The following is a 214548-nucleotide window of genomic DNA, read 5'->3' as shown; positions in this document are numbered from 1 at the left end:
ATTCAGGATATGATTTCTTTGCCCCAGCCTATTCATTTAGTGGTGGCAGAAGTAAAAAAACTCAAACTTGAAAAAATTTAATGAAAATTAAATCAAGATTAATTCAGGCTAAAGTCTGAAATTAAGGTTAGGGTTAGTGGGTTGGGCTTGGAGTTGGGGCTCGCTAATTCAGGATATGATTTCTTTGCCCCAGCCTATTCATTTAGTGGTGGCAGAAGTAAAAAAAATCACACTTGAAAAAATTAAATGAAAATTAAATCAAGATTAATTCAGGCTAAAGTCTGAAATTAGGGTTAGGGTTAGTGGGTTGGGCTTGGAGTTGGGGCTCGCTAATTCAGGATATGATTTCTTTGCCCCAGCCTATTCATTTAGTGGTGGCAGAAGTAAAAAAAATCACACTTGAAAAAATTTAATGAAAATTAAATCAAGATTAATTCAGGCTAAAGTCTGAAATTAGGGTTAGGGTTAGTGGGTTGGGCTTGGAGTTGGGGCTCGCTAATTCAGGATATGATTTCTTTGTCCCAGTCTATTCATTTAGTGGTGGCAGAAGTAAAAAAAAATGTTTGCTTATATCTCACATGGACAGCAAGGTTCTGTGATATAGACACGGACGGCGAGGTTCCGTGATATGGACACTGAAGGCGAGGTTCCGTGATATGGACACGGACGGCGAGGTTCCGTGATATGGACATGGACGGCGAGGTTCCGTGATATAGACATGGACGGTGAGGTTCCGGTTCCGTGACATAGACACGGACTGCAGTTTGATCGCGTTTTACAGCTCGGTAGGTTAGCCCGAACTCAATTCTGTGAAATAAACACAGATTAGCCGATCCTGTCATATGAACAAGGATCTTGGACATCCTCCTCCAACATAACAACCGTTGCTAGGTTTCCCCAGAGAATGCCCAATTGAAATAGAATAGCCTACTTGTATTAATCTTTCATCTTAATACTGATTAAGTTGTGACATTACTAATAGACTGCAGATTTTTTAATATAATTGTTCTGGGCCATCCTCAACCTCAGAAGCTTCAAATAACTTCTAGAACAATCCAAACAAGTGTGTGCAACTTTCTATGTTGAGCTTTTCTTTTGTTATAATGGTTTGCAGTGTTTTTTTTGTTTTTTTTAATAATAAAATGTGTAAAAATTCAAGGTGCGTTTTTATTTATTTTTAATTTTTTGGCCTAAAATCCCCTATTATAGTGTATATAAGTATTTATTGAGTGATACACACAGTTAGCTGATGTTGTGCTCATTCTGGGGATGTGTATAACTTGATGATACTCTAAAAAATGACAATTTTATAGGGCAATACACAAAAGTATGACAAGACGGAAAGTTCTCTATGTGGGTCTCAGAGTTAAATACATTGTTATCACTGACATTTCCGTGGAACACACACGGATTTCATACCAATGCAAGTTGCAGACACTCATATCCGGTAGCCCACCCCATTTCGCTCAACGGACGATCTTATGACATTGGGAAACACTCTTTTGACACATTCAGTGTTGTTGTTGTTGTTATTGTTTTTTTTTCTACATCATATCTGTGTAATTTAGCCTGGTGTTGCATTTCATTGCATGTATGACTATGTAGTAGCCTATGTACGCATTGCATTTAAAAACATCACTTCCTATAATGCCTTGCTAGCTGAAATGGATGAGAACAATATAGATGTACAGTATATGGCTACAAATACCCTAATTCCTTCACTCAGAGATTTATGCTGATTATTTTAATTTAAAACAAATAAAAAAATACTAAGATTGTACTTTTTCATTGCCATTGATATTTTTTTTAAGTTTAAGTTTGTGCGTCACTCATGCGACGATCCCAGAAACCATTGCCTGGCGCGATACAAAATTCAAAGGTCATATATCTGAAAAATAAGCCTTGTGGCACATGAGGGACATCCATCTGAATGTTTCAGAGTTGGTTGCCTGTGAGACCAGGTTGTTAGAACACGCCAGTCTTTGACCCGAGTCTCTACGACTTACAGTTCCGGAGATACGTGTATAATAACTAGAGATCATCTTGCGACAAGATCACACCAGCTGCGATGCAAAATCAAGCCAGGTGTGTGAAGTTATGGGGGAGCACACCCTATGGCCACAGACATACAAACACACACAGACTCACAAGGCGAAAACAATACAGCTACACCGCACCGCTGCTGGTAATAAACTGACACAATTCTTTAGCTTTTTAATGAGGCACCGCCGTTAAGACCTCCTGAGCACACACACACACACACACACACACACACACACACACACACACACACACACACACACACACACACACACACTGCCACAAAACTCTCATTTAACAGTGTGCTTTCTCATCATTTGGAGCTGTGCCCTTTCAATGCACAGCCTAGAATGGACAAACCTCGGGCCTTTTATATCCTCCATTAGTTGCATATATGGATATAAATTAGCAGTATCACTGTGAACACTGCAGCATTCAGCCAAAGGCTGACTAATACTTTGCAATCGTCCATAAAGCTTATATTCCACCATGATCTAGCACTATACCACACAGGTGTCACACATAAAATGAGCTTCATAGGTAGTTGGACAGAGTGATTGTGCAAAACTCATACAGACTCTGCTCCATGCTGCTTTCTATAGATGTGAAGCAGCACAGCTGCTGTTAGTTTGATATCCAGGCTGTTTGCTTTAATGAATATGTTCTCCCACATGAAATGAGCAGTTGGAAACATTCTGAAACATTTTGTCAATTTAATAGTGCCAGTGCTGTAAAAGCTTTGCAGATTATCATGATAAAATTGTATTATAGAAAAGAAAATAAGGATGATAAGCCTATTTTCAGATGCATATTTGTCAACCGCAACAAATGAAAATAGATGTATAGTATATCAACAAAATATCATACATACATACATATGTAATTTAAAAAGAATTGACATGACATAAAGAACAAAGACATCTCTTTTAAATAGAGTTTTAGTTCTATTGTGTTGTGGAAAAATGAATCTGCCCAATAAAGATCAACAACCAGGATCTGCTTGCTCTCCGAGGTTTATTCCACTAAGTATTCTAATCTGCAGAGAAGGTTCACCCCTGCCTTCTGATACAAAGGATCAGACTCAGCAGGAACGACCCTGAGTCCAACAACAGTCTCCCTTTTAAGGAGGAGGAACCAAAGGACGGATCATGTCCTATCTTACAAAGACAAGATGTACAGGCAAGGTCAAGATTTACAGAACACAGGCGTCATAGTCCTGAAATTATCTTATGTCAATGTGGCACTCATGTTCATATCATCTACAAACAGACATTCATTTTCGTCATAGCATAACAGTCAGATGAGGAGATGCGGATGGCGTCAGCCTGACAAATATTCTGATTATAAAGTACAAACATCCAAAATTCCACAATTCCACATTCTACAATTGTTATTTGGGGGTTGAAACAAATTCTTCCTACTGGAGAGTTAAACAATCACCACAGACCAGATGGAAATGAACCTCGTAACTCTTTCTACTGAACATCAAAGCATCATGCTATGTCAACTGTAGCATGAAGTATCTGCCTTCATGATGGATGGATGGGTGGATGGATGGATGGATGGATGGATGGATGGATGGATGGGTGGATGGATGGGTGGATGGATGGAAGGAAGGGTGGGTGGATGGATGGATGGGTGGATGGGTGGATGGGTGGATGGATGGGTGGATGGATGGATGGATGGGTGGATGGATGGAAGGAAGGGTGGGTGGATGGATGGATGGGTGGATGGGTGGATGGATGGGTGGATGGATGGATGGATGGATGGGTGGATGGATGGATGGACGGATGGATGGATGGAAGGAAGGGTGGGTGGATGGATGGATGGATGGATGGATGGATGGATGGATGGATGGATGGATGGGTGGATGGATGGATGGACGGATGGATGGATGGAAGGAAGGGTGGGTGGATGGATGGATGGATGGATGGATGGATGGATGGATGGATGGATGGATGGATGGATGGATGGACGGACGGCATCTCGACAACACCCCTGCCTGCAGGTGCTTAACCTCTGAACTACTGGATTCCTGGATTTGATTTGATTTTGTTTTCACAGTTTCAGGGTCTCTGTTCACTGCACGTCCCCCTGACATGGGGGGCCTGAGCCTGTAACATGTCTTGACTGGAGGTCACCCGCTTCATCACCTTTAGTCTTTGGCTTGAACTTGGTGTGACTTAAATAAAAACAAGTCAAAGAGGTGTTGTTTGAAGAACTCAATGTGTTCGTGGCCCTCATGCAGGGAAAATTCCTTCAAAGTAAAACTTGTAGACATCAAAGCTTACTTTCCACAAATACTCTCTGATGGCATCTTACAGCACAGCATACCTGCCATTGTGTGTGTGTGTGTGTGTGTGTGTGTGTGTGTGTGTGTGTGTGTGTGTGTGAGTATGTGTGTGTGTGGTTTTGGTCAGCACAATTACAAATCATCAAAGGCTTCTAACATCTCCGCTGTCATCCCGGGTCGATCCCTCCAAAGTAAATCGTCCTGCAGAGTAAACGGAGATCTTGCTGCACAGGATATTGCCGAGGAGGGATGAAGAGGGAAATGAAGATGAGTTATGGGACCTGTGTGGAGGGCAGGTGCTATAATGGAGGAAAGTGATTAAGGGAGAGATTGGGATTGATGGAGGGATGGAGCGAAATGGCTCCGACTGAAGTTCTGAAAAGGAAGGCAACGGGAGATGTGGGCAAGTGAATCCACATCATAAAGAAGAGGAAGGTATTTGCATATGGAGCGGCTGATACCTTCGAGACAGCTGCAGCTCTCACTGCTGGCAGAGTGACAGCACTGGGCAGGTGTGAAGCTCGGCACATTCAGAAAGTGACACTTAACGAGAGTTGTGTGTGTGTGTGTGTGTGTGTGTGTGTGTGTGTCCGTGTGTGTGAGGAGGGGGCACCATTCATCTTAAACAGCCCTTTGTGCAGCGGCCTTCAAAAATAGAGACTGTAACAGTTCCCTCTCTTCACAGCAGCACATCTGCCTGCATCCTGCTTTAAGATTGCTGTTCTATAAATTTATCGTCTTTCTCTCCCAAATTGAAGTGTATCAAAATCATCTAACTCAACATGCTTATCTTATAATTTTGTGGCTTGACCATGAGGTTGGCTATTCTTCATTTTGAATCGGTCTCGCACTAACAAACCTAAATGGATGCATTAATCTTATTCCTCACAAATCAGCACAATTACGAGGACTATATTTCGTCATCTTCCTCCGATTTAGTGAAACATTCTTTTATCCTGTTCTTAAGTCTGGCACTTTTTTTGCATGGCGGTCAAATTTTCCTTCTCAGAAAATCACTTTGTAACTCGACAAATTTGAGGTCATTGATTATATTATATTTAAATGCTCCAAAATCACATGTTGTTTCCTTCTGTGAAAAGAATATGAAATACTGCCTTAGAAACTTTGCTCTGTTCACGGAGAAACGTATTGACAGATCCAATATTTATCACAGAAAGAAGAATAACCTAGAGCAAGAAAAGAAAAATAAGTTCTGAAAGATTGTGTTTGGAGAAAGTCTAACCTCTAGCTGTGAGGCTTTTGGATTCCTCAGCGATGATTTTGAAGTATGCAATTGTTGCAGTTCTGAACAGATTTTTACTTCTAAAAATGATGCACTTTTTGGGAGTAATATGGTTATGGGATATTATTGCATTTTACACTGAAACTCCAACAGTGACCTACAATATTAGGTTTACACTGTATATTAATGTGAAAGCAATGTATTCTGGGAGTCAATTTACTGCAATAGTGCTTTCCAATTACTTTACATTATGATTACAATAATAACAGTAGAAATACTATGCATTTTAAAGTAGTAGCCAGTAAAAAAATAAATACTACAGAACATTACAGTATGCTATGATTACAGTGTGTTGCTGTATTATTTTGATACATATGTTATACAATTAAACAGTAAAACGTTTTACAACATTTAATGTGTGATTGGCCATGAAGCATCATGTTGACAGAGTTGAATATAAGTTTATAGGGTTTGGGGTGGACTAGGTTGCTACGTTGCTACCTCTCCCCCCGTCCCGATCTTCTTCTGCACCATCGAATGAAACCAGAACACTACAAAAGAAAAAAAAAAAAAACGTTCAGCTACTTTGGAAAAGTTGGAACATCGTTTTCCTCAGAGAATGCAAACACTTGGCTACAAAATCCGCGTGGGAATATTTCTGTCTGGTCGTCCCATTTACAAAACCGCTCTGGTAGATTGAGAGGTAATTGCGTTTTTCACTGATTCCTCACATTTCAGGAGAATCACACCTCGGCTGTAAAAGTGCAACCCTCTTCAGGCTGCAGTTACTCATGACAGGTGGGCTGATTGCAGTTGCTTTCTTCGGTCTAACATGACGTCCTATTGCCATTACTTAATTCCCCCCCCTCAGTCATCATCTTCTGGCTCACTGAACACTCTCCTTCCCGTCTATCTGGCTCTTTTCCACCTTCTCTCCGTCTCTCTCTTTAATGCTCTCATATCCGACTTTATGTGCTCCGTCTTTCCTTACATTTATGCATATTCTTCAGTCTCCTGATGCTGCTTGAGCAGAAATGATGGAGGTCGTATGGTCGCGGTTTAATGGGTTTTCACCCGACCATCGCCAGATCATAGCCATATCCCGGACCAACACCCTAAATCTGACCACAAGTACCGAAGACCCTATTATGCTCAAGTGTTTCAGTTTTAGGGATTTAAACTGTGCATTTAAATCTGTAAGAAAAGAAGTAAAACTTAAAGAAATGGTAGTCGTTATAGCACTATATAATTCTGTGGCTTACATTTCGCTCCATATTGGACATGGGATTGGTTTGAGTAGAAAATTATGTATGAGAAATGTCTTTCAAGTTCACATATCAGACTTTTTTTCCTCTTTCACATGGACTTAAATGTCACGTATCACAGGTTTTCCTCATTCTTTTCAATATATTTTTCCTGCATTACTCCGACCTGATTTACTGGGACTAATATTCAAGTTTTTTCATCATGCAAATCACAGGTAGAGCTGCATATGGAGGAGAGTTACAGCCTTGCAGTCGATTAATACGGGAAAATAGAGCTCAACCAGTGGAAAGACAAAATGAACGGCATCATAACACCATCACCACAGATAGGGGAGCTACACACAGCTTGAATTATTCTTGTCAGTGGGAATTCATAAACATGCATTTGCCTGTTGCTTGCTCGTGTTTTTGGGAACGTGTCTGTCTGCGTATGTAACAAATTCAGACGCTTCCGAAGCAGCAGTATTTACAGCGCCTCATCGGTACTTATCTCTCGGTAAGTTAAGAGGCTTCCGGAAGGAAAACGATGATTAAAAACAAAGCGAAACATAGAATCAGGCTTATACAGATGTTTTGGCAACTATTTATTCAATAATTTTTCATTTCATACACGACAATGAACCTCTAAATTAAATAGAATAAATCCCACAGACAATGGGAGAAAAACACCTCCATTATGTTGCTATATATTGAACCTTTTTTTGCCAGAAAATGAATTAACGTGTCTAGGGCATTAATTCTGATCTTCACTGTGGATGTTTTGTATTTTCTGTGATAATGCATTCTAACTCCTTTCTTAGATACATAAAGATGTTTGTTGTCACAGAAAAAAGCATTATGAAAGAGGACAAAAGCATTGAACTGCTTACATACCATAAGGTAAAATAAGGTAACATTGTGTACAAACACAATCTATCATTCTTCAAACGTGTGATTATTTGCAGCATATTTATAAGTGAGTCAGCGGTCGTATCAAAAGACTTGTGTCTTAAGTCTAGAAGCCCAAAAGACAGCAAGATGGGAGAATTACTGAAGAATCACTGAATAACTTTATTAACATTGTGATAATCTTAAACTCAACAAATACATGGTGTCAGCATTCAGAGACTAGCAGAGTGAGAAGTGCTCACAAGTCCCCATTTTTAAGACAGAAAACGAAAACACAAAATATATATCTAAATGAAATATATTCCTGAGATGCAAAAGAAAAGAAAGAGATATTACAAAAAGGAGGGAAAACAAACAAACAAAAAAAAAAACATATCTACTTGCGATTGTGTCATTTGTTGTCATCTTTGTGACAATATGGAGATTGGCGCTGATTGATTCTACTGTCAATATTGCAGAGGAACAAAGACGTACAGCAAATGAAGGGGAGGAGAGACAGAGCCCTGTCACGCTATCATCGCTGCTGTGGAGACAAAACCATTAAACCCCCCAAAAAAAGCATTTTAGAGAGATTATGACTCAAAGTGACATTACTTTCATATCCATCCCTCTTTTTAAACAAGGGTTTTTTGTTGGTCATTTCAGTTAATAAGGGCCTCTAATTTTCTTGAAACTGGGGGAAAATTGAAAACCCAATTTGGGGCGAAATTTGCAGGCATGTGCACCGACTGACTGCAATATTTTGTGACCAGAGGCGATCTCCCGGGGCAGTGCAGCGTGGTGAAAGGTCTGTAGCAGGATGAATACGTAGTGCAGTATCAGCAGGTGGAGTTTGGACAAGCTTTAATGATCACCAATTACACCAACTCATCTCAGCCCCCGTTAAATGCCAGGCAGGAGGGAGGCAGCTCCCCACATATAAAAATCCTCACCCAAGGATGCTCTCATGTCCCTTCTTCAAAGTTGAACTTAAATGTCAGGACACGTAAACCTTGTGATATGTTGTTATGTTATATAACATAATGATATGAGTGCACAACGTTGACAGTAACTTGTACAGTGAAATGTGTTTCTATTATTACTGCCTGTTTTTTTTAATTTTTTTGTAGAGGTCTGTCAACATGAAAACCGCCACACAAGATTGGGTGTCATTTCTTGCCAAAATCTCAAAATCTCAGCTGCACCAGTCCCAACTCCAGTGAAAAATGGCACCACGGCTACGTTAGCGATATTACTGTCTCGGCACCAGGATGAAATTAGAGGCCCACGATGCAGCGGATATTAACCAGAGTGATATATGTTGAAAAGCAAGGAGGCAACAAGTTTAAAGCTTAGTTTCAACTGACAACATAAAAAGAAATCAGACGTAACAGTTAGGCACTATGACAGTTAATTCAATCATAGCAAAATAGTACATGATGTGCCAGGCTGTTTGAAAAACAAATCAAGAAAAGGATTCAGGTTTGGTCTAACTATCGTAAAAAAAAAAGAAAGAAAAAAAGAAGCCATTTTCAACAAAATAGCCCCTTAAGTGCCATGTCAAAACAAATATTTACATGTGGTTTTCAGAATAAACAAAACAAAAAAAAACACACATTTCAATACTTACTAAGAAATATTCATCAAATTAGTCAGAGTGCATAATTCAGTAAATGACACCTGTTTGATTTCTAAATACCAACTCGTTGCCCCAGACCTGATTATTTATGAGTGTTCATTTAATGTATAACGATCTTATAACAACTTCTGAATCAACAAATCGGTGCCACCGCCCTCTCATTTCAAAGCTGGACACACAGGCATAAAGCAACGGAATCATTTGATTGACACCATCACTGATTGAAGACACAACGAAAATAACTAGATAGAAAAGTAGAAAAGAAAAAAGAAAAGAAGACATCACTGTGATAAATGCATGTATACCCATCTGTAATACAGAAGGTTTCTAAAGACCAGGGCCAGGCTGGAACCCTTTAGTCGAGAACGTGGTGAGGCTGAAGTCAATCCTGTCGTGGTATATTGATTGAAGTGCACTAAAATTATAAAATATATTAACTGTGGCAAAGCTTTTGCATTTTTAAAACAAATTACAACGTGTTTTAAAATGTAATACGCAACCTAAATTCTCCATCAGCGGTGACGGGTTTAATGATTCCCAACTCCAGCAGCGCTCGACTTCTAACACACAGAAAGACCTTACTTGCTGACCGTATTTGCATAATGTTGTAAATTGGCCACCGTATTGGAGACAGCTGGGCCCCACTATTTTATTGCCCTTGGTAATAATTTGCTCCCTCTTAACAGATTAGTGCCTTTCCTTTAAGTCTTTAGTTCCAGAAGCCACAGTATGCATGGCTCGTTCACAGGCCAGTAAATCAGCCAAATTCCTGCAAACTGATGAAAGACAAATGGCAGGGGGGATATGAAAAAACAGATGTTGTTTACAAGGTTAAATTTCATTTCTTCGTCTGTGTGACACTTTCATTACCTGCAATTTGAAGGTAATGTTTCCTCGAACGCATTTCAATTCCAATTTAGTGAAGACAGTTACACATTTTCCTCTCCTTTCCGTTCAGCTTTGTAATTTTTTTCTTTCTTTTCGTTAATCACATTTATAACAATCCTTCCGATCTGTAGCACCCAAGAGCCCGCCACAAACGCAGACTGCCGCCGCTCTCCGAAATTAAATTACAAACGCACTTTCATCTTGGTGCTCTCTTAAATAACTTCATATCAAATAAATCAAAAAATATGAACCAAACAAAAACATGCCAATGTGTATTACCAAAGTTTAGTTTTCACACATTATGTACACGACCAATGTTTTTTTATGTGCCAAAACAAAAACAAAGCATTTGTTTAAAAAGTTTTCCAATAAGGACTATGCAATGAAAAAAGTAGTCAAATAGATAATGTGGCTAATATACAAATTTGAAGGAATCCAGAATTTAACAGCAATTTTCACAATCAATCACATTTTTAGCAGACACAATACACAGCAGGGAGCTAAGAACAATTTAAACCAAAAGTATTAAAAACTTTTTTTTAATAAAAAAATGTTTTAGCTTACATTTTCAAAAAAGATGTACTGTATTTACCCCCCATAGAATTGAATCAAAGACAGCCACGTCATCTTTCCACCACCTATTTGAATAAAGAAACATTTCCAAGGCGATCCAGTTATTGGCAAAGGAACACAGTTACTCATTCAGACAGTGTTGTGCTTCTCTATTTGTCTTCAGTTTTTTTGGAAAGGAGGCCCCTGCAGATCTATGACCAAGCACTCGCACACTATTTATTTTCTATTTTTCTTTTTTTTTTCTCTCTTTTTTGCTTGAAGACCCCATGAAATGGAAATTAAAGTTCAGTTCATGGAGAGCGACCGACAAAATGGAAATAACAAGCGGTAGTTATGCAGTTTGAGGGACTTGATGTGTTTGTGATGAATAAAGTTGAACCAAATTGTTAGAAACTTGTTAAGAGAAATTTGGAGGTGGAAGTTTAGTCAAATTGAATTCATGACTATTTTTTTTATTTTTTTGTAGTAACAGTACGACTGAATGTTTATCTGTGAACCAGGAAATGAACAGAAGTGTGTATACGTACCACTGTGGAAAAGCTGCCTGGACCTCAAGCTTACAAGAGGCGACTATCGTCAGATAATGAAAATTACATCACTGAAAAACCGAGGAAAATATATTTAACAGTAAAATTTCATATTCATACTGTCACGGTGTACTTAGTTTATTAACTCCTAATGACACATTTTACATTTCACAGGGTCCTTAAGCTTTAAAAATAGTTCAATGTGACATAAACATAAAGGAAAATCATATTCAAAGCGAGAAGCTGAACTGATTAATACAATTTATACAGCGTTTAGAGAGAGAGAGAGAGAGGAGATTGATTCTTTCTGTACACCTTTAACCCATTATGTGAATCACAAAACTACTGTAAGCTGTCAAGAGGACACTGAAGGTGTTGGTGTTTTCGCTAAACTGCAGCCTAGACAGTGCAGGAATATACAGACAAAAGTACATAGGGACAGCAGATGTAGCAAATGTGTTTTTTTTCCTTTTTACACTTGATTGAGTTTATTTGATGGAACGCTTCATCTAGCATCTGTGTGTATTATCTGCTCTAAACAATACCACACTACCCCCTTTTATTACCCCTAACCCTAATAATGAAAACCATTTTATACACTCATCTGACAAACCTTGCTACAGTGTTACACAAAACCTTCTTCTTATCTTACAAGGGTCAACTGTTTAATTACAAGTCTGTTTGGAGGGGACGGGGGTTGGGGGGAGGGGGGGTGGTGGATCTAAAAGTACCGTATTCAGTGTGATAGACATGTATAAGGCGTAAACAGCAAAGATCTTCATCAAAATAATAATAAAAAAGAAAGTCACAATGCGTAATCAAAAGCTGTAAGCTAAGCAATGAAATGACGGTCCAGTCGAACCCATCAAACACAAAGCATTTACATCGCTACTGACAGACGATACATGAAGGCATTGACAGAAGTTCAATGGCGTCTGTATTTTTAGGCACCGTGTTGATGTGATATATGATATGGCGTCTGTGAACGTGTGTGTGTATGTGTGTGTGTGTGTGTGTTAACGGACGGGATATAGTGTGTGTTCATGGGCGCTGCTTTTTACGGGGGGGAAACGGAGAAAGAAGACGAAGAAACGCTCATGTAAGAAGCAGTCGTGGTGGATGTACAGACTTTCCAGGCATTCACGTCAAAGATGAGGACAAAGATGAGGAAAAAAAAAAGGAAACAAGTTCGGCAGCGACGGCGAGCTGCCTGTGAAAACCAGCGGCCGAAGAAAGAAAGATATGTAAAAGATAGACAAAAGGCAATAACAGGGAAAACACTTGTGGAACTTCTCTGTCTGTGGACTGATTGCGGGTTCCTTGTTGACACGGCGGGGGAGGGGGGCAGTGGTTGGAGGCGGAGCAGAAAAAGGGGGGAGGGGCCAGATAAAGAGAGAGAGAGAGAGAGAGAGAGAGAAAGAGATACAGAGAAAGGGGAAGGAGAGAGCTCCCTCTGCAGTCTAAATGAAGTACTCTTTCTTTTCTTCTGCGTGTGCGTGGTTGCCCTCGGCGTTGATGATAGCTGTGTCGGCGTCGGGTGCGTCGTCCGCCCCTTTGGCCTCGTTTGTCAAGTACGTTCCTGAGGAAAACCAAAAACAAACCTGCATCAAGAAAAACAAATATAGGGAGCAGCCCCGCATGTTGTTGACCGCCTCGGGCGGAAAAACACATCTGAAGACAACATCAGTAATGCTACATAATTCATAAGCATAACGATAAGAGGCTACCATAGTACAGGATATGCAAATACAGCAGAGTGTGTAAAAAAACATTGCATCAACAAACAACTTCATTGTTAACGTCCAAATAATGTGATGCAGAAGTCAATTTGGTAGCTTCAGTGTTGGAAACTGATCAACAATGGGGTTTTTCTCTCTTTAGCAGTAATACGTGTATAACTCCGGCATGACATACATATTTTTTATTAATTATCACTCTGAGAACAAGGTGCCATTTTTGACACAAAATGTGGCAACTCCCCAACATCGCATTTATTTTTGAATATTAATATCATGACATTTCGGGGAATAGAATAAATAATAACTTAATGAGTGCTGTGTTTACACTGCCAAAGGAACATCAGTGCTGTATGTTTGCAGGACTTACGGCTTGACTTTGGAATTTTTCAACCCTAATGGGCACAACGATTTTCTGAAACTGGTCCAGTATCGAGGCAGAATTATGAAACGGGCAGCCAACAAACAAGCTGCAGGGCGATCATGCAGCGTCTGTTTTAGGACAAGTGCTTTTCTTTCCACTGACGGACTGCTATTACTTAAGAAAAGGACCCTACAGAGAAATAAAACAACTTTCTTTACCTTTAGCTTGATCCAGTCTGTCTGTTATTGTGTTCAACTACCGCTCAAGAAAAATTCTCATCGTGAAATCTGAATATCGGGCAGCGAAGAGATCGCAATCTTCAGGGTTGGGGCACCCACGGGATCAGCACCAGCCTCCGGAGCTTCACGGCCTTGCAGCAGCTGGTTCACCCACATCTGCCTGTTTCCCACCTCTCTCCTCCAATTTCTATGTATGTATTTATTAGACACTCGCTTTAATAAATACCAGGCGACCAGTGAATTCAAGACGCTGTCAAAAGTCGTCTAAATATTCAGCCATAACAGTGAAATTCTGTTAGATAACACCGAGCTACACTTTCTGTACTCCACGAAGACAAACTCTGCCCTGCCGGCGCTCGTGTTTCCCTCGTGAAATTTCACAATGAGACTTTCTATGTCGGACAAATAGAATAATGACTTCTGTGGGCGTAAATGACGATGCCGGCTCGCAGCCAGAGAACAATACTGGACCAATTTCAGAAATAGTTGTTTCTATTAGTTAGTTAGACAAAAACACGAGAAAAATACAGTTGAAAAATACCGTAGTCGCCCTTTAAGCCTTCAGTCACTGCAGGAATGTAGCACACTTGTATCTTGGGAATAGGGGAGGGACTCTGATATATAATAGGACAAGCATGCTCCACTAGCTGCACGAGCCTTGAGAGACCCAGGTCTGGTCCACCATGGTATTACCTTTATGCCTGGCCAGGTATCTTCCCAGAACAATGATTAAACACAAGGTGACAAAGACCACTACGGCCACCACTCCTCCGATCAAGGCATGGTCAGTGCCATGCTGCCCCAGAGCGTTGGGATCTGAGGAGAGACGGACAGAGAAACAAAGAGAGCAGATGAAGGCGACGCTTGGCGAGGTGAGGGAGTCGGGGCAGAGGCAACAGACGAGACGATACAAAACGGAGCGAGGAAGAAAAAGATTATTTCCACCTCGTTCTTGCTCTAATGAGCTGCTGTCATCCCTCTCTCCTTTCACATCATGCAGTCAGAGCAGAGCTGCCTAGCTCTCTGAGAATAATAAAATGGAGAGAGAGAGAGACAGGAAGAGAGACGGACACCACAATGACACAGAGAGCGGCTACAGGCAGACACACATTTGCCCTGAAAACTGGAGGAAAAAGAGAATGAAAGAGGGGGGAAAAAAAAGGATGTGAATAATTCAGGATCACCCCCACGGAGCCGCAGGAGTCCCCGACATGCAAAACCAGGGCGGCGGTAGAAGAGTAGTACACAGTAAATAAATCATCACACAGAAAATAAAAGGGAAAGATCAATCTTTTTCTGTGTCTTGGCAAGAAAGTATTGTTGTTAGGAAAATGAATTGGGTGTTAGAGAGTCGCTGCAGGTCCCTAGCTGTTGGAAAAACGGCGGAGTCGTGAACGGGTGAAGATGAGCCTGTTCACGCCATGCAAAAACAATCAAAGTTCTCCTTTGATTTAGAAATGTCTTTCATTCACCTCACTTCCTTTTTTTCTCCCACAAAGTCTAGCTTGCAGGTTATTTAAGTTAAGAGTGCGTACCGACAGTGTCCACTGTAGACAAATGGAGGGGAAAAAACAGTGACAGCGGTGGGGGAGATGGGTAATGGAATCGTCTGTATTATTCATATCGGTCCATGACACCTGAGAAATTAACACTCATCTCATTATCCTCCTCCGAGTGCTAGGACATGCCATATACCACCCTGTCACTCTGTGCTTGTGTGTGTGTGTGTGTGTGTGTTAGCTGGAATATGAGCAGGCTAAGCATCGATACGAGGTTAGACATACAGCGCACGTTGTATATCGACACCGTTTCTCTTCAGTATTCTCCCTCTTCTTTCCCGTGTCCGCCCATGTGGCCAAATTGAACAGCTGGCTCGCTCTCGCTCCATAACTCTCCATGGTCTGAGTGACCAGGCCGTCGCGCTCCGCTGCCTCCCGGTCGGACGGGCGCACGCTGGTGGCGACGCGCGCGCTCAGACACACGGAGGCGTGCGGCGAGGTTTCACTGTGCTGCAGCTCTGCTTGGCCGGTGGAGCGGAGAGTGGAGGAATGTTCCCCCGGCTCGGCCCAGCAGGGCGAGGACTCGGCCGTTTAGTTACACACATGGTTGTGTCTCTTCACCTCTATCTGTCAGGACAATGAGGGATTTTTTTTTTAAACCATCACACACACCGACTGTTCTACTTCTGCGCTTCATGACGGACAAGCCATGAAAGTCGTATGTCTGCCTATGGAGTTCTACGCGGTGTGGCCACGCGATATGATGTCGCGTCCAAGAGGTCGGGCTGGAAGTCAAAGCCCTCGACGCTTCCAGAACACGTTGTCATGTTAAAGTTATACTCGACCCAAAATCTATCTTCTCAGGAGGATTGAAAGGTTGCTTTGAAAAGACAGCAGCTTCCCCTGAAGTCAGCTTGGACTGAAGCACTACTGAATCATGCATAGCACTAAAGCTCTGCCAGAAGTACATTTTCTGTAATGCTACAGCTGTGGTTTCAGAAGTTTCTATGGTGCTTTCATGCGTTGTGATGCCACAGAAGTTGTATTTTGTAGAGAGAGAGGGCAGTATAAAGTGTGAAAAATTGCCTCGAGTGATGTCACTCGAGTCAGCGTCAGTGGGGGCCGAAAACTTCAAGATTGCAAATGAAAAAAAAAAAAAAAATGTGGGGGAGTTTAAAAGAAATGAGCTTACTCGACCTCTAAACTGTAGCTCGCTGTTAGCAACAAAGCCAACATCGATTTGGACCTTGGTTTGTGGGTATCTTTTGTTTTTTAACAAAAAGAGATGAATGTTAAATAAAATTATTAAAAATGATGGTAGCGTACCATCACGGAGGCTCATCAACACTGTCATAGGGGAGCAATTCAAAATCGATTAGGACATCTTTCAAGCTGACTCGGGGTGAGTACTTATTATAGAAGGTTAGACTTCCAGAACAGAAGCCAACTTATAACGTGTAAATACTTTTAATACCAGTGCTGTGGTTCATCTAAAGTGATGTTATGTATTCTGTTGTAGTCCACTGCCACTCATGGAAGGAGAAAAATACAGTGAGGCCGTACCAAAGGAAATGAAAAAGTTGATGCATGGGAAAAAGCAGACATTTCAATTGGAGCAATACGGGCAAGGGAAGAAGACAAGGAGGAGAGGGATCTAGAGGGGAGGGTTATACATTTTTATGGGTCCAGAACACATTATCTTTTAATAAGGGCACATACATTCTTCTCCGTGCGATTTAATATGGGAGCGTGGAAGAGCAAACGCCTCTTTTAATATTTATAACACTCTCCTTGTCACCTGGCTTTGCGAGTTGGGGCTTGTTTAATAAATGAAGGGGGTTCATGGCTTCTGTGAGCCACTGCTTGGCCAGACTAAACCAGAAGTGTTGGTGTTAAACTGCCCCACTAGCTTCTCATCTGATCTGTTCCACTGATGGGGGTTACTGAAAGAGGATATGTGACCGTGATACTGTGTGGGGTTTTCAAGAGGATGTGTGAAGGTTGGAAATGGAAACGTGGGGTTATGTTATCTGGTCAAATTAAATTACATTAATCATATTATGACTTTTCTGAAAAGGATGTCAAACACAGCAAAATAAAAGTATTAGTATGTTTTAGGGAATGGCTGACTGTTCTGAAATGTGGCAACTTGACAAGTGTTAGAACCTAGATTGGTTCCAAAAAGGTGGTACAAGGATTGCGAAATGATGTGCGAAGGAATATTATCGTTCAAGTGAAAGCTCAAATATTCCATCAATGACTCTGCTGGAGAGAAATGATGAGTTGACAAGAAGAACCTGCCGACAGCCTTCTTCAATCAGGTCATAATCGGGCTGCACTGTTTCAGTCCTGGGGGTTTTGGTTGAGGCTGATACAGTAGAGTATTGATGCAGTGTCACAGGGATCCTCCTTTTACGTCTAAGGCAACATCAGGCTAGATGGAAGTTGCTTTCCTAACTTAACAAACTAAATTTAACAAAAATACATAGATATTACAGTGTCTCTCAGGCACCGTTGCCTGCACTGCCTTTCATCTAAAGCCCTTTAAATGAACAATCTCAACTGATCAGATGCAGCGTCCTTGAATCATATCCGCAACTCAAATTGCCTTCTTATACTGTAGCTTAACATACATCCCCCCCATCCCCTTTGGTATTGAGTTGGTCATTATTAGTATTATTTCTTGTACCCCACAGGCATCTTTTTTCTTCTTCATTTGGATTACACTTTTTTCCTTCCATCTTTGTAAAGCAATGGTTTCAGTTGCTCAGATCAATAAAGCAGCAGCTACCTTAAGCATGGGCTTATAGAGCTGCAGTGTCCTTGTGTTTGTGGTGAGGGGCAGGGAATCTTTGAGTGTGTGTGTGTGTGTGTGTGTGTGTGTGTGTTAAAGAGAGTACATTTTCTTTTAGTTCTTTTGCACTTAAAATTACATTTCATTATTGAGATAATTGGCTTCATGCAGCAACATTCTCCTAAATTTCTCTCATATTTTGTCTTATTTCTTTTAAGAGAAAATACAAGGGAAGTCAACTCCACATCCGCTCATTCCCACATCTACTGAGGCATGTGGTGTGTTCATTATTAGCATAATAATAATATTATAATAAAAGGTAACGCATATAATGACAGGTGTCGTACCATGGACAAATACTAGAATTGGAGTTAAATACATTTTAATCCAGAGCATCAGTACTGACAGGAAAATAGGAAAATAAAAATAACTGTCGTATGCAAGCCAGTTAGAAGTTGAACGCAATTAAAATGGTATCAAGCAAAGGTTTTGTAGTCTTTATTGGGTCCAATGGACCAATAGTATTTCTTTAGCCCTTAGGTCCACTTTGGACAAACAACATGTTTTTGAAAAGAAATCTTTCTGGGAAATCTCTTTCCCAGAAAAGAACACAAATTATAGGGAATTTGTTCTTCTAGATACAGTCTGATAACCAGACATGAACTGTGATCAAAAAGGCCCAACAAATAAATAAAGCCACGATGCCTCACCTTGAATGGCCTGACACCGCACATTACATCATTAGCTATGAGACATTAAGAGAAACGTATTACTCTGCATCAATTCTGCCGTAGTGATGGGAAGTTGAAGGTGGAGAAAAAAAGAAAGAAATGCCTGCAAACAGAGAGAAAGTAAAAGAGAGAAAAGTGGTGAAAAGTGCCTGCAGACTTCACTTGTTCGATGAGTCAATTATGCCCAACTTTTTGGCTGAGGCTGGAAATTCACCAATCTGCATCTAATGCTGGCTCTACTGCCAAGATGAAAGAGTCCCTGGAGGCTGTAGCGAAGGGCTGAAAGACACATGTGCATACACTTTTCAATGCATGCAGCCATGCATGAGAGAGAGACGTAGAGAGACAAAAAGGAGACCTTACCGACTTATATTACAGCGTGTGTGTGTGTGTGTGTGTGAGTGTGTGTATTCTGCACATTATTGCTTGCTGGGTCAGAGTGGATTAATTAGATTCTGAAAACAAATTACTTCTGCTAATCATTCAATAAAGCCCACACATGGACCAGGACACTGAATATTCAACAACCTCCTCTCTTCTCGAAATGAAAAGAAATTGTGGTCAGCAGGGTAACAGCATGAAGTTATAAGCAAAGCAAGATAATTAATCATACAAATTCATTAAGTTGAACACGAGAATCGATCTATAAAAGCAACTCCGTGTTCAGCAGAACCCACAACCAAAAAAACCCACACAAGCAGTGAAATAGGATAAAGGAAAAGGCCGACACTAATGTTGCACCTGTTGCAACGTAATCTTGAGTATATCGCTGCTGCGTTTCAGATATACGTAAACAGCATTATGTTGCTGGTTGCTTTGGGGAGAATTGCATTGCGTTAGCCAACAGCATTAGCAGCACTAGCCCACACAGACATGAGTGATCTCGGAGGAAGCAAGTTGCCGCCACAAGCCCAACGATCCCCCCCGAGGGAGGCGAGCAGAGAATTATGAATAAAAGACCAAACAAAGCTTCATGTCAACACATGAAAATAAGACGACCTCGCCTGTGTGTGTGCATGTATGTGTGTGCATGTGAGTGCCTCTTGAAGATTACTGAATGTTTCCCCTGCCATTGAGATTTAATGAATAGAAGGGCTATTACAAGTAATTCATAACACTAGCCCCAGGATCTAATGATTGCTATTTTTTTTCGTTCTACACTTTGTTCCAAATTGTTGCTATAATTCTTCCCCAAAGCGAGTTAATGTGACAGGCCATCAATAATAATTGCCCGGCAATAAGTGGAAAGACCTTTGCATTATGTTTTAATTTCTCCTGTGCTCCTCAGCTTTATGGTGGAAAGGGTGGAGAGTGGAAGAGGAAATGGAACTGTTCGATATTTAACCATTTCATCCCCCCGGGGATGCTGCAACCAGAAAACTAGCCTTTCTGGTTTAAACACATCAACGAACCAGCTGCCCCGGACACCACCCCTGTAGAATATATGTATTTTGCTCGTCATATGGCTTAACCTGTTCTCCCCTTTTGAAACAAGATCAATAGCAATGGAATAAAGCAGTTAGAAATCCCTCCAAGCAATGAAAACCGTCCCTTCCCTAATTTAATTTTCACAAAAGGTTTGTCCTTGGTCTAAAGCAGCTTGAATAGGTGAATGTGGGGTGAAATACATTGCCTGTGAAGTGGAACTGCCCTTTTTAATACTACAAAAAGGGCTACCACAATAGTCACTGAAATGAAATACAGTCTTCCTAAATTTGAAAAGTATATTATTGAATGAATGCTTTTTTTTACCCTTTAAAAATGTGAAGGATGTGCCGTTTGGTAAAGGTAGATGTCAAAATGAATAGCTAATATTTAATATTTCGTACTTCTACTTGTACGATATTACCTTTCTCGTGTACTTGGCTTGTGTTTTTGAAGCCTCTTCTGTCAAAAAATAACAAATAATGAGCTGAACAAATGCAAACTTTTATGCCAACCTCCTCAAATTCAACGGGCTGCTTATTTTCAGTGTTGATTCTTAAAAACATCAACGTCCCCCTTTAGCTCATTTAGACACCACCTCTGACTGATGGATATACAACAACAACACATGACAAAGGATGTGTGTTACACCGCCACGACATATCTCAAAATATCTTCAGAGGTCATACAAAAAAATGATTTTGCATGTGGTTGTTCATGGTAGAAGGACGTCATCAGCTGATGTCATGTTGCCTAAAACAGGCAGCTAATGTAAGATTAGTGGGTCGATATTTGAGTGGTCCGACCGCAGATCAGCTGGCTCGAGCCTCAGGAGGCCGAACAGGATACGTGTGGTTCTGTTTTAATGTGTTACTATTCATATGCAGCGTTTGGCTCAACGCACTCTTGAAAAGGGAGAAATCTGACTTCTGAAACCTGACCAATCCCTCGCTCCCGCCCTCTTCCCCTCCCCCTAGTGTGCAGCCAGCGCTATTAACTTCAAGAGTAGAAAAATCCCTTCTATCTATCTTCACAGTACCAAAGATAAAAATCTTTGATGGTTATGGATTGCCATGGTAACCTCCAATGTTCCCTGCCGACAGTTAAAGCAGCTAGCCCTCTGGTATCAATTTAAGGCAATTTAAGAATATATTCCACATTATGGTACACACTTTGATTAAGGGGCTCAAGGTTGTAGGTGGACATCCTTCCTTCTCTCCTCTGTTCCTCTCAAGGAACAACTAATGGACCAAAGAAAAGAGAACTTTTACTCTGCGAGGAAGTGAATGGGTATTATTTTAGTTTCCCAGTCCTCTCCGCAGGAAGAGACACTAGGCATGAATAATTGCTGTTTTCTCTGCAGTGGGCCATTTTTCTGCAGCGGTATCCGGATACACGGGGCTGTGGCCGGCCACACGAATACTCATTATGAGATGTGAATAGTAAATATTTGAAACACCAAAGAAACCCTTGTGCTTGGTTCTACCTTCAGAAGGTCAAAGCTAATTTGCACGCCATGAAAAAGCATTTGGCAAATTTTAGAGAACTCAGTGGTGGTGGGGGGGAGAGGCGGCGTGTGTGTGTGTGTGTGCGTTCGTGAAAGAGGGGGTCTGATGACATTGCATAGACCTCTGATACTTAGCGAAAGAGTTATTATAGCCATTAAGGCTGGCTGGGCCACGGAATCACTGTGTGTGTGTTGAGCATACCTGCCAGCACTTCATTAATAATGTGAATCACAGACTGCAGTTATGCATCAGCCCTGGCATTATACAATACCGGATGAAAAACAAGAGGAATCTCTTATGTACCTTTACACTGGCTTCACCCCAAAGGTCGACCACAGTTAGTTTTAAAGGCATGGGTGACTGTCAAATTTGCATTTACCATTAGAGCAGTCTACACTATGAAATATTTATTAGCTAATATTCCTGCAAGGACGAAAAATGCTCTCGTTGGGGCATTATTGTGTCGGCCACTAATACTTGGCGTCACAAAGTCAGCAAAAGTTGAGTAAGCTATTACTGGAAATGAACATCACATTTCATAGCTCACACAACATATTTTTGTAAACGCAAACTAAACAACTCAACGCAATACTGCTGACTATGAAACAGATCTGAAGTATTTAGGTTGAAAAGCTAAAAGATCAAATAGTTCAAATGGCATCTAAGAGGCCAAAATGGTAATAAGCATATGCTTAATTAGTGTAACGATTAAGAGGGGGTCCTTGGAAAATTTTCTCTTAAGGGGTCCCTGACCCCAGAAGGTATGAGAACCCACCTCTGAATTAATTATTCCACTAAAACCAATTATTTCTACATTGACACGCGGTATTAGACCATCTAAAACTGCCAATATCAATGGCTGACATAGTAACAGGGATTTTCTTAAGGGCTCACACTACAAAAGGATTATTATGCACCCAAAGCAAAACTCATCAATTAAATGTTACAGATATTCTAACTTTCCAGTTTATTTTTAGCGGATTTGATGGGTGGTCATCCATTCAAAGAAAACCAATAAATTGTACACCAGTCCCTCCTGTGACAAAATGTATTTGTATATTTATTTTTCTTAACCAGCTTTCTTGCTGAACGAAGCCTCAGCTGGTGATCCTGTGCTGTTTGTGGTGCTGATGAAGAGCCAAGAGAGGAAGGAGGCAAGTTTAGGGGAAGACAGCAGAACACAGAAAGGTGCACCTGAAAGAGCTCATCAGATATATGATATGCTAATAATGTGACTACAGGCTGCAGCGCTGAACCTACACATGCGTATCTCAAGAAGACAACTTTATTAAAAAGACAAAACGTCACGGGGCTGGTACAGCTTCACAGTTGTTTGCTTTCATCCAGAGCCTGTGAAAAGACCTGGTAATAAATCAAGTAGACACATGAAAGCAGATAGTGTAGTATCCTGTGACTAGGGACACAGAGAAGGAGTCTGATATTTAGATTCCCTGAAGATACACTAAGAGGCTGAGCTTTTCTTGTGTCTCTGTGCTACACAAACAGACATCAGAGAAGAATAGAGACACGCTGATGAGGAATATCCAACAACATGTGGATGCCTGTTATCTAAAAGGGTCTTCACAGAGATGTGAGGGGAGAAGAGAAGAAGCAAGTGAGAGCGGAAAGGGAAACAAACGCTTTGATAGAAAGCAAAGCGGCGGAGGAAAAAAGGTAGAGCGAGGAGTCGAGGCGGCTGAAGGACTTTAAAGATGGTAATTTAGAGGAAGTAGCGGCGATAAGAGGAACGCATCCTGAGTGAATGTGACTGTGAAGCACCGTGATGTTGAGAGGGAGTGAGAAAGGCGGCGGCAAGGTAAACTCGGTTACATCTGTGGAAAACGGACACAGAAAATGCACATGAATGACGCCGCTTGAGAGAAGTGGAGGGGAAATGATGAGAATTTAGGACAAAGGAGATCTTCGGTTAATATTATTCAATGAGAATTTTGTTTGCTTATATTTTAAGGGAGGAAAAAATAAGTTTGAAACCGTGATTAAGATGATATATGAGTGAGCAGGCTCCTTTGCATACAGCCTATCACAGCACAATAGTTTTTAAATTGAAACGTCACTCAAGAATTTTGATTGACATATCGCTCTACTGTTGGAGACACGGCGCTGTGTCAGCGTTATTGTTGTTGTGTTGCAGTGGGCAACAAGACAGAATCACTAGACGAACTCGAAATTCACAAAAAACTATTTTAACTCGGTTCTTAGTTGGTTGTACAGACGTTTGAGTGATCCACTTGAGGGCTTTTGGGGGGGTGAAAGTAATCATTTCCTTTACAGCTGCTGAGAAAACTAGTCAGACAAAGAGAATCTAACTCTGCTGACTTTGAATTATGAAGGTTAATCTTAAAATAAATTATGTTAAATCACATAATCCTTACATTCACCATGAATAAATGTTTGGATTACACAGATACCCTTTGGAGGAATAGATTAATAGTCTAGAGCAAGTATATTTTCCCAGAGGTTTGTGATATCCACTCCATCTGTTCATTTGCGATGCAAAAACATCCTTTTCTCAGCCAGGGTCTCCAGCTCCTTCTGAAGGCTCTCAAAGCCCTGCTGGGATGTGTAATCCCCCCCCAGTATCTTCTTATTCTGCCCCTGGGCCTCCTCACTTGGTCGTACCAGAGAGCCTCCATAGAGAGGCTTCTAGTAGGCAGCATGGTCAGATGCCCGGACCAGCTGTCTCTTTTAAATGCAGAGCCGGTTCAGTCGGAGACAGAACACCTCCAGTGGGAGGTATGTCCATCGGATTGTTGAATGAACTCATCCGACTCCTTTTAAAGCAAACTTAAACTCTGCAAAGGGGAATCGTGTCAGTCATTTGCTAACTTAAATCTAGTCATTTTGAAGGATGGTTGGGACATGGACCGACCAGGAAATCACAAAAATACAACAGAATGACGTCATCGGCATTAAGAGAAGCTACTTTGGCTGGATTGCTCAACAATATCCCCAGGCACTTCTATTCATGTCGTACCACCCTAAACTACACCAAGGGAGACATGATCATAAGATGTTTTGAAGGCCACAGCCCTCCATACATGGAGTTCTCGCACGTGTAAAGAGCTGGTTCAGTGGTCAACAACCACAAAGACATTGCTCCTCCTGAAGCTGACTTCCATTCCTGATTTTAAACTAGAATTACATCCATGTCCGTCCAAAATGTCATCACTTCATCATGTTATCATTTTAGATAATTGTGTGAAATTGTCACAATTAGCACATGGATTCCTGAGTAAAGGTCAAATCAAGTTTTTGTTGAGGTCACAGTGACCTTGACCTCCAAAATCTAATTTGACAATAACTGTATTGGATTAAAATATAAGACTCCACCCTTAAATACACCCACATGTTATAATTAAAGAACAAGTAATACGTAATTATGATGAAATTTCTATCTCTTTGACAAAGAGATAGTCTAACAAAACCACTGCATTTGACCACTAAAATCGAAGATATTCTGTGATCCTGATATTAAAATGAACGGATAGATGAGACCTTGACTTTTGACCTCGAAAATCTAATCCTTTCATCCTTGAGTTCAGGTGTTCCGGACGGACTGAAGAGACAAGTCAACAAAAACCACAAAACAATATTCAGAAATGTTACCACCTTGGGGTAAATTTCCTCAATCTGGCAATTTATGACTCCAGGGCGTTTTGACCACCTCAGTGACCTACACCACAAGGACGGACGAGGCTCCTCACTCTTTCAACTCTACTGTGTTGGCAGCATTCTCAAGTTTCTCAAATTATTCCTTTTATCACCCAGGTCATCAGTATTTCTCCCCCGTTGAGAACATTTTTTTCCAGAGACCACCAGCAGGTTCTTGGGCTGCTGCCATGACAGGCACCGGTGACCTTCTGGATGCAACTTGGAGCAGTCGTTTACACAATGGGCCACTCAATACCACCTCCTCCCCCAACCTTTCCCAAGATGCAACAAAGATTCCTCCAGAGGTAAACTGTATGTCACCAGGTTCCCTATTCGACAATACCGTCAGAGAAAACTGACATTTAAGCAGCTAGTCGTTGTAGCACAGAGTCAACAACACATCCACCTGATTGGCAACACACCAGACCGACACCACCTAACCTTTTGGGCCCATATTGTGAGGTTTCTGAGCCAAGAAATATTTTGTTGACAGATGTCCCAGACTTGGTGAGGTATTAACTCCGTATGAGGATTTTGGTGTCAGAAAAAAATGCTTTAGTGCGGAGAGATGATTTAATTTATACTGCACACTCTTCAGAAATAGATTATCTAATGAAACCAACAAGCAGTAATATGCCCATGTTGTGGCTGTTATCTCTTTGGAAAAAGAGCTTTTCAAGTCAGAATTCTCAGAGCTTGAACGCAGCATTAGGAGTCATGATGAGACATCTCCAGAGGCTAGACATTTTCAGTAGGACATGACATTTGCTTCTTTGAGGTTTCAGGGGACAGGAGTACTGTAGTCTTTGAAATGCCATGGGGATAGATTAGGATGGGGTATTTGAACATAAACTCTTCTTGAATACAATGACCTGGAGTGTCTTAGAGACTTTCAAATTCTGAATGTCCTCAATGTCAAAACATAAAACAGGTAGATTTCAAAACAGATACAGTTTCTGTTGACGGTCCTAAAAGAGTGAGTTAAAAAGAAAAAAAGGTTAGGAAGCAAGTTTATCATCAGATGATTTCCAGGTCTCGGTGTCCTGACGCTTGAGGCAGCGAAACGGCTGAGAGATAAGTAATAGGACAGAAGAATGAAAGTAAGAGGGAAGTGGGACGACAGAGTAGCATGCTGAGGGGGCTGTGGAGATGCGTGGGGTGGTACTGTACCTCTGTTGCCAGTGACTGTGGGGTCTGAGGCTTGGGAGCCTAATAGAGCGGTAGGATCTGGAGGGATGGGATGTAGGGGGGGAGTGGTGGATGGAGGCTGGGTTGTGGGGAAGTCTGGTGGAGGGGATACACAAACACGTACACACAAAAACAATACGACAACAACAATAAAAAAAATGAATTCACATAGGGGCAGATACAAGAACAAACATAAAAAGGGCAAAATTCCAAAAAAATTCAAAGCATGAACGATAAAGCACATTTTACATTGCAATGATGACACCGTTGATGCAAAGTGATGCACTACTAAATTTCTCAACCTATATGACTGACTTTTAATGAAACTCATGTAAATATAGCTGAATGTTTCATGTGCACATCTGTGTTATACCTGTTTAGCTGCATAGAGCATCAAGGAAAAGATTAGTATGTTTTGGCTATTTTCAGACTTTTTCTGCATGGGTGGGAGTAGTATGTATATCTTGGGAAAAGTGCAACATCTAAACAACATTAAGTCCAAGTCCAAGAGGACATATGTGCCAAATTTCGAAGAAATGCGTTCCTAAGATACCATGAGATTGATGGACATGACGTCAGAATGATCTTGACCGGTGACCATCAAATTCTAATCAGTTCATCCTTGAATTCAGGTTGAGGTTAATGCTAAATTTGAAGAAATGTCCTCATGGAAGTCCCGAGATATGAAGTTTGGAATGACTGGTTGGACGGACAACCTGAAAACATCATGTCTTCGGCCACAGCTGTCACCGCAGCCGAGGCATTAAAAGACTGATGCAATATGCAATAATATTGTAATGGGAGAAACATTTCTCAATTTCACATTAGGTAGAGAACCAGATCCCTATATTTTCATCATCATTATGATTTAATACGCTCCGTCTTGGAATGTGAGGGTCATTTCTGCAGCAACAGGATGGGATTAACCTTGAAAGCTAATGTTGGCTGATGTCTTTGAGGCTGGACACTGGGAACCTCTCACCACCAAATGAAGAAAGTCATTTCACGAATGAATCGCTGCCAATTATACCAGGTTTGCAATTATGGTTTCGGCAGACGGTGGCCACGCCGTCATCCCCACGCTCTCGCGGTTCATTTTTTTTTGGCTTGGTAACAGCGCTTCGTCCGAGGCAGCGTTTCTCCCGGTCACATGTTAAAGCAACAGGAAAAATGGGACGGACACATTGTGTGACAAAGTTAATGAGGTTACACTACCACCTTGGCTTTTATGTTTGTGTCACTCGGCTTTTATGGTTAGCTCGAGGCTATTAATTGGCTGTGGTACTTTTCTCAGGGCCGGCTGTCCTGCATGTCTCCGTGACATTTCAGCCCCAGCGTGAATCACTAAGCAGCTAAGTGCACGTCTTCGGCAAAAAGGGTCGAGGGGAAAACGTCTCCCCGGCGGAGGGGAACCATTAAAAAGGTATTTTCAAAGAATTATGGCAGCAATTGTGAAAGGCTAAAAGGTGCGCTAATCACTAATGAAGGATAGGAACAGACTGGGTGCCATTCCAAAAGAACGGGTCATAAATAGGCCTCTTTCACCCTCTCACAACCCATTGCCTTTTTTTTTGCAGCAATAGAATTTGTCCGTTTAATAACATCAATGTCATTAAGTGCGTCGGTTGTTCTGGTTGTTCCATTCAGCTGGAATTTAAAGGAATTGTTAGGTTGACTCAGACACCATGGCATGTGAACAGAAATATGGAAAATACAACTTTTACAGTTAAAGCAAATAAAGGGCTCTGATATAGTTTGATTGGACAAGTATTAAAATACAATATTAAAAGAGACAATAATGTTATTTTTGTTTTGCCTTGGCAATATGCTGCTATATACCGTGTCGTCTTTTCATCTTTTCTTTGCCATCTTATCTACATGTGACCTTGTCTTATACTTATCTTGGTAATATAATTGGAAACGTTGTTATTGCTACATTAGTGGGGGCTTCACGCAGTATACACAAAGATTTAATCAAATGTATATCTCAACATTTGTTTTGTCACAGTAGCTTCTGTGTAGGATGAGTATAAAATTAAAATAAATATAGCGAGACGACAGCATTATTATTAGAAGTCAAGTTTGAGTTGTATAACATTTCGATTTTGCCTTGTACTTACCTTGATTTTATCAACCTTAACTTCACTCAGCAGACATACCGAAGCAAACATTTCTTGTTGGAGAAATAATTAACCTACATGTGTTATTTGTGTTTTTTCTATGGCCTGCAGGGGGCGACTCCTCAAGTTACAAATCAAGTCAGATTGCATGGAAGTCTATGAGAATTTCATCCTAATTCTCACTTGATTAATAACCTCATCTTCCCAATACGTTAATTGTCTTTCAACACTTCTTTAATACAGCAGGATGTTGGAACTGGAGGACAGAACGGTTGGGAAGATGGGGGCAGAAAGGTCCGTTCTGCAGAGAGATTTGGAGGTAAATAAATATTTCTCGCCTGGTATCGTGTCGTTCTGATTGGCCAGAAAAACACATTTCACACTGCAGGATAAATGTAGTTCACAGAAGCGAGTGCCAATTTGCCTCTGATCGGGGGCTTTTGTCTGCAGTCTCCAAAAACTGTCGGCAAGTGGATAATCAGGGCTAAAATCCTGAATATTAAATTTGGCATTTGTTTCATCCTTCATCTGCTCTGTTTATTACTGTACATCCAACAAGGACAGCCATAGAAATCAAAGCAGAGCTATCGGCTATGGTTCATTCTCTCATGGTCATCAGAAGAGATCTGTTTTTAAATAAGAAGGAAAATGCCCCCCTAGGAGCACGTAATGGTAATAATGTAATATTTTATTGATCAACTTAGGGAAATTCGTTCGTGCCTCCAGTTGTATGGTCTCTCTAGCCAAAAAACTACCAGCCTTTTTGTCCCTCATCAAACACGACCAAAGTTCCCAAAAACAGAGAGGCGTCCGCTCATTTTTTAAGCATTATTCCTTAATGCCAACAGAAAAACGGCCGTGGAGAAACGGAAGCGAAGACGAGCTATCTGTTTTCTCTCACGCCGAGTCTCTTTATCCCCCACCTCCTCTGGCGTTACTAGGAATTACTTATCCTTCCTGGTGATATTCCTGACAACGCAGCACTAAATTGTGCCTCCCTCAGACATTTCCCTTTTGGTGTGTATATATGTGTGTGTGTGTGTGTGGAGGATCTGGGACGCAGGTTTATTTAAGGAAAGGCGTTGGTGGCATTTGTGTCACCTTAGGCCCTTATTTTCCCTGTGAGCGATGGCACCACTAATCACTCTTAGCACTGATGCAGTATGCAGATCAGGATGTATTATAATCCTGCTTTTTTGCAGCGGAGTTTGTTGCTTGTGCCTGTGAGCTTCATACGTTCCCCTGTTTATATGTAGCATCACTGGAGTCCCAGGCATCCTGTTGCAGCTCCTTTCTCCTCATCTCTAACTTGCATCAAATGAGTGACTGGTGAAGATTACGTGGACGTGATCACACAAAACACAATGACTCACACATCAGCCTTTCAGCCTTGAACTCACCATAGACGTAGAGTACATATTCAGCGCTGCTGGTCCCTAGGTGGTTGCCGGCTTCGCAGCGGTAGGTGCCATTGTCTGTCTTGTTGAGTGAAGTAAAGGTGAGCTCCCTCCCCTCTACAATCATCCTGTCCAGGTCAGGAAGTTCGCCCCCGTCCTTTGTCCACATCACAGGATCTGGCCTGGCAGGTTAGAGGATGTGAGAGAGACACAAGGCGGGTTTCATGTTCCTGTCTGAAGCATTGTATAAAAGGCCGACACAAACCAACACTGAATATGAGCGACTTACGATGGGTTTCCCTTGGACACACACTCCAGCTTCAAGTACTGGCCCTCCTGGGGAACTGCAAGGGAGTGGATGATCTGCACACGAGGAGCATCTAGGACAGACAGGCTCAAATCAAATGGTGAAAAGTAGGATCTAATTATAATAATCTCGAGTTCTCTGAATATACGTAACCTAGGAGAGCTTCTGATAAAATATAACATGAACATTTATGTCATTATAAGAACGTGAGTCATACCCGATACCTGGCTTTTTTCATGGTTGATAAATGACATTTTATTTGCCAGCCAACAGGATCCCGGTAAAAGGAAGTTATGTCCTGTCACCATGTAATTTTCTATTCCGCTCCTTTAAGCCTCGGTTATGCTTCCACGTAGTGATCACGCAATGGCCACGCAGTTGCTTGGACGCAGTCGTGAGACCGTGATGGTTCTGCGTTGTTCTGCATTACGTGTCGAAATGCAATTCAATGCAGCACCGGTAGAGGGCGCTATGGTTTTTGTAAAGACTGACCGACCGACCAAGACTCTTGTGACGTTTATCGTCGTTAGCCTCGTTATAGCCTATTTGTTTACCTTCCAGCTTTAAACATCCACAATTTTTCAGAACTTGGTGTTTTATTTCTTTGTGCAAAAGCGACAATAAAACAAGGTGCAAACAATAAAAGTAGCCTATTAAAAGTTTAAATGGCGGTGTTTATGAGTGGAAACCGGAAAAGCGGAAAAGCTGCATCCAATGGATGTAGTTAGTGGACCAATCACAGCCAATGCCGCTGCGTTGGTGTTGCATCGCCTCGACGCACGTCTAGGATTTTTGGGAGGTGCATGTCAGGCCCTTGCGGTGGACGTAAGGGGGGTCCGCAAGGACGTAAGGGGTCCGTAAGCCCCCTTGCGTTGTGTCAACGGGGAAGCATAACTTGGGGTATACACTCCATGTGTGTGTCTTGAGTATGTGCATGCGTTGTACACTCACAGTGGACCTCCAGTACTTCAGTGGCTTGCTGCGGTGTCTGTGTGAGCGCCACGTGGTCCACTTTGCAGGTGTAGGCCACTCCGTCATCGTTTCTGTCCACTTGCAGCTGCAGAGAGCTCCGCACTGTAAACGTCTTCCCGCTCGCATTCACCTCTTTGGCACCTGTGGAGAAATGTGCTCACTGTCACAGATGCGACGCATTTATCTGGCAAGGAGGGAGGGGCCAGACATCGACCACAACCAATCTGAACAGGGGTCTTCTCTCCATATAGACGCACAATCACACAATGCAAAAAGCACCTAAATGGAAATTTCACAGTATTTTAATACCAACATTTTCATCAGTTCTATAAATTATTATCTTGTAAGAGTTCTGCACCTGAAAGGCTTTACACACAAAAAAAAAGAAATGATAAAACGACACATCTCTCTGGATGATATCTCCACCACGATATCCGATTCTCAAGTCTAACAAAACCCGCCTGCCCCTCTTCAAGGTCAAGACTGTTTGACTGGAATGTATATATTTACACCACATTCCCTTTTTTAAACACCTCTGGCCTCAACTGCCATTTCTTCCTGTGACTTTCTGGGCTTCACTGCTCCCACACAATTTCTACATCTCACAGAACACTTTCACTTTCCTTTCGCTCCAGTCAACCTGAACACTGTTTCCAGCCCGGATGGGACACAAAAAAACAAAACATTATCGGGGCCAATCAGATGTTTGGCAATAATCTCAATCAGCCTTGTTGCAAAGAATCATTACACATAGGCATTTCCGTCTGTACCACTTGCTTTCGGAGCTATCAACACCTGCCTTGTAACACCAACCAAACATCCGATCCACCTCTCTGTGCCCATCAACACCCCGATCGTTGCCAAGCACTGAGAGAACTTCTCCAACCCAGCTTCCTCAAATTATCCACACCATATCCTGAAATCTGGCTCGCTCCTTGAGCACATGATTCCACTTATTGCTTCATTTGCCATCACCAATGATAGGGATCTCAGATAAGCCAAAAGTGCTTGATTAAAGTTTCACATCCAGCCCACATGACACCAATCTTTGACCGCCACATTAGTGTCCTTTTAATCTTATTGGCTTGTAATAAACCATGATCCATCCCTGAAAGCAGCGATGGCCAGTAGGTAGAGAGACCCTTTAAACGAGGTCACAGAGTTCAGACTTCCACGCCCTCCACCTGCATCAAACTGTCCTTTAGCTCAACGCCGCACAGTCCAGAAGAACAGCGTTCTAACGCCATGCAGAATAGACTGACATTCTCTCTGCATGCCTAAGAACACCTCATTAATGCGTGCTGTTTAACACATCTCTAGGTGTTAATGAAAGAATAACCCTCTGGATTAGGGAAACGTCAATGTCCGAGAGTGATCCCGCACAAATTACATATAAATATTTTAAGGACGGCGGGTGCGTTTAGGTACCAGACGACATTCCATGGTGCCAATTTCTTTTTTTTTGACGGAGCCTCAGCCCACGCCTATGACACGAATGTTCTCCTAAATTCTGTTAGTATGCGTGATGTAACACAAGTGGCCGTCCTCCTCCAGACTGCACACTCGAGCCAACATTCACAACTCACAACTGCTAGAATATGCTGGTACTTATCTTAAAAGTCTTACATGGATCCACCTCCAAGCAGGTATTTTTAAACCCATTCTTCTCCTCACATCTGTTCAACGGGTCTTTTGGGGGCGGCTGGTCTGCTCGCATCATGACAGCAGCCAGTATTTTTAAATCATGTCAAGGCTTTTCATCCACACTCCTACAAGATGTTTTTTTCTTTTCTTCCTAAGTACAACAAATACTGTAATACTGTATCCAGCTGTCCAGGCTTATCTCTGCATTCAGGTGTTGTGAAACCATGTCCCTTTTTCTTTTCTCATCATAGCAAATTCAAAAAGCGTATGTGCAGCCTCTCTCTCTCTCTCTCCCCCTCTCTCATGGTAGCCGCCTTTGTTTGTATCTCCTAAGGAGACTGTTTACGCTCCGCATCCTTCCCTCCTCTGCGTTCATCTTCTCCACTTTCTAAGCATTCCACCTCGATGTCTCCTGTCCCTCTACATACTGCCAATCAACTATTCCCGCTCAGTCACTCCCCTCCAACCGAGGCGATGAGCCCGCCTTCCCCAAAAGATAAATGACTGACAGGTCTGCAGCGTTAGCAGCATCCACCCAGACAAATAGAGAAAGGGAGGGGAGGGTTTCTTCACAAAGAACAAATAGAAGGAGACAAGAGAGAGCACGAAAGAGTAGCGGTCTGGAGAGATGGGACATGCTTTAGCAGTTGCAAACACTCACCTAGTGTTTCTATTAGTTATTCCACGTCCTCATAGGTTCTCCCTGCCTCTTTGTCTCTCTATCAGTTCATCTCGTCGTGTCTCCAGAAGGTTCCTCCTACAGATATGCTGTTTTCAAAGTTAACGTATCCTTCTTTACGGCTGTTTCCTCTATTCTCCTGTTAATATATTATTATTATGTTATTGTATAGGTTTGTATAGCGCTTTATGAGTAGTTTGTGGTTCAATTACACATGGACGTCACTGAAAAAATATAATCACTCAATTTCAATTTTTAAGAAAATATGTATTTATTTCGCAGCTGTTTCCAATCACATATTTTTGTCTTGGCAGCAGTTTGAAAAGCACATAATAACTTGCAGTGTGTTTTTTTTTTTTTTTAAAGTATGTCAATTAAAAATACTTGGTCTGAATAAACTCAACGAATCAGCCTAAATTGTGCAGTTGGATTGTGCTCATATGTTATGCCTTAAGTACTTCAATCAATGGGATTGACACTCATCAGTGCCCCTGAAGCAACTCACCATAATGTTCCCACAAGATCATCCTGAAAGTTAGTTCATATTTCTAAGACAGAAGAAGCTCCGCTCTGAAAAAAAGTAATACCGCTTTTCGTGTCAAGACCCATTTAGAGTCTAACGGACTGGACGGCATCTTTGTGATTCACGATAAGAGGACTACAAAAACACGCTCGCAAGTTCATTAATATCATTATTCGGTCCGAAGTCTTCTTCCACATTGAGAACATAATGACAGTTGTCTAACAGTAATACCCCGTTGTTAAACTGTCAATCTGCATGCACTCATTGCTTGTGTGAGTGTATGTCTATGCATGTGTGTGTGTGTGTGTGGCTTAGAGATGGTACTATATAATTGGTCTATAAATATCTTAGCACATTTTAAGTGCAGCTGAAAGGAGCAGCTGACATCGAGCTGCTACAGCTCAGCGTTGTCAATCAAAAAAGTCATCTGGCCGCTCTAATCTGTTAAAAAAAAATATATTTTTGATGGAGAGAGTTGTTGGAAATATTCAAAAATGCTGGAAAATGGAACGTGTTCTTTCAACTTTGCAGCCCGTCTATGTAATTTCGAACGTATCCCAACAACAGTTTCATGTAATATTTATATGTCATGTATGTATTCAACATCTGCAGGATATAGGCCACATCACTGTGTAGCGCATTCATACGTATATAATGACTTTTGATTAGAGTTTCTACAGAAGAGAGAAACCCCAGCTTGAATTCTCTTTATATTGCCTTTTTAACAGGGCAAGCAAATTAAAAATAATACATCTTCTTTAAGCTCTTGAGCATCATGAATAAACATACATTAAGTTAATCATTAAATACACAGCCCATGTGTATTATCTAACACTGCCCTTTTACATCATGCTGTTATTACATCCCTTGGCTTTCAGCTCTCTTACACTTTGAGACAATCTAAATTACTTGTGGTCTCTCTCACCATGTGCAATTTGAAGTGGCTATATATTTTTTAAATGCACACCATCCTATCACGTTCACCTGTAGCAGTATTTGGCTGTGAGGCGAGTGCCGCTCCGCATCGTTGCCGTGGGCCAAGACGAAGCCTCGGAGGATTAGAAATGGAAATGACAAGCGTAGAAAAGTGTGAGAATCTGACCCTCTTTACGCCGTTTTCCCGGGGGAGAGAGGGAACACCCGAGTGATAAAGATGGTGGGGCACACGAGAGACACTGAAGGCGGCTGCTTTGGTGATGGAAGAATCAACAACAACAGCAACAGAGCTGACTAATCCTGGCAGCGGGGGTCCAGGACGCTGACTCAACACACCCTGAAGTGAATCCCATCTCAGATTTAAAACAATTTGCCTGCAAAATCGCATGCGGGTGATGTAATTAAGAAATTAGAAATTAGAAAATAATATGTTCCCAGATAACTAGCTAGTCTGCAAGAAGCCTCAGAGACTTGCCTCCAAACGCCTGAAGCAAGTCCACTTGCCTACTATAAAGCTTTCAAAGATTACCATGACCTTTGCCTGTCAGATGAGCTGCAATAGGTTCAACTTTAAAACAAGTGCACTAATACACGGCAGGCTGCAGCTCCAGTGAGGCGCGGCGATGAGATCCACCTTCTTCTCACATCCTCCGGCTACCGTGCAGCGTTCAGGGAGCCGGGCCCGTTGGCCGAGACTTCTTACCAGCTCGACCCTGCCCTTAACTGAAGGGTGACTCTTACAGGGGAGTACCGTGGGGTTTCTATCAGTGCCTGGCAGACCCGTCATCATGTCCTTTCTGACATGAAACCCCCTGAGCAGTCACAGCTAAGAAACGTCTACTGCAGATTCGAGAACAGGTTTTCAATGGCTCTGAAGGAGAGAGGTCTGTAGGTGTTTGTGCTTCGGCCTTTCAAACTCTCTCCTGTTACCACAGTGCTCATATATAAATACGGAGGCATATTTCATCAAGGTGATGCAAGTTTAAAGAAAGAAATTGAGTAGAGATGTTGCATGAGATATTCATGTTCACTGCTCATTAGTTTTCTGCTCTTCACTCAACCCATCTCGTGGTTAAAGATTTCAAAAGCATTTATTTAAAGAGATGTAAAACAACATAAAACCACTTCATCTGCACCCAGCGCCTCGATGTTAATTTATATAGCATTCTAACGCATTTCAACAGAGCACATTTCGGGCACTTACATGGCGGTGTTCAAGCACTGCATATATGCATGTATACAGGATGTAGAGGGTGAAGATTTTTTTTTTGTGTGTGTGACTTCTTCCGAGACATCTTTTATTCATGCCACGGTGACTTGCAGGAGCCATCTTGAAATTACATCTTTAATGGTCATTGATCCACAGCACCCCAGGGAGCCGGGTAGCATAAATGTAGTCCAAACACAGACTTTTTAAGTAGCACGCAACGTTGACCAAGCCCGAGTGAAAATGTAGTTTTCCTTTAACTGGAAAACGACTTTAAATACCTGAACTTAATTCATATTTTAGTGTTCACAGTGTCACATCAACCTAACTTGGTCTTGGTTGGGATAAGCTCCAGGAGCTATCGCCTGTTCACTCTTCCCAGAGCAAACCTTAGAATAATGATGGCCACCTTCTTCTGATCTCACAGTCGTCAAGGACAGTTCCTCATAAATGAAGAAATAGCCAGCACTATTTTAAAAAAAGGCTGTTCAGTCGCTGTTCAACTCTTCGGTGCAGGCGGACAAAAGTTGGCAGGAAACGGCTTAAAATAGTGCAACTTGTGTCTGCGGCAATAGTTCCCTGTCCTTGACGAACAAGTTTGACAACAGAATAGGAAATGTGACCGCGAGTGAACTTAAATCAAAATCTTTGTGTGTTTTTTTTTCTCTCTCCCTCCTTAAGCCCCGTTGGAATAGTGTTATCGCGTAACATGATGAAGCAATAACCTCTACAGTTTAGGTCAGGGAGTACGATATTACTAGTCCGATAGCGAACATCCCCACCCTTATCTGAAATAAATATTCATTTCATCTCCTCCTCGCTCGGTCTCCACACAGCTCCCTCTGGTTCAGTGGTGTGTAAACAAGTGCTACATGTGGTGATATTGGCAGAGGTCTCTCTGGGTTCGGGTGTGTAACTGAGATAGAAATATATCATTACTGGGTGGGGACTGAGGGGATCTGAGGGACAAAGTGACTGAGAAATAAGAATATTGGATTCTGCCCCACACACACACACACACACACACACACACACACACACACACAGTCTTGTGTCCTTACATGCATGCTGTCTGCTCCATCTGTCTGTTTTGCTCTCACACACACATATACACACACACACACTTAGCATAGGGTGTCCGTTAACTGCATGCGAATGGGTGATGGACTGCTCCAGTGGCTTTGCCGGTAATATAATCTTCTCTATTCCCCCAGATCCCACACCAATATGTCACAATTGTCATTTATTCCCAGCATGGTCGCCCACAATCAGATGGCTTTTTCACATTGAACACACCCTGATCCTGTCAGGATGATACACTTCAAGTGCACTCGCACACACACACCTACACGTCCATACATCGTGTGTCAACCTGCATCGCTTTTTGTCTTCTTTTTTTTCATGTTTATTTATATTGGCGGTTTTCAATGTGGAAAAACATAAAAAAGGTCAAACTATTGGAGAGTGTCTCCCAAGCAAACTCTCTATTAGTGAGATATATAACAAGTTACACTGACTGGATTATAATTCACACCTTCTTATCAATACAAGAAGCAGCAGAAATGCACCGATGGTGTGACAAAGAAGTCAAATGTGTATCAATCATAATCTGGAGAACTGAACTGATAACGTCCTGAATAGGTTCGTCGAATGCCTCACTCTGAGCGACGTGCTGCTAATTAAAACCAGACACCTACTCAACAGGAAAGACGGGGCGTTAATCAGGGGACGAATGTGTGTTTCTCCAACAACGTCTACGATGTTATGAAAATGATCACGGTGACAAGGTTTGATTGGAGGCGATCATTTGTGTTTTCACTCTTGTCAAGCTTCATCGCGTGTGTGATTAACGCAGCTTTTTTTTTTTTTCTTTGTTTAATAGTGCAGCCAACGATCTGAAGAAAGTCTGAATAAATGTGACGAGACAAATACAATATCATCTCACAACTACAGTTAATGAAATGGAAAGATTCCACGAAATCTGTTTAAAAGGGTGTGCAGAAGCAGCATTGATTTGGGGCATATCTGCCTGCTTATCTGGACCCTGGGAAACCTTAATGCAAGATAGCAATCTGAGCTGTCTGGGCTTAAGCCGGGCTAGAAAGGGTGTAATGGCAGACACCGAGCTGTTCTGTGAATTCAGTGAGGGACGAAACGTCACTGATCGAAATTCTCCACGAGTCCAATAGCAGATCTGACTAGAATCTTAAAATCTGACGGTTGTTTAACGTCTCGAGGTTCTGCTTTCTGTTTTGGGACATCAACATTTGTTTTATGAAAAGAAAACAATGACTACATAAGGCTGAGTTTCTTTAATGATATATTCAAAAACCGCCTCATATATTATTCGTTTTTAACCGTATTATAAGGAATATGCAGAAGAGAATACGAGAGAAAACCTCGACCCATTATTCCTGTCCTTTCTGGACACAACTACAACCTTGTCACAGTGAATAACACACTGATATAACATTGCAGGAGAACCCAAATTAAAGGGAACAGCGTGCCAAGTTGAGGGGAGAATTATAGCGTCTGACCTTAATGAGAAGGCGTATCCCCCTGAGACTACCTTCACTTCAAACCACCAAGGATATCCCTGAATACCTGTTAACTTTCTGTGGTAAATTAAAAGAACATTATGTCCTGGCTACGTTTTCCATTTGCCTTACGGGAGCTCCTCTCTCTGTAGTGGGCCACTGGGAGAAGCAATAATCACCCGTAGAGACACAATAAGCCTGTGAGGAAAAAATACTCACTCAGCTAATTAGTGAATATTCCTCTTCTATAAGCTTCATGTTCCTCAAAGGGGCAACAAGAGGAAATATAAAGTGGAGTGAACTACGATAATACATCACCAAAACATGGCGACAGTTTGATAAAAAAGGAGGAACTACTTTTTCTCAGTATTTAAGATACATACAAGTGTTTCCTAATAAGGAATATTGTACTGTAAGTTAAATGTGAGGTTTCTTCGGTGTCAATGAGCATCAGGAGCATGCTCATTCTTTGCTTAGATCTTTAAAATATTGTTTAAGAACAAGAACAGCAATAAATGTGCGCCAGATAGAACAGACCAAGTCGATGTTCAAAGTATTAATATGCATAAGTTAATTAGAAACATTATGCATGCTTTGGCAAAAAAAAAAGAAGATGTTTATGGTTTATTAATCCTTTGTATAAGCAATGAAATTAACTCTTGAATCTCTGTGTTTTGCATCCTTAATGCAATTTTACTTTAAATATCTCTGGAGCCGCTTATTATTCTGTTGACGGCGTCGTTTCAAACCTGCGTTGTTTTTGGCAGCTCTAATAGGAAACGTAAACCTGTAAATCTCAATCCCACCTCTTTGTTTACACTCGCAGTCATATGAATTAGAAGAGGCTGATTTGCATTTTGTTATCTACCTTTAATCTACTTCTAATCTACAGCATAAAGACCTTTGTATAACAGGTCCTGAACCGTGCTGATGATCTGTGACAGTCCGTCCCGCTGGGTTCTGCATTTCATTTGATACAGAGCCACATCTCTTCCTCAACAACCTCATCTCATCATTCTTTTTTCCCTCATTCTCTCTCTCTCTCTCTCTCTCTCTCTTCCCCTCTCTATGTCTCTCTCTCTCTCTCTCTCTCTCTCCTGTTCAAACAATTACAAAGTGTATGGTTCACCAAGTAGAACCGAGCCGGGGCTGGGTGGAAATGAGGTGTGTAGTCCAGTCAGTGTGATTTAGAACAGGCCTCTGATAACAAGGGAGGTTAATGTATCGGTCTCAGGCCAGAGGACACACGCTGAATCTGCTCTATTAGAAACAACTTGTTCGGAACAAAAATACACTGCTGAGATCCGCTGCAGCAGCTTCATGGTGCCGTTTTTTTTATGGAAAAAGTCTTGCAGCAAAACTCTAAAAGACAAATTCATACTTTCTGGCACATTTGTTTTCCGTTTATTACAAAGCTTGGTCTGAGCCTCGCTGAGGTGCGAGGATCGATATTTTTTAGTGTCTGACAAGACAGTGGAGATTGTTGGACCTAATTATAATTTAACCTAAAGGGAAACTATAGCTTTGTATTGGAAATATCAGCAAATCCATCAATAGTTGTCGCCATAGCAACATCGCTAATAGCACAGAGTGATTGACTTTCTTTATTGTATGTAAATACGTAGTGCAATTAATGATTTTGTTCTTAAAAACGTTTGAAATAGCAAAAAGGTGAAGCTCTTGACATCATTACACACACTGTGTTTGTGTACCGGCAGCGATGCGGTCGTACATGCAGATGAACGTACCTTTGACCTCCTTTTCATTCCTGAACCAGCGCAGGTCGGCGGCGGGCTTGCTGCCCTGAGTCATGCAGGTCAGAGTGATGTGGTCTCCCTCCAGGGCGGGCTTCGTCAGGCCATCGATCTCCGGCTTCTCTGGCACACCTGAAGGATGCAACGGGAAACCACAGCGATGGAACCAATTCTCGCACAGCAGTATGTCATTACGGAACAATAATATTGTTATGCCTTATTGGAAATTCTCCTCCAGCTTGTGCTCCTGCGGGGCGGTTTAGTGAGCAGACTACAGAGCGGCTTCGCTGAGCGGTGTCCTGCATGAGAACACATCAGGGAGGGTTCTTGCTGACACAGCGGCGGATGGTCTATCTAATCACTGAAGCGCCCTCGCCTTTAAGGGTCGGTTCTCCCAAATTACAAAGTAACATATTTTCTAACATGCCTCTAGGGGCATCTAGCAGCCAGAACAAGGAGACTTTCTTTCCCCCAACGTTCAGGTGTTATGGTAATAAAGTGGTTATGTTTAAGCCAGGTATTAGGCCCGGTTCACACTGCCGGGGAAAGGGCCTCGTGCTCCCGGCCTGACTGTCAACGTGTGTGGACTATCCTCAGTGTGTCAGGGGTCTGTGGCAACTTGAATCACGGACCCTGCCTTGTTTACCATGCTTTGTGGGTGTGATTTTTTTCATATACAAAAAAATACAAGAGCATAAAACTCTCCATAGATCTCGATTGATACATAGGGGTTTTGTTTGAGATGCTCACAGATTTGAAGATTTAGATCTCACTGCTGTTTTTCTTTACTATAGAAACAGCACGACAACGGAAAACTAAAAATATCCCAGCTCAATAGACCAAGGTGCAAATTGAAAAATATGTTTTTTTTTGTATGTGTGTGTGTAAGTAAGCAAAAGGCTCGTGGTCACAGAGGAGACCACGAGGTTGTACAGAAAATGTTAATTACTGGCCTTTCCCATAATGAGTGTTTTAAGTGTGTGTGGAGTCTGCCCTTCTAATGTCAATGAGCAATAAGTCTGCCTCAGGCTGGAAGTCTGAAAGGTCTGTCAGTCAATGCCATTGACTCTGACCTTGTCTGTCTCATCAGCCTCTGTCAGGTTTATTACCAGACTCCTATTGTCTGTACACACCATCCTTCTGAACAAACAGGCCACATCCACAGTCCCAACAATGGCTGCCGCTTGGTAGATACACTACGTCTGCGTACGTGTTCCTACGCCCATTTGTGGTTTCAAACGTGTGAAGTGCCTCCACATCTAACTAAGCACTGTGTTATGTGTGCATGTTAATGAGTAAGTGTGGCTTAACTCAGAAAAGCGTTTGATGGTTTTTTCCCCTCCAAGACTTGAATGAGACCAGATCAAATACAATGTTCGTCTTATGCAGTCACGTTCCCCTTGGGTGGCTAGAGGCGGCTAATCCTGCCCTCCGTCTGTGTGTGTGTGTGTGTGTGTGTGTGTGAGCGTTGAGGACGTGTGCGTTCTATGTGAGTCATGTATTTTTATGTGCTGTGGTGTATTCGTGTGTGTGTGCATGAGTGAAAGAGAAGTGGTCATGTGGTGAAAACTTCCTGTTCACTGAGCATTCCTGTGGTCGAATTTGATCACATTGCTTTATGCTAATCTACACATTTTTATAAAGCATGTATGCACAATGTTTATTCATTATAATTGAATAAGTCATGGAGCCAAGCTATTGACATGGCTCTTGGGATGGCAATGTCAGTCTGTCCACATCGGTCCAGGTTAAATATATATTGGATGGACTGCCATGCAATTGTGTACAGACATTGAGCACCAGTGGATGTTTCACACGTTCATGTGGCTCTCAGAATAAAATGTAATAACTTTGGGGACCTCTGAACCTTTACATCTTTCCCCATCATCAGATCAAAATTATAATTTGTCCGGTAGATTGGTATCATGACCAAATACCGGAAATACTAACGACATTTCTCACGTGTACTTTGTGCTTAGTTTGATTTACAAATGCTAGAATGCTAAACTAAAATGCTAAAGTCCAAATATACCTGCTAAACTTCCCCTCTGTTAGCGTAGTGATTGTGTTCAAATGTACACGTCGGCTGGTTTCTAGCCATGTCAAGAAATGTGTGAGAATCGAAGGATCACGTATCACACAAAAATCCATCTTGTCAGGCTTCAAGTGATGCGTTTGTGTCCAGTAAGCTGGTGGACGGCTTATATCAGAGCTGGAGGGGATTTCTTCATTCAAAGAAGAGCAAAGAACATTACTGAAGGCTTTTCTCAAAGGGGAGAAGGTGTTTTTAGCTCTGCTCCCGAATCGCTTCATGAAGAGTTTAATTGACAGATGGTTTATCCAATCAGCTACAAGTATTTTTTTGGTTGTGTGTGTGTGTGTGTGTGGGTCATGAGCCCACTTCAATGTTTTCAATCACAGCACTCACTGTCCTGAAACGGAGGCAGATAAACCAGGCCATTCCCAGGACATTTTGTATGTTTATTAAATTGCCCTACTGTTTTCACTGCTTGCACCATTAACTATTGTGCAGTATTGCAAAATAATTTTCTCCATATCCTTATTGACAGTAGCCTTTAATGTCTCTAATTCTCTGAATGCCAGTTAACACGGAGAGCCAGCTAATGGTCCTGAAGTGCACTAGGACATCTATTAACATTAGCGAAAACTAATTGGCAAGATAATAAGCCCGGTGGCAGGAAATGAGACAATGTTGTTGTGGGGTGATGATCACAACACAAACATTACTAGAGGGCCCCGACAGAACGTTTTCATTTCTCTCCAGATGCTGCCATAATCAACAGGCTATTTGTAACCACGGGCAATTTGTTCATCTTTGTTTGTCTTCGAGAAAAACACAAAAACAAACAAACAAAACAAAAAAAAACTGAACAAGAAGCCCTCAAAGCTTAACCTAAACCGAGGTTGCACATGTAATAATAATAAATGAATTGCATAAATGTTTAAAGTGTTGTATTGTTAAAAAAAAAAAAAAAACACACACACACACACACACACACACACACACACACACACACACACACACACACACACACACACACACACACACACACACACACACACACACACACACACACACGTAATGTAAAGGATTTTTCTATTAAATGAACAAAGACTGTCCACCTAAACTACAGCTATCGTAGTACTACTATACATTTTTGGACCCATCTTATGTTTGGTAAATGTCTTAAACTCATACACTAAAAAGGACAACAGACATTTTAACCCGTCATGGCAGGTAAAGCCCAGGTGAAACATGGACGAAGGCTCAGTAAGCCAACATGCACAATACCACAAACGTTAACGTCATCGACCATAATGCAATGCAGACACAGGAAATCGATCACCTTTCTCATCGCTCGTTTCTTCCACAGCTGAAAGTAACATCTTCTGTTCAAAGTTATTCTGGGAACCAGGGAAGGGAATGTGTGTGCACCGACAAACTCCGTTATCCCAGGCTGCTCTCCCCGGCTGTAACCGTTAACAAGCCTTTAAGCAGGAATCAAACCACCCTAGGTCTTAAAGAGGTACTTACCTAGAACAGTAAGGTAGGCTTTGGCTGTTCTCACAGGCATGGTGAAGAGAGAACAGGTGTACATGCCTTCGTCCGTCAGCGTGACATCACTGATGCTGATGGTCAACTCTGACCACGATGCATGCACCAGCTCGATCCTGTTGTCCCTTAAAGCTGGAAAAAAGAGGCAGACAGAGACAGGGAGTTAGTGAACAGGACGAAATAGAAACGTTACACACACAGTTAAATAGACGGAGATATCGAGAGACAGAGGAGGCACTTTGAGAGACATTAACGAATGCAGGAAACTGCAAAATGGAAAAGAGGGATCAGTGTAATGTGATTATTTTTCTGTCCCTCTTTTGTATGAAGCTTAACAATTAAGATTCAGATTTTGGCATACTATACAATTTTGCCAACTCACTTTGAAATGCTAAAATGGTGGTATTGTATAATTACTGAATTTATTGCCAGAATTCCAAAATGTTTAAAGCTCATTTCCATTGTTCATTTCTACATTGATATATTAAAAACAAATTGGTGTTGTGTAAGTAAAAGTATGTATGAACAGATTGAAATGCACAAACAATCAAAAATCGCATCGCCTCGAAACTGAATTTAAAATCTGAGAATCTGTGCACATCAGCACTCGTCTACGATGAACCATTCTCATACAGTCTCCTCTGCTTGCAGATATTTTACTTATATGAAAATGTAATCTTCCAAAAGACATAACGGGAATGGAAATCAATACTGCAATAACAGGCTGAGAAAAAGGCGTAATGAGAATTTGCCAAGATGTGAGAGTTAGAATGGATTTTGTTGAAATTGGATGGGTTCTTGAAACATACTCGTGGTCTTCAAAGTGGACTTTCGACTCCATATCTGTGACACAGTGGGAGCGATATTTGAGAACTAGGTAACACCTCGAACACGACGTGATTCGTGGCCAGAGGATACCCCACAAAAAACATTTCTTCATTGTGTTTCCGTGGCAATGGCTGCTCAGGAGCTTCATGCAAGTTCAACACCTTTCTTCAAACCTTGATTACTATGAGCAGCTCTCCATCAAAGTGACTCGGAGAACAGTGTGTGTGTGTGTGTGTGTGTGTGTGTTTCAGACTGAAAGATTATTGATGATTATTTGAGGACATTTGTTTATATCTTCTTTCATGTGACGCCACATGAAAGAATATTGTTATTTCATAATCATATCAAAAGTGAAACAGCCTCATTTTGTAATCTCTCTACAAAGATTTGAGGAGTAAAGGCCATTAGACAGTCTGTTTGTAGAGTACTTTAAAAACCTGCTGGCTGAACGGTGAGAAACGCTACAAGAGCTTTTTAAAGCTTTAAACCTGCATTTCAAAAAGTCCTTTCCAGAGATTCTTTCCCAAACCCTTCCTATAACCCACACAAGACAACCTTTTTTTCTCAAACAATGCAAACCTTAGTTTATATTCTTTATCAAAAATTTGAAAAATAATTTAAAAAATAAATATTTATATACACTGTTGCCCATGAATTTGGAATATTTTGTTTTCAGACACAATCCTCTGTTTATTCATATTTAAATGCATCAGTAATCACTTTTGACCAGGTTCAATAATTACATTATGTGTCACAATTAACCAGGTGATTGAATTCATGCATAAGATTTCTTTGGCACTATAAAAGACAAGACATTTGCAAATTATTCCAACTTTATGTAACTTTATAGATATTAAAAGTAAATTAAAGCTATGGTCTTCATTCTGAAAATCAGTTGAGCCTCTGAGACAGACCCCCCAACAAAACCCTTGGATTGGATAAAGGATTCGAGCCAATGGGAGCCTTCCGAAGTAATGGCTCCCATTGGTCAATTTCTATGCAGGAGACCATAGCATTTAACTCTGAAAAGAGCTCCACAGTAACTGTAAATCCATCGCTTTGCCCCGACTTGGAGTCCTACATCTGATTGATTGAATCAATGGCGACTGCAACAGTACAACTGTTTCTCCCCACTTACGGCTGTAATTTGTCAGTCTCTGGTAAAACGCCTGTAGCCCTCGATGTGACTGTAAAGGAGGTGTTTGGCACGTAAGCTGCATTCCTTTTCCACGGCATCTGTGCCTGCAATTGCCGCGACGATCCACAAACCTGACAAATGTGGAGAAATGTCAGCGAGCACACTATCTCATGTCATTTGCTCCGCCGAGGGATGGATAGCCCCGCCGCTTCCACGCTAAACACCTACAGTAAACGGCAGTAGAGTTGTAATCAGTTTGGCTAAACGACAGCTGCTCTCTCTCTCTCTCGTTTATTATTGCATTTGTTCTGTCCCTCTGCCGTTCCCCTCGCAACGCCGGTTATCTCTGCAGGCCGTGTACCGAGCCTGAGCAGGCGCGACGCGTTGATATGAGCACATGACATATCTTTGGGCTCAGCGGCGGTGACAGTCCATTCCTGTTTCTACGCGTGTCGGTGTGTACGAGTGCACGTCGCCGTCAAATGCAAGACCACCGAATGAGATAGAGTTTAACGCACCGTCAGCTCGGTTAATGGTGAGACCCGTCCAGAGGAGATGGGTCTCTGTATGCATGCACGCAAATACACACAAGAATGAACTAAGACGCAGAATAGATAATTCGCAGTGTTCTAGATGGAGAATAGATTCTCTTTGCTATTTCTGTCTGTCAGTCGCTCTCCCTCCTCCTCCTCCCCCCTTCGCAGACCTCATTCTGTCGACACAGGCAGCTCCACTAACCTGTGAATGTGTACACGTTAAACAATGCTTCTTTTCAACTGTTGTCTTATTTGCTTTGGGCAAGGAGGTGTGAGCAGGCAAATGTCAGAGAAAAACATTTACTGTTGCTGGCTGTCGGGATGCAGCTTTCTCCCTTCTCTCTCTGCAACAGTGTGAGACTAACTTGAGTGGATAGAGACTTCTTGGTCTTACGACGACATTGCATCTGCATTTTCGAATGAGAGGGCCTCACTGAAATGTACGACGGAGTATTAGGGCCAGACTAAGAGAAAAAATATATATATATTTTTTAAATTACGAGAATAAAGTCATAATATTAGGTCTACGAGAATAAAGTCGTAACATTACGAGAAAAAAGTCATAATATTACGAGATAAAGTCATAATATTAGGTCTACGAGAATAAAGTCGTAACATTACGAGAAAAAAGTCATAATATTACGAGATAAAGTCATAATATTACGAGAATAAAGTCATAATATTAGGTCTACGAGAATAAAGTTGTAACATTACGGGAAAAAAAGTCATAATATTACAAGAAAAAAGTCATAATATTACAAGAAAAAAGTCATAATATTAGGTCTACGAGAATAAAGTTGTAACATTACGAGAATAAAAGTCATGATATTATGAGAATAAAGTCGTAATATTACGAGAAAAAAGTCATAGAAATCGTCGTAGAAATGTGAAGTAAGTTGATTGAATAAATAATAATATCAAAACTTTCTGTCAATCTGCACGGATAATAAAATAGGATTCACGGTTTCCCATTCCGATCATTCAGATTAGAGTCTGGATTTAGTAATCCAATCACGTTTTAAGTATCGTTTCTGCATATTTTTGTATTCTCCAGTAGTTAGAGGCAGAGATTGGGATAGTTTAGATGCCAGAAAGCAGGATCATACTGATCCCCCTGGAAGGGTGGATTTAAAAAAAACAAAAAAAAAAACATGAAAGGTGTTGTATATAACCGTGAAATTGTGATATAACTGGTAAGGATGCTGTAATACAGTCAAAATACAAAAAATATTTTGTTTATCTAATCAAATGAACAAAACCTGTATAACAAATGATTTTGTGATAGACCGTAGAGCTGATACTAGACCACACACACACACACACACACACACACACACACACACACACACACACACACACACACACACACACACACACACACACACACACACACACACACGTAATGTAAAGGATTTTTCTATTAAATGAACAAAGACTCTTTCCCCTCTTTACCAGTGATGTAACCTCCCGTTTCTCCTTCTAGGCCAGTGAAAGGTTGGACACCGGAGAGAGTATAGGAGAGGAATCCTTTGCCATTTGTCTGTGAAGCTGCTGCAGCTGCCTGACAGCCATTAGAGGCGATTACAGCCCTGAATGTGTGAATGTGCAACAAATGGTGATACATTTGAGTCACAAAAATAACTACTTACTGAATATATGACTGTATGTTTTGCTCATTTAGCCTTAATCTGCATCTCAGTGCACACGACAAGAGACACAGAAAGCAACGTTTGATTTGTTTCTGCAACAAATGGTCAATACACATCCATCTATTTTGCTGCAGATGTGCACAGAGCTAACAGTTAAGGCGAGAGAGAGAGAGGGAGTTGTGTCTCATACATTCGATTTCCTCAATCCCAGCAAAACTAACAGCGAGTACCAGCCAACACAGATGCAGTTAGATATTCAAAAACCCAGCGGCGTGAGAAATATTGCTCATTTTATTATGAAGGCTGATGACTGTTGGCTCAGAGGCCGTTCTGAGGTTTCCCTGAATGTAGCCATGACCGAGCAGATAACGGCGTCAACACCAGAGTGGCAAGGCTCTCCGTTTCTAAAGAGTATCATTCAGAAAGGGACAGAACAGAGAGGGGATAAGTCAGCTTAAAAAAAAAAAAAAAAAAACTCAGGATGAGAAGAAAGGTAACATCTTTGAAAAGGAGAAGTGAGACAGAGAGAGGCTGCACACAGAGAAGGTCAAAGAGGTGGTGTTTCTTTTAAATTAAAAGTGACATTTTTATTCTGAGGGAAGGTATTAAGTCAGCCAGTAAAAAAAAGCTATATTGAAAATATGATGGTTCATTCACCATTAATGAGTTACAGGTTAATAATAAAAAAAAAGAAAGAAAAATTGTGTATGGAAATTTCCACGCATTCTGGCTCCCTTGATGAAATGCTATTTTTAGTTTTCCAAATTTACACAAGAAACTGTTACGTAACTTGTAGCTATTTGACGGTCCATGAATAGGGAGTTGGTCTTTTGGTTGAATGCTGTGAATTTTCATTTTGATCACTATTAATTCGTATTATAATCACTATTATGGTGCAAGATGGCACAATGCACCCTAACTGTTCAATAAATTAACCTTTACACCACTTGATTTGTGAATCCCACAACAAATTAAAGACCAAGGGGAACCAAACTACAGGTGTGAGAAACGACTTTGGAGCCCCCAAAAAAGATTTTCTTCCAGCTCAACATGGGGAAACCTCGGCTTGTTATCACACGGAACAGCTGACGTTTTTTGTGACTCATCGCTCTGTTGCCAGAGCCTCAATAAATTGCAACACCTCGCGGTGTGGCTGCATGTAATATGATGTGCTTTGTAAGCATGCAGCACACAAATTGGCTGCATATCTAGCACTTTTTCACAGCTCCACACTTTCACATCATTAAAATCAGCAGGTGAGTAAACATAGCGTGTGTGTGTGTGTGTGTGTGTGTGAATGGCAGATAATTACATTTGTACATTAAGGATGCGTTTATTGTCTGGGCATGCAGAGTGAATGCATAAGTTACGACTCGGTCATGACTCACTCACCTTCAGCCGATCATGTTTGCACATTCCCCTTCATCCCTTTATTTCCCTTCTCCTCTTCGGCTGCCCTTTCATCTCCCAGTTTCTCCAATGGCATCCCCCCCTCCCCCTCCTCCCCCCTCTCCCAGTCCATCCGGGGACAGTATGTATTAGTGTAGCACCTTGGCATGTGTTCGCCCATTCATGTGACACACTTTTATAATGAGAAAAGTGCAAATTTCGGAAACACATTCAGCTGGCTGTGTCTCGATGTGACTGTTCTCTTTTCCCTGTCAACAGCCCATCTGCAGGCTTGAGCTGCGTGTGTGTGTGTGTGTGAGATAGAGAGAGAGAGAGAGAGAGAGAGAGAATGCAATGTTTATTGAACAGCTTAATGTATATTCTGTACCCCCCCCCCCCACACACACACACACACACACACTGGCTTCTTAAAATGCAAAGTGTGCCATACTCCATATAGTAATTGGCTTGTGGAGACGTGGAAATTCCTGTGACAGATATGATTTTCTTTTCATCAGTTTTTCTACCTGCCACAAGTTCAGTGGGACACCTCCACCAACCCCACTTCATTAAGCCCCGGTGTGAAGTGGGTCAGCGAGGAGACAGCTCTTGCCTGTAAACCCCATGTGTTTCGTAGAGGTATACCCCCCCCCCCCCCCAAACCCCCCCTCGAGCGAAGAACAAATACTTTGGTCTATAAAGAGGTTCACATTTTTCTAGAATACCCACTACAGCTATCCTTCAAAAAATACTTTGAAAAGCATTTCAAAGAAAACGGACCGTGTATGTAGAGCCACATTTTCATTTTAATAGCATCGAAAAAAAAGAGAGAAAAAAATTAAACTCCATTATAAAATACGGTTTCTTTTCCCACAACTTTCTCCTGGAGGAGAGAGCAAGAATAAGCCTGCCACTAAGTGTGAGCTAATTATTCCCATTTGCCTCCGGTATTTCTCTCTACACCTCGCAGATGATGAGTGGCTCTACTAATAAAGGCAGTGATAACCGGATCCGTCGCTTCACTTCTCGCTCCAACCTGCTTTACAGCGCTACAGCAGAGGAAACAAAGCTGACATTTATGTGACACCAGTTTCTCTGATCCGCAGGCGACACACAGTCAACGACAACTATACAGATCTTTGCTTTTAATCATCATACCCGTCTGCACCCTCTAAATACGATGCGGATTTTGGTAGCGTTTTTCTGTTTTTTGTAATCGAAAGCTGAATGCCATACTCAAACAAAGACGTATGCAAAGAGAGGTGTAAAGAAAGAAGATGCAGAATGCTCAAGGTCAAAGAAAACTTTGCCTGTGTCTTTCGAAGGTGATAACTGCGTCTGGAAGCTCTCATAAAATGCCTCCTTAATTCCTCCCCTTTATCCCACCAAGGCCTATATTCCGTCTCCTTTTCCCTCCTTTTCTTCCTCTCATGTTTTATGGTGCTTGTCTTGGGGAGAGGGGACTTGTTAGGGATCTTTGGAGATTTACAGTCAAGTTTTTTTCCTATCAGAGAGAACACCATATCAATCTTCAGGCCGGTATGAAAGGATGTTTCATAGAGGCACTCTTCCAGGAAATAAGGGGGGGAAAAAGGCGGCTGTCTCAAAAGTTTAACTTTCCTGCTAAGATTAAGTTTTGAGAGAAAGTCCTGCTATCTGTTTAATAAAAAGTCTGTTGGGCATTTCTTATTTTGCTAAATTGCTCAGGCACAGATATGCTGAATGCATCAAAGCTTTCATGGGTGCAAACTGGGGAAGGTGGGATTCTTGACATTTCACACGCACACACATGCACACACATGCACATACACACACAAACACGAGCTCACACAACCACGAACAGCCGGCAAATTGATTCTGACTTGAATATTTGACTCCTCCTCAGGGAGCAAATGGCTTCATATTTAGCTGTTCGGGGGCCTGAAAACGAGCAGTTGGCCAGTAACTGTTCACCCAGAACATCAATCTTAATGTTTAAATAGATCCAATCAATCTGCAGATGACACTGTGGGTACACCAGGCAACATATTATACATCCTAAAGCTGCAGATATTGTACTGTACTAATATGCTGATACATATGTGTGATGTCATTGTGTCCTTTTCGTGGTCAGTTTGTCTTTTCCACAAAACAGCATGAGCCAGGACCAATCTAATTCAAGACCAGAAACAGCCTTTTAAATTATTTTAAAAAATCAGTTCAAAATTGCTGATGCAATCAAAATGCAATCAAACCAAAATTAAACTTGCGACTAATTGTCCTTTGACATCCTTCCTCCAGAGATACATACCTTATCTTTTATTTCCATTTCTGCCTGAACGTGTGTTTTGCTGCAATTACCACATTTTGCACAAAGCTATAATGCATTCAGATCTGTGTGATGTAAAGGCAAACAATTTATGAAGCTTTGAAGGACGGTAAAAACTGCGATCCTGCCAGACTCCGGGAGGAAGGGGGAGGGATAATTAAAGGGGATCAAGAGAGAACTGTAGGTGGAAAATGAAAATAATGATGTGAGTGTTGGAAAAAGAAATGGGATTGAAAAAGTTAGCAAATTACAGTAACTGTGTTGAATAAATGATTTTCAATGTCATACCTCCGCCAGTCCTCACACATGATGAGACCACGAAATAGGCCTAGAAAGTAATTACACATTGGTTCCTTCTCGTACGGGAATAACCAATACATTGTAATTATGCCTCATTGCAAAATTTCTCATTCCAGGAAATAAAGCTATTATCAGTTCTTGAATTACTGTGAAACCAAAAGAGCAATTTGTAAAGAGATATTAGCCTCTTTTGAATCTTATAAAAGAGAGAATCCCCATCGCCCAGTGCTCATCTCTCTCTTTCTGTCGAGGCTTAAGTCCCTCAGTGGTAAGTGATAGAAAGGACAAAAATGGGTACTTTCGGGACAATGGCTTATTTGAAATTCAAACAACTCGTCACAGCCATCGGAGCACCTTTGAGAGGACGTGAGACAAGGAGTCTCTTTCATCCGACTAAACGTCTTGGAGGTGAGCCTCGGCCTCCACTCGGTGCCACCACTCACAGGACTGCACTGGAGTCAGTTGCTGCATTTGTCTTTGAAAAAAAAAAAAAGTATGCTAATGCTCCGTCGCTGACTTTAAAAGAGGACGTGACACCGTGCCACCCTTTGAGATGCAACACATGCACATGCAGCGATATGTGCAGAGAGAACAATCTGTTGAATATGACGACAAACATTCGCTGATTTTATTGGCCGGTTGCCCCGTATACACACGTCTTATATGAATCTATTCTGCATGAAAATGTATGTTTTTTAAAATCATTTTTCCGGTAGGCTGCAATGAATAAGTCACATGAATGTATTATTTTCCACTAGGATTTCAGCACTGGCTTCGTTTTTGTAACAAAAAAAGTAAAACGTTTTAATTTGAATCACTTGAATTTGTGTTTACAAATGCCGAGTCAACCAGTAACCCTAAAGAAGGTAGATGTTGAGCCATATAGAAAACATTTTGTATAAAGAACTAACACACACATATAGTTGAGCTTGTATTTTTGAGCTGAGTGTGTGCTTGCCCTAATCTCCATCGTCTTCTTTTCCCCAACAAGGCAGGAGGGACAATTAATGGGAAACCTACTGTGCTCAAAGGCGTTTGCAGCCGAGACATCTTTCCTTTCTCACACTGCCACTTTGGAAACGCTCACCATCTCAGTGCTTCCATCAGCATGTGCATCTGAATTTGCCACGTTCAGCAAGACAACTCCCAGAGCACACACACGCACACACACACACACACACACACACACACACACACACACACACACACACACACACACACACACACACACACACACACACACATTCTAAACAGCAATGCAATTCTGGGGCCTCAGTAGTATCCCTTTGCTTTTCTGATAATAACGGAGTCCTTGGCTGCTTTTTCATTTCCAATCTCAGAGCTCTGCACTGGAAATGCCATGAAATAGACCCCCAAGACCGATCCCTGGTGTGATATGGAATAACCTGCAGAGAACATCAACTGTTGTATTTGATGTTCAATGCAGTTTTTTTTTTACCGCTGCGATTTCCGGTAAGTGAAACCGAACGGAATGAAAATTGAAGTGCTTTGCATGCATTCGCTCACCGCAAAAAATACCTACAAACACACACGCAAACAAACACACACCTGCACGAATACAGCGTGTGTGTGTGAACGCGCAGAAATGCACGGCAGCCCATTGGGCCGACGGATAATGGAAGACGACTGTGTAAATCCCACATGTGCTTAATCCAGACACTTACAAGAGAGTGTGATTCATACTCTATTACACTTGACTAATACAGCTGAGAGACGCACGGGGCACAATCATTTCAGCTGGCAGGAACCAAGAAAATAACACCCATGAATCCTCTTTATGGGGACGTCACTGAAGGCGGTGTGAAAGGTCAGGAATAAAGCCTTTGTACTTATTAGCCATTAAAACAGAGAAGGCTTTGTGCCACACCCACAATCTGCGCGCATGCATTTGTCAGAGTGTGTGTGTGTAACGCCGGGTCTGTGAGCGCGTGCTAAAGATAACGGGGGTTTGCATCCATTTATTGGAAGGAATGCCTCTGCAGCACCGCGCGGGTCTCTGGTATATAAAGTGTTTATTATACGGAGCTCTTCTGCAGATCACATTATTCGCAGTCCATTTTCTCTCAAGAAGTGAGGTTGATGAGGCTTGTAAAGATAACACTTTCTTCAGTTTATGTAATATACTTTATACTAAGACAATATTTAGGTCATGGTCATTTTAACTTAATCTGCGTTGCGTTGTTAAATGTTGGAAAACGGCTCTAGAGTCGCACGTTTGAACTTTTCGTTTGAGTAAACACATTTTCACAAGTGAGGCTCGTTACAATTACGTATTTTCAAGTGCAGTCAGCGTCAGGTCTAGGTCCACTTTTGTGGCCATTCTATTCAAATCTAACCTTCAGTGTTTATAGGTGAGTGCTGCAAATATTCCACTGCAATTATGCTGAAAACATTTGTGTGTTTCATATTATGTCGTCTTCATTCTGCTCTAGCCCATCGCAGAACCTTGGAAAACTAAGCCTGAAAATAGCGGATCGGGTCAAATGCAGGTTTGTATCCATTGCCAATCATTGTTGTGCTCCAAAACGGGAAAACATGTATGCTCTAATTACACACAAGACCGTAATGCTGTACCATCTGGGGCTCAGGTGATTTGGTTTGTTCGTTTAGCTGAAATTTAAAATCATACTGCACTGTGTGTGCTTGAGGCGGTGCGAGGGCTCCGGGGTTAGAGTGAAAGGCATTTGCACAGCAGGGTCAACATGAGTGTGTGGGCTGTTTCTGAGGGTCTTACTTGATTTAAACAACAATATGAAACTACTTTCTTTTTTTAAATTCAGATTCCAACCATTGTTCATCCATGTTCCAACTATTAAATATGTACAATACCCTACACCTATGATGTTGAAGTAAAATATACTGCAAACAAACAAACAAGCAGTAACACAGTCCCCAAGTAGTTTATGGCAGACTCACCACTAGTATCTTGTTCTTGGCAAAATAAGTCAGAAAGAGAGGTAGCCATATTTGTTCTCCTTAACAGAGGGGTGTGTGTAACGATGGAATAAGTGTAAATACTAACAGCCACATATAAACCACCCCAAGAGGAAAGGTGTGCATCTTTTTCTGTGTACTGTGAATGCAAAACAGCACCAAAAGGCAAAAAAAAAACACAGACACACAAATAGCGGGACAGATGCTATGACAAAACAAAAAACAACAGCTTATTCCAGGTTGCTCACCAGCCTATACAAATTACAGTTTTGTGTGTTTTGTGCATTTTCTCAAAACCCCCGCAAACACCGAAAGCTATACACAGGGAATGATCTGTAAGACTGCACCTGTCGTGCAGCAGCTGCTGTCTGTCAAAATCCCAAACTCACCTTTCTTGTCCCCAAAGAAGAGGGTCTGCTGTGCTGGGTTTGACCACTGGAGGGAGGTGTTGTCATTATACTCCACACGGCATGTCATGTTCGCGGTCCCGCCCTCCGTCACCGTCATATTCTGAACCAGAGGGTACTGACCGCTGATGCCTGTAACACAACGCACAAGAGAAGCAGGTAAGAGGAGATGCGAGCGCTTCAGGAGGGAGAGAACGAAAGAAAACTGCGGTAGATGGAGTGAAACAGATGGTACCGTTTTGATTGCTTGATTTGAAAGGTTGCTTTGTTCGTCTTAATCTCAAATTGGTCATATACAATTAAAACTTATGAACGTAGAAAGTAATGTGATTTGAATCACGTTTCTTCATAAAAATGAGCATTAAATAAAGAAAACGCTTTTCCGTCACTGGAAGAGCAAATCAACTCCTCACACTACGGGACAAACGTCTTTGAAAAACGCTTCACAGCCTAATTAAAAAAGCAAACGTGCATCCAGGATGGCCAGTCACTACTGTGTGCTAAATTGGACTGTGACGTAGAACACAAAGGGGGCATTTAGCCTGCAGTAACAAACCCAAAACCTCGGCTGCACAGGGAAGACCAATTAAAAGACATTCCCAGTGGACTGTGTGTGTGCGTAGATGCTGGTGTGTGTGTGTGTGTGTGTGTGTGTGTTTAATGCCTGCATCCAATAATAGCAGCAGAAAGATAAACAGCGTTAAATATAATTGTGTGTGACCTCTCTGTCCAGCTAGTTTTCAGCACCATGGACAGGTCCCTTTTGCAATTGGTTTGTCAATAGCTGCCTGCCAGTTTTCAGAACTCTGGACAGCTCACTGCCGTGTGTGTGTGTGTGTGTGTGCATAAGCTTCATAGTGTGTATGTGTGTGCTGGAGGGGAGTTTTAAGCAAGTAAATAATAATAACCATAAATCTATCCCTGTCCCTATCCCCAGAGGACAGGGTTTAAAGACTGTGTGACTAAAGGCTTAGGTAAGAAAGATTATTCATCCCCAGCTAACTCTCCCATCTAAAACCATCACAGCCCCCCAGGAAAGGATCATGAAGCTGCAAAAAGAAAGAAAGAAAGAAAAAACATATCTCAAGAAATAAGAAATATTTAGAATTGTGGAGTTTTTTTGCTACCTTTCCATTCAAATGCTTTTAATGTATCAGCTATTCGTTTTATTCTCATTAAGGAGAGAATTTAGTTTCCCTTACTTTGGCCAATGACTGCACAGGTAAGATAAACAAATCCCCAAATAGGATGCGGGGTTTAGCAGGTGAGGTGAACCCCATCACTGGCGGACCCGTGGTGAAGGATGTGTTGAGAGGAGAGTGTGTGAGGTGAAGGAGGGGAGGAGAGGTAGAGGGAGGTAAGTCAAGGAGCACGGGTCATTTCCAGTGTTGATTAAGGCCTCCCGAGGTTAATCATGCGTATGAGAGATAGAGAGGGAAGAGCAGAGAACGGGGGGGAATGGATCTGAGCTATGGGAGGCTAGGAATATGTTTTATTCATGAAAGTTTTGCATGAGGCATGATCTGCCAATGATTTAAGTTCTCCTGCGCCTGCCCTCTCCCTCTTTATTACTTCCTCTCTTTAAATCACTTACTTTTTTTCTCATTATTCTCACTCACGCAGTTGGGCGACACGCAGCCCAACGTGATACATTTCATTTCTTTTGTACTGGCCACAAAGGAGCGTTAATGGTTAACTGCCACGCCGAATGACGGCAACGGTGACTTTTGTGTGAGCTTCCGCACAGAGTGACGTAGTGCGACATTTTCGGTTGATTTCAGCGGCGGAGGTGTGACTGCGAGACGGATGTGGAGACGGAGACTCGCTCGTTGTCCTCATCTCTGGATTTCATAATCTGCTAGTTTGTTCTCCAAATTATCTGTTTGCGACAACCGAGAAAACTTTGGGTGATTTAATGTTACGGCAAAAAGTGCCTTTGGGAGTATAGGTGCTTCCGAAATGCAGAACATATCATTTTCATTTTACTGCGAGAAATAAATATATGTGAAGACATATAGTAGATTCAGTGATATACTCTAGATATGTTTGACGCAATATTTCTCCTGCACAGATGTGCTAAAACAGGACGGAGTGAGATTTCCCCACATCGCAGGTGTGACGCCCAGCATCTATCTGTACTATACGTCAGCTTATCAGGACAGAAGATGTATGTTATGTATATATTCAAACACATCTTTGCATTTCTTTCCCCTTATCTCCTCTCCACTGGCACTAGTGCCCATACAGAGTTACAACCGTCCGCCGATCCCTCAGCCTAAGCCCTGCGTCGGTGTCTGGTGAAACACGTCCGGCGGGACCGAAAGGGCCAACGGGGCCGCGATGATGGCTATATTAGAACAGTGCAGTGTTCTGTGTGCCTAATTGGCCAGTGGAGTAGGTTCTTCCATTCCCCCCTCTGGCCACCCAGACCTGATTTAAATGTATCTCCTGAGGGAAAGAGGCAGCTGTTCTCTCCTGATTTCCATGTCTAAATTTAGGTCCTTCCCTCACTTCACCTCCACGCGTTCTCCTACTTTCAGTTGCTCTCTCTTTTCCAGTTCACATCCGTTCCACTCAACTCCCTCCTCGCTATTCCCCCCCCCTCACTCTCTCTGCGAGTCACGTTTCCCTCCTCCAGTTGATCCCCAAAGGGTGGCATTTCCACATTCTTTGTCTCTAATTTTCATATTCACTCCGTCTCCTGGTGCTCCCCAGTCTCTCACATTTATCTTGATCCCGCCTCCATTCTTAAGCTCAATTGGGCTCTCTGGTGGAGACCGGGGGGTCAGTTTAATTGCCCTCCACTTTGACTGACATGCCGAGGCTAAGCCAGGTCAACAACATCCTCACATGTATGACATTATGAAGTAACGGCATAATGAAATTAGCGTTGCTGTATTTAGCTCCGACTGGATAATATATGTGTAACTGGCATATAGCATAGAGGCCGTGCCCGGATTCATTCATATATGCTGGGCTGTTCCAATGTGGGTTCCAGCTGCCTTTAAACAAATAGCAAATCATTATTTCCTCTAAGTTCTCACACTTTACTCTCCACACAGCTGTCCTCCCCAGATGATCTGAGTCTTAAGATTTAATGGGACCACTCAGGACCCTCCAGTACTCAACTGAGCTGGCTAATAATCAAGGCTGGCGCCAAAGCTTCCACACGATAATTTGGACTTCCCACCACACAAAGTGCCGTCTCCAACATTTCTCAGCGGGCAAAACCATTACTTATGCCAAAAGTAGATGCCGGTGTGGGGCCAGTGGAGTTATTCACAGGACACGAAAGCACATTCGGACGGACAGCAACCTGTTGCCAAAGCAAACTACCGAACAAATAATAATGATAAGAATATCCCTGATGCTTCCTGTCTGCTCTCCGATGTGACCTTTCAAGCAAGAGCAGCTGAGTCTACTAACCTTTCTTATTTAGGCATTCAAGAAGCAGAGAAAAAGAGAGAGCTGCGGGGAGACAGACGGACAGCCCGGAGCTACTGACCTTTACACCAGGACCGGAGCTCAACTAAGCAGTGGAGCTGTAATGTATGGGCCGGGAATACAGGATTACAAAATGGATAGAGGCGGTCCCCAGTTTTCATTAGCCGATTCACCTTTAAAGCCGGTCGAGAATAAACACCTTATAAATGCAGACTCGGGATTTCGTCACTGTAAATTTATATCCTGATGAAATACGCTTGTTTTCACAGCGGCGGCATGAAAACACCAAAGTAATCTCTGAGATCTGGGAACATGTTGATGATGCTACGATGAAGCAAGAAACGGAGTGTTAAAACAATGGGGCAGGTTGTAAACAAGTCAACAGTAATCCTGTAATCCTGAAAATGAGCGTCCTCGTACTGTTGGTCTGTTGGTATTAATCCATCACTGGAACAGAAGAACTGTGGACGTGTACGTTCACGAGCGGAGACGGATGCAAGCTGTGACAGATATTTATAAAAGACAGTTTGAGTCATAATCATATGGATGGGATTTCGTTTTTTTCTTCAGAATACATTTGGCTAACCTCTGGGTTTGTTTAAGAACTAATTTTTAATACACCAGAATTATCCCTTTAATACTCAAGCTTGATGAATTTCAAAAAAACACACGCTGTTGTTGTTTTTTTGGTTAAAAATGACCTCACCGTTCCAAATGCATCCCACTCAGAAGATGATGAATGTGATGCAGAAGATGACAACGGACATGGCAGCTTCACCGTGAGCAGTTAGTGTCTTTAAGGTTACACAGGTGGCTACACAGCTGGATACCGAGCTTCGCAGACTGAGTGATTCTCAGAGTGTCAGGCAGCAGGGTGGCCCGATGATTGGAGAGACCACACAAGGTCGAGAGTTTGATCAGCTAAAACGTCGGCGTGAATTCATCAACCGGCCACGTCTCCTGTCACGGCGTCCTTGAGCAGGAAAACAGATCCCCTCGACCTTCTCGCCGGTTTTCGAGCATCATCAAAAATGTGGAAAACGCAAATGCAATAACCGATTTTTATCCTATCACTTCCTGGAACAGAAGCTCACATATCAGACAAGTGCATCATCACTCCCCGCTCTCGCTGTGGGACTCTCACTCCCACTGTGACAATTTTCACACAAACTCCTTCTTTTTTTTTCTCAGGAACATGAAATAAACACGCGCACCGTCTCGTTTCTTTCCCTTTTGCTGTAACCTTTTTCACGCCTTCCATCAACATACAACCCTGATCCTTGTTGCATCTCAAATATGATTTATCAACATGTCTTAACACTGTTGCACATGAAATATAAATATGACGAACACACATATATATATATATATATATATATATATATATATATATATATATATATATATATATATATATATATATGCGTGTGTGTGTCTTTATAAACAAGAAAGGTGGGCGGTCACAGCTCTGTAAGTCATTTATCTTTGAAATCTCTTAAAGAAAAGGCGAAGGTTAAGATATGCGTGAAGCCAGCCGTTATACACGAGTCTTCTGCAAGAACTAAGATCTAAATTAAAAACATCTAGAACCCGAGTCAAAAAAGGCTGAATTTATTCTCTATACATCTAAAGATATAAGCATGACAAACCCAAATAAGTATGGCGATGGTATCTGAATATCGATTCATGGTTAGCATCATGCTGCGACACAGGAAGCATAAATGCAATTGTTATAAATACCGTTAATAGTAATGTATAATGAAGATAAATGACCTTAAATAAACTGAACTCTATGAGTTAAACATATTCATATAAATCACATTATTATTATTACACAAATAGTCATTAGACATTCATGGTTCAAAACCTTCATTTCCCCCGCTTTGTTCCGTTTGTGTTCCTGACTGAACCGCATGTTAATTTCTCTGTGTGTGTGTGTTCACATTTCCAATCCGAGCTCGCTCTTTTGACAGATAAGACTCCTGCTGTGTGCAAATTGAATGCAACCCCTACAGAGGGTGGAGCTACCTTTGTATTCAACGCTGTTGTACAACCACCTCAGGACAGTCATTCTTGATCTGCAGATATGAAATTAATTATCCAGCACCGGGGAGGCTGGCTATGTCAGCGCTGTTGCTATTTACATGCAGTAATTAGAGCGGGCAGCAGTCTTTCTGCCACCGCGACGTTGACGTCCGACTCAACGACTGAAGTCAGATCAGCGGATTTGAACCCTCCTTCTCCGTGGAGATAGGAGGTGTTGTTTACACGCGGCGTGGCGGTGACCGTGAGAAGACAGGTTGGTAGGAATCAGGAGTTGTCAGAGAGGAGAGGGGATCTTTTTGGCTTATTTTTGTTATGGGGGGGATATTTCCTGTCATATCTGGGGTGTGAATGGTGTGAACAGACTGGGAGAATTCCCCCCATGATAGCACCTTCTTGTGTGCACAAAGCATGGACAGGACACAAGCATGCCAGAGCACACAGCCAAAAAATGATGTGTTTCCATTCCCATAACCAGCATCCTTGTCTTATACAACTATTTATCTTTTCTCCATCGCTAATGCACAGGCAGTTCTTCCAGCTCCGATCTTCCGGTCAATTTAAAGGGCAGAGATATAAACCTCTGCCCATTCTCAGTGTGTGAGCGGCTGGAGTTCAAGCTTGCTCAGTCCAGAACGACCAGACATCTCACCATCTCTTTTGAGCCAAGGGCAGACATCTCATGGTTTTTATGAGGTAAACCTGGCCTTCATAAATACTTCATACAAAGCTTCCTTCCAGCTGGCAAAAGTGAACAGAAGAAGTTAGTGTTAGGACAAAGGTATATATTATGACAGCAAGGAAGGAGGGACCAGAATAAACAACTGAGGCGCTAAAAATGTATAATATCTTGCATCCTGGTTCTCACACTCTGAGATGTTAAGATGTTATGTGGGAAACACGCGTTTCATGCTGCCCTAATTTATACATAATACCATAGGGAGGTATAAGTTCATTTTTCTCTGTGCTTGTAGTTGTTTTCAGTTCATCTATTTCAGGAAAAAAAAGCAAAACCCCAGTCTACATCAACGTATGGCCTATGTAGTACAGTATAGGCTCGGATATAACACGCTATTCCCTCTTTAAGTATAAGGCCGAGCAACAGCAAAGCAATATGAGCAGTCATACACATGCTGGGTCGTAGTTTTAAACATGTGGAATCAAAGCGTCTCACTTGGTGATGTTTAGAAAACCCAACTACTACGTTAGCGTTAATGATAGTAGATAATGGATTGGTTGGTTGAGTTTGTCATGTAAAACATTTAAAATGCATGATAAGTATTATATATATATATATATATATATATATATATATATATAGTCAAATATATATAGTCAAAAGTTGACTTTTTTTGTTTCTCATGGGACACAAACAGTGGTCTCCTGGGTGAAAGTCATCCGTTTGGCCCGTCCTCCCTCCAACTTGCTCTGAACGTCTATTGCGGCATGAAATGATACACTGAAAGCAAATAAAAATTCAGTAAGAATGTGGTAAATTACTTAATAAAAACACCATTTGGTGATACCAGCTGGGTCAAATCAGATTTATTGTGGTGGAGGACATTTTCAAATCTTCTCGAACTGATTTGGAGGGAAATTGCACTTGACTCCTTTTTATCTAAGGAAGCAATTGGGTTTTGATGCTTTCAAACGGGGTGAGGGCAGAATGATCGCAGACTAGTGGCATCCATGAGGGAAATCAGACTAATCACTGCTGCCACCAAAAACTCCCCAATTCCCCGAATCAACATGCAGCGGTGTGATTTTCTAATGTCTGCTGATGTGTTGACAGATACTGTTCATCTAAGAGTGATCCGGGGGAAACGCTTCTGGCCCCCGGGGGAGATCTGCAAGATTCGGTGAACAGAAAGTGCTCGTTTTAAAAACAGCTCTTATCATTTGGCTTGCGTGTCACGCGGCAAAGCTCTTTTACCCAAACGCTCAGTCGGGGCAGAGTTGACGCTGAAGATCTCGTCTCAAAGCAAAGCAAGGCTCAGACTGGTCTCACCACATCTGAGGACGTCGTTTGAGGAAACTCTTGTGACAATTTAAATATCTTCGATGTCCGTGACATCGGAAATAGACGCTCCTTATAACTCCAGAACTTGCTTGAGAATCGTTGCATTGCTAATACCTCATTTGGCATAATCTGTATACAAGCAATTTGCCGAAATGCAAGCTTATATAATATTCATATGGCAAAAAATAAGATAAAGAGCTGGGGCTCAAGAACAGTCTGAGACTTTGAAAAACCCCTGTTTAGAAGTATTTCTGCTATGATCTTAGAAACTATAACACACACACACACACTGTACAGGTGCCATACATCTGATTAGTGTTTAATTAGGTCTCTTTTCATGCTCATTTGGATCTCTGAGATTGACGCCGATATGTGTGTGTGTGTGTGTGTGTGTGTGTGTGTGCATGTGTGTGTAAAAGCCCCCCACCCTTAACCAGTGGCTCGGCCTTTCAGTCACATCCAGATGTCTCTCTCAGGGACACACGCTGATGAACCGGTGCTTTATCTGCCCACTGATCAGCATGAATCTTATCTGGCTTGTTATGTTTTACTACCAACAGCCTCATTATAATGTTGGGAGAGGCAGGAGGGAGACATGTGCTCGACTCTGATCTACACAGTCTCTGTTCCCCCTATTAAGAGAGCAATGGATTTCCTATAATGTCTCAGTAAGATAGTGAGGGATGATAGCCAGGTAGGGGTGGCCTTTAAATAGAGGAGGGTGAGGAGTGAATGAGATCTTTCAGTCAAACACATGCGGCTGGATGTCGGCCTGGAGAGGCAGTTTCAATAAATTACGCATCCGGACGCAGCGGGTAAACAAAGAAACCCTGTGCAACGAAGTGTTACAGGGAACATACGATGTTGATGCTGCTTGTGCCGTTGCTCCTATTGGGGATGATGCTGAGGAGGAGGAGGAGGAAGAGGAAAAAGGCTGTTGATGTGAGCATTATGCCGAATCTACCGCTCCACAACAGGCAATCTTTTGAAAATGCTCAAACCTTGCTTCGAGCACTTGAAATGCAGGATGATGGATTTACTGATCCTCACACAAAAGCACCAGTTTATCAGAGCCCACCAATGCAGTTATTAATAATAAGAAAAAGGCCAGCAACTCACTATGATTCAGAATCTCCCTAGTAAACACTTCTTCTATAAAGACACATGGAAAACAAACAATTGAGTGTGGTGCTTCTTCCCAGTCGAATGCTTTTGAGCAAAAAGAGATTTTCTGAAAACAGAAAGTAACTGGAAACGTGTTTTTTTTTTTTAAAAGATGGGCCACTTGATTCAGATCAATGGGGTGTTTTTATACTCAAAGGATTATTATGCACATATACATTTAGGAACATATGGTTTCATATTTGTCCACCTTTATTTTAATCTCTGGATCAGATTGTTTAAGGAAAACACTTTATAACACATATTTAAATTAAAAATGCTGCTACTACAACTTTCACTATAGTCAGATTTGTTATGCCTCTCTAATGTGACGTCTGTCCTTTCATTTGACTTATCCACACATCTCTTCTCACAATCAAGACCTGTGCTTGTATAATCATTAGCCAAAGACGGTAACTAAACAGAATGAGATTATAGTCACGGTTGACTACATTCTTAGTTTTCAGAGGGATATTTACTGAAGCACACAGCTGAATGAAATCAGGTTATCTCCTCTCAAATAAACACTCTCTCTCTGATCTATAATCCGCTCTAACTGCCATCTAGCAGACATGGGGAATAATGCACACGACTCTGATCGTTGCGATTTACTGCCACCTCTCCAGTGGTAAAGGTCAATATGACTGCATTCAGGAGTAGGAGCTTAAATTATTTACTAGAAAATGTGGAAAAGAAATATGCATGAATATAAGATGAGCTTTATGTTGTAGTGGCGCTACCATTTCAAAACACATTCTTATGCAAAGCTAACCATTTTGTCATGATTTCCACCGTTTGGCTGGTGACAAGCAAAGAATATGTAGAGTAGTTTATTGTGTTTACTAAAAAAAACACAGTAAAACAAACAAGTCATTCACCCTGGCCCTTCAAAAACCACCTCACATCAAACAATAGGATTGTTCTGGATGTAAGCAAACAACACAAAACAAGGGAATGAAGGCAAGCAAGCGAAACAAAATCTGTATTTTTTTTTCTAAATATCATATTTGTAAGGCTGAGTTAGAGGCAGAGCAGGGAAATGCAGCCACAACTCACCTCGAGCTTTGCCTTTTGAAGCCATTACTGGAGTCCACAAGTAGACAAGAGGGGGTTTCGGATGGACAGCAAGAGAGGTAGACGCCAGAAAACAGAGGAAAAACAGAACAAAGACAGAAGACAGAGCAACCGATTAGATCACTGTAGGAAGGAACAGTGTGGCTGTAGCTGTTGCGCATTTGCCTTTATCTTGAATGTCAATCAGCGGAGCTGGAACCCTTACAAACCGCTCGACCCTGAAAGACAACGTCCCGATTTAACTCATCAGCAAATTGAGATCTTACAGTGTGTCACCTTTTAATTAGCCGCATCACATCATCTGGATCACGCAAGGAAGCTCGTTGCCTTTTAATGAGCTGGCGAGGCCCATACGGATGTGGGCACACTGTAGATATCGCGTCGTTGAGTGACTGACGGGCTCCGTTTGATTTTCCAGTGGAAATTACGAGTCTTTTACGAACATTTTACACTTGATCGTTTTCAGCGAACGCCCGCGTGGCTTCCGTTTTTTTTCCCGCGGACGTACGGCGAGTAATGATTTGTCTCTCGCCGAGTGTGCTCATGCACAGCATGGCGCGCCGTCGTATTGGGTCGTGATTGACAGCACTGTAATCAGAGAGGGTGAGCACACGGACAAGACTCTGGCGGAGGATGTGCCGCGATACGGGAGGAGAAATCCAATACGAGCATATGTATGGTCGCGAACGAAAACAAAAGGGACGTTAACCGACAACGGGAGCGTCACCTCGGAAGGTGAAAAAATGCACAAGAGAGCCAAACAAACAACACAGCTTGAATTAGCTTGCATGTGTGTCTGTGTATATTTGTGCACGTATCCCGAGGGGGTGACTCTTATGCTTCACACACGCTGCTTTGCCAAATTGATGGATCTATTGGAAGGCCTCCAGTGAGTCTGATAAACCTGTACGGCTCTCAGAGACAGAGAGGCATGAGAGAGGAAGAACAAAGAGAGTAGAACCACAAGTGCTGAGTCTGAAGGTTATAAACAAATATGGTGCTTTCTTTTCAATTACTGATGAATAAATCACTCTCCCTGTACACAAGTATATTACGATATGATTTTTCATTTTGGCTGTAAAACATACTGTAAATAAAATGGATTGAAATTAATTGTCAGAGAGGGAGTGGAAAGTAACCCTGAAGGCGCGCCAATAGATAAAAGTCTGGACAGTCTTTTGACTCTCACATACACGTTGTTTTGTTTGTATTCGAGAGCCATCAAATCCTAATAGCCAATTTCCGGTGGGCGGTGAAGGTGATTATGTTTTGTAAGTAATATTTCACAGATGTCAGGGTGCAAAGTAGACGGAGTGAGGAGGTAAAAGAGAGACTGTTCGTTTCCTTTGATATTCTCATGACTTTGTATTTCATTTAAAGCTATAACAGGTTTTAACTGGTTTGGAAAGCATCTCAATTTAATATAGAAGCCTCTTTATGACTTAAATAAGCAAATGAGATCATCAGCGAGAAGAACGGTTATTTCTCTAGAGTTTTCTTTAATGCGTGTCGCCGGATCAGAAGCAATCTCAGGACCACAGACTGGAAGAGCCTATGTTTTTGTGGTTATGGCTGATACTGGTGGAGGATCAGCAGAGAGAGAGAGAGAAAAAAGAAGAAAATAATTGGCCAAAGAACAATAAAATGCTGAAAGGGACAGTGATAGAGCACGGGAGAAAACACGAATCATCCGTGGGCGGTCATTTAACAGATGGAGAGAATTGTGGGATTTGAAAGGATTCACAGCTGATCCTGAAATGACCCCTCCCTCTGGAGAAGAATGAATGAATTACCTCAGTTTTTAATTTCATCTCATCCTAATATTCATTTTTCTTGTCCATAGATCAAGTTCCCTGCTGATATCTGGTTTGATTGTGTCGTTAGCCTGATGATTAGAGGGAGCATTTTACTTTGATCCTGAGCGAGACCTTTTGGTTTCAACCTGATAGACTCCGAGAAACGTCACAACTCAGCTTTGTCACTTTGGTCAACCGAAGCCCGATGAGTGGACCCTGTTGTTACAATGTGAAGAGGAGCCAGCCTTGCTCTGAGAGAAGTCACACCTTCAACTTCTCAGGAAGCCTCTTTCTTTGGGGGAAACAGATCCACTCATCACACCTGTCTCTGCTTGCTTCCTGTAACTCTGTATAATTCTGCCAGAGACCCACTCCAGTCAGAAAGGTTTCTCCAGCTTCTTGTGAACTTCTTTCTCCACTGACGGTGATTAAATCTCATCTGAACCAGCTACAGATTTGGACCTGAAGAGTTTTCCTTCCACACCTCCTAGAAGGGTATGATATATACCTATTTTACGTATCCAATAGGAGATTCTTTCTTTCGCTTGCTTCAAAAACAAATCCACGCGCTAGCCGGATCAAGACGTCGATGACACGAGGTGGTGCTTATGGGAAATGCAGTCTTCATTCAGGGGAAAACACGATCGCTTCATTCACGCAGCAGGTGAACATGTCCCACCTTGTTGCTGTGTCATCGGTCAAGAGGGGAGCGGGACTGACAGAGAGCGGGCCAGCAGAGTTCACATCTCTTCCAACACCGCCATGAGACTGATGGCTTTGTGAAATATTCCCTCAGCAAAGTCTGACCTCGCTCTATGCCTTTCATCCCTGCTGTCAAGGTATGAGTTCCCTGTCACAACTGTGGCTCTGTGATCTCTCCCAGGAAAAAAAGAAGGAAGGCAGAATATATATATATATATATATATATATATATATATATTCCCCACTGCCCCAATGGCCAGTCTTGTGTTTCCTCCTTCAAGCTCGTGTCCTACGCAGAACCCTGAGGCCTGGGAGCCTCAGGGTTCTCCATAGCATCTTAGCTGTTCCAAGGACTTCATCCCTCTGGACGGAGATCTCAGATGCTGTGTCTGGATCCTGCTGGAGCCACCGCCCCAGTTTGGGGGTTACAGCCTCGAGTGCTCCTATTACCACGGGAACCACTGAGGCCTTTACTCCCTACATCTTTTCTAGCTCCTCTTTCAGTGCTTGGTGTTTTTCAAGCTTATCATGTTCCTTCTTCAGTCTAGATCTGGAATCTTAGCTTGGTCATTCTCAACCATCTTCCATTTTGACCTTGGAACTTCCAGCCCATAATACTGTACACACAAATGTTCCTGTACACTATGCCAGCCACTTGGTTATGATGCTCAATGCACACTGTACCTGTCTGCATCTCTCTCTCTCTCTCTCTCTCTCTCTTTATATATATATATATATATATATATATATATATATATATATATATATATATAAAGAGAGAGAGAGAGAGAGAGAGAGAGAGAGAGAGAGAGAGAGAGAGAGAGAGAAAAGAAAAAGAGTTATGGTGGGAGTCTTATTGACTACATCCTGTTACCAGGCAACCAACGCAACAGTTCGGCAAGTCCTGGCAAGCAGAAATTGAACAAAACACTTTCCATTCCACTCTCTCATTCCCCCGTTTTACCATGCCATGAGCAGAGTACTCCAAATTGATTACACAATGGTTACCTCTCCCATGCTCTTAGTACTTCCAATTGGACAGAATACACTAGAAGAAACTGCCACCTGAATGGGATCAAATTTGGCTATTTTTCAAGGAGAGCTTCATTTTTACCCAATATAAAAACTTTCGATTCCACCGTTTCCATTGTCTTGTGTCTAGTAAGTCTCATTTTTATATTAGGAGCACGCAAAGCATTCAGGGCAATACTGCAATATGGGATTCTTAATTTTAATATTTCAAGCTTTATCAGTCCTATTTTAAATAAATATGATGTAAAATTGAAGCAGCTAGTGCTGACTGCAACACCACTTATTTTTTTTTTTTTATTCTTTGGCTCATTGGACTGCTGCTCCAATAACTGTGACAGGTGGACCAAACTGGGGCCACATGAGCAGTACATCAGCATCACTGGAACACTCAAGATTTGAAAGTTGCTCCACTTTTGTTGGCTGTGCAATCAGACAGTTTCTTTGAGTCTTAGTTGCTGTTAATTAAAAATGCCCTGCCCCCTAGTGGTCAAAAACCTGTGACTTTAACTGTATTTCATGGTGTCTTGAGTGTACAAATAATAGTGTGTGAATGTTGCACAGTTCCTTGACTTACAGTATGTTATACTGGTGAAAGCCCACTGACTGATTTATATACCGGTAAGTTCCATCTGTTATGACATGAAGACATAATGACAGAAGCTTAAACACACTCTCACCTCATCGATTTTATACAACTGATCATCCCAAATACGTGATATATAACCCCTCACATTTTAGATTCGTTCAACATTTCATTCTATCGATTTCTCTGAAGGAATAATAACTGTGATGTGAACATGGAAGGTGTGTGTTAAAGTGCTTTTTTCCAAGTGCTAGCCTGAACCGGGCTCAGAGATATTGTAGGTACTATATGTGTTTGGCACGTAAACACATGCACTTATCTGAGAGTGAACAGTAGATGTATGGTGGAAGGTGGCGCAACACAGAATCTCACAGAGTTGGGAGCAGGTTGTTCTCTGTCAGCGGGGCGCCGTCATAAATAAACTGTGTGATAGTTCATACAGGCACCACCTACTGTGACACACAAGCATGCACGCACACACACACACACACACACACACACAAACACACAGCAGTGATCGTAGTATTCCCTTAGGGTATAAGTCTCCTGGGAAAACATGTATTCAATGCCATCCACATCCTTCCTGTTTTCCTCTTCCTTCTCCATTCTTATGCTCATTCAGGACTTTAACCCTTTCCTCACCCATATCTTCCCCTCTTCCCTTCCCTGCCCTCAGGCTAGGTTTTTCACAGTGGCAGATATATTCAGTCTGAAAGGCAGTGAAAAGCCTATGGAGATAGATGTGTGCGGCACGGCTACCTGAGCTGTCACATGGCATGATGGAGCGTTTAGCTGATCTTTTGAACAGAAGCAGCTGTTTTGCAATATGTCTGATGTACTCTGGGCCCTTGGAATACAACCAATATTCCACCGGTGAGAGGATCGGTGTAAAACGTGAACACGCCTCGTGATGTGGCATGTACCTGGAACCATCCACCAACTCGTACACAAGAGCATAAAAAAACATTGAGGAACATACATGTGACACATATTCAGCAAAAAAAAAAGACAAAAAGATGAGCAAATGCATTTAAATCTTATTTGATTCAGCAACAAATGTATTTTAATCGTATTTGATTCAGCACAGCTTTAGCTAAGGGCCGCGATTCATCTCAGGGTAATAAAAGAGATGGTAAACAGTGCTAATAGATGAAATCAAGCTTACTTAACTCAGCTTATTGCCACCATACTGCCCGCTTTATTAGATCTGTCTACCTCGTCCTTGTTTTCTCACATTACAGGAAGACACGCATCTGTTTGTTTTTGTCATTTAATCTAGCATATTTGATTTCCACTCCTTAACACAATTACACATGCAAACCCTGTCCATGGCAGATTCATCTCCCCAACATGTGCACATGTACATGCACGGAGACACACGTGTTGGCAACGCACTTTTTTTTTTACCATTTGTTTCATCCACGCTAAAGATGGTCTGCAGCCGTGTTTATGGTTTCGGAATGAACGCCTTCCAGATTTTATTTTTTCATGCTTAAGCGAGTCAAATCTGGTGAATCACCATCGCCAGACCTTGTGCAAATGACACCAAGCAATCTGGACCCCACAGCTTCTTTTGGCTATTTTTCATTAACAACACAGCATGAACACTGTAGGGCCTTTTTTATACATATATATGTATCGCAGGTCAGGATAAAAACACTGTTCGTGGTGAATTTCAATTATCAGGATAATAGTGAATATTGTTAAATATGGTTTCTAATGATTTATTATCATTTTATCTAAGATTATTTGATTGTTTTTACAACAACAAAAATGTGTGTCATGTCTGTGACGCAATACAATTTCTTAACTCAATGTACAGTGACTCCAGGATTTTTAAAGTGCCATTTTAAGAGTTTGAAGGATATTTGGATGATTATTGAGATGTAAAGCAATGATATTTGTACCCTTTTATAAAACCTGTGTTGTGATGACATTGGGAATGGATTGGAGGGAAGTTGAGTGGCCAATACCACACTTGTGCATTAATACACAGACAAATATAAGCACTTTCTTTCATGTCAGACCCTCTGGAAATGAAGGACTCCTTGTGAATATAACAATTTATATTGAAGTCAGTGCAACACCATACATCATGTGATACATGAAAAGCTGCATAAGGGAGTAATTCCTTTAGGATCACATTTTATGCAGAGAAATGTTTCCTATTATGTCATGTTTCTCTTAAGATTACTTATTTAAAAAATCAACCTAATGTTTTTTTTTATTTGTTTTTTTTATTCTCTTCTTCGAGCATCTTAGTGATAATGTTTTGTAACATTTCAGTGTTTCTGATGCAGAAGTTATGATAATGTAATGTCAGTGATTAATAATAATGTGTCCAGATTACAGTGCATGAAAAAGGCACTCGTGCCCACCAATGAGCATAAATAAGCTGAACCAATTTAAAAGATTAACAACTGGCATAGTTAAAAAAATTGTTGCTATGGTTACATGCTAACTGATCTAGAGTGGTACTGATTTAGAGTGGCTATTAAACGGTTGACTCCAACGATGTTTCTACTGTGAGAGCATCTAACACAATTAGAAACGTGTTTGTAATGTGGCATGGTATGACTGTAAAATTAAAGACACAAGAAATCTGCATTCTTCTTTTCTTCTCACATCTGTCTTAAATCTGGTTCCAAAGTGAAGAGATGAATAATTATTGCGGAACTGTTCTGAAAAAGCGGATGTTCTCCGGTGTGAAAACAGTCCGCGGTTAGTGCAGCAAGGCTCGGTGACAGTAGCCTGGTGGTTTTAATGTCAGGATATTTTGGGTTACAGCTCCTCTGTCACTTGACTTCACAGCTGTTCTATAAGAAAGGTCACAGCATGCACAGCTACACAAAAAACACCCACATGTGTACACCGCTCACTACAACTACACACAGATTCTTGGATATTCGCACTCACACAGCAGACAGTGTCTATGTATCAAAACATGTCATTCGACCAAATTACCTCGTCTGGTTTTGCACAAAAATGCACCCCCACGTTTTCGGCTTTACAAAGGACAAGGCCAGGGACGCAGCTCTCCAGTCTGGGTCTCAAGGTCCTTTTTGGTTTTACTTCTAAAAGTTTTGTGTTTTTTTATTTTGCATCCAAGCCGCAGAGCAGAGGACTAGCATTGGAAAAATTGTCTATTATGGTTGTCTACAGCCCTGGATGGAGCACAGTTCAAAGATTTGACATCCCAGCTGGTATAAAAATACACTTCTTAAATTAAACCCACAAAGTGTTCTTTGCTTTTAAATGTGTAGGCTTTACAGCTGAAATAACATGTTGTATTTATGTTGGTAACACCTGTGAGGCCATTCGATAATGACTAAACATTATAACTTGGACTTTGACACTATGTACTGAAGGATGAGCGATTTTATATGCAGTTCTACTTTTTCACAGATATGCGAATGACTCAAAAATCAAACCATACCCAGAAGATTGCAAGCGTAGCCTTTGTCTGTGCAGCTTTTATAAGATGTGAATACATAGAGTACTTAGAGAAACAAATGGCATCCGTCTCACTCGCATTTGGACTTATAACCACAATTTTCAGCCAGCTACTCGTTTGTTCACACCATGTTTTTAAAGCAACATTTGTTGACTGTGTGTGACTAAAAGTAACAGTCTGATTTTTGTGATTGTGCTCAAATGCCAGAAAGCCAGGATAACATGTGGAAGCTTATGTTGTAAGTCGGTCTGCTCGGTGGCTGTTTAGAGCTGTAAACCAATGGCTACCTTGGTTTACTGACAGGTACTGTATATCTGCAGTAGCAGCCATCTCTATCAGGTATGGAAGCCCTAAGGAAAGCACAGAGCCATGGGTTTATCTCCTTATGAGCAGCTGCCCAAACCACACACAATACATTAAAAAAAGCAACATAAATTATTACCCTTGGGACTACTTTTTTTTGCAGGAGTCTAAACCTATGAGCTAATTCTCAAAGTTTTCCTTTTCCATTCGATGCATTCTTGATGAATATGTTCTTAAAAAAACTGACAAGACAGGAGCACCAAACTCATCTCATTAATCCGTCTAAGACACCCTCTGGACCGTCACTATGGCAGCGCCCAATCGCAGAAATCTTCAATCCACTCTTATCATGTTACTGTGGGTAATATAGTATGCATCATTTTTATCCATCATGGTGCAGCGGATGGTATAAAAGAGAGAGAGAGAGAGATGTGAGGAGGAATGAGGATCAGACAAGAGGCGAGAAGATAAAAGGCTTAGAAGTGTAGGCGTGACTATGGTCAACTCATAAAAACTGCCCTTTGACCGCAGAAAGCAAATACGTGCGCCTACGCCCGCACACACAGCCCATAAAATTTTGCCATTTAAAGCATTAAAGAAATTCCCCCAGGGCTCCGGAGGCACATTTCAATTTCCACAAAACACCCGGGTGATATCGAAATCATGAATCTCCCCAACAAGAAAAGTCAAACAGGAATTGCTAAAGGATGATGGACAGACACACGACACACACACACACACACACACACACACTGTCAAACAGGTAGTGCCATTGGATGATGGACAGTCTGGGTGCGGCCTATAACTCAGCAGATGCTTTTTGTTTCCACTGCTTCTTCAAATGAATAGTTTAGAAGGTGAAGTTATATTGTGATAGATGCCTCGGGGGTAACAAATGGCTTCTCCAGACAAAGCTTTGAAGTGGATGTGTATACCTGGTCACCAACCTGTAATCTCCAGCCATTTGTCACTGGGTGAAGGGAGAGGAAGGTTTTCCAAGGAAACCGTCCACATAATACTTTTACCCCGTTGCAGAGGTCAAATCCCTACAGGATAAGGGAAATGTGTGCCGGTAATGCTTCATTCCGCACCAGGAGCTCTTTTTCATACAAACACACGGATTGTCCTTTATTTCAAAGGGATTTCCTACCATGCGGCCTTATCCTTACTGTTCGTCTGAGATCGTGTTGAGGAGGGGAGACTTTTATCCTCGGCGGAGAGGAACACGGCGCTGGGAAAAATGCCTCCTCCCCTCGATCGTGAGACTTTGATCAAAAATGTGTCATAGCATTTTGCTCCAGCTGAATTATTCAAAGGTCAGCGAACAAAGGCGTGTTTGTGCTGCGTTGCATTACAAAGGCTAGAATAATGGTAAATTGGCACAGCGTTAGCCGGCGTCTCTGTGGGGAGCTGACCGGTGAGCTTCACACTCAAGAGACCGTTTGGCATCAAACGGTGCAAGCTCCCTGTGATTGTTACTGCTTCAGTCGTCGCCAGGCTGTTGCCTCATATTTTTAAAACCATCACCTTTCATACCCCCATTCTATTTAGGGCATTGTGTTTTCTGTGGATTTTCCCAGCGGGTCGAAAACAGAGAATAGACTTCCGACAGGAGCGGCCTGCGGGGGCTGTGCGACCCCTCATTAAGGGTGCAGGTGTGTGTGTGTTAGGATTCTTACGAGTGAGTTTAGAAGCAAAATACTGTGCGCCCTTTTTGGACATTTGCATGAGTGTGGACTACTGCAGCGCAAGTGGTCTTTTGAAATGATGGCAATCTGTAGGGCATCGGGGCTGCAGCCGGTCTCAGTGGGCAGCAGCAGCAGCTCACTGGAGACTGCAGCTATAAAAGAATGAAGGGGAAAAGAAAGAGCTGAAAAAAACACATGTGGATAGATCTGGCTTTCAAGTCCATGACTATAGCCTTCTCTCCTTTGTCTTGCATTCTCTTCCCTTTTATCCGAACGCCCGCAGCTTCCTACTTTAATGGCATTTCTTTTTTTTTAAACAATCAACAATAAACCGTGTGCTTCTCCATCCACGGACGGGCGAGTTGAGAAGATGAGAGCAAGTGCAGGAAAGTGGAGAGAAAAAAAAAAGACGACGGCTAACCTCGCATGTTTGTCTGTGGCCTGTGTGTGTGTTAGTACATCCGTTCTACTTCAAAAGCATGCATTATTCATGTTTCTTAAGAAAAACTCAAGCGAACGTGTGTGGGTGAGGTGAATTCACTAGAATATACACAACATCCCGACACACACACACACACACACACACACACACAGGCGAGAGAGACGGGGAAGTGCAGTAGAGTTTCTAATGAAGCTGCTGTGGTGAGGTGAGCTGCAACACACAGGTCTCCCATGGGAGTTGGACCAGCTCCGGCTAACCAGGTCAGCCAGGCCTCCTGCAAGGATCCTGCTTCTCCACTAAATACACATCCTCTATAATAACTTCAAACAATCTGACAAGTAACGTTGCCGTGTTGTTTATGGTCCTCCCTTCTCCTTCACTACATAAACTCCAAAGATACTCCCCCCTCCCCCTCACCAATCCGGAATTGGTAAATGTGCTGCAAGTCCATAGATCATTCATTTCTCATTCCTGTGCTATTTTAAAAGTGTTATTCTGCAGGGAAAGCTGTCACTTGCGGTAATTATATTCACCAGTGAGTCGACTAATGTATGGGAGAGCAGCTGGGAGCCTAGAAGGTGGCGGCCCTGTGGAATAGCGACGCGCATTGCAATAACTGCTATTTCACAATGTCCTGTGTCAAGTGGACATTTTGATTCATTCAAACTCTAAGGGGCACATATTTCTCCCACATAAATGCATGTATTTCATTGTTTATACTTCCTGCGTATAGACTCCTGGCATTGCTTCTATTCTATTGCTTTTACCTGTATACATTGCTGATGTTGGTCGGTGGTTTTCTTTTCCCTCTCCTCCTCCCACTCCATCTGTTTTGTCCTATTTTGTGTGAGTGTGTGGGTGTGCTTGCTTCCTGATAGGTAGCCTGGCCAACGTCCCGCTAGGTCGTCCTTGTAATTAGAATTTGTTTGGAAGCGACCCGCCGGGTTAAATGCTGCATTTGTTTTCGACCACCCAACCAATCGGACATAATGTTAAATGTTAAATAAAAAACAACTGCATTTTGAGTTAAGCATCTTTTTATCCTGTCGGTTTTATCTTCTCATTCACTAGACGTGTTGCTTTCATGTTAATGTTATTTTCATCTGGTGACAAAGCCTGTTTCATTTATAAGAATAAGAAGACATTTAATATGTTTGGAAGATTTCTTATTGATTAAGATTTTTCAGACATTTTCACTTATTGGATTTACAGGATTTGTATATAACTGCTTGGATAGCTACATCTATCACTACTGCTGCCATCTGTTGTTTGTCCACCATCTCGATGTCCGTTTGGGTAGCCACCACCAGTTTATCACTCTGGATCTGAAAGTCCCACAGGATCTCAGCCTGGTCAACCGTTCTCGTTCTCAACACCCTGCTGCTATGAGCTGGACTGTCTCAGGTGCACCTGTGCAAAGCCTGCACCTGGGGTCCTGTCTGGTGTGGCAGACCCCGGCCTCTGTTGAACTTGTGCTCAGTCATGATTACTGCATGTATATAGATATACACACACACCTCACCTCACTTCACCCCTGTAGTTAGCTTTCAAATGCTGGAAGACATGAATAAATTCTATTTCATGCCTACGCTTATATTTACAGAAGAACAAAAGAAAAACCATGTCCAATTACCAAAGACAAATTTGAACTCATCCGGGTCATTTTGCACAAATTGAGCTGGAACTAATTCCTTCAGAGTGCTACAATTGAACTAAATAAATAAATAAAATGGTGACTTGTTTGCTCCCCACCCCCCCATCAAATTAAAGTTGACCTCAACATGCTCCTATTACAGCTACCCACAGGCACGAGCCCTTGGGAGCTGCGTAAAGAGAGGGGGGGGAGGGAGGGGAGGGGAGGGAGGTGGACACAGCGGCGCTCAACTGCGATGCAGTCTCTGCAGGAGAATGCACATAACCCAGCTTATTATTATAAAAATAACTCCATATCCCTGTTATTGTTACACCCCATACCAAGAATCCTGTCCATCCTAGCTTTCATTTAAACCAACTCTCTCTCTCTCTCTCTCTCTCTCTCTCTCTCTCTCTCTCTCCTTCCTCTCTTCCAGTCTTTCTCACCCATTACAAAGGTGTAAATTGGACACAGATAATTGAACATTACTATCCTGGGAGGTAGCTGGCGCCATCTGTTAAATGTCCGCCCCCAACATCACAGCGCACCACACAATGCGCTGAAACTTCCCAGTGCACCATTTGTGTGGGCATGCACATGTAGCCGTGTGTTTGGGGGTAGAGACGTCCCTTTGCCTGCGATGCATCGACCCAGAATACACCGTGTGTCACATGTTTTCTCGCCGCTCTCGTGGATGTGTAGGAGGGAATTATTCGCAAATCCAGAGATCCGGTAACATTAGATGTAGATGATTTGGAGTAGCATCTATTAGAATGATATTAATGTAAATTACTTTATTATACAATAAAGTATCAGATAAGTGGAAACCTCCAACTAACAAACAGCTGCTGCATTACAATACAGGGGCGAGTTCTGTATGTAAGACATAAAGAGTTATATATATATATTTACATTCAAAGCTTCTATTAAGATGTTGACTGAAGCTTCAGATCACCCATAAACAAAATCAAAAGTCCTCTATTTGAATAAAAGCATGAGAGCAGATGATATTGCCACTTGGAATTTTCGTGTTGCACCCCTGCAGAATTAACAGCAGATAACCACTGATTAGCAATCTTTACATAAAAAATAATGAATTAAGAAACAATGGCTTACAATCTGGATGTCGGTGTTATGTTTCGAAGCTTCAAACTACTTTGGACAGCCCTTTATGTTTTATTATTGATTCATCTTTAAAAAAAAAAAAGTAATTTAATAAGACAATGTAAGATGTATCCCTCCGTCTCAGTTCAGCACCAAATGATTAAAGCAATTCTAAACCAACAGGGGTATGAAATAAAATAAATACTATGTCTGGGAGTATGGGAAATGGTCAAACATTTACATAAAAAGCAGGACATTTTGGCTGAAACTTACTGTCACAAGTTAACCAATAATTGTCCTCCAATTGCTGTCTGATGGCTGATATTGTTCCTAGATCGTAGCTGGTTTACATAAATACAAAGCAAACACTGCATTCCATAAGATTCCCAACAAAAAAAAAACCCTAATTATTGGCTCTGGCTGGATGATGATTGGTTATCCACACAAACAGAAGAAGAATGCCTGTGTGATTGTTGAAAAGCCTTAATGCCCCCCCCCCCTCTCTCTCTCTTACACACATGGCTGATTAGCAGTTGGCATTTTGTCTGGGCTATGCGCTAAATGAGAGCGGCAACATTACCATCTCAAAGATGCTCTCCTCTCCTAGTTAATGGTCGGGACACAATGGCTCCTCAAACAGTTGATGGATCATTGAAGGATAATGCCATTTGGCTTCATGCTCGCTTCCCGCGTGCACGTGGATGCTCGAGAGCGCCAGACAGACGGACAGAGACATCCTGTATCCTGTAGGTGTGGACTCCTACAGAGCTCTCAATGGGAGCAATAATGTCAAGGAGCTGCAATGTCATATCCATCAGAGCGGACTTTCTGTCAGGGCCAGACAAAGGTGTTGACACCTCAACACCACACGGTGAGTGAGGAGGCCATTCAAATGTCAGTTACCTGACACACAGCCATGCTCTCATAGACGAGTGGTAACCGGTGATTGTCAGTTGGTAACTCAGGAAAAAGGCCACTGCATAAATAAGGCTCAAGAGGAACAATCCGCTGGGATTCAATGAATGGGTATGTTTTAATCCTCCGAGGCAAGTATTCAGTTGGTACAATCACACCTGTCAACTCTGGCGAATCAGCACTTATGGAAATGAGGCGGCTATCACCGAAGCGCCCTGGTCATCAGGAGACACATTCAAGACTGCTCAGTCAGGTGTGAGGCTGTCAGACAGCGCCACCGTTTGCGGTATCTAATAAAAGTTCAACTTCAGCTCTATTGTTGAGAGAATTTTAAGAAACCAAGCTTTTCACACCTTACCTGCAATATTTCACACAACTCTCACAAATTCTCTTGGCATTATTAAAGAAAGAACAATACTGCATCTCATCGACTAAAGATTCTGCACTTATTTAGTAGGAAAACCACTATTGAATACTGGTAACGTAAGCTAACATTGGAAACATGTGATTGCCTACATGTACATGCATGTATGGCTGTGTTAATGATCATAAATGGAAAAGCTAACAATAAATAAAAGTAAGCTTGTTGGAGGCTTAATTCAAACCGTAAGCATGAAATAGAGTTGGTTTGTTTGTCCATCAGTAGGGGTTTGGTATTTCGGGATATCTCTGGAGCCTTTCAATTGCCTCAAGACAAATAAAGTGAGTTGGTTTGGACACACTGGCAGGAACACCAGAGACCACAGACAAGGTGACCTCTGATACTAACTTGAAAAAGAAAAGGACATACACTAGAGCTCTCTGTTAAAGGAACTTAAAAGATTTACTTGACAGGTTTTATTTGGAGTTGTTGCTGTTCCTTGACTTGGCTAGCTTCCATCTGCAGCAAAGGCTAAAATCCTTCTAATTAAGACAACTACGCAGCTCTGGCTTTGATTAAATTCAGATTCCTTGTCCCGGTTACCACTGACAACTCAGTCTTTCTATGTACCAAATAGCATCTTGCCGGAATGGACGTATTGACAAACCGATAATTGGATGATACCGCGTATTATTTCAGCACTGGACTGAGTGCAGCACTCCAGCATTTAGGGAACCACAAAACAGCCGTTTCCTTTCTACCTTTTTAATGGCTTCAGTACCAGCAAGAGACTGTCAGAAAAATAGGCTTTGGCAGACACCATCTGCAGCAAACTCACGAAAACAGCAAACTCCTTTGCTCGTACATTCATTGTTGTCTTTACATCAGGGTTAAAAGGCTGGTGTAAAGTCATTCACTGAACTGAATGCTGAAAGCATTTACTTTTGTCCAAAAGTCTGAAAAATGACATTTCGCAAGTATCAGTCTCCCTATAGATAGCACTCCTATAAAACTGACCCACAGGCCAGGTGATGTCAAGTTATAGAGTTTTGGTGTCTGATCCTTCTACAACCAGTGAAGTGAAAACCCAATACAGTTTTAGATACATCTGACAGTTATGGGTTAAAAGTATAGGAGAAACAAACTCCTGAAAGTGTAGCTTAAGACATAGATATGGATATGGAAACATGATTTTGAATCTACTTACTTTAAAGCCTTCATGAGACCTCTGCACAGAGGGAGAATGCACTTTATATACAAAAATGTAAAGTATTGTAGACCACAAGCCTCCCTTGGCTGTATTGCTTGTGAGGCTCCTCAGGATGCTTTCCTGGGCCCCATCCTATTTTGTCTCCACATGAAACGAATTGTCGTCTCTTCCACTGCTATTCCAACAATACTAAATTCTCAATTTTCTGGCACTCGGATTAAGGCAAATCCTTAAGATGTCGGCGTATCCAACTGACATCTATCTCATCACATATCTGGCCTCCACCTCAACTTTAACAAGACTGTGCTGCACCATTTACCGGCCAAATACAATCCAGTGACTGTTGACATCAGAGCGACTGCAAACCAGACTACCATAAATCCTGTAGAGCCCACAAGCAACTTTTGGTGGGCTCTCCGCGACTTAGGGACAGGGGACTGCCCAGGTCTTGTTATTTGTCTTCTATCTAATAGTGCAGCTACTTTCATTCCAGGCTCTTGAAGGAATTTCTTCAGCTCTAACACTGCCTCCAAGGCAATTTCTGTCTTCCATCATAAAATAAAATGAATGTCTCCAGGAAATATGTTATCCTGCCCCCACTTGAATCATGTTCTCCAATATATTATATCTCTGGTTCCCCATATTCTTTGATTTACTTCAACCTGCAAAAGTTTCTTCACATATTCATATCTTCCTTATTGGGTCTTTTTTCATTACAGATTATGTCTCTTCCCTGATTCTTGTTCATCAACATTTAGTCTGATGTTTTAATATGAGCTTATTTTACTCTGTAGTTGCCATACTGATCAGAAAACGTTCCTAGATTGCAATTTAAATGTAATTAATTTTGCATATAGCATATTATAGACCGAAAATGGAAATTGGCTTCAAAATGCCCATTTTTGCCGTTCTCTCTGATATTAAATGAACAATTGAACACTATATGATATTCAATTTCAATTTTAACAGTGTAGAAAGACTCAATTCAGAATGCCTATAAAGATAAATATACTGTTTACAAATATATCAGCAACGCCAAACCGAATAAACAAATAGATACATTTCAGTCATGCCAGTATGAGAAAACATTAAATAAAAAGTTATAGCTGTAACATATGGCCGCAATTACACTTCTGTAGCGTACATTAATTATAATTTACAGACATCTCGTTGTCTTTATCCTTCGACGTGTCTCTCTTGTTAACACTGGCCAAGTACACAAACACAATCTTGCTCAAGTTTTTAATTTTCCCATCACTTAGTTTTTTTTCTCCAGCTCACCATTTTTAGTTCCCACCGTTCCACGTCAATAATAATATCCTTCTCCGCTTTTCTTCCACCTTTCTGTAACTTTTAGGCTTTTCTGTATAATGTATCAGATTGTATTCCTGCTGAAGGCAAGAAATCAGCCGCTCCCTTTCAGTTTCACGAACTTGAAACAACATAAAGCAGGCGGATTGATTAATCAAATTCAAGACATACACACAGCACTTTAAGAAACTTGAACCAGGGTGTGATTTGATTGGACATGTGTTAATATGACAAGACTTTAAGCACGCTAATAATTGCTTATTTGTTTAAAGAACATGTGCTACCGTGAGTGTTAATGTGTGATATGATGAAGAAAAGGCCTTATGCCGACATGATGGCCATGCAGATACTTTGTGACACCTTATGATGCCTGTGTCAAATAAGATACAAGGTAATTGCGTGTGAACGGGGAAATTACTAATTTCAGCTATAAGAAATGGAAGTCAGTTTCAATTATCAGTGAAGCGAAGATCCGACGCAAACAGATTAATGATGAACAGATTAATGTGAACAACTAAGCACACATATTATTTTCTCCTTTGGTTTCTTCCTCACACATGGACATATATATATATTTATATATATATATATATATATATATACATACATGCTGTGAATCTTCTTAACACAATCACAATATTTCAGGCTTTGCACAATAATGTGTGGGGGCAGACTTTTGTTATGAGCAAAAATCATAAGCAGGCACGATTATTATTATTTACACCGGCAGCTGTTAAACCTATGCTCTGACGATTCAGAACTGTTTGGCTTAATGCCCTTTTAACATCTGCCATTTTTTAGGTGAGCATAAAACATCTTCTAAAATGGGGCTATAACCCCGTCAACCTAAACTAATGTTTTGACGTCAGACCAAATGGAGGAAAATAGGCAGGAAATCATAATAATGTGGTTAAATGTGGCATTTTTGAGGACATTTGCCCTGCACGTCTCTAAAATGTCTTGGAAATATCCAAATTACTTTATAATACCAAGGAAACAAAGGGCAGAGAAAATTGTGTACATGGTCAATCTGTGATTAAATGAGCTGTGAAATAGAAACATGACAAAAGTTTCACGACATTTTCTTTCACGATGCAAAACACAAGGAGCAGGGGGGAAACGGTAACTAATGGTGAGTTAGAGAGTGAAGGGAGAGAGGGAGTGTTAGTGAGAACAAAAGGGTGAATTAGAAGAATACAACGTTATTTTCTGATTGACATTCTGACCTTCTAAAGCACAAATAAACACGTCCACACCTCCTCACATGAATGCAGCCCAAGGCACGCTTCATCCTGCTGTGGCCTGTCTGCTCTCTCTGTGCCCGTGTCAGGCCTGCGAGGTCTGTGAGCTTCAACGGGCTGCACACCCTGCTAATTGGCTGGGAGTTACACCCCCACGTGGGGTCCAAATTCTCTCTGCTAAAGCCCTGAAGAGTCCTGAACACAGCAAAATAATAAGAAAAGAGAAAACAGACAGAGGGCAGATGCAGACACCAGCACACACTTTTAGTAGGTCATAAGTCTGTGTGTAAGTCATTGAGAGGGATTCTAGTTGTATCGATCTATACATTGTTTTGTTTTTTTTTGTGAAAACTGTGGCATATTATACCTTTAAAGCAAGGTCTTTCCATACGAGCAATAATCTGTTAATTAATTCAGTTACATTTTGCCAGCTGACGGCAATTTCATTTAACCGCTAATTGGCAGGGTAATATTTCCCCTGTAAGAGTATCAATTTGAAAAGTTAACTTCAGAGAAATCAATTACACAGTTAATATCCTTTGTTTGCCTTTCTTCTTTCACAGTCAACTTCACTGAGTCCACACCCTGCGGGACCATTCCAACAGATTAACAACCAATTGAAATATCCAGCAGCTGACCATGGCTCAATTTGGGTTCGCTCACTTAAAGGCAGGTCTAGACAAAGGTGCGCATTATACTTAACGAACAGTAATCGTTTTGTTTGGATCTGCTGCAAGTAGGGATACTCTGTGCCATTTAATATGGCTTTCACATATTTCAGGGAGAGCACAAGTCATCTCGGTCCTTCAGTGCAGAACAGACAAATAGGCTACCCGCGGAGAGACAAACGCCGACTGTCTGCAAACAGACGTTTATAGTGCTGTCCTGAGAGAAGGACAACAGGAGGCCATGCTCAAATATCTTCCCTTCTTTAATAGGATGTAGACCAGCATCCTACATCAGCACACTTCCACTTAGACCCATCAGCACACTTCCACTTAGACCCGCCAGTTAGTCTCACTTGACTGCTCTTTCCTCCCATAGGAGAAACTCTGTAAAAAGACGAAACACTTATTCCGTGGAAAACATGCGTGCATGTGCATCCGTGCATGCCAAATGCACACACAATGTGGACGGGCCTTTATAGGAGGAGATGCGGACACATCTGATATATATATATAAAGAGAGAGGATGTATATAGGGAAATATGAGGCGAGGATCTATCAGGATCTCTCATCTGTCTGTCCATCAGGAAAGCTGACATTGTGTCAGGTTCCGGTAAAATATGATTTGATTACCTGTGTTTACGCTGGACAGTGAGGCTGTAATAGGCAGCTATGGGGTAACATATCAGGTAAGCCTTGTCAGCAAGATGGTTATGATTGGTTATAATGCCCACACTTTGTCAAAACAATCCATTTCAGTTAGGAAAATACAGCACAAACATCTTTTAGCTTGTCTGTTTTCTGACCCGGCGTCTAGCTGCACTGGTTTGCTGCAAGTTACTGGCCAGAGATAAAGGAGACCTCATGGCACCATACAAAAAAAAAAAAAAAGTAACGGACAACAAACAACCTCAAACATTTCAGTCATTGGTTTATCCGCTGCACAAAATGTTCAATGCGGGATTGTCTGGAGCATGCATTGTAAATGCAGAGGAAAATCCTGCTGCTGAGTCGTATTGATTGCGAGTGCACCGGTCCACGGTGTGTGAACGCAACGCGTCGGCGTGTGTTTGTGTGGAAATGTGATTGTTTATATTGTTGTGCATGTGTGTGTGTGTGTGTGTGTGTGTGTGTGTGCCCTCTGCATCGATCCCCCACTTTGTTCCAATTATCAGGGGTATGGGGCCTAATGCTGCTATTCACACAAGCGTTAGAGCAACAGAGGCAACCGCTTCTAAGAAAGGAGGCTTACTGTAGGAGAGTGGGAGGAAGTGAGAGGAGGAGGAGGAGGAGACGAAGGAGAAGGGGAGGAAAATAACGCTATATGATGCAATAAATACATAGATAAGAGGTTATTTTCATGCACCTTTTCTGTAAGGTTAGAGGACGTATTCTATAGTGTGAATGACCTCCCCCCCCAAAAAATCCATCCATTATGTATAAAAAACAAAAATAGAAGTATTTTCCTCCAGTAATTTGTCTTCAAACTGACTAATGACTTCAATTTATAATCTGCAGGCCACATGACGCGGCATTAATGAAAGAAGTGGGTTATGACTGCGTGATGAGGACATTTGTAAACGCAGTAAGAGACAGCGGCGGTCGCAGTTCTTATTTCAAATCCCTGTGTTCTTAGGTTACAGGGCTCTCACGGTTATTAGCTGAGAGCGCATTTAGAGGGAGAAACTCCTTCCAAAGAGGAACACCCATTATTTATAATGTGACACAACTGAGATTTTCTTTCCAGTCACTTCTACATTCACGCCACGAGACGTTAATTATTAATGCTACTTGTGCATGCTGACTGGACCTTTTCTCTGGGTTTCAAACGGACACCCACAGTGTGGATTAAAAGATTTTAATCAAGCCGTTACAGATTGATTGTCTTATTCGCACTCTGCACACGCACACTCTCCTGTATATTTGTGAGTGCGCAGCTCCTCAGTGATCAATTGTGACCCATAAACCCTGGGTCGGAGGTCATTGTCGCGGACATATAAAACAACTATTGATTGCTTTTCTGGTTATCTTAACAGTTTAGAACAACAAGTGGCGATATGGAGATTCTGTGAGCATCTTAAATTAAATCATTACTACTTGTAGGCCAATATTAAGCATCGTGCGACCTATAAAAGAGGCTGTATTTATATAGGGGAATACGACGGGAGGGTCTATCACTAAGGAAAGGTAAAATGAGATGCGTTTGTGTCAATTTGTCAGCGTGTGTTTGCCAGTGTGGATGAAAACTCTCTCCTGCGGTTTGAGCTGCATTGTTTGATTCCACTGATTCCACAGTAAGAGCCGCCAGGGGCTTGTTGCCAAGGTTCAGCCAATTGAATTAGGGATTTGCTGTTCCCTCCTCAGTCCAACCCTTCTGACCATTTCCTGTTTCGAGGGATCCCAGAGGACCCTTCCTCTCCATTCAGCTGTGGACTGTAATTGTATTTAGGATGCCTGCGCAGAGCCCACTGGAATACAACGCGAGCAGACAGAGAGAGAGAGACAAAGAGAGATAGAAGGAGAGTTGAACGGATGACTAAGCGTGACGGTGGATATTAAATAAAGAAAGAAAAAGAATGACGAAAGGAGGGAAATTCTTAAAGATGGATGTCTGGAGAGGGAGAGGGGGGGTTTGTGGGGATGCAGAGATAGACGGAGTATCCACCCATCCAAATGGAACACAAGGTCATTGTTCTCATTAGGTTTCCAAGCCTGAATAGCCTAGGCTGAGTTGGAGACATTTTGGTGTAAGCACTGCAGTATCCATGCCATAAAGCAGGAACCTAATAGACTATTATATCCAATGAGACATTAGGGTGGTAGCAAAATGATTTTCCTTCACCCTCTACCCAATTTAGAAGCAACGGCGGTATTATATCTCGTAGTAACTATTATATTTCAAGTCTATGACAGCATTAAAAATAGCTCTGAATGGGGCACTTGTATTTGTAGACGCATGTATCACCTTACAATCAAATCAGCCATTTTTAATTATCAACTGACTGATTAAGCTTAATTCATAGATGACTTACTTCTCAGGTCTGTCAATAAGTGAGCTTTATAGTATGAATTAATGCGAGTGTGAATTAATTTACAGCATTTAAATGAAAATGCATTCCTATTATTAACATTACAGCAGGTGTGATACATGTGATGCATCATTTCAATGGAACTTAAAGTACCTTTGCCACCTGCATGGATTCATCGTGTTGCACTAATGCCCTTCAACATACAACACATCTATCTTACAGCCGAGGTATATGTATATCTATGTATATATGTATATATATGCGTATGTATGTATATGTTCAGACACGTTTGACACTTACAAATGAGTTTTAAAGTACAAACCAAATGACAAAGCAAGCCACCAGTTTCGAGCATGTTTACTATGTTGTTGTACATCAGATAATTCTCACTTAGCAACGTAATGCTGCTGTCTGCTCCCATTTGAGTGACATATCTGCCAGACAATGAAACCGAGTGGATTTTGATTGGAGCACATTGTTCGCCTCGCCGTCAGACTGTCACCTTCCGGCTACATCTGGAGAAGGAGATCCAGCCTGACAGGCAGAGCGACGCGAGTTCACACTTACGGAGATGATTTATTCAAAACGTAGCGCGCGCGTATCTCCAACACAATGATGCATTGTATCACTATCGCACATCTTATCGCACACTTTTGTTGACACCGAAGAATTTGTGCCTCTTCAAATTCAATAATTGCAGCCGTGTTTCTGTCCTGTAAAAGCGTGTGTGTGTGTGTGTGTGTGTCTGACTCCCTCTGGTTTTCGCCCCCCTGGCCCACGTCCAATGGGACCATAAAGCTATCTTTGGCGGTGCCCAACAGTTTTGTCTGACATGTGTTGGTCAGGGTCTGTCCTTCTGTTGCACTGTTTGGATCAAAGGGGGGACGCTACTCCACCCATCTGTGTCACATTTAATTTATTGCAGGCCCGACAGGCCTCGCTTGCCTTGATGGCGAGGGCGTGACACGGACACACATGTCTGCCCAGCAGCAAACGCACACACAGCAGAGAGGGGGGAACAAGGTGATGCAATAGGGCTGATGCTAGAGAGCTGATTCAGGTAAATCGATGATTAGCAGAGAGAAGAATCAGGCGTCATGCGGAGGATAAGACAACCTAAGGTGAAAGCATATGGCGCGGGCGTCTTTCCACTCCTTCGTCCGTTGCTCTAACTCCCCCCCCCCCCCCCCCCCCCCCACCCCTCCCCCGCTAAAGATGAGAGCAATCCTTGGTCTTGCTTTGATGACCAGGTGCTGGGCAGGTGGCGTGGAGTGGCAGGAGGTGGCTTTGCACCCGTGTGTGTGTGTGTGTGTGTGTGCATGTTTGTTATTGCATGATTGTATGTGTGTGTGTGTGGGTGCGATGGAGGAAAATCCATCCCCACAGTAATGAGAGAGGTGCCAACTGCTCTTCCATCTGGCATTGAAAAAAAAAACTCTCTTTCTCTTCTCACCCCCTACACTTCTCATCATCTGTTCATTTGGTTCGACTTCAGTATCATCCATTTTGACATTTTCAGATGATGTAAACACATGACTACCCACACGCATTTCATCCCAGTCCAACACATTAGACCTGAGAAATTCAAGCTACACCTCCCACTGAATTTGAAAAAATCGGGCACACCGGCTACTTACGGATTGGAGCCAGTTGGCAGAAAACATCTGGTTACGAAATACATACGGCTTAAATGTACTGTACTGTACTGATGTTGTGGTTAGGAATTTGCTCCGCACGCCTCTAGCCTCAATATTCTTGACTAAATTCAAGAAGAATTATGAATATCTGTGTAGGTTCTATCAGAGCAAAACCTGTTTTACGCACATAAACAAACTAAGTGAAACTTTCTCTGGTAAGGCAATCGCATTCCTGAGATTTCACTACTTGGACATATAATACTTCAAATTTGGAGTTTCCAGCTGTCCTGCATGATTTTATCTGATTTTGAATGGCATATGACTCATTGGCACGAATGAAAAAAATAACTTTATGGAACTAGCCAATTATTCTCGCTGATGGTTGTGTTCACAGATGTAGATAGAGGCATCGTTATTTCATTTAGACAGTTCTTCGTAAAAAACTAACATTAAATCACAAGTTCACTGTGATTATAGGGAGAACCCCACTACATAATGGTACTAAAGGTTAATGGTTTATACTACAGCAGCTAAACCAAAACTGCCCTTAAGCAGTAGAAAGGCTTTCCCTTTCAGATCGTTGACTTCCTGCAGCCCACTGAAGGCTGGTTCATCTGCAGCCTCGACAAAAGCACTGCAGCGAAGCATCACTTTGCATGCTGATGCACGGGGATCACAGCATATTTGTTGGAATCTTGCACAAACAGAACCGAGCAGCTACAAACAAAATGCACAAACATCCTGCTAAATCAGTATTGTTGTCAAGTTTACACAATACACGACCTACAGGGAGTGTAGGAGTCATGAAGGCGTAACATTGGGGTTCTCTCCCCAAAACCGGACCCACCGTATAGCTTGTTACACAGAAACATCTGAGAAGCCATCATTGTAACTGAGCAGAGACATCTTTTCCATACAGAGAAGCCTGCAGTTTTCTTGCCCTTCTTTCGCTGAATAAATACTCTCCGGTTCTGATAGATCTGATGCTCTTGCAGCCTCTATGTTAACCCCTCAGGAGCCACCATAGTTGCTGAGAACGGACAGTTGTCTCCACATGTTGTTTTGCACACATCTAAGTACTCTCTGTAGCTGCTAGTAGCTCCTCACATGATGGTGCAAATGCATTGGATGCGGGCGTATTGACTGTCTACTCATTATCCTTGGGAAAAGCTGTGCTACAACACACAGGAAAGCAGACAGCAGGCTAATTAAAGGACCGCAACATGACGATTCTGACATCTCTCCATTAGCAGAGACTTCCCCAGTCTTCAACGACTTTTGTGTGCATCAGTGTATGCAGCGTTTACTTTAGCAGAGCTCAGCCTTCCTGTTCTAACCGCTGCTCACTGCCACTCATGTTGAAATGGTGTGTGAAAACACTCTACAAGACTGTTAAGTCACTCATTAAAAGGTAATTCAACCTTGTGAAAATCACTGTATTGTTTATTTTATCTTAATGACTGTATCACTCTAATAAAAGCCCTTTAAATATAAGCATTGATCCCCTCTATGTCCAAAGCTAGAAGCAGTCCCGGGTGCACTTGTTATTAATTGTCCGGCTGCTTCCACTTTCCGTAAGTGGCCCGGGTGGAGCTAGTCGGTAATATCAAGTTCAAGAGAGTCTCATTTCATTTCATTTCATTTCGTGTTGAGCCGTATCAGTATAAAATTCACACAAGCCCCGAGCTGTAACTTTCAGCCAATCGTTGAACTTCTTTATACTTTGGATCCGCCCTCTGAGCTGTCAATCACAACAGAGCCAAGAGAGCCGTTGGGCTCTAATTTGAGCTAGAAGGAGGATTTGAACGACGAGGTGAGTTTGAGCTTAAATCCTTTAAATGTCCTTTAAATGGTCAACAAATTCCTCAAAACTATTTCTAAATGTGTGAATTTCCTTATTTAAATAAAAAAATGAATTAGATCCCACACCCCCTTCATATGCTACGTGTACATGAACGGAAATAGCAAGTGTGCCTTAATGTGTTGAAATCAGAAAATGGCACAGATCAGGAATCCATTCAGTCCTGAATGCATACCATTCAACCGGATGCTGTTTACTCGACACATGCCCGCCTTCTTGCTGTATCTCTCTCATGCACACAGACAGATGCAGGGGTGAAAGACAGGCAGCGAGACATGCTTGCATACAACACACATTAATTGACTTTCCAGCTTCTTCCCAGGCATTTTGAGTGACAGGGGCCGCCAGGGGAGATGGGTAATGATGAGGCAGCTGGCAAATGGTCTGATGGGTAATGAGGGACCCGGGGCTGGCAGCCGATGGTTAGATGCTGAATTAAACAGCGTCTACTGTTTGCTAACCATACATCCAATATGCCATCCTCTAAATGTCAACACAGTGAAACCTGGGACATCAACCTAACTTCCTCGCTCACCCGTCATATTGTTGTATTATATGAATGGTTCATCAGCATCACACTATTCTAACAGTAATGCAATCTCGTTTTTGCTTGTTTCCATGCAGGACATTCTGCTAGGTCGTTTCATATTCTGACTAGATCCGTACAATCAGCTCCAATACTCGTGGCTTTGAAAACCAACAGCTGTGGCAGTGCTGCAGACGAGGCGATGCAAATTGAACTTGCAGCAAAGGTAATAGATACCTGGTTTGTCTGATCTGTTTGCCCGTACCTTTTTTTTTTTAATACAATAATGATCTGAGTACGATCAGAGTTTTTAAAGCAAATTTTCACGAGTGGTATACGGTGGCCTTTCTTGTTTACTGTGTCAACTGTCTGTCATCAACAACAAAAACAGTTCCATTCCCCTGATTGCCATTGATTTGGGCTGCTGCTGGTGGCTCTCTCTTTCTTTGAGCAACAAAAATACAGAAAACAAATTTAAAACCATAAAATGGTTTGAACAATAAGACGGCACTGGATTTTTTCGGCTTTAATACTTTAATGCCTTGTGCACTTTCTTTTATGTACACCTTTGAGTAGTGGTCACAGGTTTTTTTTTTTGCTGGTTCAGCAGGATGGCCCGACACAATGCCCTTTACGCTTAACCATCTCCCGTGGGTATGGGGTATTCTCTTTTAGCTGACTGCTACTGTAGACGTTCAGTATCCTCCACGGGCCGCCCCGGCATACAGAGGAGTCAAGTAGGAACATTACCTCTTGGCAGTGTGTTGCACTGGGACTGTTTTTAGAGCGCCGCATATACCACATCTGAGAAGACAGTGGATATTAACATTATTGACTGTGGGCCTATGCTCTACACCATGACAAATGGCTCTCTGTGACTCATGCTCTATGAGCATAGCTGTGTATGAGAAGGCAAACTGTATGTGTCTGCATGCGTGTCCTCTCACTGAACTCGATCTCTCCCAAGCATACGATGTTTTGCTAGGGTCAGAACAAAAAGCTACGCTAGATCTTAAATGCTGTTGTATTTTCATTTCGAGTTGATTTCATGTGTATGACAAGTGTCAATTATTCCGATAACTCTGTGTGCGTGACAGATATAACGTTTTCTCGTCTCCCGCGTACATGTAACGATTTTGAATCAATGCCTACGTTGGTGGGATAAGCACAGGTGGGAATGAAAATTCACTGCTTAGCTCTTCACACGCTGGTCCCCTCCAACACTAAACCAAGCCAGTTAAATTGGCAGCACAGGACTAATATTAGACCTTTTCATTGGACTGAATTTTATAGTGGTGGCTGGTAAGATCTTATGAGGTACCACAAGGTGTATTTCCCCGGGCGTCGGGTAGTTAAAGAGATAAAGAGGTGGTGGCTGCTCTTGCCGTGGGTGCTTAGAGACAGTGGCAGACATTGTCCATTTGGGATGCCGTTAGAATGATGTACTATCGAGCTTTCTGCTGACAATAGCAGGGACCTTATATGTTCTCTGTTTATTATTGGCCATTATAGATATTTACTGCAGCCACCATCAGTGGCTTGACCCCTGAAAGCTTGCCACTAACCTCTAACTTGTCACTAACTATGGCCCCGTCTCCACCTCGTTTTAAGACACCACCGTTAAACAGATGCTCGAGTTCTCGCTGCCGAGGACTTTTCGGCTTTTCCTCTTAGCCTCATCACAAAGAACTGGGGGAATGACACATTTTGCTTAAAGGTCTACAGTTTTAATTGCTTGTGCTTGAGACTCTGAGCGTACTCGCAGGCTTAGTTTTTGGCACTATCAAACATTTAGCACTGATTTGTTCCCTTGCTCATTTTCATGCCTGTGGGTGCAACCTATTGGCACTTGCACACAGCTTAAATAGGCTAGATATAATGAGCAAACAGATTTGTGTTTGTTTATATTCAGAGCTATCAGGTTAAAAGATGTTCAGTCCTAAAATAAATGTTACACTAGAACCACCTCATGTTCATCAATATGAAAAGGAAACAACACCTTCATCCGTCTCATCTCAAATTCATAGATAACACATTTACATTTTCAGATTGCGTATTTTCAAATGTATCAGCGACACATTTTTGTTCGTTATCTAAACTCTTATAGGAGAAGGAATCAAACAGACGCTCTCTGCAAATAGGTCAACCCAAGAAAGTTTAACTCAACTGACAAACGGCTCAACATGCACAATAAGAGGTTGCTATAATTAACTGTTCAGCTGTCAACTGACAATAAGTATTGTGCCGGATTATCAGTGAAACGGTTAAAAGAAATATTAAAGATTTTAAATAAGGATGAGCCAAATTCAGAGGAGGATTAATCAGCAGGTGGCAAGCGAGACACAGAAACACGGCTTAGGTCACGTTACCATTTCATCTTCATCCACATCATGACAACCCTCGCAACTAAACTAACTGATGCAGTGAAGACTTACTGGCAAACGCCATGTTTCCTCGACAATGTATGCAACATCACGGCTGCTAACTCATCCGTACGGGGTGAACCGGGGACACGGCCGGCTGTTTCTGTGCATATGCTGCAGCAATGGGGGGAAGTGATGGACCAGGAACCACAGCAGCCCTGCATGCGAGGCGGTGGCACTAATCTTGTCAGTTAACGCATAATGATCGGTTAATGAGGGTCAGCTATCGGTCAGGAATAAAAAAAATTAAAAATCAAACTTAGCATCCCTACATACAAGGCTCAGTGGGAATTCAGGTTAGCGCTACTTAAATATATAGTTTAGTTTGTCTGGAACCGGATCAACAATGCCAAAGTTTAGCAGCTCATTATTCTGCTGCTGAAATAAGATTCTGTATGTTATTCGTCAGCACTGGCACCAGTCACTAATGTGCTGCTTGGTAATACATGGACGTCCCAGATTGATTGACCCTCATCATTTTATCTCGGTACAATAAAAGCCTTGTTGTAAAAGGCATTTAGTTATTGAATAGGATGAGGCAGAGAGAGATGGGGAAGATATTTACATATAAATGTCACAGCGGATGCCAAAATCCTCAGATGAAAGAAAAACAGGATTTCTTCACCACAAACTCAATTTCTTTGATATTCAGTGAGAAGAAAACATAATTTTTCGGCTTAATTTTCACTTGAGGACTGAATGTAATATTAGCAGCATCAGAAATGTCTCATTACCTGCCAGGCAGAAAAATGCTTTGATCAAGCGAGGGGTGGCAAACGGATGTGTTCAAGGGGAGTAGGACCAAGTCAGATAAGAGACTTTTTTTTTTGTCAGAGGATGGGAAATTGTGTGCTTACCTGTTGATAGAAGAGCAGGAGTCAGGTAATGGTCAGGCCAGCGGCGACAGGAAATCAAAGAAAAAAAGACAAGAAATTAGGATTATTGTTGACAAATCATGCCAATAGTAATACAATTATATTGCAAGATGTGCCCAGCAAAAAGATAAAATAAAAACATCATTGCAACAGAGCATCTAGGACAATCATTTGTGTGTTTCCTAGCCCTGCAACAAATGAGTCATGAAGGTAACAGCGGATATACCCAGTGAGGGATCTGGCCCTTTCTGGCCACCCCTTGGTGCTTTTATGTACAAGAGAAGTAGAAACCTTACAGAAATCCTTCTTTCTCTCATTAGAGCAACAGTACTACTCATTCTTCCCGGGGCACCACAGGGAAAATGCTTAAATGCTGGGACCCCAAACTGCCTTGATTGGTTAGCTTCCACCGACTGGAGTGTGCCATAAGCCGTGCAACAGCCGCTGCGTTGAAGTCCATTCGATTTTGGGGGAATATTACATTTTAAATGAATTACGTTGTGTAAATGACTGGCTGATCTCCCCCAGATTCAAGAGGAGCGGGAAGATAATCCACTCCGCCTCTCCCTTTCTTCGCGCTCTCTCCCTTTGTTTACACTAAGCTGTGCCCCCGGAGGAAGGATAAGAGGGTTTAGCGTGTGATGTCACACAGGCATGGGCCTGGATACACACACACACACGTTCATTGAAGAGAATGAATGATTACGTTTGCATACAGTAATTAAAACAAATGAAAGGAAACAAGTTTTCTGAAAATATTTTTGCAGGTATTTTCACAACAGGTGAAGGCAATTAACAAGCATCTGGTTAACAACACACATACACACCTATGACAGCACGCCTCAATTCTATTTCCTCTGGACAAGAAATAGTCCCGCCTAACGGACAATGTAATTTTGCCCGTGTGCGCTTTTTAAACCAGCATGACTTACTTGTCACAAGGTGTAATGTGGTGTGTTTGTGTCTGACAGAGTGCAGCACACGTCCAACACAACTCGTCAATACGCCAGATGTCATGATCAGCTGAGGGGAAAGAGGACCGATTGCCTATCGACAAAGGCCGGACTAATGAAATGAAGCCGGACATTGCCTCCAAAAACAACCGAAAGTAACCGGAGCAGCGGACACAGAACTTTAGATTGGAACCTTTTCTTCTTGCTACAACTGTCCCTCTGTTTGCTTCCTCACTGAAGAGCTGAGAGGCAGGTTGCCCGAAGTAGAAAACAAACAAAAAACCCCAGCTCTCGTTAGGGACCCTCTGCAGGGCGAACCCTCTGCTGGGCGAACCCTCTGCTGGGCGAACCCCAGGGGGCGAGGACGTGAGTGAAGCACCCTTGGCTGAAACATGACTTTGAACGTTTAATAGCTTTCAAAACTCCTACGTCAACATTCAACATCAAAAGCAGAGTCTCACAGCGGGTCTTACTTCACCGAAGAAAAAGAGCTTTTGGACTCACACACCCTTTTTGTGGCTTGATTAAATATTATGAAAATCAGCTGATTGACTCATTGATTCATTTAGAGCAACCGCAACGTCAGCTGAGGATTTTACTCCCATTGGATCATAATGCAAATGTACAGACAACATCCGGCCACATCCGGAGGATTGGGAATTGGCTCGATTTCTAATGATCTATTTAATAGAAGAAGACGACCCTGGTTATAAAATGGCAAAACTGGTCTGGAACTGTGCCGGCGCCAGCGACTCATTAATATTGGAAAGTGCTGGTACTTGTGTTTTGAAATGGGGTACTAAAGCTAAGTGAATATATGTTATTCATTAAATAATGACTCCCATATTGATGTTTTCAAACATCTGTTGTGTTTGCTCATCAGGCCCAAATTGGAAGTTTGGTATTGAGTGTAATCAATAGCTTTCTAATTAGAAATCAACCAGGGGACAGCTGCTAGTCACTTAAAAGGCAAATACAATATAACCACCAGATGCTTTACTGTGCGAGTGTGTGCGAGAGAGAAAGAGGGAGAGAGCATCTGCGTCGTCATTTTTTGGTTTTGTTTGTCGGCGCGTCGTTATGATTTTTCTACAATTTGCCGGCGTCTCAAATGCAGGTAGAACGCCTCACCGGTAATAAGCAGGCTGCACACTCCGGAGGCAAACGCTGACGCAGGTTCCTTGTCTTTCCGCCTACTTCTGAGGGCAGGGTCAATGCGGTCAGTTATAAAGGGACCACAGAGTCATGAGCAGGAAGGGACATTTCTTTGTGTGCTGATCTGAGTCACTTCAAGAGAGGAATTACAATCAGAGCTTTGGAACACGTTGACACCCACGACCAGAGGTTTTACAAGCGGGGGAGTCTAATTCACTGACGGGTAGCGTTTAGGGAATCAAAATGAGAACGTCACAATCTAATTGCCTCTCCGCACAGAACAAGTAAACAATATGTTGGCCAACAACTTAGACTTTGGCTGATTATTTCTTTAATATCATATCTCTGCCACAGCAAAACAAAAAGAAAATCTGCCAGGTTGCAAGATTGCCAGAAGTGTAACACCGAGATAATGACAGCTAAGGAAATAATTAAAAAAAGGCAAAAAAAAACCATCAGGTCCAGATTCTTCTGCTCAACTAAATTAGTCATTTTATATAAATGTGTTTGATTTCGCACAAATATAGGAACACACACACACCGGCGCATAGATACATCCGTTCACACAGAGAAGGAAACGTTGTTGCTTAAATAGGTTGATGTGTTTCTGGAGTTTCTAAAAACAGAGGTGTGTTGTGAAAAGTGAATCTGGGGAAGAAACAGAACACTGACTTCTATAGCAAGTTTGTTGATAATTGATTGAAGAGGCGGTGGTCTGACATCGGCTATGAAACACTGCATGTCTCACATTTACTTACTTTCAAGAATAATAGCGATTTTAATATCTCCATTCATCTATCAACACGCACGCAGCGCGGCAGCAGGAGACGCACATTACACCGGCTACACAAATCAACCAATCAATTTCCCGTCTCTGACAAACGAGAGCCAGGCGAGTCATGGAGGCGATCCCTGGCCGTGATGAAGACGGATCTCTCCGCCGACGTGTGGGATGCTGCGTTAGTGGGCAAAATGTGTACCAACAAAGATCGCTTTGGATTTGATGAGCATTTTTTCATTCTTGGACTCGGGTTCGGTCTACAGATGGCCTGCCTGTTGGAAGTCTCATTCATAATTGCGGTGGCTTTCAAAAGCGGAATGTGCCAACATCTACGCCGGGAGAATCGGCTGAAGATTTTCAGTTCCAAATTTTCACAAAATTAAGTCCATGTATTTTTTTTTTGCTAGGCTGAAATTACTCAAATATGGGCAATTACACATTTACATTTTTTTGAGATCTTAAAGATGATTAAAATCTGCTTCAATTCGGATGGCGTTTTTCCTTTTGTTGGGCCGCGCCCATCGATTCCCCTCAGTTAACTACTCCTAATGCTTAATGGCTTGAATGGATCCATTAATCCTGATTCATGTCCTTCTGTCTGGCAGCATCAAATCCAGCATCATTACCTCTCATTACAGCCCAGCGCTGACATTAGTTGCTGGTGTACTGTACGGCTGCTATCTAATCACATTAAGAGTTCATGTAATTACAACCCTAAAAGACTGGATGGAACGGAGGCGTGGGGGAGAAACGTGATTTGCAGCAGTAAAAGATGCGTGCTGTAACTTTCAAAGTCATTTGTGGGAAACGCAGAACAATTGATATTTGCAAAGGTTGGACTTTCCATCTTGATGTACGTCGCTTTACCACAGAATCCTTTAGACGCGAGAAATGAATCGAAGCTCGAGAAGGATAGCACAATACAGCACCTTTTGCTACGGGCTATAATCTCAGTGAGCCTTGACCACCTATTAGCTCGTTGCTTGTTTGTTTGAGAGGGAAGAGAAAAAAAAAACAACAGAAAAAAGAAAAAGGCATCAAGTCGAAGTGTTTTTCTCTTAAAGATTCATAATTATTGATTTCCATCCGTGGAAATGATTTATACTGTAGCTCTTTGCCTTGGGTTGTCCAGAAGACTCCTTTCTTTGATTTCATGCCCTGCTGCTAGTGTTTGATACCGTTGCTAAATATTAGATACAACGTGAAAGAAAATAACATTAATCTAAGATACTGGTCCTATTGTACTCTGCTGCTCTGCTCTGGTTTGTTAGATTAGAGAGAATGATACAAAGTGACAAATGTAAGGTGATAAATGTAACGGATTCTACTACTGTTACAGGGACATTTAGAACAGCTGACGCAGAGGCAAACAGCTGGCGCGTTGGGACGGAGAAGAACGTCCCGATGTCGGAAACGATAATCGATTAGTCAAGGTAATTGCCGACCATATTGACAGTCAATTAAATATGTATTTACTGGTTTGCTGGTTCAACAAATGTCAGACATCTGCCCACATTATCTGCAGTGGAGGCTTCGCTTCTCGCCAGATTGAAGGCGTCCGAGGCTTCGGAACAACAGTTCATGCCGGACATTTGTTTGTTTTGCCATTTGCTTCGGACGGCGTCTTTCACTTTGATCAGTGAGGGAGCGCTGCGTTGCATGTGCACAGTTACACTGCGGTGTTGTTTTTTTCAGTGTATGACCTTCATTTATCTCAGTAGGTAAATAGCACTCTCCTGACACGTGTCTTCATACCTCTGTATACTCACACATAAGAGCTTCTTTTCTTTCCCGTTGCATTCATTGTGTCCACCCCAAAGATCCAAAGTGACAACTAAAAAATACGCCAGACACAGAGAAAATGTTTTATCATACCCATTTGGACCATACAAACGCCAATCAGAAATAATCGAGGCATTTGATTTAAGGTTTGTTATAGGTGCTTTATTCCCTTTTGTGATTCCGCGCTGAAAAGTACCAATTAGTGTCTGTGGTGCTGTCGTGGTACACAGGAAGGGGGCTGGTAAAATAACATATTTAGTCACAGCAGGAGACTCCCACCGCATTACATTTCTCTTTTTCTTGAACACTTTTGGACTTTTGTTTGTGTCCACGCTCATGCGGCAGTTACTCTTTCATCTTCACACTATCGGACGCAACGCAATGTTTTGTCGCAATATTTGAGACGTTTTTGCCGCAGTGAAAGGTGGAAGCAGAGTACCTTGAGAATGAATGGTGAATCAGTTAAAGCGCTCACTTCAGAACACATTATGGAAACGTACTGTAATTGTTGAGTACAAGATTTTCCGACAAAGGGACATTTCTGTACACACATGCCTGATACGAGACGTATTGGTAATTAAAGGTGGTGAGGATAAAGAAACAGCGTCAAATTTTCACTTCTTCCATATTTTCTCACATTCACTCCCTCCATTCGTCCAAAAGAGACCAGGGAACGTTTTAAACTGTCCGGAAGATTGTGTACGATCCATACCGCCTCCTCCTGACAACCACGTTTAATGGACATGAAATACATGAGCACACAAGCGAGCGGCTAAAAGTGCCCTGTGTTTACAGCATGGATAACAGCCCCCCCACACCCCGCCTTTTTCTTTTGCATGTGTGAAAAAGAGAAGAGAGAGCTGGTCCAGCCTCCCAGACATGTGGTACTGTTGATGTGACAAAGGGTTTGAGATAGTGCGAGCCTATGTGCAGCTTCTGGAGAGTGCCTCCGCAAGAGAGTAATGAAGGAACAAAGAAGAGACCATCTTGAACCGAAAAGCGACCTCCAACCTGCATTCACCTCTTGTACGCGACACATGCATGAATCTTTGAGTGCGAGGGGCCAAAAAAGGAAACAGTCCATTATCCGTTTCCATCTCCTCCCCATCCTTCTTCTCTTTTAGTACCATTTCCCCCCAACTGTAGGATGTGCAGCCGTATTCACTCCGTTTCACCCTCACCATAGTGTTACTTCCTCTCCGTTTTCTGCATTCACAACCCCTCTGGCTCACCTCCCCTCCCCTCCCCCTTAACCTCAGACAAGACAAGCATCTCAGTGCCTTGTCTGTTCAATATTTCATCGCTGGTGGGAGGATGTTTTATTTACCATGCCCTGGACACCTCCAGCGAGTCGCTCACGACAGAGAGGCACCGAACAATACAGTAGCTGGGGAGCAGAGGTCGAGGGGTCACAGCCGGGAGATCCAAAGTAGGAAGAGAGGAGCAGCGGGACGCCGGGGTGGCTGCGTGCGTGCATGTACGGAGAGGTCGAAGCCAAACAACATCGCAATTAGCCAAACAGGAAATGCTTTTACAAATCGCATGGGAGAATGGGGATCCAAAGGCCCCGCTTATTGATGAGAGTGATGCCAAACGGACAGTTCTGGAGCTTTTAGGAGAATTAATTCCCACTGTTGTAATACTCTCCTATTTATATAACGAGTATCTGGGAATCTCAGTTCGTCATGTGTCTGCCGGTTGGGAATTATCAGTTGAAGCATGTCAGAGAGACACAGACATTTCCGGGTAATCGGCAGCATTTAAAGTAAATGGCACCTTCCCGACAAAGAAAGAGTGACATTAGTTTTATTCTGTGAAATCACCACGTTTGTCACCATCGTTACGGCAGCACAATGGGCACTAACCCCTGAGGCTGTGAAAAGCGGCAGTGCGACACGGACAAAAAAAAAAAAAAAAGTTTATCAAAAAGGTTCAGGAGGCAACGATTCAAATGCGATGAATCTCAGTGAAAACAGCATCCGCGGGGTTTCAGGGGGCAGGAGGAGTGGGAACTGTTTGTAGCAGATTGAAAGGATGACTCTGGAAAGGTCAAGAGAGGATGGGGAGCAGGTAGACAGAGGTAAATACGCAGCAGGAGAGACATAGAGCAATGGTGACCCCGTCTTCTTCAGGATTATCTATTGTGTAAGTGCCCTTTCATTCAGATTCAAGTGTAAACAAAAGACTAAGCTCACCATTCATGTCGCACCACTGGAACCACTGACTGAACTGTTGTTGTTTTTTTACAAGAAAGTGACATCATTTCATTTTAAAATGTTAATGTTTACATGGAGTATAACAAAGTCTGAACCATCAATTTTAAGAGAAACAAATACTATATTGAAGTATTTCCAGTGTCCCTGCAGATGTGAGACAGGTTTTACAGATTAAATGATTAAACTCTGCATGTGATCACAAATGCATTTCCATTTTTTTATATATATAATCAAGTGTTTATCTCAAACTGAAAGGAGCAGGCTGGAAATGTGCAGAAACCTGCTTTAAACTAAACAGTGCTGCTTACGAAGAACTTTTCATATCTTTTTTCCTTGCAAGGCCCTCTTATCTCCCCTTCAGAGACGAGACGTACTGGGGAATTATGAAAGATCAAAGCCTTTTAATGGGTCGATCACAAGGCCTCCACGCCCCCGCAATGGAGATATCATTTAATGTTTAGAGCCCCAACAAGAAAATGCTTTTCATGGTCACGTCAGGGTACCGGGCCTCTGTGTTCTTCCCCAGCCAGACACACTCAAGTTAATTATAGAGCCTATTGAGCTGATCGAGGGGGAAGAACAAAACCTGTCACGTCTGGCTGCAGACATTTATAAGCCACCTACGCTCAACGCACCGACAACAACATGTGGGCCAAATATGCAACTTATCACTGATTAGAAAAGTTTTCAAAGTTCAAGTACTTCAGAGGGTTGGCGAGTCATTAAAGGTATCCATTAATTAAGGAATCAAATCATGCTATTCAAATGAAGCTCGTTTTCAATGAGCAGTGATCTTGGGGTCGTTCTTTATTTTCTTCCTCCAAAAGGGACGACAGAAAAAGGTTTAAGAGCAACTGAAGTACCAAAGACTGGCTCCTGCTTGTGACTTCTACTTTAAAAACTAAAGAGAAAAGTCCCCCACTGTTGCTGCGATCACTGAATATCAGGTTTCCTGCAGAGAGACTCCACAGTAGAAACCTTCCATGCAATGCAAAGGCGGGGTTGTTGTTACCATAAAACACACTCATAATACTGGGGAAATCACAAATAAAGGCATGTCTGTTGTTATTGGCTGTTTTAATTTAAAACCTCTTCCGTTTACGTAAATAACGTGACCCCCGTGTGGAAATTTGCATTGACATTAATCGCAGGCACACGGAATTTTGCGCTGCACCCTCTCCCTTTAAATGACCCCCTTTAACCGGCTGGTAAACAGCGTGTCCGGCTCCAAAGTGCAACTGGAAGCAAAGTGGAACAAAGGCTGCTAATGAGATCAAAGTGGAGAGCTGTTTCCTCCCAGCCTGATTTGTTCACGACACCCAACAGCCTATGTGTGATATCGTTTCAAAGAGCTACCCACATGTCACAAATTAGCTGGTGACATGCCTCAAATAAGCCTTTGTTCTGCGTTGAACCACACTGACTCTGAGTAATTGGGGGACTATGATGCAGGACGAGGGAAGTGATGAGCGTGAGGCTATTACGGCACATGTGAGCCAGAGAGAGGGGGGGAACAGCATTATGGGTCTTAAGCACCATGTTAAAAAATATATTTGGTTTCAGAGAGACATGTTCAGTGTAAACACACACATTAAAACATGAATTAAGCTGATAATTGCAGGAAAAAATACAAAGAAATATGTGTAATTCATACTTAAGCAATGCAATTAGTTCTTTCTTCACCTCAATGTGCAACGAAGAAGGGAACGGGGCCGGGATGGAGAAGAGAGTGTGATGCAGTGGGTGATTACTAAACACTGTGCTCGTAGATATGAACGGAGATATTATACAGTACAAATTGCAACAAAAAGCCATTTCCCAAATGCAATTATTACAAAAGAATGCAGACATAACAAAACGTATACTGTAAATATGGGGATGTGAGCCAAATGAGAGTTTTTTCGTTTCATCTTCAATAATGTTATTAATGATGATTAAATATGTACCAGACACACTGATATAACAGCTGTACAGTCTTCTAAATTCAGCCCACCTTATGTTTCACTTGATCCAAATACTGAAGGTCCTTAATCAAAACTAGAAAGCTGACCAGCTTAAATTATTGATATGATATGAATGAACGTGTATTGATGTGACATAATATGCTAGAGAGATGTGGGAGGGTTTTTTTTTCTTGCCATCATTAACGGAATTAATACCAATTAACGGCGAAACAAGAAGCTGAATGGCGGCAAATGTTGTATATGTTGAGCTTTTATCAGAGATATGCAGATCTGTGTATTTTGTCAACGCCATAGTCAAACGTCTCGTTTTCAAAAGGCATGCATCATGAAACTCTGCCTCTTTAGTACGAGGTATTGAAAAGGGGCTACTAAAAGGAGTCAGTGGGCCATCATGAAAAAAACAACAACAAAAAAACCCCAGCACAGGTCAACTCTGCATAACCTATTCACAGAAAAAAAGAGAGATCAAAAATTCAAAAAGCACACGGAAACAACATGGTTCAGATACGCTCGCAGGATGCCAAGGATGCAGCAAAAAAATAAAAAATACAAACATTCTACAAGCACAAACGGTTGACCTCTCTAGGAGGATCGTTTCAGATCGAACAGGTCTTTAACTAGACTCACTGGCTCAGGTTTGGAGTTCAAAATGTTGCACCACACAGCTGACAGGCATCCATGCAAACAGCGGGATTCACCAGCCTTGACCCATGTGGGCGAACGGCGCCGTGATATCACGTCCTCAAAGCTATGAATGGAACTACGCTGCCGGAGAACTTCCCAGATAAAGATGTTTGCCGACAGGCGACGTGGCAGTTACCTCCCCGTCTGTTCAGTAAGAGATGCCGTTTTTCTTTCAAACTGTTATGTGCACGTTGTGATGCTCAGAGCTGTGTTTGTAGTCCTGCGGGTGTGTGAATTACAGAGTCTTGACCTGAGGGGTTGGCACTTCTATGCCGCTTCATACACTCGAGCTGTTTACTGACATCGGTGTAAAAGTTGTTGCTTTTAACGAAAATACAGTGCTTCTCCGTTCAGGCTTTGATTTGGCTTTACTTGGCTACAACAGATGTGCTCCCAGCATGCCCCAGTATGACATCACAAAGAGAGGAGCCGTGAAACAACAAGCTGACCTTTTCTGAATTCTGCTCTAAGAGAACAAGATAAACCTGACATCAAGCTGCACAAGAAACAAATGCAAACGGGTGCAACCCTTTTTTTTTTTTTGGCTCGAACAAAAGCCGAGAGGGAATCCAGACCTTCCACCACCAGGTGGATAAAGTGTCTACAAAAGGGATCGGACGACAGGGGAACACAGTCACATCAAACGGGGGCTTTGGCATCCCGCTGTTACACCTACAGGGCTTTTATCAAATCGGCAACAATACCCAAAACGAAGCGCGGACCAACACGGGGGAATGGATCACAACATGAGACGGAGCTACTTCATCATCCTTTATAGCGGGGGAAGTTACCGCTGACTTTCTGCCATCCCCGGTACTCCACTGTAGAGAACATCAACAGATGAATGTGGTGCGCTTTTTCTACACCGCTTCCTGCAGTAATGTGAATAAAAACCTATTTAGAGTTGTGGGTTTTAAGAAAGAAAATTCTCTTTCGACAATTTTTTTTTTTGCAGTAACAGCCCCTTAAATGCATGTACAGCATAGCAGTTAATGACCGAGCAGCAGCTGCAGAGCTTAAAACACATGTATAATGCATATCTTAGGTAGAAATGGGCTGTCAGAGAGTGGGGGACTCCAACATTATGCATATCTATGCATTTATAGAGATGCACTTTGCCAAACCTCTAATGTCAAACTTCAAAATCAAAGTGCAATGGCCTTTTTTTTCTCCACAGGTTTGCTCCGATTCAACATTAATGCAGGAATAAATTTGCCTCAGAGGCGTCGGGGACGGAAATATCTGTAATGAAAGTCTCGGTAGGCTACGATCCAATAATCCAATGCTGCCAAAGGATCTCACGCTGTTCCTTCTACCGGGAGACGTAGCCTCCCGCTATTAACTGCACAATCACCTTGATTGTTGCTCTGTCCATTAACACCGAATGTAACATCAGGTAACTGTGAAGGTGTTAGCAAAATTGATTTCTGAGACATTTGGTATGAAAAACTCTCTGTGGCTCACTCATTACTGCTGTAAAGGGCAGTGAAGTTCGCTCAAGAACCGGGAAGAGAGACCTAAACACAACGTGAATGGTCTGTTTGAGCTTAAAGTGAGACGATGTATCTTTTGGAAGAAACAAAATAACAGTCTTCCTCTTAATTCCTCAATTATTTTGGCATGACCAATAGCTTATTCTGGCTAACGTTTAGCTAGATATTGTTCCGACTGTTCCGCAAACGAGCTAGAGGTACTTTAAACAGAGAACCGCTGCAGTGCAAAATGCTCAACCCCCATCCATTAGCTAACACCATCCTTTCAAATGAACCATCGATATGTATTTGGTTTAATTCTCTGAGCTTTTGTGATGACCATCTTTCAATTCAACACCTAAAGATACATCAAATGCAGTTCCAACAAAAACACGATTGTCTGCCAATTCCTCGGCTCACTGTCGGCAACATATCGACTCGCTTGTGCTGCATTTGCTAACTTGAACTGAGCTATCGAGAGGGAAATTTCCAACTAAATGCGCACTCGTTCATTCGTGACTGCATTCCGCCGCTGCGACGGAAGGGGGGGTGTGTGCCCGGGTCGCTGGCTTGGAGAGGGGATTTTCAGCAGGGCTGCAGGCAGGAGAGGGATGCTGCGAGAGGACTGACGGGGGCACAGAACCCCTCTAATGCACTTCCTTTTAAATATGAAGCTGCACATTAAGCTTTCATAGGCATCCCACTGCTCCTCTTATCTGGCGAACTGGCGAGCCGAGCTGCACGCACACACGTGAGAGAAGACAAACACCTGAATGCAAACACGCATATACGACGAACAGAGCATAGGGCAAGTTATACAAGTTAGTGGTCTAGAGGAGGGTACGATATTAACCCATAGTTAGATCTTGCTCAATGTGTATTAATTGTTTAACGCATGTTTTTTGAGGAAACATAAAAGCATGTGTGAGTTTTTAGAGTTGCACGACGGCTTCATGATCGTTAAATCCATCGTCCAGACCTTCTTAAGCTTAAGAGGCGTTTTCTTCCATTATTACAACTTGAACACTCTGCTTGTAAATTTGTCAGATGGATTTCACAAACAGCCTTCAGATGCTAAACTTATTAATTTGTGGAAGTTTTTTCCTCAGCCAAGGACTTTAGTCACCAAAAAGCCTTTAAAAGAGGCTGCCAGTTTTATTTTTTAACTTTTGCCGTCAGTCATACTTTAAGAAACGGCAACCAGACTTATCTTTCCGAATAGTGGATATCTCGGTGGAACGGGGCTCTTCTCTCAGACCTTCATAGGATTGAGGTCGTTCAGGAGAATCAAATATTAAAAGCACTGAAAGGCATTGCGTTTCTTTTTTGCGTTCCGCATCCCATTTGTTTACAGACTGAAATAACACAGCGGCGGCGTTCATTTCTTTTCAGTGGGCGATTTTCAGGGTCAGAGGTTCAGTCAGCTGAGTCTTCAGAATTCATAACTGCCTCACTGGCAGGCCAACCAAACCCTGGAGATTTTGTGGTATTGATTTGGAGTGCAGTTAAGAGAGCAAGTGGACGGACACACACACACACACACACACACACACACACAGTTTCACTCTATTGATGTCAATATCATTAAGGGGGTATGGCGCAGAATTGAATATCTCATACATCTAGAAATAGAGAATGTAGTGCTATTTAAAGATAAGTTCTGTTTAAAATGTATTTTTATCATATTGTTTTGTGTATCATTTAACTGATTAAAAAAAGTATCTGAATATGATGTGGTCACATGGTTTTGAATTATAGCAAATAAATAGAAATAACTCAAATTGACCACATCCCAATGTCTTTTTTTTGGTCATTTCTTTAATCAGAATCCAGCACAGTATATCCCCATGAAGGTAAACAGTATTTTTGGGCAATTTGGAAGTATATGGTGCATCGGGGGATAGCGTGTGCCCACGGGTGTCTGTCGCTGTGTGCATATTTGTACAGACAGGTTAGCAAAAGAGTATGTGTATGCTCGGAGCCGACAGCGTCCATGCTAATCCTGTAAGTCCAGACACGGAGATTGTGGCACGAACACACTGCTGCAGAGAGAACTGCCAGTGCACCCCATGTCTCTCACTGCTTCTCACTAAGTCTCTGCACTCCTGTTTTATTCATGCTCCTTCTGGAGAGGAGAAAACACAAGTTGTCTGTGTGCACATGTGGGTCTGTTTGTGAGGCTACAGTATGTGTATGTATGTATGTACCTTAATCAATATTCAAAAGCTTTCATGGGGGAAAAAAAAAACATGGATTCTGCAAAAGGTTTACCTTTTCTCTATACCCTAACAACATATGCCCCACATACATACATACATAAGTAAAAAACAGAACACACAGAAGTCATCTGAGACAAATAACGTTGTTTTTAAGTCACACTTTTAAAAATCTGACAGCGTCACCGCTTCCCGTGGCGCCGGCTGATTGCTCCGCCGTTGCCACGTCAGGTCGGGAGGAGAAAAACAGAAAAGGCCGAAGACGGAGCGGCACTAAATCAGGGAGACGGAAAGAAAGAGGAATGAACAAAGACAGAAAAAAAAAGGATGCGGCGGAAGAATAGAGGAGTCGGAGGGAGGTCGAGGCTTCGGAGAGAGAGAGCGAGCGAGTAGGCGGGGAAGGGAGAGGGAGAGAGAGGTCCCTACTGAGCAGTGGCTGTTGAGTGAATTTATTTGAGCTGTGGCCTCTCAAGTGAATCCCCTGAATGGGAGTAAATAGACAGCAGGCACTACAAGGCAGCCTCGCCTCATATCAGCTGGTGAATGTAAGAGAGGAGGAGGGTGGCAACAATACAAGCGAGCTAACAGGTTCACAAGGAGCGCAGGCTTAACACAACACACACAAAAAAAAAACAATATGGCAGCACGGGACCAAGAAGTCATGATGTCCCAAACCAGAACAAACACAATAAGGAGCATGCACGGTATCTGTTGCAGTCAGAGCGCATTAGTTTCCTTCTAAATATCCATTTTGTCCACTTTGATCTGATAACAGACACAACAATGCTAAGTGCATTGAGCACACTCACATAATTGGTTAGCCATTGGGTCTGTGTTGTATATTACCAGCACCAAACATGCCCTTTTCTTTGTTTTCTTTACCCACCAGACATTATTAATACTCATTCATACACCAGCATGTCTGCCTCAGGCAAATCTGTATTTCCTTTCAAAACAACACCAGCTGTTTTATGCCATTCATTTAAAAAATACATGGCACTGTGCAGACTTATCGTTAATCTTCAGCCACTTTTTCAGCGTCCTCTCGTAGTTCTGGCACCGAACACACGACGCACCAGAAGAGGCATCTGCAGGAGACTGGTTTACTAACAATACTTCCTATAATTCTGCTCTGGTAAGAAGTTTCCGACACACCAGTCCAGCTTAAATACGAGGGTTCGGAGCAGCAAATATGTGCAACACTTATTATGTCTTTCGATCAGGTGGCTGACATCGTATAAACAGCAGTGGTGATCATTGTTGCGATCTACAGAACGAGAGCTGAATGATAAACCGATCCAAGGTCGTAACAAGAAGCATCTTCCTGAATGCAATGGAAGTCACCATTTACCAACAAGATCTTCTATGTGGTGCATTTATAATATTGCCAGATGACAACAGTAGGGATGTCCCGATCCAGCTTTTTGCACTTCCGATCCGATACCGATATTGTAGCTTTTAGTATCGGCCGATACCGATACCGGCCGATCCAAGCATGTATTAAAGATTAAAAATGCCGGTTGATGGAAATTATCCAAAATTAGGGGCTGGAAAAATATGGCTGGAAAATGATGAGCATCATATTAATAGCTACAGATACTGTAAAACACTATAACGACATATGAGTGCATATATTGTCTTATTTTATCAAGTAAAATATAAGTTATAGGTTTACTCAACAGCCTAATAGTTCATAGAAATTCAGGTAGAAATAGGTTAACTCACGAGTTCCACAGCTTATCAAAAACAATCCTCCCCCCACAGGGGGTCCCTTGCTTTGCATTCACACTGCTCCAGCCCAAACCGGTTTTAGCCCGTACACACGTCATCACGTCCTAATACTACACACACAATATGGCTTGATGTTGTTTTGAAGGAGTGCATATATTTATCGACAACACTCGACCTGCATCAGCGCATGTGCGCACGAGCGGATCTGTGCGAGCAGGCAGCGCGGAAGCTGGTCCGGTGCCGGTCCGGTCCCGCTCACATCACGAGTCTGAAGAGTGCAACAGCTTATCAAAATACAGTGTCAACTCCGTGTTTCAAAGTAGAAAGCGACATCGTGGTGGTTTAACGAGGCGGAACGGCATCAGAACAAGCGCGTAAAGTACGAAGAAGAACGTAGCGGGAGCGCGCGGCGAGGATTGTTGTGGCTGCGCGTCTTGCGGAGCAAGTCTACTGTGCTGCGCGGAGGCGCTCCTAATGTAAATGTTTATTGATTTATGAATGAATTGATAGGTGGCTTATTTTTGGCATATTGATTTTATGGCCTGTACAATGGTAGGGGAAACACGGGACATGCACACAAGTCCGTCTTGTTGTTGTTTAGTGGATGCTGGACAGGTCGCGAGGTGTGCGCTAGGTGTGCTGGAAAACGCGGACCGGATTTTGGGGGAAAACAGAAAAAAATGGAATGGATTACTACATCGGTGCGCTGGAAAACAAGGACCGGAGTTAAAAAAAAAACTGGATCGGGAGTCCGGATCGGGATTTTCCCGTGCAGGCCGATCCGATATCGATATGCATTTTTTGCTAATATCGGCGGCCGATCCGATCCAAATATCGGATCGGGACATCCCTAGACAACAGCAATTTTGTGACCACCTAGCAGCCACCAATCACAATAGAGACAATACCAAACATCACAGCGACCTCACAGAACAGAGTAGGAACCACTCAGAGCACCAGAGCAATCACAGATCAAAATTTGTACCGGTACGCTTTGGGAAATGGTTGGTAGAAAGGAAAAAAAATATATAAAATGAGTTCATGGAATTAAAGGTGCCAATCCGACACTCGTCTCAGGAGAGAGAGGTGTTAATCTACCGCTCCTTTAAGAACTAGAGTATGTTTTTTTAAGTTCCTGTATTCGCTTGTCTACTTGTGATGCTAAACCACTCCTAGAAATAAAAAAAAAAAGCTAAACAGAGGAACATCAGGCAACGTGCAGGCTTTCTCGAAGCCTTTTCTTATCGATAATTTTCTTTCCTTTCGTAGCAGTCAAAAGTTTTCACGACAGGGTGTTTTTAATTTTTTGTCCAGCTGCCCTGTGTTTGGCTCTCTAACACCCCGTCTCTTTGCCCCGCCGCCCTCGCCGTGTCTCTCCGTCCCCGTCTTCCCCCCGTATAGAAACGTGCTCCGTACAAGGTGGCCGTCCACGCCTCCGTGACTAAGTGACTGGCAGTGACGAGCGACAGCTCCTCACACTTCCTGCGTGTTCATGCGCGAGCGAGCGTCACCGAGGACGACCGTGTGCGAGCAGCACTCCTGGCCTTAGTCTCACTTTTGCTCTTTCTGTCTCTATTTCTGCCTCCTTTCATCTGTCTACCTGTCAAGCAACATCCCCCCAAAAAACAAAAAAAAAACCCCTAAAGCTGAAATGGTGAAGACAAATATGTGACGCCCACGAGTCCTCATTCTTTCACTCTTCATGACTGCGTCTTTCTAAAATAAATAAATATAAAAAAGACATCAGCTAGTAGCCAGCCGATAAAGCCAGAATCTGTGTGATCTGGGACCTCGCGTGTGCGTGCGACGTGTAACTTGCTCCCTGACCGCTGGGCGACGGCACAGTGGAAGAAAGGAAGGAGAAGAGAAATCCAATGAATATGTTATCTGTCGGGAACTACAGCGTACTGTGCTGTGAGGCCCGCTCAGTCTGTGTGTGTGTGCGCGTGTGTGTGTTTGTGTAAACACACTGTTCATGTCAGCGAGAGTCTGGTCCTGCGTCAGCTGGCACAGACAAGCATGGCATTAGGATTTTCAGATTTAGCTAATCTCGGAGCAGCCATTTATTCTAGTTGCCAGTTCAGCAATACAGCAAAGGGGAGCTTCAGAGGCGCTTTCTGAGACGCGCCGGGTTTCTGGTGCACGTTTGAGGGGGTTACACTGTATGGAAGGCAGAGGAGAAGAGATAGACATGAGTGTGTGCGTGTGTGTGTGTGTGTGTCTGCATTTTCTTTGCTTCCGCGCCACATGTAACCTAGCTAGTGGACAGCGCCTTGTGTAGCCATCTCATCCATCTTCGTCAGAGTCATCGTCTCAGACAGCTGCTTCACAGCCCAACACTCACAGAAGACTCTGCTCACCCACCTGCTCTCACAACCCACACACACACACACACACACACACACACATACACACACACACACACACACACACACACACACACACACACACACACACAGGCATAGAACAGCTATTTGTTCTACAGTAGCAAAGCAACGGATCCGCCGAGCCCGAGGACCTCTTGACCTCACTCTAGCTCTTCCTGTGAGCGAGCACCAACGGCCTTCTTGCATATCACCCTCCAGTTCCCCTAATTTTTTTTGACGTCTGTTATCCTTCTGGTCAATTTGACTTCAGCAATTCAAACCTTCAGAAAATGATTATGATCCAAATTGTTCCCACGTTTATGCTTCAGGTACTCCATGTTTCTTTGTTGACAACCTAAATAACACATTAAATAAAACATATCCCCCCTCCCTCCCCTTTATACATCCAGAATACATATTATGTGACTCTTGAAAAATAGGCAAATCACAAAAAACTCTAACATTAGCAGCAATAAGTCTTTTTGGTTGTTAAAGTGGGGAGATGGACCATGATTTCCATTTTGGGAAATTAACATTTTTTTTTGTAAATGCGTCCAAAAGTGTGTCCAGGACAATACAAACATCATCATATTAATTTTATGTTTACCTATTTCCTCCATTCAATAAGGAAAAGTCAATGAATACCAAGCAAAAAAATTATGTAAACCAAATATCAGGAGGGCAAAGAAGAAAGTTGATGCATCCGTTACACTTACTCGTCTGAAACACTTGAGCGAGGGTCGTCAACATGAGGCATTATTTATTTAGGAAAAGTATCCACTACTTCACATTTACAGCTGTCACTCATTCCCCTGCAGTTCCACCCCGTTACTGGAAAGCAGCAACAATGTCTGTGGATACGACCTGGAGCTAGGGCTGGGTGTCATCTGATGAAGTCGGATGCTCATACAGGTGCCATAACGAGTCCTGTTCCAACACGTGTGAATTAAATCATTGTAAATCATTAAAATAATTAGTAGACTGACGATGCTTCTATAAATGACTTCAGCACAGTGTGAAATTGTTTTATTCTCCAAATAAGAGTTTATCCTTTAAACAGTCATATTTAATGACTATTACTGTTAGTTAAATGCAAAACCAACATAAAAAAATACATATTTATAACACATATTTTATCAGTTGATTTTCCAAATATTTATTATGACTCCCTTTCCTTTATCCACATGAACCACTCTTCACAATGAGATCTGCACAGCACTTGTTTATGTATATCTTGGAAATGGTGCAACTACTGTTAAGACCAGACATTTGGTCCAATATTCCTCAAAGTTTCCCGACACCAGGTAGGACCAACATGAATGGGTTTAATGATACCTAGCCCTAAGTGGATCCACTCTTTCCTGCATTGTGCTGATGCTACATAAAAGGTTAATCCTGACTTAATTAGGCCACGCAATGTTCACAAATTACTGTACGGGGTAAAAAAAAAAAATCTATTTGCAAAGAACAAGAAAGAGGTATGTGTTTGCATGTGCTCCTGTGATTTCAGAGAGAAAGCGAGGGAGAGCAAGAGGGTGGGCACAGTATGTAACATTTGTCGGATAAAGATTAGCGTGGGCCTCCTTAAGTGTTGAATAAAGAGATTGAATAAAGAATAAAGAGTCAGTGGATTAAGGCCCAGCAGCTAGACGGGCAAACTGCGTTTAGCCCACGCTTAAAGGTCGCAAAGCTTTACAGGAAAGGTGGAATTCCTAGGAGGGAAGAATAACTCGATGCAGGGGAAATCATCCGTGGGGTTTTTTTTCTCTCGTTCTTGTTCTGCACATGAATGCATTTTTCAAAACATACATGTAAAAATAAAATAGAAAATCCCAAAGCATTAGATATTCCACACGTAACCCCAGTGAGGCTGATCTGTTATGACACTTGTTGGCAGAGATAGAGGTTCTTTCTCTTTCCTCGCCATATACACAAATTAGATAGGGGTGCAGTGATGGTTCTTTCCCTAGGGCTATGGCTATCTTCTGTCAGATTATACAACTTTGTCATTGCACACATTAAGTGTTTTTACACTCACGGAATACAGAAAACCTGCCAGATCTCCCCTTCACGAAGGTGGATCCGGCTCCCTTAAACAACTAATGACTGCTCCACCAGATAGACTGCTTGAGTCGGTAATGCAGACGGCTTAGTCTGTCATCTTGTAATGCCGGTCATTTATTTTGGAAAATAAATCTCCACGGCGAGGGAATTCAGTTTGCTAATTATCTAGGATTTTCCTCCATGTGCTGTTTTTTTTTTTTTAATAACTGCATCTTTAACCATCCCTGACAGCTGCCGACAAATGTCTTCCTATGCCTTATGCCTGGCTGCTCAGATTTCATTTTTTAGCCATCATTCCCATTCAGGGACTTGTTCTCATTAACACAGTGATTTACATGCTCAGGTATATACGATTTCCATAGGACATATTACTTAAGGCAGCGGAGATTTACAGACAGAAATCAGTCAAATCAAAGTCATCCTTCAATGATGTCATCAGGGATTAAGAGGACCACATTCCCACAGTAAGCATCCCCTTGAATTAGATCAAAGATTTAAACCTTATTAAAGTAGCATGCATTTACATATACTGTACATATGGCGTGCGACCTCAGAGAGCATCAGAGTCACACAGAGTGGAATCTGAGACTTGAGAGTAGTACTCACACATACATCTATTCATGGGTATTTCACCGCTGATAGCATGCTTCAGATAGCTGTTGAAATGGCAAACTGAACAAGGGAAACATTTTTGAGAAAATGTTGAAGTGATTTATGGGACTCCCGTCCTCAAACAAATGTTTCGTCCTCTCCGCGGGACTGTGTCCTTCACTCCACAAACGCTATCTGTGACGGCTAACGGAATGTGTGCGTGCGGCCAAACGGGGGAGATTTTACAGTACGTATGTGTAACCGGCTCACTATCTGTGACTGCTGGCTGGAGTGACTGGAATGCGTCACAATCAAAGAGGGCTATGTGGGATGCATGTGAGAAAACCATCAGATTATACCTAATGATGGATTATCTCATCGGTGACTGCCGGTGTCACTACAGCGAGACATTTCTTAAAGCAATCTGGCACGATAATGCAAATATAAATTGTGAATTTGAGGCGTCCTGCTTTTGCAAAAAAATATCTAAATATAAAACAGACATTAAAATAAAATAACAGTAATAATAAAGATACTCCCTTTTCTTATACAACTAACTTATAAAGTTAATTATTTGCTCCACGGCAAGCAACAAAAGAAATTATTATCATAACAACTCAAAATCATAATGTAGGCACACCAATCATAACAATCAGACAATTTCTCATTTAAACCACACCACCCTTCAACCCATCTGTCTTCATCCATCAATGGCTGCAGTGTGCACAGCATGTCATGTGACGGAGACCAACCAATCACAGCTGGACGGGTATCCTTTCTTCCTCAGTAGATAATGGATGAGGACTGAATCATTTTAGTGCAGGGCTACCCAGAATTTTTACGATTTGTCCCACCGGCTTTCCGTCCAAGGACGTCACAACATCTGGTTGTCAGGGCGACAGGCGGCCATATTGACAAATCAAACAGTAAAGCTGCTGTGACGGATTTACAGCGCTTACTATCTTTGTTTTAGACTTTGCTTAGTTGAGTCAGTACATTACCCCAACTTCATCATCATCACCGATGCAGTACGTGGGTTTTGGTTGCTCGGTAACGGCAGTAACAGGAGGGCAACACCCCACACAGAACATATGAACAGCCCTCATTGAAGTGTAGAAAGGGGCTGTGATTGGACAAGACTACAGAGGAAAATAGACACGTTCTCACTTTAAATGCTTTCACTTAAAAGGTGCTGTATGTTTTGTACCAACACACTTATGAAGGTTAGCCACAATGGTTTATTTAAATAACACATCTTAGTGCGTTGTAGTTAGTGAAACAATAATTTAAGATTTAATATTCAGGGAAAAAAAGAGATCAAATGGGTTTTTTTCAGTGGAATGCACCTTAATACATCTACCCTACTCTGTTTGGCTGATCTGGGTACCCATCAGCGATCAGGGCTTTATTTCTGGGGTTCTACTGTAGCCAGCGGATGTCCAGGCCAAGACTTCCTCGCCGTGCACTGCTCATTGTTTACAGTTGGATTAGCAACTTGATATGAGAGACTGGAGTTGGAGTTGAGAGACGACGTGTAAATCCGCAAAGTAGCCAGATTACAAGCTCATTTTAAACCAATAAAAAAAGCTAAAATGCTGTCAGACGATAGCCGGTGGGAGATCACATTTCAGCCAGTGCATTCTGAATGCAGACTCCTTTCATAGAGATTACTGTGAGGCCGACCAGTGGCAATCAGTGGTGAGGAGGAGAGCTGCATGTGTGGAAAAAGCATCAGTCAGACCGTCGTTAGGCTGATATTAGGCCGGAGCAACAGATGGTTTTCAATCTCATTTGCATTCTGCAAAAATTTCACAGGCAATTAAGAGACACTATTGATTGTAGAAATAGTTCCTAATTATTCTTTTAAGGAAAACATTTGCTTGATTGCTTTCTCAGATATCAGCAGTGTGCAGGGATGAGCAATGCTGATGTTAGATCATAATATTTGCTGGGTTACAATAAATAATAACACCTGCAAGTTGCCATTTTGAGCTCATTTGCTTATTGCATAGGGAGTTCAAACACTTCACTTTTTTTTCTGAGAATGAGGGGTGCAGGGAGACATCGGGAGATTGAAAGACAGAGAGTGAGGAGGAGAGAATCTTGCCTTCGCAAGAAATGAGAGGAACACATTTTGTGCCCCGAGGACAGATGGGAGAGGATAGAGAAGAATAAGACTGGAAATCGGTTGATGCGCAGCACTTTGAGGAGTGCTGAGCATAGATAATTATACATTATGTATGCCAATGTAAAGAGTATTGAGTATGTGCTTAGGTGGCTATTGAAGAGTGTGAGAAAAGCACAGGGGAGAGAGGGGGATACAGAAAGAGGGAGAGGGGGAGAGAGAGAGAGACGTTCATGGACCATAACATGCAATGCAATTAGTGGATGAATGCATATTGTTATGATAGACAACCTGTGCCTGTGACAAATCCTTCCTTTTTTGCCCATTTGTGTGAGGATAGACTGTCAAACACGCACACACACACATACACACATGCAAACACGCACACTGCCACCACCCTCTCCACACATACACACCCACCATGCGAGCTTATACACACAGACACACAAACAGTGGGAAGCCCCCTGGTGGATCTAATTGAAGAGATTAGATGTTATCCTGTTATATCCCGGCCAATTTCAGCCCATAGCCAAACGTAATGCCTGAGAATTCAGGGGTTACATCAACCTCCACACACAGCATAGCTGTTCCCTTGGAAACAACAGCAAGACGGTATATAACAACCTGTCTAATAAACTCTCTTTCTCTCTCTCCCTCTCCTCTTCTAACGCTCTCTCTCTCTCTCTCTCTTATATCGTTAAACCTTTTCTCTGTCAATTTCTTCCGTCTGCCTAACTGTTTTCATTAAATATTTTTTGGTGCCGTTATTCCTTTATCTTTCTGCAGTCAGAAAACAAAAAAAACTCCCTCTCCCTTGCTCGCGACTCCCATAATCAAAAAAAGGCCAGAACTTTACAATAGAAGGACACATATCTTAAGACTGTTTGAGTTAGGATTTCATGCTCAGAAGGACTCGCCTGTATGAAACACACATTTTCAGACACATCTGCAGCGTATCATTCATGTTATATAGGACAAAGTGAGAAGAAATACACACCATATGACATGTCCGCTAGCGATTATTACCTGGTGTTTATCACTAATAAGGCAATCAGAGGGTTTGTGAGTATTTGTGCAAGCCTGTTTTGTGTGTGCGTGAGCGTGTGGTACTGGATGGATGTAGCCATGACGTCGTGTGTAAATTAGAACATGTGTATGCGTTACTTTCTACTGTATACGAGATCAATTTTTACCACATGTGCATTACAGAAGTATAAGCTCCAGATGTGTGGGTGCAGGAACGCCCACTCAGCAAAGGTCCCAGGTGTTTTATAGCGGCTTATAATTTAATCTGTGCACCTAACCTGGGGGGAAAAGGAACCAAATGACCAATTAGGGTAATTTTTGCCCCCTAATGCTCTTATTTGCGTGCTGCAACAACAAAGGTTACAATACCCTTGATACCACACACACACACACACACACACACACACACACACACACACACACACACACACACACACACACGCACACACACACTGCACTGCAGAGTTGTGTTTGTTTACCCAACAATTTAACTTAACCTTCAGATACCATATCCACTCTTCCGTGACCCGGTAAAGGTGTCATCGCCACCCTCCCTCCGCCACCCCCGCAGTCATTGAAAAACACTGAACATTCTATCGCTGAGTAAAACTGTGATGCATGTATGTCAACTGGGAGAAGTGTATTTTTAAACAGAAAAGTATAAGAAGTGTGCATTTTGCGCTGCACTGTAAATCAGATTAAAAGCCCTGTGTTAATAATTGAACAGATTATGGCCGTATAAACTATTATTGTGCTTTTATTGTCATTTGGGTGTAAGCTATTGATTTAATTATTAATAAGAGTTCCAAATTGAGAGTTTATACATGGAGCAAAATGCATTATCTGCCTATCATTTACCCATGGCGACATCATATGAATGTTGAATGTGTACTAATACTTTAAAGACAAATGTCTTCACCTAGGGCTGTTTGTTTTACAGCACGCAATGGAAATGACCAATTAAACTGCAGATAAAAATATAATAACAATAAAATTTAAAAAAAAATGGCAAGTTTCATTTAAGCCATGCTGCGTGTGCTATAATTTCTGTCCAACATTTGCACTGTGGGGGTGTTGATTTTAGATTTTTTTTTATTTTATTTTATTTTTTTGCTAATAGAGCTTCAGAGCAAATTTGGATCAAACGAAGGGCCTGTTGACAGTGAAACAGCCCACTCAGTTCAAATGAATGTGAAGTCTTTGATTGTAGCTGAGGAGAAACTACAGATATTAAGCAAAGTCACTGGAACAATAACAAACAATGGTGAAATATGACACTATAATTTCTATTTCCATGCTCTGGCACAAATTCAAATTCATAATTACTATATATATATACTTATACTTATATGTATATTAAGGATAATTACCAATAGATATACAGATGTTTCCGGTGTTAAGTTAAGCTTAGTAAATATAAGTTTAAGCCAAGCTATCAGACTGGCCTGTAATGAGGGCAAAAAGGCATAAAAATCCATCACCGTCATGGCAAATTCTATGATTACTATTGATGCTGCTCATCAGGGATCTCATTGCCTTGCTGAGAATGATTGGTTCTGTCTGGCAGGGAGTTCGATGTATGTGGCTGAAGCCTCCTGTTAGATTGTGTGTGTGTGTGTGTGTGTGTGTGTGTGTGTGTGTGTGTGTGTGTGTGTGTGTGTGTGTGTGTGTGTGTGTGTGTGTGTGTGTAGGAGGTGATGACGATGGGAAGTGTTGGTGAGGTTGCCTTGTGATTAATACTCCTATCTGCTACTGCCTCTCCCTCCTTAGCCCTTTCTCGGCCCAAGGTTAGTTGGAAATATCTTGTGCAATTTCCATAAAAAAAAAAATATTGGAACCCTAATACACCATGGCACAATGCTTAAAAATACGACCATAAACTCAGGTTTTTAAGTGCCCACACAGTAGATTTTAAAACGTTTTGCTAGGTTAAGTGATGGAAGTCAATTCAGAGAGGAGCATAAAACAATTGCTCATCAGGATAAAAGACTTTCAATACCCACATTTGCACAGTGCACAGAACATTAATAGACGTTGTTGGGAGACATCGTTAAACCCTTTTATCACACGCTAATATTTCAAATAGAATATCATAAGATTGGATTAATTTCATCTCGGAATAAGATTGGAATTTAAAGGGTAATTTAAAGATTTATTTCACAAAATGCATTCATATGTGTATAGTTCGCCTAAGCAGACGATACACAAACAACCACAGAGGCTGTATATCACCCATTTGACCATTGCTGGGCTTAAAATGTCTCAAGGTTAATTGCCGTAGCATGTGTCAGTTCCACACCGACAAGCTGTGGCTAATAAACACTTGGAGATAATATCCAATAACTGACCGTGGATCAGGTGTATGGCAACGATAAGCATTACGTTTGACATTGTTTTTGAGGATATTCAGTGCTCGTTTCCACATCCAGTTTTATTGCACCAGACTCAGACTGCTGACATGTTCTCAAGGACCGCTGTTAGTCCGTTTTGCATGCTCAGACTTCATAAAACAGCTTTATCATGATAAACTGTTGAGGCAGACATGGTACGAGCGTCGGATCACTGTGCCCACTTATGTGACGCTGTCTCTACAGTTCACATCAAGAGCTCAGAGGCAACAAACCCTTAAAAAAATCATCACAACACGAGCCTCAGCACAAATTGCCATGCAAAAATATAATTGGGAATTCTAATCTTGAAAGAATAAGTGCATATCTAACTTCAATATCCCACAGAATGCTTCCACTTGCATTTATTAACCAGCAATTAAGTTGCCTATCATCATCCATCATCTGTCACACAGGGTTGGGGTTTTTTCTCTCTTCCCCCCCACCACATTATGATGTAAATTAACGACTCTTTAATCAATTAGCCCACTGATCCTTCTCAGTCGGTGCTTTAGATAATCAGAGATAATGGGAATTATTAAAAAGCACAACACACGACTGTCGTCTGAGGCAGCTGGGACATTTTAATGTTCTCTCCTCTCCTGGATTTGAAGCTTTTTCTCAATCATCATCAAAAGTCTCCCAAAACCTTCCGACTACCTGCCTGTAATCCCTATGCACACGCATCTGTGCAACTTATTGTTAGCCATTCTTACTGAGAACTTCCCCTTCACACACACACACACACACACACACACACTTTTCAAACTCCTGACAGATTCCATGCAGTGTCAGTTACTGCACAGAGAAAATTGAACTATGTTTTTTTTTTTTTTTTTTACTTTCCCTTTCTACCCTTCCACCCCACATCCTCCACGTCTCCACATTTCTGCCTGATGACAGCTTGATTATGCAAAAAAAACTGTAGGAAAGACGAGAGGCTGGGAATAAATTGATATTAATAACAGTGATTTGGCTGGCAGCTTCTTGCCCGGCTATTTTCACATTTTGTTTATACTTGTGAAAAGGGATTCAAGGATAGAAACACTGCAGCTGTGCGTGATAATCAGGGCTAATTTTCACAGCGATTCACTTATGAACAATGATTTAAATGAATATGTAGCGCCGAGGGATCGACTCGGAATGGATTCGCTGACACGCCGCGTGTTCTGACAGCCGTACAAAAGTAGCCGATTGAAGGGGGCCTGACTCTTGATCCCTATTAAAATGAACGATTACACGGTAGGGCAGTGTCCCTTAACTGGGCGGTAGTTTACTGGCATGTGAACCAGATGAGTGATCCGGCTGGTGGGTCACGGTGTGCATCAAAGTGGGAAGGGGGAGTCGCAACATAAATATTAAATAAAGCGAGCAGGAGAATGTGATGTTGGTCTCCATCTAATAGTTGCGTCTGCAGGTCTCTTCCAGATTAAGTTTCCACACTGCACAGGTTAATATGATGCATAATAATTTGTAGCTGAGGTTTAGCACCAATAACTCACCTTGTAAACTATTCTCAATCACACACAAATACACGCGCAGGCACCTTTGAAACCAAACACACATTGTCAGATATGCAACGGATGGCGTCGGCAGAGAGACAGATTTCACACATGAATGAACCGGTGGAAATGTGAAAAAAAAAAAAAAAAAAAGATGAGACTCAAACTAACAAAAGTCAGAAAAGAAAGAAAGAAAAAAAAAAAAAGCGCCTCGCTGCGAGGCAGGGCCTCGACGCCGAGGCAAACCGGGGCTTTTGCACGCAACATGTCATTAAGAGAACAAATGAGTTTAACAGCATGCATGGAGTCACACAAAAATAACCCAGAGCACAAGCGTGTCGCCGCGGCGCCCGCACGTACAGTACGCGCACGGCACGGAATGTAAATGAGCAGATCAGATGATAAATACTGGGAGGACGGGGGTGTCATCAATCTTTGTGGAGATGAGGTGTAGTAATTAAGGTTGCTGACACATGGCAGACTCCCATAGGGAGGCCGTGACAGAGTTAGACAGGGGAACAGCAAGCCTCTCTGCCCGTGCCCGACACCCTCTTAGTGGGGTGCTGAGGTGAACCTTCGCTGTCTGGCAGCGCGGCTGACGCGTCGCCTCCACTCCGCTCCGCTCGCCCCCACCGTCCCTGCAATGAGGATTCAGCGGCCCTTTTTCCGTAACCTATTTAACACTCGTGAGCTTTCAGGTTCTTCAGAAACAACAACAGATTAAGGCGGAGATGGAGAATCTTCAAAAAACCCAGCGTTAAACTACTTCTATGCTACGAGGCACTAATGGTAGCACACAGGGCAATAAAACAAGCAGTGACACTTGACATAACAAAGATATATAAACTGCTTCCGCACACAGGACAGACCCCAAAGTAATATATAGTAGTGATATATTATGTATCCTGGCTGGAAGTACCGACATCTGTGGCATTATCTTTACTGTGGCGCTCCACTTTCTCCCCCACCGTGAATATTCATATAATAAGAATTATAATACAGAGAGAACAAAGTAATGTAGATGAAGCTTAGACACTCTGCCTCTTCTCACTGTCTCTCCAAACTAAATTACACTTGCATACATCTGCCCAGACAAAGATAAATGTGATGTCATGTTTTTTTCCCCCCCCACATTTGGATTTATTATCCCTTTGTATCTTTGGAAAATATTTCTTGCTCTCATATAGACGCCAACATTGCACGATTTTTGTCTCATTAACAGTACGATTTGAGTTGGCTTCAGTCCTAGACGGCCAACAGAAACAGAATATTCTGCAGTAGAAATAGTCTTTGCTCTTCATGTTAGGCTAACAAACCTGAACATCATAACAGAAAGTTTAACCCGACCTCAGCTGGCTCCTATCAGGTTGGATACTGACAAGGCTGTTGACTTTTCTTTTTTTTAGATGCCCTCTATCAGCATCATAACTGACCTATTTTAGCATAATATTAAGCTTTATATTTAGCTTTTGTTGGGACATTTTTGATTTTGCATTCCCTCTCCAAAGTCCACAGACATTGTGGCCAATTATGATTTATGCAAGGATGAGTGGCTTTCTTTCTGCTATTACATTTTTTGTTCTTAATAATAATGTGAATTTTATGCTTCTTGTTTGTCCAATTCTGTATTATATTATAATAATTATTCAAACTCACATTCACACCTATGTGCAATGTAGAATCATCAAGGAGAACATGCAAACTCCACACAGAAGGCTGCCCGAACCCAGATTATAAACCGGGTCCCTCTTGCTGTGAGGTGGCAGGTCCCTGAATGGAACAAATTCTATCAATAACAATCTTAATTTTAAAAAAAAGTGTCACCTATGGGCCAATTAATAGCCAGAAGGTCCACTACCACCGATAAATCTCACGCTGCCTTCAACACCACATACTGGAAAACCAGATTTGAGTACTGAACATGACTTGTGCTTGTGACTGACATATGAATTTTTGATTTGCGCTTCTTATAAACTAAACAAGTGTGACTTGTTTATTATTCCCTGGATAAATGCACACGGTGCCAACGCGGCATCAAAAAGGGCCTGCTGGAGTCCACTCAAACAGAGGAAATAATCTGCATGTTTTTACTGGCGCCACTGTGTGTTGATTGGCAAATGCTTTGCTTGGGTTATTCAGTGATGTTTGCTTGTCAGCATAGGAAATGTTTTTTTTTTTTTTTTTTTTTTTTTGGTTTCATCAAACTCAACGCAACAACAAAAAAAAAAAAAAAGAAAACACCCTGGCTTTGTGGAGGTGCACTGCTGCGGAAAATGTCAAATTCCCTCACGGCTCCGGCTGTGCTTCCCCCTCACATCACAGACGTACAAATCCATTGTAATGGCACATTTAAGTCCTAAATATGATTAAGCATTCATTCTATATTCAACGTGGGCCTTATTTTAGTTTTTTTCCCCCATAAGAATGATTGATTGTATTCATTATTGCCTCACGATCTGGAGCGAGTTATTAACACCAATATATCTCTCACCTGGACTACTGTAACTGAGATGAGTCACTCTGGTGGATCACACGTCTGCAGCTGGCTCAACATGCTGCTGTTGGACTTCTCTCCGGCGCCCAGGCGCTGACCTTTCTTCCCTGGCTGCTAGCACCGAGCAGAATTCATTTAACAACTTATTGGTTATTCTTACGGCGACTAGTGAGACTGCGTCACACATCTCATATCCCAGATCTCCGAGGTGGTTTCACCTGAAGCCTTTTCTGGTCCAAACCAATACACAAGGAGGATCTGTTGTGTCGGATATAGACTGTGTGACAACGTCCCTCTAAAAGCTGGAGTGACCCCGCAAACGGAACACCTCAAAGTTCTTTTTGTAGCGGCAAAGCCACTTGTTCTGTCAGCCGGTGTGTTTGCACCTTCAGGCTAACGCTCCGGAAAACAGCACAATTGCTCATTTTCATCATGGTTTCCTATTATCTATTACGATTGACCATATGCTTATACGACCGTTTGTGCTCCTGCCATTGGAACTATCTGCATTCTAAAGAGATTCAACCTAAATACCTGTTTCACAGCGAACACTTGGACAGCATTTATACTTTTCAAGGATCATGGATCTTTCAAAAGAACAATAGCAACGCTGGCATAGTTCTGACGAATCCAGACGTGAAATTACCAGTCTGAAGTGTGTCAACTTTAAAATAGTGCACACTTAGCAGCTCATTTCAATCACTGGCAGAACCCTCAACAGAAGTTATCATAACATTGATACAGAGCACATCATAGTAATTAAGCCTTTTACATTGTGATTTACACTTTTTCATTAGGGTAAGTGAAGTGGCTGATTCATGACAGACTGACAGCGTTTCTATTGGCCAAAAGCTCACGTGGGAGGGAGTAATGGATACAGGATGTTTATATTATTGGGGCAAATGATCCCCAATGGACTTCTTGGTTCGAGAGTCACTGATCAACAGGTTGCTGTCAAGTTCTATAAATAAATAAACAAACCGGTTTGGGTGATGTGCATCTGTATTTTGAGTACATTTCTTTAATATGTGTTGCTATTCTGGCATACTTTGTCCCGAGGCAACAACACACTGGCTCCACTCCGCCCTGAGGTAACCGCTGACAAAGCCACAGCTACCTGCCACGGGTCCAATAGTTGTAAAATGTTCTATTTACTTCCTGAGGCACAACATGGCTGGCTTTGAAGGGTCTCACACCTTCTCAAAGTCATTGAAACTTGACCTTGACATTCAGTAATTAATCAGAAAGGTAATTAAGGACCTTTTGAACTGTATACTCCTGTCGTTATACCTAATCTGAGTTGTTGTTGGCGTAACATTACCGACAGGGCCCACTAATGATTTCACCCCCCCTCAATTAAATTGTATTGTCCAAATAGATGCTGTAGAGACAACATCTATCTAAACTCTCTCTGTATGACATTGATGAATATTTAAGGTTTTATTTTTAGGCTCACAGGAATACTTGCACACGTAACTATTAAAAATGAATGCTTGACAATTGCTCTCTTGTTTATCTAATTGAAAATAATTGCATACAGAAGTGCCCGTAGCAACCAGAGTAACAGTGGTGCGCTATTATTCAGCTCTTCCATTTGCATCCATCAGTCCCTCAACCCATTAAAGAAACAAGGCATGGCTTTTCCAGCAAGTGCAGCACACATTCATCTCCATAAAGGACGCTATTCTATGCAGACATAAGCCATGGGAATGCATGGATCAGAGAGATGTATTATATGAATGCTCCACCAGTAATAAAAGTCACACACACACACACACACACACACACACACACACACACACACTCAAAACCCTAGGATGTGTGATATGTGATAGACATAAGGAATGACCCATTGGATGCTGATTACCTCGTTACCTTAACTGCAGTTGCGCTTTGTTCTCCTCTCATTTACAGCACATCGTTTTCAAAGTAGATGCAGGAACGGTGCGAACGCAAGAGAACGGGGTCGACCTGCACGGATGATCTGAACGTCAGATGCAGGTGAACACGGATGAACCGCACGCGTTCCGGAAGAAAGCGCCCAAAGCGCCGTCTAATGAGAACAGTCCTAATGTCCCACTGAACGTGTCACAATCCCCCTTCTGCCCCGCGTCACCAGTTCCATGCTGGGAGAAATCCAATCTATCATAATTACATGGATGTCTGCCTATATTGATCACGTGTTAGTCAGGCAAGACTGACAGTGAGCAGCGGAATTAAAATAGATGTGCGAGTGCCGGGCATGAGCTGAGGGACTACTACTCCACTTTGGCTGAGCAGCGCCCGATTCCATGAGCCTATAAGTGTCATTTTGATAGATCCCTTCCCTTGTCTCACTGTCTCACAGACACACACACACACACACTGATTTAATGGCACTGTATATGTTACCTGACATACAGTGAGATACGTAGTACATGATAGATATTGTACAAGTGTGTTTGTTGATGTTGTTTTTTTGGTGTATGCAACTCCAGTGCAGCTTCTGTGTGTATTAAACCAGAGCTGCGTGATAAATAAAGTGTTTGAATGTCATGAATTTAATGTTACAACACATCCGATAAAACACATAGGGAGTGATGACTACTCCACACGCACACACACACACACACACACACACACACACACACACACACACACACACACACACACACACACACACACACACCAACAGGTATTATTATCCCTGTGTGTATCTCACTCTTATGTCGCCTGGTTCTACCAAGATTAACAATAACGCAGCGTGTGCATCATCATAACCCCTCATATTGTCACACGTTGCCATCCTTTCATCCTCTTCTTAATCACCCAATTCATCATCGTCACCATCATCAATCTGAAACTGCCTCTGCAGTTTCGCCAAAACTCTCGTGCATCACCCCCCCCCCCCCCCCCCCCCCCCCACACACACACATCTTTCTATCTGGCATTATCCAGAATAGATTTTGATATATTTTCCTTTCATATTTTTAATTCACTTTCTTTTTCACTTTTTTCGTGTCGTATTTGCACCCTTCTATCGTACCTCCCACCCTATTTCCCCACTGAAGGTGTCAGAGTGACTCCGCGGCTGTCCGTGGAACAGCCGAAAAAACCTTAATGGTCCCTAATGATAGGCTCAACGAGAGCGAGGGGAAGGTTGCTCGGTGACGCCGGAGAGATGAGCTAGCCGAGTAAGAGAACTGATGGATGCGGTTGTGAAGACGAGGTGAGAAAACACTCCGGAGGGAAAGAATGCTTGGAAATAATGTGTTGATGGGAATGAAGTGAATGTAAAGGAGGACATTAGATGGAGATAACAGATGAAGGGAAGTGGTAAACTTGTGTTGGGGGGGGGCTGTAATTGGTGAAGTAAAGAAAAATAAAGAGAGGCAGGGCGATTGAGAGAGACTGTAGATACCAAGGAACAATAAAAGGCTGTAAGAATTGATATTTCTACAGGCCGAATGTATCCACTGTGCTTATACAATATCAGGCAGCAGAGAGAGGACCTGGGGCGTCGATGTTGTTTCCCAAGTGGTAATGTTCGAACAGGCAAACAGGCAAGAGCCAGCTGGCCAGCCATGACTGGATCATCACACCCTGCTTTCACCTCAGCAGCAAATTGATGGCTGAGGAAGACAACAAAGTGTAAATGCACCAGGTGAATGTGTGATCACATATCGCACGTTGGCCAAGTCACACACACACACACACACACACACACACACCGGTGCGTCACATACAAATGAGTAGAACAAGTCAAAATTAACAAATTTGTGCTTTCAACATCTGTCAGATTACAGCTCAGCGGGGAAGGCAGCAGGAGAGTGGAAAACAGAAATAGAGACAAGAGGAGGAGGGAGGGAGGAAGCGAGCGGGGCTCGACTTGTCTCTGCCCATCTTTCATCTCCACGGTAGCCGGTGGTCGGTGGCTCGTTTAGTATGGGAGTCACACACACACGTGGTCGGGGAGGAAGAATAAGGGCCTATTTTTTCTTAAATTGCTACTTGGTAGGGGTAAGTGTTCTGCAGCGGTGTAGTGAATCCACGGAAGATTTTGGAACTAGATATCATGAAAAAAGTAGAAGGGGTTTGAAAATGAGAAAAATAAAGAGAACAGGAGCATGGACTTGACAATGTTGAAGAAGAAGAAAAAAAGAGTAGATAAGAAAAGAATAGGCTGTGGATTCTACACTCAGTCTCTTTTCTCTCGCTAAAGCCGACATGATATAGGTCGATACAAGGTCATTTGAGTAATTGTCTGTTGAAAAGGTTTGCAGTTACACCCACTCACTCCGACAATAGGAGAAAAAGGCAAATGTTTTTACAGAGTAAAGTAGCTCGCTTCGTCACACACCCGTAGATACGCACGGTGGAAAAGGTGAGGCGGCGGATACAAAAAAAATAAGTGCAGGGCAGAAAAAAAAAAGAAAAAGAAGAAGGGACAGATTCAATTTGCGAGGGCTGGAGCCAGTATACGCAGACAGGTCCGTATTAGTATTAATAACCATGCAGCCCATCCATCAAGCACACATACAAGAGAACGAAGCGGAGACGAAGACAGACAAGAATAGAGAACGACGCCTTCTAAAGAGCACCTACCGATAAATGAAGCGTAACATTATGTCCGCTCCTCTGAAGACACTCTCCATTAATCTGCGCTCTGATTAAACGTGTGAAAACGCGTTATTTTGTGTTTGGTGCGATGCAGCGTGTTGTTAACACCGACCTCGGGGGGTGAAGCGGGGGGAGATTATTAAAACTATTGTTTTGTGAAGGACAAAGCGGAAGGTTGCAATCCAGTATCTCCGCCTTCTCATCCCTTCTGGGGAAGACGGTGATGCAGCGAGCAGGGATGGATGCAATGCATTTTACTGTATATTGCCATGTAGGTCACTATTCCCTTGACAAGCTTCCCTTCATAAAAATAAGTTGCACTTTTAACCTGGGTTACAAAATGTGTGGGAAAACGTGCTTCACTTTAACTCCTGAAGACCCCGAAATGTTTTGGAATATAGATTTACAACACATGCACGACACTTTGTGTTTTAAAAGTATTAAATTCAACCATGAGTGGATCAGAAATTGGAGAGACGTCTTATTAAAATATGGTAATCATAAATATGAAACCGTAAAAATAATGGAATAACGGAATGCTTCTATAATAGACCTGTTTGGTCTCGGTGGGGTGTTTTTAAGTCCGGATGCTCTCTGCAGTTGAGGAAAATAAAGGCAGAATTCACTGTATGATTTGTTTCATTTCTTCATCTATTTTTTCCCCCCTTTCACTTCCTTTGTTCACTCCCACTCCCACGATGCTGTACGCTATCGTAATGGCTACCTACGCTCTACTTCACCGTGAGCACAGAGCAAAAGAAAAAGCTTGTCATGTGTGCGCCCCCAGGGGTGTGCATGCGCACATTTGCGTGTGCATTCATGTGTGTATCAATGCCCGTGTGAGCGAATGTTTTCTTGACCCCTGACCCACTTTTTAATCTAGTTCTCCTTGTGTGTCCTTAAACTCCCCCTGCCTTTCGTTCCTCATCAATCTGCACTTCTTTATAATTCTGTTTGCCAGATCACATCTTGAAGAAAACAATGCAAAAATATGTGCTTTTGCACAATGTTGGAATCTGTAAAAGAGGCACCAACAAACGATGCTTGTTTTTCACCACACGCCCTCGTGGATCCATCGCAGCCGACGCACACACATCCCGGTGGGTAAGATTGCTAGGACACCTAAATGTCAAGGTCACCTTCAGAGTTCAAAAAGCATCACTTTGTTTCTAAACCGGTCTTCAAATGAATCCTGATAGAAGTCACTAATGCAATCAACCTTTTAGCCTCAATCCCAAACCTCCATTCTCCATGCAGGGCGATGTGGACTCTGATGGGGCAGAGGACAGTAACATCCCCCGCACCCCCTAAGGATTCATGAGACCGCACGGATAAAAATCAATAGAGAAAAAAACAACCAATCTTGCTCCGTTATAGCTGGGGACAATTGTTTAACTTTCAATCACTTTTTCCCTCCACCCGTAACACTTTCCTTAACCTCCACCATTATTCTACAGCCTGGTAAACGGCGCTCACGGGTGCCAATTTCTGGGTTCTCTTGATCTTGAAGTGTCACAGGATACGTCGGACCCAAAGAGACGGGGCACGTACACAAATATCCAGCTGTTCCCGTTTCATCACTCCGTTTGAATGAAGTGTTTATTGGCTCCCGCCTGGCCCCGCACTAAATCCTCCCAAGAGAGTCTCTGCCCCCTTCAGGTCAAACTCATATCAGCGCTGGTGTTTGATCTGAGGTCGGTACAAAAGGAGCTGAGAGACAGCGCCGCTTGTGATATTGATATCGGGACACTTTACAGGTACGTTTGTGATGTTTGTTAAAAAACAAAAAAAAATAAATGCTCCGGAGCTGCTGGCGTACATTTGTAATAACAACCAAACTGGGATGGCTTGGTTTTATAGGACAACAGAACATCAGGGAGTCATGGAGTAGGAAAACTAATAAAATGTGACATAATTTATACTGTGAAACAAACGCCACACAAAGCCAGATGGCGCTATAGAGTACTACTTCTGAAAGCAACGAGACTATCTTCTTCTTCAACCTTCTTGTCCAGTGTAATTTAAGATGTTCTCCGATCTTCCAAGAGATTTGAAGCGTCTCCTTAATGTACTCGTGTTCCACTGAAGGAGGGAAAGCAAAACAATCCAAACAGTGTGTGCATGTGTGATTTGTGTGCGTACTGTTTCTCATTAATGCATTTTGCTGCCAGCGGGCCTCAGAACGATCTAATACAGAGGCTAGGCCCTCAATTTGTGGTGTTTCTCAAGCCTATATTTAACAGCAACAAAGCCAAGACCCCAGACCACCGTTCCCTCCCACTCAATCTAACTCCATTTTACTGCCACCAAAAGACTCTACTTTTATCTCCAGCAATTCATGTGGGACACATATGAGGGCCTTTCTGGAAAATAAACGAGTGGAGAAATAGGCTCTGAACCCCCCTTTTGGATATAAAATCACAATGATTTTATATCCAAAGAAATGAAGCGGCCAGGCTCTTTCTCATGACAACCTGCAGAATAAAAATAGAAGCCAAACCAGCCTTTAACTGCCCGGCTCTGTGTTTCCATTTTAAGATATACCCAAATTTACTCTAGTAAAATAGAGAACATTTGACCTGTATCTCTCGTGATCCCACAGGCTATTTTTAATCCTACTATACGACACAGCTCTGTTGTTGGATTCAACTCTGGATCCAAAAGGCTCTCACACTCAATAACAATATAATCCCTTTAGTCAACATCTTCAACTCGGGATAAATAATCGACCATTTCACTGTGTTGACTTTTATTTGTGGGATATAAAAAGGTAAAATAATTCCCCCCAAAAAATCACCACTTATGACCCACGAGAAGCTTATTGACAATTTGGACCCAATAAGCAGCCTGTTCTCCTTCTCCACACTCAGGCCACAGCAGGATAAAGCGTGCCTTAGGCTGCGATCATTCACAATCGTCCCCGCAGGTTTGAGAGGCGGTGTGGATCTGCATGTTTATGTTTTACATCAGAGGCGTTTTCAGGCCAAGGACCCCTCGGCTAAGAGTGACACGGGGAAGGGACCCCCATAACATATCGTATAAAATGATTTTTGCTTATTAAACAAATAATGTGTAGTGCAGCCTACTGCCATGTATTAAAGTACTTTAATGATGTATGTATGCAATGCTAATAATTGTTGACAGATTCATATATATAAATAACATATTTTAACATTTTTAACATTTAACAAACAGGAACATTTATATTTTCTTATTATAGGTTGTAGTCATGTTAATGTGTATTTTTGGACATATTTGAATTTTTGGTGGATCAGATTATTTTGGGGACCCCGTGCAGTAACGTTGTGGACCCCCTAGGGGTCCCGTTCCCCTGTTGAAGATCTCTGCTTTCGAACACAACGGCCACAAAACGATCAGAAATGACCATTTTATTCTTCTGACTCACGGCTTTGTCCTCGCTAACGTCGGACCATCTTTTAAGTCACAAAAAAATGTGGAATACTGTGTTTATAAACAGCAACTAGCAATGTGACTAAATATGATACCTTTAATGTTGTAGAAATGTCCACTCATTTCACCTGAGTACACAAACTAGATACAAGCAGGGCAGAATAATAAAACTGGTGAGGATGAGTGCTTGCTTGTGTGTGTGTGTGTGCATGCTAATGGAGAGTCTGCGGTTTAAATTGTACCACATCAAGCGTAGTATTAATGCCGTTTTTTTCTTATGCTTTTATATCTTTACGATGGACGCGGGGAGCAAATGCCACGCATAAATACCGTGCTACTGGAGTGCTTTGATGTTACTGGTTTGACTCTATTCATAACAGGAAACCTTAGGTGAACTGAATTGAATTGAGAGTTGGCGGGGGTTTGGCAGGTATGCAGGGTGGCGCAGTGTGTGTGTGTGTGTGTGTGTGTGTGTGTGTGCCTGACTGACTGCTGCAAGGTTCAGATCTGTGACCTTTCAGAAACAGGTCAGTCACACTGACAGCTATGCCAACCTGCCATGACTCAGTGCCCTGCAGAGTTCCCAGGCACCAGTAATACACAGGTTTGTGTCGGCTATTAGAGCAGCGTACACTGTAACCCGGGTTTCTGAGCTCCGTTATTGCTGGCTCCATCCTGCAGCTCGGGGTTAACCTCAGAGATGCAATAACAGAAAACCCGTCTACGTCCACACACACTTCTCCTTCTCCTCGCCTTTAAATCTCCCTTTTCTTAAGCCACATCTCCTCTAGATAGCCCCCCCCCCCCCACACACACACACACACACACTGCCTCCTTATCTGACCTCCCACTATGCCCCGCAGATAACATGGTCACTTCAGCTCCATACCTAACTGGGCTTTAGGGTACTGGGATTCAATCAGTGTGTACACGCTCACAGAAGCATGAGCAAAGAAGAAAAAAAGACTACACAGTGTGTTCCTAAAAATATGTAGAGGGTAGTGATTTCAGCAAAGCCCGCTACACTTAATGAGCTGATTTCATTTTGCACGTTGACGTGAGCTTATTCAAGTATTAAGTTAAAATTTAAATTTCATTAAAACTGAGTGAGTTTGTCACTTTTGAGTTCGGACTACATGCAACTTGAATGTCTTGCTTTTACAACGGCTCTGAAACAGTAAAAGGCCAAATTAGGATTAAAAAAAAAACAAACAAAAAAACAACTTTTACTGCAACTGCTGCCGCCTTGGTGTTTGTCAACCCAGTCCCAGATTTGGTTCTATTTGATGTGTGTCTTGGTGCTTTGGTGGAGCCCAGACCAGCCAACTGCTCCATGGGCTTAGGCCTTTCCAATAACCCGAGGGTTGTCTGGGTTTGTGATGTGTTTGCCTGTGTGTGTGTGTGTGTGTGTGTGTTGCCAATCTGATGTGGCATGTAAAGGGATGTGACAGCTCCCGGTGTGTGCAAATGGCGGCTAGGCTAGTCCTGAGCCAGTTTAGGTTGTTTACACCCCAGAATGTGATAGATCACACACAAAAAAATGGAGGGAAGAAAGAGGAGCTGGCACAGAGGGTGATGCGATTTGACAGCTTTTCAAGTGTGCTCATTGTTTGTGAGATTATATCTTCTGTTCTTAAAGAAACAAAGGAACGTGCAACTCTGCTCCCAAGGCTTTGGTTGACTTTTAGGGCACAGCATTTTACTCCCTGGCGAATGTTAATCAGGAAAGCTTAGGACGTCGTTATCCGTATGTGAATGTTATCAATGTAATATAGAAGCCGCTCTGTTGGTTAAAATCTATGAGTCCAACAGCCTCAAATAATTTCCCCCACGTACATATGTGAATGCTACTCTATTGTCTATTCAAGGATTTGAATCAAATCTTAAGACAATCAAGCAATGAATACTGAGCTATAAGTAACACGTCATAAAAGCAGCCAGTTCCCTGATCCCACACCAAAATACACACCATCCAGAAAAAAAAATGAATGTGTCTTTTAGCCCCCTTTCACTGTTTTTATTTTATTTTATGATGAGCCAAACCAGTAGTTTATGACTCCAGTAACCACTTAAGAGAAAACTGAAGGGTGGTCCCCCATTTCAGGGGCAGACATGTATCCCCGGATGAGTAATGCCGTGCTGATGCAGACCAGATGTGTTTTGCCACAGCGGGGGTTTCAGCGCAGCACGGGCCACGAGCTCTGATCAAACCACGCCGAGATGGGACAACGGTTTCACTTCTGCCGAGGGTTCACTTGTTACTATTTCTGTCGCTGGCCGTATACTTGGCATGATCAAATGTCTCGGTGCTTAATGTTTTACCAGAAACAGCTGGGACTGCGTCCTCCCGACTGCCCGTGTGTGCACGCAAGCAAAAAATGTTCCTCATTTGTGGAAGTGCGTATAAGAAGCAGACAGAGGCTTTGGGAGGGGCTGGTCTTTTAATGTGCTGGTAGAGGGCCGATCGTTAGACTTAGGTTACGATGGTTTGGTTGTGTTCAGCCCAGCTTAATTAAACCGGTTTTAGGGATGGGTGGTGCTCGTACAGTAAATAAAGGGTCTGATTAAATTGATGTTGATCTGATTCCCAGAACATCAATCTCACAGAGGAAACGTTGGCTAATGTTTGTCGAGAAAATACTTTGAAGCATTTTTATTCGTGTTTATACTTTGATGGTTGGTTGATTCAAGTCAGAACTATTCACTCTGCAATTTTCAGTGATTTTGATTCATTTAGGAACACATGTATTGCAAGTCAGATAAGCTTGAAGATGTGCTCCAACATTAAGGAAACGCTACAAAGCAACAGTTCAGTTTCAACAGGTGCTGCTTGCTAACGAGCAGAATGTGACGATGACGGAAATTAGTTATGTGCTACAATTTGGATAAAAGTCAAACTAAAAAAAGGTCAGTGACAAATTAGGGAGATCAGTATGTGTTGAATAGTAAACCCCAATCCCAAATACACCCCTTGCCCTTCCATTAGCCCTGCCCCTCCGCTCTGCTCCTTCACACAAATGGTTACACTATTTACGGCAATGTGATGTTAAAAATGAAAGTTTTATATATGTTTTTTAACAACCTACTAACAACCAAAAACAAACAGCATACTTCCAAACTCCCTGTAAGCCGTCGGCCCCAGTCATGGGTTGGGTTTGTCTATGTGGTGATATTGGGAATACAAACTATTTCAAGGCGACAGAGAAAAATGAAGAGGGCTCTGAATTTCAGAAGTGGAAGTGAATAGACCTGAGGAAGTCTAGTGGAATACAGACAGTTACTGCCTTGGTGTTATATCATTTGTGTGTAAGAAAGCAACATAGAAAGACAACAAAGAGCACTTCAACCAATCCAATCTCAAATAAATAGGAACTAGGGAAATAGATTTGTTTGGAACACCGATGCATCAACTCTCCAGAGTAATGAAAAGTGTTGACAGGGACAGAGCAGAGCTGACACATCCCCCAGAGTGAGGAAGACTCCCGTGGCTCCATGTAGACGTTTAGGACATGAGGCCCTATTTACTAAGACATGCAACACTTACGTCTGTATGCAATGACTTCGAAGGTGGGAATGTATGTAGTTTAGCACATTATATATAAAGTAAGTTTATTTAAATCAATTCAGAATCCGTTTGAAAATGTTAATACCTGAGGCACAACCATAGTCAACAGTCCCAAAGCAACAGGCAGCAAAGGGGAGATGGCGAAGTGTGATTCCCAGTCGTACCAGCCACCACCCAACACTCCACCAAAGGCTACGAGAGAATAACTGATGATTATGACTCATTATTAAAGTAATTAAACATAAAACATTGTTTACATATTACCAGCAGATATTTTCAGTGATGTTTCCTGCTGTGCCCTACTATTACCACATATAATTAAGTGCAGCAGACAGTTAGAGCAAATTAGAGCTCTTAACAAATGTAACTGTATTCAGGCTGCCATGAGTTTGTGTCCAATTACATCATTGTCCTGATTCAAAGATTAATGAGTTTTTACACGTTGCCTCCAGCTAGAACTTTGGAAAGAAGAAGAGCTAACATCAGACAACAGATGGCAGAGACCTGTAATGGAGTACAGCATGTATTCAAGACTAAAAAGATGAAAAATGTAGGTGATCACATGAGGCGTTTGAGCCAATGTCAAAAGTCCACTTTGTGTTTTCAACAATTGCACCCCATGGAGTGTTAGGACATGTCTTTTGGCAGACATTGCTCATGCATTTTCATTTGTTTCCGAGAGCTGAATAGGATGGCGTGTCTAAGCTGGTGTTATAACCAGGGGTCATATGTGTTTGTGTAGTTAATCCTCCCTGCCACAGGGAGGTGCTGCTCCTGTTTTGCATATTGTTTTGCTAATTGAACAGGAGCCGTTCAGGCCAGCTTTAAAAGGAGGCCTGCTGGAGATGTCTCCTTTACTGATTAGCAGCCACACACACAGTTTCATTCCTAGTTAAATTGTTGAGAACAAACATATTTGTGTGTAGTGCAGTATTGTTAGGGAGGGGTGAGTAGCCATTTTGTTTTGGAACTTTTTGTCTGATGTTTGTGGTAGGGTGGCAGGTTAGAATCCTGTATTTTCGTTTATTCTTATTTTTGTTGTAAATTGGTTTCAATTAAAGGAGATGTTGTTACTAGTGTACCACCCTTGTTCCAAATAAATCTGTCAGACTGCAACTTGTGGTCGTTGTCTCTGGGAGGCCGGGGCGTAACATTGGAAAGACCGGCACTGCTCAAGAGCACACATCGTAGCCGCCACCTAGCGCAGCACCGTTACAGGTAATCATTGCGTTCCAACCACATACGATCATATTCAAAATTAAAACCTAGATTCGGGTTGGGGTAAATACAAACCCCTGGACATCTCTCACATATGCATCTTTAACTGAATTATTGCAGCTCACTCCATGGCATCCGGGAGATGGTAGCCTATACATTAGACTGTAGCTCCAGGAGCAGGCAAATGAACTCTTTCAAGCACAAGGAGAAGCGAGGGAATAGTGTAGTCGGTGTACTACATATTCCTTGCTTTGGGGCAAATAACATTGGCAGTAAGAGAAATGCAGGAAGGGTCTCTTAAGGTTTATTTGTTGCTGAGATGTCAAACTGTGCTGTAAAATATTGCTGGGTGATCTCCTCTGGTTAACCCATGTTCAAAAGAACTGAAATGGACTCAACTATTTCAAGTGAGAATGTATCTGTGATGCCTCTCGGCTATAAAACCTGCCAGAACTGCTTAAAAAAAAAAAAAAACTTCCTGGCAACGACTGGACAGACCTGCGCTCGAAATTTTTCACGGGAGCCGTGAGAAAGATGAACTGCTGCTTGACTTTACATTTCCGCCTGCGTGAATTGATTTGAGGCACTTGGAATAAAGTTGAAAAAACTCAAAAAGTTTCTAAGACGGACTTAAAATAAATAAAAAAAATCACGTTGACCTGTCATTACTGCACAAATAAACGGTGTGTATGTGTGTTTCCTCCACTCACAAATCCATAGTGCTTCAGAGGAGGAAGGTTTCACCAAATTCACCAAATGATTGACTCACCTGGAGAGACAGAGATAGAAAAGTAGAGAGGATGAGAGAGAAAAAAATAAGAAAAAAGTTATTACCTTCATCACATTCCATAACACAATATAATGATTTAGCCCATTACCATTTGAGAAAAGAGCAAACGGATGTATGTGCATTACTTCACATTCCCGTTCACACACAGCGGTAATGTCTTCTCCCCTTCATGTTGGAGAGTAAACAGTAAAGAGGAGGAGGATCAGAGGAAAGCCTATTCCTGCGAGTGTTTGATAGACATCACAGAAGGCGGGGGTGGCGAGTGTTTATTAGCCAAGAGAGGATGCACGTATCTATATTTCTGTATATGCGTTTCCAAGAGAAGTGGGCGGAAGAGATCTTGCATTTTGGGAAATGTTGAGAGACACTGTTCAGCATCAGTCATCCCTGGCAGCTCCAAATAATGAAGGAGGCTTTGTTTTGTGCTACAAAAAAAAAAAAAAAAAATCTATTTGACAGCATTTGCAGCTATTGATAACAGATTGTGCGACATATACGAGACACGTCTAATAAATCCATGAATGGCATTCCTTGAAAGCCCGGTTCCACTCGCTGCTGTATTTAAATGGCTTATGTGTCTGTGTGTGAGGGAGAAAGAGAGGAGGGGGGGGGGGAAGGCAAGCATGGACAGACAGCGAGAGCGGACGGGGTAATGAGCCCTGGTCTGAAGCCAAAAGCAAAGTAGAGGCTCATCTGCTCCAATCAGACGATGGCAAAACTAATGATGCACAAAGGGGGCGCTTTCAGAGACCTCAATGTAGCTCTTGTGCCAACTGGGAGCTCGCACATTAGCCCGGGTCATTGACATAAAACCTAACATTAGACAGTCAAACTCACCTCGGTGAACAAAGCGATCTTTAGCAGGTGGAAAATAGTTACTTTCCTTCAGTAAACACATTAATGCCTCTGTGAATTGACTTTACGTCATCGTGAGTAAACGTCCAGTCGTGGCTCCTGGCCCTGCTGCTGCTGCTGCTGCTGCGCAACAAGCCTATAAGCTGCACTTTGCTGCAGGAAGCTGAGCAGTATGCATGGAGGAGCAACATCCTGAGGTGACCAGCTGCACTGACATGGATAAGGACACACTAATGTGTTAATGGATGCTGTACCCATCAAGATGCATCTGGAGCGCTGAAGTGCTGACAAGGTGGACATCAGTGTGTGTGTGTGTGTGTGTGTGTGTGTGTGTGTGTGTGTGTGTGTGCTAGGACTGTATGCACAGCTCTCATGTCTCACCGCATGTGCCCCTCCTTGCGATGCTGTACTGCAAATCGCTAAGCTTGATGTAAAGTAAGTGAAAAATGTCTGCTAGTGGAGCAGCATGGAATTTGCAGATCAGGTTGTGGATCCATAAATGTGAAATATTAAAATGTAGGCCTGCTACCACATGAGCTCGATGATCCTCATTCATTCAGGCAACACCAACCTCATGCTAAATGATATGTATAGAATTGAATTCACGTAGACACACGCAGAAACAAAACCTTCCATCTATTGTCCATGTTTTCCCTGCAGTGCTGAATCTCTGTATTTACACCGTCTCTCATTATGCAGCCTTGTGGAGCGTAGCCTGCACCTTCCTCTGTTTTTGTGAAGATTTAAATGAATATTTTGGACAGGACGCAGAAGTCAGACAACTACATACAGTACATCGCTGTTGTCAAACATCTGCTGTATGAAAAAAAAACACCTGAAGATGTGTTTTGTTTTGTCTGAGCACAACCTCGGAGCAGCCTTGAATATCCCCTGGATGATTATGGTCACGGCGTAGAGACAGAGTGTGTGTGTGTGTGATAAATGAAAGGAAGATCGACTTTTGTTTCTCTCCCATAGTTATTATAACAGCTCATACTCTTTTATAATGCCTCAAAGTTTAGGACACCGTTTGGTTTAGTAATCAATTAGGACAGGTCCAGTGTCCTGTTTCCCTCGGTCTCATAAACCCACGAGAGAAGAGGTAAAGACCAACGACTGTGGTCAAATCAAGTGTATAAACGGTTGATGATGAAGTGTGAGTGAAAGAGAGAAATGTCAGCCTTCCATTACAAACTGTAACTACTTGAAATCAATCTTACCGTGTGACAATTAAACTGTGAGACTGTGTGCTAGGCTATTTCCCCCCCCCCCCCCTTCTCCCATGTGTAGCTGTTCAACAGAGTGGAAGTAAAAGTGCTAAACAGATGCCAACGTACCGAGGGACAACACTCACTGCAACGTGACTCGTCAGAAGAATGCGATTTTTCCTGAGGGCTTTTTCATGATCTATCGGTCTGGGATGCCACAAGGTACACGTCTGGTGCCCAGTGTCTTTGTTTCACATAATTCCATTCTCTCTGTCCCTAGACACCCTCAGCAGCTGTAGCTGCTTTAAAGGTCTAGATGTCACTCACCTGTCTTTCTTTTTTCCCCGTCTCAACTTCTGCGATGCCCTTTACACTTGCCTTAGTCAAACTGCTCTGTTCCATTTCACAGCCGTTATGTGCGGCTGCAGTGAACTTTATTCTATCCTGAATTTAATTTTAATGGATCCCTGCAATGCAATTCGATTTTTACTTGAGCTCTCCATTCGTCCCATGTTGTGGAATACACTGCTTCTGGTTCTGATTTTATTCAGCAATTTAAACTGACGGTCTACAGAGGGGCCTCCGGTATGCATCAAATAACTTTTATTCATTTAGAATGTTTTGTATCTCATTTAGCCATTTTCCAGTGAAAGACTTCAGTTTTGAAATGGTTCATACCTCAAATAGGCCTTCAATAAAGATTTTTTTTTAACACACTTTCATGATAAATGGATTCCTGGTTTAGAAAAAAAAACAGCAATAAATGAAAATGAATAAATATTTTTAAAGAGCAACTTAAAAGCAGGCTGAAAAGCAGTGTGCCACTGTCCTCTCTGGGTGAATGCTGCAAGCCTGTTTTAGCTGTGAGAAGTGTGACCTGCGATCATACCCAACACTGACGAGTGCACCTTTACATTAATACAGTAGAACGTGTGTGATGCAGAAAATGAGCCATGCCAGATGTATGAATTGAGATCAAAATGCCTTATTATGCAAGTAAAATCCTGATAAATCAACACGTCCTGAATTTTTAAAGGTCAATATCAATAATATGGCATCTAACTTATTGCACATTTAAGTTAATGGGCAGTTTTCTATTGGATCTTCATCACAAATGGATGATAAATGCCCTTGTGTTAGTATTAGCATTAGTAATATTTCAGAATATAATTCCTCACTTGGAATGCCAAATTCCAACCCTTTCATTATAGAGCAGCACGTTGACCATCAATTCAAATGATATATTGGTGAAAAGTCAATATATAACCTGCCTATTTATGATCTCATAACACGCCAGTTGGCCCTATGGACATCCAGCCTCCTATTATGTTAAATGTCATGAGATTATCATGAACGGATAAAGTGACAGTGTACCAAAATCAACATTCAGTGTCAAATGTGGGTCATTAAATATCAAAATGATACACGTTTGCCTGTGCATTGCAGTAAAGAAACATTACTTTAGAAATTACCGACTATTGGCCCTTATAATATGCCCTTCTCACATTATTTTCCAATACATTTTGAACAACAAACATGATTGCAAATCGTTTCCAATTGACATTCTGCTTTGTGAAACTTTACTTTCAACTGGATAACAGTGATTTCCTCATCAGCCTGCGTGTACTACATGCTGCATTCTCACCCATGTGCACATATACTGGGTAAAGTATCCGACAGTATGTTGCTCTATAGGTCTTGCTTAATTTAGACCTCACTGTCTGTGGAAGCAGCCTGAAAACCTCAGCTCAACTCCAATTAACTCTGTCAGCAGCCGAAGACTAAACTCTGTCAGTTTGCACACTTTGTAGTTCACTGAGTGTTTCTCTGCTCTCCCGGCAGAAACCTCATCCCTTCTGCCCTGACATATAAACGTGGCAAAATAACTGAAACCTTGATTGAAGTCAAAAGAAGAAAGTTGGACAGCGAAGCAAATGTTTTCATTTCTTTACGTTCATTTTTCCTCATTAAATGTTCTGCTAATAATAGCAGGGAGGCCTCCAGTCTTTAGAAATAAACATGAAAAGCCACAGGTTTGAGCTACGCAAAGACACTTTGGAACCTCAATATGCAGTCATTTAAAAGGGTATTTTTGTTGCACTAAGACATATTTATTCTCATTTTATTCCAGTACAATCTACCAGACTTGAGCAGATTGGCGAGTCAAGGGTAAAAGGTAAACATACAGCAATGTGTTTCTTTTCCCCATGTGGACTGAATTTATTTATTGGCTTCTGGCTTGGATTGTAGTTTTGTAGGAACAGTATTTCCGGTGCCGTTGGGATTTGGATCTTATTACACTCCGAGTGTGCTGTGCAAAGGAAAATTACACAGTGATAAATCATGGGAATACCGGGGTCATGCTGAGCAGACGGGACATCAAGTGTCACATGTATGGGTCGGATTAAGGCTGTAACGCTCCAAAGACCACGCGACATGCGCTTCGCTCCCATGAATCTTCAAACCGGCCTTTCTAAATCCTCATTAAGGCAATTGCTGTTTGCTTTGTTTGTTGTATTTAAGAGCATATGCTTATATAAAAAAACAACAACTGGAAGACATTGTCGAAATCTGAACTAAGCAGGGGATTAAACAGCACTTGCAGCTTAAAGGGAGAAAAAAAAGCAAGAACATCATTTGTGGTGACTTGGAAATTCTGGAGCAACAAAGGATGTTCAGCAAAGCACAGTTAGGATTGGCTCAGTCAGTTCCTATTCACACAAACTGAATAGGAATGATGAGGCGGATCACAGAGCCTATCTCCTCTCACTCAGATCCTCGAGTTACAGTTTGGTCGGCTGGAGCCAAATAGACAAATATGCTGATAAAAGACAGTTTGATATGCGATTTGCTATTTGGATATTCTTTTTTTTCCTTCTTCCTTGCTCTGATTTACTGGATATATATTGGGAAAAGGACATTAGTGCACTGCAGTGTCAGTGCATTGGTAAATTTTACTCTTTGAGTTTGAAGGGTATGAGATAATCAGTCAGGTTTTTAAAAATGTTTTATAATTCATGATAACAACATTGTTTAGTAATATAATAATTGTGAGTTATTTGGAGTAATCATTACACAAATTAGTCATCATTACAGAATTATTATCAGGAACACACACACACACACACACACACACACACACACACACACACACACACACACACACACAGCTGCCTGAGAGGCACTTCATCCAAAAATGCATCTGCAGTCTGAAAACCAACATTTTCAGTTTCTATATCAAATCAATGCTGCAGTGAATAAACTTCAGCTCCAATTCATTCTCTCTCTCTCTCTCTCTCTCTCTCTCTCTCTCTCTCTCTCTCTCTCTCTCTCCTCTCCCTCCATAGACATTTAAAAAGGGAGTGTATAACAACTCTAATATATTTCTAATGAGGCACCTGCCAGACTGTAGAGCTGCTAATTCACTAGTAGATTCGGTTGAACAGCTCGACTCTTCAGCTCAGTGGGACACACTCAAATTATAGGGATTGTTTTTACCTGTCAGATAGCAAAACAGGTAGAAAAAAACAAAAACAATAATAAGGTCAAATAAAAATAAATAAAAAACATGATTTGTATTAAAGTGTACTTCGGCAACACGGGCAGCATATACTCACCGCAGAGAGCTGCAAACACAATTCTCATCCAAACATGTACAGCAGCATCAAAACACTGGACATTCAAATATGACCTGAAAGCAAACAATCTACTCAGATAATAAAACATACACACCACACTCACAGCACACAGTGTTTATTGGTATCCCTTTCATGACGTTGTGTCATTTTTTTCATGCGTTTCATATGCAAAGCAGCAGAGCAGGTGGGGTGGTAGCACAGTCAATAAAAACATATGGAACGTGCAGCCTGTATTTACTTTTCAGAAACGAGAGGAAAAACATCATCCTTATTGGCTGCTTCTCAGGATGCATCAGATACCACCACCGGTTGGATTTGCTGCAGGCTTTTACAGCTGCACAGAAACACGTGGTGTTTTTTTTTTCCAGTAAAGCTGTGTGGAAGGTTACATGGATGTGTCACAACCCTGTGAGAACTACTTTTTCCAACTGTGAACACACTGTGCAGAGTGCATTTGCACCTGGATGACTCTGGCTGGCCTCCCATTGCAATTTCAGGCGGACTGCAACCGGAGGTGATCTGGCAAACGCGATCGCATTCACATTACTGTGCACGTCGAGGGCTATTTACAGTATACCTTGCATTGATGTGAATTCGCCTTCATGGAGGTAAGATATCCGAACACAGATCCCATTACCAGGAGTGGACCTTCCACTGCAGCCTGCTGAGCCTCCCTGGTCTGTTACAGTTACACTAAGCATCTTTTCAACCTTCAGTCATACTGTTGATCCTGCTTAGCCAACGACAAAAGAAACTGAAGGGGCGCCACCACCGAACCAAACAAAAGTTAAAAGAGTGACCGACACGCGCCCGGGAAAAGTGCACCGCTGGCTTCGCCTTTCAGAATAGATAGCTAACTAGCCGCTCAGCGCATTGAACAGCATGTCAAACTGTAAAATGTCTCTTTGGTCTGGACGGATGCTGCTGCGGCGCCGGCTTTTCAATGGCACTAACTACACACTGTCAGCCTGTGACATGTTGGCTAAAGTGCACGCTTGTTTACGGTTTGTCTCATTCCCCCGCTGCAGCTCAGTCTGCCAGCTGCTGTCAATCACACATGTGCACTGATACGCCCTGTAATGTTAGTAACACCAAAAGAGCTTCTTTCTTCCTTTTAATGATTAAAAAAAAGACCATCTTACAATGACATCATACCAACCGCAACGTATAATCATAGTAAGTGTAAGTTATATACTATATTATGCGTTATACTTGACATTGCAACCCAATTGAACTGAACACTGTTTTCTTTGTGTGAGGGAGAGAAAGAGAGAGAAACGGAGGGAGAGAGAGAGGAGAGGTAGGAGATGTTATGGTGCAGGAGAATGAGGTGGCAGCAGGTTGCTGAAGAATTGATGAGTAGAGAGGGGACATGTTTCACCTAAGACATTTCCTACTGTGATACATGTCCTCCATGATGACTTCCTGTCATCAATATCATTACATCCTGCCGAGGTGAGTTGACAAAGGTATCTGGTTTGTGCTCGTACGACCCGGTACGGTGCCAAGGCTCAGTGTGTGTGAATCTGAAAGAGAGCGATGTGCGTTTGTGTGTTTGTGAAGGGCACGAGAGGATTTTATGAGGACGGTGCGGTGAATTATTCATTTTTAAAATGGGCTCCTACTTGTTTATAATCCATTTGTAAATGCTTTGCCTGTATCTCAGTGTGACTCTCCGGTTGTTTATGCCATTAGCCGAGAGTCAGTGGGTCCATTTGTTATTTTGAAATGAGCCCGATGAACAAAATTAACTTGAGATGTGTTCATCTACCTTTATGGTTCATTTTAAGACTTTAACCCTTCATAACAAAAATAAAAAGACAAAGTAAGTAACATTCGCAGGTGCAAGCAAACAACTTATAAAACTCCCTACAATCTGTCAAAACATACATCAGCGGGGGCTGTGATGGATCAAATCATATTTTGGTGCTTTCAGTGAAGGAGTAATTCCAGTACGACACCGCTGTCCTGTCAAATGGCAGGATGCTCGCCTAATAACAAGAACCTTCTGGCTGGAAACCAATGTATCAAACCCTGATCTAATAGTTCAGGCAGAAACCTAATCACAGGTTAAGAAAAGAGCCTATCGAGGCTCCTCGCTAGCTGCAGCATGTGTACAAAAATTGATATTTGTGGCAGAGGTTCAGACACCTTAGAATAAAGACAGCTGTGGGAGAAGTGATAGACGGAAGAAATAACAAGAGCATCATTTGAAAAGGTGAGGGAAGAGGATTTGACATTAAACCACAGTGAGACAGGGGTGATACTGGAAATGGAAATAAGGGCAGCATGTCAGTCAAGACTGAAATACATAAATACAACAATAACTGGAAGTGATCCGTGGAAATGCAGTGCATTCATTTACTTTATTCCACTCTGAGAAAAAAAAAAAGTTGGTTTGGTTTTAATAGTGTGACTTGTAATGGAAATGGTTCCACTGAAATAACTCTCCTTGAACTGGGTCAGCTATGCACTTTTCTCATAAGGAATGCATTGACTATAATAAAAAGAAAAACCCTCAGAGGTTGCCATCTAGCTAGAATACTAGCTTGCACATTCATGCAAATCTGGTCTCATGTTTGCAGTAGTTGTAGCGCTGCCAGCTTGTTAGTGCCCTGTAAACAAGAAGGGCCACACTCTTCTACTTTTGTGATATATTGCTGCAGTGCTTCTGTGTATTATGACACATAACAACCGAGCTGAACAACAAGCAGGGTGAGGAGACAGGCCGGGTCTGGTTTCCTTGTAACCCTCATTTGCACTGTGTGTGACAATGACAATGCATTAGAAACCGCACCTGCCAGGACCTTTAGGAGCATTTACAAGGAGGAGAATTCAGCTTAGGATATTAAAGTTGAGAGTTGAAATAAGTGAGTTTGAACCTTTAAGATCACATCCCTGGTCATGTTGTTCACCTATTTTACAATAAATGCTGTATGAGTTACAAAAATAAATACATTTGTTCACATTTCTTATATCAAAATCCTTCTTGGAAACAAATATGGCGCATGGTTACATCAGCTACGACCAGACAATTTCAACCAATAATATCATGGCATCCATCCATCCATCCATCAACCTGAAACTGAAACTTCTAGAGAAGGTTGGAAGCAACTTTGTAGCGATCAAATAAAATCCCTCCCAACGTCACGGCCCGCCTGCCCGTCCCGTCTCACTGGGATGTAAGTCACGCTACGGAAGCTGGAGACTCTCGAAATGCCGTTTCAGCTCCGGCTTTAAGCCTGGCGAGGAGACTCAAAGTGCACATCCTACTTCTACCTGCCTCTTACAGTCTTCAGTCACCATGGAAACAGAGAGATTTGAAAGAAGAAAGGTGAGTGAACGAAGCAGACTGAACCCTTGTACGGAGCAGATGTTTGGAAAGACAGACGGCTCAACTTTTCACAATACGGCACTCACAGTTTGCATTTAACAGCCCGAAAACTCTCTTAGTGTCACATGCAAGCGTTAAATGCATCACTCTGGAAAACGCTAAAGTTTGATAAACTAAAAGGAAGACTCTAAAATGTCAACTAGTGATTCACTCGTATGTTCATTCGGGGGAGACAAACAGCTTATAGAGATAAAATAACAGCACCGATTTCATAGCGGCGAGCTTATGGCGTGGCCTTTAAAATGCAATCCCTCAAAGCGTTTAACTGTATTTTCCATTTAGAAGAAACAGTTACCATTTATTTGGATCTGTCCCATTTGAAGAAGCGGGTCTTGAAATTGAGGAGGTGGAACGTAATATCCAGTAGTGCTGTCATAAGGGGTTCTCGGTTGTGTCAGGGTATCAGTTACCTTTTTTTCCGGGAACTTTTTTACAGACCATGTAGACAGATGGGCAGAGATGATGCCACGCATTCATCTTTGTCATGCAAAATCTGCCTTTGATGCGCTTTTATTTTCCTAATTTGTATTTTTTCGGTACCAATGGTCTGGTAGTTCAGTACAGCTCATCAGAAATGTTTATTCCTAATCGGAAATAACTCACTGTGTCAACTTTCCTCATGAATGTTTGTTTTTGTTTGTCAGCAGCAAGAATGCCTCCATTTACATTTTAGTTATCGCGCCGGCGTTCTCATCCAAAGCAATTAAAACGAGTGCAGTGGTATTTACCGGTAAACAGGATGTAATGCAACAATCTTTGGTGCCATAACCTGTGGTGAAGTTCCAATCAGAAACCTCATTTGGGTGTTGGAAACAATGATGCACCGTCTTACAAATGATTACCGATGAGAACACGAAGCCGCACATCGGCAGGCATATCAACAAGCAGCTACCTGAACTAAATGCTAAAGTACCAGCGAGTTTGATAGTAAGAAAGAACGAGGTTAGGCGTCTTTTTCATAGAGATTTTGATTTTGATCTCCCAAATACAGATACAGAAAGTGATTTTCATGCCGCCGTCAACATATAACGAGTAGTCGGAAGCTTCATAATGCTGACATTTAAATTCTTTATCTGCTTTTTTTCTTTCTTTTTCCAAGTCTATTCATTCACAGATCCACAAACTGCATTTATATAATCAGAAAATCGTTTTTTTGGGGGTTGATGATGCCAAAAAATGTCACGACATTCAATGCTTCATTCAAAAACCTCATTAGAAGTATGTTAATATTAAAATAATATTAACAAAATATATCGACCGTACAAATTATTATTTATGAATCATCATCAAAGTGTAACTGATGTCAGCTGTTACAGAAAACTTGTTTTATTTTAACCAGATAATTCTAAAATTCTAACTGGAACAAATAAAAAATTCAACCTGATGCTGTTGCTGACGTTTTAACACTCAACTTTGTGTTTTCCTGATATAAACAGCGTTGTTTGCAGTAGGGATGTTAATAAATAACTGATTAACCTTGCTATCATTTAAGCAGTCAAAATAAACAACAACAACAAAAGCTACAGAAAAAGCTAAAATTGCTTTTTTGACATATAAACTGTTAATTATCAGATATTGTATTTTCATTTCATTAATTTTCCCCACAATGCACTGCTACATTCACAGCTGGAAAGTTATTGATGACGTCGTACTCACTGACTCTCTCTCGACCAGACACTCACTCGCATACATTGGTGGTGTCACACCGGTATGTCAAGTTTGAGTTTTTGTCCTGTCTCCATGTTTGTTTTGTGACTTCCTGGTTTATTTTGGAAATTAACTCTCCTCTCGTTTCAGGTCACTTGCCCTTCCTCATGTGTCACCAGTCTGATTGTCTCCCCTGATTCCTGATTGTGTCCACCTGTTCCCCATTTCCCTCCATGTGTTTATAGTCTGCGTCTCCCTTTTGTCCTGTGCCAGTGTGTCATGTTCCTAGTACAGATCACCAGCTCACGTCATAGTCAAGCTCAGTCTAGTTCCATAGTTCCTCAAAGGAGTGATTTTTGTTGGCTCTGCCTTTAGTGGCTTATCTCATAGTCTAGGTTTTTGTTCTTCCTCTAGTTCCTCGAAAGAGTGATTTTTGTTGGCTCTGCCTTTTTGTAGTTTATCTCTTAGTCTAGGTTGTTAGGTAGTTTCAGTTTAGACCATCCCTCGTCGTGAGGCGCCTTTTGTTTCCCCCGGTGTGTCCGGTGCAACTGAAATTAAAGACTAACTGCTTCATCCCGAACTCTGCACTCGAGTCCGCTCATTCAAGTTTTCCCCGTGTGTCAGGTGGAAACCCAGACAGGAAATGCCAGGCAGACACACAGCTGAATGAATTGATGTGTTGGAGACTCACTGGGCGCGGTCTGCGTGGCACACGTGCTGCTGCCGGCGACAAACAACGGATTTAACATGTGCATCAGGTTATTGTCACAGCTGGACGGCTTATTAGGCTCAGCTGAAGAGAGGTTAACAGCACGTTTTCGTGGTATCGGACGGGGTTGAGGAGGTTTACGCGTAGGAGTACGAGTACATGAGCACAGTATCGACCCAATACTCAATAATGGTATCGGTAGAGAAGGATTCTGCTCATGGGAACACTTCAGTGTAGAACTGATGTTCTTAATTCCAGGGGAGACTTCTCAGTCATTTGCATTTTTCAAGTTTAATCCATATAGTATACACAAATATGCTTCACCATGCAGTTAGTTCATTCATTCATCTATTCACTGAATGACCAGAAACCATGCTATATCATTATCGCCTGTGTTTTGATTTTGGCCAGACGCTCCAGCCCGACAAAATAGCTTCGTTTACAAGCGTCGAATGATCCGATGCAGCGCTTTTCAACATTTTAAGGCTGTGAACATGATAACACCAAATCATCAAGCATGAATAAAAAGAGAAAGCTGAACAATTTCACTGAGGAAGAGAAAGACTGGCAAAAAACAGACGATCTGTGAGCTGGAAATGTGTTCCACAACGCCTGAACCACGTCATTAACCCCATCGCTTACAGCTGAATCGTTTAAGCCCGTATTGATAAAAGGTATTGATTGAATATCCTCCTCTGCAGTCTACGGGCCACATCAATTATCTTCTCTCAGTTATTCGTGGCATTCCCACCGCTCCCGTGCAAACCTTTAAATAATGAAAGGCTTACAATCGGGATGTAAATGTTCACACCTCAAGGTTAGTTGGGGCGGTGTTTGCTTCTGCGAGTCATCCATTACGCTTTAGATTATTGGAAGTGGAGCGTTCGATTTGTAATTGGTGTTTACTTTCCCACAGACCATACATCTAAGTGATGTGCACTGCAAAATCCGTAATGTCTTCATCGTGGTTAAATACATCTAATGACACTGCAGCTTTGACGGCAATAATTGGATTTAGGAATTAATTATTAGAGTTCTTTTAAAGGACATACACACAGTAATCAATGCAGCTTGAGTGCAACCTGAGAAGATAAAAAAGGACAGGGAGGCAACCCTGATTTCAAACATATGGTCCTCTTGGAGATAATACATCCACTGGCGCCTGACGTGATCCTCCACACGTAGCCCACAGTGTGATGACAGCCGTCTCACATCCATCACGTTACTTTTCCCTAACATGCCTTCAACGCCCGCCGCCATCATGATTACTCAATGTCATTCGTCGGTGAAATAAATGTAAAGAGCGCACTGCAATGTCAGAGAAAGTCGGCGGTTCGGGGACCGATGCGGCGGAGGCTTGAGTCCTCGAGGAGACTAAAGTATTTCATCGTGATGCTGAGAGTTTCAAAAGTGTCTTCCATGCCGTATCCTCTCTTTAAGGGTGCAATAATAATATGAGGGCTTCAGCGTTTAACAGGACATGACCTGCTCAAAATTCAACATGATATATTGGATCACATTTACAATCTAATGAATAATTTGCTAATGGAAAAAAAAAAAAAAAAGTACACTGAATTTAGTGTCTCAGTGGGGTGACTTATGTAGCACAAAACTGCTCTTGAATCCGAAACTGACAGACAACTGACCTGGAAAGCAGATATATCAGCTTTCTACTTCAACCCCGCAACCTACTTTATGACAGGGCTATACTGTGTGTGTGTGTGTGTGTGTGTGTGTGTGTGTGTGTGTGTGTGTGTGTGTGTGAGAGAGAGAGAAGAGACTAAATTCCGTTTCAGAGAGCCCTGCCTTACCAACGGTTTGCTGATTAAGGCATTTAAAGAAAATTAGCCCCACAGCCACCGTAAATCTCCCTGCTTTTCTTTAATGAATGCGGCAAATCTCACAGTTAATTTTCCCCCCCCCCGCATTTGCATATGAAAAGCATCACCTTCACTTTCACTGTCTCCGCGCTTCGCATCGACTGAATTGCGATTCAGCAAACGAGCGAGGGGAAAACATTTAAGTCGTGATATGTGGCGCAGTTTGTGTCAACATCCGCGTATCAATTTGTACCCAGGACTCGACTCGGGAGTTCTGAAGTGGACCGGCTCCATTCAAACCTCGGCGAACCTTTCCGCTGATTACAAAGTTATTATGCGGCGGCGTGGCGAGGGGGAGTTATGACGCTCCATCATCTCGAATCATCCCGGCGAACTTCGCGTCATCGTTCATCACCTCGGTGGCTAACGAAATACGATACTAAATGAGAATGGGAAAGCGTTGTCGATTGAAGACAACATAGCTGGCGTCTCGGTTTGATGAATATTTGGCTTTTTGGGGAGTAAACAATCGTGCCACACAAGCCTGCTGAGGCAGACGGGAGGGATGGAGCAACTTCTGTATGGCATTCACAAAGGCCTCAACTTAATGGAAGTTTGAATTACCATTTAAATGGGATTTCTTTTGGGGGGGAAGGGAAGGCGTCATAGAGAAAAGATAAATTACATTGTAAACAATGTCAAAACAGTTTAATGACACATATGAAATGAAAGTACACACCCTGTGCTTTCTTAGCTACTTAGTGATATAAAGAGTGGATTGAATGCATAACGAGGCGAGGAAGTGAAGAAAAAAAAAACCCCGACTATGCAGACTTGTTTGGTCTCTAGCTGGGTCTGCACTTTTAATTGACTTGAATAAAAAACTAAATTAAAGCATTCTGGCCACCGGGGGGAGAACGCGCAAACGGCCAAGAGAGAGAGAGAGAATGAGAGGAGGATAAGTGGGAGGGAAGGAAGAAGAAGGAGGAGTGTATGAAGCATGAATGGAATGACGGAGTTATTGGGTCAGAATGGTACCTCGGGGGGGAATCAGGACGGCAGACAAGGGTTTATACAGGCCAGTCTGTCTCTGGGAATTAAACCTCGCTGAGAGGTGGAAGAAAAGAAACAAAAAAAAAAAAGAAGAAAGAAAGTAAAGTGCTTTGTCAGAACCTTCGTGGGCTTTTTTTGTATGCATTTATTGTCATCTACACTGTGTTATTCCACTGAGGCCGACTGAGATACTGATTGAAGGTGAGGGGCATTGAATCAAGTGAAATCAGTAAGCAGCCCCGACTCAGCTGAGGCGCTGATTTAGCTCCCGCAGAAGTCGACAGGCCTTGTACTAGGAGAGCATTAAAGCGGAGAACATGAATAGATAAGAAGGCAACGGAACAAATGGCCAGAGTGATGCAAGGGGAAAGAAACTGGAGATTCTTTGTCAAAAGAAACATCCTCAGCACCACCACGGTGATCCCGTCAGGGTGATAAACCGGGATTGATTGGGAGTCTATCGGCAGATTAGTGTGTGTATATGCATCCATATATATATATATATATACATATATATATATAGGTGGTAGTGGTGCGAGGTGGTGTGAAAGTGTGAGTCTTCCAGATATCATGAAATCAGCAAACAACAGATTCTTTGTCAGCCTACAGCAGTCAATGCATTGTTTGCGGACGGTTGAGCCAATATTTCCACCTTGCGTGTGTGTGTGTGTGTGTGTGTGTGTGTGTGTGTGTGTGTTTGCGACTGGGTGTACGGACAGCAAGCTGTTGTTCCCGCGGTTGTGTGTTATTGATTAGTCATCTCTGTGGGCAATAGGAACTGTTATCAGGCCTGACATGGAGACAGACGGGGGTGGATGATGCATGGGACGGGAAAACTGTTCAGACGCAGAGATAATGGAGCTACACACACAAACACTCACGCACACACGCACACGCTGCAAAGATGGACAAGGAAACACTGGCACATGTCGTCGGAGATCCTTGCACACACAATAGACCTGTTACACAACCGAGCGCAAAACGCATCGGCGGCAATAGATTTGTTTTCAGCACCACGGACAGCGCTCTAAATCGCAAAGCAATGCCAGCACACCGTGCATATGGCTAATGATTATCTACTGTAGCACCTGCAACCCGGAATCAGCCATTACTCATGGAAGCTAAGTGTCGACGCCCTAAAGAATCACAGTGAATTCATTACGTGAATCTAAGTAAGTGGAGACGGAACCATATGTGAAGCGAGGGGGCCTACTGTGACGTCCCAGCGCTTCTCGTAACCATGACAGCGGCACCCACGTTGTTGAAACTCACCTATGAGAGAAAGACAAAAGGAGAGACAAAGAGAGGGGGGGTCAGAGTCAGAGTAATGATGCGTGTGTGTGTGTGTGTGTGTGTGTGTGTGTGTGTGTGTGTGTGAGCAGCAAGTATTTCGAGCATTAGTGAGAAACGCTGCGTTAATGCAGCACCACCTGTGAAGAATATGCATCTCCACAATACTTGTAAACAGATAGCATGGCAAAACCAGATCCACACACACACACTCTCTCTCACACACACACACACACCCTCATCAACACATTTATATTCCCAAGTTAATCCTCTACCGCTCACAGCTTCACTAAGTTAAGCTGGGGGAAAAAAAGGAGCAGGGACTTCAATGGATCCTGGCAACAGCAGCACATCATGCAATCACACTGAGGAGCATTTTTCCAAAACATCTGGGCAACAGACTGAATGTTTCTTTTCTTTTGCCTGAACTTAAGATGTCAGTAAAAAGCAAGTCTTTCATTCCCCCCCCCCCCCCCCCCAGTCTTTGCTCAGCCTTTACTCTTTCTGAGAGCTGAGTAAGTTGTGCGTAAATGTCAGCGGTGGAACCGGCTGTCCACGAGAGGCCAACCATGAGCACACAGGGAATAGATTGTCATGGCCTGCACTCTACAATCCTCCTCTACTCCACAGGGACAGGTAGACTCAGGTTTTTTCCAGTCAACCATGAAAATACACAGGGGTCAAGCTTCTCACCATGTCCTCCACTCTCTCTGATGAGATGGACAGGGTTGGGTAAGGACACAGACCAGAGACAGTGATCCATAAAAAAAGGGAATTTCCATCGCAACTTTTGGTACAAAGTGTGGAGACGAGATAAGGTATTGGGGATTGGTGTTTAGGAAAGGCTCAGAAATTCACCTTACTGTATGTAGTGAAGAGTATGGCATGGCTGAAAGATGTTTTTTTCCAGAAACACAGTTCTATCATAACTACTTTGTGGTTTTTATTCACACAGTAAAAGAAAAAAGGTATCGTCGTAGTATTGGTATTTAGTCCGGACTAAAAGTTGTGTTAATACAATAGATATTAATTATCTGGAACACTCACATCCATGACTTCTTCTTCTACGCCTTCTACACTTGTTATTCAGATTTGTTGTACAGAACGGCTCAGGAAAGCAGGTCAGCGCTCAAAGGACAACACACAAAAGATGTTCACCACCAATTAAACCAAGACGTCATGCCAGCTTATTGTGGCAAAACAAAAAAAAACCCGTCTGTTGTCTAATTTAAAGCAATATGTGTGAGCGACTCTTGAACTCGGCGGAAGCCCCATTAAAATCGACAGGATAGCTCAACACATTCTTCTGGCCGCCGCGACGTTTCCACATCTCTTGATGAAGCAGCATCCGCACAGATGGATGCATCCTGATAGAAAAGCCTGTTAATAACACAAGGTTGAGTTACGGTGAGGCTTACCCCATTAAACAACAAAAACAGAAAAATGTCCCCTTTGGTTAAAAAACGAGTTAAATCCAAATGCTTTTTTTTTTAACCACCTGATATTATTGTCATAGAAATGTGAAAATACTGAATGTAGTCCAGGTATGGTTGTTTATTAGACTGTTTAGAAGACCAAATCATTATTTAAATGCTATAAAATGAATTCCAGATGGCAACTGCTACACATCAATCGAAAACCCACCCCCGCTGAAATACATGATCTACCTTGTCTTGTTTTTTTAATATTTTTTTCCATTGAGTAAACATGTATAGGTGAAGAACAGCTCCTTAAATATTCACATTATAAAGGAACAGGAGCTCTACATTTTTCTGTAACTGGCCTAATGAACCCATGGCTGGCTTCCTGTACAGATATTAAAGGAGGCCGTGTCCTTGACTACAGCAACATGAATATTGACATCAAATGAAATTGCTCCTTATTGGATCGTGTGATAACTGTCCAAGAAACCAGTATAAAATGCAGAAACATGGTACCGTAATACCTTAATAGTCGGTCACTGGGATCTAACCTGCAGTCAAAACAGTTCCACTGTCTTCTTTCCGCTGTGGTCTCTTGAACAGGGACTCACAACTATCTGATTTTTGTTTTTTTTGTTTTTTTGTTTTTTTTGGAGGGGGCTGACTGAATGCAGGGGTGGATCATCAGCACACAGAAAGCGTCTTTCACTCCTCGGCTACAAAAGAGTTTGAGTCAATTTGCATCGCATTGTCTTCCAGACAAAACAGTGGAAATGAATCCATTGTGCCACCACAAATTGCATTAAACTGAAAGATTGTTCTAAAGTTAAGAAAATAAAGACTGCAAAGAAAATTACAAAAAGGCAAGAGACTTTTTTTAATGACCAAAATACTTTAGTGAACTGTAGTAGTTCAGGTATAAAACCCGTCACGGCTGCAATTTTAGCTACGAGCCCGAGGACTGGCCGAATACCGTGTCTGACCATCAGCTTGTTATTAAATTACATGTTCTACATCATCTCTGCTCATCAAATATGTAATCAATAGAACAACGGAGGACCTGGTGCGATCTGCTGTCGATTGAACTCCCTATTTGCTTGTTTGCTTGTCGGAGTCTCTACAAATGCCAATTAGGGAAGAAGGCTGGAAAGTGGCAGAGCTGTAACCTTTCTCTTTTTAGAAGGCAGTCCATCGAAGGGACACAAGAATAGAGCATGCACACACACACACACACACACACACACACACACACACACACACAAACAGCAGAAGAACAGAAGAAGAGACTGACTTGGCTGCTCCTGTTTGGGCATCAACATTTACTTACATGACCACTCCTTAAAAAAACATCATGGACTGAAGCCGAACTCAACCCACTGTCTGCTATTATTATAGAAAAGTCCAAACAAACGCAGCAGACCAAAAACAAGGGGGGGGGGGAGAACTGAGGACAACAGCAAAGTGCATTATTGTTATTATAAAACAATGGCGGATAGAATTATGTAAGCACCTCATTTTAATTTTTGCTGAATGAAAACATCCCCAAAATAGATGAAAGGTCCAAATCTCCATCTCTCTAATAATAAACATATCTGGCAGTGCATGATCATCTGATTACATAAGCATGTCCATGTGTGCACACACACATACCACATCTTGTTGATGGGCTAAATTAAGAAAATAATTAGTTATAATGGCGAGGAAGACGGGAGCGAAATGTTGCATAATCCCCCGTTTTTGAATCGAGCCGGCAAATCAATAGGGAGCCTGTTCTTGCCGGTTAGTTTGTTCCATCCTCCCCAGAAATGATTCACTCATGTTTTTGATCAAGGAAGAGGTACGGCTCCCCAGGAGATGTTCCACCGCAGGGATGCGTGCGTCTGCACGTCGATGACGGAATGAGGCAAACCGGCGAAATGCAGCGGCGGAGGGGAAAAACCTTGGCCGTGCTATTCCTCCGTGACATGTCTCTTTGTTTTGCCATCGTTCATCCTATGTTTGTTCTCCTCTTCTCATCCCTAACAAGGCGAGAAGCACACCGGTGAGAGGTGATGAAAGGATGCGAGTGACAGCTGAGGTCGGACACACAAAGCGGCTGAGAGGGCCATTCCACGGGGGGAAGGACCCAGGTGCAGCGGGGCGGCGGGGTCGTGGGCTGAGTCACCTCCGTGGACAGTAAACACAATGCCAACGCCGCCTGGGTAACAATAACCCAGAACCCTGACCACTACACCATACGGGCGGGTAACCCCGTGGCCTTCGACAGCATGGATGCTAATGGGACAGACTGTGTTAGTCAAAACACATTAGCGGGGGCATCAAGGTCAAAAAGTCACCCGGTGGAAAGAAGTTGTTTTGTATCTCTTCTTCCCCTTTCACAGGTAGTGACACCCAAGTGTTTAGAGACCTCAGAGTGAAGTGCTGCTATTATTGTATAGAAGTAAATGGCTGCTTTGTAAGTAGGGGCCCCATCCATAAAACACACACCTTAGTATTTGTGTGTGTGTGTGAGATTGCGCCCGCGTGCATGTGAGTGTATTGATTTTCCTTTCCACTTCTTTTCTCATCTTTACTTTGCCAGCGCACCTGTATTTTTCTATTTGTTTGTGGACATTTTCTCAGAGTTCACTCTGATGGAAAATGCAATCTTGTCCCATCCCCTCACTTTCTTGCTTTTGCCAAACCCCCCCCCCCCCCCCCCCCTCCTTCTGACTAATAGAAATTCTGTTAGTATGTTTGTATGAGACGAGAGATGAAAATGATTCTGTGGATAGGAAGAAGGATGGCAATGGAAGGGAGGGAGTGGGCGATAAAAAAAAAAAATGGCAGGATAGAAAATCGATGAGAGATGAAATATATCAGAACTCCTGGAGCAAGGTCAAGAGGATATGATCTCTCACGACACCCAGTTGTGCCTCACTGAGCCGGAGGGAGCGAGCAAGATGGAGAGAGAGGAGCGAGACAAAGAGGGGGGAAGAAGGAGTCTAAGAAAGACAAACGAGGGCAGGGGCCAAGACGGACACGCAACTTTTCTTGAGAGAAGCCATTGTCCATTTATCAAAAAGCAGCATCCTACTCAAAGCCCCGTGTTTGTCCATAAGGGCGAGAGCAACCGCACGCTGTTTGCTGATGTTGGCACGACACACAGTCTGGTAAAAGATCTGGAAATCAATCTTTCTTCAGTCAACTTTCTTCCCACGCTAACTAATTCAGCATCTAAGTAGCTAAAGGGGCCGGATCAGCGGGCTGCGTCTCCGCCCCGGGTCCAAACTCCCGGCTCCATATGCACAAGACCATTAGAGCCTCCACTCGCACCTCCTACAGCGAGCAGGGCCAGATAACATCTGTCTACCGCTACCTTCCTTGCAAACACTCAACCAATTAAAGAGCCATTAGCGGCCCAGGCTTGGCGGGTGGTGTGCGGGGTCACTATGCCCCGTTTGTGTCCGTGCGTATTCTCTAGGTTAAAGCAATCGTTCTATGGCACATTACCCGGAATGTGTCATTTACCCATAAATCCACATCAGCATACGGACAAAGAAAAGTAAATTAATAAACAAATACACGTTTGTTTCCGTGTAACCTTTGTTTCCCCTCCCCACCCCCTTGGCCCCACCCCCACCATGTATCATTCATTAGTCGCCCCAGTCTCCATCATACAATTTTAATTCATAATAGGGACAGAAGTAGGTCATTTGACAAACATGTCACATCTGCTCCAATCAGGGCCGCACCTCCTTTTAGCATCAATGTTTCATCACCGCTTACCACGGCAGGCTGAGGCGGCCCACCTGAGAACGTGTCGTTTGAGTCGGCGTGCCGACGGCATCGCGCAGGTTCAAGCCCGATGAGGATGTTCCCGTCACAGACAAGAACCACCTCGTCCTCCAGGGCCCCGTTCCATGAAGTGAAACATACACAGCGCGTAGTGACAGCGGATGCAAGTGCAAATTATGTCTGTCAAGAGACAATATAGGAGATTACATTACATATGTGTGCCATTTACAGCATGTGTTCAAGTGTACCCGAGATGCAAATATGATTCAGGGGTTTTTTTTTTACTCTACTTGAATGATTGGCTTACTTCAGGAGCACAATCCAGACTCCACGGTGGCTCTTTAATTCCCAGAGTTTGTCAAAAGATTGTCAAAACATTTAAAACATTTCTGTGGAGATTGCAATTTTTATTGCCTTCATTACCCAGCATGGATGTGAGCAGTTTCCCACTTTTGCATGTCAGTACACAAACATAAAAGCTGTGAACGGGGAGAGAAAAAATAAAAATATGAAGACAAGACATTGTAGACCAGTGCAGAAATGGTGTTTACTAAATGTCTAGGGGACATTAGGAGTTGGGAAGTGAAACAAAGAGGCCAGATGAGGCAGATTCTCAGAGTGACCCAGGTGTCAGCTGGCCCCATGTGGCGTCCTCTGTCCCTCATCACTGACCCAGGGGGGGTGTCTGCTGTCCCCAGAGTGCCCTGCATGTCGGTCTGCTGCCCTGAACGCCAGCCTGTCTGTCCACCAACTGGCAGAGAGACTGCTCCACACAATGAGTGCACGCTCCAATATCCCACGACACCAGATCTGACAGTTTAAGAGCAGATCAGTCATTTTCATTGGATGGGGCTTGTGTATTTGTACACACATTTATACTCGCCATGTGTTTCTGACATATACACGTGGGAAACGCTCGTTTGAAATATGTCCCATACAATAATAATGGTAGGTTTACATAACCAATACAACATGAAGAAAAGGCACCCTTTGGGTCCGTCTCTGTGGAGGTCTAGATACCGTCTCCTGACACATACATTATTATACATGTAGCGGAGTGAATTGTGTGTATTATTCCGCGTGGTATGTGTATTCAAGGGTATTTACCAGTGCATTTCTGTGTTTCTCTCCCTGTAGAGAGATAATGCCCGCAGCCACTGAGTTTTGAGCGAATGCAGCACTGGAGACAACACGCAGGCTTTTTAAATCCCCATGTCCAACAAGAGGCTCGCTCCGCTCCCACACTGCTCACAGCCATTAATTTGTCGCCCAACACACTACAGTGCGTTCGGCACGGCTTTATGCACTGAGTTTTTAAATTGTCAAAGGAATTATCAATGCCTGTGTTTGCTCCACAACAAGGAACTTGTGAAATTGGCAATGAAACTGTCAGCAACACTGTACCGGCTGGGGAAGCCGACAGCCCAGCAGAGCAGCTACTTCTGCAATTGAATATTCTAGAGACTGAGGGGCCAATTCACAAAGAATAGATTGTGGTGGCTGAAAGCACATTGCTTTCTGTACTTTCTTATGGTCTGATGCACCCATGATATTGTGCTTATGATATTACAGCGCAAGCATGATGATAATATGTCGCTTCTGAGTACAATTTGCTGGGAATAAATGATTTGTTTGGATAATAACCTTATTTTTCATGATTTCTCTCTCATTTTCTTTCCTCGTGTTTTCAGAAATGACACGTAAGGGAGGTTTAGTCATTTATTTTTCATGACACAGCTGTCATTGCATCCTGTCACTACATCCCAAATTAAATGAGCTTGAGCGGAGCATGACAACGGCTACAATCGCTGCTGCCATGATCACTGGGAAGTGAGCATGACACCCCGTGCACTTTACTCAGCGAGACCTAGGGCTGTCAGTTTGCTGCTCTTTGAGGACAAAGTTAGCAGCCTAGATCTTTAAAAACTTCTGTGCTCTAGTAAAAAAAAAAATGTATTAATAAACTCACTGGTTGTATAGATATGAAAGGAAAAATGAGTCAAACCCCCAAAGCTTGGTTAACGAGTCAAGGTGTACGGTGAGTTGCCAACATGGCCTCAGGCCTGTTGCTCTCTGGTCGGTCTGCTCTCTGCTTTACAGTCGCGCCGGGAGCCCCGTTCCTGGAGAGAGGGTGAAGCCAAGTCCACAGATCAGAAGTGCCGAGGTCAAGGCGAGGGGAGCTGCAGAGCTCACGGTCAGATCTGGGAGCCACCTCCAACCCGGGCCTTTCCAAGACGACCTAACATAGCCGGACGCCGAAACCACTACGGGAAAGGATCCTCCCACTCAGAGCGACCAGTGTAAAAATACTGTCTATACACAGTTCATCATGAACATCCAACCTTGGTAATTCATCAGGAATACTGGATACGCCATGGGGAATGAGAATCATGAGAGTTTTCCTTTCTATCAAGCAGAAACAATTGTTCCAGTATTGCACGCCGTGGGATGTGACTAATGCACATGCGCACAACAGTGTCATGCTGACACAATGTAGCATTCAGCCCTACCAATAACACTCAGAAGATGCTTTGTTTTGCACCAAATGTTTGCATTTGCACATAAATAACTGCATACATATACACATTATGCAGGTTTCTTTGTATTATTTGTGCAGGTTTAGCAGCCGCAAAAGCCGCTCAATCCTTTTATGAATTTGCTCTCGAGTATACGGGGGGATGGGGGACTAGTTCAGCATCAGAGCTCAAGGCTAAGAGGCTCACACATAAATAATGACCATATATATTAACAGAAGTAGATACTATAGAGAGGAGAGTATCTCAAAAGGTAAGCAAGTGCATTAGATATCCATATGAGATTAGGAATAACAGATATGCAGCCTTTTGTGCTGCTAGTTGGTGAACCAACAGTTGTCGTCTCAACACAAGAAAAAGATCTTTCCCTGCAGAATCTGAACATCTCTTCTGCGAACTAAGGTGGAGTTGAGCGAAGAGGTGCTCCGGCAACCTCTGTCTCTTCCACTTAATGTTAGAAGTAGAATATTTACCCATGCCTCAGTGACTAACAGGAAAACACTGGAAGTCCTTCCCCTTTCCCTCTCTCTCTCCGTCTCTCGCGCATGCCTGCAACCATGTTATGTAAAAAAAAAAGAAAAAAGAAAAGAGGGCCATCCACTTAGCAAAACGGAGTAAACAAGATGCTGGCCCCTGCGTGCCCCGGCTGAACGCATGCATGTGAAGAGCAAGCATTTTAGAAAGTGGCTTCTGACAGCAACCAGGATTACGAGTGCTAATGAGCACAATCAACAGTCGGATCACCTGACTGTGTTTGAGCCAACGCCAGCTTCTGTGGGCGGCCATGTTTGCAGGGCGTACTGTAAAACGGTTGATGAATTACTTAAACGGTGAATTGATTGTGAAATCGGGCTTTACCGGCGTCTAACGCGGCCATTTGTGCACAGGAGACGTACGCCGGTCCTTCCTTCCGTTACGGTGGCGTCGGGTGCACTCCCTCCACGTTGTCAAACACCATCCCGGGTGTCAGATCCATTTCAGAGGGACTACGTTTATGCACTTGCTTCCGCGCCTGAGTCGGCGGTCACGCCTTGTCTGCTTTAAATGACAGGCCGTCACCGAGGAAGCGGATTCGACGCTCGGCATTAGCAACTGAGAATATTCAGGAGTTGATTATCTCCGGGGAAGGAAGCGTGGAACGAGTGCAACATCCTGCACACCTTGAGGAATAAACCCGTGTTCAGGATGCGACAGAGCAACCTGTTAAAAATGCTAGCAACATACCAACAACACATTTCTTCTTAAAAAAAAAGAAAGAACAATGTAATCCCTTAGCTGCTCTTCTTTGTTCCCCTTTTAGTAGTGACAAGCCCAGACGGAGGAGGGAGGTGGATAGAGGAAGGGGAGCTGCCTGCCTGCCTGTGTCCTATTTGTAGCGGTTGCCAGGCTCTATAAAATCCCCCTCTAGATGTGTAGAATATGTTGCCCACCCACTGACAGCCTCTTCAGCTCGACACAGTCTGCATTGCCAGTGGGAGATAGTGGGAAGAGATGTGAAACTCAGCTGGATGACTCCTGTTACACAGTTACGCACACCAAAGTCTCACCTGGAGAAGACATACACGCATAAATCAAACGGCACAACGTTAAACGGCGGAGCGGGTTTCCCCGTTTCCCAAACGGAGTTACAACAATTGTTTTCCCTCGGCTGATATTTCGAGGAAGGCAATTTTAATAATTCAACACAAAAATTTGTTGCGTTGTTAGCATCGTAGCTCAGACATGAGCGGGATGGCAGGTGCGAGCCCACATCAGCAAATCCACACTCATCACCGGAAGCAGCAATGCCCTTGAAATTAACGCCGGCTTGATTATTAATAATGCCAATTAAATTTCAGGAACGGTCCTCTCTGAACCCGCGATGTATTCAAACCTCTTAAAAAATTGGCCGCGAGTTCAACATTAATATTCTTCCAGCGCGTGGTTTCATATTGAAAAATAATTCAGTCTTTTTAGAAAAGCAAGTGAGCTGGAAACAAGAATGAATGGTGAGAAAGTGACCATACATTCGATTACCTCCCGTTGGCTGTCTCAGCTCAGACGCCGGCTCTCATCGCCACGCCACATGCGGATAACAAGAAAACGAACGATTTAACTGCAAAAATCTGATCTCCAACGGAAGCTTTGAAGAAATGTAAAGCTCAATCTTTCGCTATGTATTATTAAATATAGCAGGAAGCTTCATAAGCTCGTGGCTTGGAGCAAACTGTGCTCTATTTACAGATGTATGTTGATTTTCTGAACGTTTTTTTTTTTTTATCTCATGTGATCCGATGCATCATTTATGTGACAGCTCATCAGCCGGCTATTATAAAGTACTCTGTACTTCCCACTTGTTTCTGACAACAGAAGATGCACAGCGGCACACACAGAGCCACAGCCGTCGCCTCCTCGCATGCACGTTGTTTCCTTCCATGATTCACTGTTGCTACGTGTGATCCGCCGCACCGAACTTCTCCTTGTTGTTCACAGCGCTGCCGCCGCACATCCCCCGACAGCACCGAGAGCTTAGCTCGTGATTAGGGCTTGCAGTGGCAGGAGTAGAAAGACGGTCAAACTTTTAGCTAGCAGAAAAGGGGAAGCGCACTTCAAACGTGTTTCCTTTAGTCACATAGCAACAGCCGCTGCCATAGCCAGCGCTTGGTAAAGCATTTGTTAAAAAAATAGAATAAGGGTTACTGTAGTGGAAAAATAGGACAAAAATGCTCTGCTTTTGACTTGGAGCATTTTTCACTTGACATTTCTGTACCAGTTTACAACAGCTTTGACCTAATTTTGTCCCTATATTTGAAGGATTCACTGGCTGACTCTTATAGCTCAATTATTAGTTAAAGGAAGTTAAAGTTAAAACTTCCTTAAAACCTGTTATCTCCCTTTTTAACAGCGGTGGAGGTGCACAGTGTCAGCTCCTTGTCACTCCGTCAGCTCGCCGAGTGTCCCACTCCGTGTTAACATGCAAGTCCCCATCCACGAGGCATTAACATGCAGGGCCAGCAGCCGCTAGGTGGGCCTGAGCGGAGCCCAAGGCAGGTGGCAGATAGTCAATGTGCATGCTCCTAAATCATTCATGTAGCTGGGCGGAGGGGGTTGTGTGTGTGTGTGTGTGTGTGTGTGTGTGTGTGTGTGTGTACGTGTGCACGAGAAGAGAAAGCAGAGGCCTCTATTGATGTTACAATATAAGAATAGAACGAGTGCGAGGGAGCGCTGGATGAAATAGTATTTCACAGGCCTTTGTGGGATTCCACGAGTGGATATAATTCATGCGTATATTCTGTATTACCATACGGGTCCTCGGATTGGAGCAAGAAAGCTAGGGAGAGGGAAAAAGGAGGAGAGGAAGCCGAGTGTGGCGGGAAGTGGAGCGCGTGTTGGGGGGTGGGGGGGTGGGGGGTCGGTAAGATGAGAGCGAAAGAGGGAAGGTGAAACTGACATTCTGGAGAAGGGGGCAGGCCATGTGGGCGAGGTTTTGTTAATGAATCAGTATGCATGGCTGCCGCCACACAATGACCTCAAGCAAGGAGCTGACACGCCACAGACACAAGAGTGAAACTAACTCTAACGCCGCAAATTATTACCTTTTCATTATGGAAATTAGCCCTTCCTTCTCATTCCTCCCACTCCGTCTCTGTCTCACTTCTCTCACCTGCTCGGTTTTTTTTTTCTTTTTTTTTCCGAGGCCTCAGATCTCCCCCATTCACTCCGCTACGTTGGAGGAAGAATGGTGTTGACTCTGAAAAGCAATTACCTGTCATTTACCTGTCTCCCTCTCTCCCCACTCTGATAATGAATTTCAAGTGAAAGGTGAAATAATTATCTTTTTCTCGCACAAAATCAAAGCTGTGGGAGGGGACAGCTCCCGTTACAATATGTGGCATGCCATATGGGATTAAAGGCTTCTCGGTTAGCACATACGCCCACGTACAGTACACACACACACACACACACACACACACCACAAGTTGTCTTTGAACAGCATTTGTATGAAGAACCCGTCAGCCATGACAGCGAGTTATCTTCCTGCTACCTGATGGCCTGTGTGATCTCAGAGTTTAAGTTTAGATCTGGTAGCGAGACTCTTCTGGAAGAACATTTAGTGTGGCTGTGATTAACTGATTGTCTCTGCTTCACAAACAATGTAACACAGCGAGAGATGACCATTTTAACGTCAACACAGGTCACAGCTTGGGATGAGACATCAGTCACAACAGTGATCATGATTAAAATAAAGTCACTGGAAATAAGATGTGTGGTGATTTTCCATTATCATAAAGATTGTCACGAGAGAGTTGAAAAAGCTGTCTTGTTTGTTACCATAGTAGAAAAGTGGGAAATAGAGCCTGATTTAATAAATACAGGATTGAAAAATACAATTTAAAAATGTATCTATCCCGTATTAATGCAGGGAGACCTTATGCTTTATGATAATGTTATTTAAGATATTATTTAATTAAAAATGATTATTTTTCACCCAAAAAAATGTCTTATTTGTGAAGCAATAAAAAAAAAAGTCTTAATTTGATAATTATCAGGATAATATTATGAACAGCAATTATTTTTGGCCAGGATAATCATGACGTGAAATGTTCATATCATCCCATGGCTAATCAGATGTTAGAGGGAAATTAATTGAGCACAGCAGACAGAAATACTGTAACAGATAGAACATGTAATGCCTCCAAAGCTTCACAAACCTATGCTTGACACAATTGCCGATCTAAATATAGCATCCGAGAACGCAACACATTAAGCGGAATGCTCTTAAACCATTAAGCCACTAATGAATTAAAAATGGATTCATTTGAAAAAAAATTAAGCAGAAAAACAGGAAAAGAAGGAGAGGAGAAACATGAGACGCCATATAATTTAAATAACAAGCATCCGAGGGTCCAAACTGAATTTTAAAGGGGAATCGATGTGGATGCTTTAAGTTTCCATCGGGGAAATCAGAGCAGGCCAAAACAAACAAAAAGTCATTATGAGGAAACAAAAAAAGAAAAATGTAACCGCTAAGTGTGGATATACTGCAGGTTTCGCCGTGGGAGGTTCATTTATAATGGAAAATTACTTTTTTCCGACATTATCTTATGCATCTTTACACCTGCCTTCATGTCTTTTATTGCCCTTTTTTTATTAACTGACTTAAGCTGATTAAAACCGCGGGGACTCCACGCCGTTTCCCCATAAAAACGTCACACTCCACCTTTTACCGACGTGCCAGTTTGAAGCTAGTGGACAACATAGAAAGCATGCCTTATGCTGCATGCATGTTGATGGTTTCTCTGCAGGTATGAAATGTCAGTCAGACGGTCCAGAGAGAATGTAAAAGCAGACATAATTATATAGAAGCACAGTTTGGAGAGAGAAACTACCCGACTCCCTCAACAACCAAGCGTTTTCCAGCTAATCAGATGATCAAAACACAAATGCTGTGAGTCAAAGCAAACTTTTTCTCATCCTTTCTTGAGTTCTCCTTTCTGCTTTTTTGTCTGCGTCAGTGTGTGTGTGTGTGTGTGTGTGCATATAGCAGCAGTGCTAGGGGATGTTGCATAAGCATCCGCAGCAGGCAGTTGTTCAACATGAAAATAAAATAGAGAGATAGGGAGGAGGGCGCAGATGAAGAGGACAGCGAAGAAGCAGCGGGGAGACAAAATGGGAAATGGGAGGTGATAAGTGGGTGAGTGTGGGGAGAAGATGGTCTTTGCTTGTTGCGGGTTCCTCCCTGTGGCACCTTCGAGGGGAACAGCTTTTAGCAGCGGGCAACAAAAGAGCTTTAAAATGAGAACATGGGGACAATCACCCACAGCCTCAGCGAATGAATGAGGGGAGAAAGAAAAGGAACAAAATGGAAGGGGGGTGTGAGAAAGAGGGAATGAGAAAATAGGTTGTGTGTGGAAGATGAAACATCATGTGGATTTCTTTCACAAAGTCCATCGCTATCCATCCTCTTCTGCACAGATGATCTATAGATATCCCCACATCCATACGGGAGTTATTTTTCCCCACGTGTTTGCGTGCATATGTGAATGTGCGCAGGTTTACTTATGGCCCGGAGCATGATGCCTCTGTCGATATCCAATCACTGTGAAAAACTACACTCTGTGAAGTAAAAGCGAACCGCGGGGAGCGGCAGACATTTATCTGTGCCGAACAGGCTTCCTCACTGTTGGCTGGGAAACACACACACACACATATACAAAAGGAAAGGCATTGTGTTTGTCTTTCAAAACAAATACCACAATCATACATTTCATATTGATAATCAGAAGCAACATATGTTATAGTTGGGGGTGGCTGTTGCTCATTGGATGGAGCGGATCACCTTCTAACAACACAATTGGTGGTTTGATCCCTGCTTTACTGCAGCCTACTGCTCCTAAATGCTAAGGATTGAATGCTAAAATGCACAGGTCACATTGCATTTATGTTTATGACAATTGTAATAAAGTTTGTATGTTTTTTGTTTTTTTTTTGCTTTCAGCCGATTGTCCATTTCTCCACAAACCGTGGGTTGCGAAACAAAAGCAGGCTGCAATAGTGCAACATAGACAGAGAGAAATGTATAGAGCGACAGAGACAGGGAGTGCAATCCGCAGATAAAGGGAGAGTGCAGGCTGGAATCTCAACACCTGATCCACAAACAGGCTGGTGAGAGGAAGCCTCTTTGATCTCTGGAGAACGGCTTGGTTTGTGGAAAGCTGACTGGAGACAAATCCGTATTGTGCACACGCAAACACACACACACACACACACACACACACACACACACACACACACACACACAGAAAGCCTATTACTTCTGATTAGGGGTGTTGCGATACACCGGTATTGACGATAACTGTGATATTGTAAAAATGAAATCTAGACATCATGTTAATAAAGCACATATGATAATATGCTAATAGCCCAGCACCTCTTAAATCATGCTTTCTCTCTACCTCCCTACATTGTATTTTGATTGTAATGAAATTGCAAAAGATACATTTGACAGATTGATTTTTTGAAATTATTGGGAATTGTTTTGGCAACGATAATCATATCGTGAAAATCTGATATTGTGACAACCCAACAATCCTGATAACATTTTTGTCAGTATTTTACTTTGTGAAACTGAAATGATTTCTTCCTCCCTTCCTCTCTCTCTCTCTCTCTCTCATGCCTTATTTTTTTTTTCCACTAGCAAAAGTTGATATTATGCAAATGCTCACTAATGCTAATGTCTGAAGGCTGGCACAGGCCTCATTTGCATAAGGCAGCACACTCAGCCACTGAAACAGTATGACATGCTGACCCCGGTCAGGTTGCCAGGGGAACGACCCCTCCCACACCCCGACTCCCACACACACAAAAAAAGGCACACAAGCGGAGAAGCACCCACACACACACACACACACACACACGTTTACTTCAATGACTACAGCGGTGTTGGTCAGTTCAGATGTGCTGCACTACTTCCCAATTAAAGGTTCTCAACTTTATCTAGAGCGCCATGCGAAGTTTGCCCCTTGACTACATGGACATCCCACTGAGAACACGGCCCTGTGATCCAACAGGCACATAATGACGCTGGTAATGGGCTGCTTTTGTATCCAACGCAGTCACTCAGCTCTGCTTTTGAAATGGAAATAGTTGGATTACTGACAACAATGAGCTCGGTCCTCTCGTGGTTAATTTTACAACCGAGTGATGAAGCTTCTCCCGCGCCGGCCACCAATCTAAATGAAGACACATTTCCAGGTTTCAAATCACCGCCATTCTTTTTTCCTAGCGACACTCCGGCGCACACGCACAAGCACACATTTGCAGCTCAGTGTGCGACAAACAAAGATGCATGAAAGCACGGATGGGTAGGCAGCGTCGTATATAGGGAAGGGCCATGCTTTCAGGCAAACACACACACACACACACACACACACACAGTATCCGTTTTCCTGAGCAGAACAATGGCTGACAGCGATGGATGTTCTGGATTCTGGCTGCTTAAGGATTATGTGAATGGGTCTTCTCAGCACACGATAAGCCAATAAGTCCTTTTCTTGGACAGCACATTTGGGCTGCCAGGATGCCACTTTCAGGAATCCTCTTCCTGTCAGAGCACCTATGCATATGAAAAATGACACTTGAAAATAATAATAATGAAAAAAAAAAAAAGGCTGGGAAAATAAAAAAGACAGTGAAAGTGTGGCGAGATATGATGAGAGAGAGGGAGAAAACAAGCCAAGTCGGGCTGGGCTGCACAGATTCAGAAGCCATAACGGGAGGAGATACAGCTTCTATCTGTTTATCTGTCCAAGTAAGCCACAGCAAACACTTTTCATAACGGAATGACATCTCTCTACACTAGGATGTTTTCACCCCTATGTTATCTGAACCCATGTCAGCCATTCATACAATCTTTTCACATCCGTTCTGTTTCACTTCCATTACCTGACGCAATCTTTTCTCCCATTATCCTTCCCTTATGGCGGAGAAGCCATTTAATATTCGTGTCTACATTGAAACTGATTTGACCTGACTTTACACCGGCAGGCTTGAGATTTATCAAATGATATGTCTGGATTTTCTTCATATCCCCTTTATGAAAGAATTGCATAAGCATAAAGTGGATGAAAAGGAAGATTAGATTTAGCAGATGGCACAACACCCCCAGAAGACGGCCAATCCAAATCGGCGGATATTGATTACAAGTGACTCAACTGCTGGTACTTTTATTTCCTCAAAGGAAAAAAAAAAATGATAACAAAAGGAGATCATTACAAGAAATAATAATTTGTTCACCCACTTCCCTGTTGAACCACCTGACAAAAGGTCAGTCTTGATCCCTATGGCACGGTGTAACATCATTAAAGGGTGATGAGTCTCAGAAGGTAGAATTTCACACGTCATGTGATCCAACTTTGCAACACCCAAAAGCATTAGTGAGAGCACAGATGCAAAACGGGAGCTGCAGTAGTATATATAATGTCTGTCTCCTTGTAAAATGTTGTTTTGTTGTAAAATAATGTAAGGGAGGAAGAACTCTTTCAAATTTGAAAGAAAAACAGACAAAAAGGCCAATATTGAGGGAGTAATGGAACCTTAGAATCATAGTAATATTAGAAAATGAATGAATATATACATACATACAGTATAAGATCATGTAATGAGTAGTTGGATTGAGGACTTTATTCAAATTTAGAATACATTCTGACTATGCAAACAACACGGGCAACCGTTCTTCAACATAATGCTAAGGACGTGTCTTGAACGGAGCCTGGAATACTGGAGGTTTTGGCAGGAATATTTTTCAAAAAGGATCTGGCATCAGAGTGCATAATTCTTAAGGCGTGAAATCAATAATTCATCAAGGATCAACAACCTGATCAGAAGATCCATACTCCAGAGCATCTTAAAAAGAGCAACAACAGCAGGATGAGCTTTGCTTCCTCGCACCGCTGCATTGCAACCAGTAATAAAAGGCTCGATTGAGAGACGCCGAGACGCCGCGTCCCCGAGCGAGGAGTGAGGCGATGGAAGTGCCACAATGGGAGCTAATGAGAGAGACGGCAACAAAACATGACTGAAGCTCGACACGTTTGTGAATCACCAACACATAACAGTGAAACATTGTGACTCAATTTGAGCATTAAAAACAAAACAGAGCCTACACAACGCCACGCGATGGTCGGAAACACTCCGATGGAGACAACAACCCTTTTGATGCTCGCAGTATACCGTCGGAAAATGGCCTTGGCCAGGTTATCGCTGAAGAAAGTTATTATTCATATCGACTCATGTATCGATTCATCATTTCATCATATAGGCCTGACCTACATGAATATATGTCCAATGCCGTGTTGGTCATACTGTAGTGTGATTTATTGCTTCTGTATAGGAATGCTAATATATATATATTTTTTTTTCTCTCTCTATCTAACAACCAACCCTTATTAACCGATCATTAAATGTTAACTGACTAAATGAGGGCCTTGCACACAGCGGTGCTGTGGTTGAGATGCCTAACAAGTTCACCCATCCAGGAGAGTTAGCCGCTCCAGTGTGTGTGATTGTTGACACGTGCAGTTTTCCCCCATAAGGCTCCACCGCATCCATCCGTTTAGCCGTGAGGCTGAGAGGATGGAGTCAGCAGTAACGTTACAGCCGTGAACGTGTGTGTGCAGTTTATCCGTCGGTGAATAAATACCACGACTCCTCAGAAATCAAGCCAAGTCCCGGTGTGTCTAGCCTGCCAGCTGCCTGCTGATCAAAGTGATGGGGGGGGTCAGCCCTGATGTGAGCAACAACTCGCCAATTATGTGGTATGCCACAAGATGTCTGACATCTAAAAAGCTTTCCATCTACTCTCTATGGTGTGTGTGTATATATATAATATATGACCATAGTGTATGTGCCAGCTACGTCGTTCTTTTATTAACCCAGATTGATATTGAGTCACTTTTCTCCTTTTTAGGCTGTTTAGCCAACCTGTGATAGGTTAAGATAAGCAAACTTTGTTTTCCAAACTCCAAATAACGTCTCCTGTAAGATGGGTGTTATAAACATGGAAACTCAGCCAGCTATCTTTGTATTCCACACACACATGTCCATAGAGACACACACACACACACACACCTTTTGTCTGACACTGAGCGACTGCCGCCGGCCCTTTTTTTGCAACCCTCTCTTGTAACACCTGTTCTGTTTCTACTTCCCCGAAGCCCTGTAGTGACACATTTAATTGTATATTTTAAAGACACCCATAAAGGGATTTACTAATGTTGTGAAATTGATGGCTGATTCTGTTCTTAAAAGTGTGTGAAAATTGAGGTGAAGGGCCGAGATGTAAGAGGCGCAGCGGCCAAGCGCAGTCCACGAGCCTTACTTGCCCTTCATCACAGCGGATGCCTGGATGTCCTCCTCTTACGCCCCCGCGAAAATGGATTTCCAAGATTCATTAGACCTGGTGACCAAGGTTAATCAGCTCATCATTTGGTAAAGAAACAGCCTCCCAATGATGAGGGGCTTTCAGCTTTGATTCATCCATAGACACTTGAGAAAAGCATCGAAATACTGTATCGTTTTAAACTTTCAAATAGACATCAAAACCCATTTGTCGAGCACTGAAATCTAGACTGCAAGATGTTGATGGCAGCCTTAATTTAGTTATCCGATTAGGCTCCAGGGAATGCACTGAGTTACAATTATAATGGGTATGGCTGCAGGCATTGACTACTTTGTTTTTTTGCCACACACTCACTGTTTCTGTGCTGAATGGAGCATCAATTTATTTGTCGCACGTCTAATTCGAGACTGCAGCATATGCACTTTTTCCATTCTTCTACCCCTATTTCTTGTTTATGAGTTTTCTTTCATTAGAGAGGTTTTTTAATTACCGTTCCCTCTCTCTTTATGGTCTTGCTTTTCTTTTCTTTCTTTTTTTTTGCTTCTTCTTTTTTTTTTATCAAAGTACTTCTTTGATAGTTTTATAAGTTGCACCAGTGGCTGTGTGGTAAGCAGATTAATAGGAGAGTAATGTCATTAAAATGGTAATGTGTAGACTTGGGCGAGATGCTGAAAACAATAATACTTCACTTGATTAATGACACTCTAAAGCATGAGCATGCACAATGAATGTACACTGGCAGACACACACAGAAACTGCTATCGTCATTTTTCTTTCATAAACAACTGGAAGTAATGTTGTGCACTTTCATTTTTGGGGGGGAAATACATGCAATATAATAAAACTTCCACGGCGAGGACATTTTATGTTGTATTTGTCATATTTTTTTCCAATAGATAATAGGTAAACAGACTGCTATAGCCCTTTTACTCAAACCACTTTACATTTTGCCTCTCATTTACACACACACACACACACACACACACATACTAACGCACACACACGGATGGCAGCAAACGACAATACAAGGTGATGGTCCATCTGGAGCAGGTTCAGTGTCTTACCCAAGGGCACTTTGACATTTGGACAGAAAGCGTCCGCCGCCGCCCCGCTCTACTTCCCAGGAGGCAGACGAAAACACGCCGTCAATTAACAATGTGAAACTTCTAACTATTTACAAAATATTCTGAAGTAAATGCGGTGTTAAAGAAAAAAAAAAGATTTAATCAATGCACAGAGACAGAGTGAGAAAGATATAATCCATGTACATAAACAAGAGTGGTACAAACCAACACAATAGGCCTGGAGATGGCATTATGCAGTGTTATTGTGGATGGTTATTTAATGAAGTCTGGAGCTGTCTGTCTGCCATGAGCAACTCATGCTTTCCGACCACAAAGACACAGGGTGGGGCGAAACAAAGCAGAGACAGAAAGGGAGTAGAGAATAAGGAGTCGGGAGAGGTTTTTGATGAATAACAACAACAAAAAAAGGAAAATGACTGACTTGTGGCCTCTCTGGGTTTTCCACATTAGTGCCCTGGTAGCAGAGCTGAAAGCATTGGAAACCTTGACAAATAGGCTCGGGGATGAATGAGACGTGTTCTTTGCAAAAAAACTAGATCCTAAATAGGGATGTACCGATCTGACTTTTTCCCTTCCAATACCAATACCTGGGCTTTGGGCTTTGGCCAATACGGAGCACCGATCCGATACCCGGATTTAATTAATAAGCTGTATGCCTCACTGTGCAGAAGCAACTGGGATAATTACATTATGTATAAGGCAACATCAGGCTTGGCCTAAACATTTGCCTAACTTTGTGAAGCAAAATGTGAGAATTATGATTTATTAAAATAATGATATCCAATACCAGATCAGCCGATACGGTCACTGATCCTCAATCCAGGAGAAAGGTTCTCCTCCTGAGCACGGCGAACAGGGTTGCATCAATAGTATTCACAACACGCCGTCACCCATAGAAACACCTGAACCTGTGATCTCTGCACAGTAGGGCTTGTTATGTTCTGTCAATAACAATGGCTGGAGAGGATCGTAAAGGAGGGAGCTGTACGAAAGCACCGGCTAACGCACAATGCTACTTTCTTCCACATAACAAGGGCGAGCCGGCGACCTGTGTGAGTCTTTGAGATTTCCTGTGTCTGTTCTTTGAGGGGGTTTGAAATGTTAGCCTGATGCTCCCAGCATCCACACCAACGGGTACAACCATGCCTCGACATGGATAAGGCTACTGAACTAGATAGAACCCACACACACTCTGTCGGTTCTCTATCACTTCCAACACACATGTAGGATGAGTATACATTTTATTTACTGACATATCAAAAAAAGCATTAAAACAATACAAAGTCTTCCATCAAGCAAGTGAAAATGAAGTCACACACGCGCCCGACATGGATTAGCTCATGCATGCGTGCACGCGAGCACACACCTCCGGGCCAGCCTCCAGGAGGGAGTTGAGGCCTCTCAGCCAGAGCGGCGTCAGGGGAACGTAGTCTCTGATCATTTAATAGGCCTGGCCCTTAATAGACAGCGCTTGCTTCGTCAGCCTGTCAGGGGGCCAAAGCTGACCCTGCAGAGCCATTTTGGCTCTGGCTGGCTGCACGCTGAGAGGCCGAGGGAAAAAAAAAACAGCAAATCCAAAAGCATCAAAGCCTCTGTCCCTGTCACTACCGGTCATTATTTAACCATTGACTAGCAGTTTCCACATCATCACCACTCCACAAACACTTCCAGGCACACGGATCCCAGCCAGACAGACGAGCGAAGGAGAAATCCATTAGATTTCTGCCGCTCCTGCGACATGTATTTACACATCTTGTGTAACAGTGGGTTTTCATTGATTGGAGACGTATACACATCAACAAAGACACAACACAAATCCCGCGCGCTGGCGTTCTGTTACTTTGCACTACACTGTGCCGTGGGCTAGCAGTCATGCTGCATTTGAGGCACAACGAAAATAGAATGTGACTAAAAGAAAGCCAAACAATGCCAGCCTCCAAACCACAACTGTGCCTGTAGCAAAGGGGGGATGACAGCGTGTCTGAGCGCTTGCACACATGCATAGAACACATGCACACACACAGAAAATATCTTAAGAACAGAGAGAAGGGGGGGGGGGGTAAAGAGGGCGACGCAACATCAGCAAAAACACCTCAGCATGCAAAACAAGTTACATGTGACCTTGGTTAAAGGGGCGTGCCTGTGTGTGTGTGTGTGTGTCATACTGATTATGTCTGAGCTGTAAGAATGTGACTGAGAAACTGACATAGATCAGCGACGGTGCACGTGGAACTGTCTGTTTGGTGTGTTTTGTGGGAGAAATCACACGCTAGACAGGATTGCTTGCCGAATGGGTTACTCCATATCATTCAGGGAATTTAATATCCACTCTTTGGATTCAAATGGTTTTAAATCTCAAGAACTGTAGTGGTCAGTCCATGTACACACCTGTTACATGACCGGCTGCTGTCAGCACCAGTAAGCAACATGCACAATGCTAAAGCCAGGTCACCTCAGAGTCAAGACTAACGCGTGTCTTCTTGTTGTACGGCCATAATTTCTGCTGATGTAATCGCTTCTGACATTATTGCATGTCTGCAACGTGTCATAGTGAGGTAAAGGGGGGGGGAGGAAGGAGGGACGACAGGTACTGGGCAGGGCTTCCTGTCGTTTCCATAGCAAACAATGCAATGCTGAGAGTGCATAGGGAAATGATTCATCACAAATGCTTCAAATGACCATCCTGCTGCTCTCGCTAGCCAAATCTCTCAAAGAGGTAATCCCATACAAGGTCTGTTTTTGAAAATGTCCCTGTAGTCACACTGAAAAGGTTTAATATGCATTAATGATGTACACATATTTAATGATATATTCATAAAAGATTTTTCTGCAGAAAAGTGCTACCGTTTCCAGCGCGCTGCAGAGTGCCCATGAAGACGTCGTTAAATATTCCCGGACACATTAATTTAGAGCTATAATATGGATCTATATGGCTGAATCAGGTATTGGCCGCACGTGCTTCTGCTGATGACAGTCGTCTGCACTGGCACGGGCCATGTATTGAAAAGCAAACACGGTGCAAGCTTTGGAAAGCTTCGCCAAAGCTTCCGGTCCAGCCAAAGCAAACACGATAAAAAAAAGCCAAACGCATCCAAATGACAATCGGACATACGGGCTGTTCATCTCCTGCTTTGCGAGATCAACACAGATTGGACTAATGTATCACCATAATCCTCACAACACTGAATCCGAACTGCCGCCTTGTCCAACAGCAAAATGATCTCTCGCCGGCGTGTGGGGGAAATTGTCACACTTTGATTTTTTTTTCTACCCACGGCGAAGAAGGAGCTCACGGCAACCTGTTCTGAATTTTAAACCATACTCATAGTTTTACTGTTAGTGTGCTTAATGCATGGGGAAATGGGGGGGGGTCGAGGGGGGAAAAGGTGCAGAAGGATGGCGTGGGTGTATTCATTACAGTGAACCGCAGAAGCAAGTTTTCTAATGAATGCTGATGTGTGTTTTTTTGTGCGTACGCTGATGTGTAGGTGTGAATGTGTGCGTGTGATAACTGAGGGACACTTAAGGCCACTGCATAATAACTAGGTTTCTATGGGGCAGAACACACACACACACACACACACACGCACGCACACAGTGTTTTCAAAGGGGCCCTCGTTACTCATGCATGACCGGTCCATAATGCACTTCTGCGCTTTCACTCACCGTTGGCAGGACAACAAGAATTAGTGAGAAAAGCATTCGGGAAAGGCAGGATTTGCCAAGACTGTGGGAACAGCCAGATTCCCTTTTTACAACCCCAAAAGATGGAGAAAGAGCAGCTCAACTCTCCTATTCCCCGATAGATTTGGAGCAGTGGAAGCTTTATCCTTTATTGTATCACCTTCTGTCTCTGAGTCTGAAGTTTTTTTCCACTTGAATTGCATGCAAAACATTAAAAAAAATTACAAAAAACTCAAACTGGGGAAAGATGAAGCAGCATTTTCAGTGGGGAATGAAGAAAAATGATGCAAAATTATTGCACCTGCAACTCATAAACTTTGAGCAGTGTTTAACAGTGTGTCTGTGTGTGTGTGTGTGTGTGTGTGTGCGCACCCAAGTGTTCAACTCTGGCCGAGCGTCGATCGATCCGGCTCCCTACAAAGAAGATGTGAGCAGACAGCTAATGGAAGAGCTAGCCTCAATTAGCCCACTGACTGATGGGAAATGTGATTTCATTTAGTTGCCGCTGCAGACACAGTAAACAAGTCATGTTTCCCCTCCAGGAGACAGAGCCAAAAAGAAAACACAGGACGCACAAACACAGAGAGAGGCTGCAGACGGATGCAGCTGTTCAGACGATGTACATCGCTGCCTGTCGTGAAACTTTTATGCAGTCTCATCGTGTGTTGAATGTGTCTGCGTCACCGATGAGGCGCACAATGGCACGGTGAGTGGCGCCGTGTTAAATGAATGGCATCGTTTTCACCCTCACACAATTGGAAGTGGGAAATAGTGAGACCTCTTTTTCTCTCCGTTTGTTCTCGCGAACACAAAGTGCAGATTTAATTAACACCAGCAGGAAAGAAGACTCCGCAGCACCTGTGAGGCAGGCATTGTTGAAATCCAAATGAAATGGAGTTGGATCATGTGTGTGCTGTTCAGAGTCCTTCCCTGTATAATGTGCTTTGTGCCGTTAAGTAGCCATTACAGTTTAGGACCGGGTAGTATTGTCAAGTTTAAAAAATAATCAAACAATGCTTGACTTTTGGTACAAATATCAAAAGTGACTTTTACTATTGGAGAAATATAACAGATTTTTCTACTGTTAAAAAATTGCTTTCATCCTGGAGTATAATTTCAACTCAGCAGTAATACAATGCAATAACTAAGCATATTTTATTGACCGCATGAGCAGCTTTTCTCTCTTTTAAATCAAATTCAACACAAAGTAGCATTTTAGTTTCATGTGATTGAAGCTTAATTGACTATCTACAAATAGGATTCCAATGAGACAACTGGAGGTTACCGCAAGTTCAATCACAAAGACCGTATTCACGGGGTTTTCAACACTGCCAGCTGCCAAATATTTAGTCTCGACCAATTAGATTCCTCCACACATGCTCTTAACCAATAGCCCCGACCTTCCCCGGCGGGAAGCCTTTAGATTGAGATACAACTCCAGATCGCGCTCAACACGCTCTTCAGGAAATCATACTCCCGAGTCAAATCCATTAACCCCTTCAACTACAGCGGGAGGTTGCATTCAAAGGCCGCATCCACGTTTCGTCCGCCACCGCAGATGAATTGACGCCATTAGGGGAATGTATACGCTGCTACGCACTAAACGCCGTACAGGACAAGACACGGAGTCGCTGACAGACGCCGCATATTAACTGTCATTTGGATGCACATAACCTTTCTGCAGCTGAATTACCCCGGCGCTGATACACAGCTGAAGTCTCACTTCATCCACAGATAGACAGTCAGAGAGAGAGAGAGAGAACAGGAGCGTAAATGACACGGAGAATGAAACAAAGGGGAACGTAGCTTGCCGGTGTAACAGATTCATCAGAACAGCCTGGGTGCATTCTGATGGAAACAGAGCACTGTACGTATCGCTCTGAAAGGAGGAAATGATATGTCATGGTCTATAAAGCAGCCACTTTCTATATTTTTAGAGACAGTGCCCTTGTGGCCAAGATCGTCATACAGTGGATGTAGAGCCTTCAGTTACGATGACATCAACTCCTTTTAAGACATTTAGTCTGCTCTTGCTGCCTGCACATCGGGCAGCTTTCGGGACAATTTCCCCAAATTCCATTCATACATTCTGACCAGAGCAAAGAGCCGAAATAGAACTGAAGCAACATAATGACATGGGAGACTTTTATACCCGTCCAGTGCCATTTCTGTCTCACTCGTGCCCATTTGCTATTTTGAAGGCTGAGAAAATGGCTACTTCAAAAAGGATGGGAAGCGGCACTGTAAGGGCTCGTCAGCAACGATCAATTCACGTTGGTATCACGGCATGCTGGGATTAGAACCGCCACCATGACATGAATGGCGAACGACTATTTGCACAGCAGTCCTACTGTAAAGGCCTTTGTTGCAGTTTAAAGACGGATCAATAGAAAACTATCACATTTAAAAGTGCAGTCCTCAAGGTTTCGTGTCTGCAGATCTGTTTTAATCGATGTGAAAAATACTTGGAATCAGGAACAAAAAGTACCAGAAGGAATACAAGTCGTCAATTTATTTCTTCTATTTTTTTCTCCCAGGCCAAACATCTATTTCAACACTCCCTTATCCAAACCCCAGCATGCACAGAAGCATCTATAGCCTCTGCAGTAGCCTAAACCATTCTATGCAGGGTTTTACGCTGCAAAATTATTCCCGCCGCTGCGTCAGAATGTTATGAAATGTCATGCGAGGTCTTTTGATTTGACAGCGGAGACGCATCAGCAGAACGTCCTGGAATCTCCCACTGGTTGTTTGTGTCCAGGTGTCGCACCCAACAGCCTTTCATCTGATGGATAAATGGCGACTTTGCCTGGCTCAGAATATGCAGGAGCTATTACACAGTATGTGCATTAGCATCCGAATACCAATTGTACGTTATTGTTGTGAAAGTTTACACAGTAGTTAACTTCATTCCAAGTCCAACTTCTTCACCAAAATCAGCAAAGCAAACTTTACTTATTCGCTACCTTGATGCAGCTGCAGAGAAACTTTTTTCTTCTTCTTCTTTTGAATGTATGACAGGAACATCAACATAACCGTCTCCAAACTCCAGCGCGTCTGTAATTTGGTCACAGGATCTGCATTGCCATTGGTATGCAGGGGTTTCTGCTGCACCACAAAACTCAGTGGTGCTTGTTAAAACACTTTTCATATCTATGCAAGTGCAATGAATGGTGTCTGACAAGGGCGCTTGTCTGCCAATTGGAGTATTCGCTCATAAAGGAAGCACCCTGCCAAGATGAAAGCCCCGGGTGACGCTGGTGAGCAGGGTGTCGGGGCTGAGAGAGAAATGAAACATCCAGATAGGAAGGGGAGAGGGTGGAGGCGTGCAGGGAGAGGCATACAGATATAGGGGAGGGAAGAAAAACAACATACGAACCAGCTTTTTCATAGCGTTCGTCGAGATGCTTCTCAACGGCCATAATGAAATAGACCTTATAAAACACACCTCTTCACTGTTTATCTCTGTGAATGTGCATACATACATAAAACATGCTTTAGAAGCAAGCTTGTGTGTACTATTCACAAATAAGATAGTGTGTGTGAGTCTGTGTGTTATTGTCGAGGCTCATTTCACAAATACCTCATGCATGGCTGCTGCTGCTGCTCTGTTTTTTTCCTCTTATTTTACACTGCACCATCTTTCATTTATTTTTATTTCTTATATTCTCCGGGTTAATCTGTCTCTGCTCCAATTCCTGTCTGTATATAACGGAGGAGCAGATGTAATATAGGAATTCCTGTGTTGACCCCATCCATCTCGTAGGCCCCACGTCCCTCTAATTCTCTCACCCCACCCTCAACCCATCTATGATGCATGCACACACACCCCCCAATGTTTTGCTGTTACTCTCAACCCTGTCTCGTCTCATCTTATCACAGGGAGGCTTTAAGAGAGCCCTGGCACAGCAGCACACATCACTAAGGATCCCGTCCGAGCCGCGGGTTCAACATACACCCGCATGACATCTCAAAAACAACCCGTCATCTTCCTCCCTGTTGCATTTCCCGCTTTCTCTTTTCCCCCCGTTATCTACTCTATCAAAGGTGGTCTCCTTTGAATGTCAAGTACCCACTGGATATCAGGAGCACTGCTGAGACTTCAGGGATTATGCTATTAGTTTTTCTAATCAAGCTGGAAAAGGATGAAAGCCCTGCAAGCAGTTCAAGCAGCATTTCTGTTTGGTATCGCATCATACTTTAAAAGGCCTAATTTGATACAAATTACCAAATAAATGTCTACTTAGTTGCTTCATAAGCACATTGAAGCAGCGGTGTCTGGCGTTTCTCCATTTATGCTTAATATAAGGATATTTCAAATGGCATCGTACTGTGCACAGATGTAATGTGCTATAATGTCAGTGATTTGGCTCAATTTAAAGATGAAAAGTGTCACTGATTTAAATGTCACATGTTGTATATATGGGAGGGACAGACCTAAATATGAGGCGGTACGTCTTTGCGGACATAATGATAACCAAAGCGGGAGAATCAAGTCCTGAAATCAACATATTCCACCACTCCATCAGCACGACAGAGCCATATATTCATGAGAGAGCAGGGTAAGGCTGCAATTTATCAATTCCATGATTACATTTCACTGATCAGTTTCACTCAAGTAGAGCTGCATTACTCGGGTCGCGGCGAGACATGAAGGCAAGCCTTGATCTCGTGACACTATAGGAAAACCACAGCCTCTTCATTAAAGATTGTAGATTAGGAAAACACCATCATCACTACATATTTGCCACGTGCATATCAGCATGAAATGGTGTGAATTTACCGCTGACGGAAGATTTCTTATTATTTCATATTACGGTCAAATTATTCCCCGCTGCCATGTGCAATACGATACGGAGTGCTACTCTCCGCATTGCCGGGGTATCGCATTGCGCTGCAACTGTGCGTGAATATGGAAATGGTCCATATCAAACAGGAAATGCTCGGCAATCTTAGTATTCCAGGATTCTGCACTGTTTACAGGCTGCACTTTTTTCCTGAAATATAATATTTGTTTCTTCACAAATGCTATCAGATTCATCCGGAACTGGAAAATGTAACTCTGATGTTGACTCGCTACGTGATCGTAATGCCTATGGGGGTGAAAGGTGGCGAGGGGGGGGATTAGTTCACGTGAAGGTCACCTCCCTTCAAACAGGCTGGACTGGGACCAGCTGCATTGAAGGACTACTACAGTCTAAAGACATGGGCTCCATTCTGGCTCACTTTTAATAAGGTCAGGATTAGGGTGACCAGTGCATTACGACAAGGGCTTAGGATCAGCACTCGGTCCTGGAGAGTAGTCTATCATTTACCAGCTCAGTGCAACTGTGGTTAACACGCTCTCATTATTACTGCTATGCCGGGAGATTTTGGGTCCATCTATTCAGTAATAGCTCGTGTCTGCAGCGCTGGTGTGCATGCGTATGAATCTGTGTGTGTGTGTGTGTGTGTAGAGGAGCGGGCGTTGGAAGGTGACCACTGGTGTGAGGATTTGTGCGTGTCAGCTGTTATGATTTAATATTTGCTACAGCGATATCTCCATTCACCATTTTTTCCCCCCTCTTTGTCCCCTCTCCTCCACTATCCATCTCAACTACAGAGTAGCATGATAATGTTGCTCTGAGGGTGCTTCTCAGAGGATTAGCAGAGATTAGCATTAGCTGGTCCATTTGAGCTGGATACACATACAGCGGCATTAGCATGTCTGGGATTGTAGCCATAGCATGCATTTGCAAATGGAGATAAGGGAGGAAGAGAAATATACAGTCGAGCAGTCTCAAAAAGAGAATGTCACAAAGGACCTTCAGTGGCTCGTAAATCAAGATAATCTAAAAAGTAAAAAATTCTTAAAAGGAAGTGACTTCTTTCAGCTGCATAAAAGGGTGCAACAATGATACAAATAGCGTTTTCAGAAGTCCTTAACTCGTGATTCATAATTCAGATTGTTTGACCTTTGTATTCTACGTTTCCTGGAGTTCAGTGTCTGCAAAGGCGGTCTTTGAGTCCTTTTCATTTAGATATAAAATAGCCAGACGATACGAGCCGTTATCAGAACGCTACCGGGAGCAATGGCGCATTTTTAAAGACAAATTATTCAATGATGGGAAAAAAAAAAAAAAGACGTGAAAACAGTCTAAAAATAAACGACTGCTGCCAAATGCAGAAACATACAGTCAAGGTTACAACTGAAATCAAATCCATCAGATCCAATCCAGCTGTGCCAAAATGCACTTGGCGGGGTGTGCTATGGATTTACATTTAACATTTTACATTTCCATTGCAGCCAGGCTTCGAGGAGTAAACGTTATGAGGCATAGAGATGCAGCAACAGGCTGCAAACTCTCAAGGCTATGTACTAAAATTGTTTCAAAGCACAGAAGCAGCGCACGCATACCCAGATTTAAAAATGTTGATGTTTAGCACATGGAGGCACAATGTCGGCATCACACCTTACACACTAATGCATCTTACTGTGTTCTAACCGCTTGAGAAAGTTTGACCGTGGAAGCTTTGAACTTGTGGGTACAGGAGAGTGATGGACTGGGTAATTGAGTGTACTGTGAGACAAACACTAATGAGGAAGATAAAGGAGGAATTGAGCAAACTGTGCGTTCCGTTTCTAACGATAGGCGATAAGGAGAGACGGGGAGAGGGAGTGCAAAGAAAGGCAGGCCATTCTGGTGTCCGCGAGAATGCATCTGCTGTATGTCTGACTTGTCTCCGCGTTGTTTTTTTTGCCAAGCACGATGCTCGCTCTACCCAACCGGCGCAAAGTGAGAGAAAAGCAAATAGCTTAAAGATAGGCGGCGAAATTACCCGTAATTGGAGGCCATTTAAAAACATAATAACTTCTTTGTTTCCTCAGCAGGAGGTTCAGAGCTGGGGACGCTTTTTGATTAGAAGTGGAGATGAGTTAGCTATAAAACTACTGAGCCAAACCTTAGCCAGATTCATGCAGTGTGTGTGTGTGTGTGTGTGTGTGTGTGTGTGTGTGTGTGTGTGTGTGTGTGTGTGTGTGTGCATGTTTGGATGTGTTAAATCTGTCTGCCAAAAATGCAAAAATTAATAATTCTGGGAGATGGCAGGATTATTAGAGTCCAGTGAGTCCAAGTTGAGAAATATTGCACACATTAACACACGAAGCAGCAGGAACAAGCAAACAGGCTTGTAAACGATCGTAAAACGCCCAACATACAACAAATGCAAATGGAGCATGGAAATATGTATTAAAATCCAGCTGGAAACGTGCCACGACATCTTTAACAAAGATGCCTACGCGGTGGCAAATTGTCACCGTTCCACTGAGTAGGATAGTGGAAGTAAGCTCAGGGGTGTGTGCCACTTAGGATGGGGGGAATAATGTTGTGTAGCATATAATGGATTTGCAATGTGGCAAACAGAGACAGATGGTGGAGGGTGCTGTGTGTTTCTGTGAGCTATGTATTTGCTAGCTTGGACACGCGCGCGCGCGCGCGCGCGCGCACACACACACACACACACACACACACACACACACACGGCACAATGTGTGTGGAGGAGAAATCCCTAAGGCACATTATGTATGCTGCCGCTCGCTCACCCAAGCCAAGGGTCTCAGTTCATTTGGTTTTTAACTGTTATAAATTGTCTCACTTGACTCCATCTTCCCTCCCCTTTACAACAGGCCCGGAGCAATCTCTCCACAGAAAGCAGCCCAGACTCCAAACTTAGAAACCAATATACAATTTTGGATTTCTCCTTAGAAACAGGATCCGCAATGGTTGAAAAAAAAAATAAAAAAAACACAACACAGACGAGACATCTTGCAGTACGACAGCAGAGCCGAAAAGGAGACATTTGGAGGAATAAAACGACAAGGTCACTTCAGTGACCAATAAAGTACTTCTATATGTGTGAATATGTCCAATTAAATTCATTTGCACAGATCGAGTGGGAACTATGACCAGCGCACCAAAGAAACCGCTTCTGAATGCCCACTTCACGCGGCGCTTCGCAACTCGGAGACGGTCCGACTTTTGCTGTTTCGTGCGCGGTGTAACCACGTTTCGATGTGCGTGCCTGTTAACAGGGCTGTGAGTGTGAAACCCTCTCAATTGGATGAAATTTCACACCTGTAGATATAATTACAGGCTCTACACATAATCTGTCCATAGTCTGTTCGCTCCGCTTTCACACGGAAAAAGGAGGCAGAAACCCGAACACATACTCGCAGTCAAAACCCATCCATTTGCTCCCGTCTAAAGCCTTATTGTTCCACACATCACCGCGCGCCCGAGCAGTCGAAACTGCTCGGATTTACATTGTGCGCCGCCCACAATGGCGTGATCGGCTCGATTCAAGTTTTAAGACCGGTGGATTCTGACTGGGTAATTCCACTACATTAATTGCGTTTAGAAATGGCTCATGCAAAAGAGTGTCTAATGGCATTCAAAAACTGAATTAAGATGTGGAGGGGGGGGGGGGGGGGGGATGGGGGGCCTCAAGCTGATGATTAGACAAGGGACTAGAAAGTGACTTCTGGCGATAATACGCATACAAAAACACACACACACACACACTCACAGTGTGCGTGGCACACCCACAAACACGGGGGCGCACACGCAGAAAGTCAATTAACATGAACATGTGTCTTTGGGGAATTATATTTCAATTAGCTTTAGCTACTTCTAGGCTTCCTTTGAGACCGCGATGCTAAAACAAGTGCACAGATCTGCATTTGTTGGATGCAGTAAATTCTGCTTTTCAATTAGCATCGCGACATAGCTCCATATTTATTGTTTAAGTGCGAGTTAAGCAATTAAGCGCCAATTCAATGCTTTGCATGATATTAAAGAGCTGTAGTGTCTGAAACGAAGCACACGCCCATGCGGCGACTTGTGCAGATATACTGCAGTCGATGCGGGCTGCAATTGGAGCTGATTTAAAAGAAAATTAAAGCAATGAGAAATTAACAAGTATGAGTGTCTATTAGACTTGTGTAATGGCTATCAGGAGGAAATATGCATCGTCATTAAAGAGGGATGCATCTCATTATAGGGATTACTTTATGGAATAGCACTAGTGATTTGGAAATATATGATTGGGGAGCATTTTCTGTGGATACAGATTAATATCATGTGTATTAACTTTCCCTTTTATGAACCCATGGCTGCATAGACATCTTTTTATTTTCAGTGGGAGAAGAGAATAGATTTCTCAGTCCATGTTCCTTTCTCAACCCCAAATCTTAGCCTGGAGAGAGCGGCTGTATCATTCTCTTCCCGCCTCATTCTGCTTCAGCTCTACCTCCAACCTTTTCCAACACATTCTCTGTGAATTTACCCTCCCTGTCAACCCAGATTTGACAGAAAAGAATCTTTGTGTGTGGACTCAGAGAAAGGTATCTCTGGATCATAAAAAACAGAGCACTAAAGTAAAAAAAAAAGGCTCCATGTTTACTCCAGCAAGTACTGTCCAGTGTGTGTGTTTAATGTACACGTATGGCTTATTGTTACTGTACACAGTATGGATTGGCTGAAGTCCCCAAACAGTATCAGAGCTGAGGGACTAGAACGAGTCACACCTGTCCATATCTTTATCTCTATTTAATAATAAATATAAAAAAACTATTACTGTGACATGTACTACCAAGTCTCCAGACGCTGGCCTTTGGGGAATTGCATGAAAAGAAGCTGTCAGATGAAAGGGCATGCAACATAAAAGAACACTATCTAGGCTAACAGTGATTAAGAGAACGTTAAGTTCAAGTGAAAGTGCCTGTTAAATCAACCTCCTTCATGCGTTTGCTTACTTGCAACTCTGCATATTGTACATGTGTATTGTACATGTGTGCATTTTCGGAGAACGAGAGGCAGTAAATAACGTGATTATCTTGTTGTTTTTATTCATTTAAATTATCTTTTAATTCAGTTTGAGCCTCCCTTTACCTTCCTTCCTGGTTGGCGTGAAAGATTACAAACCCCCTCCGTTTGGGTTAGTTTTTAATCCAAAAGGTGATTGTGTTTGTGTCTCTTTATTCCAGAGTGTTTGAGATTAGTGACACATGGCTTGTCAAAGACTGGAGACTTCAGATTAGCCACTCGCTAATCCCTTGGAATTCAATGCTAATACAGACATCACATATGCATGCGCGCGTACACACAGGCCGACGCGCTCGCGCTTCCACAACACGGTCTACGTCTTCCGTCGCACATTGTATGGGCGGATTATATCTGATCACTGAAGTCTGACACAAACAAAAGAAGCCAAGCATCAGAGAAGCCTGCTTGTCCGTCAAGACGTAGTGAAGAAGATGACCATTTATAAACGCCTATGCAACCTTCAGCATCCTTTTCTAGCTCTGAGGGCGTTTTATTTTATCGTCGCCCAAGTCTCACATTAGTTCATATTCTGACTTGTATACATAAATAGCTGCGTGTTCACCTTGAAGAAAAGCCCCATCAGCTGATATGTTAGCTGAGCTTGCATACTTCTTTCACCTACTGGGAGGTCTATTTAGGGTGCAATCTTGCTGTCTGCTGCCTCGGCTGTTGCAGCCAAATCCACCTGTGGGCTCGTATTCTCCCCGTTCTCCATGGGAGGCTGCATTTCATCTCTCCCTTCTACTCGCTTTGGGCTGGCTTTAAAATTCCACTCAGCCTAAGAAACATGAAACGCAGCCTTGATGCCAAAATAAAGTCTAAATTTACTCTGCATTGATTCCCTGCAAAAAAAAAATGGTAATTTGCAAATAAGAAACGTGTTTGACGTGATCTATATTTGTAACCTGCAAGCTAACCCACTGCATCACCCACAAAACGATCAGATAATTCCTATCATTGTGGTTGATTATATACTATTTATTAAAATTACTATATTCTAAACCTGCTCTTGGAGGAACATATTTTTGGGGGAAATATCTGTGATGGTGCATAGTTCTATTTCTAGGCTCAGTAAAGCCCTGCACTGCAGAACTCAATAAACTGAGTGACTGCTTTAAAGCTCTAGTGATGCGTGTGTGCCGACACAATAGGCGGGAGCTGGAGACCTGCAGGTTATGTATGAAACCTCAGTAGGTGATACATTCTCAGAGGAGTCGTCATATCGGAGAGGCAGGTTGAATCTCGCCTCTCACTGAATATGTAGCTTTGAGGCATATTTACCAATGGGCTCATATAATCATTTCCAGATAGAGATCATCAGAGTTGGCAGATGTTTTTGCCATCGTGATAAAAAAGAAAAAAGTTGGCCTACGCTCAGATCAGTTTATGTACTGCTGGTTTTTATATGTGCTAGGTAAAATCTTTCTCACCTTTCCAGTATGCGACGCTATCAGGCTGATCATAAAACAATGACGCACAATCTATCCGTCAGATGCATCATTCGCTTTGGGCGCATCCTATTTGGCAGGCTCATAAAGCCTGGGAGATTTCCACAGGCCGCTTTGGGAGTTGAGTTGTACACATCGAAGCACATTTGCATAAAAAGCTTCAAACTTTTTTTTCTCCACTCCTCCACGGTGTCTTGATACGTTCCGTTTTTGCCACTTGCGAATCTCGTACCATCTGTGCCTACACGTGTATTAAAGCTCAACAATGACCGGCCTCCTGTCTCATTTTATCCCTATGTCTAAACACACTGTAAGGAGCGTCTGTATTTAGCTTGTCGTAGCCGCACGCGCCCAAGCGAAAGCTGCCCCGAATGCTCCACCGATATATGAGTAAGAGTTGGAACAGGCGGCGCGGCGGGTTCACAGGAAGTGTATCGGGAGCCGTTTCTTTTTTTTTTCCTGCTCTGCCACGACGAGCTCTGTGAGCTCTGAATCCTGCCGGGCTCGCCTCCAGCCTCCTCCTCCTTTCTGTTTTAACTTTTTAACACCTGGACTAACAAAAGTCTGGCTTTGATCATGGGAAATCCCTTGGCAGAGGAGCAATGAATCCACAGTGGAGCTAGCGCCGTGTGTGTGTGTGTGTGTGTGTGTGTGTGAGTCTGTGTGATGCACATTGAGCCAGGGCTGCTCTACTGAGGATTTCCAGCATTGAAGCTTCGTGGCATCGGTTTGAGGTACAGAACACCTCACATGTTCTACCAGTCAAAGCGTGTCCGTGAAAATCGCCACACTCGCAAACACACGGAAAGTGGGAGGGCGAGTGCAAGTGAGCAAGGAGGAGAGAACATCTCGGTTCTCCCGTGTAATCAGTGGCTCTGCAAACACACCATCACACACACACACACACACACACACACACACACAAGGCCGCTTGTTATCAGAAGCTTTCCCACGCTGCTGTGGTACAAAGCTCCACACCAGGATGGGAGGACGAAGCGAGGGAGGAATGGACGGAAGTACAGAGGGATGGAGGGTCAGCCTTCAGCGGCTTAGACTCACCGCGGGGATAAACACATCCCTCAGCGGGGGTTTGTATTTAGGCTTGCGAGGTCAGAGTTCAAAAACAGACTTCCAGGAAAAGGGACAGAGCAGCGGAGGGATAAACAGGCATCCAAAACAGCAAACAAACCAGTGCACGTATATCACAGACTTCAGGAGAGGAGCGTGCACGTCCCCTCCTCCACACATCTCCTCCCACATCGCTCTTTCATCCACTCCTCTATTCTCGAATCTCTTCCCTCGCTCTCCGCCGCTCTCTCGCCTCCATCACCCTCGCCTTTCCGCTCAGCCCCGAGCTCTTACGTAAGAGGCACATTTGCATAACAGGCTGTTTTTCTCTGGCTCCGGCACGGGCACATGAGACACACTGGATAATATGTTAACAACCCGGGCTGTTGGTAAACAACAACCTCCATCGCAACACTTCACATTCACACCATATACCGCGCAGGTCTCGCCGGTGACAGAGATTCAGTGTGTCTGGATGTCTTGATGCCAGCTGGCGCCGGGCCAGAGGGGCTGAAACAGCTGTCATTTACAGAGCGCGCCGGCAGATGCGGCGTCGGCGAAATAGACTTCATTCAGGTGGAGGCTGACCTGCCTGCTGTGTGGAACCTATACAATAATAGGTCTTGCGCCGTGAGATGACTGTTCAAATCAAGCAGCCTAGCATTATCCTCTTCAGGGTGGGGGAGAGAGAGAGAGAGAGGGAGAGAGAGAGACAGGGGGAGAGTGATGCTGGGTGTGTGTGTGGTGGGGAGCCACACATGAAATGAGCCCGGAGTGCGCTCTGCTGTTTGCGGCACGGTTTGCGTCTTTGCTTAGGCCTCTTCAGACATAAGCTATGCAAACATGGCACACATTTGCAGTAATAGATTGCAAACACACACACACACACACACACACAAGAACGCACACTCATAATGAGTGTGTCGCCCTTAGGAGAATAAAGAGCATAAGAAAGGCCCTGTCACATCAATAAATGCTGCAGTGCGAGCTGTCAGAAATAGCAGATACCCCAAGGTACCTCATTACATATCAATTCATTAAGTCAAGAATGGCCTTAATCATGTCTGGTTATTAAGGAAGGGCCGCTCCCCCCTCCCTCCCTCCCTCACTCACACACACACACACACACACACACACACACACACACACACACACACACACACGCTTCAAAGAGGCAACAACAAATGATCAAGGGAATCGAGCGCAGATGATCTCTCGTTTGGGATTTCTCATTTTCTCGAGCGGGGGAAAAAAAAGCGGTTAAAGACCGGACTTTCATGTTGATAAAGCTTCCATCACGTGCGTTAAATGTATCTTGATGTGATTTTCTTTACGTCGCAAAAAAACGAAAAGCTCAGCTTGGCATATGCAACCCTGCTGTCAGACTGGTGTTGTTTCAGAATAAATCCATCAGCCTCCTGCCTCTGTTGTTCTCCAGCCCGAACGTACCAGTGCAGACATTGCAGAAGTCAGGTCTGCAAAAAGTGGAACTATTCTGGAAAAAATAAATAAATCTGCACATCCGGCCAGATATGATAATGATCTAATAATAGCCAAATTCCAACTTGAGTAAAACCATCAACATGTATCTGTTTAAGACACTTAGAGATCACACATGTAAGCATGAACAAACCTAAACGCTGTATATGGTGGCAGCTTTTTTGTTGTTGTTGTCATTTTATGTTATTTCATTCATATTTGTCAAGTCTACTTTTATGCATACTTCTATAAAAACACGCTGGCCCAGTGCAACGCCTCGTCCTTGACCCCCAATGTCACCAGCACCCTGGTGTTTACAGCCGGGTCCTGTGTCACGTAGACACCACCCCGCGTTGTTTATTGTGTCGTTATAGCAAAGCCTGTCGAAATCAGAATAATATTGACATTGAGTTGAGTTCAGCCATGGCCAAATCGATTCCCATCTTACATGGTATATGCACAAGAGATCACTGACATGCTACAGTGTCGTGAATATCGAACCATGTGAGGTTTAATCAGAGAGGAAGCCAGATTTACACTAACATCAGAAAAAAAATAAACTTTCCATAATTGAACGGAGAGCCCTGTCGCTTCAATCGGGGCCCTACACCAGTTCCTGCTTTCTGGTTATTGACAGTAACCTTCCTTTAAAAGCCGCATGCAGGCACACAGACACGCTGGAGATGTGGATGCTGTGGCGCGCGCGCACTAGCCACGGGCACCACACCTGCACGGAGGAAAGCAGAAATGAAAACCATGAGAGAGAGAGAGAGAGAAAAACAACAACAAAAAGCCTGGAATCGAAATGCTGTGCACGGCTGCGAGCCTGTGAAAGCTGCGGAAACCAGCTGCCTCAAACTGTTCGGTGCGTAAAACGTTGCCAGGGTCTCCGTGACTCATCCAAGTGCTGCAAGTCAACACAGAAAAAACAGAAAAAAACAACAACCGCGGGTTTGGTTACTTCATGTTGAGGTGTGTCTTTTTCTAATGGTGCGCAGGAGACGCACCAGCATGTATGGATGTGCACAGGCGGTGCTCGGGTCGTGTACAAATAAGATTTCCCGCATTCCTCAACATTAACATCCTCAAAGATCCCAAATGTTAGTGGAAGAGCGCCCCCCCCCCCCCCCCCCCCCCCCCCCCCCGTCTCACATCACGCACGCTTGCATACGCGCATTCAAGGCACGTACACACGCGCGCGCGCAGACACATATGTACTTGAGAATGAGAGAGAGAGGGGGGGAGAGGGAGAGTCAGAGCTCCGCATCCTCCTGCCAGGACCCGCGTGTGACCGCGCGTTCTGCCCCTTCATCCTGCCCTGTTGGCCTGCAACATGCGCGCGTAGCCTGCCTACATACACACACACGCGCGCGCGCACACACACGCACGTACACGCGTAGGCGCCCCAGACTCACCTTTCAGAAGAATCCCATAAATAGTGTAGAGGGTGAAAATCAAATGACTCTTGAGATTCATCCTGTCTCCCGGTTCTCGCTCGTGCCTCCCGCGCTAACTTCTCCTCGTCTCTCCTCGAGCACCTCGAAGCGGACCGGACGGCTCTGCCAGCTATCCAGGTGGACTTGGGAGTGCGTCTTTTGTGCGTCTCTGGGAAACGGAGGGGAGGGGGGGTTAACACAACCGACTTAACGACCTCGAAGCCTTGTGTTGTCTTTTTTTTTCTCGCAAAAGGTTCTCGTTCTTCAAAAAAACAATATTCTGGAGATGTTCGGGGACGCGCCGTCGGTGAAGTACGCGCTCGCTTTACGGTGAGTGAAGAACAGCGGTGTAGAGCTCAGGGAGTGAGGGCAGTAGTCCTCCGGTAACAGAGTAGATGCTGCCGCTGCCGTACTACTGGCTGGCCCGCTCTCGGTCTGCTGTGGCGCACAACCCACAGCGCAGGGAGCACGAGTGGATTGTTTGAGTCCCGCCCACGCAGCTTTGACGGACAGTTGAGGTGGACCAATCACGAAGACGCGAGCCGGAACGAAGTTGGGGGCGGGGCAGGGAGAGGGGAGGTATGCGTGCATTACACACTGCAAGAAATATCCATTTTAAAGAGTTTTTATGCTTGCTGAGTGTTAAAATATTAGGGATGAGTTGCACTCTTTTTCCTTTTTTGTTAATTTGAATTTGAAGTTAATTATTTAAAAAAAATCTTCCCTACTTTGTACTGCAAGCACTGCACAACAATGTTCCCTCAGGATAGCTAAATACAGTTCTGTCATACCTTATCTTCCCTCAGCTGCTAAACTTGTTTCATTTATTCAAGTTTGATTGTATTTGATTGCATAATAATAAAAAACATAGATACATATTTATACTATATATAGGCACACTACACACAAAAACTAACATCTGTGGAGAGGTGGAAAGCTGAAATGGATCATACAAACGCCTGTCCTAAAAACCGAAAGGATAGTAAATTAATAACATTCATTATTAATGAATGTAAGAGTTTGGATGTTAAAGCCAGAAATCTCTGCTGCAGCAAGAGGTGCAGCAATGATGGGCAAGATGAGCCCGATTGTCACTAATCCGAGTCTGACGCGGAAAAACCCGGAAAATGATTCGGATAGCTCAGTGTGATTTAAGTGCGTGAAAATCTGGCGTGAAATCCATCGCTCACGGCTCCTCAAATGGACATTATTATTGTCAAGCCACACAAGGGCACTGACTGAGAGGCGAGCAGAATCACTTCTTGCAGTGCAGAGTAGAATGGGCTCAGAATTCAAAACAGAGGAAGAGCATGCAAACGTGCTGCTGGGTGTGTGAGCAGTCGTCACACACATGACCTGGGTAACTTGTATGTTTTTTCGTTGCCCGCTGCTCTGTTGATAGCCATGATCCGGGTTAAGGGGCTGTGAGGGGATTAAGGTTGACAACTCCCCGAGCTTTGAAGATTGTCCTGCAGAGGACAATCAGAAGGGTGGAGAGGTGAGGTGGGATGTGATGGGATAAGACGGTGCATCGTTGCAGGGGACGAGGGCTGGAAGCAGTCTACAGCACGGTTTGAGACTAGAATGGAGAGAGAGAGCAGGTTCGTCATCCGCATGTGGCCAAACTGTGGAATTACAGCTTCATGACCGATCATGTGATACCATCCATCCATCCATCCATCCATCCATCCATCGTCTACCGCTTATCCTGTATTCAGGGGGGAGCTGATCCCAGCTGTCATTGGGGAAGGCAGGGTTCACCCTGAACAGGACGCCAGTCTATCAGGGCCAACATGTAGAGACAAACAACCATTCACTCTCACATTCACACCTACAGGTAATTTAGAGTCATTAATGTACCATATGGGGATATGTGATACCATAACTTTAATTATCAGGGGACGTTTATCTGTATTCTATACTTGGAAGTCCACTTTGTCTTGCTTCATGAGTCACTGAACAACGTTCAAAGGAAGGAATGGGGCCGCGCTGTATCTGGTTCTCTTTAGGCATCCCATGGCGCGGTCAGCCCGGCCATGTAAACAACTCTTCAACACACAAAGAGGAAGACGATTGCCTTTTCTGCTCACGTAGCCTTCGCTCCACTGGATCGTCGCATCTTCATCTTTACAATAAGGCTCCGAGTAACATCGAGAACCTTTAAGTGTTTGATGGATTCTGGTGGTGAGATTAGAGAGAAGGGCTGCATGAACTAAAGAGGGAGAAGATTATAATGAGCATATGTGAGAATATAATTAAGGAGCACACGCTAGAAGAACCCACGAAACTGCTATGAACTATGCAATTATTGTATATGAATGTCAGGCATCATAAGACTAATCCCAGGAGGCACATCAGACGCTCTGCAATCAGAAGCTTTCGGAGTTAATAAGGGATTGTTTGTAAGACAAAAAAATAAAAATGGTGGTAAAGTATGTGTTGTGTGATTGACAGGCAGAATTTGCTAAACATCTATGAAAATGTTTAAAGAGACTAAAGGTATTTGGCAATCACACATTGGATCACAGTAATCTTTCATGTTGGATTTCTGGGGGCGAGTGTACGCCGTCTCTCTTTAGCTTGATTATAAGATGGCTTCTAAAAGCAACCTATGCATTATTTATCAAATTAATTTTGCTTATTTGAAGTTCCCTACCTATGCTAATAAGATCCCAATGTCAATTCAATCACACAAGTGAAGCTGCTTTGCAGGGAGCCTCCCCCCGACACAACAAAGGGAAATATACACCGCGAGTAGCTTTCCGCTTATAAAAATGACATAACATCCGAATATGAGAACCGGTTTCTTTTATCCAGCATTACTCATAACCTGATTTCCTTCCTCTCCAGGTCGGTACTTTCAGGAAGTCAGATCCCATTCAGCTCCGTTTTTTTTTTTTTTTAAGTTGTCCCTTGTTTTCCCGTAAAAGATCAGCTTGTGGACGACGGCCTATAAATAAACTTGACTTGACTCGGCCCGCTGATCTCATTTTGGGCCAATCCACTTTAAGAGGGGCTGCTGCACACCTTGTAATGGCTCATTTCACACTCCCAAAATTGGTGTGTGCCATCACTAGAGGCATAGCAAGGAACCACTGGGTCCTCTCTAAAAAGGCGCTCGGATCCAGGGGAGAGGCCAGCCAGTGAGCTGATGGAAACAGCACATTCAAGTTTCCGCCTCACCTGGGATTGTCCAGATGGCAGATAGACCCGTCTCTCTTTCTCTCTCTGTCTCCCACACACATGTCCTGCACACACACACACACACGCACACACTAGTGCACACCCTCCTCTCAGAGTTTCAAGTAACCACCACCTGCTCCTGGCTGAGGCCATTGTTCACCGGTCCACCTAATGTAGGCTGACACACGTTGCCAAACTGAGGGGCCGAGCACTTTGGCTCTGGTTGCAAGAAGGCGGGGCCCCGACATGAATCACCTCGCCTTTCACACGGAAATGTTCCTTCATCCATGTGTTTGTTTGTGTGGGTTGACATGATTATTAACACATAGATAGATAAATAAATATTAAGTATTTCATATTTGCGTTATCTGTATCCGTCCAGTGTGTCCGTTTCCAAAAAGTGCTCAAATTCAGTTCCAATAGGGCGGCCGACTGGTAAGATTTGAATTTTACACATTATCTCTCCTTCACACTTTTCTTGGACTCGTGGCATCTGTTAATAACATACAGTTTAGAAGTTTGTGGTGTGACATCTGGAAGCGTGTGGGTGTCGTTGCCAGGATTTTTTAGGGGGGTTTGGAGCGCTCGCTTTTCTGCGGCACTCTCCCGCCGTCCATGTTTTTTGTTTCATTATCCCCGTCGCCTGCTTTTAAATGCCTACTTCGAGCGAAAGTCATCACCTGCTGGATGAGTTGATGGGGATCTTTTAACAGCTCACAGGCATGAAATGACAAACTGATATCGAATCACAGCTGTTTAAGGGCGGCTAGAGCTCATCACATTATGCGCGGTAAGTCGGCATACGTGCCAAAAGAATTGGATAGATTCGGTTCAGGCGGGGAAGCACGTAAGTCGGGTTCTCTCCCACTGTGTCTGCAGTATAAATGACCTTTTCCTTCCGACTTTGGCAACCACGAAGCAGAGCCACGGAGACCGGAGCTTTTTTGCGGGCTGCCACACCACAAGGGGAGACTGTCCGCCAAAACACAGCCACATCCAAAGCTCAGCAGCAGTGTCGAGATTAGAGTGGCACACCAATTGTTTCGGTTCCACTCACTCGTAAAGTGTTCCTCCACCAAAACTCTGAGCACAAAGACGGCAGGGACTGCCCTGTTGTTAATGAGAATGGCAGCATTCCACCTCCATTCACAAGTGTAAAAGGGACTGCTTTGGACGTGCTCTTCTGGGTAACATTCATTCCTACTCTTGGACTCTTTAAAAAAAATGCCTGTACTTGCCTGTATATGTTTTTTTTTTTTTTGGTGAGTGCCGCCGCTTTGATTTGGAGTAGATACCAGGCACGGAGACAGAAAATAAAGCGTGTGTTCGTCGTGTTGCTTGGTAACTAAGGTCAAGTTCATATCCGGGCATATTCAGGAACAGAACATTTACTGTTAGGGCCTCCAAAAGCTGTGTGCTATTTGGCAGCGGGCTTTAAATGATCATACTGGCGGTTTTGTATTTTCTAGCCCATTAACTAGGAAATCGTGAACGCTTTATCTTTTGTTGTCCTCTGTATTAACTCAGTCCGAGCTCCTTTCTCACTGTTGAGAAAATTAAATAAATAGTGTGAAGTTGATGGAGGAAAGCAGTCTTGTGTTTATGTGTATGACATTTAGGCCATACCTATCCACCCACACTCCTACACCGTCATACATGCACAATACTCCGTCACTATTATTCTGTCCAACTTACAGCACTATAGTCAAACTCATATAATACTCTCCAGTGCAACCAAGAGGGAACGATTGAGAATAGAAGTGGGTCAGACAGAATGACGGTTTATGTAATAAAAAAAGAAGAAAACGACGGAAATTGACATCATATTAAAATAATTGGACAAGTCAGTCGCATTATTGGCTGACAGCTTTAAACATTACTCTATTGGATGCGAGGTTCAGAAGAAATTTGCTCACTAAGTGCATCGAGGATTCTCCTCAGCCATTCTTAGGCACGCCAACTTTTGGACCGTAGCACAGAGGAGTTCTTTCATGACTAAGCAGACTGGTGAAAATAATGTCTGCTTATAACTTCACAGGGATTTTTTTATCCTTTTTTGGAACTGATGGCTCCGACTTGATAATGTAGAGGATCATATTAAGAACAGATTGTGATATATATTTTCAATCTCTCTCTCAATCTCTTCCTCTCTCACTCACATACAAAGACAATTCTTTCTAATAAAAAAAACGACATTCTCATCCACTGTTTATGCCTCACAAACAACTGTATATTCTTCTATTATAAATAAATTATTTGTGTCTGCATTACAAGGGAAACCCACCTGAAACTAATGTTAAATATAAAATACATCATGTTCATTGTTGCAGAATAACGATGGCGTTACTTGCAAACCACAGTGAAGGAGAACATGCAGGAAAAGCCAGAAAGACCTGTGTCTATGCATGTGTGTGTCTGCCTGTGCAGAATCAATTTAATTCATAAATTTGAACCTCCAAAGGTCAGAATCGTCCTCCTGTATGTTTTGCTGCCTGTGAAATGTCACATTATGTCATGCTGGTGGTTCAACACAGCTTGTGTGCCACAGTAATTTCAGAGACAACAACTGTACCAGCAGTCATTTTCTTCTTCTTTTTTTCCCCCGTCACATCAAAATGTGCATATTTAAACTGGAATGCAGAGTGTTGTGAGGGATGGATTTTGGAATTGGGCTGGCCAACTTATCACAAGCGATGACGAATGCAAACAGAACAAACCCAATTGAGCTAGCACAGAAGGATTGAGTTTCATTTGTTTGTACAGAATGAGCAGCGAAGGGCAAAGTCTGACGTGTCCATTAGCAAACACTGGCCAGTATTCTTGTTTTTGTTGCTGCCTCTGTCTATCTTTTTATGTGTTATTTGTCTGGCCGCCTGCATGTCTCTGACTATGTGCTTAGACAGAATACATCATTTGATTCAGTCAGGTCCAGCAATGGTCTGGATGGAGGCAGCCAGAGCCGAATACACCAACTGTTTCCTGGCAGCCAGGGATAAATTATTAGCCAGTCCATTTAAGTAACATTTCCGCGTTTGATTGCCATATTCAGCTAAGCAGTGCCAGTGATGCCAAATCCGTGGGAGTGAAAGCTCCGATGAAGTGCTAAAAAGAGGCTCCGGATGCTCCGAAGTCGCAAACCGCTCTCTGTGACGACGGTGAAAAAACTGATTAAGGTAGCTGAGAGGTATTCTGAACGTGATATGGTGACTATTTAGATGAAATAAATTCATAGAAATAGATCTTTGGGGCATTTCGTGGATAAAAAAAGCAGGGAAAAGTAGACAAGTGCAGAATATCTTCTATATATATGGCCTATATATATATATATATAGGCTATATATATATATATATATGCTATATATATATGCCACTATTAAGTCATTTTAAGAATTTGGCTACAGCTGTAAAATACATTTAAAATAAGAGCACACATTTGTGAAATATCAAAGAATTTTAAAGTTACTTCTATAATAAATATAGCCATTAATATTTAAACAGTTCTCTTTGAGGCTCATGTTTTTACATCAGAGACCAACACACACACTCACTTGGTCAAACACACACACACACACACACACACACACAGTGTAATGCGCTCCATCATTTGTCATTTATTTGTAATATGAGTGTGACTCTCCACAGCTGAGGTATCCAGTCGGGCCAGAGACCCTTCGCTCATGCAGAACCACACAAATGCCACGTGCACGCCAACATGCACACGGGCACTATACACACACGAACATACACCGAGCACGAGTGTGGACTGAAAACCAACAGACCAGAACTTCCACAGATTCTTGGGAAGATTCAGTGAAGAAAGCGGGCCTTCAGCACACACATGGAAAAAAAAACATGCGCACGCTCTCTCTCACTCACTCACTAGCTCTAGCCTCTAGGTAAGGGAAGGCTCACGAAATTGAGTTCACGGTGGTCGCTTAGCAATGTTGAGCAGAGGGTGTGCTATCAGGCCAAATTGTTCCGGTTCCTCTTGACTCCCCTCAATTCCGTTTGAGTGTTCAGAGGTGGAACGACGGCACGGCGATCTGGCGGCACTGACATTTAGAAAGGAGGAAAGGGAAAATAAAAGGCAGAAAGTGAGAATTTATCAGCTTCTCACATAAAAGAAGCTGCAACGTGGGCGAAGGAAAATATACGGCAGCTCTTTCCGTTTTAAAGACAATGCATTTGAATTAGTTTTATTTAACAAATACACCTGTTCCTCATCTTTTTCTCCAGACAATCTCCATCAAAACAATATATTTGAACAGCCTTTTCTCAGAAAAGTTCCAATTTGTCCTCAACCTGAACCCAAACTTAGCCATGTAAGGATGCAAAATAGCAAACAAATGCTCACAAATCTTAAAAGCCCAAGGGACTATGTGACTAATGATACCATTTCCCAAACCTCACTCTAAGCACGTCTCTACCATTTGCTTGTTTTGATTCATTTGATCGTACGGCTACAGGTGTAAGTGCAGGCGCATGGTAATATGGCAGCTCATCTATTCCCACTTCATCTCATGGTAAAGGACAAGTATAACAGGCGCGGTTGGATTTTTCAGCTTGTAGGGCGGTAAAGCTGAGTGCACAATCTGCTCCTTTTTTTTTTGGCCAAATGTACAGTCTTGTCTAAATTACCTCTCACTCCCAAATGTCACCTTCACACACTCTGCCAAAAGAAAAAGTTCTGTGTGAGGAGCAATTCAATTTGTAGCTGATACAGATACACAGATGTGCGTGTACGTGCGCATGCTTTTATGGCTGCTCGAGGCTGTGAGAAAATCTGGCTATTACTGATCCAGATGCTTGGCTCCACTTGTACCTATTAGACCGCATCCCTTGGCGGAGAGTACTTTGTCCACGCAGCCATGTAGAAAACGACATGCAAGAAAATACGTCTTGAAGTGTCCGCTCGAATCTTAAAATTGCATCGCTAGCGTTATTTGTGCATTTAGGGAATCGTATTAAAGATTGGGAGGGCTAGGGTCCGTTTATCTCCCGAAAAAAATCCTTCCCGAGAGACTGACTTTATCTGCCTTTACCAACTGTTTCTGCAGCCTTGGACCAGTAAGTGTTGATAAGACAATGTCCACACTTACGGATAAAACGGTGTTTTTCTCTCAGTATTGGTCTTCCGTCCACACTAAGCTAGCATTTTTAACCAATAAATTAATCTTTTTTGATATAGCTCTCCTAGAATACATTGGGGGATAACATGCACTCTGGCGTCATACTGATGATGGGGGGGGAATAAGAGCTTTTGAAAAATGCTGATCCATTTGTCAACCTTTTTACAATCATGGCCAATCCACTGCTCTCAGCAGCCATGCAACTTTACGTTGCCTGCAACCTACTCAGTGATCACTTACACTGTCTGCCTGGCATCACTTATAGCCGATGGCTGTGAGCGAATCCTTTTCAGCTCGCAATAAGTTACAACACATCGCCTCTAGATTGCAATCAGCATTGTTTGCAGGCAACAATATCTTCTGTGAAGTAAGGTTGAGTACGTTTTTAGCGTGCGATGTAAAACCACTAGACGCTACTATAAGAAACAACAGCAACGGTTGCAAAAAAAATAATTTGGAGCGGCTGTTTAAGTGCAGCACACTGCTCCACAGTAAGTGGAGGTGTGTATTCTGGGTGGTGCCGTGGAAAGGTTTTAACAGCCAGAAAAAAGATTTGTAAACCAATCCACAAAAATGTTTGTTCTCCCTTTCTTGTAAAGAATCTCTGCCACATGAGGATTATATTCAAAGCATCAATGAGGAATGTGAGCCAGGGCTTGTGTTGGGCAGATAGTGACGGTCTGCTCAGTATTGAGGGAACTCGGTGTTGGACAAGGAACAAACATGGCTTAAAACGACCTGCTTGCTAAATATGGCAGAAATCAACTTTTACAGATCAAATATGCTTGAAACTACAGAAACTATGTTGATAGTAAATATCATACCTGGGGTTGTGGTGATTGACAGATGGGACAAAAGCAACCGCAACGTGTCATATTCATTTAAATCACTCATTACAGAAGGAAGATCTATACATCACCAGCGTGGGCATCCACCGAGGAACTAGCTGTTGTTTCCCTTCAGAAATAATTAGGTGTCATTCATCAATCAGGAAACGTGTGTGTCAATGTCACGATAATAAAAAAGACCTCGATTGAAATATCAAGCCACTAAATCTTAAGCCGTTGACACATACATGCGCCTCTCATTTTTAAGATATGACTGTATGACAGCTTCAGGTGACATGGACTTGTTGGCCAGTTACTGCTTTAGCCGAGTCAGAAATGAAACAAGTAAAGTGTTTAAAGAAGAGAGTTAGTTTAAATGCGAGGTGCTTGATATAGTCAATCTATGGCAACAGAAACAATGCAGGGGGAAAAGTATTCTGTTATGCTTATGTAAGTACATAAGCATTTGTCACCGACTAGGGAAACAAAGTGACAAATGGCAGCCTCCGGTTTGTTGTCATGTTAATTAAAAGAGAGGAAAATGCTGTGGTGGAGCTGGGATAGTGGTCTGGTCCTGGGTGGTTGACAGTAAGTTGGCATCCAACGGGGGGGTTGTGCAATGCAACCGTTAATATTGGTGTTGACATGCATATTGGAGAAAAAAAAAACTGAAGTTTACCAAAAGGATCACCAAAACAAAGGCATTCACACTGGAGCAAAAATGCAAATGAGCAAATACTGCAATTCCACAAAAAAAACAGGATTATTTCTTGTTGGCACGCACACGACTTCAAGCCGAGGAAGCAATTCAAGTTTGCCAGAAACCCAACTTAAAAAGCAAAACTTATTAGAGAATCCCAAATGGGCAATTGTATGCCAAAGGGTATATCTGATTGGTTGACACCCAGTTACAAATATGTTTATGTCTTCGTATATCAAGAAATGTGCTGACATCACTGGAAAGTGATCATTTGTTGCAACAAATATATTTGGATCAATCAGGATTTGGACTTCTGAAGGTTGACTCTCCTATTACCTCCGTGTTATATAATATGATGCCAATGTAGATCTGCCTTTGCAAGCCACTGTTTATTAATTATTTTTTTGATTTCTAATTCTTCCTTCTGCTTGCTAATTTTGTTATTTTAGCAGAAGCGATCTCAGTTCATGTATGGACTATAGCCAGCTGGTCCACACCATTCTGCCTACACAGACCGATGGAGGAGCTAGGTCTATCCAAACCCCATCCAGCGACCTTTCTTCAGACCAGTAAGCGCCAAAACAGAGCAGCATGAGCTGTCACTTAAAGATGCTAGCAAGTTTCTGTGTGGGCGCAATCACCCCATTAGAGTGAACACACTGCTGATCTCTGCCCTGCTGTGCTTGGAGAACTCGTCTTCTTCAACAAAAGCCCCATTAATAATACTGTTTATTAACAGTGGGGTGATCGCTTCATAAAAAGCTGCCTATAAGGATGCATTTGCATCTCATGCATCTCATTGTTCCCAATGCAGTTAGTGGGGGCCAGATCGTTAATAAACACATTAAGTGTTTTGTCACTGCTCATTTAGTGATCAAAAACTCCCATTATTACAGCAACTGTAAAATGTAATGATGTATGTGTATTACAGTCAATTAATTGCCTGATTAATTGCTTGATTAATTCCATTCCAACATAATCCCTATATAATCCCTCTGTTCTGCTGCATTTTTGTCAGGATGTTTCTTCCGTCTGTTCCACAATTAGGGAAAAGCCTCTCTTAAATAACTCTTACAGGGTTAAGGTCCGTTCAGCTCATCGTCTTTCATCTTTTTGTGCAAAGTTAAATTTTGTCTTTATTTTTGAACAAACAGTGACATCCAGTGAAGAATCTACCTCCTCCACTTCAAGGGGAACTTGCTCCGACTTTGAACTTATTGCTGTTGCTGAAAAAAAAAAAAAAAAAAAAAAAAAAAAGTGACCACTTCAAACTACAGCTTTGTCAGTTCCAGCGGACAGAAGCAATGAACTGATGGAAACCTGAAGGCTATCCAAGCTAAGCGAGTTAGCCTCACTGGCTGTGAGCGCCGGTGCCATAAATTCTCATGTGAGCAAGCTCAAGTCAGCACTTTAGCGTAATTCCTGTACTTAAGGCAACCTCAAGTCAATCCTGCAATCAATCCAACTCAGGATGGTGGAGCGAGAGAGAGGAGGGGGGGAACGGTGTGTTCGAGTCACCCGAAGCAGCCGGAGAGTTTCTCACCTCAGCGACGGCAACGCGAGGAAGCACATCAGTGGGCTTATGAGGATATTATTGTATCCATTCTTCTTCAAGGGGCTCTCATATCGTTAAGCTTATATTCACATGATTCTGATAATATAGAGCGGAGACAGTTATGGTTGATTGGGTAAGATGAACTGGCTGGTCGAGGCCTACAGAGTCCTGCAATAACACAAAACGCCAAGTCATGATAACTCACAGGAGCTCCCTTGCCTAAGATTGCCTGCTAAGACCCAAAAACACTGTCAGCACCATTGTTAGTCACCGTGCTCTCGGCAATATTGAACTGGGAATTTGAGCAACAAGGAATGGGGAAGAGGGGAAAATCACAAAACAGCCAGTGTTTTCAGTTGCATGCCCTGTAACAGCTCGTCATCTACAACCTTAACCTCTACAGCCGTATCCCTGCATACGGGCGCAGTCTACTTCATAGTCGCACACCTAGCATTGGTATTAAATGGAAGTCAGCTGCTGCCAATACGATTCCTTGAGAAGTCGCGTAGTAATAAAAACGTTCAATTTCCCTGCGAGATGAAACAGATTCAGTAGTTTGTTAAATCAGAGAGGATTCACACTGTATGAAACCTGAGAAAATGAGACACTCTCTCTCAAAGTGTCCCGGAAATCTTATTGTCTTATCTAATACAGACGTCTAAATCCCTCTCTGACTAAACCAGGTGCATATAACCTTAACACAATGGCATCTCTTTGGTCCCCTTCGGCTTATTTATTTAAATTCCAAAAAATCTTTTATACTGCCTTGTGGGTAGAATAGAATAAAGCTTTTATTGTCATTGCACAACGAGATTTGCTGTGAATGTCATTCACACACAAACGCGTTTTATTTTCTTAATGTCTGAATATCTCATGTAAAGCACTTTGACTTGCCTTGTTGCTGAAAGGTATGATACAAATAAACATGCCTCGCCTTGCCTTATTGGTGGGGAGTTGCGATGGAGGGTGTGGGTGGTAAGTGCCTTCATGGGGGCCATATGCAAACCAGAGGATATCAAAGTGCTGTCCTCTATCCTTATCTAATACATCCCAGTAGATTCCATTAAATTGATGTGTGGTGCTTATTTGTTAATTGTGCAGAAAGGAATCTTACAATTCCTGATCCATTCCATCCCTTAAGCCTTGATACATTCACTCTTGTATTCCCTTTATCCACGTTTCCCGTTTCCTCTTTAAGCTCAAGATACATGTGTTGACATGTGCTGGATGTTTGTATAACTTCGATGAGATAAAAGGATGACATGAATAAGAGTATGTGTCTTTACCGGAACGTGAAGGTGAAAGTAAAGGATGTGAAGAGTTAAACCTCGCCCTCTTTCTCCCTGGTCTCTGGTGGGAGGGGGAGAAAAAAAAAATTACTTGTTCCTGCAATATCACCTATCTGACTCAGCAGCAACTTATTGTTCTTTCTCTTCATTCATATTGCTCTCTAGTTGCCTTTTAGTATTATCCTTTGTTTCCTCTTCTGCCGCAGAACAGTGCAGGGCCAAGAAACTTAAACCTACGGTCCGCCGTTTATCTGCTATTTTCTACTCCCCTAGTCGCCCCTCCCCCACCCCCACACACACTCCATCTCTTATGTTTTCTCCCCACGTGTTTTGTGCTGTTGATGGGCCACAGAGAAGTCATTAATTCCCAACACAGTGTGAGCGAGAGCGCACACCAGAGGAGAGCAGGACTGAAGCATTCACAGCTCCGCATCCTTCTCATCCCTCAGCCAAAAGAAAAATATCCCCATGGGCCACAGCTCTCATGTGTGTGTGTGCGTGTGTGTAAAAGGGATGGAGAGAGCAGGAGGCCGTGAAGGAGAGAGAGAGAGAGGGAGGGGGGGGGGGGGTGATGTCTGACCTAAATCACAGGTATTGTTCCAAAGTTAGCTCCTTTGGGGAACACTGACAGCTAGCTCATCACACTTGATAAGAGTGATACCAGGGATTTATAGACGTCTGAAGGTGTCAAAGACCCTGGAAATTCAGAAAAAAGCCTTCGTCTTCATCAGAGACCGACTTTGCTATTGTCTGTGTGATCAGGCACAGTGAAGGGGGGGCACTCGGCAGCGCTTGACCTACTCCTAGAATGATAAAGCTCAGTAGTTCTAAAGGAGAGGATTGAGGTAATGGACTCACACACACTGTCCTGTGAAACAAGCAGGGTATAAAATTAGATTTTTGAAATTTTACCGGCCAAAATGTATTTTTACCGGCCACTGAACTGTTCACAATTCGCACCGCTGTTGTACACTAGCCACTCTCTTCTCACCCCCATTTCATTGAACCGCCACTTTTCATTAAATTTTCTTTTAGGCTGTGTTCCTCCACAGCTCTCCCCCTGAGGTCTCTTTTCGGGTGGTTTTACACCCGCAATGTGTCGCCACATCTTTAATTTCTTCTGTTTAAACCTCTTCGTATTCGATTCGTAGTCGTCGTCTTCTTCTTCGTCTCCTTTCTTCTTCTTCTCTTTTGATACATTTTTAAATGTTGAATGACGGTGGACAGCGAGGGACAAATTTGAAATTTGAAACGCAATCAGTAGATCTGCAGCCTGTAGAATTGTGTCTGTCACTGTTTGGAATTTATGTTTAAAGTTACATAGCAAAGTCGGCATATTTCAGCAGCCTGCCAATGGCGTGAGACCTATTTATTTTACTCGCCAAAACATATTTTTACCCGCATTTGGCGAGTGGCGGGTGCCAATTTTAAACCCTGCTTGCGCTCCAGAGTTACTTGTCTGTTCTATAGCACTGACACGTCCTGAGGTGAGCTCTCCCCCGCAATGTTAGGAGGAACTGTTAGAGGATTTAACACTTGTATTTATTCATTGTCTGCACAAGTATGACAGAATTGTTTTTTATTACCTACGTACAGATTGACAGAATCATCCTTTATTGTACATGTAATATAAATTAATTACCTTCAAGTCATAGAGTGTTCCCACAGTGTTATTTACAGCGTATTAGTGATTTTACCCACCATTCACTCGAACGAGGAACTGCTTGTCATCATCTCCTGCTGGACTGTTGGCTAAGCAGCTGTATCGGCCCGTGTCCTCCAACTGAGAACAAGTGAAACACAATGTGACAAAGTATGAAAACACTGCCAAGAGTTTGCAGCACAATGTTATCATACACAGCATGAATGTATGGCTCTTAATGTTTTTAAAGAAAAGAGAAATAGATTGAAATGAAATTTGATCTGACCTGTGCCGAGGCCACCCGGAGCACCTCTCCTCCCCGGAGGAGGCGCACACTGTCTGTCTGTGGGAGCGGGCGCCCATCCTTCAGCCAGGTCAACGAGGGCGTAGGGATACCAGAGGCCTCACACTGAAGCTCCAGGACATTATTAACCACGACAGACACTTCCGCTGGTACACCAAAGCCTTTGATGCGGGGAGGGTCTAAATACCACAACATGAACCAAACGATATTTATTTTTCTCATCCCTGAACCAAAGCAGAAACTGGATAATACGATTGTTTAGCTGCTTTTACTCACCCAGCACTTTCAGGTTGAAGTGGCGGCTAGCTTGACCAGCGATATTGTTAGCCACACAGGTGTAGCGTCCTGTATCGTTGACTTGGGCCTGGATGAATTGCACAGTGGTATTCAGGTTCAGGAATTTGAGATGTGGGTCAGGAATGAGAGCTGCCCCTTCTTTGAGCCAGGACAGAGTGGGGGTCGGGGTCCCGTCAGCAATACACAGCAGAGAAGCCAAATTTCCTCTGACCACAGTCACGTCATCTGTGCTCCCTGCTCCATCCAGACCAGGAGGAACTGAGGAGAATAGTAACATATATGATTCCTATTGATTGCTCTGAACAGTTTGCTTTGAATGATTAAACGTTTTGGTTATGATTTCAGACTCACCATGCACCTGTAGGTTATAATGTCTGTTGTCCACTCCTGCTGTTTGATGCGACGCAGGTATAGGTGCCACTGTCAGACACCTGAGTTTGTGGGATCCTGACGGATGCAAAAGGTACAGCATAGAAGCATCTTGTTTCATTTCAGCTCTCGCAAAAGGCATAAAATCACCAACAAACTATTTATTTTTGTTTTCCAAAGCAACCCAATACAATGAAATTGATGGTGGACTTTCCGTAGTGAATTAATAGTAGGAAACCTGCAGGATAACTAACATAACAGCTTTGCAATGATTTCAGCTTATGTGAAAGAAAATACTGACCAGCATTTTCCTGCAAAAACTTGCACAAGAAGTAGTTTTTTAATGCAGCACCATGTGTTACAAACTCTTCTCCACTGACCTACCGGAGCACCTGTCCAGCAGAAAGAAGCCGTACGTGGGAGGACACTGACAGAGGCAGGCCATTCCTCAGCAGGGTTTTTCCTGCGTTCAAAATTGCGAGGCGGCCGCCTCCAGCTAATTTCGTGCCGCCCCCAGCTTTTTTCTTAATTTTGTGCCGCCATATCGCTCTGCCCCCAGCTATGGATGTCATTTTAACTGCAGTTGCTGCATTGCGCCACTATGGGGGCGCTGTATCAACAGCGCGTCGAACGAGTGACAGACGAGCCCGAGACGGCCCCATCATGGGTTTGGCAAAGTAGCGGGTTTGGACCGCATAATTTTCAAGGGAGACTTACAGACTCTAGCATCAGGTATCCCGAGGTATAGGAGGAGGGACCGCAGCGAGACCCGCCGCCACCCGCCGACGCTGCCCTCGTTTCCCCCACGAGAGCGGTCCTGTCGGGGTTACGCACGCGTAACGCGGTCAGCCGGAGACTGAAAGTCCACCGCACATGCGGTCCCGACGGGGGCCCATCCCCGGCCCGAAGGTCGGGGAAGGAGGGAAGGAGGGGGGAGCGCGCCGAACGAAGTGACAGAAGAGCCCGAGACGGCCCCATTATAGGTTTAACAAAGTAGCGGGTTTGGACCGCATGATCATCCGATTTTTGGGGAGATTACAGGTCACGTTAGCCATCCTAAAGGATGTTGCCCGCGGACCCCCACGAGGAGGTGTGACCCAACCGATTGTTCTTTACTAGACTCTGTATCCACGTGTTCCCCTGTGACTCCGGTTTCCATTTATAATGAGTCATAGTTACTCCCGCCGTTTACCCGCACTTCATTGAATTTCTTCACTTTGACATTCAGAGCACTGGGCAGAAATCACATCGCGTCAACCCCCCATGGGCCTTCGCGATGCTTTGTTTTAATTAAACAGTCGGATTCCCCTGGTCCGCACCAGTTCTAAGTCAGCTGCTAGGCGCCAGCCGAGGCGACCCGCCGAGGCGACCCGCCGGGACCACCGCGTGAACGGGGCCCGACGGGCACCGTAGCTGGGGGAGATCCGCGAGAAGGGCCCGGCGCGCGTCCAGAGTCGCCGCCGCCGACCGCCGTACCATCACAAGCAGGAGTGAATGGCAAAATCGTGTGCTTTCTTGCTGTTTTCCCCCTCGGGTATCACGTGAATTGGGCGTTCCCGGGGGCGTTCCCAGGTTGCCGACTGGATCTATGGTCAGGATGGTACCACCTCTGCCTCAATTTGAGCCAGGAAAAACCCTGCTCAGCCAGTTGAGCTGGGGCGGAGGAGAGCCTGCAGCAACACATTCAATGTTGACAGAGCTGTCCAGAACTGTGGTCAACTGCTCAACTGTCTCACTGTTGCCGTTGATCACAGGAGGCACTGGAAAAGTCAAATGGAAAGCAAAGTCAATGCCATGAAAACAATAACAAGTGTCTCAGACTGACAAGAAACAAGAAGTAACATGAAGTAAACCCACCATACACATTCAGATTGAATATCCTGTCTTCCTCGCCTGCAGTGTTGGTGGCTACGCACGTGTATTTGCCACTGTCAGTGGTGTGAGCGCCGGTCACCGTGAGCGTGCTGCCATCTGGACTGATTCTGAACGCAAAGGCAGCGTTGCATCATTATCATCATTATAACATCACTAAATACTGGATTGGCCAACTGTGAAATTTTTTATTTTCTTATTACCTGAGCCCTTCCTCCCTTGTACCGTTGATCACATCCCCATCTTTCAACCACTGGATGGTTGGACTTGGAGTTCCCCGGGCTCGACAGACCAGCTGGATGCTCTCATTTAACAGGACTCCCATTCCACTGGGCAGCTCCGATCCAGAGATACTAGGAGGGACTAGTGAGAATACCATGAGAAACTATAAAATAGCAAATGCATGTATTTGTATAACATCGTCCACACATACAGATGATGATGAGATATTCTGTGATCTAGATCTTTATAGTGATGTACCTTGTATGGTAAGGTGATAGCTCTTGTGTGTCTTGCCCTCCACGTTGGAGGCCACACACTTGTAGGTACAGAAAGCTGTAACCGTCCAATCTGCAGCTTGCTTCCTCCTGAGAAGATGTGCATCTCCAGAGACTCTGAGTTCTCTAAAGCAATGTAAGGTTCATAGAAATGAGAGGACAGTGTGAACCTACTTCTGTAATGTTACCCCTTGCCCTTTGCCTCATCCACCTTTACTTAAGTTTTTTTACAGTGTAAAACAGTTCAGAAACAACAATTTGATTTATTTTACAGCCAAATTATTTGTTTGTGGTTTGTATGATTCAAAAAAACTTAAACCTTAACGCAGGTGTACCTATGATTCGTCCATTCTTCAGCCAAACTAGGCTCGGAGGAGGGATTCCAGTAGCATCACAGGCAAACGTGACTGGGTTACTGATGGTTTCCACGACACTCTCCTCTGCTGGGCCATCGATACTGGGAGGTACTGAAGAGAGAGGGACGCAGAGATTTTTCTATTATATTTTATGTGTTCAGCATTGTTAATGTTTTATACATATTGGGATTTTTGGATGAACAAATACATATAATAAGCTACCATAGATATTCAAGTGGAAGTTCTTGTCCACTTGTCCAGCAACATTGGTGGCCTTGCAAACATATTGTCCAGTATCAGACACCTGGAGAATAGAGGAGACACACAGGAAGATGTAAAAGAAAGCAAAGACCAGATACTTGCCCTTACATCTATTATATCTACACTGTATCTCCAGTAGCCCAGCTCTGATCCATATTTATCTTGCTCCCCTAGCCTTACAAATAGTTTGAGTTAGATCATTGGTAGTGTAAACAAACCATATGTCAAGTCAGTTTGTGTACACGACTACTACTACGACGACCACGACGTTAGCGCTCATGCTGACGCTGAAGCTAACGTCGCCAGTAGTGTAAACAAACTGACTTGACACAGCCAGGTTTGTTTACACTACAAGTGCTAAAGCTAATCTTCCTTGCACAACAGTATTACGGAAATATGGTAATTGATAAATGATAGAATCTGGATGCTGCGTTATCACATGCAATGTTGCGCTCTTTTAAACAAACTAAAAGTACCTGTCTAGCAGAAGCTCCACGACCATCTCATCTGTTTGAGCTCCGGATGAAGCTGCATTAGCGTCCGCCATTGCTGGAAAGCACAGCCGATATTGACTTGCGTCTTGCCTCTCGACTCATCAAGTGTTTTCTTTTATGTGAAATAGTCTTCTTTTTTCTGGGGTGGAAGTGGCGGCTTGGCTTGGTCGTCATTGTCAGTTACTCGCTGTTCCGTGCTCTCTCTCTCTCACAGACCGCTCTGCCGCTCTGCTAGAGAGGCGCGACTAGCAAGCCGTGACCGCGTAGGCGACGCTCCGACGGAAGACAGGCAGGAACCTCGGCCAATCAGTTTATTCAGTCGGAATAAAATGATTGGTGAGACTTTATCAGAAATATATGAATTAAATACTGATGAGTTTCAACACCTGATGGATTTATTAAACATTTTAGGGTGCCATACGCTTACTAGGAGCATTTTAAGATTACAAAAGAAAAGTGTAAAAATGCCAGAAAGGTCAGAATTGTTTTAAGTGCAAATTTTCTTAAATTTTCAGGAATTATTACATTATAGGATGCTACCGGAATTATTACCTTATATGGTGCCACAGGCCCCAAAGTCAAGCATTCTAGTTGTCATGGAGATGTTCTGCCTCTAAGTTTGTTGTAGTTTAGCTTCTAAAAAAGAAAAAAAAGGAAAAAAAAGAAGCCAAACGTGACATCACTGCATGTCTTGCCTTTGATCTAGATCAAAGCCAAAAGGTGTGACATCACTGGTCCAGAATTCTATATAAGAAAACAGATTGCAAAGCACTGTAGGCTACTCTAACCTCTCAAAACAGTGAATTGCAACATACCTAGTGATACAGAGATTGAAAAAGTTACTGAAGTAACTGGCTTGTGGATCATTTGTTCAAGATGAACGCTAATGTGACCATAGAGTTTTCTTCTCTGCTTGACGAAGTGATTTCCCAGCTTCGCAGCCTCACACTTTGTGAGGTTCCACCTCCTCCACCTGCTGACGATATGGATATGGATGTAGATGTGGATATGGATATGGATATGGATGTGGAACATGAAGTTCCACTTCCTCCAAGTCCTCCACCTGCTGACGATATCTATATGGATGTGGATGTGGATATGGATATCGATATGGATGTAGATGTGGATGTGGATATGGATATGGATGTGGAATACGCAGTCCCACTCCCTCCAAGTCCTCCACCTACTGACGATATCGATATGGATGTGGATATGGATATCGATATGGATGTAGATGTGGATGTGGATATGGATATGGATGTGGAATACGCAGTTCCACTCCCTCCAAGTCCTCCACCTGCTGACGATATCGATATGGATGTGGATATGGATATCGATATGGATGTAGATGTGGATGTGGATATGGATATGGATGTGGAATACGCAGTTCCACTGCCTCCAAGTCCTCCACCTACTGACGATATTGATATGGATGTGTATATGGATATGGATATGGATATAGATGTGGATATGGATATGGTCAGGTCTTCTCTCTGTTGAGTTGCCATGTTCTCTTGTGTGGGTTTTCTCCGGGCACTCCGGTTTTCCCAACAAAAAAAAAGTTGCCATGTTCTCTTGTGTGGGTTTTCTCCGGGCACTCCGGTTTCCCCCCCCCAAAAAAAGTTGCCATGTTCTCTTGTGTGGGTTTTCTCCGGGCACTCCGGTTTTCCCAACAAAAAAAAAGTTGCCATGTTCTCTTGTGTGGGTTTTCTCCGGGCACTCCGGTTTTCCCAACAAAAAAAAACACAAACAAGACGCAAGAGTTCAAAGAAGCAGCCTCACAGTAAGAAGGTCCTGGGTCTGTCCCATGTCCTCTCTATGTTGAGTTTCTCTTGTGTGGGTTTTCTCCGGGCGCTCCGGCTTCCTCCCAAAAAAAAAAGAAAAAAAAAAACAAACAAAAAGAAAAACAAGAGACGTAGTAGTTAAAAGAAGTATCCATACTCCAGGAATGTTGCATTTATTTGTTTGGAGCATGAGAGTCTGAAGCGACCTAAACAGAGATATAAGTATGTATAAAGATATGTATATCTTTATCTCTCTATATATGTATGTACAATTGACTGTAAAAGCACAGTAATGCTGCCGGTGCTCACCCTGTTGGGCGTGGTCTGGGTATGGGAGCTAAATACGTAGCGGCCTGGGCCCATTACTGATGGGGTGGCAGGTGAGCATGTGCGAGCAGCTGGGTGTTATGTTGTTCAGTGATGTGCTTTGTGTTTTGTGATATTGTTTATGTCTTTTTGTATTTGCACACATGCAAAAACATTGGTATTGGTATTGTAACAGTACTGTTAACCAGATGTGTGAACAAGTATGCAAAAAGACAAAGACCCATCATCAATTGCCTAACAAATACAAGTTGAAATATGAACTCTTACCAGATGAAAATGAATCAAAGAGAAGAGCTAATGCTGCAAATGTGGACAGCCGAGCCCTCTTTCTCATCCATAGGCAGAAAGGCCGGATGATGCAGAAGTGGTAGGAGAATAAAATCAGGCCGATATGACAATTTGGCCAAAAAATATGAACTCTTACCAGATGAAAATGAATCAAAGAGAAGAGCTAATGCTGCAAATGTGGACAGCCGAGCCCTCTTTCTCATCCATAGGCAGAAAGGCCGGATGATGCAGAAGTGGTAGGAGGATAAAATTAGGCCGATATGACAATTTGGCCAAAAAATATGAACTCTTACCAGATGAAAATGAATCAAAGAGAAGAGCTAATGCTGCAAATGTGGACAGCCGAGCCCTCTTTCTCATCCATAGGCAGAAAGGCCGGATGATGCAGAAGTGGTAGGAGAATAAAATCAGGCCGATATGACAATTTGGCCAAAAAATATGAACTCTTACCAGATGAAAATGAATCAAAGAGAAGAGCTAATGCTGCAATTGTGGACAGCCGAGCCCTCTTTCTCATCCATAGGCAGAAAGGCCGGATGATGCAGAAGTGGTAGGAGGATAAAATTAGGCCGATATGACAATTTGGCCAAAAAATATGAACTCTTACCAGATGAAAATGAATCAAAGAGAAGAGCTAATGCTGCAAATGTGGACAGCCGAGCCCTCTTTCTCATCCATAGGCAGAAAGGCCGGATGATGCAGAAGTGGTAGGAGAATAAAATCAGGCCGATATGACAATTTGGCCAAAAAATATGAACTCTTACCAGATGAAAATGAATCAAAGAGAAGAGCTAATGCTGCAAATGTGGACAGCCGAGCCCTCTTTCTCATCCATAGGCAGAAAGGCCTGATGATGCAGAAGTGGTAGGAGGATAAAATTAGGCCGATATGACAATTTGGCCAAAAAATGATTTAGGCAATTATGCTATGAGGCTAACGATACACAATACATGACACTGACGTACACCTAGGCTTATATCTCTACTCACGAATGGTCGTTATATCACTTTCAATGTCAAATTGACATTGCATGGGGCCTTAGTTTCGTGGCAGCTGTGGAACGCAGCTGATGAAGACAGTGATGATGAATGGCCCGGCTGCGCGCCGGTATACACCTGGTCTACGAAACTAGGGCCCCATGTCTTCTCCGAGAACCATCACCTTACCGCGGTGGAGAAGTTTGCGTGTCCCTATGACCCTGAGGGCTATGTTGTCTGGAGCTTTGTGCTCCTGGTGGGGTTTCCCATGGCAAATTGCTCTCAGGTGAGGGGCCAGACTAAGAATGGTTCAGGTCATTTGAGATTTTTATATTCATTTATTTTCACATTTAATATTTCCCAATAAAATATTTTCTTTTATATTTATATCAGCTTTTGTCCCTATCTGTATACCTTTTTTATGTACCCATACCCATATAAATATCCTTATGTTGATTATCAAATGGCTACTAAGTGACACCTGCAGGTGACAATGTCCAATCTGCTAAATCTTAACATGTCCAGGGTCAGAGTACTAACCGAGTTGCGTGTATGCGAGGGTCCGTGTATCACTGCTGGCCATTTCAATTTTATTTAAACTACTGTGTAACTTCAATATGCAAAATATAAACTGGCATTATTGGTGTTCTAAGGATTTCTAACCACCAGATCACTGACACAACACACACTGTATCTTGGTAATCTTTAATTACAAAAACTATCCCAGGTAAGCAATAAATAAAACTAACGGTCAAAGAGTAAAGTAATTAAGTACAAAATTATAAACAGTTATAAGCGTTCAAAACAATGGTTACATAAAGAGGAATATT

At 42.8% G+C, this 214548-nt stretch overlaps 2 protein-coding genes and 1 long non-coding RNA gene across 5 annotated transcripts; all 3 read right to left on the bottom strand.

Annotated features, from left to right (window-relative positions):
• Positions 1-7873: 7873 nt before the first annotated feature.
• cadm2a (cell adhesion molecule 2a) lies at positions 7874-191994 on the bottom strand. 3 transcript variants are annotated; one of them, XM_084029703.1, is made up of 11 exons: positions 191547-191994; positions 65379-65405; positions 55637-55786; positions 44124-44276; positions 40562-40699; positions 31267-31428; positions 30298-30388; positions 30012-30190; positions 26474-26587; positions 14368-14490; positions 7874-12914 (listed from the first exon to the last, which is right to left on the bottom strand). In XM_084029703.1, the coding sequence occupies exons 1-11, from the start codon at positions 191605-191607 to the stop codon at positions 12796-12798; spliced, it is 1317 nt and encodes a 438-aa protein (XP_083885829.1). In that variant the 5' UTR covers positions 191608-191994; the 3' UTR covers positions 7874-12795. The 3 variants fall into 3 exon arrangements, with proteins under 3 accessions (XP_083885829.1, XP_083885831.1, XP_083885830.1); XM_084029705.1 differs by lacking the exon at positions 26474-26587; XM_084029704.1 differs by lacking the exon at positions 65379-65405 and having other exon boundaries at positions 191547-191992.
• A 13735-nt stretch (positions 191995-205729) lies between these two features.
• LOC311025764 lies at positions 205730-206885 on the bottom strand. Its single transcript, XR_014598420.1, has 5 exons — positions 206845-206885; positions 206473-206751; positions 206179-206375; positions 205952-206033; positions 205730-205767 (listed from the first exon to the last, which is right to left on the bottom strand). It is a non-coding gene; the product is annotated as an uncharacterized lncRNA (long non-coding RNA).
• A 1591-nt stretch (positions 206886-208476) lies between these two features.
• Positions 208477-209274, bottom strand: LOC311025332 (neural cell adhesion molecule 1-like; the record flags this gene model as incomplete). The annotated part of the gene is made up of 4 exons (XM_084028181.1): positions 209215-209274; positions 208938-209097; positions 208720-208844; positions 208477-208622 (listed from the first exon to the last, which is right to left on the bottom strand). The coding sequence occupies exons 2-4, from the start codon at positions 209057-209059 to the stop codon at positions 208477-208479; spliced, it is 393 nt and encodes a 130-aa protein (XP_083884307.1). The 5' UTR covers positions 209060-209097; positions 209215-209274.
• Between the last annotated feature and the right edge of the window lie 5274 nt (positions 209275-214548).

This window comes from Eutrigla gurnardus, assembly GCF_963514095.1.
Source record: "Eutrigla gurnardus genome assembly, chromosome: 15".
NCBI classification, from domain to species: domain Eukaryota; kingdom Metazoa; phylum Chordata; class Actinopteri; order Perciformes; family Triglidae; genus Eutrigla; species Eutrigla gurnardus.
The sequence above is the reverse complement of the archived record's forward strand: the minus strand, read 5'-3'. Positions and strand labels throughout refer to the sequence as shown.

What these genes read in the sequence shown, in the direction of transcription:
- cadm2a (XM_084029703.1), bottom strand. Translation starts at nt 191,607, where the DNA reads ATGAATCTCAAGAGTCATTTGATTTTCACCCTCTACACTATTTATGGG. An exon ending in GAATGAAAAGGAGGTCAAAG is followed by an intron (nt 31,429 to 40,561) that starts GTACGTTCATCT and finishes ATTTCTCCACAG; the next exon opens with GTGCCAAAGAGGTGAATGCG. An exon ending in TGAAGTACTGGAGGTCCACT is followed by an intron (nt 30,389 to 31,266) that starts GTGAGTGTACAA and finishes TGTCTGTCCTAG; the next exon opens with ATGCTCCTCGTGTGCAGATC.